We start from the raw sequence: 288,358 nt of genomic DNA, 5'->3' as shown, positions 1-288,358 counted from the left end.
GATTGCTGGGTCATAAGGTAGTTCTATTTTCAGTTTTTTGAGGAACCACCATACTTTCTTCCAGAATGGTTGTACTACTTTACATTCCCACCAACAGTGTATGAGGGTTCCTTTTTCTCCACAGCTCTCCAACATTTGCTATTACCTGTCTTGTAAATAATAGCTAATCTAACAGGTGTGAGGTGGTATCTCATTGCCGTTTTGATTTGCATTTCTCTAATAACCAATGAAGATGAGCATTTTTTCATATATCTGTTGGCCATTTGTACTTCTTCCTGGGAGAAGTGTCTGTTCATGTCCTCTTCCCATTTTTTTATTGGATTGTTTGTTTGCTTGTTACTGAGTTTTATGAGTTCTTTGTAAATTTTGGATATTAGGCCCTTATCTGAGCTGTTGTTTGAAAATATCATTTCCCATTTAGTTGGCTGTCTGTTTATTTTGTTATCAGTTTCTCTTGCTGAGCAAAAACTTCTTAATATGATGTAGTCCCATTCATTAATCTTTGCCTTCACTTCTCTTGCCTTTGGGGTTAAATTCATAAAATGCTCTTTAAAACCCAGATCCATGAGTTTAGTACCTATGTCATCTTCTATGTAATTTATTTTTTCAGGTTTTATGTTTAGATCTTTGATCCATTTTGAGTTAATTTTAGTACAAGGGGATAAACTGTAGTCCAGTTTCATTCTTTTGCATGTGGCTTTCCAGTTTTCCCAGCACCATTTGTAGAAGAGGCTTTCTTTTCTCCATTGTGTGTTGTTGGCCCCTTTATCAAAAATTATTTGACTATATATATGTGGTTTTATTTCTGGGCTTTCTATTCTGTTCCATTGGTCTGAGTGTCTATTTTTCTGCCAATACCATGCTGTTTTGATTGTCGTGGCCCTATAATATAATTTGAAGTCAGGTATTATAATGCCTCCAGCTTCATTCTTTTTCTTTAGGATTGCTTTGGCTATTCAGGGTTTTTTATAGTTCCATATAATCTGATTATTTTTTGCTCCATTTCTTTAAAAAATGTCATGGGAATTTTGATGGGAATTGCATTAAATTTGTATATTGCTTTGGGTAATATGGCCATCTTGATTATATTTATTCTTCCTAACCAAGAACAAGGAATATTCTTCCATCCCAATATATCTTTTTCGATTTCCCTTAACAATGGTTTGTAGTTTTTATTATAATTCCTTTACATTCTTTGTTATGTTTATTCATAGATATTTTTTTGTTGTTGTTACAATTGTGAAGGGGATTATTTTTTTGAGTTTGTTCTCAAATGTTTCATTGTTGGCATATAGAAAGGCTATGGACTTCTGTATGTTAATTTTGTATCCTGCAACCTTACTGTATTGGCTTATTGTTTCTAGTAGTCTTTTTGTGGATTCTTTGGGGTTTTCGATGTATAGGATCATATCATCTGCAAAAAGTGATACCTTTACTTTTTCTTTTCCGATATGGATGCCTTTTATTTCCTTATCTTGTCTGATTGCTCTGGCTAGAACCTCTAGTACCTATTAAATAAGAGTGGAGAGAGTGGACAACCCTGTCTTGTTCCTGATTTAAGGGGAAAAACCTTCAGTTTTGTGCCATTTAATATGATGTTAGCTGATGGTTTATCATATATGGCCTTTATCATGTTGAGATATTTTCCTTCTATACCCATTTTGTTGAGAGTCTTAAACATAAAATTGTGTTGTACTTTTATCGAAAGCCTTTTCTGCGTCTATTGATAAGATCATGTGGTTTTTGCTCTTTGTTTGGTTGATATGGTGTATTAAGTTAACTGTTTTACGTATGTTGAACCATCCTTGAGATTCTGGGATGAATCCCACTTGATCATGATGTATTATTTTTTTAATATGTTGTTGTATTCGATTTGCTAGTATTTTGTTTAGTAGTTTAGCATCTGTATTCATAGAGACATTAGTCTGTAGTTTTCTTTTTTTGTGCCATCCTTGCCTGGTTTTGTTATGAGGGTTATGTTGGCCTCATAAAATGGGTTTGGAAGTATTGCTTCTTCTTCAATTTTTTGGAAGACTTTCAGAAAAATAGGAACCAAGTCTTCTTTGAATGTATGATTAAATTCGCTGGTATAGCCATCTGGGCCTGGACTTTTATTTTTGGGGAGGTTTTTAATGGTTTTATCTATTTCTTTTCTACTAATAGGTCTCTTTAGGCTTTCTGCTTCTTCTTGACTCAGTCTAGGAAGGTTGTATTGTTCTAGAAATTTATCCGTTTCTTCTAGGTTGTTAAATTTAGTGGCATAAAGTTTTTCATAGTATTCTACAATAATTCTTTGTATATCTACGATGTCCATGGTGATTTCTCCTCTTTCGTTTTGGATTTTTTTATATGAGTTCTTTCTCTTTTTTCCTTGGTAAGTCTTGCCAAGGGTTTGTCAATTTTGTTGATCTTTTCAAAGAACCAGCTCCTTGTTCTATTAATTTTTTGTATACTTTTTCTGTTCTCTATTTCATTTATTTCTGCTCTGATTTTTATATTCTTCTTTCTTCGGCTGGATTTGGGTTGTCTTTTTTCTTTTTCCAGTTCCTTAAGGTGTGAAGTTAAGTGGTTCACATGGGCTCTCTCTTGTTTGTTCATATATGCCTGAAGTGATATCAACTCCCCTCTAATCACTGCTTTTGCTGCATCACATAGATTCTGATATGTCGTATTGTCATTTTCATTTGTCTGTATATATCTTTTGATCTCGGCACTTATTTCTTCTTTGACCCATTCATTTTTTTAAAGTATGTTATTTAGTTTCCACATTTTTCTGGGATTTTTTCCCTCTTTTTTGCAGTTGACATCTAGTTTCAAGGCTTTATGATCAGAAAATACGCTTGGTACAACTTCGATTTTTCTGAATTTGCTGATATCGTTTTTGTGGCCCAACATATGGTCAACTTTTGAGAATGATCCACGTACACTGTTGAAAAATGTATACTCAGTCACTTTGCGATGAAATGTCCTGTAGATGTATTTCATATCCAGGTGCTCTAGTGTTTTGCTTCAGGCCAATATATTTTTGTTGATTCTCTGTTTGGATGACCGATCTAGAGCCATCAGCAGTGTATTGAGGTCTCCAAGTATGATTGTATTTTTGTCAGTTTTTGTTTTAAGGTCAATAGTAGTTCTCTTATATATTTTGATGCTCCTTGGTTAGGTGCATATATATTAAGAATTGTTATGTCTTCTTGATTGAGTGTCCCCTTAGCCATTATGAAATAGCCATTTTTGTCTCTGATTACTTTTGCTGTCTTGTAGTCAGCTTGATCAGATATGAGTATTGCTAGGCCTGCTTTTTTTTGGAAGTTATTTGCTTGGAGTATTGTTCTCCAGCCTTTCACTTTGAATTTGTTTTTATCCTTGTTACTTAGATGAGTTTCCTGTAGGCCGCATACAGTTGGATTTTCTATTTTAATCCATTCTGTTACTGTGCCTTTTTATTGTTGAGTTTAATCTGTTTACATTTAGTGTAATTATTGACACTTGTGAGTTCCCTATTGCCATCTTATAGATTGCTTTCTGTTAGTTTTGTGTCTTGTTTGATCCTTCTCTTTCGTTTTTCTATCTTTTCTTTTTATTTGGTTGTATTCCATACATCTTTCCTCTGTTGCTATCTTTTTTAAATTATGTGCTTCTGTGGTGGTTTTTTCAATGGTGGTTACCTTTAAGTAATAAAAATGGTTTCTACCCTGTTCATTGTAGTGCATTATTTTGAGTACTTTTGCACTCCATCATCCTTTTCTACTGTTAATCTCAATCCTCCCCCCCCCCCTTCTTTTTGTTGTTGTTGCAGTTTAAATTTGGTTTTATTGTGTTCTTCTTGGAGCTTTTACTTGTGGTTTTGTTTTTTTTTTGGTATTTTTTGTTTGTTTTTTTTTGTTCTTTGTATCTGATTGAAGAACCCCCTTTAGTAATTCCTGGAGTGGGGGTTTTCTGATGATAAATTCCTTCATCTTTTCTGTATCTGTGAATGTTTTTATTTCTCTTTTATATTTGAAGGATATCTTTGATAGGTATAGTATATATGGCTGAAAGTTTCTCTCTTTCAGGACTTTAAATATTGGGTTCCACACTCTTATAGCTTGTTGAGTTTCTGTTGAGAAATCGGATAATAATCTAATGGGCCTTCTTTTATTTGTTGTATTCTTCTTTTCCCTGGCTGCCTTGAGAATTTTTTCTTTGCCGTTGGTTTGTGCCAATTTCATTATGATGTGCCTTAAAGTAGGTTTGTTGGGGTTAAGAAAACTCAGTGTTCTGTTTTTCTTGGATTTGAGGCTTTAGTTCTTTCCACAGGCTTGGGTAGTTCTCATCTATTATTTGTTTGAGTATGTTCTCCATTCCATTTTCTCTCTCTTCTCCCTCTGATATACCTATTATTCTTATGTTATTCTTTGTGATGGAGTCAGATCATTCCTGTAGGGCTATCTCATTTTTTTTAATTTTTGAGTCTCTTTCTTCTTCTCTCTGTTGTGCCTCAAGTTGCTTGTCTTCTATTTCACTAATCCTACCTTCTATCTGGCCTTTTCTATTAGCTAAGCTTGTTACCTCATTTTTCAGCTCATGAATTGAATTTTTTATCTCTGTTTGATTTGTTTTTATAGTTTCAATTTCCTTGGCAATATGTTCTTTGTGTTCATTGAGTTGTTTACTGAGCTCCCTAAATTGCCTCTGTGTTTTCTTGTATATCTCTGAGTATTTTTAGGATTTCTATTTTAAATTCTCTGTCATTTAACTCCAAGGTTTCCAATATATTAAATTTTTTCTCCATAGATTTTTCCTCATCTATCTGTGTTACCTCTCTTTTTATTGTATTAATGATATTCGATTTTCTCTTCCTTAATGGCATCTGAGGGTGGTTTTGTTGAGGGTATTAATGAGATTTAATAAAGAATAAGAAGATAAAAAAATAAATATAAAAAATAGAAAAGTTTTTTTAAAAAATTAAAAATTGAAAAAAATAAAAGAAAATGATTCGCCCCCCTCCTTTTCTCCTCTCCTCTCCTCTCTTCTCCCTTCTTTCTTGAGAAAATCTTGTGGTGAACTGTGAATTATATTGTACTAAATAGAACAAACAATGCCTATAATGGAGGGCCTGAGTTGGGGAGATGTAATAAATGGGCAAAATAAGGGGGTATGGACCCACAAAATGCAAATATGAAAAAAATTTGGGTCAAGAATAAAATTGTTTGCTTTTAGGAGTTGGTTGACTAAGAGATATGATGAGAGGAATAAGAGGGAAACAGGGAAATGATGGGAAAAATTAAAAAATTACTATTGTATTTAGTGGAACAATAACTAGATAAAATGGAGAGCCAGGGTTGGGAGCACTGCTAGTGAGTTAAAAAAGTGAATTAAAACTCCCCAAAATGCCACAAACATAAGTTTGAGTCCCAGATAAGATAATTTGTTCATTATTGAGGATTGAATGAGAGAAGACATAAAGGAGAAAGGCAGAAACTAATATAGAGGGAGAAAAGAAAGAGAAAAAAAAGAGGGAACCATTAAAAGAGAAAAAAAAAGGAGAGAGAGAGGGAGAGTTAAGGGTTTTGGAGTGCGACCCTCATAGAGAGAAAGCAAGAGGAAAAAAAAGATAATGGGAGATTGTAACACTTATGGGTAGTTCAAGGACAGAAGAGAGTAAGACCAGCAGAGAATTAAACGACCAAATTGGGAGAGGAAAAAAAAATCAAGACATGAAGATAAGAGAAACAAACAAACAAATATAATAAAATGGGATAGGTTATAAAGTCTGTGGATTATTCTTGATTTTGAGAGGTTATCTTCTTGCTTTTTCATTTCTCTCCCTCTTCCTGGTTGGTGACACTGTACCCCAGGTTCTGCCCCTGTGGCACACTCAGGTAGAGGTTTGCAGTTGATAAGTCTCTATGGTGATATCATGTATTGTGCTTCAGTCTCGTTGGCAGTCGAGGCTCATTAGCATTTGTAGCCTCCGACAGTGAGAGAGTCCATGTTCCCAGATCCTCTTTCCTAGTCTTTCCTTCCTCAATTAGTAGCCTGATAATCCAGCTATGGAATTGCTGCTGCCTCTGCCTGGATAGTAAGAGGCTCAAAGAGCTGGCAACTCCCCACTCTATTCCCACTCAGCACAGGGCTCTGAGTAAGGCTCAATCAGTCAGAGCTGCTAGCATAATCAGGCAGGGCTTCTACCCACACGAAGACCTCTGACTCTGCCGCTCTGTTCGGTAACATGGGCAGGCAGGCAGGCCCCCTCTCCCGGGGCACTCGGAGGAATCTCCGCTCATTATCTGCACATGCAGACCAGGATATCAGGCCGGCAGTCTCACACTCTGAGTGAAACCCCCGCCCGCATGGAAAAGTTCCATTGTTGGAATTAGCTCTCGCTCTCTCCCCATGCACGTCTTTTCAGGGCGATGGGGCAGCCCAAGATTCCACTTTCGGCCCACACAAAGGCCTCTGACTCTGCCTCTCTGTGGGGTAACATGGGCGCCCACTCCTGAGGCGCTCGGAGAAATCTCTTGCCCATTCTCCATACGTGCTGATAAGGATATCAAGAGGGCAGTCTCACACTTTAAGTGAAACCCACGCCCGCACGGAAAAGATGCAGTGTTGGAATTTGCTCTCACTCCCTCCCCATGTGTGGCTTTTTCAGGGTGCTGGGGTGGTCCCAAGATTCTGCTTTTGACCCACACAAAGGCCTCTGACTCTGCCTCTCTGTGGGATAACATGGGCACCCACTCCCGAGGCACTCAGAGGAATCTCTCGCCCAATATCTGTGCACCGACCAGGAGATTGGGGCAAATGGCTGCCCCACTTGTCTTTCTTTATCTGGGTTTGGCGTGAGTGTTAGCTTGTATTGCCTGGGTTGCCATAGGAACAGTTTTTCCTCGGCGTGGATCTTCATGCCACAGCCTGGTTCGGCTGTTTGTGCTGCAGCCTGGATCTATTCACCCCCTTTTGCCTGGCTTACTTTCTATACTCTCAGTTCCCAGTGAAAGCAGTCCTATTTAGGTTAGTGAGGAAGGCGGAGTATTTCTTCCTCCCTATTTCCTTTGGGATTTGATTATATATTTAGCCAATTTTTCGCTCAATCATACCTTCGGGTGTATTTCGGAACATCTGGAGGCTCCAAGGATAGATTTTTCTGTTTCTGGTTGAAGATCCTGTTGAGTTTTTGGGGAGACTTATCAGTATCGCTTCCTACTGCGCCATTACTCTGATGTCATCTCCCCAGATCAACTTAATTTAATAGATATCTTCAGACGTTTTACCCCAAAGCAACAGAATATACATTCTTTTCAAGTGCTCATGGTACATTCTCTAGGATAGACAACATGTTAGGGCACTAAAGCAGTCTCAACAAATTTAAGAAAATTGAAATCATATCAAGCACTTTCTCTGATCATAATGGCATAAAACTAGAAATCAACCACAACAGAAAAACTGAGAAATACTAAAACACTTGGAAACTAAATAGTATGTTATTAAATAACAAATGGGTTAAAAATGAGATCAAAGAAGAAATAAAAAAATTCCTAGAAATGAATGATAATGAGCATACATCAACTCAAAATGTATGGGATAGCAAAAGCAGTCCTGAGAGGGAAGTTCATAGCATTACAGGCATACCTTAAGAAGCTAGAAAAAGCTTAAATAAAAAACTTGACCCTCCACCTAAAAGAACTAGAAAAAGAACACCAAGTAAAGCTCAGAAGAAGTAGAAAGAAGGAAATAATAAAAATCAGAGCAGAAATAAATGACATAGAGGCTAAAGAAACAATACAGAGAATCAAAGAAACCAGGAGCTGGTTCTTTGAAAAGGTAAACAAGATCAATGGACCTTTAACCAGACTCACCAAGAAAAAAAGAGAGAGGACTCAAATAAATAAAATTAAAAATGAGAGTGGAGAAATAACAACTGACAACAAAAATACAAAATATTGTAAAAAAAATACTATGGCAAACTGTATGCCAAAAAAACTAGACAACCTAGACGAAATGGACAAATTCCTTGAAACATATAATCTTCCAAAAATTAATCTGGAAGAATCAGAAAACCTAAACAGACCGATTACAACAAATGAGATCAAAATAGTTATCAAAAAACTACCAACAAAGAAAAGTCTGAGCCTGATGGCTTCACAAGTGAATTCTACCAAATATTCAAAGAAGAACTAACTCCTATCATTCTCAAGGTATTTCAAAAAATTCAAGAGGAAGACTTCCAAGCTCTTTGTATGTGGTGAGCAAAATTCTGATTCCAAAACCAGGCAAAGACAACACAAAGAAAGAAAATTATAGGCCAATATCCCTGATGAATTTAGATGCTAAAATCCTCAACAAAATATTAGCAAACCAGATCCAACAATATATGAAAAAAATCATACACCATGATCAAGTGGGATTTATTCTTGGGAGGCAAGGCTAGTTTAATATTTGCAAATCAATCAATGTGATTCATCACATAAACAAAAGGAAGAAGAAAAACCACATGATAATTTCAATAGATGCAGAAAAAGCATTTGAAAAAATCCAGCACCCATTCATAATCAAAACTCTCAGAAAGCCTGACCGGGCGGTGGCACAGTGGATAGAGCATTGGACTGGGATGCGAAAGACCCAGGTTCGAGACCCCAAGGTCGCCAGCTTGAGCACAGGCTCATCTGGATTGAGCAAAAGTTCACCAGCTTGAACACAAAGTCACTGGCTCAAGCAAGTGGTTACTCGGTCTGCTGAAGGTGCACGGTCAAGGCACATATGAGAAAGCAATCAATGAACAACTAAGGTGTTAAAACGAAAAACTGATGATTGATGCTTCTCATCTCTCTCCATTCCTGTCTGTCTGTTCCTGTCTATCCTTCTCTCTGACTCTCTCTGTAAAAAAATGAAATAAAAAAAAATAAAATAAGATAACATATTTAATTAAAAAAAACTCTCAGAAAAGTGTTAATACAGGGAACATACCTCAACATGATAAAGGCCATCTATGACAAACCCACAGCCAACATCATACTCAATGGGAAAAAATTAAAAGCAATCCCCTTAAGAACAGGAAAAAAGGCAGGTGTGCCCCCTTTCACCACTCTTATTCAACATAGTTCTGGAAGTCCTAGCCACAGCAATCAGACAAGGAAAAGAAATAAAAGGCATCCAAATTGGAAAAAAAGAAGTAAAACTATCATTATTTGAAGATGATATAATATTGTATATAGAAAACCCTAAAGTCTCAGTCAAAAAACTACAGGACCTGATAAATAAATTCAGCAAGGTGGTAGGATATAAAATTAATATTCAGAAATCAGAGGCATTTTTATACACTAACAATGAACTGTCAGAAAGAGAAATTAAGGAAGCAATCCCCTTCACCATTGCAACTAAAAATTAAAGTTCCTAGGAATAAATTTAACCAGGGAGATTAAAACTTGTACTCGGAAAATTATAAAACATTAATAAAAGAAATCAGGGAAGATACAAACAAGTGGAAGCATATACCGTGTTCATGGTTATGAAGAATAAACATCATTAAAATGTCTATATTACCCAAAGCAATTTATAAGTTCAATGCAATACCAATTAAAATACCAATAACATACTTCAAAGATATAGAACACATATTCCAAAAATTTATATGGAACCAAAAGAGAACATGAATAGCCTCAGCAATCTTGAAAAGGAAGAATAAAGTGGGAGGTATCACACTTCTGGATATCAAGTTATACTACAAGGCCATTGTACTCAACACAGCGTGGTACTGGCATAAGAACAGGCATATAGATCAATGGAACAGAACAGAGAACCCAGAAATAAACCCACACCTTTATGGACAGCTGATATTTCACAAAGGAGGTAAGAGCATACAATGGAGTAAAGACAGCCTCTTCAACAAATGGTGTTGGGAAAATAGGACATCTTCCTGCAAAAAAATGAAACTAGACCACCAACTTACACCATTCACAAAAATAAACTCAAAATGGATAAAAGACTTAAATGTAAGCCATGAAACCATAAGCATCTTAGAAGAAAACATAAGCAGTAAGCTCTCTGACATCTCTCGCAGCAATATAGTTGCTGATTTATCTCCATGGGCAAGTGAAATAAAAGACAAGATAAACATTTGATTAATCAAATGTCAAAATAATCTGGGGATATTTTCTCTGAACATATGTACCCTGATTTATCAATATCACTGCATTAAAATGAATAATAATAAAAGACAGTATAAACAAGTGGGAGTATATCAAACTAAAAAGCTTTTGCACAGCTAAAGACAATAAGAACAGAATAAAAAGACAAACTACACAATGGGAGAACATATTTGAAAATACGTCTGATAAGCAGTTAATAACCAAAATTTATAAAGAACTTATAAAAATTCAATACCAGGAAGACAAACAATCCAATCAAAAAATAAGCAAAAAAAATGAATATACACTTCTCCAAAGAGGACATATAGATGGCCAATAGGCATGTAAAAAAATGCTCAACATCTCTAATTATTAGAGAAATGCAAATTAAAACCACAATGAGATATCACCTTACACCAGTCAGAATGGCGCTCATTAACAAAACAACACAGAATAAGTGCTGGTGAGGATGTGGAGAAAAGGGAACCCTCCTGCACTGCTGGTGGGAATGCAGAATGGTTCGGCCACTGTGGGAAACAGTATGGAGATTCCTCAAGAAATTGAAAATCGAACTGCCTTTTGACCCAGCTATCCCACTTTTAGGAATATACCCCAAGAACACCATAGCACTGTTTCAAAAGGAAAAATGCACCACTATGTTTATGGCAGCATTGTTCACAATAGCGAAGATCTGGAAACAGCCCAAGTGACTGTCAGTGGACAAGTGGATTAAAAGCTTTGGCACATATATACTATGGTATACTACTCAGCCATAAGAAATCATGACATCAGAGTATTTACAACAACATGGATGGACCTTGATAACATTATACTGAGCGAAAGAAGTAAATCAGAAAAAACTAAGAACTATATGATTCCATACATAAGTGGGACATAAAAATGAGACTTAGAGATGTAGACAAGAATGGTTGATATGGGGGTGGGTAAGGAGATGGAGGGTGTTGGGGGAGGTGAGGGACACAAAGAAAACTAGTTAGAAGGTGATGGAAGACAATTGGACTTTGTGTGATGGGAATGCAGCATAATCAAATGTCGAAATAACCTAGAGATGTTTTCTCTGAACATATGTACCCTGATTTATCAATGTCACCCCATTAAAATTAATAATAAAAAAATAAATAAAACCAGTTACACAAAATGACAGTGGGTTAAAGTAGGAAGATATTTATGCTTCTCTTGTTTCAAAGTCTGACAGTAAGCAGGCAGGGCTGAGATAGTTTTGGCAGAATCATCAGTCAGCACCATTCCCAAGGACAGCCCTCCTGCTCTTGTTCCAACATGAAGCTCCAGCCATCCCATCCATATCCCAAAAAGCAAGGAAGGAAGGAGAGGAAAAAGGTACAAAGCACTTGGGAACTCTTGTATAACAATGCTATTTAATTTTATTGTCTGGGATTTAATCACATGGCCTTACCTAAATGTGAAGGATGATGGGAAATGTAGTTTTTAGTCATGCAGCCATGTGCCCTGGTAAAAAATTAGGGGTTTTGTTAAATGAAAACAGATATTAAACAACTAATTGTCACTGCCATAATACTTTATTTGAAGTATACTATAAATATTACTTCAAAATTATTATTTTAATATAATACTGTTTCTAAAAAAGAAAATGTATACATTATATGTTACTCTATTTAGAAGCATTTCAAACTATACAGTCATGAGCCACATAATGACATTTGGGTCAACAACATACAGCATATACATACAATGGTGCTCCAATGAGATTATAATGAAGCCTAAAAATTCTTATCACCTAGGGCACTGGCTGGTTGGCTCAGCGGTAGAGTGTCGGCCTGGCATGCGGGGGACCCGGGTTCGATTCCCGGCCAGGGCACATAGGAGAAGCGCCCATTTGCTTCTCCACCCCCCCTCCTTCCTCTCTGTCTTTCTCTTCCCCTCCTGCAGCCAAGGCTCCATTGGAGCAAAGATGGCCCGGGCACTGGGGATGGCTCCTTGGCCTCTGCCCCAGGCGCTAGAGTGGCTCTGGTCACGGCAGAGCGACACCCCGGAGGGGCAGAGCATTGCCCCCTGGTGGGCAGAGTGTCGCCCCTGGTGGGCGTGCCAGGTGGATCCCGGTCGGCGCATGTGGGAGTCTGTCTGACTGTCTCTCCCCATTTCCAGCTTCAGAAAAATACAAAAAAAAAAATTTTTTTTTATCACCTAGTGACAACATAACCATTATAATATCACAGCACACTGAAGTCCTCGGGTGTTTGTGGGGATGTGGTGTGAGCAAACCTGATGCTTTGGCAGTAGTGTAAAAGTGCAGGGCTGAGAGTAATGGCGCGGTAGGAAGCAATACCGATAAATCTCCCCCAAAACTCAACAAGATTGTCAACCAGAAACAGAAAAATCTATCCTTGGAGCCTCCAGATGTTTCGCAATACACCCGAAGGTATGGTTGAGCAAAAAATTGGCCAAATATATAATCAAACCCTGAAGGAAATAGGGAGTAAGAAGTGCTCTGCCTTTCTCACTAACCTAAATAGGGCTGCTTTCACTGGGAACTGAGGGTATAGGAACTAAGGCGGGCAAAGGGGGTGAATATATCCAGGCCGCAGCACAAACAGCTGAACCAGGCTGTGGCACGGAGATCCAAGCTGAGCAAAAACTGTTCCTGTGGCAACCCAGGCAATACAAGCTAACACTCGTGCCAAACCCAGACAAAGAAAGACAAGTGGGGCAGCCATTTTTCCTGATCTCCTGGTTGGCGCACGAAGATAGTGAGTGAGAGATTCCTTCGAAAGCCCCGGGAATGGACGCCCGTGTTATCCCACAGAGAGGCAGAGTCAGAGGCCTTTCTGTGGGTCGAAAGTGGAATATCCGGGCCACCCCAGCGCCCTAAAAAAGCCACGCATGGGGAGGGAGCGAGAGCCAATTCCAACAATAGAACTTTTCCATGCGGGCGGGGGTTCACTCAGAGTATGAGACTGCCGGCCTGATATCCTGGTCTGCGCACGCAGATAGTGAGTGAGAGTTTCCTCCAAGCACCACGGGACTGGGTGCCCGCCCGTGTTACTGGACAGAGTGGCAGAGCCAGAGGTCTTTGAGTGGGCAGAAGCCCCACCTGATTATGCTAGCAGTTCTGACTGACTGAGCCTTACCCAGAGCCCTGTGCTGAGTGGGAATAGAGTGGGGAGTTGCCAGCTCTTTGAGACTCTTACTATCCAGGCAGAGGCAGCAGCAACCCCATAGCTGGATTATCAGGCTACTAATTGAGGGAGGAAAGACTAGGAGAGAGGTTCCAGGAACATGAACTCTCTCACTGTCGGAGCCTATAAATGCTAATGAGCCTCAACTGCCAACAAAATTGAAGCACAATACATGACATCGCCATAGAGACTTATCAACTGCAAACCTCTACCTGAACATGCCAAAGGGGCAGAACCCGGCATACAGACTCACCAACCAGGAAGAGGGAGAGAAATGAAAAAGCAAGAAGATAACCTCTCAAAATTAAGAATAATCCTCAGACTTTATAACCTATCCCATTTTATTATATTTGTTCGTTTGTTTCTCTTATCTTCATTCTTGATTTTTTTTCCTCCTCCAATTTGGTTGTTTAACTCTCTGTCAATCTTACTCTCTCCTCTCCTTGAACTATACTACCAATAAGTGTTATAATCTCCCATTATCTTTTCTTTCCTCTTACTTTCTCTCTATGAGGGTTGCACTCCAAAACCCTTAACTCTCTCTCTCTCTCTCTCCTTTTTTTTCTTCTTTTAGTGGTTCCCTCTTTTTTTCTCTCTCTCTCTCTCTTTCTTTTCTCCCTCTATATTAGTTTCTTCCTTTCTCCTTTACGTCTCCTCTCATTCAAACCTCAATAAGAAACAAATTCACTTATCTGGGACTCAAACTTATGTTTGTGGCATTTTGGGGGGGGGGGGGTTTACTTCACCTTTTTAACTCACTAGCAGTGTTCCCATCCCTGGCTCTCCATTTTATCTAGTTCCTGTTCCACTAAATACAATAGTAATTTTTTAATTTGTCCCCCCATTTTCCTGTTTCCCTCTTATTCCTCTCATCATAACTCTTAGTCAAACAACACCTAAAAGCAAATCATTTTATTCATGACCCAAATTTTTTCCTTATTTTTTTTCCCCTTTATTATTTCTCCCCAATTCAGGCCCTCCATTACAGGCATTGTTTGTTCTATTTAGTACAATATCATTCACAGTTCACCACAAGATTTTCTCAAGTAAGAGGGGAGAGGAGAGGAAAGGAAAAAAGGAGAAGGGGGAATAATTTCCTTTTTTAATTTTAATTTTATTTTATTTTTCTTTACTTCATTATTAATTTTTTTTAAAAAAACAACTCCTTTTTATTTTTTATTTTTTAACTTTTTATTCTTTATTAAATCTCATTAATACAATCAACAAAATGACCCCCAGATGCCATTAAGGAAGAGAAAATCGAATATCCTGGATACAAAAGAAAGAGAGGTAACACAGATAGATGAGGAAAAATCTATGGAGAAAAAATTTAACATATTGGAAACCTTGGAGTTAAACAACAGAGAATTTAAAATAAAAATCCTAAAAATATTCAGAGATCTACAAGAAAACACAGAAAGGCAATTTAGAAAGCTCAGAAAACAACTCAATGAACACAAAGAACATATTGCCAAGGAAATTGAAACTATAAAAACAAATCAGAAATGAAAAACTCAATTCACGAGCTGAAAAACAAGGTAACAAGCTTAGCTAATAGAAGAGGCCTGATAGAATGTAGGATTAGTGAAATAGAAGACAAGCAACTTGAGGCACAACAGAGAGAAGAAGAAAGAGACTCAAAAATTAAAAAAAAAAATGAGATAGCCCTACAGGAATTATCTGACTCCATCAAAAAGAATAACATAAGAATAATAGGTGTATCAGAGGGAGAAGAGAGAGAAAATAGAATAGAGAACATACTCAAACAAATAATAGATGAGAACAACCCAAGCCTGTGGAAAGAACTAAAGCCTCAAATTCAAGAAGCAAACAGAACTCCGAGTTTTCTTAACCCCAACAAACCTACTCCGAGGCACATCATAATTAAATTGTCACAAACCATCAGCAAAGAAAATATTCTCAAGGCAGCCAGGGAAAAGAAGAATACTACATATAAAGGAAGGCCCATTAGATTATCATCCGATTTCTCAACAAAAACTCGACAAACTAGAAGAGAGTGGAACCCAATATTTAAAGTCTTCAAAGAGAGGAACTTTCAGCCATGAATACTATACCCATCAAAGCTATCCTTCAAATATGAAAGAGAAATAAAAACATTCACAGATACAGAAAAGATGAGGAAATTTATCATCAGAAAACCCCCACTCCAGGAATTACTAAAGGGGGTTCTCCAATCAGGTACAAAGAACAAAAAAAAAAAAAAGCCAAAAGTAAAAGCTCCAAGAAGAACACAATAAAGCCAAATTTAAACTGTGACAACAACAAAAAGAAAGGGGGTGGAGAGGATGGAGATTAACAGTAGAAAAGGATGATGGAGTGTAAAAGTACTCACAAAATAGTGCACTACAATGAACAAGGTAGGAATCCTTTTCATTACTTAAAGGTAACCACCATTGAAAAAACCACCACAGAAGCACATGATTTAAAAAAGATAGCAACAGAGGAAAGATGTATGGAATACAACCAAATAAAAAGAAAAGATAGAAAAACGAAAGAGAAGGATCAAACAAGACACAAAACTAACAGAAAGCAATCTATAAGATGGCAATAGGGAACTCACAAGTGTCAATAATTACACTAAATGTAAACAGATTAAACTCAACAATAAAAAGACACAGAGTAGCAGAATGGATTAAAAAAGAAAATCCAACTGTATGCTGCCTACAAGAAACTCATCTAAGTAACAAGGATAAAAACAAATTCAAAGTGAAAGGCTGGAGAACAATATTCCAAGCAAATAACTTCCAAAAAAAAGCAGGCCTAGCAATACTCATATCTGATCAAGCTGACTACAAGACAGCAAAAGTAATCAGAGACAAAAATGGCTATTTCATAATGGCTAAGGGGACACTCAATCAAGAAGACATAACAATTCTTAATATATATGCACCAAACCAAGGAGCACCAAAATATATAAGAGAGCTACTACTGACCTTAAAACAAAAACTGACAAAAATACAATCATACTTGGAGACCTCAATACACCACTGATGGCTCTAGATCGGTCATCCAAACAGAGAATCAACAAAGATATATTGGCCTTAAACAAAACACTAGAGCACCTGGATATGAAATACATCTACAGGAGACATTTCATCGCAAAGTGACTGAGTATACATTTTTCTCCAGTGTACATGAATCATTATCAAGAATTGACCATATGTTGGGCCAAAAAAACAACATCAGCAAATTCAGAAAAATCAAGCGTATTTTCTGATCATAAAGCTTTGAAACTAGAATTCAACTACAAAAAAAGAGGAAAAAAATCCCACAACAATGTGGAAACTAAACAACATACTTTTAAAAAATGAATGGGTCAAAGAAGAAATAAGTGCTGAGATCAAAAGATATATACAGACAAATGAAAATGACAATACGACATATGAGAATCTATGGGATGCAGCAAAAGCAGTGATAAGAAGGAAGTTCATATCACTTCAGGCATAGATAAACAAACAAGAGAGAGCCCAAGTGAACCACTTAACTTCACACCTTAAGAAACTAGAAAAAGAAGAAAAAAGACAACCCATAATCAGCTGAAGAAAGGAAATAATAAAAATCAGAGCAGAAATAAATGAAATAGAGAACAGAAAAACTATAGAAAAGATTAATAGAACAAGGAGCTGGTTCTTTGAAAAGAGCAACAAAATTGACAAACCCTTGGCAAGACTTACCAAGGAAAAAAGAGAAAGAACTCATATAAAAAAAAAAATCCAAAACGAAAGAGGAGAAATCACCACAGACACTGTAGATATACAAAGAATTATTGTAGAATACTATGAAAAACTTTATGCCACTAAATTCAACAACCTAGAAGAAATGGATAAATTCCTAGAACAATACAACCTTCCGGAGAGACAAGATGGTGCTGGAGTAGGCAGACATACCAACATCTACCTCCCAGAACCAAAGTGGATTACAAACTAATTTTAAGAACTATCATCTGGAAAAACCAACTTTGAACTAAACTAAGAGGACTCTTCAACCAAGAAACACTGAAGAAGCCACACCAAGACTGTTAGGAAAAGCGGAAACGCGGAGAGGGCTGCCCAGCTTCCCGGAGCAAACGGAAGCAGGGAGAGACACGCGTGGCAGGAAGTGAGTTTAGCAGAGGGGGATGGGTCCTGAGCCCCAGGAACAAAGCTCCAGGCTGCAGCCCCAGAGCCCAGAAGAGGCATAAGGGCAGTATTTAGCTGGAAACAAGTCAGGATACTGTTTGTGAGAAAGAGTCTCATTTCTCAGACCCAGGATCCTTCTTAAAGGGACCACACAGAACATCCCTCTCACAACCACTCACCTGGGGCTCCTGGAAATAGGGAGAGAGGAGAGGACCAGAGTAACAGGAAGAGAGTGTAATCTAGGAGGCACAGGGAGAAACATTTTGGGAGATAGCCACCCTAACCCCTGGGACGAGTCACTCCCCAAAGCTGAAGTGAATATTTCCCCCGGAAACAGCAATACCAACAAAGGGAAGCAGGAGAGCAGCCAAACAAGCTCCCCTGCGGCACTCAGAGCAGAGTCACTTAGAAGGAGGTAGCTTTTGGGTCTACAGTAGTGAGTCTTAGGGTCCGAGCTGCAATGCCCCCACCCACACGGCTGAGGGCTCGCCGGAGGGAGGGCGGCAGCGGGGGACAAAAGCGCGGTTCTGCTGGCAGGGGCGGAAGCCAGCTGGCCACCACTGTGCTCAGGTGTGAGCTCAATCTTGCCTGGCTGGGGAGAAGGGGGCGTGCAAAAGCGGTCAAGCTCAGCTGCTGGCAACCTGTAATCCAGCCTGTGGAAAAGGGCAGGAACCCTGGAAAGGGTGGAGACCAGTCCCTGAGCAAGGGCGCAGGAGCACAGCCTTGCCCCGCCCATGCAACCCAGGCTTGCAGTCTGACTTGGTAGCTGGCTCCTCCCACAGGGGTGGAGCCAAAATCCCAGAAGAGGTGGAGTTCCGCTACTGAGCTGAGCTTGGGCACGCAGTACTGCCCGGGGGTAGAGCCAAGGCTAGCAGCCGTTCCTCAAGCGGGCTCCTCCTGCAAGGGAAGGGCAAAAGCCCGGAAACAGGCGGAGACCCGCAGCTGAGAAAAGGTGCTCACCAGTGCCCTCAGCATAACGTCACACACAGGGGCGGGGCAAAGGCCAAGGCCACCAATGCTTGTGCACCTGAGCGCGTGATCACAGCCACACATGTGAAGAGAAAATGCGGAGGCAGAGAAATACAACACAAATAAACCAAGAGATATCCCCAGAAAAAAACCTAAGTGAATCAGATATAACCAAATTACCAGATGCAGAGTTTAAAATAACAATTGATAGGATGCTCAAAGATATTAGAACAACCATAGATGGCCATTACGAAAACCTAAATAAAGAGATAACAAATATAAAAAAGGACATTGAAATAATAAAAAAGAATCAGTCAGAAATGACAAATACAATATCTGAAATAAAGAATACAATGGAAGGAATTAAAAGCAGGATGGATGAAGCAGAGAATCAAATCAGTGAGTTAGAGAACACGATAAATAAAGGCACGGAAGCAGAGCAGAAAAAACAAAAAAGAGAACCAAAAAGTCTGAGGAAACACTAAGAGAGCTCTGTGACAACATGAAGAGAAATAACATCTGCATCATAGGGGTTCCTGAAAAAGAAGAGAAAGAACAAGGAATAGAGACTTTGTTCAAACATATCATAGCGGAAAACTTCCCCCAATTAAGGCAGGAAAACATTGCACATGTTCAGGAAGCACAGAGAACTCCATTAAAGAGAAACCCAAAGAAACCAACACCAAGACACATCATAATTAAAATACCAAAGCTAAATGATAAAAAGAAAATATTAAAAGCTGCTAGAGAAAAAAAGACTATCACCTACAAAGGAGCCCCCATAAGGATGACTTCTGACTTCTCAACAGAAACACTTGTGGCAAGAAGGGAATGGCAAGAAATATTCAAAGTAATGCAGAACAAGAACCTACAACCAAGACTACTTTATCCAGCAAGGCTATCATTTAAAATTGAAGGAGAAATAAAAAGCTTTACAGACAAAAAAAAAAAACTCAAGGAATTCACTGCAACCAAACCAAGGCTGCAAGAAATGCTAAGGGACCTATTGTAAACAGATCAAAGGAAAAAAAGAATATAGCAAAAGAGGAATACAGTTTTAAAGAAAAAAATGGCAATAAACAATTACATATCAGTAATAACCTTAAATGTTAATGGATTAAATGATCCAATAAAGAGACATAAGGTAGCTGTGTGGATAAGAAAACAGGACCCATACATATGCTGTCTACAAGAGACACACCTTAAACCAAAAGATGCACACAGACTGAAGATAAAAGGATGGAAAAAAATATTTCATGCAAATAAAAATGAAAAAAAAGCTGGGGTAGCAATACTTATATCAGAAAAAAACGACTTTAAAACAAAGACCATAGTTAGAGATAAAGAAGGTCACTACATAATGATAAAAGGAGCAATCCAAAAGGAAGATATAACCATTATAAATATCTACGCACCTAATATAGAAGCACCTAAATATATAAAGCAGACTTTGATGGACTTAAAGGGCAAGATCAACAGCAATACTATAATAGTAGGAGATTTCAATACCCTATTAACATCATTAGATAGATCCTCAAGAAAGAAAATTAACAAAGAAACAGCAGACTTAAAGGACATATTAGATCAACTCGATTTAATAGATATCTTCAGAAACTTTCACCCTAAAACAGCAGAATATACATTCTTTTCAAGCGCTCATGGTACATTCTCTAGAATAGAACACATGTTAGGGCACAAAAGCGGTCTCAACAAATTTAAGAAGATTGAAATCATATGGAGCACTTTCTCTGATCACAATGGCATTAAATTAGAAATCAACCACAATAGAAAAATTGAAAAACATTTAAACACTTGGAAACTAAATAGAATGTTATTAAATAATGAATGGGTTAACATTGAGATCAAAGAAGAAATTTTAAAATTCCTAGAAACAAACGATAATGAGCATACATCAACTCAAAATTTATGGGACACAGCAAAAGCAGTCCTGAGAGGGAAGTTTATAGCATTACAGGCATACCTCAAGAAGCTAGAAAAAGCTCAAATAAACAACTTAACCCTGCATCTAAAAGAACTAGAAAAAGAACAGCAAGTAAAGCCCAGAGCTAGTAGAAGGAAGAAAATAATAAAGATCAGAGCAAAAATAAATGACATAGAGGCTAAAGAAATAATACAGAGGATCAATGAAACCAGGAGCTGGTTCTTTGAAAAGGTAAACAAGATTGATGAACCTTTTATGAGACTCACCAAGAAAAAAAGAGAGAGGACCCAAATAAATAAAATTAGAAATGAGAGTGGAGAAATCACAACTGACACAACAGAAATACAAAATATTGTAAGAAAATACTATGAAGAACTGTACGCCAAAAAACTAGACAACCAAGATGAAATGGACAAATTCCTTGAATCATATAATCTTCCAAAAATCAATCTGGAAGAATCAGAAAACCTAAACAGACCATTACAACAAATGAGATTGAAACAGCTATGAAAAAACTCCTAAAAAAGAAAAGTCCTGGGCCTGATGGCTTCACAAGTGAATTCTACCAAATATTCAAAGAAGAACTAACTCCTATTCTGCTCAAGCTATTGCAAAAAATTCAAGAGGACAGAAGACTCCCAAACTCCTTTTATGAGGCGAGCATAATTCTGATTCCAAAACCAGGCAAAGACAACACAAAAAAAGAAAATTATAGGCCAATATCCCTGATGAACTTAGATGCAAAAATCCTCAACAAAATATTAGCAAACTGGATCCAGCAATATATGAAAAAAATCATACACCATGATCAAGTGGGATTTATTCTTGGGAGGCAAAGCTGGTACAATATTCACAAATCAATCAATGTGATTCATCACATAAACAAAAGGAAGGAGAAAATCCACATGATAATTTCAATAGATGCAGAAAAAGCATTTGATAAAATCCAGCACCCATTCATGATCAAAACTCTCAGCAAAGTGGGAATACAGGGAACATACCTCAACATGATAAAGGCCATCTATGACAAACCCACAGCCAACATCATACTCAATGGGAAAAAATTAAAAGCAATCCCCTTAAGATCAGGAACAAGGCAGGGGTGCCCCTTTCACCACTCCTATTCAACATAGTTCTGGAAGTCCTAGCCACAGCAATTAGACAAGAAAAAGAAATAAAAGGCATCCAAACTGGAAAAGAAGAAGTAAAACTATCATTATTTGCAGATGATATGATATTGTATATAGAAAACCCTAAAGTCTCAGTCAAAAAACTACTAGACCTGAGAAATGAATTCAGCAAGGTGGTAGGATATAAAATCAATACTCAGAAATCAGAGGCATTTTTATACACTAATAATGAACTGTCAGAAAGAAATCAAGGAATCAATCCCCTTTACCATTGCAACCAAAAAAATAAAGTACCTAGGAATAAATCTAACCAAAAATATTAAAGACTTATACTCAGAAAATTATAAAACATTGATAAAAGAAATCAGGGAAGATACGAATAAGTGGAGGCATATACCGTGCTCATGGTTAGGAAGAATAAACATCATTAAAAGGTCTATATTACCCAAAGCAACTTATAAATTCAATGCAATACCGATTAAAATACCAATGACTTATTTCAAAGATATAGAACACATATTCCAAAAATTTATATGGAACCAAAAGAGAACACAAATAGCCTCAGCAATTTTGAAAAGGAAGAATAAAGAGGGAGGATCACACTTCCAGATATCAAGTTATATTATAAGGCCATTGTACTCAAAACAGCATGGTACTGGCATAAGAACAGGCACTTAGATCAATGGAACAGAACAGAGAACCCAGAAATAAACCCACAGCTCTATGGACAACTGATATTTGACAAAGGAGGTAAGGAAATACAATGGAGTAAAGATAGCCTCTTCAACAAATGGTTTTGGGAAAATTGGACAGCTACCTGCAAAAAAATGAAACTAGACCACCAACTTACAACACTCACAAAAATAAACTCAAAATGGATAAAAGACTTAAATGTAAGCCGTGAAACCATAAGCATCTTAGAAGAAAGCATAGGCAGTAAGCTCTCTGACATCTCTCACAGCAATATATTTGCTGATTTGTCTCCACAGGCAAGTGAAATAAAAGACAGGATAAACAAATGGGACTTTATCAAACTAAAAAGCTTCTGCACAGCTAAAGACAATAAGAACAGAATAAAAAGACAAACTACACAATGGGAGAATATATTTGACATAGCGTCTGATAAGGGGTTAATAACCAAAATTTATAAAGAACTTGTAAAACTTAATACTAGGAAGACAAACAATCCAATCCAATAATGTGCAAAAGAAATGAATAGACACTTCTCCAAAGAGGACACACAGATGGCCAATAGGCATATGAAAAAATGTTCAACATCACTAATGATTAGAGAAATGCAAATTAAAACCACAATGAGATATCACCTCACACCAGTCAGAATGGCGCTCATCAATAAAACAACACAGAATAAGTGCTGGCGAGGATGTAGAGAAAAGGGAACCCTCCTGCACTGCAGGTGGGAATGTAGACTGGTGCAGCCACTTTGGAAAACATTATGGAGATTCCTCAAGAAATTAAAAATCAAACTGCCTTTTGACCCAGCTATACCACTGTTAGGAATATACCCCAAGAACACCATAGCACTGTTTGAAAAGAAGAAATGCACCCCCATGTTTATGGCAGTATTGTTCACAATAGCAAAGATCTGGAAACAGCCCAAGTGTCCATCAGAGGACGAGTGGATTAAAAAGCTTTTGTACATATATACTATGGAATACTTCTCAGCCATAAGAAATGATGACATAGGATCTTTTACAACAACATGGATGGGCCTTGATAACATTATACTGAGCAAAAGAAGTAAATCAGAAAAAATTAAGAACTATATGATTCCATACATAGGTGGGACATAAAGATGAGACTCAGAGACATAGACAACAGTGTTGGGGTTACAGGGTGGGGGGAGGAGAGGGAGGGGGTTGGGGGAGGGGAGGGGCACAAAGATCATGGCTTTTCAGCATTTGCCATATTCCCCCTTTAATCTATAGACAGACAGCAAATATTTACTTATGGTGTTTCCCCTATAAAGACTGCTGTCTTAGGGACAAATGCTGAGGAACTATTTCAGCAGTTCCTCCTTCTTCAAAGACTTATATGTCAACATAGAGCTCCATGTTTCATAGGACATACTCAAGCTCACTCCATGTTCCCTGGAGCATTAACACAAGGGAATGCTTTTTTTTTTCTCTTTTCTTTTTCTTTTCTTTTTTTTTTTTTGTTTTTTGTTTTTTGTTTTTATATTTTTCTGAAGATGGAAATGGGGAGGCAGTCAGACGGACTCCCACATGTGCCTGACCGGGATCCACCCGGAATGCCTACCAGGGGGGAATGCTCTGCCCATCTGGGGTGTTGCTCTGTTGCAACCAGAGCCATTCTAGCGACTAGGCAGAGGCCATGGGGCCATCCTTAGTGCCCGGGGTGGCTTTGCTCTGGTGGAGCCTTGGCTGCGGAAGAGGAAGAGAGAGACAGAGAGGAAGGAGAGGGAGAGGGGTGGAGAAGTAGATGGGCGCTTCTCCTGTGTGCTCTGGCCGGGAATCGAACCCAAGAATCCTGCATACCAGGCCAATGCTCTACCACTGAGCCAACCGGCCAGGGCCTAGGAATGCCCTTGTTACTCAAGCTACCCAAAAGAAAAGTATATGGAGCAACCATGACAGACCGAGCAAGTCAGTCTCATACTATTCATCACCAGAACGCTGCAGCCCGGTGTAAACAGTTTCAACTTTCTCGGGAAGCAGCACGGCAGATTGGGAAATCCTGTCAAAGGGGTCTTATACTGCCCCTTCATTTGGAGTTAACCCTCAAGGACCCCTACCAGGACAACTTTGGCAGATGGATGTTACTCAAATACCTTCATTTGGCAAACAGTCCTATGTCTACATTACAGTGGACACATATTCCAGATCTATAGTAACCTCTGTCAGAACAGGAGAGGCTGCTAAGCATGTTATAGCTCATGGTCTGTATGCATTGTTCTATTATTGGATTTCCTAAATTGGCTAAACTGAAAATGCTCCTGCATATGGAGCAAAAGCATTTACTGTATTTTGTCATGCTTACAATCTTTAAAGTTAAGGTATTATTAAAGTGTACTCAGCAAACATTTTAAGGTCAATTTAAAAAAAAATTAAAAGGGGGTAGTCATATCCTAGAACTCCTACGGGTCTACCATATCATGCTTTTTACTTAAAAAAATTTGCATTTCTTTTGAATGCTGATGAACAGGAGACACCAAATCTTTTTCGCTTGCAAACTACTACCTTCTTTATTAGATCCAGCTAATAACACTGTTTTGTCCTTTTCCAAATAGCTCTAGATATATGAAAAAGATTTATATAGGCAGATGGGGATCTTCAAACCCCTCAGTGAGATCTTCTGAGCATGGCTTTTAAGATACCTAGAGGCAGAAAAAGCCCAATAGAGATCAGGGGAACTACCAGCTTTTAGGATACACCCTTAAAGGCTCCAATGCCCCAAAGGGGTCTCATAGGATGTCATCTGGGTCCTGCTTCAATAGTGGAAAGTAAGGTCATTGAGCTAAAGCCTGCCAGGCTTACATGCCTCTGCTGTGAGGAAACAGGGACACTGGAAGGTAGGCTTCCCCCTTGCTCCTCTAAGGGAGGGTTCAGTCTCTTCCAGCCCTGCTCCAGCCACCTATGACCTAACCTTGCCCAGAAAGCTGAGGTTTGCCACTGAAGGCTGAAGGTGCCCAGGGTCGTCAGCCCCATCTACGACACTGTGGATGAGCCTAGGGTATTTCTTCCAAGAAGCAGGTAAACTGATCTCATTTGCACAAGGGCCACTTAACTATGTTTTGCCTGAATAGTCAGGTTTATTATTCTTCCCTCAGAGATCTCTGTTGTGGGTGTTGATTGTCCTATTTTCTGCTGCTTTGCTTAATATATAGTGTTTCCTTTATCCCTCCTACCTCAGTGCCCCACTCATATTTCAGGCGGGGACCTACTCCTAATTTAGAGCTCTCTTTCCCCCTTTTGCCAACTTCTATTATGAATCTACCTTTGCCACCCAGCTTAGTGTATCCCAAGGTTCTCTTTACCATGCCACAGTCGCAGAGCTCCAGGGAAAAGCAACCTGGTCTCATCTCTCCAGGCAGAGGAGAACAGAAGCTCCATATCCATGCATTCTGCAAATGGCTTTTCCAGTCTACCTGAATCATTACCAGCTAGAAGCAGCGGTCATTGGGACTTGGACATGGGCTGCAAAGTATAGAATGGTGACAACAATTCCAGTGCCATGAGGACTTTTCCTGGATGTGGACTTTTCCTGGACTCCTGCTCCCTGTGACAGCTTCTAACAGACCGAACTGTGGTTGGGTTGCATTTTTCAGGGATTTGGCATGGTGATGGGGCCAACTTGGACTTGGTGAACATGTTAAGGACACTACTCTTTTATGGATTCTTGCTGTATTGGCCAAGAGTTTGCTTAAAGGCTTTAATCACTGTAAAAAAAAAAATAGAAGACTGGATAAAGAAGATGGGGCACATATACACCATGGTATACTATTCAGCTAGAAGAAATGATGACATCGGATCACTTACAGCAGAATGGTGGAATCTTGATAACATTATGCGGAGTGAAATAAGCGAATCAGAAAAAAACAAGAACTGGAGGATTCCATACACTGGCGGGACATAAAAGCAAGACTAAGAGACATGGACAGGAGTGTGGTGGTTACGGGGTGTGGGGGGAGGGAAGGAAAAAGAGGGGGAGGGGTACAAAGAAAACTGGATAGAGGGTGACGGAGGACAATCTCTCTTTGGGTGATGGGTATGCAACAGAACTAAATGACAAGATAACCTGGAAATGTTTTCTTTGAATATATGTACCCTGATTTATTGGTGTCACTCCATTAAAATAAAAATTTATTTATAAAATAAAATAAAAATACAACCTTCCTAGACTGAGTCAAGAAGAAGCAGAAAGCCTAAAGAGACCTATTAGTAGAAAAGAAATAGATAAAACCATTAAAAACCTCCCCAAAAATAAAAGTCCAGGCCCTGACAGCTATACCAGTAAATTTAATCATACATTCAAAGAAGACTTGGTTCCTATTCTACTCAAAGTCTTCCAAAAAATTGAAGAAGAAGCAATACTTCCAAACCCATTTTATGAGGCCAAAATAACCCTCATACCAAAACCAGGCAAGGATGGCACAAAAAAAGAAAACTATAGACTAATATCTCTAATAAATACAGATGCTAAAATACTAAACAAAATACTAGCAAATCGAACACAGCAACATATTAAAAAAAAATACATCATGATCAAGTGGGATTCATCCCAGAATCTCAAGGATGGTTCAACATACATAAAACGGTTAACATAATACACCATATCAACAAAACAAAGAACAAAAACCACATGATCTTATCAATAGATGCAGAAAAGGCTTTTGATAAAATATAACACAATTTTATGTTTAAGACTCTCAACAAAATGGCTATAGAAGAAAACTATCTCAACATGATAAAGGCCATATATGATAAACCATCAGCTAACATCATATTAAATGGCACAAAACTGAAGGCTTTCCCCCTTAAATCAGGAACAAGACAGGGTTGTCCACTCTCTCCACTCTTATTTAATAGGTACTAGAGGTTCTAGCCAGAGCAATCAGACAAGACAAAGAAATAAAAGGCATCCATATCGGAAAAGAAGAAGTAAAGGTATCACTTTTTGCAGATGATATGATCCTATACATCGAAAACCCCAAAGAATCCACAAAAAGACTACTAGAAACAATAAGCCAATACAGTAAGGTTGCAGGATACAAAATTAACATACAGAAGTCCATAGCCTTTCTATATGCCAACAATGAAACATTTGAGAACAAACTCAAAAAAATAATCCCCTTCACGATTGTAACAACAACAAAAAAATATCTATGAATAAACATAACAAAGAATGTAAAGGACTTATATAATAAAAACTACAAACCATTGTTAAGGGAAATCGAAAAAGATATAATGGGATGGGAAAATATTCCTTTTTCTTAGTTAGGAAGAATAAATATAATCAAGATGTCTATATTACCCAAAGCAATATACAAATTTAATGCAATTCCCATCAAAATTCCAATGACATTTTTTAAAGAAATGGAGCAAAAAATCATCAGATTTATATGGAACTATAAAAAACCCCAAATAGCCAAAGCAATCCTAAAGAAAAAGAATGAAGCTGGGGACATTACAATGCCTGACTTCAAATTATATTATAGGGCCACGACAATCAAAACAGCATGGTATTGGCAGAAAAATAGACACTCAGACCAATGGAACAGAATAGAAAGCCCAGAAATAAAACCACATATATATAGTCAAATAATTTTTGATAAAGGGGCCAACAACACACAATGGAGAAAAGAAAGCCTCTTCAACAAATGGTGCTGGGAAAACTGGAAAGCCACATGCAAAAGAATGAAACTGGACTACAGTTTATTTTCTTGTACTAAAATTAACTCAAAATGGATCAAATATCTAAACATAAGACCTGAAAAAATAAATTACATAGAAGAAGACATAGGTACTAAACTCATGGACCTGGGTTTTAAAGAGCATTTTATGAATTTGACTCCAAAGGCAAGAGAAGTGAAGGCAAAAATTAATGAATGGGACTACAACAGACTAAGAAATTTTTGCTCAGCAAGAGAAACTGATAACAAAATAAACAGACAGCCAACTAAATGGGAAATGATATTTTCAAACAACAGCTCAGATAAGGGCCTAATATCCAAAATTTACAAAGAACTCATAAAACTCAACAACAAACAAACAAACAATCCAATAAAAAAATGGGAAGAGGACATGAACAGACACTTCTTCCAGGAAGAAATACAAATGGCCAACAGATATATGAAAAGATGCTCATCTTCATTAGTTATTAGAGAAATGCAAATCAAAACTGCAATGAGATACCACCTCACACCTGTTAGATTAGCTATTATTAACAAGACAGGTAATAGCAAATGTTGGAGAGGCTGTGGAGAAAAAGGAACCCTCATACACTGTTGGTGGGAATGTAAAGTAGTACAACCATTCTGGAAGAAAGTATGGTGGTTCCTCAAAAAATTGAAAATAGAACTACCTTATGACCCAGCAATCCCTCTACTGGGTATATACCCCCAAAACTGAGAAACATTGATACGTAAAGAGACATGCAGCCCCATGTTCATTGCAGCATTGTTCACAGTGGCCAGGACATGGAAACAACCAAAAAGCCCGTCAATAGATGACTGGATAAAGAGGATGTGGCACATATACACTATGGAATACTACTCAGCTGTAAGAAATGATGACATCAGACCATTTACAGCAAAATGGTGGGATCTTGATAACATTATACGAAGTGAAAGAAGTAAATCAGAAAAATCAGGAACTGCATTATTCCATACGTAGGTTGGACATAAAAGTGAAACTAAGAGACATTGATAAGAGTGTGGTTGTTACGGGGGGAGGGGGCAGAGGGAGAGGGAAAGGGGGAGAGGGAGGGGCACAAAGAAAACTAGATAGAAGGTGACAGAGGACAATCTGACTTTGGGTGATGGGTATGCAAAATAATTGAACGACAAGATAACCTGGACTTGTTATCTTTGAATATATGTATCCTGATTTATTGATGTCACCCCATTAAAAAAAATAAAATTATTTTTAAAAATAAATAAATAAAGGTAGGAAAAAAAATAAGTACAGGGCCACAGTGATGTATAGTACAAAACACCTACTAATGGTAGTAACTGGTTATATCAATGGCTTGTGTATTTGCTCTCCTATACTTTTATTGTTATTTTATAGTGTACTCTTTTTACTTATTAAAAAACAGTCTGCTGTTAAACAATATGTTAACCTCACAGCAACCTCATCTACCTCATTTACTACGTCTCTTGGTTGTACCATTTCTTCTGCTTGACTTAATTTCATGCTGTTTTGTTCATCGCGGCACCTAAGTGTTTGACATCTGCTGCTAATGCTGCCAGAATGAGGCCACCTTGAGTGACTGAACTGGAAACAAAATTAAAAGCTATAGCTGCTTTTAAAGCCTTCTTACTACCTTTGAATGGCCTTTGTCCAGGCTATTGTTACAAGGAAGGAAGACACTCAGAAAACACTGGTGCGAATCTGGAAGACTTACAACATCTATGATGGCATAAAGAGCTTTGCTTGGGCTTGGGGTGATGTCACCAAGGAGTGTACGAATGGCACCTGGAATACAACACACTCAAGAGTCTTGTCCTTGACTTCAAGAGATTTGCAAAGGATGAAAGGTTAAAAAAATCAACAAGGCTGTGACTGAGATGGCAAACGACTATACCCTAGGTATGGATGGGGATGATGTTAAGGAGTGTGTGGGGGTGGTTCCTGAGGAACTGACTAACGAGGAGCTGTTGGAACTGGAACAAGAACACATTGCTGAAGGAGAGGCAAGAGGAAAAGAAACCATGGGAGAAGAAAAACAAAAACCTCCAAGAAAATCCACAGTGAAGGATTTAGAAACTTTTGCAGACCTCAAGAAGCTCCTTAAAATGTTTAAAAATGTGGACACCCAACACTAAAATATTTTTGTTAATAAGGAGTAATGGTCATGGTGGTGTATTATCTGCCCACAGCAAATCTATAGCAATAAAAAAAAAGAAAGAAAGAAACCAAGCAAACCACCATGGACTATTTCTAAAATGAGTGACACCTCCTCAGGAAGAGGCTCAGACATTTCCCTTAGGAGGTCTTCAGAGAAGGAACGGTCATAGGAGATGACAGCTCCCTCCATGTTACTGTCCCCGAAGACCTTCCAGTGGGGAAAAGTATGGAGGTGGAAGGTATAGAGATTGATAATCCTGATCTTGTGTAGGCCTTAGCCAATGTGTTGGTTTGTGTCTCAGCTTCTAATTAAAAAGTTTTAAAGATGGCCCTGGCCAGTTGGCTCAGTGGTAGAGTGTTGGCCTGGTGTGCAGGGGTCCCGGGTTCAATTTCCGGCCAGGGCACACAGGAGAAGCACCCATCTGCTTCTTCACCCCTCCCCCTCTCCTTCCTCTCTGGCTCTTTCTTCCCCTCCCGCAGCCAGGGTTCCATTGGAGCAAAGTTTGCCTGGGCACTGGGGGTGGTTCTGTGGCCTCTGCCTCAGGTGCTGGAATGGCTCTGGTTGTGACAGAGCAATGCCCCAGATGGGCAGAGCATCGCCCCCTGGTGGGCGTGCCGGGTGGATCCCGGTCAGGCTCATGCGGGAGTCTGTCTGACTGCCTCCCCGTTTCCAACTTTGGAAAAATGCAAAAAAAAAAAAAAAAAAAAAGTTTTAAAGATAAAAACAAAAATAAAAAATAGGAAAAAAAGCATATAGAATAAAGATATAAAGAAAGAAACTATTTTTGCACAGCTGTGTGTTTTAAGTTATTTATTACAAAAGAGTAGGAAAGGTAAAAAAAAAATTATAAAGTTAAAAAGTTACAGTAAGCTAAGGTTAGTTTATTTTGAAGAAAGCAGAATATTTTTTTATAAATTTATGTAGCCTAAGTGTCCAGAGTTTATGAAGTCTACAGTTGTGCACAGTGATGTCCTAGGTCTTCATATCCACTCACCACTCACTCACCAACTCACCAGAGCAACTTCTAGTCCTGTAAACTCCATTCCTGGTAGGTGCCCTAGACAACCATTTTTCATCTCTTATGCTATATTTTTACTGCACCATTTCTATGTTTAGATTTACAAATACCTACCATTCTGTTACAGTTGCCCACAGTATTTAGTATAGTGACACACTGTACAGACTAGTAGACAAGGAGCAATAAGCTATATCATACAGCCTCCATGTGTAGTAGGCTATCCAATCTAGGTTGATGTAAGTGCACTCCATGATGTTTGCACAATGGTGAAGTCACCTAACAATGCATTTCTCAGAAAGCATCCACATTGCTAAATGACACATGGCTATATTAACAAGCCTGGCAAGTAAGAAAGTATGAAAGCGGATGACTGTTAAACTCATCATGAACTGGATCAAGTGAGGAGAGGGAAAATTAGTTTTATCCTTAACTTTGATAATATAAAGAATATAGTTCTTTGCAGCATACATCACATTTAATGGGGAATCACTTGAAGGCATTTATTTGACAGTTAAATACAAGGCAAGGTTTCCCATTTTCACTACTCTTCCTTAACACCACTGGCAATGACAGCTGGTAAAATTAGACAAGGTAAAGAAATCACAGTAAGGGAAAAAAATAGAGTGTGTGGCTTTCATATCAACAGCAAAAAACGCTCAACCTACCCAATAAAAAATAGAAAAAAGGATAAGCATGCAACAAATTAAAAAATATGACATAATATAGAAGTAATTTCTAATCTAATAATAATTTAAAAATCCAAGCAGGTTAAACCTACCAACTTGAAACAAGACTTCAACAATGGATTGAAGAGAACAATATTCACCAATATGTTGTCTTAGAAATGTTTCAAACCAAAAAATAGAGAAAATAAAAAATTTACATGGAGAAAGATATACCAAATATGAAGCCAAAGAAAGCTGAAAAAGCAATATTAATTTCTAAAAAAAAATGAAACTCAAAGTGAAACTGGAAGAAGAACCCACAGGTCTGGCTGCCTGTCACCATGAAAATCAATTATATGACACAGGTGCTGGTGGAAAGGAAAGAACTCTGTTCAAGTGCCAGCCACCTGAGAAGATGGGACACGCCTGTCCTCAAAAACCCATCTTACTCTCTTCGTGCAGGAAGGGGTTTCTATAAGGAGAGATAAGGAGGAGGAATGAACAAAAATAGAAGAAAGGCACCAAAAGGACAGCATGGTGAGTTCTTTGCTAAGGGGACAAAGTGCCAGCTGGCCCAGTCAGTTATTGAAGGTCAGCAATTCCCTGGAAGCTGGCATATCTGAGGTTGGAGTTTGTTTCCTTGGTTGTTTACAGAAACTAAAGCTGGCAAGCAACTAAAAGACTAGGGGTTTTGTTCTATGTAATAGTTTTCCACATATTCCCATAGTCACGTTGTCATCTTGGCCTTGATCAAGAACCAGAACAGCAGCTTAGAATGGAGGGAGCAAGGCCCTGGCCGGTTGGCTCAGCGGTAGAGCGTCGGCCTGGTATGCGGGGGACTCGGGTTCGATTCCCGGCCAGGGCACATAGGAGAAGCGCCCATTTGCTTCTCCACCCCCCCCTTCCTTCCTCTCTGTCTCTCTCTTCTCCTCCCACAGCCAAGGCTCCATTGGAGCAAAGATGGCCCGGGCGCTGGGGATGGCTCCTTGGCCTCTGCCCCAGGCGCTAGAGTGGCTCTGGTCGTGGCAGAGCAACGCCCCGGAGGGGCAGAGCATCGCCCCCTGATGGGCAGAATGTCGCCCCTGGTGGGCATGCCGGGTGGATCCCGGTCGGGCGCATGCGGGAGTCTGTCTGACTGTCTCTCCCCGTTTTCAGCTTCAGAAAAATACAAAAAAATAATAATAATAAAAATAAATAAATAAATAAATAAAAATAAAATAAAAAAAGAATGGAGGGAGCAAGAGAAAGAGGGGGAGGCTGAGGAGCACAGATCTCCCACTTATTCTTGCTCAGATATTAATTCTTGATGTGCATCAGCTGTGAGGAAACAGGCCTTTTAACTTTAATGAGCTTGGCCAGAGGTGAAAGTATAGGATTAATTATATACTTTTGATTTGTTACAGAATATTTAGCTGTGATCACTAAACCAGTAATATTGAATCATGGTTATAAGAGCAACAAACTGACCTGACCAGTGGTGGCACAGTGGATAGAGCGTCAGACAGGGATGCTGAGATCTCAGGTTCAAAACCTCGAGGTTGCCAGCTTGAGTATGGGATCATTGACGTGATCTCATGGTCACTGGCTTAAAACCCAAGGTCGCTGGCTTATGCAAGGGGTCACTGGCTCAGCTGGAGTTCTCTATTCAGGCACATATGAGAAGCAATCAGTGAACAACTGAAGTGCCACAGCTGCAAGTTGATGTTCCTCATCTCTCTCTCTTCCTGCCCGTCTCTCTCTTTCTCTCTCACTCGCTAACAACAACAAAAACCCAAAAAGTAATAAAAATAAAAAAAACAGAGCAACAAACTGGATTTAACATTTTACAGAAATTCTTTTCTAGGCTTACTTTGTTCATACATTCTTATTTAGCTCTATTTTATAGCTAGTCAGACTAATATCAGTAAATCAGTAACATAGTATATTTATTCTTGGTTACAATAGCACAAAGAGTAATGTTATATATTGATCAAAAGGAATAGCAGAGTAAGAAAATATAATTATGAATATTTATAAAGCAGTAACTGAGAAAACTGTGGGAAGAAATATATAAATCAACAGTTACAGCTGAAAATGTAATGCCTCCTCTCAAAAAATTATAAATAAATCAATAAAAATTAAACAAAATTATAGAATATTTGAATTATACAATTACTGAATACAGAGGACTTCACACCCACTAAATATACAGTATGCATTCTTTGAAATTAAATAAATAAAATACACCAAGAAATGACCACAAATTAGGTTATGGATATGTTAATAAGGTCTAAGGACTTACTATCACAGAGATATGGTCTACTCATAATACAATGCATTAGAAATGACCAATAAAAATTTAAGTTCAAAACCTCACAAATCAGAAAACAGGATTGCATATTACTAAGTAACCTTTAGGCTAGAAAATATAACTGAAATTAATAAATACTTAAAACTCAGTAACAAGACACCTGATTTAAAAATTTGTGGGAATAGCTGAAGCAAATCCGTTTGGATATTCATAAATTCATTAAGAAAAATAAAAATTGAGAAAACAAACATTCAATTCAAGAAGTTAAAAAAATATAACAGAGCTAAGAAAAGAAATAAGAAGGCAGAAAATGATATATAGATTAAGGCAAAAATAAATAAAATTGATTATCCAAAAAAATAGACATTTTATGAAACCAAAAGCTAGCTCTTTGAAGAAATTAAAAACATAGAACTTTGACAAGACTGATCAAGACAAAAGAGGAAAAATTATAACAAATAACAGTAAGAAATAGGAAATACCTGCTGACACATATAAATAAATAGATACAAATAAAAAATAAATCTAAAATCCTAGATAAAAGAAACAGATTTGTGACAGTGCCTCTGGCTGGGACAGCATCGCCCAACTGCCCACTCCCTGCCATGCAGACTGAGGGTCCAAGCCCAGAGGCCAGCAAGTCCACCTGGTATCATCTAGGCCCTGGAGCTCATCTCTGAGAGGGCAACCTCCCCCCATCATTCCAGTCTCCATGTTTGAAAACTCAAATCTCACCATATAACACCCTTCTTTAAACCCTTCAGTGGGTCTGAGATACTGTCACAGTCAAGGGGAGCCTAAGACATGACCACTAAATAAATATATATAATATGGTATTCCTGGTGGGATCTTGAAGCAAAAAAGAGACAGTAGCTAAGAATTCAGGAAGTCTAAATAAAGTATGCATTTTAGTTATTAATAGGGTATCCATCTAATGTAAGATGTTAATAATCGGGGAAACAGGGTGTGGGCTATATGAGGGCATTCTCTGGTCTATCTTGGCCATTCTTCTGTAAATCTACAAACTATTGTAAAATAAAAAGTTATTAAATTACCGTATTTTTCGCTCCGTAAGACGCACCTGACCATAAGACACACCTAGGGTTTTAAGGAGGAAAATAAGAAAAGAAATATTCTGAACCAAATGTTGCATTAAAATATTTAATAAAGTACTGTGTTTTTTGCTGCATAAGACACATGGGCATTTTCCCCTCCACTCTTTGGGGGGGAAAAAAGTGCATCTTATGGAACAAAAAATATGGTAAAAAAAAAAAAAATGTGATGGAGGAAGAAAACCCTTCCGTGGTTTCCCAGGACTCCTAAACCCAAGTCCCTCTGTCAGGAAATACCACCCTTTATGAGCTGGCATTCCTAGGAGGAGCAGAGACCAGTGACCAAGACTGCAAGAATGGAGAGATATGGGAAGCCTGCTTCTTATCACTACCAGGCTGTGTATCAGAATATCTGTTGGAAACACTGAAATAGGGCCCAGGCAAGGAAGAAAAGAGATCTCTGAGAAATGGCTTGGGCTTGAAGGGCCCTGATCATGATTAACAAAACATTCTACAAGGTTCCCCGAAAGGGGCCTTGTTATTTGTTGGGGACAGAGAGTCGTAGCTGAAGGGACCCATGCTGCTTTGCTCCCTAAGCTTGGGACCTAGGTAGGTGCAGAAGCTCTGGCTGCAACCCCACTATTTGCCTAACAGGGTTGCTTCACCAGCCAAAACATCCAGATAGTCAGTCATGGTTCAGTGGAATCTAAACAGGCGGCCTGCATCATGTGCCCATCACTGCAGCCACAGTGCTTACCAAGCACTGGACAGTAGCTGCATGGGTTCTTGCCCAAGCTTATCCCTTTTAGGTCAGATTCCCAGGGCTCAGCCCAATGTAACTCAAAGATAACAGTTTTATAAGTCAGGGCTAGAATAGAAAGGATGACTTCTAAGAACTTTTCCAGCTCTAAAAAGTCTCTAAATTCTTCCATCAAATCTGCATAGCAAGACTCTTAAATCCCTTTCTCCTTCTTCCTCCAGGCTCCCTGTTCCCGATTCCTCTGCAGTCATGCTGGAAATAAATGAAACCCCCTAAAAACCTCCGGTTTTCTTCCCACTAGACCTGTGAGAAGAGAATGTCTGAGCTCAGATACCCAGTGTAGCCTCCAGGGAAAATGCCAGGTACCACAGGTAGAAGCAACCTTGCAAGTTACAGCTTATATTTCTACTTGCGTCCCCCTCCCCTGTTGCCTGGCCAAGAGCAAAGAGAGGATTAAGAATGATGAGAATTTCATCAAGTCAGGCAAAATTAATTAGCAGCAATTTCACTGCTGGGCTGCCAGTAAATTTTGTGGTACAATCACTCCAAGCACCTGCATCAATGCAACAATGACACCTTATGAGCATTCAATATCCCATTTGCCTCTGTGCATGGGCAAGAATAAGAATTAGCTACTAGCCCAGCTGCCATGCTTGGTTTGGATCTGGGGATAATCAAATGTTGTAGAATGTTTCTCATGGAGAAGCACAATAGCTCTTGTCTCCACATTTTCTCTTCTCACACTCACCTCTCCATTCCTGGAAGGAGGTTGGATGCCTCTGCTGGTACCCATGGGCAAGGTTGGTCAGTAGAGTTAGTCCATTGCGAAGGCAGTATGTTAGAGCAGAACTCATATGGGGGTCCCTGTTCTGTCATTAACTGACCGGGTGGCTTTGGGCATTTGGCTCAGCCTCTCCAGGTCTGTGTCTCCTCACCTGTAAAACGGACTGACAGCAGAGACCGTGTGCTTTCAGGCCTGACAGGAGAATCAAAGGACATTATGGAGCACTGTTTCCACTTACCTAAGGGAACAGTGCTTAAGTCACAAAGGATTCCTCCTTAAACACATTGAAGTTGAAGAATCGGTTATTTGGAAACAAGCATTGGCACAGGCATGTGCATGCGCGCACATACACATGTACACACACACGCACACACCGAACATCTACCTCCCAGTCAGAATGTCAGGGTCAGCACATTCTGCTGGCTCCAGATGTGGGTAGGTGTCTGTCCTCCACTGCCCACCAGACATTCAGTGAAGGTCCACATTATTCCTCAGCTGTTGTTTCTCAGAAACAGCTCATGTTTCTGCTGTTAGTCCTTCACCAAAATCTCAAAACCTAATGGTTTCTCTCTGATTGCCTGAGGGAGGAAACACAGCAACCCCATGTTTAACCAGTGAGGCTGACAGAACGAGCTTGCACATTGTCCGGGACAACATCAAGAGATGTCACCCAGGGAATGGTCAGTTATATGCAGGGGTTAAGCGGAAAAGCTTTAGGGCCAGGCCAGCTCAGTTTAAATCCTGGCTCTGCGACCACTCTGAAGTTCCCCCACCTTTACATGGGAATAATAACACCCACCTTGTTGACATGCACCTAACACAGCATCTGACACATAATTAGTGTTCGGGATAGCTCTAGCTGGCAACAACCAGGAGGCATGTACCCATTTGCAATTTATTGATTAGCTGGTTTTCGTTTAAGAAAACTGAAGACGCAGGAAGAAAAACTTGAGGGGAGTGGGGATTGTGGTATTTGAGTTACACTTAATGGCCCAGAAAGCATAGAAGGAAAGAGAGCTTAGACCCAGAAGTAGCCTCTCACATATGAGAGTAGCAGGGTGACCTGGAAGGAGGACACAGGTCCACCCCCTCCTCAACCACAGACCAGCCTCAATACCTCCTCTACTCTCTGTGCCTTACTCAGGGCCCAAGCTACGGGAGGGCTTCCCTGGGTCAATGAAATCTTCTCAGTATACCAGGCTAGCCTCTCTGGCCTCTGCTGCTACACAGTGCAGTTATACATCTGCTTCCCCGTGGGGATCCTGCAGAAAGCATCTCCTCAATCCCTACTGCCCAGACTGACACTGTGTGCCCTCGTTCTTAACTGCAGGGGCTCTGAAGTCAGACGGACATGGAGTGAATCTAGTTTTTTCAGGTATGTTACCTTCTTAAGATTTAACACTTCTTCTACAATATAGGGAATTTAATGGAGAAGATCCCTCCCAGAGCCTTGCACACAATGTGAACACCAGTCGTAACTCATATTAAGCACTTACTAAATGTTAGTAATTTTTATAAAATGGAGAATTTATAGAAGATAGTTCACAGAATGCTATGTACAATGAAAGCATGTCTTAATGCATAGTAAGAATTCCATTAAATACTACTAATTATTCCTCCATCAAACACTCTTATATTTATGACTTTAATACCTTTGACCATATACCTCAGATGCTCCCTGAAAGTGTCTAGTTTCTTCCTACCCCACTGCCTGACACCACTCAGTATCTTTTGTTAATTCAGGCTTCCAAATGGTGGGGTACTGGGCTTTGTCCTTGGCTCCTGAACTTTCTCTATCTGCTACTGGCTTTTAATAAGATCCCCATGTCTAATACTCTCCAACCATTTTAGCTCTAGCTCTACTATTTCCATTGAGCTCTAAACTCCTATCCACCTGTTTACTTCATATTTGCATTAGATGTCACGTAGTAAAGAATTTTACCTTGCCCGTAAAGCGATCTATTCTTTGCACTTGGCTTCTGGGAGGTTAGCGCTAAGCCTTTGAAATGTCATGTCTGATGGGAATGTCTTTATTTGCCTGAGAGCCTTGGATCACACCAAATAACCTAACAGTGTGATTTATGGCGGGGGATTTAAGCAACATGGTATCAGCACATCCAGAGAGACTGGAAATTAAGATCATCCACAACGGTCATCAATCACACCTATGTGATGGAGCCCCAATAGACAACCTGAATGTTGAGGCTTGGATGAGCTTCTCTGGTTGGCCGTGCCCCATGCACGTTGTCAAAAGGGATACTGGGAAAGTGATGCTGTCCTGCTTGACCCACGGGGGGGGGGGGGGGGGGGACAATGGAGGCTCCACATGTGGTACCTCTGGATTCTACTATAAACTTCTTTGGTTGGTTGATTTTAATCTATGTTCTTTCCTTATAATAAACCATAAATACAAATACAATAGCTGTCAGTGCATTTTGTGAGTCTTTCTAGTAATTATCAAACGCAAAGGGGGTTTTAAAAGTCCCAGAACTTGCTGTTGGTGTCATAAGTGAGGGTGGTCTGCTTTATGACTGCATGCCCTCCAGCTTGGCAGCGTGCAAACACGTGTGGGTGTCTAACCAGCATTTCAAGCCTAATGTATCCAAAACAGGAATCCATCTGCACTTCCAAAAATCAAACAGACAATATTTTTTAAATCTTCAAAACATGGTTCCCAGTATCACCTTGCTCATTTCCATTAAAGCAGCAGAGAAAAAAATAAAGACATGAACAATAGACATGGAGATTCTTACAGACCAGGCTGGAAGCGGCCACTATCACTTGTGATCACATTCCATTGGCTAAAACTTAATCAGATTGTCACCCCAAATGTCAAGAGTGGCTAGAAAATAGCCAAGACTTGGGCCCCAAGGAGAAAAAAGCTTGGTGAATAGTTAGCCATCCCTGCCATACTTCCTATCCATCTATAAACTGAAGCCCAACTCCTATTTCTACTCTTCAAACACACAGGTTTATTCCTGACGCAGGCTGTTCACAGTTTCTCCATTTGCCTGGATCCCTGCATGGTTGGCTAATTCTTGTCATTCAGACCTCAGCCCGGATATCACCTCCTCAAAGAAGGCTTTCCTAGTCACTCAATCTAAAGCAGCCACCACTCACCAGTTACGTTTTGACATCCCCACTTCAATCTCAGTGTGTGCTTACCTCAGCACCTGACTCATGTTTATCATTTCTGCTCAGATATTCAGTCTCTGAATTAGATTAGGAAATCCATGTGTGCCTGACCCTGGCCGATGCTAATATTTCTGAATAAATGAATGAATGACTGAATTCTTGCTTTTCTATACATATTCTAATGGGTCAATTATCATCTAAACCAGTGTTTTTAACTGCTGGTCCATAGATTGATCCACCAGAAATTCTGTGCTGGTCCCCAAAAGAGTTAACCATACCTACTATTGTATGAAGATTATAGACCCTCCCGGGCCAGTTGACTCAGTGGTAGAGCATCTTCCCGGCATGTGGAAGTCCTGGGTTCAATTCCCAGCCAGGGCACACAGGAGAAGTGCCCATCTGCTTCTTCCCTCTTCCCCCTCTCCTTTCTCTCTGTCTCTCTCTTCCCTTCCCGCAGCCAGGGTTCCACTGGAGCAAGGTTGGCCCGGGCACTGGGGATGGCTCCATGGCCTCTACCTCAGGCGCTAGAATGGCTCTGGTTGAATGGAGCTATGGCCCAGTTGGGCAGAGCATCGCCTCCTAGTAAGTTTGCCAGGTGGATCTCGGTCTAAAGCATGTGGGAGTCTGTCTCTCTGTCTCCCTGCTTCTCACTCCAGAAAAATACAAAACAAAAAACAAACAAACAAACAAAAAAGGTTATAGACCCAATGATCTTCGTTGAATTTGCTTTTGTTCAGGGTGATTTCTGCCTTAGTGGTCCCTGAGATTATTCTATTTTCACTGGTCCCCAAGTGTAAAAAGGTTGAAAACCACTAATCTAAACATTGAAACCCAGCCCTCCAATGAGATCTCCATGGAGCAGAAACACCCATCTTTTCTCCCATTTGCTGTTGCACCCAGTAGAGCCCAGGCTTTCCTGAGCACTGAGACTTTTTCAGACAGAGCCTGACGCTCTGGGTTCAGCCAAAGATGAACTGTGCTGCAGGGACAGGAATTGCTTCCTACTCACGTGAAAGACTGGCAAAAGCCTACGGGTCTGCATGCCGACAGGGCACAGCTGGGATGAAACCAGGCCAGGACAGGAGCTGACAACAGCCACTTCCCACCTCCCCCCACCCCCACCAGTGCTGAGGTCTCTCTGGCTAGCAGACTCCCGTCTGTCCTGCTGCAGGAAGGAGACCAACACAGTGATGGGGTAAAAGGCGGCTCAAAGACATTTCCTCCAGGAATAAAGGTAGCTGAAAGAGAATGCCAGAAAGAGATCTTATTCTTTTTTCTGCAGCATTTTTCCCTCTGTTATAAACCATCGTATCTGAAAGGTCGCTCTTCGAGGTTGATGGCTTTCTTAGCAGTGCCCTTTCTTTCCACTACGTCGTGGGGTCTGCATGTCACAAGATAGAGAGGCTGGCGGTGGCTGCTCTTATAAAATCTTAAACTGCAACCACGTGAATAGCTAAAATAAAACTTCACAGGGCTCTGAGGTTCTGGCCTTTTTAAAAATTGAATTTATAGCTTGCTCTGCTCTCAGATGATCCTCACCGATTCTGGCTTTTGGAAAGAACCATAAACCCCATGTGGGAGGCTGGTTCTTCAGACCCTGTCAGGAGGCAGTGACCCTGGGTCCTCTGTGCGCACACTCACAGTGCATCTGCCCATCTATTCATCCACCCCTTCAACTCTCATCTATTCTAGCAGTAACAACTGACTATCAGGCTCTGTCTGGTAAAGCAAGGAGATAACAGTAAACTCACAGAGGTAGTCCCTGATGTCAGGGAACTGGCATTCAAGACACATACAAGGCCCTGGCTGGCTGGCTCCGTGGTAGAGCATCTGCTCTGCTTGTGGATGTCTTGGGTTTGATTCCCGGTCAGGGCACACAGAAGTGACCATCTGTTTCTCTGTCCCTCCTTCTCCTTCCCCCTTCTCTTTCTCTCTTTTCTACCTCCACAGCCATGGCTCGATTGGTTCAAGTGCATGGGCCCCAGGTTCTGAGGATGGCTCCGTGGAGCCTTTGCATCAGCTGCTCAAAACAGCTCGGTTGCAAGCATGGCCCAGATGGCAGAGCATTGGCCACAGATGGGGGTTTCTAGGTGGATCCTGTGGGAGTCTATCTCTCTATCTCCTCTCCTCTCACATGGAAAAGAAGAAGAAGAAGAAAGGCAGCTGCAGACAAGTTAACTAGTGTGGTAGGATGATTTCTTAGAGATGTCCTATAATCTGGCTGAGAAGTAACTGTCTTTCTTCCCCAAGAGAAGCTCAGGGCTTTCAGTGCTGACTGAAGGCTTGGGTTTCCTCTACCTGATAGTGAGTACATGAACAAGCTTTTGTTTTAAAAATCTGGGCAAGTGATACCACACTGGCTGCTGAGGACCACGCTGCAGCCACTGTCTTCAGCCTGCACAAGGCTTTTAAAGACACTGGACCTGGGCCACTGGGAGACTCAGCATTCTGTGCTGATGCTGACCCCTCACCCTCTGTAGGCAGCTGGGCTGTGAACCCTCTCTGTGCCCAGTGGTGAGGACCTGAGCTGACAGGAGCCCTCAAGCTTGGCTGAGGGTTAGTATCACCTGAAAATTTTAAAAGTCACGATGCCCAGACTACATTCAGGCCAATCAAATCAAAAGACCTTGAGGTGAGAGCCAGTCATCAGTAGTTTTTAAAGTTTCCCACGTGAACCCAATGAGAATGGCCAGTCTAAGGTGAGGAGGTTGCAGCTTTGAACATTGGGGCCTAGAAGGAGTTTTTTTGCAGCTCCTCCAATCAGCTGAAGAAGGGAATGGTTTGGGTTTCTGCCCTTACTGGGAATCAGAGCACTACCAGCACAACCTTCACAGGGACACGGTGACATTGTCTGCCAACAAAGCAAAGGGAAAGGAGCAGCCCCACCATGGATTGTGTAAGCCTCGGGGCATTCCTGGAAGCAGAGCCCAGAAATAACAGGACCTGGCATCTCCATAAGCTGACTCTCAGAGCTGGGTGTTGCTATATTTAGAAAATGTGTCACTTTCTTGTGCAAGTTATCATGTAAGTAATTCATAACTCTTACCCACTTGGTGGTCATACAGGGTAGCAAGTGCTAAGAGGGAAAGAGGCCTCCTGCTGCAGGGGCACAGAGAAGGGTCCCCAAGCTTGCTATACTTCTGTCCTGTCCCCTGCCCCTCCCAGCCACACCCAGGGCTGGCAGTAGTACAGAGGTCTAATCAGGACCTCCAGGGAGAGCGACACTAACCTCAAGGGGAAGAGAAGTGGCAGACGGGGTGTTGAGCTCCAGTCACCAAGTCCTCCTCAGACTGTCCGAGTTCCTCCTTCGACTCCAAACCGCAGAACATGCATGCCCTTCCTCAGGCTCCCCATCCTTCTGCCCTCTTGCCCTTGTCCCTCCCACCCTGCCCTCCAGCCTCCCTCAACCCCGAGCTCCAGTGTCCTTCCCAAAACAGAAAGTTTTAAAACACCTGAAAAGATTGTACCTTTTTCTTCCACAGAGAGACCTCTTTCCCACCCCTCTGAGTTCCTCCTCTTGGCAGATAGGCCCAGACCCCAATTTTCTCCAGAAGCATGTGGCTTTAAGAACCTTCTCTTGTTGACTGTTGGGACTATTGACTATATTTTATAGAAATTAAATCTATGAGTGTATTCTTTTTGTTGGCACAACCAACGGGAACAGCTGGCAGCTTTGTAAATGACTCCGTGAAATCCCAGCACAGTAGTGGGGCAGAGCCATCCACAGCCCAGTGCTTCTCAACCTCAGCTGCCATTGGAATCATCTGGATGGATTTTTAAAACTAAGGTGCCTGGGTCCCCAGCCCACCCCGAGATTTTGTTTTAATTAGCCTGCAAGAAGTGCAAAAGGCCATGCATGATAATTCCTTTTTAAGACCCTCCCCACACACCCCCAGGTGTTGCTACCCTGTAGTCAGGGTTGAGAAGCACAGAAGAGCAACGCCTTCTCTGCCAGGACTACTGCCTCATCCTTCAAGCGAGCATCTCTGACGAGCCATGATCAGGGATGAGACAACATGGAACAGAATTTTGTCACCCATTATCCTCCAGGAGTTCTGCAGGTTCCCACATGGTTCTTTCCCTCCAAACTCACCTCCAGTCGGTGCAGGCGCTGCTGGGCTACTCCATCTCTATGTGAATACGTTTCCCAGGATATATCATCTCTGCTTGGTGTCCTTTTCAATCAGCAAATCTTTTCTGACCACATAGGACAGGAGGGTTGTGGCTCACTACAGACCCAGGCCTGAGCCTTCTTCAGAGCCCCTTGTCCAACTGGGGAGATAAGCAGACAACCAAGGGCTGACCCGGACACTACTGCCTATGAATTCAGGCAGTGCAGTAGGCTTTCGGAGGACTGACAGTGCGTGCTGCAGCAGGAAGAGCCTCTGGGAGGAGGCAGACCAAAGGCTAGAGAGAATGTAGAGGAGCTAAGGACAAAGGGAAGAAGCAACAGAGTAGGTACAACTCTTACACCCTGTGGCTACAAAGAATATGAGGGCAAGAAAGCTGTAACATGTGGAGAGGAGCTGATGGGAAAATGGGAAGGTAAAAACAGTCTGTGGCTCATTCCTTCCCACTAACCCTGTCACCACCCCCTTGACAAGAGGCCATTGCCGTTGTCACTAGAAAGGCTCGAGAACCCTAAGATTTCCTTTCTTTAGCAGGTTTTTATTCTGTCTGACTCTCTTGGACAGAAAAAGGGAGAGAGTCAAAGGTTACTTTTAAGTCTTTTGTTTCCTCATAAACAGCTTAAAATGAATATCCAAAAAAAAGCAGTTTCAAAGTGGCAGGAATTCGATCCCTCTGCCCCTCCTTTTAAATAATAAAATTTTACATTCTGGGAAGCAAAGTTGGTAGATTGCTCCATATTCCATTGACTCAGTTATTCAGTCCTGAAAATAATCAATTAGGTTAACATGCTGGGTCTCCCGTCAGGAAGCGCTGATGCAGATGGGCTTGAGCGAGCCTCGTGTAGCATTAACAAGTGGGCAGGTAGTTAATGAGGGTCATGCCTCTGAGAACAGAAGGGAACACAAAGGTTTAATAATTAGAGCAAATTATAAGCCAGTCGAGAAGGTTTCTAGATGTGAGGCTCACTGTTTCTTTTGCTGGCATGAAAGCAAGCAGGGACAGCCTGCTGCCTCCTCCTTGCCTGCAGTCCGAATGTCTCTGATGATGTCCTCAGACACTCAGGTAAACGCGACATGGTTTACACAAGCATCGGTCACTAAGGGTGTTTAAGTGTGAGCTGTTGTGGGATGTCTCAACTTTCTATCACATCCTTGGGCTGTAATTTGCATCTGCAATCTCAGAAGAAAGAAAAGTTTTAGTTCTCAATCATTTCAAGTCAAAGGGTAGGAGGAAAATGAAAATTGGTCTGGAGAATTATAGCCAAACAGTGAAGAAACTTAGAAAAATTCAGATCCAGTTCAGTTTATAGTGAAAAATGAAACTTTAAAGACAATTAACTGAACTAGAGTCTAATATTCACAACAGTGTGTTACGGAGTCTATTAAAACACAATTACTCCCCCTAAAATTACCCTTAGTTTTATCAAAGTGCCAAATTAAGACCAATTTATTTACTGTATTTAATCCAGTTTCACTTTGGCCTGATGATTTGCATAAACACAAGAACAGCAGTTGATCATACAGGACTCTCGTAGGGAATCTCCAGACTGAGCTAAGGCTCTCAGGGTGAAGAACCAAGACACATAGTTGCTATCTAGCTTTGCCTGTAATACCAATAGACTAGGGTAAATGTCTCAAGTTCTCAAGGACTCCCAAAATGTCTTGAGTTTCTTTTTTTGCCATCTACCAGGAAAGCCACCTTTGTTCCTGACCTGGGAAGACTGTATGAACCATGTAAATAAGCAAGGTACCAGGCCATTCCTCAAGGGGCTTTGATCAGCTTCCAAACTCAATACTAAGTCCTTAAAGCTTTGTTGGTGACATCCAGAGTCTAGGACTGTCTCTCTCAACATGACATTCCAGTAAAAGTCTTGGTTAATAAAACCAGTTTCCAATTGTGTTCTGTTATTATGAGAACAGATTCTTATTGGGTTCATGCTAACAAACATATTTTTATGAAAATTATAATATTCACTCATTAAGAGTTTCCAAAATCTGAAGGGGTCAGGTAGGGAGAAAAAGATAAATGCTTAAAAAGGTATACTTTACCAAATTGCTTTAAGAAAAAAAAAGTTTTCTTATATCTTACAAAAAAAAGATTTAAAAAATCAGCAATATTTTGAACAAAGTCATAAAAATAGTAATTATCCTTAGTTCATTCAGTTCCATACTCAATTTTTATCCTCACTGCCAGTATTTCCATGATCCAGTTATTTCTTAGATTTCTGTGAATATTCATCTAGTTAAAGATATAACCTAAAATTTATTCTTGGAAAATTCTGCTTTAGAATTTTCATACATCTTTCTATAATCTCTCTCTTTCTTCCTCTCTCACTAAAATCAATAAATAAAATTCTTTAAAATGTATGTATTTAAAAGGAAAAGAAAAGTAAAAAGGTATAACATATTCAGTGGGACAGAAAAGGAATTCCACTTGAAGAAGTAAGAAACAGAGACGAAAGGAAAGGCTTGGGAGAGCCTCTGAAATGCATCTCGAACTCTCCTGTTTGAGTGACAACTGTACTTTTGAGTACAATTGGTTAAAAGCAGTGTTCAGGGGCTTTTAAAATTGCTGGGAGAAATGGTAGTTCCTATAAACCAATAATTGAATTGCTTAATTGAAAACATAAGTCTCTATTGTGAATCATGACGGTTTCTCTTTAACTGCTCCGTGAGCAACACGGATCAGCCCGGGCTCTCCTGTTTTGTGTTTGTTTGTTTGAATGTTTGTTTTAATTATAATTATTAATTTTAATGGGGTGACATTGATAAATCAGGGTACATATGTTCAGAGAAAACATCTCCAGGTTATTTTGACATTTGATTATGTTGCATACCCATCACCCAAAGTCAAATTGTCTTCCGTCACCTTCTAACTGGTTTTCTTTGTGCCCCTCCCCTCCCCCAATACCCTCCCTCTCCTCCTGCCCAACCTTTAACCCCCACACTTTTGTCCAGGGGTCCCCAAACTACGGCCCGTGGGCCACATGCGGACCCCTGAGGCCATTTATCCGGCCCCCGCTGCACTTCCAGAAGGGGCACCTCTTTCATTGGTGGTCAATGAAAGGAGCACATTGACCATCTCATTAGCCAAAAGCAGGCCCATAGTTCCCATTGAAATACTGGTCAGTTTCTTGATTTAAATTTACTTGTTTTTTATTTTAAATATTGTATTTGTTCCCATCTTGTTTTTTACTTTAAAATAAGATATGTGCAGTGTGCATAGGGATTTATTCATAGTTTTTTTTATAGTCCGGCCCTCCAATGGTCTGAGGGACAGTGAACTGGCCCCCTGTGTAAAAAGTTTGGGGACCCCTGCTCTTGTCCATGTCTCTGAGTCTCATTTTTATGTCCCACCTATGTATGGAATCATATAGTTCTTAGTTTTTTCTGATTTACTTCTTTCGCTCAGTATAATGTTACCAAGGTCCATCCATGTTGTTGTAAATGATCCGATGTCATCATTTCTTATGGCTGAGTAGTATTCCATAGTATGTATGTACCAAAGCTTTTTTTTTTTTTTAATAAATTTTTTTTAATGATAATGGGATGACATTAATAAATCAGGGTACATATATTCAAAGAAAACATGTCTAGGTTATTTTGTCATTAAATTATGTTGCATACCCCTCGCCCAAAGTCAGATTGTCCTCCGCCTCCCTCTATCTAGTTCTCTGTGCCCCTCCCCCTCCCCCTAACTCTCTCCCTCCCTCCCTCCCATGTCCTCCCTCCCCCCACCCCTGGTAACCACCACACTCTTGTCCATGTCTCTTAGTCTCATTTTTATGTTCCACCAATGTATGGAATCATGTAGTTCTTGTTTTTTTCTGATTTACTTATTTCACTCCGTATAATGTTATCAAGATCCCACCATTTTGCTGTAAATGATCTGATGTCATCATTTCTTATGGCTGAGTAGTATTCCATAGTGTATATGTGCCACATCTTCTTTATCCAGTCTTCTATTGAAGGGCTTTTTGGTTGTTTCCATGTCTTGGCCACTGTGAACAGTGCTACAATAAACCAATACAGTAAGGTCGCAGGATACAAAATTAACATACAAAAGTCCATAGCCTTTCTATATGCCAACAATAAAATATTAGAAAATGAACTCAAAAAAATAATCCCCTTCACGATTGCAACAAAAAAAATAAAATACCTAGGAATAAACATAACAAAGAATGTAAAGGACCTATATAACGAAAACTACAAGGCATTATTAAGAGAAATAGAAAAAGACACAATGAGATGGAAAAATATTCCTTGTTCTTGGATAGGAAGAATAAATATAATTAAAATGGCCATATTACCCAAAGCAATATATAAATTTAATGCAATTCCCATCAAAATTCCTATGAGATTTTTTAAAGAAATGGAACAAAAAATCATCAGATTTATATGAAACTATAAAAAACTCTGAATAGCCAAAACAATCCTAAGGAAAAAGAATGAAGCTGGGGGCATTACAATACCTGACTTTAAACTATATTATAGGGCCACAATAATCAAAACAGCATGGTATTGGCAAAAAAATAGACACTCAGACCAATGGAACAGAATAGAAAGCCCAGAAATAAAACCACATATATATGGTCAAATAATCTTTGATAAAGGGGCCAACAACACACAATGGAGAAAAGAAAGCCTGTTCAACAAATGGTGTTGGGAAAACTGGAAAGCCACATGCAAAAGAATGAAACTCGACTACAGCTTGTCCCCGTGTACTAAAATTAATTCAAAATGGATCAAAGACCTAAATATAAGACCTGAAACAATAAAGTACATAGAAGAAGACATAGGTACTAAACTCATGGACCTGGGTTTTAAAGAACATTTTATGAACTTGACTCCAATGGCAAGAGAAGTGAAGGCAAAGATAAATGAATGGGACTACATCAGAATAAAAAGTTTTTGCTCAGCAAGAGAAACTGATATCAAAATAAACAGACAGCCAACTAAATGGGAAATGATATTTTCAAACAACAGCTCAGATAAGGGCCTAATATTCAAAATGTACCAAAGCTTTTTAATCCACTCATCCACTGACGGACACTTGGGCTGTTTCCAGATCTTTGCTATTGTGAGCAATGCTGCCATAAACATGGGGGTGCATTTCTCCTTTTGAAACAGTGCTATGGTGTTCTTGGGATATATTCCTAACAGTGGGATAGCTGGGTCAAAAGGCAGTTCGATTTCTAATTTTTTGAGGAATCTCTATACTGTTTTCCACAGAGGCTGCACCAGTCTGCATTCCCACCAGCAGTGCAGGAGGGTTCCCTTATATCCACATCCTCGCCAGCACTTACTCTGTGTTGTTTTGTTGATGAGCACCATTCTGACTGGCATGAGGTAATATCTCATTGTGGTTTTAATTTGCATTTCTCTAATGATTGAGCATTTAGTTCATATGCCTATTGGCCATCTGTATGTCCTCTTTGGAGGTCTATTTATTTCTTTTGCCATTTTTGGATTGGATTGTTTGTCTTCCTGGTGTTGAGTTCTACAAGTTCTTTATAAATTTTGGTTATTAACCCCTTATCAGACGTATTGTCGAATATATTCCCCCATTATGTAGTTTGTCCTTTTATTCTGTTCTTATTGTCTTTAGCTGTGTAAAAGATTTTTAGTTTGATATACTCCCATTTGTTTATCCTATCTTTTATTTCACTTGCCTGTGAAGATAAATCGGCAAATATATTGCTGTGATAGATGTCGAAGAGCTTACTGCCTATGTTTTCTTCTAAGATGTTATGGTTTCACAGCTTACATTTAAGTCTTTTATCCATTTTGAGTTTATTTTTGTGAATGGTGTAAGTTGGTGGTCTAGTTTCACTTTTTTGTAGGTAGCTGTCCAATTTTCCCAACACCATTTGTTAAAGAGACTGTCTTTACTCCATTGTATGCTCTTACCTCCTTTGTGAAATATCAGCTGTCCACAAAGGTGTGGGTTTATTTCTGGGTTCTCTGTTCTGTTCCATTGATCTATATGCCTGTTCTTATGCCAGTACCAAGCTGTTTTGAGTACAATGGCCTTGTAGTATAACTTGATATCTGGAAGTGTGATACCTCCCACTTTATTCTTCCTTTTCAAGATTGCTGAGGCTATTCATGTTCTCTTTTGGGTCCATATAAATTTTTGGAATATGTGTTCTATATCTTTGAAGTATGTCATTGGTATTTTAATTGGTATTGCATTGAATTTATAAATTGCTTTGGGTAATATAGACATTTTAATGATGTTTCTTCTTCATAACCATGAGCATGGTATATGCTTCCACTTCCCTTTATCTTCCTTGATTTCTTTTATCAATGTTTTATCATTTTCCGAGTACAACTCTTTAATCTCCTTGGTTATATTTACTCCTAGGTACTTTATTTTTTGGTTGCAATAGTGAAGTGAATTGTTTCCTTAATTTCTCATTCTGATAGTTCATTGTTAGTGTATGAAAATGCCTCTGATTTCTGAGTATTAATTTTATATCCTGCCACGTTGCTGAATTCATATATCAGGTCCTGTAGTTTTTTGACTGAGACTTTAGGGTTTTCTATATACAATATCATATCATTTGCAAATAATGATAGTTTTACTTCTTCTTTCCCAATGTGGATGCCTTCTATTTCTTCTTCTTGTCTGATTGCTATGGCTAGGACTTCCAGAATTATGTTGAATAAGAGTGGTGAAAGAGGGTACCCCTGCCTTGTTCCTGATCTTAAGGGAATTGCTTTTAATTTTTGCCCATTGAGTATGATGTTGGCTGTGGGTTTGTCATAGATGGCTTTTATCATGTTGAGGTATGTTCCCTGTATTCCCACTTTGCTGAGAGTTTTGATCATAAATTGGTGCTAGATTTTATCAAATGCTTTTTCTGCATCTATTGAAATTATCATGTAGTTTTTCTCCTTCCTTTTGTTTATGTGATGAATCACATTGATTGATTTGCAAATATTCTACCAGCCTTGCCTCCCTAGAATAAGTCCCACTTAATCATGATGTATAATTTTTTTCTTATATTGCTGGATCCGGTTTGCTAATATTTTGTTCAGGATTTTAGCATCTAAATTCATCAGCAATATTGGCCTATAATTTTCTTTCTTTGTGTTGTCTTTGCCTGGTTTTGGAATCAGAATTATGCTCGCCTCATAAAAGGAGCTCGGGAGTCGTCCTTCCTCTTACATTTTTTAAAATAGCTTGAGAAGGATAGGAGTTAGTTCTTCTTTGAATATTTGGTAAAATTCACTTATGAAGCCATCAGGCCTGAACTTTTCTTTGTTGGGAGTTTTTTGATAACTGTTTCAATCTCATTTGTTGTAATCGGTCTGTTTAGGTTTTCTGATTCTTCCAGATTAATTTTTGAAAGATTATATGTTTCAAGGAATTTGTCAATTTCATCTAGGTCAGCGGTTCTCAACCTGTGAGATGCGACCCCGGCCGGGGGTCAAATGACCAACACAGGGGTCGCCTAAAACCATCGAAAATACATATTTAATTTAAAAATGTATTGTATAATAAATATGTATTTTCCGATGGCTTTAGGCAACCCCTGTGTTTTGGTCATTTGACCCCCACCAGGGTCATGACCCACAGGTTGAGAACCACTGATCTAGATTGTCTCGTTTTTTGGCATACAGTTCTTCATAGTATTTTCTTACAATATTTTGTATTTTTGTTATGTCAGTTGTTATTTCTCAACTCTCATATCTAATTTTATTTATTTGAGTCCTCTCTCTTTTTTTCTTGATGAGTCTCATTAAAGGTTCATCAATCTTGTTTACCTTTTCAAAGAACCAGCTCCTTGTTTCATTGATCCTCTGTATTGTTTCCTTAGCCTCTATGTCATTTATTTCTGCTCTGATCTTTATTATTTCCTTCCTTCTACTACCTCTGGGCTTTACTTGCTGTTCTTTATGTAGTGCTTTTAGATGCAGGGTCAAGTTGTTTCTTTGAGCTTTTTCTAGCTTCTTAAAGTGTGCCTGTAGTGCTATGAACTTCCCTCTCAGGACTGCTTTTGTTGTGTCCCATAAATATTGAGTTGATGTATGCTCATTATTATTCGTTTCTAGGATTTTTTTTATTTCTTTTTTAATCTCATCGTTAACCCATTCATTATTTAATAACATGCAATGTAGTTTCCAAGTGTTTGAGTATTTTTCAGTTTTTCTGTTGTGGTTGATTTCTAGATTCATGCCATTGTGATCAGAGAAAATGTTTGATATGATTTCAATCTTCTTAAGTTTGTTGAGACCGCTTTTGTGCCCTAACATGTGGTCTATTCTAGAGAATGTACCATGAGCACTTGAAAAGAATGTATATTCTGCTGCTTTAGGGTGAAAGATTCTGAAGATATCTATTAAATCCAGTTGATCTAGTATGTCCTTTAAGTCTGCTGTTTCTTTGTTAATTTTCTTTCTTGAGCATCTATCTAGTGATGTTAGTGGGGCATTGAAATCCCCTAATATTATAGTATTGCTGTTGATCTCGCCCTTTATATCTATCAAAGTCTGCTTTATATATTTAGGTGCTCCTATATATTAGGTGCATAGATATTTATAATGGTTATATCTTCCTGTTGGATTGCTCCCTTTATCATTATGTAGTGACTTTATTTATCTCTTACTATAGCCTTTGTTTTAAAGTCCATTTGTCTGATATAAGTATTGCTGCCTCAGCTTTTTTTTCATTTTCATTTCCATAAAATATTTTTTTTCCATCCTTTTACATTCAGTCTATGTGCATCTTTTGTTTTAAGGTGTGTCTCTTGTAGACAGCATATGTATTGGTCCTGTTTGGTTATCCACGCAGCTACCCTATTTCTTTTGATCAAATCATTTAATCCATTTACATTTAAGGTTATTATTGATATGTAGTTGTTTATTGCCGTTTTATTCTTTAAAACTGTATTCCTCTTTTGCTATATTCTTTTTTCCCTATATACTTTTTTCCCTTTGATCTGTTTACAATAGGCCCCTTAGCATTTCTTGCAGCATTGGTTTGGTTGTAGTGAATTCCTTGAGTTTTTGTTGTCTGGGAAGCTTTTTATTTCTCCTTCGATTTTAAACGATAGCCTTGTTGGATAAAGTAGTCTTGGTTGTAGGCTCTTTTTATGCATTACTTTGAATATTTCTTGCCATTCCCTTCTGGCCTCAAGTGTTTCTGTTGAGAATTCAGAAGTCATCCTTATGGGAGCTCCTTTTTAGGTGATAGCCTTTTTTTCTCTAGCAGCTTTTAATATTTTTGTTTATCACTTAGCTTTGGTATTTTAATTATGATGTGCCTTTGTGTAAATTTCCTCGGGTTTCTCTTTAATAAAGTTCTCTGTGCTTCTTGAACTTGTGAGACTTTTTCCTACATTAATTTAGGGAAGTTTTCAGCTAGGATATGTTTGAACAAAGTCTCTATCCCTTGTTCTTTCTCTTCTTCTTCAGGAACCTCTATGATGCAGATGTTATTTCTCTTCATGTTGTCACAGAGCTCTCTTAGAATTTCTTCATACTTTTTCAGTATCTTTTCTTTTTTCTGCTCTGCTTTTATGCTTTCATTTATCTTGTCCTCTAACTCACTGATTCGATCATCAGCTTCATCCATCCTGCTTTTAATTCCTTCCATTGTGGTCTTCATTTCTGATATTGTATAATATTTGTCATTTCTGACTGAATCTTTATTATTTCAATGTCCTTTTTTATATTTGCTATCTCTTTATTTAGGTGTTTGTAATGACCATGTATTATTGTTCTAAGATCTTTGTGCATCCTAACAATAATTATTTTAAACCTGCATCCAGTAATTTGGTTATATCTGACTCATTCAGGTCCTTTTCTGGGGATTTCTCTTGATTCATTTGTGTTCCATTTCTCTGCCTTCCCATTTTGTCTGTGTATAAGAAGGTTTTGGCCACTGGAGTCCAATGTGTGTGGCCTCTGTGTTCCCTAGGTGTGGTCTGTCTGCAGGCCTGCCACCCACTCTGCCACTGATGCCTAGGGCGTTTGGGTATGAGTGTTGCCAGAGCCAGCCCGCTGCAGCTGTTTCTGCAGTTTCCCCCTCTCCTCCACAGGAGGGGCTGTGATCACGTGCCCAGGGTTTACAAGCCTCACAGCCTCGACCTTCACCCCACCCCCATGGGTGGGGTTATGTGCTGTGCTGGGCCACAAGCCTCAGCACCACAGGCAGGAGTGAGCACCTTTGCTCAGCTGCGGGTCTCCACTTGTTCCCAGGCTCCCACCCCACCCCCACAGGAGAAACCCACTGGGGGTTGGCTGCAAGCCTCAGCTCTGTGGGCCAGGTGGGGCTGCACACCCATGCCCAGTCGCAAGTCTCTGCCTATTCTGTGCTTTTGCCCCAGCTCCGCAGGAGGAACCGGCTCTCATGTTGGGCCACAAGGCTTGGTTCTGCCATCGGGTGAGGCTGCGTGGCTGCGCACCCTTGCTCAGTGCTGGTCTCCATCCCTTCTGGGGCTCCTGCCCTTCCCCCACAGGCTGGATTGCAGGTGGCCTGCAGCTAGGCCAGACCACTTTTGCACATCCCCTTTGCCCCTGCTGGGCAAGACTGAGCTCATGCCCGGGCCTCAGTTGTGGCTGGCCAGCTTCTGCCCTTGCCTATGGAACTGTGCTTCCATGTCCTGCCACTGGCCGCTTCCGGTGAGCCCTCAGCCATTTGAGTGGGGGCGCTGCAGCTCAGACCCCAACACTCCATACTGTAGTCCTGAAAGCTCCCTCCTTCTAAGCAGCTCTGCTCTGAGTGCCATGGGAGAGCTTGTTTGGCTGGAGTCCTGCTTCTCTTTGCTGGTATTGCTGTTTCCATGGGAAATATTTGCTTCAGATTTGGGGAGTGACTCAGCCCAGGGGTTAGGGTGGCTATCCTTCAAAATGTTTCTCCCTGTGCCTCCTAGATTACCCTCTCTTCCTGCTACTCTGGTCCTCTCCTCTCTCCCCATCCCCCGGAACCCCAGGTGAGTGGTTGTGAGAGAGGTTTTCTGTGTGGTCCCTTTAATAAGAATCCTGGGTCTGATAAATCTGTCTCTTTCTCACAAACAGTATCCTGACTTGTTTTGCAGCTAAATACTGTCCATACGCCTCTTCTAGGCTCTGGGGCTACATGCTGGGGCTTTGTTCCTGGGGCTCAGGACCCTCCCCTCTCCGCTAAACTCACTTCCCGCTACACAAGTCTCTCTGGGCTGCCCTTTGCTCCCGGGAGCTGGGCAGCCCTCTCTGCATTTCTGCTTTTCCAACCAGTCTCTGTGTGGTTTCTTTAGTGTTCCTTGGTTAAAGAGTCCTTTTAGTTTAGTCCAAAGTTGGTTTTTCCAGATGATGGTTCTTAAAATTAAATTTTAATCCACTTTGGTTCTAGGAGGTGGATGTTGGTACATCTGCCTACTCCATCGCCATCTTGCTGTTACCTCTCCTGTTTTATAACTGTGTCAGGTAAGGGTTTGTGACACAAAGTATTCCTCCCTTGGTAGGTACTAAGTAATAAAAGTTAAGTTGCTCCTAAAATGATTTTGCATTTCTCTTTCAGCTATGAGTTAGCATCTGCTTTTTAAGGTTCAGGCCGCTTCTGATGCAGTGTCGTTAATTAGTTTCTCAATGGCCCATTTGTTCAGAGATCCCATGGCTCTTGAATAAATTGCTGAGTTGTTAATGGAAAACAATATTTTGTTAGGCAGACTTGCAGAGATGTCTGATTTGTTCCTAAAATAGAGTGCTAGAGTCCAACTCTGGACTACTAGCTCCTAGATGTTTTTATGGATTTGGTTATTTATAAGAATACTAAATTTTGTATTTCAGCATAATATTTGGGTTGTTCTGGGCTTTTTTTTTTTTTTGCTTATAAGCTGCAAGTGCTACTTACTTTTCATAATCCTTAGAAACTGGAAATGATAAAAGAGGTTTAATTATCCCAAAGTAGTTCTGTTCAACAGCCAACTACCAGAAGAAATAGGAGGCTGAAAGTACACACGCCACACCCAAGGCAGTGGGCTCCCCTTGACCAAATCACTCCACAGCTGCCAAGGGGAAGAAGAATTTTTAAAGAATGGTAAAATGAAAGGCAATAATTATAGCCAATCAGAATGAGCCAAATGGAAAATTCACCAAAAACCCACGAAGATGTGCGAATACAAGGGAAATTAACCAGAGACATGCCAGCATAAGACATAAAAGGTAGTCAGGAGAAGATACACAGAGAGCAAAGCAAGTCATTGAAGGTCTAAGCCAGTGGTTCTCAACCTGTGGGTCGCGACCCCGGCGGGAGTCAAACAACCAAACACAGGGGTCGCCTAAAGCCATCGGAAAATACACATTTATTATACAATACATTTTTAAATAAAATATGTATTTCCGATGGTTTTAGGCGACCCCTGTGTTTTGGTCGTTCGACCCCCGCCGGGGTCACAACACACAGGTTGAGAACCGCTGGTCTAGGCTGAAATTTTGGTCAACAGCCAAGTTAGCAACACAAACTACTGTTGCCCCATAGGCTTTCAGGAGTGTCCAAGTTGCCGACTGATGGTTAAGAATGTGGGTAGCTGCATCCCTCATGATGAATTTGGTTCTGCAGGTGTTAGTTTAGATAACAAGAGAACGTTATAACATGCTAACAAGCACATATCAAGCCTTCACACACACACATGTGCACACACCTGGGTTTGGGTCTGAATGACCCCTGTGCGTCATATCTAAGGCTTTTGTCTTCAAACAGACACTTACACATCTTCTTGCCTCCACAACTTTGCTTATGCCAGTTTTCTCTTTTCTTAGAAACCTCTTCTGTTCTTCTGCCAATTAAATTCAGGTTTATATTGATGACCCCCTTGTCACTATGCTGCTTCCTTCTGCCCAGGGGCAGGCCAGGGGGCTGTCTGTGGAGGGCAGAAGCCCATGGGATGATGAAGGGCCCACCATGCACAGGCTCTGCTGGCCTCCCCATTCCCCAGGGCCTGGACACTGTAGAGGCATCCTCTCCTGCAGTTTCCCTCTAGGGGGTCACTCTAACCGCTGGGCCTCTGACATTGTGTGCCCCCAGGGTGAAAAGATTTCCCTTCAGAAGAGCACCTAGCAAAACCATTTTTGGCATCTGCCTCCAGCTCTGCAACCTCAGCATCCTCCACTTCACACAGTCTCCTGAGGAACGAGCTTACATCCCAGCAGACCCGCAAACCCGTCCTCTGAGGTGAGGATATAAACGGCACAAAGGGCTACTTACTGTAGGGATTTACATAGCTGCTCTTAGCACGGCCAGTGGAGAGAGGACATTCAGTTCTTACTAAGTGGTTATCACAGACCCAACGCTTTGCACAAATCATCTTTTAAATGCCCATTAGCTAAGTAGCCCACCCAGAGCACACCTGTAACCAAAGTAGGTTTGTGAGTTTGTTGCCACAAGGGAGAGCACACACATACCAGAGGAATCATGAACTACCTCAGAGGGTGGAAGCTAGGAAAGGTTACTTACTGAGACTGGGGAGCTGATCCCAGAATGGCCTTGGCAGGGATTGGTCAGAATCTGCAAAGCGGGGAGTTGCTGGAACACCCTGGAGAACTTTAGAACACAAGTCAAGCAGATGCACACCCATGTTCATTGCAGCACTAGTCACAACAGCCAAAATGGAGGAGCATCCCAAAGGCCCACTGACAGAGAAATGGATATACCAAATGTGCTATACACATACAGTGGAATATTATTCAACCTAAAAAACAAACAAATGAAAAATCCTGACATATGCTACAGTGTGGATGGACCTTGAAGAAATGATGCTAGCTGAAATAAGCTAGTGAGAAAAGGACAAGTGCAGCACGATTCCACCTCTATGCATTACCTTAATCATCCAATGATTAGGACAGGAAGTAGAATGCTGGTCTCAGGAGCTGGGAAAGGAAAGGATGGAAAGTTCTCGTTTAACAGGTCCTGAGTTTCTGTCTAACAAGAGGAAGAATGGTGTGAAAGGATGGAGTGATGGTTGCACAACAATATGAACGTTCTTGATGCTACTGAACTTAAAAATGATAAATTTTTTGTATATTTTTCTATAATAAAAAAACATGGAGTTATTAGATCAGTTCATCTGATGTCCTATTAAAATATATGGGCCTGCATAGCTGGTTAAAGGATTTGAGCTTGGACAGTTTCCCCTGCTGGTTACAGCTTAGCTCAGTTTACTATATTCCCTGTTATTCTCAAGGGGTTTGTTTCAAGACTCCCAAGCCATGCCTGAAACCACAGATAGTATCAAACCTTATACATACTTTTTTCACCTATACATACATACTATGACCAAATTTAATTAATAAATTAGGCACAGTAAGAGTTACAATACCTAATAATAAAATAGAACAATTATAACAATATACTGTAATAAAAATTATGTTAATGTGGCATTGTTAAGTAAAACAAGGGTTACCTAAGCACAAGCAGTGTGATACTACATGACAGTGGATCGATCCCCAGCCACTCCTGGTGACTATGAGGCAGACAGGTGTGCAGCACAGACGTTTGATGAAGGGATGAGGAATGTCCTGGGCAGGTAAGATTCACCACGCGCCTCCAAACAGCTCTCAATTTAAAACATATGAACTGTTTTCTTCTGAAATTTTCCATTTAATATGTTCAGTTTTAGCACAGTTGACCGTGGGTAACTGAAACTGCAGAAAGCAACACTGTGGGTAAGGGGAGCACTGTTTCTGGTTTGCTAGTCAGAGAACAGGTGAGCCAACATGTGATGGCTCTTTATATTCTCAGCTGTCCCATCTCAGACGAGGTGTTAGCAGAGTTTTCTTTGACTTTTCAATCCCAACTGTTTGTCTGTGTATTTGCTCACATGTTTATTGCCCTTAACAACTGAAAGTGAATTCTGCCTGGGCTTTTCGATTGCAGGGCTCCTCTAAGGTTGGAGCAGATGTTCAAACTCTGCACAGTTCTCTTGTCCCTAATCTATGACAAATGCAATTCAACAGCATCAACTGTTCCAGGCACCACACACATGGCACTGTCTGACCTGCAGGACCTCACAGACTGAAGGGTTGCAGATACAAACACAGTTAAGTGTGGGAAAGTATGGCAAGTTCCAGGTGGCAAGTGGTTCTATGCCCATGTAGAGTATCTACATCTGTGATAAGACTTGCTTACATTTGGTTAAGATCCTTTGACCAAGGAAAGGAACAAGCCTCCTTTTTTGGTGACGAGAGATGAGCTGAGAGTCAAATGTAAAATGAGAACACTACTAGAAAAGGTCATGTGTTTATTTAGGTGTCTCTAAAGCACAAAGGATGGTGTTAGAATCTTTCCTCAGACTGGATTTTTAAAAGTCAGAGAAAGGAAGCAAAATAATCCCTAATTTATGCACAATAATCTAAAGCTGGAGTCAGCCAACTTTTCCTGTAAAAAGCCAGATATTAAGTATTTTAGACTTTTGAGGTTATAGCCAAAGATACTACACAAACAGATGAGCATGGATGTATTTCAATAAAACTTTATTTATGAACACTGAAATTTGAATGTAATATAATTTTCACAGGTCATAAAATATTATTCTTCTTTTCAATTTCTTCCAATTATTTGAAAGTGTGAAAACCACCCTGAGCTCTCAGAAACACAGGCAGCAGGCTGAATTTGGCCTGCAGTGACCACTGGTCGACAGTCTGGCAGCATCAGCAGCACTGGGAGCTTGTTAGAATACAGAACTCAAGCCCGCCCGACATCCATGGAAGGAGAATCTGTGTTTTAAGAACATCACCTTGTGTTTGATCTGCACATCCCAGTTTGAGAAGGACTGGCCTGAGGCCTAGCAGAGTCTGAACGAAGCCAGACTCATGAGTCTCAGTGACATAATGCAAAGAAGTGGCCCTGAGAAAGTTCTGAACTTCTCTGTGCCTCAGTTTCCCCATGCGCAAGATGGAGATGAGATCATCATCTTGATGATCATCTCACCCTCAGCATGGTTGTGAGACTACATACACACAGCTGAAATAATATTTGTCATTTATATCACTAAATCTCACATTGTGTCATTGTGTCAGCCACCCTGAGACAGGCACTGTCTACCCTAATTCATAGAAGAAACTGTGGCCCAAACAGTTGGGGTCACAGAACAAAGGTCTTTCTATCTCTAAACTTAGTACTGAGGATAATGAAGGGTTCAAGGACAGAAAAGGGGACACAGTCCCCAGGTGCCCAGGTTGTCATGTCCACGTGTCTCCTCTAACGGTCCCCTCTCGGCAGCATCCCTTAGCCTGTGCTCCCAAGATCACCCCCATGCCCAAGAGCACAGGACCCCAGCTCCACCACTCAAGGAGCTCTCTGAAGCTGCACCCAAAGAAACTTCTCTTTCATTCCTTGAAATTTATTTTTCATCAGCTTGTGTAGTGTTTTTTACAACTTCTCTCACTAGTTATAGATTGTAAATTTTCCCTCTGCTGAGTCCTGTAGCTGTCTTTTATTATTATTATTATATTTGTAAGGCTGGGGGGGGGAGGCAATTCCTTTTATTTGAGAATCCTGACATTTATTAGCATAATAAAATTCTCAAGATGAAATTGCAGTTTTCCAGACAGTAATTTCATTTGCAGGACAACTTACAAGATATTTACTTTAAGGCCAGGTAAAACCTAAAATATATGAGATGTGCAGAAAATGCAAGCCCCAAATAAAATGAAATAAATGTGTTAGGCATGGAAACCTCAGCTGTTAGCTATCACATATTAATTAGGGTGACAGAAAAAACAGCTCAGGGATTCACATTCTCAGGCCATCTTGGTCTGCTTGCAAAGCTGCTGCTACTTCTTGGAATTAAAACTTTATTCTAGCACCTGGAAAATCATCACATCCTATCCCCTTGACACAGCACTGCTAAACACAAAATAATTGTTGCTGTTGTCATGGTTGCTGTTAGCAATTCCTTTCAGTTGCACAGAGATTTCATATTTATCATTGAACTGATCTGTCAAAAAACTCAGTGATGGCCATAGAGAAAATTCTCTTCTCAGTTACACTGAGTTTTAGTGTGGTTAAATGACTCAAACAAAGTCAGAGAGTGAGTAAGTAGTGTAGCCAAAGCTAAAATTTGTTTCCTCTGAGTCCAATAGAAAGAAGGTAATTTTAATAATATCAGTTATGGTATTTGAAAGCACTTTGGAGTTCAGAAAGCAGGTCCCCTTCATCACTGCATTATATCCATTCAGGGGTCTTGTGAGATGGGCAGATAGGAGGGAAGCCATGGAGACAGATTACAAAATTGATTTTATTAAACATATTTGTGTGGTGGGCACTTACCCTGGCTTCCCCGGAAGGCAGAGCCTATGGTAAATGATGATATGCTGCTACTTTACTCTGCAGTTTGATCCCAGGGGAGCAGAAGACAGAGAAAGGGGAGTGAGGCAGAGAAGGAGGAAGAGCAAACAGGGGGATGTGATACTGATCTGACCACCACTTGGGTTCATTATGACTAGTTGCTTGATCCTGCAGGACTGTCTACTAAGAGGTTGTGTTAAGTACCACCTCTCAGAAAACTCCCTTCAAGAGGAGAAAGGGGGAAGAACTGATGTATCAGCCAATGTCTCCTCTTGATAAAAGGTTCACCCTTCTTGGTTGCACGGTGTCTTATGCCTTTGCAGCGACAGCAAATGAGAGGCCCAGATCACCACATGTGGCAGAGTATCGTGGCTTATGCGCACATGAAGCTGATAGACACAGTGGGGAAGGGCAGAGCCCACATAAAATTCGTTTCAGTGGTGGCGACTGGGGTTGAAACAAGAGGTCAAGGATATAAGGAACAGATAAGGCAAGAGGTTAAGTAGAACGTAAGAGATGTTTGATACAATCATCAAGTAAGGTAAACCAAGTCATTGACTTCCACAGAGGCCATTCATCTTTTTACTCTCACCAAACACAATGCTCTCTCTCTCTATATATATATACATATATGTCCCTGAGTGTGAAACATGAGTCATCTCTGAGAGTTATTGAGAAATTACTGGGAGAGTCTTCTTCTTAACAGGAAGAATATACTCAACTTAAGTGGACAGTAGAATCAAAAATCAAAGAACTATGTAGGCAGGGGGAATCATTTGAGCAACCTGACCAGATGTCTACAAGCCATTCTTAAATTATAATTCACCCTAGATTTGGGGCACATCTATAGGAATACATACAACCACTTCTTCAGTATTGCCACGAGAGCCAAGATATGATTCCAGACAGAGGAGGTATGGCAGAAGAAGAGACAAGTAAGGAAGACAGAGCAGTACCAGTCTAGAAGCCGGGACCCAGGGGCTTTCATAATTCCAATGAGAATGTCAATGAGGGTGATGGAGAACATTAGTAAAGATGCAGCCGTCAGCCCTGGCCGGTTGGCTCAGTGGTAGAGCGTCGGCCTGGCGTGCAGGAGTCCCGGGTTTGATTTCCAACCAGGGCACACAGGAGAAGCGCCCATCTGCTTCTCCACCCCTCCCCTTCTCCTTCCTCTCTGTCTCTCTCTTCCCCTCCCGCAGCCGAGGTTCCATTGGAGCAAAGTTGGCCCGGGCACTGAGGATGGCTCTGTGGCCTCTGCTTCAGGTGCTAGAATGGTTCTGGTCACAACAGAGCGACGCCCTGGATGGGCAGAACATCGCCCCCTGGTGGGTGTGCCAGGTAGATCCCGGTCAGGTGCATGCAGGAGTCTGTCTGACTGCCTCCCCGTTTCTGGCTTTGGAAAAATACAAAAAAAAAAAAAAGATGCAGCGTCTATGTTTTCCATTTACAGTATTTCTTCTATAATCTCTCATGACTTTATGAACAGTAGTGTGTAAGAAATAACGTACTAGAAATTATGGATTCATGCTGAAAACTTTCAGAAGACGTACATTCGTTCAACAAACATTTATTGAATGGACACCATGTGTGAAATGCAGAGTTCGGTACTGGAGTTCTTTTGGATTATAAAACAACCTGTGGGCTCTAGGAGCTGAGTTCAGAGCAGCTGTAACAAATAGGCTTCATCTTCTGAGGTCACAGCTAAACTCTTCATAAAAGATTTGCATCCATTATTAACCATTTCCATCCTGAGCATTGGGACCAGGACCAGTACCACACATGCCATATATTTCATATCTCTTCAGACATACTAATCTACTTAATTCTCTGGATGGTGGTGATTCTTCCAGAAGACCAGAAGGATTTAAGCCGAGAAGTTCTTTAGTTCAAAAAATAGGATGATCAAAGGAGTCCAATTGGATAGGGGGCAAAATTCATTCAAACAACAGATGGTAGTCTGGTGGGCTGTGCCTCTGTCCACAGGGTTCCTGCAGCAACTCTCCTCCCGAAACAGTGATAATTTCCTCCTAAAAAAAAATTATTATAATCAAGAAAGGGAAATAATCTTATAAGAACTAAGAATATGTATCTGCCTCCTCCTCAAATTTTTATAAATCTCAGGGAGAAAAATCTGCTTTTGAAGACAAATAAATTTATAAAAGTATGGGAAAGTAAGGAAGGCCATCAACAAAGCAAAAATGCTGAGGAATACTTGAAAACCAAAAGATATACAGGATGATATTTTTCAGAGGAGTTCATGTGGGGGTTAGTGGATATCAGTGGGGCAGGTCAGAGACCCCCAGAGAGCAGAGGTCTTTGTCTCAGGCTGGCAGACAGTAAGGGGAAGCACACGGTTCCTTGAGAGGTCACAAAGTTCAGGCACTCCCATCCCCAAAAGATGAACTATTTATTCACTATCAACTCAAACCCTGACAGAATAATGTAACTGGATTTGGGAAATAGTCAATAACAGCCAATGTCCTAATAACTTAAAAATGTCAATCTAGAGATTGTTTTAGTACTCGACAGTGATATTTTATTGAAACTTCACTGTGACCCTAAGAGATGAGTGCTATTATTAAACCCATCATACTGAGAAGGAAACTAAGGAACTGTATCCACTGTTGGATAAGCAAGAAATTCAAAGTTGAAAGATCACCTCCTAGCTCAAAATTTATAAATATTTATGGAAAATCACAACCATGAAAGAAAGGTGCCAATCTCAACAACAGGAACTGATCCCCCCCCCCCAAAAAAAAATATCAAGTGTATAAAACAAATAGAAAGAGACTTTTAGAGATATATATTAATCTCCGTAGTGGAATGAGAAGATAAAACATCCATGAAACAAGAATGGGCTATTATTAAAAACAAACAAACAAAAAAAACAAAGACTATCTGGAAATGAAGAGGATGCCCACTTAAATTACAGGGAAATTTTTAATGGAAGAACCAAAGAGGAGAATGGACATAACCAAAGAGCATGTAGTTGCTGGAAGAACTGACACAGCAATAAGAAAGAGGCATCTAAGAAGAAAAATGAGCAAAGGATATGAACAGACAATTCACAGAAGAAATTCAAGTGGCCATTAAACATATGAACAGAGCCTCAGCCTCAGTGGTGATAAGAGAAATGCAAGTGAAACCACAGTAAGATTCAGTGTCTGCCCAGCTGATGGAGGTATATGCCCCAGTGCCAGCAGCAGCGTGAGGGAACAGCAGCCGTATAGCATTTTGGCAGGGGCGTGAACTGGCACTACATTTTTGGAGGGCAATCTGTCAGATATGTTCAAATTAAAAATGTACTTAGTCTTCTACCCAGCAATCCCTGTTCAAGGGATCCATCTTCAAGAAATACTCCCGGAGTGATGTCAGAGAAATGGCGCTGTGAGGACTGCGACTGACAAATCTCCCCAAAATTTCAACAAGTTCATCAACCAGAGACAGAAAAATCTATCCTTGGAGCATCCGGGAGTTCTACACACTGAAGGGGAAGGTAGGGTCAAATGAAAAATTGACTAAATATATAATCAACCCTGAAGGAAATAAGATGGACAAAGAAACACTCTGCCTTCCTCACTAACCTGAGCAAAGGCTGCTTTCACTTGGAACTGAGAGTCGGGGGAGCTAGGGGTGTGGAGGAAGCTAGGCTGTGGCACGGACGTTCGTTCAAGCCGAGGAAAGAGTGTGCCTGTGGTGAATCAGCCCACGCGAGCAAATGCCCGCACGCTGCGAGCAACCGCCCGTGCCACAAGCAGCAACTGCCAGCGGTGCGCAGGGAGTGTGCCAAAGCGAACTTCCCTACGCCCGAGCTTCTCTGGGCGGGTGGGGCACCTCACCCAGCCATTCAAGCTAACAATCAAGCATCAGGGGAGGGGCATGTGGGCAGCTTGCAATCCTTTCTGCAGCAGATCAGCGGATCCAATCACTGAAATTAGCTTAACCCACAGACTACTCACCTCCCAACTGACCTATGCGGCTCTAATTGACAAGATCTCTCTTAGGTCAGCGATCTAAGACAAGAGGCGTGATATTTTTTAGTGCCTCTTGCTAAAGGGGTGGGGGCAACTTCTGATTGGCAGAGCTTTCATCCTCAGGGATATATGCTAAAAAGAGGGGCTTGGCAGATGTTAAGACCTCCTGTACTGCAGGCAGCGACTAGGGCATCTTCTTCCCAGCCAAAACAGATTACAAACTGCAGAAAGCCTGGAGAGAGTGATCCCACAGAGTGCTAGGTGTGCTGAACAGGCCTGGAGGCTCATAGAAAGTCACCTTGAGAGCAATTGGCTCCCAGCCCCGCCTGATTACGCTGATGGCCCTGACTGCCAGAGACTTACCCAGAACCCTGCAGTGAGTGGGGATAGAGTGGGGATTTGCCAGCTCTTTGAGCCTCTTACTCCCCAGGCAGAGGCAGCGGCAGCCTCATAGCTGGATCATCAGGCTGCTAATTCAGGAAGGAGAGACTAGGAGAGAGGCTCTCTCATTGTTGGAGCCTGCAAATGCTAACAAGCCTTTACTACCAACGACACTAAAGCCAAATATATGACATTGCCGTAGAGTCTCATCAACTGCAAATCCCTACCTAAGCGTGCCACAGGGCCAGAGCCTGGGGTACAAAGTCACCGACCAGGAAGAGGGAGAGGAAAGAAAAAGGAAGAAGTTAACCTTTCAAAATCAAGAAAAACCCACAGACTTTATAATTTGTTCCACTATTTTTTTGTTTCTTTCATCTTCTTGCCTTTATTATTATTATTTCTATTTCCTCCACCTTAGTCCTCTTATTCTCTACCTGTCTTACTCTTTCCTTTTCTTGAATTACACTACCCATAAGTGTTACATTTTATTTCTTTTCTTCTTCCTTACTCTCCATGAGGGTTACACTCCAAAACCCTTAACTCTCTCTCTTTTTTGTTTTTTTTCTTTTTTCTTCCTTTCCTTTTCCCTTTTTTTCTAATTTCTCCCTTTCTATTAGTTTCTTCTTTTCTCCTTTTCCTTTTCATCTCATTCAATCCTCAATCATGAACAAATTATTTAATTTGGGACTCAATTTTTTGTGTGTGTGTGGCATTTTGGGTGCTTTTTACTTTGCTTTTTAACTCATTAGCATTCCTCCCAACCCATGATCTCCATTCTAGTCAGTCTTTGCTCCACTTAATACAATAGTTTTTCTTTTTTTTCCCTTTTTCCTGTTACCCTCTTATCCCTCTCATTATATCTCTTAGTCAACCATCACTTACAAGCAAATCATTTTATACTTGACCCAAATTTTTTCCTTTTTTGCATTTTGTGGGTCCCTACTTCCTTTTTTGTCCTTTGAACACTTCCCCCCAACTCAGGGACTCCATTATAGGCAGTTTTTGTTCCATTTAGCATAATATATTTCACAGTTCATCACAATATATTCCTAAGGTGGAGGAGAGAGGAGAGGAAGAGAAGAAAGAAAAGGGGAGGAAAATAATTAATTATTATTGGGGGTTTTTTGTGATATTTTTTCCAAATTTTTTTCCATTTTTTTTTTTTTTACTTTTTAGTCTTTATTAATTCTCATTAGTGCTATCAACAAGACCACCCTCAGATGCCATTAAGGAAAAGGAAATCAAATATCATGGATACAAAAGATAGAGAAGTAACACAGATAGATATGGAAAAATCTATGGAGAAAAAATTTAATATATTGGAAACCTTAGAGCTAAATGACAGAGAATTTAAAATAGAAATCCTAAAAATACTCAGATATATACAGGAAAACACAGAAAGGCAATTTACGGAGCTCAGAAAACAACTCAACGAACACAAAGAATATTATCACCAAGAAAATTGAAACTATAAAAACAAATCAAACAGAAATGAAAATCTCAATTCATGAGAACAGGCCAGATAGAAGGTAGGATTAGTGACATAGAAGACAAGCAACTTCAGGCACAACAGAGAAAAAAAGAGAGAGACTCAAAAATTTTTAAAAATGAGAAAGCCCTACAAGAATTGCTGACTCCATCAAAAAAATAACATAAGAATAATAGGTATATCAGAGGGAGAAGAAAGAGGAAATGGAATGGAGAATATATTCAAACAAATAATAGACAAGAACTTCCCAAGCCTGTGGAAAGAACTAAAGCCTCAAATTCAAGAAGCAAACAGAATACCGAGTTTTCTTAACCCCAACAAACCTACTCCAAGGCACATCATAATGAAGATGACACAAACCAACAGCAAAGAAAAAATTCTCAAGGCAGCCAGGGAAAAGAAGAATAAAACATATAAAGGAAGGCCTATTAGATTATCATCAGATTTTTCAGCATAAACTCTACAAGCTAGAAGAGAGCGGACCCCAATATTTAAAGCCCTGAAAGAGAGGAACTTTCAACCAAGAATACTATACCCATCAAAGCTATCCTTCAAGTATGAAGGAAAAATAAAAACGTTCACAAATACAGAAAAGGTGAGGAAATTTATCATCAGAAAACCCCTACTCCAGAAAATACTAAAGGGGGTTTTCCAACCAGATTCAAAGAACAAAACAAAACAAAACCACAAGTAAAAGCTCCACCAAGAACACAATAAAACCAAAGTTAAACTGTGACAACAAAAGCAAAAAAATAAAAGGGGGGGAGAGGATGGAAATTAACGTAGCAAAGGACGATGAAGTGCAAAAACACTCATAGGATAGGGTACTACAATGAATATGGTAGATATCCTTTTCATTACTTAATGGTAACCACCCTTGAAAAAACCACCACAGAAGCACATGACTTAAAAAAGGTAGCAACAGAGGAAAGAAGTATGGAATACAAACAAACAAAAACAAATGATAGAAAAACAAAGGAGAAGAATCAAACAAAATACAAAACTAACAGAAAGCAATTTGTAAAATGGCAATAGGGAACCCACAAGTGTCAATAATTACACTAAATGTAAATGGATTAAACTTACCAATAAAAAGACACAGAGTAGCAGAATGGATTAAAAAAGAAAATCCAACTGTATGCTGCCTACAAGAAACACATCTAAGCAACAAGGATAAAAACAAATTCAAAGTGAAAGGCTGGAAAACAATACTCCAAGCAAATAACATCCAAAAAAAAGCAGGTGTAGCAATACTCATATCTAATAATGCTGACTACAAGACAGAAAAAGTACTCAGAGACAAAAACGGTCATTTCATAATGATAAAGGGGACAATGAATCAAGAAGACATAACAATCCTTAATATATATAAACCAAACCAAGGAGCACCAAAATATATAACACAACTACTTATTGACCTAAAAACAAAAACTGACAAAAATACAATCATACTTGGAGACCTCAATACACCGCTGGCAGCTCTAGATCGGTCGTCCAAACAGAGAATCAACAAAGATATATTAGCCTTAAACGAAACACTAGAGCACCTGGATATGATAGACATCTATAGGACACTTCATCCCAAAGCAACAGAGTATACATTTTTCTCTAGTGTACATGGAACATTCTCAAGAATTGACCATATGTTAGGCCACAAAAATAACATCAGGAAATTCAGAAAAATTGAAATTGTACCAAGCATATTTTCTGATCATCAAGCCTTGAAACTAGAATTCAACTGCAAAAAAGAGGGAAAAAACCCCACAAAAATGTGGAAACTAAACAACATACTTTCAAAAATTAATGGGTCAAAGAAGAAATAAGCACAGAGATCAAAAGATATATACAGACAAATGAAAATGACAATACGACATATCAGAATCTCTGGGATGCAGTAATAAGAGGGAAGTTCATATCACTTCAGGCATATATGAACAAATAAGAGAGAGCCCAAGTGAACCACTTAAATTCACACCTTAAGGAACTAGAAATAGAAGAACAAAGAATACCCAAAACCAGCCAAAAAAAGGAAATAATAAAAATCAGAGCAGAAATAAATGAAATAGAGTACAGAAAAACTATAGAAAAAATTCATAAAACAAGGAGCTGGTTCTTTGAAAAGATCAACAAAATTGACAAACCCTTGATAAGATTCACCGAGGAAAAAAGAGAAAGGACTCTATAAACAAAATCCAAAATGAAAGAGGAGAAATCACCACAGATATCATAGATATACAAAGAATTATGGTAGAATACTATGAAAAACTATATGCCACCAAATTCAACAATCTAGAAGAAATGGATAAATTCCTACGACAATACAACCTTTCTTACTGAGTCATGAAGAAGCAGAAAGCCTAAACAGACCAATTAGCAGGGAGGAAATAGAAAAAACTATTAAAAACCTCCCCCAAAATAAAAGTCCAGGCCCAGACTGTTACACTAGTTAATTCTATCAAACATTCAAAGAAGACTTGGTTCCTATTCTACTCAAAGTCTTCCAAAAAATTTAAGAAGAAGCAATACTTCCAAACACATTTTATAAAGCCAACATAACCCTCATACTGAAACCTGGCAAGGACGGCACAAAAAAAGAAAACTACAGACCAATATCTCTAATGAATACAGATGCTAAATTACTAAACAAAATACTGGCAAATCGAATACAACAACATATTAAAAAAATAATACATCATGATCCAGTGGATTCATCCCAAAATCTCAAGGATGGTTCAACGTACGTAAACGGTTAACGTAATATACCATATCAACAAAACAAAGAACAAAAACTACATGATCTTATTACTAGATGCAGAAAAGGCATTTGATAAAATACAACACAACTTTATGTTTAAAACACTCAACAAAATGGGTATAGAAGGAAAATATCTCAACATGATAAAGGTCATATATAATAAACCATCAGCCAACATCATATTAAATGGCATAAAACTGAAGACTTTTCACCTTAAATCAGGAAGAAGACAGGGTTGTCCACTCTCTCCACTCTTATTTAACGTGGTGCTAGAAGTTCTGGCCAGAGCAATCAGACAAGAGAAAGAAATAAAAGGCACCCATATCGGAAAAGAAGAAGTAAAGATATCACTTTTTGCAGATGATATGATCCTATACATCAAAAACCCGAAGGACTCCACAAAAAGATTACTAGAAACAATGAACCAATACAGTAAGGTCACAGGATATAAAATTAACATACAAAAGTCCATAGCCTTTCTATATGCCAACAATGAAATATTAGAAAACGAACTCAAAAATATAATCTCCTTCACAATTGCAACAACAACAACAAAAAATACCTAGGAATAAACATAACAAAGAATGTAAGGACCTATATAACGAAAACTATAAAGCATTGTTAAGGGAAATCGAAAAAGATACAATGAGAAGGAAAAATATTCCTTGTTCGTGGATAGGAAGAATAAATATAATCAAAATGGCCATATTACTCAATACAATTTATAAATTTAATGCAATTCCCATCAAAATTCCTATGACATTTTTAAAGAAATGGAACAAAAAATCATCAGATTTATATGGAACTATAAAAAAACCCGAATAGCCAAAGCAATCCTAAGGAAAAAGAATGAAGCTGGAGGCATTACAATACCTGACTTCAAATTATATTATAGGGCCACGACAATCAAAACAGCATGGTATTGGCAGAAAAATAGACATTCAGACCAATGGAACAGAATAGAAAGTCCAGAAATAAAACCACATATATATGGTCAAAAAATTTTTGATAAAGAGGCCAACAACACACAATGGAGAAAAAAAAAAAGCCTCTTCAACAAATGGTGCTGGGAAAACTGGAAAGCCACATGCAAAAGAATGAAACTCGACTACAGCTTGTCCTCTTGTACTAAAATTAATTCAAAATGGATCAAAGACCTAATATAAGACCTGAAACAATAAAGTACATAGAAGAAGACATAGGTACTAAACTCATGGACCTGGTTTTTAAAGAGCATTTTATGAATTTAACCCCAAAGGCAAGAGAAGTGAAGGCAAAAATTAATGAATGGGACTACATCAGACTAAAAAGTTTTTGCTCAGCAAGAGAAACTGACAACAAAATAAACAGACAGCCAACTAAATGGGAAATGATATTTTCAAACAACAGCTCAGATAAGGGCCTAATATCCAAAATTTACAAAGAACTCATAAAACTCAACAACAAACAAACAATCCAATAAAAAAAATGGGAAGAGGACATGAACAGACACTTCTCCCAGGAAGAAATACAAATGGCCAACAGATACATGAAAAGATGCTCATCTCTAATTAGTTATTAGAGAAATGCAAATCAAAACTGCAATGAGATACCACCTCACACCTGTTAGATTAGCTATTATTAGCAGGACAGGTAATAGCAAATGTTGGAGAGGCTGTGGAGAAAAAGGAACCCTCATTGACTGTTGGTGGGAATGTAAAGTAGTACAACCATTATGGAAGAAAGTATGGTGGTTCTTCAAAAAACTGAAAATAGAACTACCTTATGACCCAGCAATCCCTCTACTGGGTATATACCCCCAAAACTCAGAAACATTAATACGTAAAGACACATGTAGCCCCATGTTCATTGCAGCATTGTTCACAGTGGCCAAGACATGGAAAGAACCAAAAAGCCCTTCAATAGAAGACTGAATAAAGAAGATGTGGCACATATACACTATGGAATACTACTCAGCCATAAGAAATGATGACATTGGATCGCTTACAACAAAATGGTGGGATCTTGATAACATTATACGGAGTGAAATAAGTAAATCAGAAAAAAACAAGAACTACATGATTCCATTCGTAGGTGGGATATAAAAATGAGACAAAGAGACATGAAGAGGAGTGTGGTGGTTACTGGGGGTGGGGGGAAGGGGGGGCACAGGAAGTTAGAAGGGAGAGGGGAAGGGGAGGGGGAGGGGCACAAAGAAAACTAGATAGAGGGTGACAGGACAATCTGACTTTGGGTGATGGGTATGCAACATAATTGAATGACAAGATAACCTGGACATGTTTTCTTTGAATATATGTACCCTGATTTATTAATGTCACCCCATTAACATTAATAAAAATTTATTTAAAAAAGAAAGAAATACTCCCACATGTGCCCAGAGTAACATATACAAGCAAGTCTCTGCAGGGATTTGTGATGGTGAAAACCAGGAAATTACATAGGCTGTAACATCAAAAGGAGGATGGGTAACTAAATTGTAATATACATCCATTCCATGAAACACCACAGATTGTTACAAGGATGCGATACACAGGTTGTTGTAGATATACCTCAATAACAGCCAGTGTCCTGCTCACTTAAAAATGTCGTCTAGATTGTTTTAGTACCTGACAGTGATATGTCATTGAAACTTCAAAGTTACCCTAAGAAATGAGTGCTATTATTAAACCCATCATACTGAGAAGGAAATAAGGCACAAGGGTTTGAGCAGTTGCCCAAACATACAATAATGAAGTGGGCATTTAAAACTTGGCAGCCTCACTCTAAGAACCACACTTTTACAAAACTATATTCTATGATATAATAAGCATGTTTAAAATCAAATTGCTGACTTATTGTTAAAGGATTACCCAATTTATGTGAAAATATATTTTTTTAATTATATATTTCCTTATGTACATAAGTCTCTATGTTCCTGCCCAGGAAATACTTAGATTGGTACATGCAAACTGATAACTCAGGGGGGAAAAAGGAAACTGGGATTTGAAATGAACAATACTTACACTTTGTATTATATTTGATTTTTTTTAGAATGTAATCATAAATTGTGTAATTAAAATTTTAACTTAAAAACTGGCTACCAGTTCTGGCCCTGGCCAGTTGGCTCAGTGGTAGAGCATCGGCCTGGTGTGCGGAAGTCCCGGGTTCAATTCCCGGCCAGGGCACACAGGAGAGGCGCCCATCTGCTTCTCCACTCTTCCCCTTCTCCTTCCTCTTTGTCTCTCTCTTCCCCTCCCGCAGCCGAGTCTCCATTGGAGCAAAAGATGGCCCGGGCGCTGGGGATGACTCCTTGGCCTCTGCCCCAGGCGCTAGAGTGGCTCTGGTCACAACAGAGCGATGCCCCGGATGGGCAGAGCATCGCCCCCTGGTGGGCGTGCCGGGTGGATCCTGGTTGGGCGCATGAGGGAGTCTGTCTGACTGCCTCCCCGTTTCCAGCTTCAGAAAAATACAAAAAAACAAAAACAAAAAAAAAACTGGCTACCAGGTCTCCACAGTGCCATAGAGGAAGCTCTCTTTTTAGTGTTAGAAATTCAATCAGCAGTCTTAAACCTTACCCTCTGGGGAGACAAAACACCTAATACCTTCAAAGACATCTGGCTTAGCCTTCCTATTCAGGAACCTGCCCCCAGCATCTCAGAGAGATGGACATTTACCCTTTGCTTGAACGCTTCCAAGGACACAGAATGCATCACTGCTCAGAGCAGCCTACGTTGGACTACACAAGCCAGCCAGGTGGATTCGTGGGAAATGCATAATCGTTAGAAGCGCGTAGCCCAAGGCTTAACTCCTAGACCCAGCTGGGCTGGCCATGAAAACTCAGACAGGTCACTCACACTCCCCTTCCTGATGTGGGTGCCTGCCTCACAGAGCAATGGTGAAGAGTAAATGAGAACATGGATGCAGAGCCACACGCAGAGCGCCTGACACAGAGAAGACGCCAACATCCACACATCTATTCCTTTCTCTTCCCTGTGCTTGTTAAGAGGCTTTTCCCAATACAAGCAGAAGCCTGCCTCCATCCTGGTTAGTCTAGTTTCCCAGGCAGTACTCTCGTCCACGTGTCTAGGTATTTGTAAATGGGTGATTCTATGTATTTTACTTATAAGGTCAGGCTGAGAGTTGTTCCCTGAGCCCTGGGGACATCCATGAAGAAAAAGCAATACAAAGCCAAGAGTCCCTGTTATAGCAAAAGTCCAGTGAGACAGTCAAGGAATTCTCTGGAACTTTCTACACCTGCAAAGCTCAAGTGGACCCCTGAGCTACAACTCTGTCTCTTGGAATCCCCGGGTCCTGCCCTTCTGAGTCACCAAGCTCCACCTTTGCTTTCCTCCCAGTTACTACTGGCACCAACAGCCACATGAACATGGAAATTGCTTCTCTCCACATAGACCGTTTGGAAGGCAGCATCTTTCTCAATGTGAGGTCCATGGCAGGGGAACAAATAGCAAAGAGAGTTCTGGAAAACTTCCATACCACTTCACAGAGTGCAGTTACATACATTCCCCTGCTGAACGCTCAAAGGACCTGAGCTAAGTATTGCTTATGCCCATTTGCCCAGCTGGGAAACTAAAGCTCAGTGAGACTGGGAATTCTGCCCATGGTCACATACATTCTAAGTGGTAAAGCTGTAGTTGAAACAAGAGATATGGTAACTCTAGGAGAAAAGCTTTTCTAACCACGGGAGGCTTGGTAGGCTTTGGCCAACTCTACAAAGCTGCAAGTGGCCTTTCTAGAATGTCCTCTAGGGGGGGTCTTTCTGGGAATGAGTTGAGGATGAGCAGAGGTCTCAGACAGAGGCTGGTGTTGACAGTAAGGAGCACTCAGGTGCTGAAGGTGAGAGGAAGGCTGGGGACCCTCCTGCAGTGCCTACAAGGGTCAGAGGGTAGGCCAGAGAGAGATCTACATTGCCTGCTCTAGACAACCTCCGGTCTCTGCTACCTCGATGTTCCACGTCCCTGTGGCCCTGCCTGCTCACTCTCCAGCCCCCTCTCAGACTGCCTATATCTCAGCTCTCCCTTTCGCTCGAGTTCCCACCAGCTTCAACCCCGACCAGCACCTCCCAGAGTGCTACCTTGTGGAAATCAACGAGATCAGTGAGTGTGGCGTGGCGGTTGGGGTCCACTCCCAGGAAGCTGTAAAAGTCCTCCGAGGCATCCACAAGAAAGTGCTTGAAGCCCTTCTGCAGGCGATAGGACAGGGTGTAGCCCCAGATCTTCTCACTGACCCGGACCAGAAATGCTCCTTCCATCATGTGCTCAAGGAGGTCCTCTGCATCTTCTCGGCTAATAATTCCTGGTTTAAAAAAGATAAAAAGACGAGTTAGCAGGTTTTGTAACTTCCCCCACCACCCTTTCCCAATCACCCTGCCCCTCAGCCTCTGTCAAAGGAAGGACGGTCGTCAGGGGATGTCTAGCACTCGCCTCAGGCCACAGAGGGGCCAGCTTGGTTCCGAGCAACCAGCTGTCAGCCTGGGGACAGCGTTTCCACAGGATCTGAGTTCAGCACTCTCCTCTAAAATAAGCTACACTAAATTGGATTCATTACAAATAATTAAGAGTGGCCCAGAAATATAGCATCTATTGATTATGAATCCAAGTCAACAAGCATTGCCCCATGGAGAGCCCTGAGTCCTGCTTTAATGACAAGACCAGGATGACTTATCATTCCTGTCCGTTATCTCTCTACTACCCATAAATGAGCACCTGAAAACAGTATTTCCTCTTAAGAAGTGAAAAGACTTCCTCGGTCTACCAATGGCCAGTAAACAAATAGTTTCTTAATAGAGGCACATCATTAACCTTCACTACAGCTCAAAGAACAAAATTTTCTCCAATTCTGAAGTCATATACAACACAGTTTTATACAGTATAACAGCAAATTAGTAAAAGACGTCTCTCAGAGTGGTTGAATTAGAAAGAGGTGCCTCTCTGGACCAAAATGGCTCACGTTTCTGTATTTCAACCCTTCCTCCTCCCAGCTAGCCCCTTGGCGTGTCCCCTTTATTCAGTATACAGCCTGCTCAGCCCTCCCAGAATGGCTTCTATCCCAGGAGGCTGCAAGAACATCCCACCTTGGGGCTTGCATAACACCCTGCCCAAACTCCACAGAGTATGAGTTAGCAGGCCATGAGCAGCTCAAGGACAGAGCCATGGCCACGGCAGAGCACGCTGCTCAGGCCTCCCCTGAGGACAGACCTGCTGCAAGGAGCTGAGAGGGGAGCTGACAGCCTGCAGCTACTGCGGAGTCAGGATCTGGCACTGAGGCGAGCTCTCCCAGGCTGCTTCTCACACAAAGGATACTAGGCTGTGTGCCCCCAACTCGGAGCACAGGAGGTTCCCTGACTGAGCCCAGGGGCGCAGCACTGCCACTCCTGCCCAATGTGGGTCTCCTCCAGCTAGCGGTCTTTGCTCCAGGGCTTCCCATCAGCCTGACGGGCATTTTCTCTGAGCTGCACTCCAGTACCAGGCTCCTCCTCCCAATCACCCTTCCCACCCTCTCTCCTTTCATATGTGTCAGACCTGTGCCATGTCTGAAGACTCTCCCACCTTCTCCTGCTCCGGGTCCCCTTTACCTCTCATGAGCATTTCCTCCAATAAATCTCTTATACTCTGCTTCCTGGAAGACCGAAATGAACACCAAAACCTTGTCTTTGTACCTCAAAATGCCTGAGATGCACGGGAGTGGTTTGGAGCAAAGTCACATGGACAAAAGTCACAGCTCAGGAACCTGATCAGTAAGTGTCCTTGGGCAGGTTACTTAAGCTCCTCTAAAACCCAGTTTGATGTCCTCATCTATTAAACAGTACTGATAATACTACCTACATCATAAGGTTGTTTGAGAATTCATTATATTAATCCTTTAATGTGCTTATCACAATGCCTGAGACATAATGCCTAACTAATATGATGTAACTGGTCTGCATTGGCTACACTACATATATACATGTGCTAGTGTTGGGTTCACCTTGTGCTGGTAGCAGTAATACTCATAATGTTGCCAGGCTGCTAAGGGTGACTTCCTCTGAAGGGGGACTGTCTCTGGGCCCCAACCTGGGCCACTCTGGGGACACTCTCCTGGTGGTTCAAGAGTACGTCCTGTGTATTCTGCCCCTTCTTTGATACTGACCTAGAAATAAAAATTATTTGGCCCAAGACTGAAGGTGATACAGCCAGCCTTATAGTTCAGGATGGCAAAGACCGTTTCACAGAAACCCAACTCCCAAGAGAATTGGTTGGGGGTTCAGTGGGGGATACGTAGGATGCCAGCAAGGAGAGCCTGTTATGTTTTCCTGCCTCGTTCTCTCTGCCCTCCCCATCTCTGCCCTCCCCCCACCTCACCCAATCGCCTCCAAGCCAAGTACTCTGGGCACAAAACATCAATCATATCCCATCTCATCCCACCTGTGTCCCTCCTAAACACAACAATCACCTTCCAGCTGGGGAGGGAGCACACCATCGGCTCCTGAGGACTTTCTCACTCAGCTCGTGACCAGGGCTGGCCGAGGCATGTAGCTCCCCAGATGATGGTCCAGAGAGCTGTTCTCGAGTGATGACTGGAGAATGCCACCACAGATTCTCTCTGAGCCCATTCTCACCCTTAGACAATGGACACTGTAGCTTTTTCCTATGGATTCTCTTTTTCCTTTAGTTTCCTTTTTTTTTCTTTCCTTCCTTTAATAAATATTTATTAGACACTCTCTAGGAGCCAGGCCCCATGCTGGGTACCTGGAAGTTAGTACAAAAAGGGAAATACTTCCTGCCTTCCAAACCTCTGACTCTGGACAGAAATCAAGGCCACAGGAGGTGTGGCCTCCACTGCTGTGGTTTATCGAAGGAAGGTGCCCACCCAGCTCTGGAGCCCAGGGAGGGAAGTGACAAGCAGATTAAGAATAGAAAGGGTAAAACAGAGGAGCGAGGCAAAGAGGGCAGTTTGCAGAAGGAATTAGCACACAGTTCTTTGTGGCCAGAGAGGGGACTAAGGTGGCAGCTGGGCGGTGGCAAGGTGCACGGTGACAGGCAGAAGTCAGGCCCCAGAGCACTCTCCGCATCATTAGAAAAACTACAGACTTACTTCTGAGGGCAATGGGGAGGTACTGAGGTTTCCTAAATAGGAGAATATGAGGATGTCCAAGGGTGGAAAATGGAATCAATGGGTATAAATTGGAGAATGTGAACCTATTGAGGACTTCCTCATCTAAGAATTACTTCACAGCCATGTTCCCACAGCTGTAGCATCGGAATCCAGCTGCTGGACCACTGGGCTGCCAGAAATGGCTTCCATTTAAGGTAGAGATGCAAAAGGACACAGTGAAGGTCACATGAGAAGCTTTATGCCAAGCCAGCCCTGGACACTATCTTGGCACTCTGTGGCCCTCATCTTGTTAGTGTTCCTAATAACCCTACAGTCATCAGTTCACAACTGGGGACACATAACTGAAGGTCAACAAGAGAAGTGACTTATGCAAGGTCACAGAGCTATTAAGTGGTAAAGCCAGAATTTGAACTCGGGTCCTTGGACTCCAAGCCCAGTGTTCTTTGCTCTATACCAGGGGTAGTCAACCTTTTTATACCTATCACCCACTTTTGTATCTCTGTTAGTAGTAAAAATTTTTAACCGCCCACCAGTTCCACAGTAATGGTGATTTATAAAGTAGGGAAGTAACTTTACTTTATAAAATTTATAAAGCAGAGTTACAGCAAGTTAAAGCATATAATAATAATTACTTACCAAGTACTTTATGTCAGATTTTCGCTGTTTGGCAGAATAAATCTTTATAAAACAACTTACTATAGTTAAATCTATCTTTTTATTTATACTTTGGTTGCTCCACTACCACCCACCATGGAAGCTGGAACGCCCACTAGTGGGCGGTAGGGACCAGGTTGACTACCACTGGTCTACACCATGCTATCTCATGCAGAGGACGGTGAGTGCTGTTCAAGACACAAGAAGGAGCAGATAAAGGAGGCCTACAGAAGTCAAGACAGGCTTTGTAGAGACAACAAAGGGGAGTGTGAAGTGGGACTCTGCGAGCAGTAAGGAGTGGTAACAAGGTGAAAGGTGAGAAGAAGGGACAGGATGAATAAAGAGTCACAGTGAAGACTAAGAATGACAGACCCATGGGACAGTTACATCAATGTAACATAAGAGAAGTTTAATCCAAGTCTCAGGAGGCATGGAGGATGAAATGAAAGGTCTAACACCTGTATAATATGAATCACAAAGAGGAGAGGAGACAATATTTAAAGAACAAACCATGGAAAATTTATCAAAGACACATAACAGTGAAACTGCACAAAGCTGCTCAGTGTCTCATTTTGTCAACCAGAGAGAAAAAGCAGGTGACCTACAAAGAAGAAACAAATAGACTAATGGTTGACTTCACAGTTGCAGCAACTGAAGCCAGAGGACAATAGGATAATATTTTTAGTGTGCCGAGAGAAAAGTGACTGTGCTTAATGAAACTATCTTTCAAGGAGAATGGCAAAAAAGAAAAAAAAATTTTCAGAAAAAAACTTTGAGAATCGATGACTAAGGCAATTCTAAAGGCTGTATGTCAGGTAGCAGGAACATGCTCTGGACAGAGAAACTGAGATGCCAGAGGAATGATGAGCACAGATACTGTAGGTCAACTTAACATACATGTTTATTGACTTACAAAATAATGGTAATGGATAATTTGAGGGTTTAAAAAACAGAACCATCTTATCAGGAGAAAGATGACTGAAGTTTAAAAAAATTTATTTAGGAAGAGGGTAAAGGCCCTGGCCAGTTGGCTCAGTGGATAGAATATCAGCCCAGTGTATGGATGTCCTAGGTTTGAACCCTGGTCAGAGCACACATGAAAAGCAACCATCTGCTTCTCTTCCCTTCCTTCTCCCCTTCTCTCTCTTTTCTCCTCTCACAGCTAGTGGCTCAATTGGTTTGAGCATCAGTCCCAGGCACTGAGGATAGCTTGGTTGGTCCAAGTGCATCAGCCTCAGGTGCTAAAAATAGCTTGGTTGATTCAAGCATCAGCCACAGATGAAGGTTGCTGGGTAGATCCCAGTTGGGGGGCATGAGGGAGTCTGTTTCTCTATCTCCCTTCTTCTCACTTAAAAAAAAGAGGAAGAGAGTAAAGATATATATTAACTTTAGAGTATGTTAAGTACACCACCAAAAGATGGGCTTTGAGAGTGATACAAACACCAAACAACAAAGGTGAAAAACTACAATGAGAAAATTTTTTCAATGAAATGCAAAATAAGCTAATAACTGAAAATAAATAACTGAAAAATAAATACACTATGGTTCCATATATTAAATTGAAAAACCCACAAAGCTAAACACTATAGTTTTGGGAGATTAATATACAAACAGTAAATAAAGTAAAGAAATGATGGACAGAACATTCAGGATAAGAATCTTATCTGGAGGATGGATGAGGGCTACAATGTGAGAAGCACTCAGGGGCTTCCCAGGATGGGTGATTTTTCACTTTGTAAGTTTTCCTTATTCCCTTCACATATGTATGTGCACACACTGTATATATTCAATGTCTAATATTTAAAAATATATTAATATTATTGTTCTGCAGCTCCCCACATATCACTGCTATGACATCCATTCTAAATCAGTCAATGTCCTTTGGGGACTGGGGAGATTACCACCTAGAAATAAATAGTCACTCATGAGCTTTAACTGCCAAAGTTGGCTGTCTGGAGTCTCTAAAGCATGGTTCTCAGCACTGGCCCACTGAGAGAGCCTGGTTTAATTTATTTTGGGGACACCACAATAATCAGTAATGTTTAAAATCTTCTCATTTAATTCTAATATGTAGCCAGATCTGAGACTTGCTGAGCTAGAGAGTGAAGAGTCTTGCAAGTTAGACTAGGCAAAGAAGTAAAAAGTGATTTTTACATTCTAGAAAATCCCTGTATATTCAGAGTACTAGTCAGAGGTTTGACACAGGGTTCTATAAAGCTACTTCAGAGGGCTAGAGAATGAGTAGTAAGAGAAGTCTCTGCCAGACAAGAGCTTTTCCTAGCTGGGGCTGGGGTCAGTATGAGGACGGAAAGAATGCCCCACTCACTCTCCCACATGCCCCAGCCCAGAGACATTGAGGAGCTAGCTTAAAGCAAAGGAGTCCTGTGCCCACTGTCTATGGAGAAATAGCAGGTGCTGTGTGGCTGCCCAACGAAGCCACAGTCAAGCCGAAACAGTGTGTTTGGAGAGAGAACAGTATGAAGAGGGTGGCTACCAGCCTCCGAGTTCCTGTGAACACCAAGGGGATCCAGGACTTGCTGCTATGTCCTAGTGAGGGATTTGCACACAGAGGCAGAGAAACTCTAGTGTATGGCTGCTGGGAACAGAGACTGGCTCGGCCTTACGGAGAGCCACTGGCACCTCTAGTCATATAGCTCCTCGGGCCCAACAATTCCAACCCTGAGATACCTTATAAAGAATCCTTATGGGCCCTGGCCAGTTGGCTCAGTGATGGAGCGTCGGCCTGGCGTGAGGAAGTCCTGGGTTCGATTCCCGGCCAGGGCACACAGGAGAGGCGCCCATCTGCTTCTCCACCCCTCCCCCTCTCCTTCCTCTCTTTCTCTTCCCCTCCCGCAGCCAAGGCTCCATTGGAGCAAAAGATGGCCCGGGTGCTGGGGATGGCTCCGTGGCCTCTGCCTCAGGCGCTAGAGTGGCTCTGGTCACAACGGAGCAATGCCCCGGATGGGCAGAGCATCGCCCCCTGGTGGGCATGCCAGGTGGATCCCGGTTGGGCACATGCAGGAGTCTGTCTGACTGCCTCCCCGTTTCCAGCTTCAGAAAAAAAAAAAAAAAAAAAAAGTAAAAAAAAAAAAAAAGAATCCTTATGCAGGCCTGTAAGAATCTAGTGCAAGGAATCTAACTGATACTTAGATTAATTGTGCTGGTGATGAGTTGGATGCAGTCTGAGGATCCATGACTCAGGGAGGAGGTGGGAAAAATTAGGTGGCAGTTCCTTATGGAATACTATGCAACAACTAGAAATGAAAGACCAGCCTTGGCTGGACAGCTCAGTTGATTAGAACATTGTCCCAAAGTGCAGAAGTTGCCAGTTCAATCCCCAGTCAGGGCACAAACAGAAACAGATTGATGTTCCTGTCTCTCCCCCTCTCTTCTTTCCTCTCTCTAAAATCAATAAAATAAACATTAAAATAAAGAAATAAAAGACCAGGGGTCCACAGAGCATAGATCTCATAGCAGAGTGCTTAGTGATCAAGTAAGAAACACAGCTAATATTAAAGCACCTCACCTTTCATGCACAAGCTTTTAAGGACAGGGTATGAGAGTAGATTCTGGGAACTGATGGTGGTGGCAGCATCATTTTTAATCTCTTCTAATCCCCAAATAAAAACAGGGAGAGCAACTAAATGCAAGACCGAAAGTCCACAGACTATGTTTACAATAAAATGAGGTGCCAACTATGAGCCCCAAAGACAAATACCATGGGACCAAACGACCAGTACAAGACCTTCAAGATAGCAAGTGCTTAGATAGAAGGAAGAAGAAGAAACAAGGGGAACCAATGGACCCAAGAGCAGAGAGCAGGCAGGAGAGCAACTTGAAAGAGCAGCAGCTGAAACAAGGGAGGGATGTGCCCTCCCCAGTCCTGGGGAGTCTCACAAGAAGGTGAGACGCTCCAGAGCCACCTCCCACCACTGGGCATGGAATCAAAATGGAGCAAGACAAGGACAAAGAAAACAAAGCAGGAGAAGCTCCAGACCCATGGAGGGGAGGGAGCAGAGCCTGCTGTCCCAGGCGCCGCCACCAGTACAGGTAGAGACGGCAGACGGGGTGGAGAGCCCTCTGTGGAGCGCAGGACACTTTCCTGACCCTTGTCTCGATTGAACAGTTCAGAAAAACAAATTTCACATAAAAATTAGCCTCAGTAAAGCATCAAGGTTAAATTACATACATCATTTCCAAGAGAAAATAAAGAGCATACATATCTCCTATAAATAAACACACAGGAACCCTTTCAACAGCTAAAAGTTACGCTTACCAGAAAGGCTGCTTACTGAAGGGGGAGTGGAGAGTAGACATAAAGATGAGTGAGTAAGTGCAGAGACAAGAAATGGCCTTATTTCTTCCAATAATGACAATGAACTATGGGGGGCAGGGATGAAAGAGGTGACTTATAAACTCAACCCTCAGGATTTAGGGGTTTTTTTCAAAGGTAGAGATTGTTAAGAGCATGGTCCAGCTTCCTAAGGACCCAGTTAGAAAAGAGGCAAGGTGACCCCAGAGCTGAGGCTTTGAAGTGGGTGGGCTCAGCCAACAGTGGTTAATGGGAGTTGCTGAAACTCAGAAGCCCCAGCAGGAGTCAAGGTAGGGCCAAGTGTGTGGGAAGAGGATGCCCAGGCCCCAGCTCCCCTTAGTACCTAACAGTCAGAGGCAGTTCTAGCAGTGTGGACCATTAGAAGATGAGTAAAAACAAAGGACAAGGTCCAGAGAGGAGCTGCTGACCTCCTCCGGCTCCCTCCCAAGGCCATGAGCTTCCCCTGCATTCAGACACCATTTGAGGAATAGGAGAGAACTTTTGAGAAGGCAGAGGCAAGACTTCCAGCTTAAAATGATTGAACATTTGCTAGAAAGTAACCAAGTTAAACTGAAAGAGACTCTTAAATCTGAGAAAACAGGGTTATCTTTAATTGGAAATGTTAAAGGTTTTTTGTTTGTTTTTTTTAGGCATTAAAAAGAAACATTTCTAGACTAAGATGAAATCTTACAAAAACAAGTAAATAAATTAAGCCTGTGGGTGTTCATCTAGCAACAATTTAAATGTTTAAAGGAGATAGAGATACAAATCTAGACACAGATCAGGGTTTCTCAGGCCAGATAAGTACCTGTCATGGGGCTGTCCTGTACATCGTAGGATGTTTAGCAGCAGCTCTGATCTCTACCCACCAGATGCCAATAGCACCTCACAGTTGTGACAACCTAAATTGTCTCCAGACATTGACAACTATCCCCTGGAGCACAATCACCCTACCACCGCCATCACCCCCATTGAGAACCAGTGATGTGGAAACAGACCTAAAAGATCTCTAATTGTAACTGGGGGAGGGGGAGGGGGGAGTTGTAGAAAAATACTAGTGTATGATATAACTTATGCAAGAAAGGTAAATTCCACAATAATTTATATAAGAATAATCATAATTTTGTAAACTTAAGATCTATGAGTACAAAGATTTTGTCTGTCTTGTTCCCAGTATAGACTCATGTCTGGAAGTTACTAGGCCCCCAGCATTGTTGACTAAATCATGAATTAAGATTATAAATAACCCCAGCCCTGGCCAGTTGGCTCAGTGGTAGAGCGTTGGCCCAGCGTGTGGATGTCCCAGGTTCGATTTCCGATCAGGGCACACAGGAGAAGCAACTATCTGCTTCTCCACCCCTCCCCCTGCCCCTTCTCTCTCTCTTTTCCTCCCGCAGCCATGGCTCTATTGATTTGAGCACATTACCCCAGGCGCTGAGGATGACTCCACAGAGCCTCCGCCTCAGGCACTAAAAAATAGTTCAGTTATGAGCATGGCCCCAGATGGGTAAAGCATGGGCCCCAGAAGGGGGTCACTGGGTAGATCCCAGTCAGGATACATGCAGGAGTCTGTCTCTATCTCTCTTCCTCTCACTTGAAAAAGAAGAAAGAAAAATTATCACCCCAGTTATAGAATGCAACTCTATGCCAACCACTGGCTCATTCAGGCTTCATAATAACCCTTCCATGCAGGCACTTATCCTCCCCATTTTACACAGTGGAAAATCTTGCTGGAGAGCGGGAGTGGCTTGCCCAGGGCCTCACACTAGCAAGTGGCAGAGCAGGAGAGAGGCACAGCCTTCTTTTCCATGTCAGTCATATGCACAAGGCTCTTATTACTATTAAACTGTCAGTAGCCTTCTCTCTTCATAAGGGTTGTAGTCCCAGCTACAACCCATATCCAAATCATGTCCCACCTCCAGAGATTTACCTGCAGGGGCCCCAGGAAAAAGTTTACACAAGGCAAGGGTTAGCACAACCAGCTCTTGACACTGGACTTACCGGCCTCACAGAAAGAACCATGCGGATTCAGCCACAAAGCCTGCTAAGGCCTCTCCAGGGACTGTTGTTCCGAGGGGCCAAGGTCAGGCTGTGGGAACTGACCGATTGTAAGGCTGACCATGGTTCAAGAAGCCATGCCCAGAAGGTCTGGTTCTGTCCAGGGCTGTACCCAAGGTGGCCTGAGGGTGGGAGTAGTGGCAAGCCTCTGCAAGCAGAGATGGTGCCACTTGGGTAGGCCTATCCCTAGGGCCCACAAGATGCAGGAAACTACCCTGTAGAGAGCAGCACTAAAGCGGACAGGTCTGTTTCCACCAGGTCTCTGCCTCTCATGGCCTGGCCTTGCGCAAGTAGGTCTCTCTTCAACAGTATGTGAACCAAGTGGGAAGCAGCTGCATGGCAGGCATGACCAGCTCAGTGACTGAAATCACCACACAGACCATGAATTCCCTCCTGGTCAGGCCATGATGAAGAATCACATCCCAGGCCTAGAGCTTCCTTAGTAAAAAGTTGATCTTTACCTTAAACCAGCCCTGTCCATTGTTCTTGTGCATCTAGCACAACATACCTTTAAAATGGCAGAGATCACTTCCAGCCTTTGGGCTAAGATTGAGTGCAAACCATCAGCGCATTGTTCTTTGCCAGACCCCACGGAAGCACGCCCACTGGCAACGTGGCACAACCACAGGGAAACTTATTATCTTGTTCCCCATTTACCATCTCTATTTGTTGTAACCATTCAATGTTCACTATCTTCTACCCACCAACATAAAAGAAGTATATGTCCCCCCATTTTCCTTGTTATCCAGTCCTAGAGATTCCCCACTTTGCTTTCTCCTGCCTCCTTAATCCAGCACCAATGGATTTTCTCTTTAGATTCTGAATGTATTAAAAAAAATGCAACACTGTTATTTCAGGTGCATTTTCTCAGTCCTTTGAGATTTTGCTTCCAGGCCAGGTCCTCAACTCTTGGTTCAAATGAACTCTTTAAATCTTTCTTTCCCTGGCCAGGTAGTTGGTTAGAGTGTCACCCCAACACACCAAGGTTATGGGTTTGATCCCTGGTCAGGGCACATGGAAGAGCCAACCAATGAATGCATAAATAGTGGAACAGCAAATTGATGTTTTTCTCTCTCTCCCCCTTCCTCTTTCTCTAAAATCAATTTTAAAAAATTAAACCTTTCTTTAGGTTTAGAATTTCTTCTGTGGACAATAAAATGAATCCACATTCCTATTGGCCATGTCAAGTGAAACAATGGCAGCTTGGACCATGGAGGCTGCTATTACCACTTAGACACAAACCAACCCTGCCTTGGCTGAAGCCACACAGGCCGAGGGGCTGAGGCAGAAGCAAACAGGGCTGTATTCTGGAAACAGGCAGAAAGTCAGCATACAGATCTGGGCCCTTGGTAAGAACTAAAGGGGGATAGATGGGTGCACCTAAGACAGCCGAAGGGTACCCCAGGCTTCTCTGGGTACTGGGCATCAGAGGCAATCTGCCTAACTGCAGTGCCCCCTATTGGTCTCGGCAGAAAAGAATGTGGCCATGGTCAGGGGACAGAGGCCTCTTCAGGGCAGCAGCTCCATGCCCACACTTGCAGCTGGTGAGAATGAGAAGGCAGGGAACCCAGAAGCAGAGATGTGCGTGGTCACAGCAAAGATGTCTAAGTTTGATGCCACTCTCTCAGGAGCCCACACTCCTGTCACAGGCAGGCGTGTGCCCAGCAGCTCCTGCCCCCTCTCCTCCCTGCGCTGTGAGCAGTCCACAGGGTGCTGTTCCCACCCCCTCCCTGCTCATGCCACTGCGTTCCCTGCAGATGTTCTCCAACACTGCCAACAACTTCACATCTGCTATCAAAATACTGACTTCCTCGGTGCTAATCAACAGTGGCACCAGGAAAGGGAAGGCACTTTATGCACACTTTTAAAGATGCTGTGCTATAATGGACCCATAAATCCTCGTGTCAGCAAAGCCCAACGCAGACCTGGGATTTGGTTTCCAACTCCTCCCTCCTCTACCTCCACACCGGTCCCTGAAGTCATTAGCTCAGAACTGAACCTCAGGAACCACGTGAGCTCCTTTTATTTCTGTTAGAGCTTCTCCCCGAAAGGAAAGAAATGCACGCAGCCCGGACACAAACTTTTCCGTTTTATGGGACTCAATTTTATTTCGGAAAGCTCTTACGGCAGCTGCGCCTCGTCGCTGACAACACATCCATTACCGCTGAGCTATTTCTCATTCATTTTTGTGACTTTCCTTTCTTATTGCCATGCTTTCCAGGCGATATCATTAAGGAGGCTGGAATTATTAAGCTTTTCATTCTTAAGAGTTTCTCCAAGCATCCTAAAGCCACAGAGATTGTGATGGATGAATTCAAATGCCTTCATTTTTTCATAACTCCAAATGAAATTTAACTCAGCTAACTGCAGAGACGAGGGTTTCAGTGGATAAGCTTCTCGGGTCCACATATATTTATACACAAGAGACAACACCCCATGCCCACAACAGTCTAGTCCAAGGTGAAGACAGACCAGGTTCAAATCACTGATGCCGCAGATCATGACAGAGGGTGCAGCTACCCAGCAAAATGACCTCTGAAACTGGCGACCCAGGATCCTGTGTGGCTCTAACCTCCACTGGAAGTATAAGTCTATTATGTGACTCATGCCAGTCTCCCTGACTGCTGACAGCTTCACTAGGAGACAGGGCAGGTTCTTGTCCTCTCTGTGGTAGAGTAGACATCAATGGGCCTCGTCCATTCGGGACCATCTATTCTTCTTTGGGAAAGCCACACCTTCTCACTCAATCTATGCAGCTGCAATGGGATAGACTTTGCCCCATTCCAGAGACAGTTATATGACTTAAGCTTAGCCAACCAGAGAGCTCATTCCTCTGACCATAGTGATTGGTCAAGTGCCCAGATCAGACCCAATAAGTCAGAATATTGGGACTTGTATTGGGACTATTGAAAGAAATGTGTTGCCCTGGCCAGTTGGCACAGTGGTAGAGTGTCAGCCTGGTATGTGGATGCCCTGGGTTCAATTCCTGGTCAGGGCACACAGGAGAAGCAACCATCTGCTTTTCCACCCCTCCTGTCCTCCTTCTCTCTCTCTCTCTTCCCCTCTCGCAGCCATGGCTCAATTGATTTGAGCACATCAGCCCCTGGCACTGAGGATGGCTCCGTGGAACCTCTGACTCAGGCACCAAAAATAGCTATGTTGCCAGCATGGCCCTTAGATGGGCAGAGCATCAGCCCCAGACGGGGGATGCCAGGTGGATCCCAGTCAGGGCACATGTGGGAGTCTGTCTCTCTATCTTCCCTCCTGTCACTTGGAAAAGAAGAAGAAGAAAAAAGAAAAAGAAAAGCATACCCTCTCTTCCACTGGATATGAGCTAGGAGAATGCAGACACACAGCCAGAGCTGATGTATTCCCTTAGAAGGAAACATGGAGAGCCACAGAGCTAGAGACGGAGAGAGGCCAGGTCCTTTGCCTGGATCAAGCAAAGCCTGAAGCTGGGCTTACCTTTGGATTTTTCAGTCATATGATCCAATAAATTCTCTTTTTCATTATACTGGTTTCATTGTTCTGTTAATTGCAAGTGGGTGTAAGTTGTATTAGGGCAGGAAAGTCGTTTATTTTGTTCTCTATCACAGGCCCTGCACCTAACACCATGCCTAGCATGCAACAGAAGCTTAATATTAATAATCAGCAAATAAATTATTTAAATTACTTACACAAGGAGCCTGCCTCCTCGCGCCCCTGCTCAGGTAACTCAACAATCCCAAACACTGACAATTTCCTGTTTTACTCAATTTGTTGCTGCATGAGGACTTTGCAGTGTGTGAAGACTGGGTGGCACACTTCAGGACTTCTAGGGGATGGGCGGTGTTGGCTTCAGGTGGCACTGGCTTCAGACACTTGCCCCAGCCAAGAATAAGGCATGGCAGCTGGAACAGCTGGCCTCACGATCTAGAGATGGCTGGGTGCCTCACAAAGGAATAGCCATCTCTACCCTGAAGGAAACATCCCAAACCAGAAGGAAACTGATATACATACCCCACCCCCAGCACTTCATGCCCCAGGGCAATTACTTAGCCTTTGGGGTCTCTAACCCTCACCCATGGGATATTGACAAGGCTACATTGCATCACTGTAAGAACATGCACTCTGGAGCCAGGCCGCCAGGGTTTGAATCCCACTGCCCCCACTTACTGACAGTGCACCACAGGCAAGTGGCCTCATTTTCCTGTGCCTCCGATCCTCCTCTGTGAAACAGGGCCAATGCTAGCAGCAAGCGCGCAGCCATAAGAGGATTAGATAAGTTAAAATGTGTGATGCACACAGAAGAGTGCTCACACACCGTAAGCACTGTGTATCTGCCAGATCATCGCCGCTTCCAGAGAGGAGTGTGAGGAGTAAACCAAACACTAGAAGTTGAGTGCTTACTGGACACACAGAGCTCAATGTCAGCACAAAGTAATGCTCAGTAAATGATCAATGAAACATAAAAGCCAGCATGACCCCACAGGTGCAGCCAATGAATCACATCCCCACGGACACCGACTAGCACACACCTGAGGAGTGGAACACCTCTGCCCGAGATGCCACTGACCCACCTGGTGCTTCTGTGTACCCCCAGATAGACAGCCCCAGACAGAGCACAGGGCATGAAAGCAGAGCAGGGCCGTGGGTCTCAGCCACTCATGTCCCCTCAGCCACACCTCAGGCAGGACAGGTCTGCACACAGGCACGGCAGCCCTGCCCTCACCGCCGCCCCACAGTCTGCACACAGGCACGGCAGCCCTGCCCTCACCGCCTCCCCACAGTCTGCACACAGGCACGGCAGCCCTGCCCTCACCGCCGCCCCACAGTCTGCACACAGGCACGGCAGCCCTGCCCTCCCCACCTCCCCACGGTGAAGGAAGCCCCAGACAGATGCCCCCTTGGAGAAAAGCAGGGAGAGAAGGAAGGAAATCCTAAGGACCTGGTTTTCCCAGAAGGAGGCACTGAGTTAACTTCACAAACTAAACCATTGAATATGATGAAGTTAAAATGGACTGGAGTTTATTATTTCCCCACCACCTGGGGAGAGAAGGGGAGGTGATGACTTCATGGGATCAGAGAAATTGTAGAAAAATTACACAACTGCATTTTCTTTGTGCACCTAAACAAACATGAGCATGAGTGTAGGTAGTGCCCACTGTCTGCGGGGGGCAGACCGTGTATTGTGATCTGCAGGGGAAACCATGCCTCCCTCACATATGCAAGCATGTCGATCCCCTGCAGGATCCCTGGGGGGGCCCCTCCTGCACCCTGGGGGCCGGTAAGGAGGATGACCCCTAGGGCCCTGTAAAGCCAGTAGCCAAGTCCAGGGCCACTATCACAGCAGCCTGGTCCATGCAGGTTCGCATTGGATTCGGACAGTCGGTAAAGAAACCATGGAGCCAAAAACTGGTGGGCCATAGTCTTTAATCTAGCTTGCACCCGGCGGGCAAGTAAAAATACACCCTGGGCTCCAAAACCCAGTCACATTCAGTGCTCACAAAGCTACTGATTTATCCGAGTTTCCTAGAATCAAAGGTTTCTAGCTCACCAGACTTATTTCCCTCAGTTCCCCATCTTCTTCCTTATCCCAGATACAAACTCTGTACAAACTGGCATCTCACTCAGCACTCCGCCATCTTGGCTGCTTCTCCTGGCCTCCTCCACGTGGCCTCCTTTAGCTGCTGGCTCTACTCTCTCCGCTCTCTCATGCTAACCTCAGGAACCAAGCGCCAAACTCCCGCTCCGTTCCCATTTTATAGTGTAGAAATCCAAACCCTTAATCCAATATACATAATAGGGAAGTCTCTTAATACAAAGTCACTTCTCTGAGGCATGATAGGATTGTACCACCTTACACCAAAAAGGGTAGGAAAGGCTTAATCCCAAAACCAAGCCCCAGGCTACAATGATCCTGCCTGCCTCCAACGCACATTAATATCACCTGGGCGACGGCATCTTTAACAAAGTGAGCATAATACATTTTATCCGCCCAACAGGCCCAAAAGCAGCATTGTTGTTTTTAATGATACTTGTAAGCAAGTGACTCTATAAAGAATTCAGTTAAGAAACAGAAGGTAATTTGAGTCTGATAAACTTTTAATAATTAAGTATAAATATTTCATGAGTCTTTACTTTCAGAAAGCCTTCAGATTACTGTAGTGACTGGACTCTGTTCTCTAGTGAACATCAAAGCCACCATGTTTGTTTCTCGGATAAGTAGAGAAAGAACGGCTCCTGGTGAGAATGCAGGGGAGAAGAGTCGTGTGAGCTGAGCTAAGCCCATCACAATGGACCGTCCACACTTTCATGGTCCCGACGGAGGGGCTGCCCAGCCTCAGTTTACACCCCTGAGTGGTGGGTGCTCACAACTCCTTGAGGGAGCTTATTCCACCACAGGACAACTAAATGCTAAAAGTCAGACTGAACCAACGTCAGCACCGTGTAGCTTTCACCAAGTGCTCCAAGTTCTAGCTTTGAGGCCCCTTCTAGATTGGAGGACGTTAGTGATTAGAAGACAGTGACTATGTCCCCCACCCCAAGCCTTCCTGCTCGACCCCATACCTCCTCACAGAAACATGCAGCCAGGGGCTGTGGGCGGGCCGGAGCCCGGTGCTGGGCTGGGATGGGCTTGTTGTGCAGGGGAATGCAGCCAAGGGCTGTGGGCAGCTGGAGCCCGGTGCCGGGCTGGGATGGGCTTGTTGTGCAGGGGAGCAGCCAAGGGCTGTGGGCAGCTGGAGCCCGGTGCCGGGGCTGGGATGGGCTTGCTGTGCAGGGGAATGCAGCCAAGGGCTGTGGGTGGGTCGGAGCCCGGTGCTGGGCTGGGATGGGCTTGTTGTGCAGGGGAGCAGCGGGAAGCTGACCTCCAGGCCTGGAGCACAGAAAACCCAAAGACAGCTTCCTGGAGTCGAAGAAGTGTCCAGCCTATGATGGGAACTTTCTGGAGTCTGGGAGGTATGAGAAGTTTTTTATAATCAGCGGAAACATGATGGGACTATCAGAAGAGGTTTAAAGCAGTGGTCCCCAACCCCCGGGCTGTGGACCAGTACCGGTCTGTGGGCCATTTGGTACCAATCCGCAGAGAAAGAATAAATAACTTACATTATTTCCATTTTATTTATATTTAAGTCTGAACGATGTTTTATTTTTAAAAAATGACCAAATTCCCTCTGTTACATCCGTCTAAGACTCACTCTTGACGCTTGTCTCGGTCACATGATACATTTATCTGTCCCACCCTAAAGGCTGGTCCGTGAAAATAGTTTCTGACATTAAACCGGTCTGTGGCCCAAAAAGGGTTGGGGACCACTGGTTTAAAGCAATGACATAAGCAGAAGTCACAGCTTCATTGATTGCTACCCTATGCTTTTTTAAAAATCCAGATAGAAGATACACTATCGGTTCTATCAAATCCAACTCACCTAGGTCCTCCAACCCCTGTTTCTTCCCATACTGTTTAGTTGCCCACATCTGTGGGCCAGAAACCAAAGAGACCCCATCAGAGCACCCGAACTGAAAGTGTTAGGTCGATCGCAGACAGGATCTGAAATCAAGAATGTACAACTATAGACAGATGAAAGAGTTAAAATCTTGTAAACACCATTATTGTTTTCTTAAAGCAAAACATAATTTCACTCCTCTCTGTAATCCTTTCTGGAGACTTTATAGCCAGTGCACGAGTTTTCTAAAGAAGAAAAAAGATTCCTTTATTTCTTGGTTGAAACAGCTTAAGCAAGAACTTAAGGGGAAAGTAGGTCAACTGACCTACTTTTTTTCTCCCGTAGAAATTTTTGCATTTGGGATCAGAGCTGGTGGAAGTTTTCCATTCCAAACCCTACCTAAGAGAGAAAAATTATCAACCTGACTTGACATGACGGACCGTGACATGCTCACCATCCTTCCAAATGACCCACGCATTATCCCTCACAACTTTTAAGAAACATTTCAAAATGAGCATCATATTCATAAGAAAGAAAACTCAGACTTGCACAGTTTTCAGAGTAAATAAGTACCACCCTCCTTTTGTGGAGAATCAACTGATGTTGACTTTTTCTTTCCTTCCAAGTGACAGCAGTGTACGAAGCCACAGTTTATACACTGCAAACCCTGACATTCACCTCCAAAGGCTACCATGTTTATTTATTCCATGTAACAAACAGGAGCATTTATTGCATGTCAGCCATGTTCTAGACCAGGGGTAGTCAACATTTTTATACCTACCGTCCACTTTTGTATCTCTGTTAGTAGTAAAATTTTCTAACCACCCACCAGTTCCACAGGAATGGTGATTTATAAAGTAGGGAAGTAACTTTACTTTATAAAATTTATAAAGCAGAGTAACAGCAAGGTAAAGCATATAATAATAATTACTTACCAAGTACTTTATGTCAGATTTTTGCTGTTTGGCAGAATAAATCTTTATAAAACAATTTATTATAGTTAAATCTATCTTTTTATTTATACTTTGGTTGCTCCGCTACCGCCTACCACGAAAGCTGGAATGCCCACTAGTGGGCAGTAGGGACCACGTGGAACAGCTGTTCTAGACACTTTATAACTACAATATTAATGCATTTAATCCCCATAACACCACTGCAAAGTTGGTATTACTGCTTTCTCTACCTCTGGTTTCTTCAGCTGCCTCTTGTTTAACATGGATTTAGTGCCTGGGTCCACACTGCCAGGTCCCCATTCCAGCTACCACCTCTAAACAGGTTCCAAAGCTGCACTACAGTTTCCTCTCCTCCTACTGATCTTGGAAGCCAAGGACAGGGGCCTGAGCCGGCTCACTCTCTGCAAGGACGCAGCCGCAGACACGCTAGCTCCTGAGATCCTCACAGAGATCAGACGGGGCACTCCCAGGTTCTCCCTCATGCTGGGCCAGGAGCCCAGGGCCAGGTCTGCTCTGCAGGGTCACAGAATGAGGAGGGCAAGATTTAAAATGAAGAACTCAGGCTGGGCATAAACCTTCAAATGACTATACGGTAAGAGATTGTAAATCCAGGTGGGACACCTTTTTGTCCCAATTTCTTTTCCTGATAACAGTGTATTTAAGGTGCCAACAGAATGGAGTAGGAAAAACTAAGAGCCAGAAGCCTTGCATTGTGTCCTGGTTCTCATGCTTACCGCTGGGTAAATAAGCGCTGGTTTCTCAAGCTCTCTGGGCCTCAGTGTGGCCAGCTCAAGAAGCAGTTGCGAGTGCCCCAGGAGATGGGGTGCATCAAACCCCTGCATATCTACACAGCCCGGGCAAGACCCAAGATGGCGTGGCTGCAACGTGTGGAGGGGTCGCCAACACCAGCTCCTCCTTGTTCTGTGCAGCTCAGAGAGTGACCGCTCTGCGCATGTGGTTAGAGGGGTCAAGCCCGGATTCCATTCCCACTCAGCCGCCCGGGACCCCATCCTTCCCACCCCTGCGGGGGCTGCTTCCCTGCAGGACAGCCTGGTGTAACTGCCCCTTACCTGTAGCACTTCTGGAAGAGCCATCCAGAGGGGTCACCACTGCCTATGCCTGGGCTCTGGGACCAACATACTACCTGCCACAGAGAAGTGACCAAGGTGAAAATGCCCGACAGTTGGCAGGAGGACACCTCAGTCCTCAGCCCGAAGACTTCTGAGCCCTGGCCGGCCTCTCCAGTGCCCCTGTCCCCTGAGAAAACTGGGAAAGCTCAGCAGAAGCAGAGCCCAAGGTCCTGGAACAATGACAGCAGAACATGGTTTCAGAACCACACTGCATCACAGAAAGCTCCGAGGCCCCCACTCCCCTATCTGGGGAGTCCACAGCCACCCACACTGCCCGAGAGTGAGCTGCAGCCATCAAAAGCTCTTTCTTCTATTGAAGTGAAATGTGTCTCTTCAGAATTCCCAGCCCCAAACCCGGTTCTGTCCTCTTTAATAATCTCCCTTTAAGACAGTACTGCAGAGACTGTCACTAGGTCACTAGGCTCAGGGTGACAGGAGTGCGGGGTGGGGACCCTGCCTGCCTCTGTGCCCTCCTGCCGCCCACGCTGTCCTTGCCAGCCCCAGGGAGCCGTTGTGCCACCGCAGCCTCACCTTGCCCAGTGGCAGGGCCCCTGGTTGTGTCATCCTGAGAGCAGCTTCCTGCCACTCACAGGAGTCATGCTCCCACCCCAGGAAGGCCAGAGGGACAACGCCTTCCCTGGCCTGCGGCATCTGGTCCCTCTAGCCTGTGCCCAGCGTACTCAGCAGTAACCAGAGACACTCAGGCACTGGGTCAAAGACACAGAGGCTGACAGGGGTTGTGCAGGATGAGCTGAGCACTGTCAGGACGGGTCTGGATGACCCCGTTCCTCCCCCTTCACGTGAGCCCGTTGCACGCGGAGAGCACCTTCCCAGGCCGCTCGGATCAGTAACTGCCACGCCCAATAGATTGGAATTGTCTGCAAAGGTCCACAGTCTGGGGCTGTCATCACTAAAATAACAGAACCACTATTATTAAACATATTTATAGAAGTTGAAAAGAGAGACGTGGTGGCTACGCTCCCCCATCCAGCCCATGAGGTGTCTCTTTTCCAGACTGACATTCCCCAAGTAATCATTAACAACGACTCCCATGACTTCCACTGTCTTCCCTTCCTTTAGACACATCTTTGTGTGTTGTGCTCAAGAGCAAGGTGGACAGGAAATCTGAAGGTGTGGATCGTTCTAGAACCTCTCAGCCCTATGACCTTCACCATCCCTCTCCCCTAACTATGCTCCGAAGTCGCAGTGTGGGAAGACAGATAGCAACACACACACACACACACACACACACACACACACACACACACACACCCCACCACTCAGGGGCATGGGCACCACGCCCCACGGCTGGGCTCCCTGCTGACCACATGGCCTATGCAGATGGGAGGTGGTGCCTCCTCCCTAGTGAAGCTCCCACCTCATACTAATCAGAAAAAATCTTGAGGATAACAGCCCACCCGAGTGCAGGTGAGGCCATTCTTGAGATGCACTCCCAGCACCGGAGCAGCATCCTGCAGGAATAGTTTCCTAAGACCTACTAAAGCTAAACCATCTGCTGCATAGCTCCATTCCCCGCCAAAGCCTGAGGGCAAGCCTCAAGACAGCCAGGGGCTGTTGCCAAGACAATAAACCGCTACCTGCATTGTGACTGTTTTCTAGAAGTAAAGCTCAGGAAAGAGAAATGGTTTCCAACTGAGCCAATGTGCAGGCAGTGGATGAATGTTCTTAATTTTAGATACATGTTGAAGTCCAAAAATAGAACTTTTCCCCCAAAGCCAAGCTCATACGCACTCACTTTCTCAGGAGTATTTTTAGATAACTAGAAGCCACTCTTATAACCCCCGAAACATAACAATTAATAAAAAGGAGAAAAGGGGAATGACCTTACCACTTTTTCTCTTTTTACCAGAGGAGAATTATCAAGAACCCCATGGTAGGAGCATGAGGCCAGTCCCCCCTTTTGTGCTCTGAACCCATTTCCCCAAACTCTGCTCCCCAGGGGGGGGTCTCTGACAGCTGACTCGGACCCCGGAGACTTCAGCACTCACACAGACGTGCTCACTGTGTTGGGCAAAGCAGGTGGTTGATTCATCTTCTTAAGCATCCCGTAAAGTCGAGGTTACAATCCCGGTTTCATAGATGAGGAATTTCAAGGACACACCCAAAGTCACAGAACTGGATTCTAGAGGGGCCTGTCTTATAGACTCCTTGTCCACACTGCCCTTTGCCTTACTCACAACACAACCCAATGGAGTTGAGGGAAGGGAAGGAAATAGAGTAACAGTAGTCATTTTTAACCTGCATCTAAAATTCAGTTAAATTAACTAGGAATGTTTTACCCAGGGGAGAAAAATGATTTATATTAGGATTGTGAAAGACTGCATTATAGGTTCAAATCCTCCTCCCCTCTCTGTCCTCACGGCTCTGGTTTTGCAGGTCCTCACAGGAAAGGATCAGAATGTGTTTTCCACCCTCAACTCTGTGACAGACTGCAACCAATGGCACGAGGGGAAAGTGACAGGGCTGGTTTGAAGAGTAGACTGCAAGAGTCTGGCATGCAGCCACGTGCTCTCTGGTCCCTGAGAAGAGACACCTGCGCTAGCCTGCTGGTCCCAGGAGGAGCGTGAGACAAACGGAGCCACCCAGCCAAGATGCCAAGCCCACACCAGCCGCCCTGCAGCAGAGACTCCCTAGCCATCGGCCGGGTGCAGGAGTCCACCGGGAATACTCTCAGGGAGTCCCCACATCGGGAAAGGAGTTAGGCCACAGCAGCAGCTCCAGACATTGGGACTTTAGGATGAGTGAACTTACTCTAAAGAGTTGAAAAAGCAATATAGGGCTGTCACTTTTTTGATTCTGAGCAAAGGCAATATATACAAACAACTACTGCTTACCATGACCATCAAGTCATAAAAGACAGAACATTTTGACACTAAAACAGAGGAAAGAATATCATCACAGAATATGACAGTCTTTTCCAGGCAGAGAGAGTTGGCCACCCTCCATGTGAGCCTTTTTCTTTCGTTCTGTCACAGAGCAATGAAAACTTTGTCACTAAAAGCTCCAGTCCACATATTAGCAACTTTCCTACATGCTTTATGGTAGAACTGTCAGAAGAATACAAGATCAGTTACATAAATTGCGAAACTGAAATCATGGTTCTGTTTGTTCTGGGACAACATAAAACATATGTTCTGGGTTTTGTTTTTGATTTTTTAATAAGGATAAAAATAAAGCTAAAAATGAATTTGGGCACCTCCACCTCCATCTTGCCTCCTCCATCGTCTGCTTCAAGCCGCAGAGTGACCAGCGCCCTCCCAAACCCCCGCCCCAGTGAACTTTTGAGTCTCACTACACAGGTGCCTAAGATGTTAGCGTTGTGCTTCCATGATTATAATAATGTGTGGATGAAGAGGAAATCAATGATTCAAACAGAAGCTTCTCTCGGGAGCTACAGGGACACCTCACTGGGGAGAGAGGAGAGAGGCAGTGAATGCCCAGGTCCAGCTCCAGGCACACCTGCCTAAGTCACCCAGGAAAGTAAATTGTCTTCCCGAGCCATAAAGAGCCACTCCATCTTCTGCTGGACGCGTGGAGGCCAGGGAGAAAGAAGGGGTCCAGAAGGGGATGGTGATTATAATAGACTACTGTCACTTGAAACTGTCCATCCACACCACAGGCACCAAACTGGCTCTGGCCGAAGGACTGTGAGCAATGACGGTATGCGTCAGGTCCAGGAAGAAGCTGCAGGAGCCAGGCCGTGGTGTGCCATGCCTTTCTGTTCCCTCTGTCATGAGATCATTAGAGTTTCCAACTGAGTCAACTCCTTCAGTCCGAGGCCCACTTAAGTCAAATTCCCAATGGGCATGTAACACGAGTAAGAAATGTCTTGGTCGGTGGAAGTCCCTGAGACTTAGGGATCATCTCTCACTGTGGCATAACCACGCATTATCTAAGTGACACAACAGGGATGCCCATGTTCATTGAGTGGAAGAGCTCAACAACAGTGCCAACAGGAAAGGATGGCAAGTTTGTCTCAGCCTTGATTCTGGGCAGATGAAAAGCAGAGGAGAGGGTTGAATACAGAGATGCCTAAGGCATAGGGCCTGGCCCCAGTGAGCGTGTGGCCAACAGGGAAGGCTGGTTTAGCCTCTGAGGTGTGGCTCTGGGTTTTCTGATTGCTCTCAGCTCAAACTCGCTCATCAGGCCCTGAGGGGACTCACACACCTACCATCAGGCCCTGAGGGGACTCACACACCTACCAAGGCCCAGTGCGGAGAAGCAAGGACTGTTCTTTGGAATTAGAAAGACTGGAGTCTAATCTCAACTCTGACACCTCATTTCTGCCTTCACTCTCTCTTCCCATGGATACTTAGTAGGCTAGGCATTATGGAAAATGGACAAGGGCCTACTTCCACAGGCTTACAATGAGGTAGTAAAACAGATATTAAAAAAATAATGAGATAAATACCAGTTGGGTGAGTAATATTAAAGAAATAAACACAGTAAATCAAGAGAAATTGGTGAAGGCTGCTTTAGGTAAGGGTTCAGGAAAGGCTCCTCCAAGAAGGGGATATCTCAGATGAAAAGTGGGAAAGTGTTAGCCACGCTAACAAGCTAGGGAAAGAGCCATAGCAAGTGCAAAGGGCTTGAGGTGGAAAAGCAAATGGCGTGCTTGAGGAACGGGAAAGAGACAGAGCTGTGAAAGCACTGAAACGATACAGCATGAGGCTGGAAGGCAGGCCTGTCACCTAGGACCTTGTTGGCCCCGCACGGAGTTTGAAGTTCATTGCAAGTTCAAAGGAAAGCAGGGGGGATGGATCAGGGGGTGGCAGGATCTGGCTTCTCAGGACACTGTGGAGGATGATCTGTACAGGGGCCAGAGTGAAAGACACAGAGCAGGGAGGACGCTCAGACCAGGGAGGACGCTCAGACCAGGGAGGACGCTCAGACCAGGGAGGACGCTCCTGTGGCCTGGACTGGAAGGGGCCCTGGGACCTGCATGTCCTGGGGCAATCCTTCAACAGCGCGATGCCTCAGTCATCCCATCTACAGAGTGTGGCTATTGTCTGCACTTCACAGGGCACAAACATTTTGGGCCCCTGGAGGTGGGGATGACAGTACACATGGCCTTGCTCGCCCCTACATGACTTCTTCTGATCACTCCAGCTGCCCTTCCTGGAGCCATGTCCAGAGCTTGTCTTCAAGGGCCTCCTAACAGCCCTCAAGATGCCCATCTCCAATGCCTACCATGACACTGGTTCAGCTCTCTCCCTATGGAACTGAGAACACTGGAAGCTGGCCAGGAAGCAAGACCAATGCAGAGAATGCCGGCCAACATGGAGGCCTGTCAAGCTTCCAGGAGGTCCGCAGAAGGTCAGATGGGTGCTAGCTGTGGCCGGACAGATCAGATCTGACCAGGGGAGTGCTCAGGCAAACCCGGGCTTGAGGGGGGAGGGAGACTCAGGGAGCAAGGCCAAGACGCAAATTATCCAGAGAACCTGACAACCTGGCCAGGCTGCTGGAACATGAGAGCCCATTGGCTCAGAGGCTACCCCTCAGAGAAGCCCATCCTGGACAAGCCAGCCCCGGGGACCTGCAAGCTGCCGGGCGCACAGGAGCAAGGCCACTCAGAGCATCTGAGGCTGGCCCATCCCAGAACTGCCTATTGGTTCAGAAACTCACCAGTAGATAATAAATGCTTATTTGTTTTAAGCTCCTGAGTCTGAGGGTTATTTGTTACACAGCAGTCAGTAACTAATACAGAAAGGCATGACGGCCAGTAGCCCCTCCTATTTCCCTGTAGCAAATCTCTGCTGGAATCACAGTCCTGCTTCCTGCTTGAGTTCTCTAGATGTTCTGATCTCTGGACCAGGGTCATGAGTCATGAGATATATTCTTGAACTTGACTTTACAAGTCTCCTTGTGACTTTATGAAAACTTCCTCCCCTCTCTGGGATCTTTTCTTACCTGTAAAAATAAAGCAATAAGATATTCCGGGAGCTTCCCAGTTCTGAGGTTCTGTGTCTGGAAAACTCTGACCTCTCCACGCAGCCACTCAGTCATTTACTCAACAAGCATTTGCTCAGGGCCTGCTGTGTGCGGGGCCATGGCCGGGATCTGGGAACGCAGGCTCAGAATACAATGGGGGCCCCACCCAACGGGAGCTCGTGGCCCACTGAGAGCTCACTGGCTTGTGAATATAGAGGAGATGCCTCTGAGGAGCCCTTGGTGGCCAGGGAGGCTGTGAGGTGAGAGCAGTGGGCCAGTCATGAACCTCTCTTCCCAGCAGAAAGAAGGAATGCACATTCAGTATGCCTGGCACCTCCCATCCCCTGGGCTCCTGCTCAGAGATGTCATGCCTTTGTCTCCTAGGGCCTCAAGGAAGGCCATTCTGCATTTCAGCACAGGCACTGGGGAAATCAAAACCCGTTCCTTGAATTCAGCACACTTAGTGGGCAAGTAAATGAGAAGCAAGAGACCTCTGTCCACTCCACTCTGATCCAGGTGAGCCAGGAGACTGATCTTTAACCCTGGGAGATTGGCCCACCTTGTGGGCAGAGTGCAATTAGTGGCCGAAAGTCACTTGCTCCCCTAATTATAACAGTCCTTCAGGACTTCCTTCCCAGTCTCAGAAAGAGCTGGAGATGGGGAGGTAGCTGCCCCGAAGACCCAGACAGCTGGACATCCTACCATGGAACCAGGGGGCGATGGATTTCGTGTTCCTCTCAAAGCCGGCTTGGCGAGGCAGCTGTTCCTCCTTAAACCAGCGGACTATGACTTCTCTGGAGACAGGACGCAGTGGGCGCTCCCAAGTCCGGCTGAAAAGAAAGAGGGAGTGTGGGAGTCAGGACGGGAGGGGTGGGGGAGGGAGGCCACTGTGAGAATAATGAGCATGTGCCCATGCCCCTGCCTGTGGAGAGGATTAAATGAGCCCAGGTACCTGAAGGCGCTTTGCAGATTATAACGTATCAGCTATTATTAGTATTTCCCCAAAAAACTGTTACCAATTGCTTTGAAAAAAGCTGTGCAGGTGGGAGCAGAAAAGAGGACAGGAGAGGTGGTCTGCGGGAAATAAAAGGCACATTTCCCTCTAGGACAGCCAGGTGCAAACATGAGCATCCATAGGAGGCTCCTGGTGGAACAGGAGCAAAATGAAGAACATGCGTGTGCCCCCTCCTGTCCCTGCCACAGCCTGCCAAAGAGAATTCCCCTTGGTGTGCCCTCCCCAGCCTTCTCAGGGGACACCTGCCCTTGCCAGCTAGCTCCCTTCCTTGCTTCTGTAAGGCAGAATCGGGACCGTGGACAGAGAGAAACCAGAGCCCCCGAAGCTGTGGAGCTAGCCTGAATCGCCCCCAGGGAAACAAGGAGGACACAGACAGAGGACTGCACTGCTGGACTCTTGATAGAGTTGATGGGGTGAGGGGGGTGTACTGAGGGACTGAAGATACTGAGAGTGAGAGGAATAGAGTCACTTGAAGAATGCATGAATAATGAATTGCATATTTTTATATCTCCTCGCAAATAAGCCAAGATTTCATTGTTTCTGTGTCTGAACTGTGGTTCTTAGATGGGCCACATAAAACCCTTCTTATATTGAAGCTACACTGACAGGAAGCACAGTTAGAGCGTGACAACACATGACCTGTGACAGGCACACCCAACTATGTGCTGAATGAATAGATAGTGAGACCACATTGTGTGAATCTGTGGTATGAAAATCCGGCATCAGAAGAGCAGGCCTTGGCCCAGCTTGAACAACTGCAGCTTTTCACCCTTCCAGCGGACTGACAGACGTGGTAGATTCTTACTTTGTCGTTGCTATCCACTTAATAGTAATGACATTGAGAACTCAGCACTGTTGGCCCTGGTTGGTTGGCTCAGTGGTAGGGTCAGCCCAGCATGTGGATGTCCCAGGTTCAATTCCCAGTAAAGGCACACAGGAGAAGCGACCATCTGCTTCTCCACCCTTTCTTCTCCCCCTTTTCTCTCTCTGTCTGTCTCTTTCCATCTCACAGCCATGGCTCGATTAGTTTGAGCACAACAGCCCCAGGAGCTGAGGATGGCTCCATGGAGCTTCCACCTCAGGTGCTAAAAATAGTTCTGTTGCAAGCACAGCCTCAGATGGGCAGAGCATCGGCCCCAGACGGGTTGTAGGGTCGATCCCTGTCAAGGAGCATATGGGAGTCTGTCTATCTCCCCTCCTCTCACTTGGAAAAGAAGGGGGGGAGAATTCACCACTGTTGTCATCATTTTTCATAAAATGAACTGTCCCTGAGCTCACGCCCTGTTTTTGTCCTGTACCAACACTTTGATGCGGAGTTCAGCACTTCCCCACAAACCCCAAAATGAGTTCATATTTTTACCTGCCCTCAAATGAATCCACTCACACACATTCACAGTAGCGAACAATGAAATTTTAGGGAAGCTGTCATGAGAAAGACAGCAGGCGAGGTTCCAGTTCCACTGCGTGGCTTAAAGCCTCCAGCAGCGCAGTTGCTCTCTGCTGCTTCCCCAGGCCCTCCGCTCTCCCTGCCAGCTTTGCTCCTACTGCCCCGCACTGCACTTCGCGTTTTGAGGTGACCCTCTCAGCTGCCTCGGGGGCCTTTCCTCTCCATTAGGCAGCTGCAGCCCTGCCTCCCCCTCCTCCTCCAAACCTGCATTCCCCAGCACGCAACTGCTCAAAGGGAAACACTCCTCTGGTTTCTGGGACTCATTTTCCTTAGAAGGCAAGAGGAGGTTATAAATAACAGCAAAAAAAGTTGTTCACTCCTGCCCTCTGTTTCTAAGCAGGGAATCTGACTCACTAGAATATAAATGCTAGGATGGTGCTCAGAGAAGCCACCTGGCCTGTAGCCTGGCTCCTGCACCTGGAACTCCCTCCCAGCCACAGCGTGTGTCTGCCCCTCAGCACAGTCAGACCAGGGCATGCTGGCCAGTGCCCGTGCTGCAGAGCTGAGGCAGGGAGGCCATGGGGACCTGTCCCCAGGGCTGTCACAGAAGGGAGGCACATGCATGGCCTCCCCAGGCACCCGGGGCTGCCGCTCCATCCGCGTGGCTGCTGGTCCTCTGTGGTGGCTCACTGTGGGGTCGCCCGCGTCAGGGGGCACCACGGTCCAGGCAGCTCCATCATGTGGGCCTGAAAGACTAATCACCTGTTTCCTTCAAAATGACAAATTTTCATTTTCCTGGAAAACTGCCAAAAAAGAGAAGCTTTTCTATGTCTCCAAAATACATCTGACCTCATAAAAATCAAGAATTCTTGCATGACAGAAAATTTTATGACAAAAACCGAAAGATAAATGACACACAGGAGAAAAAAGTGTTTATGACAAGCAAAAGGGTCCTCCTCCCTGATATTTAAAGAATTCCTAGAAATGGGGGATGAGGAGAAGAACAGCACAACAAAATAATGGCAGAGGAGGGAGCAGACAGGTGCGGGAATACCGTGGTCCTTAAACCACAAATACTTCATCTCACTCATAAATCAGAACTACGATTTAAAATTTTCACTGAAATATTACATCACACACAAAACGAAAGTTTGTCAGCAGGTTGTCGGCAAGGCCGAAGGATGAGAGGGTCACTGGTTCCCCCACCCCGGGAAAAGCGAGTTGAGACAAACATCAGTCCTGTGAGTGGACACAGCCCTTCAGCCAGTGATCTTCATCTGAGGGACCTCTCTTGCAAAAAATAGTTGCATGTGTATAAAATTAATGTCTACAGGTTATTCATTAAGAGCACTGTTGGTAATGACCAAAGATTTCAAACAATACCAATCTTATCATTATTTTTCTTTTTTTTACAGAGACAGAGAGAGAGAGAGTCAGAGAGAGGGACAGACAGGAAGGGAGAGAGATAGAAGCATCAATTCTTCATTGCGGCACCTTAGTTGTTCATTGATTGCTTTCTCATATGTGCTTTGACCAGGGGGCTACAGCAGAGCAAGTGACCCCTTACACAAGCCAGTGACCTTGGGCTCAAGCCAGTGGCCATGGGGTCATGTCCATGATCCCACACTCAAGCAAGTGACCCTGTGTTCAAGCTGGTGAGTACGTGCTCAAGCTGGATAAGCCCGCGCTCAAGCTGGATACGCCCGCGCTCAAACTGGCAACCTCGGGGTCTCGAACCTGGGTCCTCCGTGTCCCAGTCTGATTCTACATCCACTGCCCCACCACCTGGTCAGGCACAACACCAATCTTATTAATAAATTTTTTTTATATAAGTGAACTGCAGCATCCTTGCAGTAGAATACTATGCAACTATAAAAAAAAAAACTAAATACAAATAAATAGTTAATAGTTGATATGAAAAGATCTAAAAATAAATGGGGGGAAATCACATTGCAGAAACCTGTGTGGAATATGCAAACTTCTATGCAGAAGTGAAGAGAATGGATGTGACTTTTGATGTTAGCAATGACAAAAAGGGACTCTGCAAATACATAAACTAAGGACAGTGCTTCCCTTGGGGAAAGAGGCCAAGGATGGGAGTCGGTCTTTTCTCTATGTATCTTTTTAAACCTTCTGGTTTGTGAATCACATAAATGACAAGGAAGGGAAAAATGAAGAAGGAAAGTAAAGAAGAAATTTAGACATTGTCAACTCTCCCTACAGCACAGGGAGAAGGTGAAGTGGGGTATGACTAATCCTAAATCCCAATTAAAGCAAAGCTCAGACAGCCCTCTTCGACCTGGGGGTGAATGGACTCTTCTGTGTGTTAGGATGATTTGGGATGCCAGCAGGCACTCACCGCCCAGCCTCTGAGCCCTCCCTGGGGGGGCGGTTGCTCAGCAATGATGGGGCACACATCTTTGGGCTGGCCACAGGTGGGCACAGGCAGAAGGTGGAGAGGTGCCAGGCAACCACTTTATTCTTGGTCCTGGCAATCACAGGCAGTCACCTGAGTACCCTTGCTGAGAGCCTGCAGTGACACCAGTGTGTGTGAGCCTCCTGCAACCCACCACCTCACCCACAAACCTGCTATCAGAGCCCAGGATGCACCAGCGCTGCCTGCGGTTACAGATGACAGCCAGCCCTGGTGTCCAGGCCACTGGGCCATAGGTAATCTATTTGAGGTCTTACATTACAAGTTCTTAACCAGGGATCTATGGACCTTTAAGAGTTTGAAATTATATGTAAACACTTTTGGGTATTGATATATGCACATTTTGAAGGGAAGAGGGTACACAGCTCCCTTTAGATTCTCAAAGGAATCGAAGACCCCAAAAAGGTTAAGATTCCCAGAATTCCAGAATTATTAGAAATGCCCTCCCCTACCCCTCCTGCCCCATTATACAGACTGGGACACTAAGGCCCACAGAAGGGAAATGACTAGCCCTAAGTCTCACAGCAACTTGGAGGCTGAATGAGAACTGGGTCCCAGGTGCCCCGTGCCCCCATCCAAGGCCTGTCCCCAGCCAGACCTCCCCATGCAGAGTCCCCAACCCCACCCAGACCCACCTGCCAGGCACTGCAAGCGGTAGCGGTGGGCCGGGGCCCGGGAAGTGGTGGTAGAGTCTGGCTTCCTGCTCATGGCTCTGGCCAAGCTCTCGGAACATAAAGCTAAGGCCAGCAACGGTGCCCTTCTGGACGGCGCGGAGCGAAAGGCGCCGGTACTCGTCCCGGGCGCGCTGGGCTCGGCGTCTTCTCTCCTCGTCCGCAGCTTTGGCTCGGCGCACTGGAAAGGGAGACAGCACGTCTTCCTAGAGCCACAGCCCAGCCACACACTGAGCAGGCCAGGACTGGGCCAGGGGCCTGGGGCCTCACTCACCGTCCCAGGATGCACTGGAGTCCCCTACACGGGCTCAGCAGAGCCCAGGTGAGAGGTAGGCCAAGCCCAGCCCCAACCAGCAGCCCCGAACTAGCCTCTCCCTGTGGGGATAAAACATTCATAACAGCTTAGGGTCATCAGGCCATTCCTGTGGCCCTGCCCCAGAATGAGCAAGAAAACTTGGGGTGGAAATTTGCATCTCCATTCATATTCCTTCCTGGGAGTGCCCTGCTCAGAGCAGCTTCTCACACCCTGTGCCTACCCCACACAGCTTCAGGGGTGCTATTCATAGCGGTCAGTGTCTCCAAACACCACTGTCATCGCCCACATTCACTGTAGGCTTGCTCTGTGCCCAGCCCTGGGCTGCGTGCTCTCTCTGCAATATCTCATGGTAGACACTTCCCCCACCACCCATGAGACGGCACACCACCAATCTGCATCAGAAACACAGCCTCCAGGAGGGTAGTTAACTTGCCCAGAATTAGATAGCTAATGATGGGCAGAGCCTGGACTGGAGCCCGTGCATGTCTGGTTCTAAGACCCATGCACGGACCCCCACCTTGCAAGCTGTCTTCAACTTAAAACCAGGTGTATCTGACACCAGAGCCCCTGCTCTTTCCCACAAAACCCAAAGAATATTTAAGGCCACCCAATCCAACCTCCTAACGTTAGTCATGTGGAAAGGGAGGCCCAAGGAAAGACAGTGAAAGGGAGGCCCAAGGAAAGACAGTGACTTGCCCAGCTGGGTCAGTGGCCAAACCAGACCAGGAAACATCCTTTCTGCTACCAGGATGAGTGCTGGAAAGAAACCCTGGTTCTCGATTCTGGGCCCTATCTCATTAGCTCCCTGTGGGTTTGACAGCTCTCAGGTGAGTGCACTGGAGGTTGGGGGGGTGAGGATTCTTTGATAGCTCTGTCACTCCACAGATTACAAAACTCTAAGATGCCCCCTCCTCAGCCTTCCAGCTTTTTCTGTTCCTCAAGACAGGGTCTTGTCTCAGCCAGGTGGCCCTGGAAAGACACCTGCACATTACTGCTTCTAAAACCCAAAAGGGTGTCCTGAGACTGGGGAAATGCCAAGCGAGGCAACAAAACCTGTTGGAGGCAAGGTCTACCCTTAAAACCAACTATTTTGTAGTCTGACTGCATCTTGTTGGGCTCCTATCTGCCTCTAAAATCCCATCGTTTTGTAGAGAACTCCTGAAGCCAGTTGTCTTCTTCTCATTATTCATGACCAGTGAGCCATGGCCCAAGCAGGTCCCCTTCCCCTTCTGCAGTAAAATCTTACCCCTATATGTCTATTCTGACTCCTATCAGTACACGTGCAGTGAGCACCTACAACCTACCAATGTCAGAGAACTGTGTTCTGTCAGCACTCAGGGGCTCCAAGGTCAATAACCTTGTTCCTGAAATACAGCACTTCTAATTCCAAATTGCCAACCTCTTCTAGAAATATACATCCCCAGAACCAAGAAAGGCAGCGTGAAGTCTGTGCCCCTGGCTGGTGATTATGGAAGTGAGGGTCACATGCAGAGGCTCCGTGGTCTGGGGGTTCAGTGAGGGCAGGTGGGAATTTTCTTTGGTCTATTCATTGCTGTATTCCAGTGCCTGGAACACCTACATATTGATCAGCAGGCAATACACAGGCTTGGGTGACTGTTTAATTACCTATTGTTTCACTGGGGCTGCACCTGTGCTGGAGAGAGAGCACACGAGCCAGCCCCTTCCTCAAAGTGCTCGAGCCTCTCTGGGGAAACAGGACAAACACATGTCTCTAGCATGATGGAAGCAGGGCCATGTCAGGACTGTCAGAGTCCAGGGGCGGCAGCACTCACCTGGCGAGGCCCACCACGTGCCCCACCTCCCACCCCTTCTGCAAACTCTCCTCTGGGCAACCGTGTTCACTGACCAAGACCAACTGCTATGTGCGGGCACCCGGCTCAGCTCAGAAATGCCAGGCAGCATGGAGGGCACGAGGTGCTGCTTGCACAGGACCTTGGCAAAGCCAGCCTGCCACCCAGCTCAGATTATGGAAAGGGGATTGCTATGGGGTCAGACAGCTTTCTTTTTATTTTCTCTCTCTCTCTCTCTCTCTCTCTCCATATAGTCTTTTTTTTTTTCCTTTTTGAGATCTAGTTGACATATAGCATTGTGTAAGTTTAAGGTGTACAGTGTGTTGGCTTGCTACATTTACATATTTTAATGACTGCCACCATATCATTAGTTAACACTTCCATCACATCAAATAATTATCATTCCATTTTGGTGATGAGAACATTTAAAATCCAGTCTCTTAGTAACTTTCAAGTATACAATACAGTATTGTTGACTCTAATCACTGTGCTGTGCATCGGACCTCCCAAACGTATTTATCTTTCAACTGCAAGTTTATGCCCTTTGACTAACATCCCAGTTCCTCTATCACCTCCTCCAGCCTCTCAGAACCATCATTCTACTCTCTGTTTCTGTGAGATGGGCTATTTTATGTACATGAGAACATACAGTATTTGTCTTTCTCTGTCTGATTCATCTCACTTAGCATAATGACCTCAAGGTCCAACCATATTGTCACAAATGACAAGATTTCCTTCTTTCTCGTGCTGAATATTGCATTGTTGTGTGTCTGTGTGTCTGCGTGTGTGTGTGTGCATGTGTGCGTGTGTCTTCCACATCTTCTCTGTCCATTCATCCACTGTTGGACACTCAGGTCGTTTTCATATTTTGGCTATTGTGACTAATGCTTCAATGAACATGGGAGTACAGATGTCTCTTCAATGTCCTATTTTCATTTCCTTTGGATACATAACCAGGAAATCACTGGACCATGAGCTAGTTTGGGTTTTTTTAATACTGTTTTTTTCTATAGTGGTTAAACCTATCTGCATTCCCCCCAGCAGTGCACTGGGGTTCCCTTTTCTCCTCATCCTCACTGACATTACACACAGCTTTCCTAAGAAAGTCTCTGGATGTCTCTAGGCCTCAGTTTCCATCTGTCTAATAAGAATGGCATGAATGTCTGCCTCACTGAGTTCTTATGAAGATTAAAGGAAACATCTAGCACTATGAACTAGGAAGTGCTTTGGAAAAGCAATATCTCATTAAATCAGGCATCTATACCTGACCCTCTTTTCATATCTCCCAATGTCTGCAGCCAGGCTGCCCAGGTTCAATTCCATCACCATTCACTGGCTGTGTGACATTGAACAAGTTACTTAATCACCCTGGGCTGCCATTTCCTCAGGAGTAAAATGAAGATAATAATAGGCACTATTTCATCGAGTTCTTATGAAGATTAAGAGAGCTAATAAATAAACTACTTAGAATCAGTTAGCACCATGGTAAGTTAACTAAAATCTTCATTCTCATTAGCCCTGGCATTGCTGTGTCCAAAATGGAGGCACAAACAGTTCTTGGCCAGTCCAGGAGGGGGCACCCTTGTTGGCACATCCCATGGAATCTGTCCTGCTACAATTATAAATAGCTTCCCTTAAATTACACTCAGAATCTTAAAAAATTGTTTCCTTCCTTCTCAGAATCAGGGATGGGTTTAAACTGTATCCCATGAACCTGCTATGGAAAACCAGAATTCATGGAATAGTCATCTAACCCAGTGAAAACAGCCAAAACTAACACTAGGAGCTATGCTAGGAGCAGCCATGGCAGCTTTGCCATGAGTCAGCGAGTATCAGGGCTGTCCTCATGCCCCAGAGGACCCACTGCGGAGTGAGCGCTCAAACCAAGGCACCTGCTGCCTCTCGCAGCCCACACTCTGGTTCAACGTGACTCTCTACAGGTGCCCAGCAGGCACTGCCAGGGTCTACTTTGCACGAAGAACAGAGGGGGGTGTGACCGTTCCCTTCTGAGGTGGGTTCCAGTGTCTCCTTTCTCCACCTCTTACCAGGAGAGTAAGCCTTGTCTCACCTAAATGCCATAGGATGACTGAGAGGGCATGAAAACACAAGACCTCAGAGGGAAGGCTAAGTTCAGATGTGAAAAAAGCACACCAGCCACCATGAGGTACCACCTCGCGGCCATCAAAATGGCTACTATAAAACATATTTTTAATACAAAAAAACAGAAAGTCACAAGTGTTAGCAAGGGTGTGGAGAAATTAGAGCCCTTGGGTATTGTTGGTGGGGATGACAACAGAAACAGCTGCGGTGGAAAACAGTAGAGCAGTTCCATAAAAAATTAAACATACGAATATCATGTGATCCAGCAATTCTACTCTGGATGTGCACCCATAGGAACTGAAGGCAGGGATTTAAAAAAAAATATGTGTACCCCCATGTTCACAGCAGCACTGCTCACGATAGCCAAAAAGGGGAAACAAAAGGGCCATCGTTGGATGGACAGATAAAGCACGGTATACACGTCCAATGGAATCCTGTGCATCACCCTGAAAAGGAAGAAAATTCTGACCCGTACTACAACATGGGTGACCCTCAGGACATTATATTACACAAATAAGCCAGTACACAAAGGACGAATATTGCACAACTCTGCTTCTATTCCCTTTATTGGACTTGGAGCAGTTAAATTCATAGAGCAGAAAGTGGCATGGACAGTGCCAGGGCTGAGGAAGGGAGGAATGGGGAGTTAATTCTTTTTAAATTTTATTTAGACAAATATTTTTAAAAGGGTGACATTGATCAATTATATTAGGGTACATAAATTCAGAGAAAACATCTCCAGATCATTTTGACATTTGATTATGTTGTATACCCATCACCCAAAGTCAAATTGTCTTCTGTCACCTTCTATTTGATTGTCTTTGTGCCCCTCCCCTCCACCTACCCCCTCCCTCTCCTTCCTCTCCCCCTGGTAACCACCATACTCTTAGCTATGTCCATGAGTCTCAATTTTGTGTCCCACCTATGTATGGAATCAAACAGTTCTTAGTTTTTTCTGATTGACTTATTTCATTCAGTATAATGTTATCAAGGTCCATCCAAGTTGTTGTAAATGATCCGATGTCATCATTTCTTATGGCTGAGTAGTATTCCATAGTGTATATGTGCCACATCTTCTTTATCCAATCATCTATTGAAGGGCTCTTTGGTTGTTTCCATGTCGTGGCCACTGTGAACAATGCTGCAATAAACATGGGGCTGTATGTGTCTTTACGTACCAATGTTTTTGAGTATTGGGGGTATATATCCAGTAGACTCTACTGAGTAGAGGGATTGCTGGGTCATAGGGTAGTTCTATTCTTAATTTTTTGAGGAACCACCATACTTTCTTCCATAATGATTGTACTACTTTACATTCCCACCAACAGTGGATGAGGGTTCCTTTTTCTCCACAGCCTCTCCGACACCTGTCTTGTTGATAATAGCTAATCTAACAGGTGGTATCTCATTGTAGTTTTCATTTGCATTTCTCTAATAGCTAATGAAGATGAGCATCTTTTCATATATCTGTTGGCCATTTGTATTTCTTTCTGGGCGAAGTGTCTGTTCATGTCTTCTTCCCATTTTTTCATTGGATTGTTTGCTTGTTTGTTGTTGAGTTTTGTGAGTTCTTTATATATTTTGGATATTGGGCCCTTATCTGTGCTATTGTTTGAAAATATCATCTCCCATTTAGTTGGCTGTCTATTTGTTTTGTTGTCAGTTTCTTTTGCTGTGCAAAAGCTTCTGGTCTGAAGTAGCCCCATTCATTTATCTTTGCCTTCACTTCCCTTGCCTTTGGAGTCAAATTCATAAAATATTCTCCATGGCCAAGGTCCATGAGTTTAGTACCTATGTTTTTGTCTATGTAATTTATTGTTTCAGGTCTTACATTTAGGCCTTTGATCCATTTTGAATTAATTTTGGTACAAGGGGACAAACTGTAGTTGAGTTTCATTCTTTTGCATAAGGCTTTCCAGTTTTCCCAGCACCATTTGTTGAAGAGGCTTTCTTTTCTCCATTGTATGTTTTTGGCTCCTTTATCAAAGATGATTTGATCATATATATGTGGTTTTATATCTGGGCTACTCTATTCCATTGGTCTGAGTGTCTATTTTTCTTACAATACCATGCTGTTTTGATTATCGTGGCTTTATAATATAATTTGAAGTCTAGTATTGTAATGCCCCCAGATTTGTTCTTTTTCCTTAGGATTACTTTGGTTATTCAGGGTTTTTTATAGTTCCATATAAACCTGATGATTTTTTGTTCCATTTCTTTAAAAAATGACATTGGAATTTTGATGGGAATTGCATTAAATGTGTATATTGCTTTGGGTAATATGGTCATTTTGACTATATTTATTCTTCCTATGCAAGAACAAGGAATAGTTTTCCATTTCATTGTATCTTTTTAAATTTCCCTTAACAATGCTTTGTAGTTTTCATTATATAGGTCCTTTATATTTTTTGTTATGTTTATTCCTAGGTTTTTGTTGTTGTTGTTGTTGCAACTGTAAAAGGGATTATTTTTTTGAGTTCATTTTCTGAAGTTTCATTGTTGGCATATAGGAAGGCAATAGACTTCTGTATATTAATTTTGTATCCTGTGACCTTACTGTATTGACTTATTGTTTCTAATAGTCTTTTTGTGGAGTCTTTGGGGTTTTCTATATACAGGATCTGCAAAAAGTGAAACCTTTACTTCTTCTTTTCCAATATGAATGCCTTTTATTTCTTTCTCTTGTCTGATTGCTCTGGGCTAGAACTTCCAGCACTACATTGAATAAGAGTGGAGAGAGTGGGCAGCTTTGTCTTATTCCTGATTTTAGAGGAAAAGTCCTCAGTTTTATGCCATTTAATATGATGTTAGCTGATGGTTTGTCATAAATGGCCTTTATTATATTGAGATATTTTCCTTCCATACCCATTTTATTTTTTTATTTTTTTCTTTCTGAAGCTGGAAACGGGGAGAGACAGTCAGACAGACTCCTGCATGCGCCCGACCAGGATCCACCCGGCACGCCCACCAGGGGCGATGCTCTGCCCACCAGGGGGCGATGCTCTGCCCTTCCGGGGTGTCGCTCTGCCGCGACCAGAGCCACTCTAGTGCCTGGGGCAGAGGCCAAGGAGCCATCCCCAGCGCCCGGGCAATCTTTGCTCCAATGGAGCCTTGGCTGCGGGAGGAGAAGAGAGAGACAGAGAGGAAGGAGGGGGTGGGTGGTGGAGAAGCAAATGGTCCCTTCTCCTATGTGCCCTGGCCAGGAATCGAACCCGGGTCCCCCGCACGCCAGGCTGACGCTCTACCGCTGAGCCAACCGGCCAGGGCCCATACCCATTTTAAACATAAAAGGATATTGTATTTTATCAAATGACTTTTCTGCATTTATTGATAGGATCATATGGTTTTTGTTTTTGGTTTTGTTGATATGGTGTATTATGTTAACTGTTTTACATATGTTGTATCATCCTTGTGATTCTGGGATGAATCACACTTGATCGTGATGAATTATTTTTTTTAATGTGTTGTTGTATTCAATTTGCTAGTATTTTAATTGTTTAGGCTTTTTGGGTTTTTTTTTAGAATTTTAGCATCTATTCATTAGAGATATTGGTCTGTAGTTTTCTTTTTTTGTGTTGTCCTTGCCAGGTTTTGGTATAAGCGTTACATTGGCCTCATAAAATGTATTTGAAAATATAGCTTCTTCAATTTTTTGGAAGACTTTGAGTAGAATAGGAACCAAGTCTTCTTTGAATGTTTGATAAAATTCACTAGTGTAGCCACCTGGCCCTGGACTTTTATTTTTTGAAAGGTTCTTGATAATTGTTTCTATTTCCTCCCTGTTTATGGGTCTGTTTAGTCTATCTACTTTTTCATGACTCAGTCTAGGAAGATTGTATTGTTCTAGGAATTTATCCATTTCTTCTAGATTGTTAAATTTGGTGGCATATAGTTTTTCATGGTATTCTACAATAATTCTTTGTATATCTATGATATCTGTGGTAATTTCTTCTCTTTCATTTTGGATGTTGTTCATATGAGTCCTTTCTCTTTTTTCCTTAGTGAGTCTTGCAAGGAGTTTGTCCATTTTGTTGATCTTTTCAAAGAACCAGCTCCTATTTTATTGATTTTTTTCTATAGTTTTTCTGTTCTCTATTTCACTGCATCCCAGAGATTTTGATATGTTGTATTGTCATTTTCGTTTGTCTGAATGTATCTTTTGATCTCTGCTTTTATTTCTTCTTTGACCCACTCACTTTTTAGAAGTATGTTATTTAATTTCCACATTTTTGTGGGTTTCTTTACTTTTTTTTCAGTTGAATTCTAGTTTCAAAGCTCTATGGTCAGAGAATATGCTGGGTATAACTTCAATTTTTCTGAATTTGTTGATGTTAGTTTTGTGGCCCAGCATATGGTCTATTCTTGAGAATGTGCCATATACACTGGAGAAAAAGGTATACTCTGACATTTTAGGATGAAATGTCCTGTAGATGTCTATTATGTCTGTTTGTTCTTGTTTTTCACTTAAGGCCGATATTTCTTTATTGATTTTCTGTTTGGATGAATGATCTAAAGTCATCAATGGTGTATTGAGATCTCCAAGTAGGATTGTATTTTTGTTGATTTGTATTTTTAGATCAGTTAGTAGATGCCTTATATATTTTGGTGCTCCCTGTTTTGGTGCACATATATTAAGAAGTGTTATGTCTTCTTGATACAATGTCCCCTTTATCATTATGAAATGACCATCTTTGTTTCTGATTAGCTTTGCTGTCTTGTAGTCAGCATTGTTAGATATGAGTATGGCTACACCTGCTTTTCTTTGGCTATTATTTGCTTGGACAATCATTTTCCAACCTTTCACTTTGAATTTGTTTTTATCCTTGTAGCTTAGATGTGTTTCTTGAAGGCAGCATACAGTTCGATTTTCTTTTCTGATCCACTCTGCTACTCTGTGTCTTTTTATTGATGAGTTCAGTCCATTTACATTTAATGTAATTATTGAAACTTGAGGGTTTCCATTTGCCATTTTATATATTGCTTTCTGATAGCTCTGTATCTTGTTTGGTTTTTCTCTTTTGTTTTCTGTCATTTAGTTTTGTTTGGTTGTATTCCATACTTCTTTCCTGTTTCTTCTATTTTTAAGCCATGTGTTTCTGTAGTGGTTTTCTCAAGGGTGGTTACCATTAGGTAATAAAAAGGATACATATCATATTCATTGTAGTACATTATCTCATGAGTGCTTCTGCACTCCATCCTCCTTTGCTACTGCTAATCTTTGTCCTCTCCCCTTTTTTTGTTTTTGTTGTCACAGATTAATCTTGTTTTTAATTTTTTTAAATGTCTTCTGGTAGATCCTTTTTTTTTTCTTTTTAGATTTTGTGTATTCATTTTTTTATTTTATTTTATTTTTTTTAGAGAAAGAGGAGACAGAGAGAGAGAAGGGTGAGGAGGAGCAGAAAGCATCAACTCCCATATGTGCCTTGACCAGGTAAGCCTGGGGTTTTGAACCAGCGAACTCAGCATTCCAGGTCGACACTTTTACCCACTGTGCCACTACAGGACAGACTAATCTTGTTTTTATAGTGATCTTGTTGGAGCTTTTACTTGTGAATTTGTTTTGTTTTGTTCTTTGTATCTGATCGGATAACCCCCTTTCGCATTTCCTAAAGTGGGGGTTTTCTGGTGATAAATTCCCTCATCTTCTCTATATCTGTGAATGTTTTTATTTCCCCTTCATATTTGAAGGATAGCTTTGATGGGTATAGTATTCTTGTCTGGAAGTTCCTCTCTTTCAGGACTTTGAATATTGGGGTCCACTCTTTTCTGGCTTTAGAATTTCTGCTGAGAAATATAATGATAGCTTAATGGGCCTTCCTTTCTATGTTGTATTTTTCTTTTCCCTGGCTGCCTTGAGGATTTTATCTTTGTCATTGTTTTGTGATAATTTCATTATGATGTGTCTTGGAGTCGGTCTGTTTGGGTTAAGGTAACTCAGTGTTCTGTTTGCTTCTTGGATTTGAGGCTATAATTCTTTCCACAGGCTTGGGAAGTTCTCGTCTATTATTTGTTTGAATATGTTCTCCATTCCATTTCTCTCTCTTCTCCTTCTGATATACCCATTCTTCTTATGTTGCTCTTTCTGATGGAGTCAGACAATTCCTGTAGGGCATTCTAATTTTTTTTTTAATTCATGAGTCTCTCTCTTCTTCTCTCTGTAGTGTCTCTAGTTGCCTATCTTCTATGTCACTAATTCTCTCTTCTATCTGGCCTGTTCTATTAGCTAAGCTTGTTACCTCATTTCTCAGTTCATGTATTGAGTTTTTCTTATCTCTGTTTGATTCCTTTACATAGTTTCAATTTCCTTGGTGATCTATTCTTTTTGTTCATTGAATTGTTTTTTTGAGCTCTCTAAATTGCCTTTCTGTGCTTTCTTGTATTTCCCAGATTATTTTTAGGACTTCAATTTTAATTCTCTGTCATTTAGCTCCAAGATTTCCAAACAATTGAAATTTTTTTCTAGATTTTTCATCATCTATCTGAGCTACATCTCTGTCTTTTGTATCCATGATATTTGATTTCTTTTTCCTTAATGGCATTTGAGAGTGGTCTTGTTAATAACACTAATATGAGATGATTTAAAAAAAATAAAATAAATTTGAAAAAATACAGTGAAAAAATGAAAATTCTATTATGATCAGTGGAACAAAAACTACATAGAATGGGAAGCCAGAGCTGGGGGAAAATGACAAAGAGATAAGAAATGAAGTAAAAAACACACAAAATGCCTCAAAGAAAAATATGAATCTAGAATAAAACAATTTGTTGATAAATGACGATTGAATGAGAGAAAAAGTAGAAGGGGAAAAAAGAGAAAAGAAGAAAAAAGAAAGTTAAGGTTTTTGAAATGTAACCCTTATAAAAAAAAACAAGAATGAAAAATGTAACACCTATGGATAACGAAGTTCAAAATGAAAAGAAAAGAATAAAATGGAAAGAAGATAAAATGACCAGAGTGGAAAAATAAAAATAAAAAAAATAAAAAAATTTTAAAAAGTTATAAAAATTGTAATTTTTTCCTGGTTTTGAGAGATAGCTTCTTTTTTTCTTTTTCTTTTCAGCAGGTGGCACTGTACTACAGGTTTTGTCCCTGTGGAGATTTTGAGTAGAGATTTGCTGATGTGTCACTATGGCAATGACGTAGGCTAGGCCTCAGTCCCATTGGTAGGCTGGGCTTGTTAGGGTTTTCAGGTTCTAACAATGGGAGAGTAAGTTTTCCCAGTGCCTCTCCCTATGTTGATCCCTCCTGAGCTAGCAGCCTGGGGACTTAACTGTGAAGTTGCTCCACTGCTTGCAGAGCAAGAGGCTCTAAGAGCTGCCAAGTTCTTCCTCCAGCACCGTTCAAAGCACAGTTCTGGGTAAGGCTGTGCCAACCAGAGCTGCCAGAGAAAACAGGCAGGGCAGGGAGCCAATTGCTGATCAGGCGCCTTTCCAAGGGCCCCCGGGCATGTCTAGTACACCTCAGTGCTCCACGAACCTAATCTCCACAGGCTTTTCTCCCTTGTGCCCCATTTGGAAACCCATAGCCCAGCCCCCACAATTTCCGCAGTGTACTCGGAGGTCTGCTTCACAGGAATGTGCTTTTTGACCTGTATCAGCTTGCAGAGGCACCCCACCTGGACAGGTCCAGGCCTATGGATTCTGGCCCTTATGCACTTCCCGTGCTGTTGGTCAGGGAGCTGGGACCACACAGAAACACTGGATACAGCCCATGCAGAAGTCGACTGCTGACAATCTTGGGCCTAGCCCCTCCACCTGTGAACACGTGCACCCATACCAGAGGTGACAGGTGGAGGCACTCACATACCACCCGCAATTGTGGACTGGGAGTGCACAAAGCCCAAATCCGCTCTGGTGCCAGCCTCCGCGGGCGACCTGCTCTGGCTACCTCCATCAGAATCTGCTGCCCGCACTAGCTGTGCCCGTGATCTCAGGCCGAGCCGGGGCACTCTCTCCTCTGCTTGATCATCTGCCCTATCCCATTCTTCCTCCCTCTGCTCCAAATCCTCCATTTCTCTCAGTCCCAGGTGAAAGCAGCCCTTCCTCAGAACAGTGAGGAAAAAGGAATACTCCGTTCTCTGTCTTATTTCTTTCAGAGTGGGTTATATATTCAGCCACCTTTTCACCTAATCATACCTTTGTCTGGTGTGTGTATATTTCAGATGCTCCTGAGATTGTTTTTCTGTCTCTAGTTGTTGAATTTGTTGAAATTTCAGGGGGAGATATTGGGAGCACCCCTCACGGCACCATTTCTCTGATGTCACTCGTTCATTGGGAGTTAAAATTTAATGGGCACAGAGTTTCCATTTGGGAAGATAAGAAAGTTCTAGAGATGATGATGATGGTAGTACAGTGTAAATGTACCCAATGCCATTGAGCTAGACACTTAAAATGGTGACAGTGGTAAATTCTAAGTTGTATACTTTACTACAATAATAAAAAAAATGGACATGCTGTAACATCGCAGTTTGTTGAGGAAGCCAAAGTGCACCTAACTGCTTGTCCTCGTGGTCTTGGTGTGTGCCCAGCTGTGTGTGCACTGCAGCCTTTTGTCTCTCTTCTGCAGACCAGAAGGAAAGGTCCCTTCTGGCCTACCCTCCTGTCACAGGGGTGTGCCCACCCTGTCAAGTCTGGGGTCACCTGCTCAGGATTGAGACATTGCTCCCCACTATTGCCTGGTTGGAACCCTCCTACCCTTCTGCTCAGTAAGAAACCCAGAATCACAGTTTTTGGAGTCCAACCTCAGCCATCTCAGACCTGGGAGGTTCAGCTGCCCCTGCCTCTTGGGGGAGTGGGGAGGTGAGCCTTCTGCTTGGTGTGACTCTCTGTCTGGCCTAGAACAAGTTTTCATCCCTCTGAGTCTTAGTTTTCTCTCCATGGAAACGTACCCTCCTTCATCTAAGGGCTGTCAAAACTCCCAGGCTGTTCTAAAATCATGCCCTTACCTGTGTGCAAGGCCCCTAGGGGCTCAGTTCTCTAACAAAAGAGATGACATGAGTTGGTTTTCCTCTTGGAAGAATCTCTGTGAGCAGTTACATAGCTCCAGAAATACAACCAGGCTTGTCATTGCGAGAGGCAGGGTTTTCAACACATTAAATAGCCCATTTGGGCAGGGGGTGCATGTTTATCTACCACGGGTGTATTTAGTGCCTTCTTTATGCCAGCTACGTGCTGGGCAGGACCAAGCTGTGTGATGCACAGCTGCAGGGGGCACAGTCACCACATGATCATCATAGATTTGTGCAGATGTAGTAACAATTTTTTAGCAGATGGCAAAGTCTTGAGGAATCTGAGCCTTTTACTAATTTTCACAAGGGCATAACGTCAGCTGGCTACCAAGCTGGTGCAAAGGTATGTGTGTACAGCCATAAGCAAGACAGTCTCTGCCCTCAGAGACTTTGCTGTCTAGCAGAAAAAATGTGCCAGCAAATGGTGAGTGGAGCTGTGGTGAGGTGCTCACAGGATTTGTGGGGCTCCAGGTAAAGACATCCTCCTGAGAATGACCTCTAAGCCAATGCCTGGCAGACACCCAAGATTCAATTTATTCCAAGCAGAGTAAGTTCAGGAAAAGAGGCCCAGAGGCAAAAAAAAAAAAAAAAAAAAAAAGAAAGTTCAGGCATCCCTCTTGGAATGGGTCAGCATGGCCAGATGGAAGCTCTCATAGGGAGGTGTGAGAATGATGATGCAAGAACAGAAAGGGCCATTTAGGAGACCAGTAAATAGTGGCTGATGAACTTGAACGTTTTACCGAGGAGTAATTGGAAACCACTGACAAGGTTTAACTTGGAGAACAGGATGCTGCTTGCACTTTTCAAAGATTGATTTGGCTCCATTGTTGGAAATGAATTGAGAGGGACAAGAATTAAAAGAACAATGAGGGTTAAAGTTAAGACAGTTAGGATAATGGGAAGGAGGGGTGTAAATTAAAAAAATATTAAGGAGGTTGAATCCTTACAACTTGGTAAGTTTGTGGATTGATGGTAAGCAAATAAGAAAGACCAGAATGACAGCCAATTTTCTGCCTTTGACAGTCAGGTGATGAAGCCAGTTGGGAAGAAGAGGAAGAGGAGGACTGAGTTTGAATATGTTGAGGTAGAGGTGAAATTCCAGAAGGAAAGGACCCATAGGCACAGGGTTCTAGAAGATCATTCATGGCCCTGGCCTGTTGGCTCAGTGGTTAGAGTGTCAGCCTGGCATGCGGATGTCCTGGGTTCAATTCCCGGTCAGGGCACACATGAGAAGCAACCATCTACTTCTCTTCCTCTCACTCTCCCCCTTCTCTCCCTCTTCCCATCCTGCAGCCAGTAGCTCGATTGGTTTGAGTGCTGAGGATAGTTCAGTTGGTCCTAGCATCAGCCTTGGGTGGTAAGGATAGTTTGGTTGATAGGAGCATTGGCCCCAGATGGGGTTTGCAGGGTGTATCCTGGTCAGGGTGCATGCAAGAGTCTGTCTCTCTATCTCCTTTCCTCTCACTTAAATAAAAAATAAAATAAATAAAGATCATTAGTAGCTGCTCTTCATGAGACCTCTTTCTAGAGAACTTATCTATGTTCCTTGAGACCTCTCCCAACCTCTGCCCAGATAGAAAAACTCTATGCTTTACAGGACCCAAATGATCCAGTTCCATTCTACAGAGAAACTGCATTCTTCAGAGCAATATCAGTTTGTAGTAAACTTGGGTAAACAGAATAATATCACTAATGTGAGTAATCCTCTATAAAGGAAGAGATTTTAATTGTGTCAGTGCAGATGTGTTTAAATTCTGCTTCATTTTCTACTCCATGTGACCGTGAACAACTTGAATTACCACATCTTTATGTCCTCATCTGTAAAGAGTACGTAGAAGGAGACTGAACAGTCCCTAACACATGGCAGAGGTTTGTTAAATGTTATCTGTTGCCATTGTTGTGTTCACTGTGAGGTAAGGTAACTAGAAGGCCATCTTAGAAAGGATCCATTCTGGTCAAGGTGCAAAGGGGTGCAGACAGGGACGACCTGGGATGGGGTGGGAGCTGAGTAGAGTCAGGAGTACTTGTCAGGAAAATGGGGAAAATTAAATCTTTGTAAAAAGGAGATTCCTGACTCCTGAGAAAGGGAAACAGACAGTGCAGATACTGAAGGATGTCCACCCAGGCCTCCAGTGGCTCAACCTGCTGGAGCAGCTGTCTGTCATGTGGTGAATAAGAGGTTTGATACCAGAGAGTGAACCCTGAGAGATGAGCCTCAAGGAAAGCAAACAAGGTTCACCCAAGCTAAATGCAGACAAGGGACAGAGCTCTCTCCACTCGGGCTCCAAAGTTTCCGAGGTCATCTGCCTACCAACCTTGTCCTGCTTGCAATTCCTGATGGCTGCCACCAGTGACCCCTGTGGCCACCAGGAGCAACTTCAGGGGTCCCTTAAAATGAGCATTCTCAGAATAACTCCATCTTGGGACAACATTAAGCCTCTGATGAATCTTCAGCAATTCAAAAGAAGAGAGAACACAAAGCAAGACATAAGCCAAGCATGTGGGAACTCACACTGGCATTATTCTGAGTTGTAAAACCAAAATCACATGGCATCATTAGATGACATCAGAGTAATGGCAGTGTGAAAGACACCCTTGATCTTTCCCCTTGAAATTTCAACAAATTGAACAGCTGTAACTCAGCAAAGAAACCCCAGCTGGGCTCACAGGCTTGTCTGAAAAGATCTGTGCACTGAATGGACTAAAGGTGGGAAGGGTTGAAGGTGGCAGAGGATAAGAAGCACTTGTGGTCAGGCTCCAGAGAGGAGAGGAGAGAGACCATGACTGTCTGGGTTTTTGTCTGCCAGGGCTGCTGAGAGGGGAGAAACCAGGAGTGACGAAGTTTCTTCCTGCTGGGAGGAGCAGAGAGATTAGAGATAATTTGGAGAGATACTGAACCAAAGCAGCAGAACGATGGGTCACAGCCAGTGCTCCCATAGTCTGCCAGCAGCCCACACTCAGCAAGGAGACAGAGAAAACCAAAAACAAAGGATGGCCATCCAGCCTCCCAGATCCCTCTTCCCTCACCTTATGCATACTGACACTGGCAGAGACTTACCCCACAGCTAGCTCTCCAGAGCCACTCCCTCCCCTAAAGAATAGAGATGCTCTGTATCTGGTCCCATGGTCTGTTGAGATGAAGGGAGGAGCATCTGGAGGCCTGAGATCACCATTGCTAAAGCCATAAAGCCCTCAAATCTCACCTTCCCCATCATTGCAACTGCAGCCCTGCCTCTATCATTGCAAAAGCAACATCTCAGTGGAGGTCAGCCTAGGAATTTCACAGAACTGAAACTTGTAAATGGACTAAACTCACTAATAAAGAGGCAGAGTACAGATTGGATCAAAAAGCAAAACCCAACCTTCTGCTGCCTTCAAAAGACATATCTAAGCTGTAGCAACAAACGTAGACCCAAAGTGAAAGCTTGGAAAACGATTCTCCTGGCAAATACGTAATACCCAAAGGAAAGAAAGTGTAACCATACTCATATGTCACAATGCTGCTTTAAGACAACAAAGGTAACAAGAAACAAAGATGAACATTTCATAATGATAAAGAGCACACTATATCAAAAAGGCATAATATTTCTTAATATATATGTACTGAATCAGGAGCACCAAAATATATGACATTTACTAACTGTTCTAAAAATAAAAACAGACAAAAACACTATCATACCTGGAAAACTCAACACACCAGAAAATTAATATAAAGAATAGCAACCTTAAATGACACACTAGACCAAATGAACATAATAGACATTTACAGAACATTTCATCCCAGAATATCAGATTAGAATGCATAAAACATTCTCAGGGATAGACCATATATTGGGGCACAAAACTAACCTCCACAAATTCAAGAAGATTAAAATTATATCAAGCATATTCTATGATCATAAGACTTTGTAATTAGAATTCAATAGCAAAAAGGAAGAAACATTCAAAAATGTGGAAATAAAGAACAACACACTTCTAAAATTGACCGAGTCAAAGAAGAAATAAAAGCAGAGATTGAAAGATATATACAAACAAAAATGACAGGACATATCAAAACTTCTGGGATGCCATGAAAATAGTAATGAGGGAAGTTTATATCATTACAGGCTTATATCAAGAAACAAGAGAGATCCCAAGCAAACAACCTACTGTTACATCTGAAAGAACTAGAAAAAGAACAAAGGCACCTCAAAGTCAGCAGAAGAAAGGAAATAAATAGTAGAAATTAGAGCAGAACTAAATGAAATAGAAAATAAAAAACTTTGGCTCAGTGGTAGAGTGACAGCCCAGCGTGTGGAAGTCCCAGTTCGATTCCTGGCCAGGGCACACAGGAGAAGCGCCCATGTGCTTCTTCCCCCTTCCCCCTCTCCTTTCTCTCCATCTCTCTCTTCCCCTCCCATAGCCAAGGCTCCATTGGAGCAAAGTTGGCCCAGGCACTGAGGATGGCTCCATGGCCTCCGCCTCAGGCACTAGAATGGCTCTGGTTGCAACGGAGCAACACCCCAGATGGGCAGAGCATTGCTGCCTAGCAGGCTTTCCGGGTGGATCCTAATCGGGCACATGCAGGAGTCTGTCTCTCTGCCTTCCTGTTTCTCACTTCAGAAAAAGAAAAGAAAAAAAAACTATAGCAAAAATTAATACAACAAAGGGTTGGTTCTTTGAAAAAATCAATAAAATTGACCAACCCCTGGCTAGACTCAGTAAGAAGAAAAGAGAAATGATTCACATAAACAAAATTCAAAATGAAAGAGGAGAAATTACCACAGAAATCATAAATATACAAAGGATCATACTAGAATACTATGAAAGATTCTATGCCACCAAATTCAATAGTCTAGAAATGGATAAGTTCCTAGAACTATACAATCTTCCCAGACTGAGTCACAAAGAAGTGGACTAAATAGGCTCATAAGCAGGGAGGAAATAGCAACAACTATCAATAACCTCTTCAAAAAGAAAAATCCAGGACCAGATGGATTAGTAAATTTTACCAAACATTCAAAGATTTGGTACTTACCCTTCTCAAAGTCTTCCAACAAATAGAAGAAGCAATACAGACCAATGGAACAGATTTGAGAGCCCAGAAATAAAACTACATATATACGGACAGATAATCTGCAACAAAGGAGCCAAAAACACACAATGGAGAAAACAAATCCTCTTCAATAAACGGTGCTGGAAGCACATGCAAAAGAATGAAACTCGACTACAGTTTGTCCCCATGCACAAACATTAATTCAAAATGGATCAAAGACCTAAATATAAGATCTGAAACAATAAATTACATAGAAGAAAACATAGGTACTAAACTTATCTTGGTGGTAGAGAACATTTTATGAATTTGCCCCAAAGGCAAGGGAAGTAAAGGCAAAAATAAATGAATGAGACTATATCAAACTAAAATGTTTCTGCACAGCGAAAGACCCTGACAACAAAACAAACAAACAGCCAACGAAATGGGAGATGATATTCATAAACAGCTCTAATAAGGGGTTAATATCCAAAATATATAAAGAATCACAAAGCTCAGCAAAAACAAGCAAACGATCCAATTAAAAAATGGGAAGAGGACCTGAACAGACACTTCTCCCATGAAGACGTACAAATAGCCAACAGATATATGAAAAGATGCTCATCCTCAGTAGCTATTAAATAAATGCAAATCAAAACTACAATGAGATACCACCTCACACTTGTCAGATTGGCTGTTATCAACAAGACAGGTAGGTAATAACAAGTGTTGGAGAGGCTGTAGAGAAAAAAGAACCCTCATTCACTGCTGATGGGGATGTAAACTGGTACAGCCATTACGGAAGACAGTATGGTGCTTCCTCAAAAAATTAAAAATAGAATTACTATTCAATATAGGACCCAGCAATCCCTTTACTGAGTTCTACCCAAAAAACTAAAAAACATTGGTACGTAAAGACACATGCATCCCTATGTTCATTGCAGCATTGTTTACAGTGCCCAAGACATGGAAACAACTAAAGATAAAAAGTTGGATAAAGAAGATGTGGTACATATATACAATGGAACACTACTCAGCCATAAGAAATGATGACATAGTGTCTTTTATGACAACATGGATGGACCTTGAGAACATTATACTAAGTGAAATAAGTAAATCAGAAAAAGCTAAGAACTAGATGATTTCACACATAGGTGGGATATAAAACTGAGACCCATGGACATAGATAAAAGTACAGTGGTTACCGGGGAAGAGGGCTAAAGAGGGACAAATATGTGGTAACAGAAAATGATTTGACTTTGGGTGATGGACACACAATGCAATCAACAGTTCATATGCTAAGAGATGTTCACCTGAAACCTATGTACTCTTATTGACCAGTGTCACCCCATTACATTTAATCTCTAAATTAAAAAAGAAATCACATGGCACCATAGTTTGAGGAGCAGCTTCAATGAGTTATGGCATGATTTTCCATCCTGTCAGTGGATAGAAACAGTCCTTTTCGTGGCATACTTCAGCTTCCCTCCCAGCCATAAATTCTGCTCTACCCCTCCCCCTCTCCAGAGCACAGGGATCTCCACAAGCCCCTGCAGCTCTACCTGTCCCAAGCATTTTAGAATCACTGATGTTAAACCCAGACTGCACAACTCAGATCTTTCTGGAAGGAAGAAAATGGAGCCCATATAACCAGACTCCATCCTGGGCCTGGGCACACGGTTTCTCATGAAGCTCTGACAACAACCTGGCAAGGCGCAAACTGTGGGTGAGGGGGCCAACTGGAATCACACAGTTCAAGAAGGAATGGAGGGAGAGGTTAACAATAACATTCTTCCAATTCCTGTCAACAATATCACTGACCGAGTCCTCCTGGCTCATCTCTAAATGTCGGGGTAACTAGATGTTACTTAACGCCACACTCCAACAGTTTACCGTTGAGAAATAATTAAATGGATTTCTGCCTGATCTATTCAGAGTGCTGCAGAAGCCAGAGTGTGCTCTGCTGTTTGAACTGAATAACTAAGTCTGTATTCAAGTGATACCAAAGGGAACAATTCTTTTTTTCTAACTTGGAGAATTTAATTTAAGTGCTTTATCAAAAACTGCTGCTCCGGGTAGATTAATGGCCCACTCTATCTTTCATATTAAATTAATTGAGTGCAGAATGGCTTTGCTGGATTTGAATGGCAGGCCGCGAAGTTTAGCTCATCATTCTTTTAAGAAAGCATAAAGTGAGGAACCAAAAGGGACCTGTATTATCATATCTTTCCTCTGTTTCTGGAGGTTTTTCCATTTTCTCTTGCCACGCAGAACATTAATTAGCAATCAGGCAGCACGGGGCCAGATGATTTCCATTTTCCATCCCTGACGAAACACCAGCCCGGCCCATGACTTTCCATCTCATCGTGTAGCTACAAACAGAGAAACACTTCACCAGCGACAGCCCTTTACCACTTAGAAACACCTGTGTTTTTCCCTCTCACTTCAGCCTCCCAACAAGCCTCAACACAAAATGATTGCCCCATTTTACAAATGAAGAAACTGAGCAAGAACCTGCTCACGGCCACACTAGTGAGAGGCAGAGCTAGGGCAGTCCTGCTAGTCTGGCGCTCCTTCCCCACACCACAGTAGCCTCATGTGACTTCCTAATTGTTCTTATCTTTTCAGTATAAGCCTTTGCCCTACGTTGCCTTCCATTCTGAATTTAAATGAATGAATGAATACTTCTTAGCTCTTGACCATCTCATTTTTCTAGCCTCACTTTCATCCTTGAACTTCAGGCTACAGCCACATTAAAACATGCCCCATACCCTATGCACACAATAACTTTGCTTTTGCTGGGTGCTATTCCCTGCCTTCTTGACCTTCCCACTTTTCTCAAACCAAATGTCATTTCCCCCACAGGGTCTTTTCCAATGCTCTCCCTTCTTGGATGGAAAAAGGTATTCCATGCAAGTGGAAACAAAAAGAGAACAGGAGGTAGCTAAACTTATATCAGACAAAACAAACGTGAAGCCAAAAATGGTAACAAGAGAAAAGAAGATCATTATGTAATGATTAAAAGGTCAATTCATTAAGAAGGTATAACAATCATAAATAAATATGCTCCCAACATTGAAGCAACTAAATATATAAAGTAAATTTTATCCAAAGAAAGAAATAAGCAGCAATACAATAATAAAGATGTCAGTATCCCACTTTCAATAATGAAATTTAGTCATAAAAATCAATAAATATTGGATATGACATCACTTAAGATCAAGTGGACCTAACAGCCATTCACAATACAGCTCATTCAGCAGCAGCAGAATATACACTCTTCTCAAACCCACATGGAACATTTTTCAGAATAGATAATAGGTTAGGTCACTAAATAAGTCTTAAAATGTTTAAGAAGATTGAAATCATATCAACTATCTTTTCTGACTACAATAGTATGAAACTAGATATCAATAATAGAAAGAATAATGAATGATTCAAATAGATATAGAAATTAAACAACAAATGAGTCAAAGAAGAAATCAAAAGGGAAATCAAAAAATATCTTGTGATGAGTAAAAATGGAAACACAACATACCAAAACATGGAATGCAGCAGAAGCCATTCAAAGAAGAAAGGCAGTAGTGAGAATTCCTACAAAAAGGAAAAAGATCGAAATAACCTAACTTTACACCTCAAAGAACTAGATGGACAACTGAGCTCAAAGTTGGTAGAAGGAAGAAAACAGTAAAGATTAGAGCAGAAATGAGTAAAATAGACACTAGATAAACAGTAGAAAAGATTAACAAAATTAAAGTTGATTTTTAAAAAAAAAAACTTTCAGTCAGACTAAGGAAAAAAAGAGAAGACACAAATAAATAAAATCAGAAATGAAAGAGAAAACATTACAACTGATATCATAAATATACTAAGGGTCATAAGAATCTACTATGAACAATTACTCACCAAGAAATTAGATAACCTAGAAAAAATGGATAAATTTCTAAAAACACACAACCTATTAAGACTGAATTGTGAAGAAATAGAAAATCTGAACAGAGTAATTACTAGTAAGAAATTTGAATCAGTAATCAAAAACATCTCAAGAAAGAAAAGTCCAAGACCATATGGCTTCATTGGTGAATTCTACTAAACATTTAAAAATCCTTCTCAAACTCTTCCAAAAATTTGAAGAGGAGGGAACACTTCCAACTCATTTTAGAAGGCCAGCATTATCTTCATACCAAAGCCAAATACAAGAAAAAAAATTACAAACCAATAGCCCTGATAAACATAAATGAAAAAGAAATTCTGAATGAAATATTAGCAAACCAATGTCAAGAGTACATTAAAATAATTATATACCATGAGCAAATGGGATATATTCCTGGGACGCAAGGATGGCTCAACATAGGCAAATCAATCAATGTGATGCACCACATTAACAAAATGAATAATATAAATCATATTGTCATCTCAATAGATGCAGGAAAAGCATTTGACAGAATTCAACATCTTTTCATGACAAATACTCTCAATAAATTAGGTAAAGAAAAAAAATGTACTTCAACGTGATAAAAGCCATATACGGCAAGCCCACTGCTACATGATATTCAATAGTGAAAGAGTAAAAGCTTTTCCTCTAAAATCAGGAGAAGACAAGATTGCCCACTCTCTTGGCTTTTATTCAACATAATACTGGAAGTCCACCTAGATAGATGGAGCAATTAGGAAATGAAAAGAAATTTAAAAAAAAAAATGCATCTTGGCCCTGGCCGGTTGGCTCAGTGGTAGAGTGTTGGCCTGGCGTGCAGAAGTCCCAGGTTCGATTCCTGGCCAGGGCACACAGGAGAAGCGCCCATCTGCTTCTCCACCCCTCCCCCTCTCCTTCCTCTCTGTCTCTCTCTTCCCCTCCTGCAGCTGAGGCTCCATTGGAGCAAAGATGGCCCGGGCGCTGGGGATGGCTCCTTGGCCTCTGCCCCAGGCGCTGGAGTGGCTCTGGTCACGGCAGAGCGATGCCCCAGAGGGGCAGAGCATCACCCCCTGGTGGGCAGAGCGTCGCCCCTGGTGGGCGTGCCAGGTGGATCCCAGACCAGCGCATGCGGGAGTCTGTCTGACTGTCTCTCCCCGTTTCCAGCTTCAGAAAAATACAAAAAAAATAAATAAATAAAAAATAAAATAAAATAAAAAAATGCATCTAGCCTGACCAGGCGGTGGCGCAGTGGATAGAGCGTTGGACTGGGAGGAGGAGGACGCAGGTTCAAAACCCCGAGGTTGCCATCTTGAGCACAGGCTCACCTGGTTTGAGCAAGACTCGCCAGCTTAAGCCCAAGATTGCTGGCCTGGGCAAGGGGTTACTCGGTCTGCTGTAGCCTCCCAGTCAAGGCACATATAAGAAAGCAATCAATGAACAACTAAAGTGCTGCCACAAAAAATTGATGCTTCTCATCTCTCTCCTTTCCTGTCTGTCTGTCCCTATCTGTCCTGCTCTCTATCCCTGTTACATACAGAAAAAAAATGTATGCAAATCAGAAAGAAAGAAGTAAAATTGTCTCTGTTTGTAGATCACATGATCTTAAATACAGAAAAACCTTAAAGATTTCAGCAAAAAAAAAATTGTTAGAATAAACAAATTTGGTAAATTTGCAAGATACAAAATCAACAAAATTGGATACAAAAAAAAAATCAGTCTTTCTAAGAACTAACAACAAACTACCCAAAAAAGAAATTAAGAAAAAGATATCCATTGACAATAGTGTCAAAAAGAATTAAATACTTAGAAAAAAAATTAACCATGAAGATGAAAGACCTGTGCATTAAAAACTATGAAACACTGATGACAGAAATTGAAGAAGGCACAAAATAATGGAATGATATCTTGTGTTCACAGATTGGGAAAATCATCATTGTTGAAATACCCATACTACTCAAAGTGATCTATGGATTCAATGCAATCCCTGTCAAAATTTCAATGGCATTTTTAGAAAAAACAATCCCTAAATCCCCTATGGAGCCACAAAAGGTTCTGAATACTAATGCTGTCTTGAGCAAGTAGAATAAAGCTAGAGGTATCTCACCTGTTAATTTCAAGAAATATTATAAAACTACAGTAACCAAAACAGTATTGTACTGTAATAATAACAGACATGTAGACCAATGGAATAGAAAAGAGAGTCCAGAAATAAACTCATACATATACTGTCAACTAAACTTCAACAAAGTTATCAAATGTACACAAAGGAGAAAGCATCGTTTCTTCAATAAATGGTGTTAGGAATACTGGATATCCACATGCCAAAGAATAAAATTGAACCCTATCTCATACCATACACAAAATTCAACTCAAAACAGATTAAAGACTTAAATGTAAGACCTGAAACTGTAAAACTCCTAGAAGAAAAACATAGGGGTAAGGAACTTCCTTGACATTGATCTTAGCGATGATCTTTTTTGGATATGACACAAAAAGCAAAAATAAACAAGTAATGCCTTTTTGTCCCCTGACATGTTAGCGAGGCTGCAGTGGTAGCAGCTGCTCTTAGATTTCGCTCAGCCACCCAGGGACAAAAAGAAGAAAGATGCAGGACAGTCAGCCAAGAAAGGCAAAGACCCAGTGAACACATCGGGGCAAGGTCAAAAAGAAGTGGTCCAACAGCAAAGTTTGCAACAAGCTCAATAACCTAGTTTTGTTTGACAAAGCAACATATGACAAACTCTGTAAGGAAGTTCTCAACGACAAGCTTCACCCCCAACTGTTGTCTCTGAAAAATTGAAATTCCACAGCTCCTCGCCCAGGGCAGCCCTGCAGGAGCTCCTTGGTGAAGGACTTATTCAACTAGTTTCAAAGCACAGATCTCAAGTCATTTACACCAGGAACACCAAAGGCGGAGATGCCCAGCTGCCAGTGAAGAGCACGAACAACGTATCCCACCAGCTGTACATTTTGAAAAAAAAACTTTATTAAATAAAAAATAACTACATCAAACTAAAATATTACTGCACAGCAAAGGAAGAAATCAACAAAATGAAAAAGCAACCTATGGTACAGGGGAAAATATTTGCAAACCACATATCCAACAAGGGGTTAATATCCAAAATATATAAGGAACTCATACAACTCAATAAAAACAAATAACCTGATTTAAAAATGGGCAAAAGACCTAAATAGATATTACCTCAAAAAAGACATACAGCTGGCCAATAGGGACATGAAAAGATATCCAACATCCTTAATCCCCAGGAAAATGCAAATCAAAACCACAATGAGCTAGCACCTCACTATTTATTGGGGTGTCTATTATTGAAATGACAAAGAGAACAAGTGTTAGCAAGAATGGGAAGAAACTAGAATGCTCACATACTGCTTGTGGAAATATGAAATTGTGCAGTCGCTTTGGAAACAGTACGGCAGTTCCTCAAAATGTTAAACAGTGTTACCGTAAGACCCAGAAATTCCACTCCTAGGTCTATATCCGAAAGGATTGAAAATATATGTTCACACAAAAACACACAAATGTACAGAGCGACATTATTCATAATAGCCACAAAATGGAAACAACCCAAAGGTCAATCAACTTACGAATGGATAAAAAAAATGTGGCATATGCATACATTAGAATTTTATTCAGGCCTGACCTATGGTGGCGCAGTGGATAAAGCGTAGACCTGTAACGCTGAAGTCATCAGTTCAAAACCCCGGGTTTGCCTGGTCAAGGCATATATGGGAGTTGATGCTCCTCGTCCCTTCTTTCCCTCTCTCTCTCTATCTGTCCCCTCTCTAAAATGAATAAAAATAAAATCTTAAAAAAATGTTATTCGGACATAAAAAGGAAGTGCTGATACGTACGTACCATAACATGGTGGACCCTGAGAGCACACTAAAATGAAAGAAGTCAGACACAAAGGCCACAACTGTATGATTCTATTTATATGAAATATCCACAATAGGCAAATCCAGAGGGACGGAAATCAGAATCGTGGTTTCCAGGGTATGGCAGGAGAAGGAGTAACCAGTGGGTACAAAGTTTCTTTTCGTGGTGAGGAAAATGTTCTGGAATTACCGTAGATAGTGGTGATGGTTGCACAGCTTTGTAAGGAGACTCAAAACCAATGAATGGTACAATTTAAAGGGATGAATTTTATTTTGTGTGAATGATACTTCAATTTTAAGTCTGTTTAATGAATCTGACATATGGTTAAGAAAGTTTGAGGGTCTGACCTGCGGTGGCGCAGTGGGTAAAAGAGTCAACCTGGAATGCTGAGGTTGCCGGTTCAAAACCCTAGGCTTGCCTGGTCAAGGCACATATGGGAGTTGATGCTTCCTGCTCCTCCCCCCTTCTCTCTCTCTCTGTCTCTCTGTCTCCTCTCGCTCTAAAAAAAAAAAAAGGAAAAATAAAGTCTAAGGACCAAAGGGCTGGGAAGTGGAAGTCACTTCACATCTCTGCTGTCCCTGCTGTGGCCTTGGACCAGGTCGCCTCCAAAGAGCAGCACTCACCTGCCGCCTCCTGTAACTCCCAAGCCCAGCTTCAGTCCTGTCACTCACCTTCAGAAGGTTCCCCTGTGCCCCTTTGTTAAATGCCCTTCTATTTTCTGTATTTCTTATATTTTTGGCATCTGGGACCTTGCTAGTCCTAGAGACTGCCCCCCCTAGATCTGGCCAATTCCTAAAGAGTGTAGAGGACGGTCCTTCACGGGTGCCTTTCCCATGCAAACCAACCAATCCAAAGCCCATATCCCAACCACTTTGTTTGTCTAGTTCTTACACTCTGGGTCACACCATCCATCTGCCCTAATCACGCCCGGGCCAGGCTCCAAACAACTGGAAATAGCCCCTGCATCCCGGAACCCACTGGAATTATTCCAACTAGCCAAACGTAAGCTTGCTTGCCCTGCCTGCCTTACCTTTTCCACGGAAACCACAAGAAAGGCTCTTGCCTACATCTTCCCTTCACTCCTTCTTTCTCCTGCTTGAGCTTAAGCCTGATGCTACCCCATGTGCTCCTGGGTGGCGCACCGTGTCCTCTGTTTCTAGGAATCCGGGAGTAAGAACTTCTTCCTGCAAGACAGTCCCTTGCACGTCCGCATCTCCTACCACCGTGAGTCACAGAAAGCCCGAGGGCACACCAAAACACCACCCTTCCAGCCAGCCACCCTTCCCTCTCCACCTACCTCCATGCCACCCGACACTCTCCAAACTTTACTGGTACCCCATACATCTCCGCCTTCCTAAGCACTCCACATTCCTATGTCACCATGCTCTTACACATGCTGGACACTCCATCCAGAGCGTCCTCTCCAGCCTCCATGCCTCGGCTGTCCCTACGCCACCATCAAGCTGCGCTATGCAATGCTGCATGGACACTGTCCCTCGAAGCCCTTATCCTGCGTGTCCATCTCCTGCCTGGCTGGTGAGTTCTCCAGGATAAGCACCACGCTCCCTCATCTCTATACCCCAGAGCTTAGCACAGAGCCAAAACATTCCTGGTAACTTGGGAAATGCAGGGTTTTCTTTGTTAGTGTAAGAAATCTCCCCTGCAGGTATGTAAGCTCCCTGAGGGGCAGCCCTCACCCTCTGGCTCCTGGGCGGTACCGGGCACACGGTTGGCCCCCAGTAAAGGCTTCTGGCTGAGTGAGTGGACTGGAATGATGGCCAAGCCATAAACAAGTGCGAGGAGAGCGGGTGGGGAGACAGGCAGGCCTCCAGCTGGAGGACAGGCTGTACTCACACTGCTCTTCCCACTCCCGCTCCTCCTTCTCGCTGCCGTGGCTCTGCAGCTGGGCCTGCTTCAGGGTCCAGTAGAGTTCCTTCGCCCTCTGTTCCTCCCGCAGGCGGATCTGCTCTTCTCCTCGCTTCCTCTCCTCCTCCTCCTTCTTCTAAAATAGCGGGGGAACAGAATAAACGTCATTAGGTGCCAGTGACACTATCTGAGGGCGGAGAAGTGCTGCTGCAGCTCTACAACAGGGAAGAGAGCGGCTGTGGTGGGTGCGGCGAACCAGCGGTGGCCACCGTCTCAGTGCCTGCACACTTGACATAGCCATTCACACTTGATACAGCTGGGGGAAGGATCCAGTGCGTGAGACTCAGAGAACAATTTGTAAATTCAAGCTCTCTGCAGAGATAAGAGGACACTGGGCCATCCTTGGCCACACTTCCATTCTAGGGGAAGAAGTGGGGGCTCCTGGTCTTCTGAGAGGTGAATTAAGCAGGATATGATCACATCTTAACCTTACATCCAGATAAGATATTTTAAAGAGCAGGTTTGTGGCCCCAAATCTCCAACTTTTGTCCCACTTTTAAGCTCCAAAAGATCATGCATGTGTATTTTCCTCCACGCTCGTTTATATCAGTGACATGCACATGTTAAACATGCATTATAAGCCCAGAACTTGTTATGAAAACAGTGATTCTCCAAACCACTTCATTTCAACTCATCACACCCTCGTTTGTGCCCAAAGACCACCATTTTCATTTATTTTAGCTGTTCCTTCATGGGGTTACATCTATGTCTGAATAATGCTGCTGATTTATTAATTCTAGACATTAACTATTGCCTTTCTGCCTGTACATGAGTACTTAGCACTTACATTTCCCAGACAAGTACACATCCATACTTTTCCTCTCCTCTTCTGTATGATAAGTTTATATCACAATGCGGTTAAATCAGTCAGCAGTGCAAAGTCCAGTAAGGTGATACAGCCATCAATTCTAAGAAGTACATTTTTTAACTATCTAAGATACATCTCTGAAATAGCAGCATGTCTCACAACTGAAAATTTGCCTTTTCAATAGGCAACAAGTTTTTTTAATCTTTTTTCTTAAAATAATGATACACTTTACAATCAATGGCACCTCCCCCAAGTGAGGAGAGATAGACAGACAGACACCACATGCGCCATTAATGGGATATCCACCCGGCAACCCCCACCTGGGGCCGATGCTCTGCCCATCTTGGGCCACGCTCACAACCAGGCTATTTTTAGTGTCTGGGCGGAGCTCCATGAAGCTATCCTCAGCACCTGGGGCCAATGGTGCTCAAACCAATCAAGCCATAGCTGCGGAAGGAGAAGAGAGAGAGAAAGAGAAGGGGGAGGGGTGGAGAAGCAAATGATTGCTTCTCCTGTGTGCCCTGACCAGAAATCAAACCCAGGGCATTCACACACCGGGCCGATACTCTACCACTGAGCCAACCAGCCAGGGACATTAATGGAACCTTAAATTCAATAAAATATGGTAATAAAGTAGGGTTTTTTTTCTTTCAAATATTTTTCTTGCTTTGTCCTGAGTTAATCATTGTTTTTGCTTGAAGTTGGATATTAACTTTTCCTGAGGAACACCCCCACCCCCAGGTACCATCTTACCTTCTCCACTTTCAGCTGGTTGCTGTCTAGCTGCCTGCCCCCCCCCATCCACTGGGCTCACCTCTTAGCCTTCCCTGAGTTGAAGCCCTTGTTTCTTTGTTCTGTGATTTTGTTTATTTATTTATTTATTTATTTATTTTATTTATTTATTTTTTTGCCACTTCTTCAGGTCGCAGCAACATAGCTTAGAGTGTTCCTCAGGTACAGATGCACAAAAAGACCCTTTCTGAGTCTGGCCTGGAAACATCTCTATGCTATCCTCACATATAACTGCTCATGGAGATGAGCTCATAGAGTCTAATAATCATTTCCTGCAGAATTTGGAAGATTGTATCTATTTTATCTTCTGTATCCAGGACTGGCATTGGTATTCTTATTCTTCTGCATAAGGCAATAATTTTTTTCTAAATCACTGATATTCTGAACTTGGTTTGGATTTTCTTTCTTTGATTCTATGGGGCACTCAAGGTGCTTTCACTGTGGAATCTCAGGTCCTTCTCGCCTAACACATCTTGGACTTCTCTGACAAGTTCTTTTCCTCTCGTTTCTCTCTTTATTTTCTAGAAATCCTCTTTGTTGAAAAGCTCACTTCTTGAGTTGATCCTCTCAGTGCCTTATCAGGTCTCTCTTTTTTCCAGTTCTTTTATTTTTGGTTTATTTCCTGGTTATTGCACTGACTTTATCTTCCAAATCTTCTACTGAATTTTTTATTTCAGCTCTCACATTTGTAATTCCCAAGGTCTCTTTCTTATTCTTGGGTTGTTCCTTTTGGCTTCATTGCCCCCTGTGCTTGTTCATGAATGCAGTAGCTCATCTCAAAGGGTTTTAGAGCTTTTTTCCTCTTTTTTGTTGTTTTTTGTTTTGTTTTATTTGGTGTCTGTCATTCATGTTGGAGGCTTCTCTCAGACATCTGATGGCCCCTGACTGTTTATATTCAAGCGAGAAAGGAAGTATCTGAAGGGAGACTCAGAGTGTATGGACAGGGCTTCCTTGCATGGTGGCCTTCACTCTAGGATGACTGGATGAAGAACCAGCCATTTCACTGAGAAACCTTCAAGTGTAAACAGCTAGGGGTCCTCTCTTGGATATCACTCAGTGTCTTTTCCTCTTTCCTTTCTCGGTAGTGTCCAACCACCAGCATTCTGGGAGTCTGTGGTGGAGGCAGGTTGAGGGCAAGACAGTCCTCAGACCCAAGCAAGCAGGACCTCTTCATGGAAACACCATGCTTTGAAGTGCCTTCTTTGCAAATTTTCTCCCAAGTCCCCCAGGAATGGCCTGAAAGAGTTCTGCTAGGATTGGCAAGGGCAACAAGTCTATACAGGCAAGTGTTCCTGCCAGACCATGTCCTGCATGAGCCCCAGTCCCTGTTTCTCCCCTTCAGGGTACTCACTGACTTTCTACCACAGGTAAGGGGTTAACCAAATGCCCCCAGGAGCCGGGACTCATATTTATGGAGTCAGCCTGGGGCCCAGTGGCCCGGCCATGGTTCCAGAAGGAGAGCCTGGCAAGCAAATAAAACCTCCTGGCCAGCACAGCACTTTCATCGCAGGATCGTTTAAGATTGAGTCACCAGAATGGAGCCAACAAGCTGGTTTTATGTGGCTCAAATTGTTCATTTGTTATAGTAAAAGACACCACAAAAATAAAATATTTGCTGACCAGTCCACCCTAAGGGCAACCCTGGCTGCACTCTCCTGTTCAGAGTCCAGACTTGAATTCACCCTCCGGATTCCAAGCTGCCCTTCCCCAGCTCTCTCTCCTCGGCTGAAGCACTAAGCCCAAGACCTTTCCCTTCCAATCCCATCTCCTTCTGGTCAGAGGGAGGATGGAAGCTGCATGGGCAGAGAATTAAGACAGGGTAAATGACAGGGTGAATTTAGGCAGCCACTGCAGGCTGCATGACCAGAAGCCCTCTCAGAAGGGGTGACCTGATCTGAGCCCTGAACAATAAGAAGGAGGCCGATAAATGAAGTGCAGGAAGGAGATATTTCCAGGCAGAGGGATCCACAGGTGCACTGGCCCCACAACTGCAAATGGGTTTGGCACATTTGAGTATAAAATTCTCCTCTGTGGCCGAAGGGGAAAAGGTCAAAATTCTATTTGTGATGCATTTGCGATGCCATCGGATTCTAAGAGGCAGTGGGATGTGTGAGCCTGGGGCTCAAGTCAAGTTCAAGCTGAAGACACTGACTGAGAAGTTACCTGCATAGGATGACCCCTCTCAGCCATGAGACTTCATGTAGTCACAAAGAGCAAGAACGCAGATCAAAAGAAGACACCCAAATTGGCTTGGGATACCCCTTCATTTAAAACTTGAGGAAGAGAGTTGAAGTCAGGAAAGGAGCTTGAGAAGGAGGCCAAGACATAAGATAAAAACCCAGAAAGGCAATGTCCGTAGGGGAAGCCAAGAGAAGAGTTTCCAGTAAAAGGGAGTAAATTGAGCTGCAGGCTGCTGAGACACCATAAAAGATAAGGACAGAGAAGCCGCCACAAGGGACCTAGGGACGAGGCCACAGGATGTGGTGGCAGAGCTTGACAAGCAGCCCTAACAGAAGAGGAGCCATGTCCAGGCAGCAAGGGTGGAGAGGAAAAGTGACAACCCTTTTGACATTTCCTGTAAAAAGGGGCAGAAACAGGAAGTGGCAGGGGGAGGGGCAGGAAATGTGGGGTTAAGATAGAAATGGGGTGAGTTATCTGGTTTTAAGACGGAAAGTACTAGGACAGAGGGTTAATGACTAATGCAAAATTGGAACCAGAGTCAGTCTGACTCCAAAGCAGAATAAGTTGAGTTTTACTCTGACGCTGTATTTCCCCTTCACTGATCACTAGCAGCTCAATGGTACAACAACCTCCCTGCACACTGGCACAGAACTGCACAGTTCACACAGTGGGTTTCCCTTCCTCCTCTGGGGCTCCCTAATCTCAGACTGCAGTCACTGTCTCACTCAACACCCAGGGCACCAACCGAGACAGCTTCCCCCCAGGCACTGCAGACCCGTCGCCTGCCCACGGGGCCTTCCGGGCAGGGACAGATCTCAGGGACAGGCCAGTCCAGGCCTGTCAGGGCCGGAGAGGCTGCAACGCTCTGGTCCCACTCCCTTGTACAAACAAGGAGGGTAGAAATGAAGCTGCCAAAACAAAGTACCATAAACCAGGGGGCTTACACATCAGACCTTCACTGTCTCTCAGCTCCGGAAGACAGAAGCCAAGATCAAGGTGTCGGCAGGGTTGGTTTCATTTGGAGGCCTCTTTCCTTGGCTTGTTTCTTCACATAGTCTTTCCTTTGTGTTCACACATGTCTGTATCCAAATCTCCTCTTCTTGTAAGGACACCAGTGATAATTAATTAGGGCCCACCCTAAAGACTTCATTTAATTATCTCTCTTTAAAGACCTTATCTTCAAATATGCTTACCTTCTGAGATACTAGGGGTTAAGACTTCAACATATATATTGTAGGGGGACATAATTCAGCCCATAATAAGGAGAACACCCCATAGGAAAGTGGTTAAATGGCATTTGACCACTCACCTCAAATTACAATGCAATATTCCCATTCCAAACACCTGGGGCTAATATAAAGCAGCAAGTTAATTGACAGCACCTGTTGCCCCAACCCCCCACCCCCCCACCCCTGGCAACCGCCGTTCTACCCTCTGCCTCTAAAAATTCAACTTTTTTAGACTGAAGTGAGATCATGCACTATTTGTCTTTCTGTGTCTGGCTTATTTCATTGAGCATAGTGACCTCACAGTCCATCTGTGTGGGTGCAAATGGCAGGATTTCCTCCCTTTTAAGACTGATTAATATTCCATTGTGTGTACATATACCATACTTTCTTTATCCATTCATCAGTCAGCAGACACGTAGGCTATGTTTGGTGAAAGGGTACAAAGTTTCAGTTATGTCGGAGGAATAAATTCTGGAGCTCTAATGTACAGCATGGTGACTGTAGTTAATTCTGTATTGTATACTTGAAATTTGTTAAGAGAGTAAATCATAAGTGTTCTAACCACCCACTCAGAAAAAAAGGTAAGTAGGTGAGGTGATGGATATGTTAATTAGCTTGACTGATGTCATCATTTCATAGTATATACACATATCAGAACACAACATACACCTTAAATATATACAATTTTTATTTGTCAATCAAACATTGATAAAGGTGGGGGGATCACCCCCAAATAAATGTATAAACAAATGCATAATTGGCAGTGCCATTGTTCCCTGAGAGCTACAACACTCAGGGGGCCAGAAGCCTGCAGCAACCTCCATCTCAAAGGAAAATGACTGGCCACTTATGTGACAAAAGCAAGCTCTTCACAAGGATGACAAAAGAAAATATTTTGCGACTATAAATAAAGAGCATTGTCTCTCACTCTCCATGGTCCTGCTACAGTGCTCAACCCTCACAGGTTAAATTACGGAAAACTCTCATCTTTGTTGCAACAATCAGAATCCTTTGGCCATCTGTGATCACTGAAGAAAGGTCCATCTTTCTTATGTGCAGCAGCCAAAGGCCAATGCAGCCAAAAGGCAGATATGCGAACACTCCCCCTTCTACCTTAGGAATCAATTGCCTTTTTCTGGCAAAGAAAGGCCCTCTGAACTATCCAGCTTATTCAATCCTCCTTCTCCTGATAACCCATCAGTAACAGCACACCACAGGAGCCCACAGGGCCCGTTTGCCTCACCCCAATGAGAAATATCTCCAAGACAGATGCCTTTTATGGAAAGTACAGTGGTTTCTGTTGTTAGCATGGCCCCAATAATACCACTGTGCTTTGTGAGGTAACACACTCCACAAAGGCAGGGCCAGCCCTGTGCCACTTATTCCTGCAGCTCCAGTCCCGGCAGGGCCTAGAAGATAGTAGGTACTCCCTAAACGATGACCAGAAGAGTGAATGAATAATCAACAGATGAAGGTAAGATGGGACTTTGTGATGCTCCATGATGGGAACAGAGTAAACCACATCATGTTGTCTCATTGATGCCAGCCTCATTCATGAGAAACTCAGATAAAGACTATGATTTTCAGGAGAAAAATCAAAAAGTAAAAAATTTTCTAACCCCTTGTGATATTATTAGGAACAAGGCAGAGGTAGTTTCTATAGCTTTGGAAGGTGTCATTAAGTGGCCAAAATGAACTCCAACCTTAAAGGAAAAAAAAAGAAAAATAGAGAATGGCTTTGAATAGAAAATGGAGTCCTGGCAGGTTGGCTCAGTAAATAGAGCATTGGCCTGGCATATGGACATCCTGGGTTCGATTCCAAGTCAGGGCACACAAGAGAAGCAACCATCTGCTCTCTGCCCCTCCTCTCTCCTTTCTCTCCTTCTTCCCCTCCTGCAGCCAGTGGCTCGACTGGTTTGAGCATTGGCCCAGGCCCTGAGGATAGCTCGGTTGGTCTGAGTGTCAGCCTCAGGCACTAAAAATAGCTCCATTGATTTTAGCATTGGCCCAAGACAGGGGTTGCTGGGTGGATCCCGGTTGGGATGCTTGCAGGAGTCTGTTTCACTATCTCCCCTCCTCTCACATGAAAAATGGAGAAAAATCAAAGGACAACATGAAAACTGGATTAACTGTGTCTGCTGCTTCTGAGGGAAAGTGGAAGTGGCAGAAGGGGGGTAGGCTGGGAGGTATGGAAGGAAGTCACAGGACCAGAGGCAGAGGGAGAAAGCAGGGCCATTGCTGTCTGTGCTCTGTGGTCTTAAGCAGAGGAAGAAGCATCTTAAGAGCAGTCTCATGAGTTAAAAAAGCAGAAAAATAAAATGCAAATTTTATCTGGCCTCATGATCTCTTTTGTTCTAAAGGAACACTTTCATAGGCATGTGAATTGCATTCAAATGGCACCATCCACAACAGAATGACATTTAAAAGCAGGTTTCCAGTTGTCTGTATCTTCTATATTGAAGTTCCCTCTTTAACCCAACACAAGATTCTTGGATTTCCGCCTCCACTTTCTAAAAGGAATTTTCACTGTTATCTTTCTTATGACCAGAAAAATAGACAGAACCTGCCTACATCCTCAGCACAGGCTGCCCAGCCAACCTCCCTCTCCTACCGGCTGAGCATCCAGCTTCTCTCTTCTCCTCCCCCCACCAGCTGGCGCCCTCTGCTGGGCGGTGAGACCTCAGCATATCCAGTCAAGCACATTCTCTTTCCTCCAAGTCTGCTCCCCATGACAGGGGAGGGGCTCCGTGCACCCATCCCACAGCCTGTGGCTCTAACACATTTGCCCTTTGCTTTCCGTCATCCCAGCATTTAACTGATGTCAAACCTAGTTGATTTCACCACCACCATTTCTCCATGTCCATCCCCTTCTATCTCCCTCCATAGTCAGAGACTCATCTTTTCCCACCTTGACCACAGCAAAAATCTCCTGACTGTCCTGGCCTTCCACCTAAGTTTTCATTATGTGAATCACACCACCGCCACCAATTGGTCTCATAAAACTTAATCTGACCGTGTCCTTTTTTGTATCAAGATGCTCACAGCTTTGCTCTGTGTGCAGAGAACAGTCCACTCCTGACTTAGCATCCAAGCGCTCCACAGCCAGCCTTTGGAGGTTTATGTCTGGATCCAGCCATCCTGTGCTTTTTTCTCTCCCCGCAGCAGAACGTTCATCGTTCCACATGTCTCCTTCCATTTCCTGTCTTCGCTGCACCTAGAGTCCGGAAGGTGCCCCTCTGCCCTCAGCTGTGGTCCCCCAGGCATGGCTGGGGCTAGGGGTTGCTCACAGAGCTGTCCCTCTCTCCTCTGGCCCCTGTAAGCCTTCCGAATGTAGGGACTTGATTGCTACCACCACCACCACCCCAGACAACCTGCACTTAGGTTCTGAGGGGAAAAATTAAATTAAATAAGTGGTGTTGCTACACACAAGATTCACATTCTGTTAGAATCTTGGTGTTGGAAGACATTAAAAATGATCCAAGCCAATCTCTAAGCTGACGCATAAATTCCTTTTGCACAGCTGTCTCACGTGTCTACTGCTGATTAATAAATACCAGAAAAGTGAGTGCTTCAGAACAACAGCCATCTGATTTACTTGTTACTCTGTAGGTGAATAATTTCAGCAGGGCCCCAACCCAGTAGCTCAGTTGGTTAGAGCATCATCCCAAAACACCAAGGTTGCGGGTTAGATCCCCAGTCAGGGCACATACAGGATGTTTCTCTCTCTCTCTCTCTCTCTCTCTCTCTCTCTCTGTCCCCCCTTCCTCTCTCTCACTCTAAAATCAATAATTATTTTTTAAATTAAAAAATAATAATAATTTGAGCAGGGTTTAGCTGGGTGGCCCTTCTGCTGCACATGGTGCCCGCTGAGGTCAATCACTTGGTTTAGGTCATTCATTCCCTGGAAGAACCAAGAACGCTTCGCCCCCGTCCAGTGCCCCCACAGCCCCTCCTCTCTGGCTTGCTCGGTTTCTTCACAGCATGGTAATCTCAGGTGGAAGGGCTCTTACAGGTCGCTTCCCAAAGTGAACATGGCCAAAGGGACCGAAGTGGAAGCTGCAAATTTCTTACAGCCAACCCTTAGAAGTTACAGAGCTGTTTTCACAGATCAAAGTGCATCCTACAGATCAAAGCCAGACACCAGGCAGAGGGCGCAAGAGCCTGCAGAGACCCCACTGCCTGGAGGAGGAGTGGCACAGAATTTGCTTCCAGTGTGTTTAATCCGCCACAGAAAGCTTTTCAGATGCTGTTTCAGCCTCCACTTAACCATTTCCTGGGATGAGGAGCTCATCACTGTGCAGGGAAGCTCCTTTACAGATGGCTCTGGCAGGAAGCATCCCTGCTCCTAAACCTGGACCATGCAGCTCGAGCACTGACCTGACCTTCTGCCAGGGACGCCCTGCCACCTGTCAGCCCCTGCGGAGCCCTGAGACACCGCTCACATTTCTGAGGCTCCCCAAAGTGCAGCTGCGACAAGTCAGAGTAACTGTGTGCATTAAAGTTTGGGCACTTGCATTTAGCACATTAGTTTTTAAAACAAAAAACAAACACAGAATGGCCATAACCTTCTTTGGAAATAACACCAAAAGCTTCCGTTCAGGTCCCTCAGTGAACCTGAATGCCTGACTTTATAAATCCTCAGTGACCCTAACACAGAATGCTCACAATTTATCTTCCTTCAATACTGATGTTCTGCAGGAGACCATCAACCACAAAACTCTCTGCTGGGGACTCAATCCCTCCTTAGTCTCCTGTGAGTTGACTCATGCACCACTGAGTCTCCCTAACAGCCTCTGAGGCTCAGCCCTCTCTTTTAGGGAAGAGAGAGGCCAGAGATTGGAACTGGTGACTCTCAACGTTACAGAGATATAAAAAGTACTGGTTTCCTTCGGACTTAAGTAATCATATGCAAAATCAAACAGTATAAACTAAACATCGCTCCAGCATGGATTGGATTTTAGATACTGATGTGGAGTTATTGTTAATTGCAGCAGGTGTGATCATGATTATTGTGACTCTGCAGCGAGACGTCTTTATACTGGGGGTGCCACTGAAGGACTGAGGGTTTCATCAGGAGTAAACAAACTAAGGCTCCCGAGCCAAACCTGGATTCAATCCGTTATTTAAAATAAAGTCCACCACATGCAGCCCCATGTTTATTGCAGCATTGTTCACAGTGGCCAGGACATGGAAACAACCAAAAATCCCGTCAATAGATGACTGGATAAAGAAGATGTGACACATATACACTATGAAATACTACTCAGCCATAAGAAATGATGACATTGGAACATTTATAGCAAAATGGTGGGATCTTGATAACATGATACGAAGCGAAATAAGTAAATCAGAAAAAACCAGGAACTGCATTATTCCATACGTAGGTGGGACATAAAAGTGAAACTAAGAGACATTGATAAGAGTGTGGTGGTTACGGGGGGGAGGGGGGAATGGGAGAGGGAAAGGGGGAGGGGGTGGGGCACAAAGAAAACAAGATAGAAGGTGACAGAGGACAATCTGACTTTGGGTGATGGGTATGCAACATAATTGAACGACAAGATAACCTGGATATGTTATCTTTGAATATATGTATCCTGATTTATTGATGTCACCCCATTAAAAAAATAAAATTATTATAAAAAAAATAAATAAATAAAGTCCACACCTGTTTGTTTACATGTGTCTGTGGCTGCTTTGTGCCTCAGTGGCCTGGTTCAGTAGTTGTGAGAGAGAAAATATAGTTCAAAAAGTCTAAAATATTTACCATTTGGCTCTTTACAGAATATAGACTGCTAACCCAAGTTAAAGAGTATGATGTCTGCAACTTCCTTTCTAACTGTTCAGCAAACAACAGCAGTAACAAAGTGTATATATGCATATGTGTGTGTATACACAAATATATGTATACACATATACAGTTGACTCTTGACCAACGTGGGGGTTGGGGTACTAATGGCTGCACGGTTGAAAATTCTCATATCACTTAGACTACCCAAAAACTTAGTTATTAATAGCTTACTGTTGCCTGGATGCCTCAACATAAACAATTAACATATATTTTATGATGCATGTATTATGCACTATATTCTTATAATAAAGTAAGATACAGAAAAGCAAATATTAGGAAGAAAATCCTAAGAAAGAGAAAATACAGTTACAGTACTTATTGAAAAAATGCACATATAAGTGGACCCAAGCAGGTCAAACCTAAGTTCCTGAAGGGTCACTAGTATTGTGTGTGTGTGTGTGTGTGTGCACGCACACATGCGTGGGCATGCATGTATATGCACAAAGAGAAAGAGAATGCAAATGTGTCAAAATATTAATAACTGGTGAGTTTAATTGGGGAATATGTGAGTATTCATTTTCTTTTTCTTTCAACCTTTCTGCAAGTTTGAAATTTTTTAAATAAAATGTTTTGAGAGTAAATATTACTTCACTTAAAAACTCAAGAAAATCTTAAAAATTTAACTCGGCCCTGGCCTGTTGGCTCAGTGGTACAGTGTCAGCCTGGCGTGCAGAAGTCCCGGGTTCGATTCCCGGCCAGGGCACACAGGAGAAGTGCCCATCTGCTTCTCCACCCCTCCCCCTCTCCTTCCTCTCTGTCTCTCTCTTCCCCTCCTGCAGCCAAGGCTCCATTGGAGCAAAGATGGCCCGGGCGCTGGGGATGGCTCCTTGGCCTCTGCCCCAGGTGCTAGAGTGGCTCTGGTCGCAACATGGCGACGCCCCGGAGGGGCAGAGCATCGCCCCCTGGTGGGCAGAGCGTCGCCCCCTGGTGGGCGTGCCGGGTGGATCCCGGTCGGGCGCATGCGGGAGTCTGTCTGACTGTCTCTCCCCGTTTCTAGCTTTGGAAAAATAAAAAAAATAAAAAAATTTAACTCAAGGGAAAATTAAATTATTAAAATTAGATAACAATATAAATCTATAACTATCAATTACAATAGGTTTTAAGGTAATGAGAACAATCTCATTTACAATAGCAATAAAAAAAATATGAAACCTAAGGTTTAACTAAAAAAGAAATGTGACATACTTAAATAACACAGTAAATTTTACCGAAGTCCAAAAAATAGACGTTGACAAGTGAACTTGAAGCACGTAGCATACTGTGGATGTCTGGGTTAGATGGCCAATGCATTTACAGGTATTAATAAAAACAAATAGTCATTAAAACAAAAAGAAGCTTTGAATGGCAGAAGAACATACCACACTCCTGACCAAGAAGAGTCAAGAATTTAAAATGTCACCCTCCACAAATATAACAGTAAGGCCAATGCAGTTTTTTGTTGTTGTTGCAGGGAGACGAATAGTAATTCAAATGTATCTCTCATAGAAAAAATGGGTATAAGATTAGCCAAGGTCATTTTGGAAATGAAGAGGAATGATAGGTTCTCACCGTAACAGATGTTAGTTTATTTTAAAACCACAAGAATTAAATAAGTAAATCTGGCTCAGGAATAAATATAGAAGAAAAATCCATGAAGAGACCCAGAAGGAATAAGAACCAAGTCAGCGTGTACAATGAGAGAAGATAAATATATATCATAATATATGACATGGAGGCAACTGGTCACCATTCGGAAGAAAATAAAGCTAGAGCCCTATATCAAACCACATTCCAAAGTGAAGAAAAATCAAATGCAAAGAAACCATATCACAAAAGATATAGGAAACAATTTACCTTAGTATTTTACAAGCTTGCGGTGGCACAGAGCTTTCTAAGTATCGATAGAAAACAAATAATACAGAAAAAGACTGGCATAGCCCTGACTGGTGGGCTCAGTGGTGGAGCGTCAGCCCAGTGTGTAGATGTCCCACATTCAATTCCCGGTCCAGGAACACAGAAGTGACCATCTGCTTCTCGACCCCTCCCCCTCCCCCTTCTCTCTCCATCTCTCTCTTCCCCTCCTGCAGCCATGGCTCAACTGCTTTGAGCACATTGCCCAGGGCGCTGAGGATGACTCTGTGGTGGAGCCTCTGCCTCAGGCGCTAAAAGCTAGGTTGTGATCATGGCCTCAGATGGGAGTTGCAGGGTGGATCACAGTCAGGGCGCATGCGGAGTCTGTCTTTCTATCCCCTCCCCCACTTGGAAAAGAAAAAGAAAAAAAAAAGGATTGATACAATTAGCTAGTTAAAATTTTAATCTTTCATATATTTAAGAACATTATAATCAAAATTAAGAAAAAACAACACAGCACTAAGAAAAATATTTGCAACAAAAATAATCTTAAGGGGCTTAATCATTATAAGGAAAAGGGAGGTTAAACATTTTTAATGTGCAAATGCCATTAATCTACACTTCACAAAATAATATAATTGTTGTGATTCAGAATGATTATCTTCTCTTTGCTTATATGCATTTTCTGAGTTTTCTAAACCCCCCCCCCCCAATATATTACTCCTATAGCAAAAGAAAAATCTCAAAATAGAAAGCAAGGAAAAAATATTTTTAGGTTACCTAAGCTTCTAACAGAGGACTATAACCCTCTTTTACCAGCTCCAAACTCCCCCAGAATGAGTAGGCATGCAAGGTTGCCCACAGCTCCCTAATCAGGGTCAGAAATGAGCATTTTTCATTTCTTTGAATCCTCCAAAAACCTCAAATTGGGCATTGTTATTACCCTAATATTGCAAACAAGAAAGTGAAGGCTCAGAGAAGTCCAGCAAATTTCCCAAGGTCACACAGTAGTAAGCAGTAGCAGAACTGCATCCCAGGTTGACATGACCACAAACTTGGCTTTGCTCCTTCCAGGACTCATTTCAGGAATCTTGGTTTGGGAGGCAGAAGACCTGTGTTCTGATTCTGGCTCTGTCCCGAACTACACATGGCCTTGGCAAGTCTCTTCCCTGTCCGACCCTCAGTTTTCTCAACTGTACAGTAAGAAATGGATGGGACCTAATGGCATGTCTCTTCCCTTCCTGCTCAGACATGCCAGCTTTCTGTTCTCATAATGCACTCAGTGATGACCAGTGGCCAAGGACTTGTCCAAACCAGGCGTCAGCCCCAGCGGCCAGGGAGCTGGAGCAGGTGGCAGCGCAGCGATGCCCCCCACACTGGCTCACCCTGAATTCCTCGTGGATGCGCTCCTCCAGGACTTTGGCAGCCTTGCGGTCCTCCATTTCCACTTTCCACTTCTCCGCCAGGATCCGGGCTTTCTCATTGGCCAGAGCATCTCGGAACTTCTTGGTGATCTCTGCCTCCTTCTGTCTCCTTCCAAGAGAACAGCAGTAGGTATAAACACATGTGGGAAGCCAAAGGGCTACATAACAATAGAAGTTCAAATAAAAACTATGGGCAGTATTTCTTACCCTATCAGAATGACAGATGTCTAAGGTCAACAAAACTAACGTTGGCAAAGGTGGAGAGAAACAGGCATGCTTCCATACATGTACATAAATCAACAGAATTGTTCTGGAAGCCAGGGGGCAAAAAAAGACTCTAAAATCCCATCTCTCACTCAAGTTCACAAAGGCATCGGTAGAAGATGCTCATCAGAGGATTTTTAAAGCATAAAGAATGGCAAACACCCCACATGTACATCAACCAGACCAGAGAGTTGGGTTTCCCATGTAATGAGAATCCTATATAGTCATCTTAAATAATGTTGTGGAATTATATTCATCAATTTATCGTGGTGTGAATAAAGCTGTTTACAAAGCATGCACAGACGGTCCCCGACTTACGCTGGTTTGACTTATGATTTGTTGGCTTACAATGGTAAACACATTCAGTAGAAACTGGACCTTGAATCTTAAACTTTGCTAGTTCTCCGGGCTACTGATAGGCTGTAAGATACTTTCTCGTGATGCTAGGCAGTGACAGGGAGCCGCAGCTACCAGATCACAGGCCAACATCCCATACTCTACAGCAGGGGTCCCCAAACTACGGCCCGCAGGCCACATGCGGCCCCCTGAGGCCATTTATCCGGCCCCCGCCGCACTTCCAGAAGGGGCACCTCTTTCATTGGTGGTCAGTAAGAGGAGCACATTGACCATCTCATTAGCCAAAAGCAGACCCATAGTTCCCATTGAAATACTGGTCAGTTTGTTGATTTAACTTTACTTGTTCTTTATTTTAAATATTGTATTTGTTCCCGTTTTGTTTTTTTACTTTAAAATAAGATGTGCAGTGTGCATAGGGATTTGTTCATAGTTTTTTTTATAGTCCGACTCTCCAACGGTCTGAGAGACAGTGAACTGGCCCCCTGTGTAAGAAGTTTGGGGACCCCTGCTCTACAGTGTACTCACTGTGTTAGATGATTTTGCCCAACTGTGAGCTAATGTAAGTGTTCTGAGCACATTTAAGGTAGGCTCGGCTAAGCTGTGATTTTAGGTGGATTAGCTGTAGTAAATGCATTATCAACTTACTGATATTTTGAATTTAGGATGGGTGACCAGGACATAACCCCGTCGTAAGTCAAGGAACATCTGTATTACCAAAATGCTCACTGTGGCTATCTCTGGTGGCAGGCATTGGGTTGTTGTGAACAATTTCACAGTTAAAAAACTGTCACTAAATACTGGAGTGGGGGAGAAATGTTGGCATCCAAGTTTAACGAAAGATACTAAAAGTTGTTTATGAAAGAACTCTAACTCCAAATCCCACTGGGGCTCAAATGTCCATGAAAGAAACAAGCGGATCAAAACTGCTCTGCTACCCCGGAAACAGCTCAGTGAGAGGAAAAGCAGAAGCATGTCATAGCCTTGTTCTGATGAAGCCAGACCACCCCAGATATAGAAAGAATGTTGCTATAGCCACATCACAGATGTGAAAATTGAGGGCCATATTAGCTCACTTCTAACTGGAGGAGCCAGGATTTGAACCCACCAAATATATCTGATGCAAGACTTTGATGGTTTGGTCACCTAATATTAACAGAGTTCAAAACAGCCAGCCAGCTGCCTGGCCCGTCCTTCCTGCTCCCCACCACCTAGTGTCCTTGTCTGGGACCCACCCCAAGGCCTTACCCAACACCCACTGGCACCTCACCAGAGCTCCTCGGCCTCCCTCTGTGCCTGCAGTCGCGCCCGCTCTGCAATCAGCTCCTCGGAGATCTCTTCGTAGGGCTTGTCCCAAGGGCCTTCTCCCATGATCCAGACCCAGACCTCGCCATCCGCCCCCAAGAGCCACCGGATGTGCTTGCCACTTGCTGCTTCACAACATCAGGAGGGACACGGAGGAAAGAAGAAACAGGTCAGGTCTGAGTTCTGCTTAGTAAGAAATGACCTAGGTTGGTCAATGGTAGCCAACCACTTTGCAGCACACTGTCATCATAAAGAGGATTCCAGAAAGATACTGGCCTGAGCATAGGCCCACACCCATCTCTCCCTCCCACTCCGTTTTGGGAGCAACACAGCAGCTCAGCCTGCTGAAGCAGGTGTCTAAGTCTGGAGTGGGTGTCTGACGCCAAACTCCCCTCACGTCTTCGGCAAAGAGAAAGTCCGTAACAGTGCAGCCCTCTCTGAAGGGACTTGTGCACTCCTGGGCTGAAGCAGTGGGGAGCCAGTGAAACTTCTCCTCTCCCCTCTCCCTTTCCCTCCTCATCGTCCACTGGCTGAAAATGAGGGACTGGAGATGGTGGAGGTGCTGGATGAAGCAGCAAGGCCCCTGAGCCTACCTGACCCACACCCACCTGCAACATGAGCAGAAACTGAGCCTGTGCTGTATGAAGCCACTGAGATTTTTTCAGCTTTCCTATTGCAACAGATTCTATTGATTTCCATGACTAAAATGGAAATCTATCCCCGAAGTGGTGGACCACTGAAATGGAAACCTCAGTGTCACAGCCTGAGAGGGTTGGGTGTCGAGAGATGTTCAGGAGGCTGAATGGCTGGAGAGCCATGTTACACAGGAGCAAAACATTGGGTAAACTTGTTAGACCCTGTTGGTCAAATAAGTTTGTAAATATGATATATATGTTTGCTCGCTTGTGACTTATATTGGGTGTGGGGGACAGGCTATAAGCAGGCCAGGTCGTTGTAGCCTAAGGTTTGGTTTTAGGACTAAGCTTTTCCCCACACCCTTGACTGATTGTATGATCTGGGTGGTGCACTCTCATGAGGAATCCAATTATGCCTTGGATAAGTGACTTTGTATCAGAGACTTCCTTGTTTGTATATTGGATTAAGGGATTTTGGTTTTCTACACTATAAAGTGGGACAGACCAGGAGCTGGCTCACTCAGTTCCTGCTATCACGATTGCAGGGGCTTCCCTGATCCCTTGCCCTTCATGGGAAGAGCTGGTTTTCTGCTTTTCCCTTGTCTTCTTTTGTGGTTTGCCTGTCTTGGTGAGACACCAATAAATAGGATGGCCCACCATCCTCCAACTCCACCGTTTCTTTACCATCTGCCCGAATCCAATGGGAACCTGCATGGGCCAGGTGGCTGCTTTGATAGTGACAGCCATAGCTCCTGGCCTTACAGACCCCATAATTTAAAAAGCAGACTCTTGTGCCTCTGACCTTGTGTTGGGCAGATAAAATGTATTATGCTCACTTTGTTAAAGATGACACAAGAAGGCCGTCGCCCAGGTAATATTAATGTGTGTTGGGGGCAGGCAGGATTGTTGGAGCCTGGGGCTTGGTTTTGGGATTAAGCCTTTCCCACCCTTTTTGATGTGGGGCGGTACAATCCAATCATGCCTCAGAAGTGTCTTTGTATTAGAGACCTCCCTATTATGTATATTGGATTAAGGGTTTGGATTTCTACACTATAAAATGGGGGCAAAACGAGAGCTTGCTCTCTTGGTTCCTGAGATTTTCAGCAGAGGAGAGAGTAGAGCCAGCAGCGGGAGGAGGCCACGTGGAGGAGGCCAGGAAAAGCAGCCAAGATGGCGGAGTGCTGAGTGAGATGCCAGTTTGTGCAGTTTGTATCTGGGATAAGGAAGGAGATGGGGAACTGAGGAGAATAAAGCTGGTGAGCTAGAAACCTTTGATTCTAGGAAACTCGGATAAGTCAGTAGCTTTGTGAGCACTGAATGTGAATGGGTTTTGGAACCCAGTGTGTATTTTTACTTGCCCGCCGAATGCAAGCTAGGATTAAAGACTATGGCCCATCAGCTTTTGGCTCCGTTGTTTCTTTGCCGACTGTCCGAATCCAATGCGAACCTGCATGGGCCAGGCGGCTGCTGTGATGGTGGCCCTGGTCGTGCCTACTGGCTTTATACCTTGTCACTCTCAGGGAAGAGACTGGACAAGGGAACACTGGTAGCGTGTGTTGGTTGCTAGCGGCTGTGTTCGGCAAGGTGTTAGGAGGAAGAAATTACTTCCAAAAAACTGTGTACTTTGCAGGTAGACACTGAAGGACATAGAGAGAATACAGAAATTTGGGACTTTGTAAGATTGGAAAGATCATGTCCTTTGTTGGGCAGATAAAATGTATTATGCTCACTTTGTTAAAGAGGCCATCGCCCAGGTGATATTAATGTGTGTTGGAGATCGTTGTAACCTGGGGCTTGGTTTTGGGATTAAGCCTTTCCCACCCTTTTTGCTGTAGGGCGGTACAATCCAATCATGCCTCAGAGAAGTGACTTTGTATTAGAGACTACCCTATTTTGTATATTGGATTAAAGGTTGTGAAGCTACACTATAAAATAGGGGTAGAACGGGAACTTGCCGCTTGGTTCCTGAGATTAGCAAGAGAGAGCAGAGGAGAGCAGAAGGAGGCTACGTGGAGGAGGCCAGGAGAAGCAGCCAAGATGGCGGAGTGTTGAGTGAGATGCCAGTCTGTGTAGAGTTTGTATCTGGGATAAGGAAGGAGATGGGGAACTGAGGAGAAGAAGGCTGGTGAGCTAGAAACCTTTGATTCTAGGAAACTCGGATAAGTCAGTGGCTTTGTGAGCACTGAGTGTGACTGGGTTTTGGAGCCCAGTGTATGTTTTTACTTGCCCGCCGGGTGCAAGGTAGTATTAAAGACTATGGCCCACCAGTTTTTGGCTCCGCTGTTTCTTTACCGACTGTCCGAATCCAATGCGAACCTGCAAGGGCTGGGCTGCTGTGATAGTGGCCCTGATTACTGGCTTTACATTTGGCGTAGTCTGTGGCAGGATTCGATACAGATCGGCAAGGAGCCTTTGAGTGGTGGAGTAGAGGACTGGCTAGTGTTAGGGTTCCCCATGGCTGTCCTCTTGGGGATCGTAGGCTGGCTGACTTTTACAGCCATGCGTGAGAAAACCGAGAGCTCTGTGGAAGAGGCTGCCCGGGACCTGCAAACCGAGCAGCGGGAGGAGCTGGAGCAAACACAGGAGAAACCGATGCTGACCCTGGAGCTGGAGGAAATGCTGGAGGAGGAGGCCAACCAGGTGTTCGAGATTCGCCTGGAAATGGAGCAAATGCTGGAGGAGGATTCAGAGATTCGTGAGTTGCAGCTTGCCCTGGATGTTGCGGAGAGCCAGCGGCGGCGGGAGGCCGGGGCCGGGGCTGAGGCTGAAGCTGAAGCTGAGGCCGGGTCCGGAGCTGCAAGGTCTGCGGAGCAGAAGGCGGCGGCAGCCCGGGGCTTGAGCCTGGCAGCAGGAGCTGGTGTTTTCAGTTCCTCTTTGGAGGATGAGGAGAATTGGGCTGGAGTTGTGATCTGCAGTCTCCAGAAGATGGAAGCCCAGCTGGAAGGAGCACCTACTGCAGCCCCGGTAGGTCTGCGATTTGGGGGCATAGGGCTGGACATGCTTTCCAGAGCAGAGATGGAAATGCTGACTGCCATTGCCACGTGCCCCTCTTTGGGACAGTGTAAGATCTGCGAGGATGGCAGGGATGAGGGGGGTGGCTGACGCCCTATGTGCGTGGACTGATATCCTGGACTACGACTGGAGTGGGCATTGGCATTGTTGGATGGACTTACGGATTACGGATTTTGGACAATGTAAAATACCCTGATGGGGGTGGGGGGTGGCTTTGCTGGAAGCACTCCCCTACCCCGGGAAGCTTTTCCCATGGCTAGAAAGAAGACCGAGGACATTTTGCGCTTTGGGCTAAGTGCTCAGAGACTGGTGAAATGTACCTTTGTAATTGTTGAAACTGTATGATTTTTGCTGTTGTAATCTGTGTAATGTTCAAATTTCCTTGCACAGGAATGCTGGTGATGTAAATTGTGGGTAGTAAAGTGAGCATAGGGGTGGATTGTTGGGCAGATAATATGTATTATGCTCACTTTGTTAAAGAGGCCATCGCCCAGGTGATATTAATGTGTGTTGGAGATCGTTGTAACCTGGGGCTTGGTTTTGGGATTAAGCCTTTCCCACCCTTTTTGCTGTAGGGCGGTACAATCCAATCATGCCTCAGAGAAGTGACTTTGTATTAGAGACTACCCTATTTTGTATATTGGATTAAAGGTTGTGAAGCTACACTATAAAATAGGGGTAGAACAGGAATTTGCCGCTTGGTTCCTGAGATTAGCAAGAGAGAGCAGAGGAGAGCAGAAGGAGGCCACGTGGAGTAGGCCAGGAGAAGCAGCCAAGATGGCGGAGTACTGAGTGAGATGCCAGTCTATGTAGAGTTTGTATCTGGGATAAGGAAGGAGATGGGGAACTGAGGAGAAGAAGGCTGGTGAGCTAGAAACCTTTGATTCTAGGAAACTCGGATAAGTCAGTGGCTTTGTAAGCACTGAGTGTGACTGGGTTTTGGAGCCCAGTGTGTATTTTTACTTGCCCGCTGGGTGCAAGGTAGGATTAAAGGCTATGGCCCACCAGTTTTTGGCTCCATGGTTTCTTTACCGACTGTCCGAATCCAATGCGAACCTGCATGGGCTGGGCTGCTGTGATGGTGGCCCTGGCCGTGGCTCCTGGCTTTACATCCCTCTTGTGTCCAAATTGCAAGAGATGAAATTTTTAAAAGGTTCGCATGACTTACTAGTAAGATGAGTCAAGTGTCCTGGGTACAGATAACATGTGTTGGGCAGATAAAATGTATTATGCTCACTTTGTTAAAGACAGCGCTGCCCATGAGGAAGCTGTCTCCCAGGTGATATTAATGTGTGTCTCTGTGGGCAGGTAGAATCCTTATAGCCTGGGGCTTGGTTTTGGGATTAAGTCTTTCCCACCCTTTTTGATATGGGGCGGTACAATCCAATCATGCCTCGGAGAAGTGACTTTGTATTAGAGACTTCCCTATTTTGTATATTGGATTAAAGGTTGTGAAGCTACACTATAAAATGGGGGCAGAACGGGACTTGGCTCTTGGTTCCTGAGATTATCATTAGAAGAGAGAGCAGAGGAGAGCAGAGAAAGGCCACGTGGAGGAGGCCAGGAGAAGCAGCCAAGATGGTGGAGTGCTGAGTGAGATGTCAGTTTGTGTAGAATTTGTATTGGGATAAGGAAGGAGATGGGGAACTGAGGAGAATAAGGCTGGTGAGCTAGAAACCTTTGATTCTAGGAAACTCGGATAAGTCAGTGGCTTTGTGAGCAGTGAATGTGATTGGGTTTTGGAGCCCAGTGTATGTTTTTACTTGCCCGCCGGGTGCAAGCTAGAATTAAAGACTATGGCCCACCAGTTTGTGGCTCCGTTGTTTCTTTACCGACTGTCCGAATCCAATGTGAACCTGCATGGGCTGGGCTGCTCTGATGGTAGCCCTGACTCCTGGCTTTACAACATGGCAGCCATGAGAGTGTGCTCCCGACACCCAGCTACAGGGAGCATAACTACCTGGGCGCTCCGGCTCCGTGCTCATGTGCGCGCCCCATGTCACTCTTCCCAGAGGCGTCTTCCGCCTCTGACTGAGCAAGGCAGGCTTGTTCCTGGGACACGCTAGACTTCTCTGATGGGCAACTTCCCTGAGGTCTTGACAAGCCTTCCTTAGATTACATGTCTTCCTAGAACACCTCCTCTCAACCTGACTTCCCATCTCCCTCACTCAAGGTCAGACTGACCCTGCGGTGTGATGGCTCTCCCAGCCTGCTCCAGCCCCTGCCCTTCCTTATCTCACACGCATTTCCTTAGTAAAATCCTGGTGCGTTTAATCCCACCCTTGACTCTGCTCTATAGGGGAATCAGACTACACAAGCATATTAGGAACTTTTTTTTTTTAATAATTTTATTTTTTTAATGGGGCGACATCAATAAATCAGGATACATATATTCAAAGATAACATGTCCAGGTATTCTTGTTCAATTATGTTGCAAACCCATCACCCAAAGTCAGATTGTCCTCTGTCACCTTCTATCTAGTTTTCTTTGTGCCCCTCCCCCTCTCCCCATAACCACCACACTCTTATCAATGTCTCTTAGTCTCACTTTTATGTAGGAACTTATTTTTACGAAAGCACATTAGGCACTTATTTTTACGAAAAGCCTAAAGGCAGGTCCTCTTCGGTTGAGAGAGAAAGACACAGAGGTAAAGTGACAAAGACGTATAGGCAGTTTGTGAAACATGTCTAGAAACAAACTGGCTGTTGTTACTGGGATACAAAAGCAAACAGATCACAAGTCTCTTAAGTGTTTGAGCCTAAGCCTTTGGCTCTGGCCAGTTGGCTCAGTGGTAGAGCATCAACCCAGCGTGTGGAAGTCCTGGGTTCAATTCCTGGTCAGGGCACAAAGGAAAAGCAACCATCTGCTTCTCTTCCCCTAATTCTCCCCCTGCTCTTTCTCTTTCTCTTCCCACAGCCATGGCTCGATTGGTTAGAGCACATCGGCCTTGGACGCTTAGGATAGCTCTGTGAATCCTCCACCTCAGGTGCTAAAAATAGCTTGGTTGCAAGTATGGCCCCAAATGGGCAGAGCATCAGCCCCAGACAGGCATTGCCGGGGGGATCCTGGTTGGGGCACATGCAGGGATCTATCTCTCTATCTCCCCTCCTATCACTTAAAAAAAAAAAAAAGCCTTTGACTATTTAAGATTTAACAACCCTTTCATGCCCCAACCTTGATGACCAGAAGGCAGGTTTCAAAGGCTACATGGCCCAAGAAGGGCACAACCCTCAATATTCACTACAGATGAGGCCAAGGGGAATAACGAATAAGGGGGGTCCTCCTTGAGGGCAGTCAGCATCCACTCAAGGCTGCCCCCTCACTGCAGAGCAGGGGAACCTCACAAAGCCCCAACTGTAAGACTTCAGGAATGCCACTGACTAGTGACCAAGTGGGGGGTTCACATTCTTCCTTCTCCACAGGGGGCAGTCTAAGCCCACTCCACCACTGTACACTGTGTCTTAAAGGCAGGTGTGTGTAGGTGACATGTCTGTTTAGCCACATTGAACTTGATAGAGACAAATACAGAACGCTTGGGTTTGGATGCAGTGACTGGATGTGACTTTAGGGTGTCCGCCTTAAAATGGTGGTGAATGTATTTATATGGAGAACAAAATGTGTGAGTGACCATAATGCAATCTGTGACAGTGACTTGCTGCATCCAGCCCTGCCTTTCATCTTTGGGAGCCCAGAAGATGACTACTTTTCTCGGCTTCCTTCAGTTCCATGGCATCTGTGACTAGATTCCAGTCTGTGGCAGGTCAGGGGAAGACATCGGTGTCTCTGTCAGGCTGAGGCTATTTGCAGTGAGTGTGTGTGCCTTGTCCACATTCTGTCTTTCATCCCAGCTGGAAACAAATTTCTCCAAAATGGTGGAATTGCAAGAAAAACTTTTTGCGCCTGGTCCACAACTCAGTGTTTGAAAGCAAACCTCAGAAAGGAGCTACCCAATCAACCCCAAACAGTGATGTGTTCAGAAATAAACCTCCATCACATTAAGCCGTGAGGTTTTGATGTTTATCCATTGTAGAAGGCTGCATTAATTCCCCTGATTAACATGGAACACAGCCATTTTTAGATATTAAAAGCAATATAGTAATATAGGAACACTGGTTTTATTATGACTGATAGAAACAGAAGGGCAATCACTACTAGAATTATAAAACTTCCAAATTAATAGTGGGAGAAAGTAATTGATAAGATGCTTACCAATCCTGCAAAACTATGTAAAAGGAAAAGAGAAAACAATACATAATGTGCCACTATTACAGCAGATGCTGTCAATCACCTACCCAGCATCCATTCCCGCCCACCTCCCTAAGAAAACCTGGATTTGTTCAGGGACTAACAGAGAACCCTTAGTTTCACGTCACGCAAGTTTCTACCCCAGTTTCAAAGGACAGATCAAATTGATCTAAACCCATCATGTAATATTATGCTCACTGGCAAATGACTGATCTAGGAGTGACCAGATGTCCTAAATTCTGACAAAGTAGATGTAAGCTGAAGTCCCAGTGAAGGATATCTCTTTCTAAACAGAAGGTGAAGACTCCTTAGGAGAAACCCCTTCATCATTTGCTCTTTTATCTCACCTCCTTCTTCTTCCCTGGAATAAAGAAATGATGCCCAGAGTTGCTGGAAGTCTTTTGCAACCATGAGGAAGAGAACGACAGGCTAATAAGGATGAGTAAGCAGGAAGAGAGGAGAGGGCTCTTGATGATCTGGGTAAGCAGATAAATCAACACTGCCCACTGCAGTTCATCTCCAGATTTCTTGTCATGTGAGAAAAACAAGGAACTTCAAAAAATATAGTTCTGTAATTATTAAATAAAATATGATATATATATATGAAATTATTTATATATGAAATAAACATGAATTATTTTATTAAACAACTGTTAGTCATGAATTCTGTTATTTATAGTCAAGCATGTCCCTGATACAGAGAACAAATGCAAAAAAAGACAGAAGCCCTAAACCCTAAGGGTATTTCTTAACACAAAGACGTGAACAGAATTAATTTTGTAATTAACAACCTGAGACTATCAGATGTGATTAAAAAATAAAATCCAATTGTGTGCTTTTTAAATAAAACATACACTTAAAAAAAGGTCAAAAATAAAGATATAGGTGACAACAGATGGTACAAAGATAAGGAAAAAGAAAGCAGAAGTGACAATGTCAGACAGCAAATTCAAGGACAAATGTGTTAAGACAAAGAAGAATATTATGTGACAATAAAATATGCAACCCACAAAGAGGAGACAGCAGTCATAAAACTTTATACAACATACAGCATAGCAGACAACTGCATAAAACACAAACCTCTAACAATGCAAAGAGAATTTGAAAATATATATATTCTCATGGTGGGGACTTTGCACCTTAAATATTGAAACTCTGTTTTCTTTATTTTGATCTTGCAATTAGAAAAATTTTATATTCTCAAATAATAATACAAAAATTAGAAATCAATAGAGGGAAAGGGCCATTAAAAATATTAATTGCTCTATAATCAAGAAAATATCTCCTTGATAACCTATGGATTGTAGGGGACATCAAAACTGAAATTACACATTATCTAGGAGGGAAAATGTAGTAAAAAATAAGAGTACAAATAACAGTGAGTTCAAAAGAAAAATTATAGGCTTAAGGCTTCTCTTTTTGATATCCCCATGAATATATATCACTCTTCTCAAAACATATAATAGTAGTTGATGCAAAATAAAAAGAAAAATGCACAGGAATATAAGAAATATTTCCAAGAAATCTACACCAAACAGAAAAGTGAAACAGTAAGCCTGTGGGTCCTCAAGCAAAGAGTGGTCACCATGAATGTGACCCCGACAGGGTAAAGGGGATCCCCCCAGAATAAACAGGAGCTTGATCAGAATGATTATTGAAGACAGGATCTTGGCAAGTTCAAGAAACAGCCACGAGACTGGAAATAAAGTTGGAGAAGCATGGCAGTCCAATCCTGTTGGCCACTGTTGGCCTGGCATTGTATAGACTTTGGATTTTTTTTTTTTTTTTTTGCATTTTTCTGAAGCTGGAAACAGGGAGAGACAGTCAGACAGACTCCCGCATGCGCCCGACCGGGATCCACCCGGCACGCCCACCATGGGGCAACGCTCTGCCCACCAGGGGGCGATGCTCTGCCCATCCTGGCGTCGCCATGTTGCGACCAGAGCCACTCTAGCGCCTGAGGCAGAGGCCACAGAGCCATCCCCAGCACCCGGGCCATCTTTGCTCCAATGGAGCCTTGGCTGCGGGAGGGGAAGAGAGAGACAGAGAGGAAAGCGCGGCGGAGGGGTGGAGAAGCAAATGGGCGCTTCTCCTGTGTGCCCTGGCCGGGAATCGAACCCGGGTCCTCCGCACGCTAGGCCGACGCTCTACCGCTGAGCCAACCGGCCAGGGCCTAGACTTTGGATTTTATGCTGCATGAGGTGGGAAGCCATTAGAAATTGAGAGTGGGGAAAGTGACATAATCTCAGTCATAGTTCAAAATGTTGACTCTCCTAGGTGTGCAGAAAACAAATGAGAACAAGAACACCTGTAGGCCAGTAGCATTCATAATAGTACAGATGAAGAATGACCATTTCCTGGACTAAGGTGGTAGTGGTGGAGGAGGAGGAAAATGGTTAAGATTTAGGATATATTCTAAAGGAAAATACACTATTTGCTTAAATTTTGGATCTAAGCTGTGAAAGAGAAAAAAAATAAAAACAAGAAAACTCTAACATTTTGACTTAAACAACAGAATGAATGGTTCATGTTATTGATATGGGTAAATTGGAAGAAACAGCTTGGCGAAATCAGCGTTTCTATTTTGACCAGATTAAGTTTGAGATTATGAGACATCTGAGAAGCAGTTGGATAAAATAGAATTCAGAGGAAAGGCTAGAACTGATATGTAAATTTTTGGAGTCATCAGTGGAGGGACATTTAAAGCCACAACACTGACTGAGAGCAGGTAGAGAACGAGTATAGAGAGAAAACCGAAGAGGTCCAAAGACAGAAGCCAGGGCACTCCTCCAAAGGAGACAAGGACAAAGAAGCCAATGGGGAAGGAGAACCACCAAAAGTCTCTTGTTCCAGAAGCACTGTTCCAGAAGCCAGGAGGAGTAGAGTTCCAGGAATCAAAGGGGAGAGCTCACCTGTGTTAAAGACTGCTGATGGGTGGATGGGGTGAAGACTGAGCACTGGCCACTAGATTCAACCACATGGAGGTCACTGGTGAGCTTGATAAGACTGGGTTCGTGAGTTTGTGAAAAGGGATACTTGGAAACTTTTAGGGAAAATTATAAAAGCATATCGTTATAAAATTATATCATTATTCCCATTTGTGGAAGGGAAGAATTTCTTCTACAAGACTTAAAAAGAATAAACTACAAGAGACAGTGTCGATAAATTTAAATATAGATTAAAGCTTAAAATTTCTACACAAAAAGGCATACCATAGAAATAATTAAAACCTAGCAAATCAGAGAGGATATCAGAATATACTTAAATGATTGTAACTATAAAAGCAATAATAATAGCTAACATTTATAGAGGGCTCATCTTCTGATCACGGTTCAACACATTTTATATGTATTAACCTACTAATGTCTAGAACGATCTTTTTCTACTGGGGTCCTGTGAGAGAAATAAGCCTTATAAAACAATTTCAATGAAGATTTTTCTCAGTTCTATCAAGGATGGTATATGTAGATAGCACTAGTCTACATGATTGTAAAAAAGTTAACTCATTATACAATACATCCTTTAAAGCAGTGGTTATCAAATAATTTCCTCTCAGAATCCCTACAGTCTTTAAAAATATTGGGTATCTCAAAGAGTTTTTGTTTATGTAAGCTATGTCTATCAATATTTAGCATATTTAAAATTAAAACTGAGAAATTTAAAAATATTTATTTGAAATAATGGCTAATCCATTACACACTAACATATATAACATTTTTATAAAAAATAGCTATATGTTCTAAAACAAACAAAAAAACTAACTGGAAGAGTTGCCTTGTTTCACATTTTTACAAATCTATTTAATGTCCCGCTTGATAGAATGCAGCCACACTCTTATATTTGCTCTGCATTCACCCCATGGCAATAGGTAGTTTTAGTTGAAATATTTTTAAAATTTGGCATATATGTAGTTAGGAAAGAGAATAAAAGAAAAAATTTGATGGTTTTTTAGATATTTATTGATAACATTTTTGATACTATATCAAAACTTGAATAAGTGGTAGTTTCCTTTTTTTTCATTTTTTTAGTTTTTATTTATTTTAATTTATTGTGTTAACATGGATTCAAGGGTCCCACTCAATATAACACCCTCACTCCCTACCCCCGCAAGTGGTAGTTTCTTAAATGTTAGTTGTGATGTAGAACCTGAAACCATATCAATGAATTTATTGTACTTGTTATAATTAAAATTCATTGCTCATGTTAATTTCTGAGTTTTGATCAATGTACCATGGTGATAAAATGTTACCAATTAGGAGAAACCAGATGAAGAATATATGGGAATTCTCTCAACTACTTTGCCAACTCTTCTATAAATTAAGAAGTAAAAATTAAAATTTAAAATACTATTTACAATAGTATCAAAAAACATGAAACAGAGACAAATTTAACAAAATGTACTGTCTCGTCTTAAAAATATTGCTGAAAGAAATTGAAGACCTAAATAAATGGAGCAAAATACCTTTCTCATGGACTGGAAAACTCAACTGCATTAATATGTCAACTCACCCTGGACTGATCTATAGATTCAAATTCCTAGGAAGCTAGACATTGACAAGCTGATTCTAAAATTTATGTGAAAAAGCAAAGGTCCTAGAATAGCCAAAATAATATTGAAAAAGAACAAAGTTCAATAACTTACACAATATAGTTTCAAGATTTACTATAAAGCTAGTTTCAGGATTTACTATAAAGTTACAAATGTTGTGGTATTTGTATAAGGATGGATATATACATCAGTGGAACAGAACAGAGTTCAAAAATAGACCCACAGATATACATTTAATTGATTTTCAATAAGACTGCCAACGAACAATTTGACTTTGGGTGATGGGTATGCAACATAATTGAATGACAAGATAACCTGGAGATGTTTTCTTTGAACATATGTACCCTGATTTATTAATGTCACCCCATTAAAATGAATAAAAATTTATTTAAAAAAAAGACTGCCAATGTAATTCAATGGAGAAAACGTTTCTTTTCCAGCAAATAGAACTTGGACCTTTAATTTCCCCATATATATTCTAGTTTTTAAGGAGTGGGGAAAGTAACATCATCCCCCTTTATCTCCCAAATTCCCTCCACATAGGAAGGGTATTCAAGTGCTATAAAGCCCAAGCCATAAATGCCCACCACATTGTCTCGTCTACTTTTCCTTCATTACCGAGCTGCAGAGTCACTACCTACAGAAATGGCCCAGCAAGATTTTCCTTTTCTTTGACACCTAATTGGCACTTACAACACCAACTCTCCTATTCCTTAAACCCACATTTTTCTATTGAAGTTTTCTGTGTGTTTAATATTCCAGAGATGCAGGCTACAGCCCCCATTTGTTTGGAACTGAGGGGATTCCTGGGTTGCACAATTTTCAGTTTTAAAACTGAGACAAGATGGTTCATCCTAAGAAGAGATGGTATCAGTTTAGCCATCATATCCAACCTCCTTTCTAGATCTGCTTCTCATAGCCCATCACTTTGAAAGGCAGCAGCTTACTTTCTCCATGACCCCAGACTCTTGGCTCACAGGTGTGAACCACAGCTTCTAATCAGATGCCCACTAAACGGAATCTAAACTGAGGGGCAAAATGCATGGGGGTCATTTGATGATAATGGGTCTTGGAGGGAGAAGGCCACATGGATTCAGATCTGGGATAGCATTAGAGAAATTGTGCTTGCAAAAGAGCAGCATCAGGAGCTAGGCTGCAGGAGCAAGTGTGCAGATAGAAGCGCAAAAAGGAAACCAGGAGAAAAGCCTCTCTGGCTCAGACTCCTGATTTCGTCCGTACTTGCTGAACTTGGATTCTGGGAGACAGCTTGGAAGAATTTTCCTTTACCTAACATGTCCTGAAATGTCTGGCCACCCCAGCAAGATCAGGGAGACAATGAGCAGACTCCTAGCATCTCTCAAAGTAGATGCACATTGTACATAGTAGGTGCTTACTACCTATGGGTAGAATCAATTCACTGGGGAACAAATTTTTTTCATTTTCTGTTGAATGAGGTTTTAGAACTGTTTCTATATATTTCTGCATCAGTGATTCCAAATATGAAATTTGTTTTTTGGTGCATGCTCTAGTTTTTATGCAATTTTAATTTTTTTGTTACAGTTAATGGCAAGTATTGGTTTTTAAATTGGAGTTAAAGGGCAACAACTCTTGGGTTGAACATAACCACAAGGCAATTAAGGTTTACAAACATCACTTTTACATAATTGTAGTTGTTTTTAAATGTAAAAAAAATATTATCTGATCAAAACACCCTCTTATTTTGTTTTAAGATTGAATCATAGCTTCTTAGAGTAGGCGTAAATGTAAGAATAGTCCTGACACCTTCTGTTATATATGTGGCTGTTACACACTTCAACGTCAAAGGCACAATATTTCATCATTTGTGACACATGCATATAATGCCTATTTTCAAGTTTCCCTTGGCAAGCAAGACAAGAATTGAGCTCCTCATATTGTGTGTCATAATTGTGAGGAAATGCTTCATGACTGGACAAAAGAAAAATGCAAAGGAATGCCTTTTGGTATTCCCATGGTTTGGTGTGAACCTAAGGACCACAGCAGTGACTGTTATTTCTGTCTGATCCATACAAAGGGCATCGGCAAGAAAAAAACGGCATGTGATCGCATATCCTAATATTCCTTCAGCAGTATGACCTATCCCACACTCCGAGACACTCCCGGTTCCAGTTTTCAATGGTTTTATTTCTTCTAAGGATGAAGAAAGTGAACGTGGTGATCAAGTATATTTTAATAAGATGCATGAGGAAAGGGTTGTAGAATCTGAAGGGTCTACTTCTGATGCCAAGCAGTCATTAACCCCTCAGCAGTTTAGCCAACCCGAATTGAATGACTTAGTAAGAGATTTGGGCCTATCAATGAAAGCAGCTGAGTTATTAGCCTCCAGGCTTCAAGAAAAGAATGTACTTTACCAGTCAGCTAAAGTATCCCACTTCAAGAAGCGTGAACAAATTTTTGAGGACTTTTTTTCCAAAGACAAACACTTTATTTACTGTCATGATATCAGTAGTCTTCTCAGCCAGCTAGATGTTACCATTTACAGTCCAACAGAATGGCAGCTATTTCTTGACAGCTCTAAACGGAGTCTGAAATGTGTTCTCCAACACAACAGTTATGTTTATTGGTTATTCAACTCATCTGTGAGAAGATTATAATGACATAAAAATTGTCCTCCACTTTCTGAAGTATGAGGAGCATAACTGGATCATTTGTGTGGATCTTAAAATGGTAAATTTCCTGCTAGGACAACAGAGAGATTTCATGAAGTATCCTTGCTTTCTGTGTTTGTGGGACAGCCAAGCTCAAGAGAAACACTGGACACAGAAGGAGTGGCTGAAACCCGAAACTCTGGAAGTAGGGATGCAAAATATTGTGAATGAACCTGTAGTTAATCTAGACAGGATCATTTTCCCCCCACTTCACATCAAACTTGGCTCAATGAAGCAGTTTATTCAGGCTTTGAATAGAGAAAGTGAATGCTTTCAATATATTATTTCTGCTTCCCCTGCCTTGTTTTTCGAGAAGATAAAAGCAGGTGTATTCAATGGACCTCAAATTTGAACCCTCATACGTGACGAAGAATTTGCCAGGAAGATGAATAAGGAGGAGAAAGCAGCATGGCAGTCTTTTGTGGAGTTACAAACAACTTCCTTGGCAACAAAAAAGCAGAAAACTATGAACTTCTGGTTCAAAGGATGCTGTTGGCTTTCTGCGACATTGGATGTAACATGAGCGTTAAGATTCACTTCCTGAACAGTCACCTTGATAAGTTTCCCGAAAATCTTGGAGCTATTAGTGATGAGCAGACTACTACTAGCGCATCAAACGAGATTGTACTCAACAAGTACACAAACGCAAGAGCTACAAACGCAAATTTTTGCCTGAACAGAATTTAAATAAGTTTTGCACAAATTTTATGATTAAAATAAGTGTTTTAATATGTTCTATTTTGAAATTGTAGACAAATTCTGATGCAATCATATCTTTTAGTGTATTAGTGTATTTACTGCATTATATAATATAAATTATTATATTTTCACAAAGATGATGCCCAAGAAGACATTCTACTTCATTATGTTAAACTAAATGTTGAAAATTTTACCATAAGATGAAAACCTAAAATCTTGAATTGCAAAAAAAACTGGAGCTTACAGAGAAAAACTAATGTCAGATTTCAGATCAGCTGCATCAGATTTGGATGCAGCAAAAGTTTTGTTACAGGCTGAGATGATTAATTTTATGTGTCAATGTGGCTAGACTATAGAGTCCAGTTATTTGGTCAAACACTAATCCAGATGTTGCAGTAAAGGTATATGATAGGTATGGTTAACATTTGCAGTCAATTCTCTTTAAGTAAAGCAGATTATCCTCCATCACATAGGTAGGCCAAATACCATCAGTTAGAAACCTTATGAGCAAAAAGTGGAGATTTCCCAGGAAGAAAACAGTAACCTAGAAATCCCATCTGAGTTTCCAGCCTGCAGACCTGTCCTCAGATTTTGAACTTGCTGGTCTCCACAATCATGTGAGCCAATTCCTCAAAATAAATTGATATGGATGGATGGATGGATGGATGGATGGATGGATGGAAAGTAGAATGGATGGATGGATAGATAGATAAATAAATAGATAAGTAGATAGATAGATAGATAGATAGATAGATAGATAGATAGATAGATGATAGATAGATAGATAGATAGATAGATAGATAGATAGATAGATAGATAGATCTACCAAGGGATCAGCCACTTAAGATGTAATGGTGCCTTCCAATGAATCCTGCAAGGAGGTGGCTACCACAACAGCTGGTGTGTTTTCTTAACATAGGTGCCTTTTGTTTTAAGCTGTGAACCTTAATCTTCTGGCGGAGGGGGAACAGAAAAGAACTCACCCAGGCCTGTGATCAATGTGCTGATATTCATCAGGTTCCTTCAACATACCAGGCTTCAGCAAGACCATCTATTTTCACCTTCACCTTACCCACAAATCTGGGATAAAGTCTATTATCATCATCCCCAACTTACCTGAGAGGAAACTGAGGTTCAGGAAGGCTTAAATAACTTTCTACGGTCAAATTAATGACTGGAAAACAGCTACAGTTAGAAAAAGGACAGAGCTAACATCTGAATCCAGCACTCTGACCATTGTACAAACTGCCTCCTGCACAAAGGATGTGAAAGCCAGCATGGGGTGGGCATAAGAGTCATTGTCTATAATGCCAGGCTGCTTTATGTTGTACTCAGCACTACCGTATTTCCCCATATATAAGACACTGCCATGTATAAGACACACCTTAATTTTGGGGCCCAAATTTTGAAAAAAAATGTATTACATAAAGTTATTGAACTCAAGTTTTATTCATCATAAGACTCATACAACTCCTCATCACTGTCACAACTCCCATTCATTCGCTTGTCCTCATCTGTCTCTGATGATGAATCACTGTCTTCAACAATGAGCGCCAAAACAAGCATGAAAAAGTGGGAAATGCAAGTAAAAAAAATCTACAACCACTGTATAAGACACACCCAGTTTTTAGACCCCAAAATTTTCAAAAAAAGTTGTGTCTTACACATGGGGAAATAAGGTACGTGCTAAGAATCAGCAACACAGACATGGGGTCAGTCACATTAATCATCCTCCTATCCAACCTTGGTAGCCATGGTACATCACTCCCTCCAACCTTGTGATTATACCATGGCTCCTGAAATAGCTCCCCACGCTCAAGGCTACATCTCTTGCAGAAGCCTTGCCTCTCTTATGTGAAGAACTAGGGACAAACCCAAGATCTTCCACCAGGGCCATAATGTCCTGTGCATGCTGGGACTTGCTATAATTATCACCGGAAAATCCCCAGGCCTGCACCTCCAGCCCCATCTCCCTTCAGTCCTGACACACAGCAGAGTCAGTGGCCAGGGAGGGTCTCTGGACCCCAGGCTTACTAGTGCTCCTGCCTAGCTCAGTTTTCTCATCTGGAACAATACTGAGGCACAATCAGCTTAATCTGTAAACTGGAAGAATTGCAGATATATTGGGAGCAGGACTAGGCTTCTTCATTCTTTAGCATCTCGCAGAGTGTAAGAACCCAACCATGGTGGCAAGAAAATAAGCACATCTATGAAATAACAGCATAAAAACAAATGATCTCTGAAACCTAAAGTCATGTAATTTTGAACAGACATGGGGGAAATAAGTGTGAAAATGCACCCAAAGAATTTAGACCCCCAAATCTAATGCAAAATCTGGTTTCATATGGGAAAATCCTAAGAAGCTTCGCTAATTTTTATGTGAAGAAAACCTGGAAAGCAGTAATGCTAGTCACTGGGAGAGAGAGCCTAGGGACAGGCAGTGTCTGTAACCTGTTACTTCAGCCCAGCTACCCTGAACTTCGGAGCTGGGACCTGGAGTCAGATTACAGGGAGTCAGGAGATAACCAGCTGGTAGCCTTTCTCAGAAACTGCTCCTGCTGACCTCCCAGCTGGAAGGGGAGGCAGGGAAGTGGAGAGTGTGAAGCAGTGAGGCAGCAGGCATAATCCTCCTGCCCCAGGCAAAGGAAGAGAAATTAACCCTGGACTGCTCAGCCCAGCATCCCCAAGCTCAGACCCGACACCAAGCAGGAGAGTTGCTTTCTTCCATCCAGAGCTGAGCAAACTCAGTCTGATGGGTCCTTGGGCTTTAGGCAGCAGCCAGGAGAAAGCAGGGAGGAGAATAGGAGAAGGAGGGAGAACTACACACACTGAAACTCAGGTTCTCTGCTGGGCCACTGACTAGGTGTAGGGCACCAGGTGTTAGTGCAGGCAGCTAGGAGTTAACGAAAAAGAAGGGAACAAAATTGGCTAAACCTAAACCTGACAGAGTCTGAAAGGTTCACTTAATCAGGCTTAACTCTGGAAGTTACAGCTTCAGACACCTCAGGGGATAGCCAAGTTCCTGCCAAGGAGATTAGCACTCCTCCCCTTCCTGCCATCCTTCCTTATAGGGGGAAGGACTGGCTTTCCAGCTTTCCGACCTCCCCGGGGGACAACAGGTCCATTCATTGGAATATGGGGTAGGGGGAGGAATGAACAGTAAGGGGAAATTCCTCTACTGGAAGCATGCACAGTAGAAGCCAAGATGGCAGGTAAAGGTAAGCACATAGGCCATAGAAACCAGATGACAAGGCAAAACTTTGGAGCATGCAAAGTAGAAGCTAAAATGGTGACATAAAATGGTGGAGTATAGCCTGGGAAAATTTGAGAAAAGGATCAAACTGGAAAAAGGACATGAAACCGTGGAAGATCCAGAAAAGAGATTGGACAGGGGGAGGATCCAGCACAAGACGTGAAGGATTAGGAAAGAGATTGGTTAGTTTGAAAGACAGCCTGCTGTCTCCCAAACCCAAGGTAATACAGGGGATCCTCAGGTTATGACACAGTTCTGTTCCTACAACAGTGACGTAACCCAATTTTTGGTGTAGGTGTTGAAACACACCCTCGCCTAACACAAACAGAAGGAACACTTGTGCTTTTAACAGTCCAAAATGGCATTGATAAGCATACTGAGGGAAGCCAGCTCCCTCACTCATATGCCGCTACTGCGTATTCTTCCACTGCGCACAACTAAAATAGTTCACCCATGTAGTCCATAAGTACAACGCTAATGGCATAAGCCGAAACACTCACGTTTCAATTTTTTATGGGAGTGAGTGTCATAAACTCGAAACGTTGTATGTTGAGACTGTCATAACCCAAGGACTCCTGTCTAATCAAAGCTTAACAAAGGACTGGTAGCACTCATTCATTCACAAGCATTGCATTCTCTCTCCACAGCATCCATATGGCTCCAAGCATGGGTCCAAGCCCGGGCAGGAGCACAGCCAGGAGCAGAGACTATGTTGGACTACCAGAGCCCAGGGTGATGGAATTATGGCTCTGGATCTTGCTTCTCCTGGTGGGCACTTATGCTTACCAGTGAGGAGCCACTGCGCCACCTCACCCGCAGGTGTTATAAAGTACCAAAAGCTACAGAATTAATATTAATATTTTGGGAGGCTTGAAGAACATTTTATTAATTTGCATTAAGGTGTGCAGAGAAATTGTGAGAAATAGTCTCTGTACTGTGTGATTGGCATGACCAGGATGGCCCTTGGCATTGTATTGTAAATGCAAAGGGGAGGAAAACATGGATCCCCAGACATCCCACCACACCTGTGGGGAAAGGGGTGAATGGCTAGCCAGGTGCAGGGAGAGAAAAGCCAAAATAAACCTTTTCTTATAGCAATGAGCCATTTGCGGGCATTTGTCCCCACAGAAACTACCTCTCCTATGTAAATGCGTGTGGTTAACACATGTGACTCTGGACAGAGAGATGGCGGATGAACACTAGAAAATATAGGAATGCCTTTTAATATGTAAAGAGACATCTTTCTACCATTGTGTTGACTTGTAAATTTTGTTTTCTCCAAAATGATGTATGGCTTCCAAATTGAACATGGTCCTGTCGTGTTAAAGGACATATGACTATAACCAATAGTGGTAAAGGGCTCCTAATTACAATTTTTGCTTCTGTACTTCTCACTTACAAAACTATAAAAACTAGGTAGAACAAAGGACCAGCGCGCTCTCCCTCAGACGGAGTTGCCGCCGCTTGGCCAAGCTAGACAATAAAGCTTTGATGTGTAATCGATGGACTTTGTTCATGTCTTCAATGTTTTGGGTCCCTCTGGATACGGCTTAACAACCAGGCCCAGTACTTTTTCCATAACAGAACAGAGCTGAGCCATCTGGTCATGGATGAGACACCAGGCATCTGGGGACAGTCCTTTAGTTTTCCTCCAGTAAAATCTTACCACTACACCTCATCTTCCTATGCTGTTCTTGTGACTCTGTAGGAAAGTCCCATTTCCATTGGCAATGCAGGCACTGGCCTTTGGGTCTACCCCATCCCCATGTGCCCAAGTTCTTGAAAGCAGGAGAGGAAATATCTGTTTGCCTGGATCTTCATCAACATGACTACTATCAAACTTTATAAACTTTTTGCCATTTTTACTGTTTTAATTTGCTTTGATGTGGTTTACTAGTGAGTTTGAACACCTGTCCACATGGTCATTGTGATTTGAAATTTCACTCCTGTGAACTGCACATCCATCTCCTTTCCCCATTTTTTTATTGTTTATCTTTGCCACTGATTTGGGGAGCATTTGCATGTTCTCTGGATACTAATCCTTTGTTATAAATATGTATTACAAATATTTTTCTCTCCTTTATCTCTTGTTTTATTCTTTTTGAAACTCGATTTGGTATCTTTTATCAAGACAATTTTTAAAATCTTTTCATATTGCCTGACCAGGCGGTGGCACAGTGGATAGAGCGTCGGACTGGGATGCAGAAGACCCAAGTTTGAGACCCCGAAGTTGCCAGCTTGAGCACGGACTCATCTGGTTTGAGCAAAATCCCATCAGCTTGAACCCCAGGTCTCTGGCTCCAGCAAGGGGTTACTCGATCTGCTGAAGGCCTGTGGTCAAGGCACATATGAGAAAGCAATCAATGAACAACTAAGGTGTCACAACGAAAAACTGATGATTGATGCTTCTCATCTCTCTCTGTTCCTGTCTGTCTGTCCCTGTCTATCCCTCTCTCTGACTCTCTCTCTGTCTCTGTAAAAAATAAATAAATAAATAAATAAATAAAAATTAAAAAAAAAAAAACTTTTCATATTTATCTTTTGACTCAAACAGAAATAATAACATATTTCATTGATTTGAAAACATATTTTAACATTTCTGAAATCAGGATATGTCTTACAAATGAGGCAAGAGTGAAGTTAGGGAAAACTAATGGGATCTCTTCCCAGCCTTACTCCTAAATTATTAACAGAACTTAAAGCCTGAATAAAAACAATAAGTTAATACATATTTTTATGTTGTATGTATTATCTACTGTGTTCTTGTATTATGAAGAAGAATTTTTAAATATCCTTGTTGCTCATCTTCAATAAATAATGTTAATGATAAAATAAATTTAAGTACATTTTTAAAAAAAGTTTTAAAATAGTATATGCTATTGTTGGTCAAATAAGTTTGTAAATGTGATATATATGTTTGCTCGCTTGTGACTTATATTGGGTGTGGGGGACAGGCTATAAGCAGGCCAGGTCGTTGTAGCCTAAGGTTTGGTTTTGGGACTAAGCTTTTCCCCACACCCTTGACTGATTGTATGATCTGGGTGGTGCACTCTCATGAGGAATCCAATTATGCCTTGGATAAGTGACTTTGTATCAGAGACTTCCTTGTTTGTATATTGGATTAAGGGATTTTGGTTTTCTACACTATAAAGTGGGACAGACCAGGAGCTTGGACACACAGTTCCTGCTATCACAATTGCAGGGGCTTCCCTGATCCCTTGCCCTTCATGGGAAGAGCTGGTTTTCTGCTTTTCCCTTGTCTTCTTTTGTGGTTTGCCTGTCTTGGTGAGACACCAATAAATAGGATGGCCCCCCATCCTCTGACTCCGCCATTTCTTTATTGTCTGCCCGAATCCAATGGGAAACTGCATGTGAATGGCCACGATGGCGGCTCCTGGCCTTACAACTGGTGTAGTTTCCGGCAGGATTCAGAGATTGGTATGGAGCCACCACCCTTGATGGGTGGGATAGAGTACTGGTTGCTGCTCTGGCTCCCCATGGCTGTCCTTTTAGGGGCCATGGGCTACATGTTTTTTACTCAAGAGGAAACTGCCCGAGGTCAAAAGCTTCAGTATGAATTGCAAATAGAACGGCAGAAAAGGCTGGAATTGGAGCGAGCACTGGAGAAGGAATTACGGGTTCGCGAGTTCCAGTTTACCCTGGAAACTGAACGTTTTCACCGGCAGTTGTTGGAGAAACAACTGCGGATTCAAGAGCTCGAGTCTCAGCTTCTGGCCAAAAGCCAGCAGCCACAGGAGCCTAAACGGTCACCAAAGGAGCAGCAGCATCTGTGCCGGTGGATTGGCTTTGAGTCAGCGGGAGCAGGCGCTTGCGACTCCTCTTCTGAGGATGAGAAGGCTCAGGCTGAAGCTGCCATACGCACACTGAGAGCCCGACCAGTTGTCGCCAAGAAGGTAAAAACCCAGCAACAAAGAGTCCCTCAGGGGCAGCCACAGCCTCCTGCCCAGGTAATGGAACACTCTGTGGTCCGGCCCTATACCCAGGCAGAGCTGATGGAGTTGGGGGCACAATTTAGGCAGAAACCTACTGAATCCCTGGTAGCCTGGTTACTACGATTATGGGATATAGGGATGGATGGCATCATGCTCTCCAGAACAGAGATGGAGAAATTGGCCGCCATTACCACACACTCTTCCTTGAGGCAGCGTCTTCAGAACTGCCATGGCAACCCAGGAGACCATACCCTATTAGAATGGGTGATGGCTGCCATTCGTATGGTCTGGCAGAATGCTGGAGAACTGCCGTGGGCAATGAGTCGGTGGCAGTGCTACAGTGAGTTAGTAAAGGTCCTTCGAGAACTAGGTATGAAGAATGCTGTTTTCAACCCTGGGTCTCGTGGGCCAGACGAGGAAGTGTTTACGGCCAAAATGAGGGAATTTGTCCTTGCTAGCGCCCCGTCAGCCCTTTTTGGGTCACTTGTGGCTATCTTGGGCCCCTATGTGGGGCAGCCCATCAATGCAGTTACACAGATGGTAGCAGATTTGGGAGAGCTGGAGGCCGCTCGGGATCATAAAGCAGTGAGGGCTGCTGCCTATGTTTCCCCCCCAACTAACAAGGGAAACGGGCCTGTAAAGGTTACCCGAATGCAGATGTGGGTAGACTTGATTGCAGCTGGAGCAGATAAGGGGAAATTGGATGGCCAGTCTAATAAAATTCTTTTGGAGCTTTGGCGGCAGCTTAAACCAGAACAGAAGTTCCAGCCACTGAGACGAAAGGCCCCAGCAGCTACCAATAAAACGTTTGGTGCGCACACAGCTCAGTTACAAGATTATATGATAGAGACGGCCAAGGGAGAGGGGAACTCCCAAGACCCATTGTACCAATTTGAATAGGAAAAAGGCCGAGGGACCCATCTAACGGGGATGGGCGGGGACCGGAGGCCACATGTGGAACTGGCTATCCACTGGTCCCCTTCCAATGTACAACAGGTGTTGGCCTTGGTGGATACAGGTGCAGAATGTTCCCTTCTCTATGGAAACCCAGAGCGGTTTGCTGGGACCCCAGTGGCCATTGACGGTTATGGGGGCCAAACTGTTCAAGTGAAGCCAATAACTATTCCATTGGGGATAGGGAGACTGCCTCCTAAGCCATATAAGGTGTATGTATCTCCTATTCCTGAATATATTTTGGGGGTAGATGTCTTGCAAGGACTGTGGTTGGAAACTACAGCTGGGGAGTTCCGGCTGCGGATCAGGGTTGTGAAGGCAGTATTACGGGGACATGCATCACATTCCCCTTTGCAATTACCCGTCCCTCGGCGTGTGACTAACACCAAGCAGTACTGCCTGCCAGGTGGTTATGAAGAAGTCACAGGGACAATCCTTGAACTAGAAAAGGTGGGGATCATCCGGCCAGCACACAGTCCTTACAACTCCCCAGTATGGCCTGTGCGCAAAGCAGATGGAACCTGGAGAATGACAGTAGATTACAGGGAACTTAATAAAGTTGTTCCCCCTTTGCACGCTGCTGTTCCCTCGATAGCTAACATGATGGATCGGCTAAGCCATGAGTTGGGGACATACCACTTTGTGGCAGACTTGGCCAATGTTTTTTTCTCTATTGATATAGCCGCAGAGAGTCAAGACCAATTTGCCTTCAGTTGGGAAGGGAGACAATGGACCTTTACAGTGTTACCCAAGGGCTATTTGCATAGCCCCACCTTGTGCCATGGGCTGGTGGCTGCTGACCTGGCTAAATGGAAACAGCCAGAGGTAGTCCGCATGTACCATTATATTGATGATATTATGCTAACTAGTGATTCTCTTTCAGAATTGGAGCAAGCAGTCCCTACCCTGCTATCCCATTTGAAAGCATGTGGCTGGGCAGTTAACGAGAACAAATTACAAGGACCTGGGTTATCTGTTAAATTCTTGGGAGTTGTCTGGTCGGGTAAGACAAAGGTTATCCCTGATGCAGTTATAGATAAGATCCAAGCATACCCCGTGCCCACTACAGTGAAACAGTTACAGGAATTCCTAGGTCTGTTGGGGTATTGGCGAGCATTTATACCGCATTTGGCTCAGTTACTACGCCCCTTGTACAACCTTATTCGAAAGGGGGTTCGCTGGGATTAGACTGAGCAGGCGCAAGGTTCATTTGCAGCTGCTAAGAGAGCTGTCAAGGTGGCACAGGCCTTGAATGTGTTTGATCCTGCCAGGCCCTGTGAGCTGGATGTTCATGTAACCTCGGAGGAGTTTGGATGGGGCTTGTGGCAGCGGACAGAGCGCCTACGGCAACCTATTGGATTTTGGTCCCAATTGTGGAAAGGTGCTGAAGTTCGTTACTCATTAGTAGAGAAGCAGCTGGCAGCTGTGTATGCTGCCCTCCTGGCAACTGAGAGTATTATAACCACAACACCAGTTACAGTCAAAACAACATACCCTATAGCTGGATGGGTGAGAGATTGGGCAACTAAACCACGTAGTGGTATGGCCCAAATGTCTACCCTGGCCAAGTGGGGTGCCTATCTGCAACAACGCTGTGCTCTTAGCACCAGCCCATTGAGGGCAGAACTGCAGGAAGTCTTGGGTCCAGTCACCTATGCGACCTTAGAGTCAGGTGCAACTGGGGCTCAGGAGGCAGAACCTGAGGTCAGTCCCTACCAGGAGGGGCGGGTGCCCATCCCCAAAGATGCCTGGTATACTGATGGTTCCAGCAGGGGCCAACCTGCCAAATGGACAGCTATCGCCTTCCATCCGGCCACTGAGACTATTTGGATGGACACGGGTACAGGCCAAAGCAGCCAATGGGCAGAATTAAGAGCTGTTTGGCTAGTTGCCCATAATGAACCTTCACCTCTGGTGATCTGTACTGACAGTTGGGCTGTCTATCGTGGACTGACCCTTTGGATTGCTACTTGGCACATTAGCCAGTGGATGGTAATGCACCGTCCATTATGGGGTCAGGCCATGTGGCAGGACTTATGGGAAATAGGACACCAGAAGCAGGTGACAGTATATCATGTCACAGGGCATGCCCCTCTAGCCCATCCTGGGAATGATGAGGCAGATACATTGGCAAGGGTGCGATGGTTGGAGACTGCACCTGCAGGTGATGTGGCACAGTGGCTCCACCGGCGCCTGCTCCATGCAGGACAGAAAACTATGTGGGCTACGGTTAAGGCTTGGAACTTGCCTGTGTCCTATGCAGAGGTACTTGCAGCCTGTGAGCAATGTGCAGTATGTTCCAAGGAACACCCTCGGAGACCACTGGTGTCACCTGGACAGATCTAGAGGGGTCATGTCCCACTGACACGATGGCAGATAGACATCATTGGACCCTTACCAAAGTCAGAAGGGTACCAGTATGCAGTCACTTGTGTAGATACTGCCACCGGGCTGCTTGCTGCTTACCCCGCTCGTAACCCTGACCAGAGGGCAGTCATACAGGCTCTGGACTGCCTGAGTGCTGCATACGGGCGACCGCTGGTCCTTGAAAGTGACAATGGTACCCACTTCACTGGTTCAACGGTGAGGCAATGGGCTCAAAAGCTGGGGGTGGACTGGGAGTACCATGTTCCCTACCACCCCCAGGCTGCTGGTATCATTGAGCGTTATAATGGACTCTTAAAGCAGGGACTGCGACAGGAGGGGGGCACTGGCTCTCTTACTGGATGGACACGCCGCTTATGGACAGTACTTCGGATTTTGAATGAGCGACCTCGACGGGGAAGCCCAGCTCCAGTAGAGGCCATCCTGCATTGGACAGCTGCCCCTATTCAGTTGCAGATACGCACCAAGGACATTTTACTCAAGCCAGGTTTCGGACAGCAGGGCAACGTGCTCTTGCCTGCTCCAACAGCCCTTCTTAAAGGACAACGGCTTCAATGGACTTGGCCCTGGACTGTACAGGCCCCCCATCTGAGATGGGTGGCCTTGTTGGCACCATGGGGAAAGGGGTTAGAGGTGGACCTCCAGTTAACTCCTTGGGCAACCAGCACCTGGCCACCTAAGGTAGAAGTGTATTATCCCTTGAGTGCTCAAGGGGACAGCATTTTGAAGGGCACCTTTGTAATTTCTTTATGGCCAATAATGAGTTCCCCTATTTTACTACACATAGAACCAGCAGATGCTGGTGTATTGGCCAATAAGGTTTGGTATGCCCGCTCAGGGAGGCCTCTGGTGCCAGCTACGGTGCTGTCTGCAGACAAAACTCTGGCCTGTATTCTGCCAGAGGGAAAAGATTTGCCTCTCTTGGTGCCACTGACAGCTCATTTTGCCCATAGTTTTTGATCTGTTAATCCTATTGCTGTAGTTGGTACTATTTCTGCTTATGCAATGTATCCTACTCCTTGCACAGTGACCATCATGGAAGATGCCTGTGGTTTAGATTGTAAAGCGAGCAAAAGGGGTGGAATGTTGGTCAAATAAGTTTGTAAATATGATATATATGTTTGCTCGCTTGTGACTTATATTGGGTGTGGGGGACAGGCTATAAGCAGGCCAGGTCGTTGTAGCCTAAGGTTTGGTTTTGGGACTAAGCTTTTCCCCACACCCTTGACTGATTGTATGATCTGGGTGGTGCACTCTCATGAGGAATCCAATTATGCCTTGGATAAGTGACTTTGTATCAGAGACTTCCTTGTTTGTATGTTGGATTAAGGGATTTTGGTTTTCTACACTATAAAGTGGGACAGACCAGGAGCTTGGACACACAGTTCCTGCTATCACAATTGCAGGGGCTTCCCTGATCCCTTGCCCTTCATGGGAAGAGCTGGTTTTCTGCTTTTCCCTTGTCTTCTTTTGTGGTTTGCCTGTCTTGGTGAGACACCAATAAATAGGATGGCCCCCCATCCTCTGACTCCACCATTTCTTTATCGTCTGCCCGAATCCAATGGGAACCTGCATGTGAATGGCCACGATGGCGGCTCCTGGCCTTACAGCTATACATTTTCCAATAGATTCTCCTAAAACAAAATGGTAACCAAAAGTGGAGGGAAGAAAAGATTAAGGCAACATACACTAAGCAAATGCAAAGACAAAAGGCAGGACTGGTCGAACTAAAATCTAAGTCAAAATCCTAAAACAAGGAATGAGAACGAAATGAGTTATCAGAATGAGGAGAAGGGTGACAGACCTGCCACTCCACACACACATCACAGGCTGGGCTTTGGCTTCTGTAGTACATCCCCCACGCAAGCACACTACACACACATCACAGGCTGGGCTTTGGCTTCTGTAGTACATCCCCCACATGAGCACACTACACACATATTACAGACTGGGCGTTGGCTTCTGTAGTACATCCCCCACATGAGCACACTACACACATATTACAGACTGGGCGTTGGCTTCTGTAGTACATCCCCCACATGAGCACACTACACAGATATTATGGGCGTTGGCTTCTGTAGTACATCCCCCACACGAGCACACTGGGATCTTTATACTCTACGGAAGATTTTCAAAGTCTAGGGGAGTCACACTGCCCAACATGCAGGTTTTCATTCAAAGGGAATCTGTTAATACCTGCCGCTCTGTCAATCCCCTCGAGCGCAGGAGGAACACAAGGGTGTTAGCAGCTACTCACCCACCCACACTCTAGGCTTCGTCCCCTCACCTGGACAGGAACGTGCCAGCAACCCCCACGGTCTCATGGCACTTTTAGGCTAGTGGAGGAGACTGACTGCAACTGGACAAACTGACTCAGCAGGAGAAGGCGGAGGGGGAGAGGAGAGAAGGAAGGGGGGGGGGGGAGAAGGAAGAGAAGGGCAAATCCGTGGAGCCAGAAAGACTAGTGGTGCCAGGGGCTGAGGAAAGGGACTGCCTAATGGGCTCAGGCTTTCCTTTTGGGGTGATGAAAATGTTCTAGAACAAGATGGAGGCGGTGGAAGCACATTTTGAATGTACTAAATATCATTGGATTGTACACATTTTAATGGTTAAAATAGTAAATTTTATGTTGTGTGGATTGGACCACCATTAAAAATAAAAAGATACTTTTAGAAGTGGTGAATGCTATGGAGAAAACTAGGCAGGGTGTTTGAAAAGAGACTGGGAAGGGGCTCTCTGAGTGGGTGGTCAGAACCCAACATTACGTGAGGAATGAGCGAGAGGTGGGAGCAGCCTCGGGCGGGTTAGGAGGAAGAGCAAAGGAGCACAGTGGGGGGCGTGAGGCTGGAGAGCAGAGGAGCACAGTGGGGGGCGTGAGGCTGGAGAGGGGGCAGAGGGCAGCAGAAGGCATCTGTATTTTCTATGAGAATGGACGCCACTGCGGAAGGGGTATGCGTGAGCTAATTCATCTCCTGAGCGGGCACTTGGGCTGCTGTGCGGAGAGAGGGTCATGAGGAAAGCGTGCGGCAGGGGCCCCTGAGAACAGGGCTGCAGTAGGAACGTCTGCGAGCAAGTACAGGTTTGCAGCCAGGACTGGCGTTCAAGGTCAGGACTTCCATTCTGGGAAGGGAACACACTGAGGCTAGGAAGGATCAGGGCCCCAGGCAAGGTTGTCATAGTTACTGAGTGGTTCCCAGGTAACAGAGAGAAGGCAGATGCCCAGCTAGAAGGACTGTGTCCCACATCTTCATTAGGCATGGACCAGGCCCCCGTGGGGCACCAGAGCCTGGGCAGGTAGGCAGCAGGAGTAACTTAACTCAGCAACAAACAGGATGCTAAGGAGGGCGTCTCCCTCAGGCCCAGGTCAGAGCTGCTTCTGGGAGCTGCCCAGGCTGAGCTGAAGAGGAGGGGGTGAGGAGGTGGGAGCCACCGCTGACCCCAGCCGTGGAGAACAGAGGCCCAGGGCTGGAAGCCAGCTGGGTGCAGAGCACTGCACAGGGCAGAGTACGGGACAGGCCAGGGGCCAGCATGGAAGGCACGTGGAGGTTCTAATGCAGGGCAGGCTGTGAGAGCAATGAGCCAGCTCCCCGCGTGCACGGGTCTAGGTCACAGTGTGGCCGTGGTCAGCCACCTTAAAGGAGAGTGGGAAGGAGAGTGGAGAAAGATGTCTGGCTCCTGGGCAAAGGACGTCCAGGCGGATAAGGAGGTGGCCACGGAGGAACCGATGTAACTCCGACAGAAGCTGCCAGTTTTGGGAGAACTGACAGGGCCAAGTGGGGAAGCTCTGTGAGTCCTGAGAGCAGTCTGAACACAGGTGCCCTGAGTCCCGTGTCCCGCAACACCCACTCCAGCCCCAGGAGCCTGGCCGGACGGAGCCAGCACAGAGGGGCCGGAGGTTGGGCAGCCGCGCTCCGGAGATGGGCTGTGGGTCCCTGTGCTGCTGAAAGGCCTCTAGAAGGTACAGAGATTGCGGAGGTCACAGTAATTGTGGGGGCTTGGCTTAAGTCTTGCAGGAACAAAACGCTGCATGCCTTCTGTAAAGCCAGGAGCCACGGCCAGGGCCACTATCACAGCAGCCAGGCTCATGCAGGTTCGCATTGGATTCGGACAGTCGGTAAAGAAACAACGGAGCCACAAACTGGTGGGCCATAGTCTTTAATTCTAGCTTGCACCCGGCGGGCAAGTAAAAATACACACTGGGCTCCAAAACCCAGTCACATTCAGTGCTCACAAAGCCACTGACTTATCCGAGTTTCCTAGAATCAAAGGTTTCTAGCTCACCAGACTTATTCACCTCTGTTCCCCATCTCCTTCCTTATCCCAAATACAAACTCTACACAAACTGGCATCTCACTCAGCACTCCGCCATCTTGGCTGCTTCTCCAGGCCTCCTCCATGTGGCCTTTCTCTGCTCTCCTCTGCTCTCTCTTCTAATGATAATCTCAGGAACCAAGAGCGACAAACTCCCGCTCCGTCCCCATTTTATAGTGTAGAAATCCAAACCCTTAATCCAATATACATAATAGGGAAGTCTCTAATACAAAGTCACTTCTCTGAGGCATGATTGGATTGTACCACCCCACATCAAAAAGGGTGGGAAAGGCTTAATCCCAAAACCAAGCCCCAGGCTACAAGGATTCCCAACACACATTAATATCACCTGGGCGACGGCCTCCATCTTTAACAAAGTGAGCATAATACATTTTATCTGCCCAACACCTTCCCAGTCTCAACCTGACAACACCAACTCCTGTCGAACACCAAAGGTTGGCGGAAACGGAACAAAACAGCAAGCATGAGGGCTGATGAGGAAACACCCTAAGCCACAAGTACATCTTCCACAACAGGGCGGTGCATCACGAGGTTCTCACCACAATACAAAGGGAAGAAAGCAAAGACATGCCTGCATCACCAGGGGACTGTGTGTCTGGCCATAACTGTCACCTTTCAATCCAGCTTATGTCTGTGTGACCCCCAAAATATGTGTTCCAGGATTAATAAAAACCCCAAGCTTCTGTAAACTGGAATGAGCATATCACCAGAATTTACTCCTACCCTCTCTGCAGGCATAGCCGAAGAGCAGAGATTCATAGCAACAAGACACACCTTGCCCTGCCCTGCCCTGCCCTGCCCTGCTCTGCTCTTCCCGGTCCTGCCCTGCCCTGCCCTGCCCTGCCCTGCCCTGCCCTGCTCTTCCCGGTCCTGCCCTGCCCTGCCCTGCCCTGCTCTTCCCGGTCCTGCCCTGCCCTGCCCTGCCCTGCCCTGCTCTGCCCTGCCCTGCCCTGCCCTGCCCTGCCCTGCTCTTCCCGGTCCTGCTCTGCCCTGCCCTGCCCTGCTCTTCCCGGTCCTGCTCTGCCCTGCCCTGCTCTGCTCTTCCCGGTCCTGCCCTGCCCTGCTCTGCCCTGCTCTTCCCGGTCCTGCTCTGCTCTGCCCTGCCCTGCTCTGCCCTGCCCTGCCCTGCCCTGCCCGGTCCTGCTCTGCCCTGCCCTGCCCTGCTCTTCCCGGTCCTGCCCTGCCCTGCTCTGCCCTGCTCTTCCCGGTCCTGCTCTGCTCTGCCCTGCCCTGCCCTGCTCTGCCCTGCCCTGCTCTGCCCTGCCCTGCCCTGCTCTGCCCTGCCCTGCTCTGCCCTGCCCTGCTCTGCTCTTCCCGGTCCTGCTCTGCCCTGCCCTGCCCTGCTCTTCCCGGTCCTGCTCTGCTCTTCCCGGTCCTGCTCTGCCCTGCCCTGCCCTGCTCTGCCCTGCTCTGCTCTGCCCTGCCCTGCTCTGCCCTGCCCTGCTCTGCTCTTCCCGGTCCTGCTCTGCCCTGCCCTGCCCTGCTCTTCCCGGTCCTGCTCTGCTCTTCCCGGTCCTGCTCTGCCCTGCCCTGCCCTGCTCTTCCCGGTCCTGCTCTGCTCTTCCCGGTCCTGCCCTGCCCTGCCCTGCCCTGCTCTTCCCGGTCCTGCTCTGCTCTTCCCGGTCCTGCTCTGCCCTGCCCTGCCCTGCTCTTCCCGGTCCTGCTCTGCTCTGCCCTGCCCTGCTCTGCCCTGCCCTGCTCTGCCCTGCCCTGCTCTGCTCTTCCCGGTCCTGCTCTGCCCTGCCCTGCCCTGCTCTTCCCGGTCCTGCTCTGCTCTTCCCGGTCCTGCCCTGCCCTGCCCTGCCCTGCTCTTCCCGGTCCTGCTCTGCTCTTCCCGGTCCTGCTCTGCCCTGCCCTGCCCTGCTCTTCCCGGTCCTGCTCTGCTCTTCCCGGTCCTGCCCTGCCCTGCCCTGCCCTGCTCTGCCCTGCCCTGCCCTGCCCTGCCCTGCTCTTCCCGGTCCTGCTCTGCCCTGCCTTCTAACACCTGAGCCCCAGAGACAGCACCATAGGCCTGCTAAGAGCTAGGCAATGTCTCCAGAAATGACAGGGTGGGATGGAGGCCTTAGCAGACCAGCGGGACTAGGTCAATGGGCAGCAGGAGGTGAAGTATCATCCCAAGTTTACCAGAACTAAGTTGTACTGAAGTCCCAAGGGGCTGGAGCACAGTTCAACAGGGCATAGCAGATGCTTCCTTCAGGACAAACTTGGTGAGGAGGGGGGAAAAATGGGAAGGGATGCCTATGAAGGTAAGGAAGAGGAAATATCCATCAATGGAGCCTGTCCCCACACACTCCTGCCCTGAGCCACCATGTAGCTGCCTCCACCAAGCGTAACTCCTGGCACTCTACTTGGCTGCGTTCCCTGCTAAAGCCTTGTCCAGTGCACCAAAGTCAGCACTTACAATGTTAGGTAAGAGAATAAATGAGGAAATGAATGAGTACACAGATCATCTGTTGAACTTAAGTCATAATTCAAAAGTGAATGAATAGCCTGACCAGGCGGTGGCACAGTGGATAGAGCATTATACTGGGACCCGGAGGACCCAGGTTCTAAACCCTGAGGGTGCCAGCTTGAGTGCAGGCTCATCTGGTTTGAGCAAGGCTCACCAGCTTGAGCCCAAGGTCGCACCTCTGGTCAAGGCACTTATGAGAAAGTAATCAATGAACAACTAAGTTGCCACAGCGAGAAATTGATGCTTCTCATCTCTCTCCCTTCCTGTCTGTCTGTCCCTATCTGTCCTTCTCTCTGTCTCTCTCATGAAATAAATAAATAAATGAGTGAGTGAATAGAAAAACACTGGTCACTAGACCCAAGGTCAAAGTCATGGACTGTATATCCCAACTCCATTTCTTAGGATCTAGATGACCTTGGATGGATTGTGTCACTTTTGTGAGCGGTGGCTTCATTTACAATGGAGTCACAGGACTACAAGAGCATTCAGTGGGGGCAGACACCTGGTAAATGCAAGTTCACTGACAAGGTTGTTGAAAAGTTGTGTCATGGGCCAAGGGTAGGGAGCAGGCACTAGGCATCCTGGACCCTGCAGCGGAAGCTTCTCAGCTGCTGGGGCACAGCCAGCCCCCAGAGCGTCCCCCACCTGCCCAGACAGTGCACAGGCGGCACCGAAGCACAGGGCTGAGACCTGAATGGGACCCTGACCTGGAATACACACATTCCTTTTCCATTCTTTATAAATCAGAAAATTAATTACCCAGAAAAGAGTCATCTGCACCAGAAACCCAAATGAGTTTAATGTATAATTTATACATGAAAATGTAGATGTCATTGTGTGACAAATCACCGTAAAAATATTTTTGCAGTTAAATTTTCAGGCATCTGTCTTCCTCCCAGAAGAGGCTCTGCACAGCCCATGCGAGGCCCCGGGGCTCAGGCCGGGTGGGGTCGGAGAGGCAGCCTGTCATCTTCCCTAGCTCGGGACCCTGCTGCCCACACAGCCCAGCCCAGAGGCCCCGGGCTCAGCACCAGCCATGCGCAGCCAAGTCATAGCTCTGCCCCCTGGAGGTCCTGCTGTGTCTTGTTCAAAATGAGAATTTAACAGTCTGTGCCAGCTCTGTGCCAGACCCAGAAAGGGAAGACAGAATGGAGTAAGGGCCCACACTCCAGGCGCTTTGAGTCCCCTGGGGGAGCTAGGTAAGCAGATGATGAATGACAGTGACAATGTGACAAGTGCTAGCGTCAAGGTGGGTCCCACATGCCAAGCAGCTGCAGGGGAGTAAGTAGTTCCCTGTGCCAGGAACCTCCCCTTCAGGGCAGGGGACTGGTACTGAAGGAACCTGTCAGGAGGGTGAAGGCAGGGGGCATTCCAACAGGAAGAACTATTGCTGCAGAGACAGAGCTACAGTGAGCGTGTCCCGTGGGTGGAGTGGAGCCTGTGGCATGTGGCAGGGACAGAGCTACAGTGAGCGTGTCCCGTGGGTGGAGTGGAGCCTGTGGCATGTGGCAGGGGACTGTCCTGAAGGAACCTGTCAGGAGGGTGAAGGCAGGGGGCATTCCAACAGGAAGAACTATTGCTGCAGAGACAGAGCTACAGTGAGCGTGTCCCATGGGTGCGAGTGGAGCCTGTGGCACGTGGCAGGGACAGAGCTACAGTGAGCGTGTCCCGTGGGTGGAGTGGAGCCTGTGGCATGTGGCAGAGACAGAGCTACAGTGAGCGTGTCCCGTGGGTGGAGTGGAGCCTGTGGCACGTGGCAGGGACAGAGCTACAGTGAGCGTGTCCCGTGGGTGGAGTGGAGCCTGTGGCACGTGGCAGAGACAGAGCTACAGTGAGCTTGTCCCGTGGGTGGAGTGGAGCCTGTGGCACGTGGCAGGGACAGAGCTACAGTGAGCGTGCCCCATGGGTGGAGTGGAGCCTGTGGCACGTGGCAGAGACAGAGCTACAGTGAGCGTGCCCCATGGGTGGAGTGGAGCCTGTGGCACGTGGCAGAGACAGAGCTACAGTGAGCGTGCCCCATGGGTGGAGTGGAGCCTGTGGCACGTGGCAGGGGACTGTCCAGCAGGGGCCTGGAGTGGAGAGCAGGAGCTAGATGCGCAAGAGGCCAGCACGCCCTGTGCAGAAACAGGACTCTGTCCAAGACTGAAAACTTTAAACAGATCAAGTCTGCACTTCACTCCAGAGAACAAACAGATGGAGGCCAAAAGGAAACTGGTGGGGAGTGAGCCCGAGAGAAGAAGAACGGGTTCTGCACACTCTGATGTGAGCACTCACACGGAGGACCACCCCTGGCAGATCTCAAAGCCCACCCCAAGCCACAGAAGCCCGCCTGCTTCAGGGTGCCCTCATTCAAGGTGCACCAGTCCCTGGGCTTGACTGGCATGTGAGAGCAGGTAAACCAACTAAAATGAAGGTTGGGCCCTTGCCACTGCCACTTGGGGCTGGTCACTTATTGTGCAGGAAATTCCCTGACACGCCCTCCCTAGATGCCCACTGGAGCACACTCTCACATGAGGTCAGGGAGGCAGGAAACTGTCCAGTGTTGGCCCTCACTGAGAACCCCTGTGCTGCCCACACAAGGCAGGGAGCAACTGCGCATCTTGGTTGCACCTGGCCTCTGTCCCAGAACCACTAATGAGGGTCTAGAATATGGTTCTTCATCCCCAGGCAATCACCAACTGTGTCTAAGACAATCTGAGACCTCACTGGTGTCCACCCAGAATTCAGGCCTCCCAGAACTCGAGCTTCCCACAGACAAAGCAAGTCCCATTCCTCAACACCATCATACCCTCTGGGCAGCCCCCTCTGCAGCCTTGGAGCCCTACAGATCTGGTCAAAAACTAGAGGTTCATGCTAATGGGAACAGACGCTCATAGAACAAGGGTTTCAAGCTCCAACCCCGCATCATGCCAGGGGCCATTTTAAAGAAGAACGTAGCCTGGCATCAACAACCGGACCCCGTGTAACTCCCCAGCACATACCTCGCTTGACCTTCGGGGGCCTGAGGCCCTCCGCCTGGGCCAGGGCCTCCCAAGCCTCGCGCTCCCGCCAGCGCCGCAGCTGCTCCTCTCGCATTTTGTAGAAGAGAATGTGCTTCTGCACATCACTGAGCTCTCCGAGGAGCTCGGGGTCGAGGTACCCGTCGTACAGGATCTGCTGCAGCATGGTGCCACCTGGACGCACACGCCAGAAGGGCAGCCAGCGGCAAACCCAGACAGGTGGGACACGCCAGCCTACTCCTCAGCCTGGCTCCTCACTCCAGGGCCACTCCAAGAGCCCCTTCTCTGTCCAGCATCGTCATTCTGTCTCAGCTCCCCGGAAGGAACAAATTCGTCTCCTCTGCCCAGAACGGCAGCAGGGGCAAGGTAGCAGGAAGCCAAGAGGCAGCGGGGACCCTACAAGGGGACGCAGGCACCAGGAACAACCTCGTCCTTCTGCTGGGTGACCAAGCATCGCATCCCAGCAGTGCCTGTATCTCGGCTTTCCCTGAGGTTCAGGGACAATGCGGAGGGTCAAAGCCTTCAGCTCCAAGGGACAATGCCCAGGCACAGCCCTGTCTGGGCCACAGGTGTCGAGTGATCTGTTAGTGGAAGGTAACGATGACACCAGCTGTATCGATGACACTGCCCCGGCCAGCCAGGAACCGATCTCTCCTCCGCAGGTAAGAGGAGGAGGAGGAGGAGGCAGCTTTGCCGACTGATTCCATGTCTTTTGAGCCAATTTCAAACAGGCCAGAGCAGCCAGCCAGCCAGCAGCCTCCGGCTCCTCTGTCGTCCCCGTCACGCTCCACATTTCCTCCCTTCTTCTCCAGGACATCTGGCATCCTGAGGTAATGCTTTTAAAACTCTGCCTGAGGGGAAGAAAGAGCTTCCTTCTGTATTATAGCCAAGAAAGAAAATAAAAAGCCATCAGGAGGGCTAACTAAAGGAGCTTTATTGTGGAGTTCAAGGACAGGAGGAGGCAGACATCCTCTCCCCTTTCCCTGTAAGGAGGTTCTAAAGCCATGCATGTGCTTTCAATAGCCGTCCATTCTGCTTGCTGTCGCTGATCTTTCTGTTGTTTGTTGCATCTTCTCTGTGAGCGGAATCGGAAGCACCCTGGACAGACGGACCCAGTTGGCTTTCAGATAGGTAGGAGCTGCTGTTGCTGAGACCAAAACCCCAGCCTAATAGGTGCTCTGAGCTCCTCACAGCTGCCCTTGTATTCAGATAAGGAAATCGGGGTTCAGAGATGTAAGTGGCGTGGCTATGGCTACCCAATCAATAAGCTGCTACACTGGGACTGGACCCAATTTTCAAATTTGACATCCAATGGCAACTATGAATCTTTTGAGGGTTTAAAAATGTAACCCAACCAGGAGAAAATAAACAGGATTTGGCATTTGGCATTTGGCATTGTGGCCTGGTTGCATCGCTGATCTTCATGTCCCCATGAAGGACCAAAGGTGGATCAGGCACTCAAGAGTGCTGGAACACAGGTGACAGGAAGAAAAATTAAGGAGGCTCAGATGCACTTTAAGCAAGAGGGGCAGGCTGCCCCTCCCCGCCATCTAGTGGCTTGTCCCAGTGTGACCCATACCCTGGCACTTCCACACGGAGGCTCCTGCCAAGCAGCACTGGGGCCCTGGACTCTGTCCCACCACGCCCTCTTCTCTGTCCTCCTCACCTCACACGTTCAGCAACTACCCCTCATCCCCCACCGGGCGTCCTGGTCCCTCTCAGGTTCTTAGACCCAGAACCCTCTCCAGCCTCCTCTCGTCTCCCACACATCTGTTCTCTTTCGTGCCCTCTGCGTGGCTGGGTGGGAGCCGGGCCCGAAGAGGAGACAGGAGAGAAGGAACACGAAGAGAGCTGCTGGCGGCGACTTCCTCCCTTCTTTCTGGGCCCCCAGCCGCATACGCAGCGCGGAGGGCGGGAGGGCGCTGCGCGGCGTGGCCGGAGCAGGCAGACTGCGTGTGGTGTGAGATCCTGCGTCCCGGCGGAGCGGTGATCGTGTCACCCTTGCGGTGGTGACACCGTTCGGGGAAGTGGGCAGTAGCCAGACAGGAAGGACCTCCCGTTGTGTGCCGCAGGGGGAAACCCGGGGGCAGTGGGGCAAGGGCCAGGCGCCGCGCGCACCTGGCGACGGCCGGACCGCTCTTCGCAGACTCGCTGCAGCGGGCGCGGCCGGCAGACACCGCCCCCTGCTGGCGCCCGCCCGCCAGCGCCCACCGGGCGGAGCAAGTCGCTCGGCCCGGCCTGGGGCGCCGCCTGGCGGCCCAGAGGAAAAGGACAGCCTGCGTGTGGGGCACCCTGGCTAAGCGCACCGCGTGTGGACGTTCCGAGATTTGAGAGCAGCGGGACACAGCGGCTGCCAATGCCCCCGACTCCCCCGGCAGGGGCCACGCACGAAAGGAGCCCGCGGCGGTTCCGTCGGGGGAGTACCTGGTGACTGAAGAGAGGCCAGGTACCCTGGGATGTTCAGATGTGGGTTTCTGCCGCCTCCCCACTGGTTTTATTTTGTTTCCATTTTCCATTGGCCTGTGTGTTGTGTTTAATTTTGCATGCCAGCGCAATTTTTTCTGGGGCAGGAGTGCGCACACACAATGCCGTGCAAGTAACGGTACACAACCTGAAAGTCCCCTCTGTGGCGTCGGGGACTGCTCAGGGAGGACCATGACACCTGTGATAAAGGAGGGTGCAGTTGCCACGTCTGCTTTGGCGAGGGAAGATAGCCACAGCAGATGCAATGAAAAGGAGACGTGCTGAATACTGTGCACAGTGCAGTGCATTTTTTAAATTCTGTGTCTATTCTGTGCAGACGAAGCACATATGGAAGAACGCACATGGGTTTTGCTTTCTTCTGGATACGGGGAGGGTGACCACTTTAGACGACGCTATTGTTTTAGGCAGTAAGATACATAATCCATATGAAGAAATAAATTGTATTTCAAAAGTCCTTTAAAAATGTGACTCCAAAATATTGCCCTCTAGAAGTCAGTGCTGGTGGGCAGCGGGCACAGCCTTGTCCACACCAGCACCCATGCCCAGAGCGGGACAGGTGCAGGCAAAGCCAGACGTCCCTAGCCTGGGAGGCTAGTCTGTCACCAGAGGTCAGAAGCTGGAGAAGGGCTTGGAGGAGTTTCTCTGCAGCTCTGGTGTTGGCTTCAAGAGGAGTCTGGAAGAGCAGGCAGCAGGGAAAACAGTAGGCAAACTTTGGCCAAAGTCAGCAACAGAGGTGATGCTTACATAGGGGAGTAGCTAGGGGTAATCAAGGAGCGCAGACTTGGGGAACATTCCTCATCCCAGAGCCTCCTGTCAGGTGTCACTGCTTCCACCTAAAATCCGTTTTAAACTCAGATCATGTCATTCTTTGCTAAAAATCTTACCATGGTTCCCCTTTATTCAGAGGCAAAGCCTTTACAGGAACCGGTGATCTGCCCCCACCTCAGAGAGCCCCTCAGCACTCGCCCTCCATCACTGGCTCCATCCTGCCGGTCTCCTTGGCTTTCTGCAGACACACCTGGAACCAGGACACTGTCCCTCCCCAGGGCCTTACTTATACCAGTCGTTTCTTCTTCCTGACACTCATGGGAACTCACATGGCTCACTCACCTCCTTCAGGTCTTGGCTCAAACTTTTAGCTCCCTATACTTCTGAGACTCCTTATTCTGCTCTTTTCCTGTATCAATTTTACAATGATACTGTAAAATAATCATTTTACTTACTCGTCTGTATTTCTGTCTATGTCTCCTTAGTAGATAATAAGCGACACAAGGGCAGGTGTTCCACTGATGCCTTCAGGACCTAGACCACTGCTTGGCATAAAGCAGGTGCTACATAAGCACCTAGCGGAAAAGAGAATGAATGGAGGAACTTTCCAGGTGGAATTGGTGAGAGCCCTGTACAAATTGGGGAGGCATCCAGAGCAGGATTCTGCTGGAGGCAGAACCAGTCACAGGCAGATGGGCTGACTCTGTGGGACACTAGGTGGACAGGCAGAGGCTGCCTGCCATGGCTGTTCTCTCATACACTAACCTCAAAGACAGGATCAAATGTTGGCCAGAGAACTCCATCACCTTGGCCTTGGAAATGCCTTGGCACAGCCATCATGTAAGGATCAGCTACAGCAGTGGTCCCCAACCTTTTCTGGGCCACGGACAGGTTTAATGTCAGAAAATATTTTCACGGACCGGCCTTTAGGGTGGGACAGATAAATGTATCACGTGACCGAGACAAGTGTCAAGAGTGAGTCTTAGACGGATGTAACAGAGGGAATCTGGTCATTTTTAAAAAATAAAACATCTCGCCTGACCTGTGGTGGCACAGTGGATAAAGTGTCGACCTGGAAATGCTGAGGTCGCCGGTTCAAAACCCTGGGCTTGCCTGGTCAAGGCACATATGGGAGTTGATGCTTCCTGCTCCTCCGCACCTTCTCTGTCTCTCTCTCCTCTCTCTCTCCCTCGCTGTCTCTCTCTCTCCCTTTCTTTCTCCTCTCTAAAATAAATTTTTTTAAAAATCTTTAAAATAAAAAAAAAAATTAAAAAAAAAACATCGCTCAGACTTAAATATAAATAAAACAGAAATAATGTAAGTTATTTCTTCTTTCTCTGTGGACCGGTAGTGGTCCGCGGCCCGGGGGTTGGGGACCATTGAGCTACAGGAAGGCTCTTCTTACATTTGCCACCTCCCCTGTACGTAGTCACTTGGGGAAGCTGCTCCCAAGAGCACATTTAGGATCTTGCCTGGTCTCAGTTTTGCAATCCAAGGGCTCAGTGAAAGTCTAGAGTAGTTTCTGGCTTGTCACCAGTTAAGCTCTACTGAAAAATTACGGCCATAAAAATCAATGGTGTCCCTGTATGAGTGCAACAATTACTTAGAAAATACAAGGTGAAAAAGATCCCGTTCACAGTAGGAACCAGCTATGAAATACTGGGAAAGAGTTTAACAGTGTGGGGACCTACGTTAAGAAAAATAAAAGTCTTCACTGAAAGCATACGTGGGATGTAAGTAGGTACAGGAACACAGCACATTCACAACTGGGAAGACCTACAGCTATCAAGTGTTCAACTCACCTGTGTTCGTGAGCCCCCAAGAGGCCTTCGGGAACCCCTGCCATGGTAGTCATGACCTTGTGTGGCCACATTACTCATATCAGAGTTGGTCTGTGTGGTCAGTGGAATATTCCAGAAGTGATGATCTGTCATCTTTGAGACCAGGCAATAAAAGACATTTTTGTTTCCCCTTTGGGTTCTTTCTCGTGCTCTCTCACTTTCTCTCTCCTCTCTTCATTCACTCTGGGAAAACCATGTCTGAGACCCGCGGGGCGAGGAACTACAGCCTCCTGCCAGCAGTCACGTGAGTGAGGCAGGCAGAGGGCCTGGTCACGTGAGGCTGCAGCCCCGGCCGGCAGATTCACCGAACCCTCGCAAGGGGGACTGCGCCAGGACCACCCTGCAAAGCGGTTGCTATAACCCCTCAGAACATAGCTAGGTAGTCTTAAGCTGCTAAACTTCCGGGGAATTGTTCAGCATCAATACATATAAAATCTCAAATTACCTTAAACATCTGATACAATTTCAAGCCAAACCTGAAAATTAATTGGGAAGTGGGGAACAGGCTTGATAAAATGATTCCCAAGTTAGCCAAAAGAATTAACAGATGAGAACAGCCTAGAAAATAGGAAAATTGAACACTATTGCCAGTATTCAAACACACAAAATCAAACATTTTAGTTCTGACACAAGAACAGGCAGATTGAAGTGAGAAAGCCTAGACACAGATCCAAGTACATATGTAATTATTTAGCATTTGCTCAAAGTGGCGATTAATATCAGGGAGCAAGGGGAAGGATGGCTAGTCATTCAATGAGCAGAGCAGGAACAACTGACTAGACCCTCTCCTGTTACCTGGAATCCTACTAGGACATCCTCAGTGGTTGTGGTCTCTGTGGGTTCTGTGGCATATGGAAGAGTAATTACCACAACCTAGTCACAATAGTGAACATTTCAAAATAATTGATGGGTTCAATAAACAGGGTTTAGGTGAATAAATCATGGCACATCTGTAGGATAAAATGCTCCACAGCCATTAGAAAAGAATATTTGTTAGCATAAGAGGGTGCTCACACTATTACTAAGGGGGAAGGTAACCTGTAAAATATTATGTGTAGTATTACCCGTTTTACGCATCAAGAAAAAGAATATTTTAACCCCTACTCCTCTCTAAGGAGATTAAGCAGATTATTTATTTATTCTGATTTAAAAGAGAGGAGAGTGAGAAGCATCAATTCATAGTTGCTTCACTTTAGTTGTTCATTGATTGCTTCTCATATGTGCCTCGACCAGGGAGTCCAGCTGAACCAGTGACCCCTTGCTCAAGCCAGTGACCTTGGGCTCAAGACGCTGACCTTGGGATCATGTCGATGATCCCACACTCAAGCCAGCAACCCCACACTCAAGCTGGCAAGACCACACTCAAGCCCATAACCCCGTGCTCAAGCCAGCGACCTCAGGGTTTCAAGCAGGTTACCTCAGCGTTCACGGTCAACACTCTATCCACTATGCCACCACCAGTCAGGCTTAAGCAGATTCTATTAAAAGGAAAGGCCCGTGATCTAGAAACCTTACTAGGTTTGGACGTGCATGTATGGGAGGCTGAGCTGCAGTGAGCTCAGACCACCCTGAAACTGCAGACCACCCTGCCCCAAATCTTTTTTTTTAATTGAGGTAAAATTGGTTTGTAACATAAGTTTCAGGCACGCAACATTATAACTCAGCACCTGTATATACACCATGTGCTCACCACGAAGTCCAGTTTCCATTCTTCACCATGCAATTATCTCCTTTACCCATTTCACCCTCCCTCTACCCTTCTTCCCCTGGTAACCACCCATCTGTTGTCTGCCTCTATGAGTTTATTTTTGTTTGTTTCATATTCCAGTATAAGTGACATCATACAGTACTTGTCTTTTTCTGTCTGACTTACTTTACTTACCATAAATCCTCAAGATCCAACCATGTTGTGGCAAATGGCAAGATTCCACCTTTATTAAGACTGAGTCATATTCCATTGCATACATACACATCTTCTTTATCCATTCATCAATCAGTGGACATTTGGGTTACTTCCATGTCTTGGCTATTGTAAATAATGCTGCATTGAACACTGAGGTGCAGATATCTTTTAAAATGAGAGTTTTTGTATCCTTCAGATAAATACCCAGAAGCGAAGTTGCGGGGTCATACGGAAGTTCTATTCCTAATTTTTTGAGGAACCTCCTTACTATTTTTCAGAGTGCCTGCACCAGTTTACATTCCCACCAAATATTCACTGAAATGATATAATACACAAAACACTTGCTATAAGTAGATTTCTTATTTGGGGATGTGGGGGTGGGAGGGAAGTGAAGTTTATCCAGTTCTGCCAGAACACAGGAGAGACAAAACAGAGACCACTAACGGGTATAGGAGTTGAAGGCACACGGGCTGCAAGGAACATGAGTCCCTGCAATTAGCAGAATTCATGGGAGGGCTTAGGCTTTTTGCCCCCATGGAATTGGTGGGATCGGAGTACCTCCAGAGAGCAAGGTCTCTAGACATTTGTAAACGACATTTGTAAATGAAGAGACAACAGCACAAACATATGCGTTTATGGTTTTAACTTCAGAGCCCAGGGCTGCAGCCAGCGGGCCTGACTACTTGGGCAGTTTCCACAACTCATTCACCTCTTCTGTATCTGCGTAAGTCATCAGAGTGCTCAGGGGCTTCCGTCAGCATTGAGTGAGTGTGCCAAGTTATATGTCACGGTAGGTGACAACGTGAGTTCTGTTTTCCTGCTCCTTAATCAGGAACCTGACTCCTCACTAACTTGGTTAATCAAAATATTAGATGGGGGTGGTGGGCTGTGGTAGCTGATTCTGTCTGCCCAGCTAGCTTCCCAGACCCCTGGTTTAAAGGGGAAAGTCCTGAGTCCCAGACAGGCTTAGACCTGGCATTGATAGGGAAACACTAGAAGAAGTCAGCTAATTTTCTAAACAGGTGCTAACTCAGGGCTGCTGGCACCAGCCTGTGTACGGTAGGAGAGACGGGCCAACGTGCACACAGAGGCAGATGCCGATGGAAACACCCTGGCAGGGTCAAGTGCGTTCTAGTCCATAAGGCCTGGTCCCTCTGTGGACGACCACTGTCCCTCCCTGCCACTGGAGCTGGTCAACTCTCTTTTACTTAATCTTGTGTGAGTTAAGAGCATCACAACCCCTATGTCCTGACCAGGTCAGTGGCTAGGCTCTCTCTCTTCAACTTGCCAAGGATGCTCGGAGACAGCCGGAATGGAACACTAGGTGAGGCACGTGGGCCAGACCATCTCTAAGGCCCCTTCCTGGAAGTCCTCCCAGGCCCAGGTCCCTCTGAATGCAACCAGGCCACTTTCTCACTGCCCAGCCCCTCTTTCTCAGCCTCATGGTGCAGAGACAGTGACACAGTGAAGAGAGGCACTTTCTAGAGGGGAGTCCCCTGCTCCTGGGAAGCGGAGACCCTTGTGCCTGCACACAGCTAGTGCCGTAGGAAGCCCTGGGTCCTCGGGGCAGAGGCAGCACCGAGCGGGCCGCCGCCTCTCCACCAGCTGTCTGACACGAACAGCTGGCCTCCCCTCGCCCACATCCTCGGCCCCATAAACCTCTCCTGAAGCCCCAGCCCTGAGCATTAAAAACCATCCTACTCCATCTGAATGCCCTCGGAATGCGGCCGCTCTGCAGTCTAAGATTGACCCGCTCAGCCCAGGACTAGTTCTTAACTCTACGGGCAGGAAGCAACTCCAGGCCCCAGATGGCAAACAGACTCATCCCCGGCAGGCAGAGCAGCCACCACCAAACCCCCCACGTTCCCCAGGACCAACTACAGACAGTTTACAACTGTTCCTCTCAGCTGCAGTCCCAGCTAAACCATGGACCCAGCCCCAGCAAGCCCCCAGAGTCCTGACCACTAGAAACATGCAACAGTGCCCTTGCCCGGCCAGCAGCTGAGAACCCGAGCGAGTTCGGCCCCTGGACCAGGTACTCGCACGCTGCGGAGCCCTGGGCTCGTCCCCACGTCCCCCTCAGGGGCAACCACAGATCATCAGCCAGGGGGAGAGCTTCGACTACAGGTTCTCTTTCCTATGGAAATACTGCCCGTTTCTTAGAACTTCCTAATGGAAGAACTTCTATTACAGGTTCTTCAAACTTCCAGTAAGGCTCTCATATAAGAATACTACCAAAGTCCTCCCGCTCCCTGAGCTTCTCAGAATGGCTTAGAGCCACAGAAGGAAGGTCAACTCACTGCAAAATGCATTTGTCTTGCAAAAGAGATTTGAATGCACATACTGCAATCAAGTCATCCCAGGAATGGTTCAGAAGGAAAAAGGAGAGAGGGACACCAAACTGTCATGACAGGTTTCCAGGGAGTGCAACATTGGGATCTCTTGGTTTGATGAAAGGTTTAATTCTTAGAATAGGTGACTTAATATTCTGTTGCCTATGGAGTTGATTTGGTCCTCAGAGCCGAGGTGATACCCACACTCCTGAATCTGGCCATTGGGTGGATGCATCGTGGTGCCTTTGGCAAAGGTTGGGAAGATGGAAGGAACAGGATGGGGTATGGGTAACATTTGGGGTTGGGGAAGAGAAGACAAATTCGATTTGGGACCCAGTGACTGAGGTGTCTCTGGGAGTGGACAGGGAAACAGTCTAAAGCAGCTTTGCTGACACCAGGTTCTCTGGGCAGCAGACAGCCCGAGTCCTTCATCCATCCCTTACTGAGGGGCAGCCGGTGCTCTGGGGACGCCTCCCACAGTGGCTGCCCCTCACCTAGGGCACCTGGCGGGCCCTACCCCCAGCCTCCACCTTGTAGTGAGAAAGTGGCTGCTCTAGATTAGCCTCCGAGCTCACTATTTTAAAAAGTGACCTCTGCCAGATGGACAGGAGTGGAAGAAAATTTGGACAAGGAAGCAAGATTCTGGGTGTGTCTGGTTGAAAACGATACATTGCTTAGAGCACACCCTCCACTTATCTGGCCGATTCTGAATTCAGCCTGTGAGCTCTTCTACTCTAAGCTGTAGAGTTCACGCAAAATACTTCTTGTCTATAGACATATATGTAGTACATTCCAATGTGGCTTAATTGACCCCCAGGAAAATAAAAAAGGAAGTCAAACATTCCTTGATTCAACATAGGTTCATTGTGATTTCTCCTTTAAACTGTGTGAGTCTTACCAGCTCTCATTTAATTAAATAAAATATTTGACATATGCATATACTGTATAATACTTCTATAAATGATGCCTTTTGGGGGGGAAAGGGCATCATCTCTAACAGAGGGCACAGAAAGAACCGCTGCCCATCAGAGAAGGAAAGACTTGCCATGGTCCATGCAAAGCAAACCCCCTCCCTGCCCCATCCACAAAACCCCAACAGGAGGGGTCTGTGTACGTCCAGGGACAAGAGGCTCAGTTCCTCCCAGAGGCCGCTCCACTTCTCATATTGGACCTCAGCTGTGTGGATTGTAAAGAACAGAAAAGAAAAACAGATATGAAACTAAAAGCACAATGCTCCCACCCCACCACCATGACAGCTGAAAGACTGCTGTGCCCGAACCCACAGCAGAGCCAGCCACCCGAGCCCCTGCCAAGGCCACCAAAGCGAGGTTGCTGGGCCCACACCGCCTTCGAACAGAACCTGATGTAGCCGCATTTCTTGGCTGACTTCCCTTCCAGCACGTTTTCAGACATAGAGATTTTTTTCCCCGGAAGGTGGCAGAGCACGTGCAATGCCTGCTTCCAGACCCTTTTCTCTTCCCCATTCTTACTAACCTCCTTTCTCCCACAGACCATCCCACCCAGACCGCTCAAAGGCAGGCAGCGGCCCCTCTGCTGGATCCTTGCGGCTGGCCTCTACAGACAGCCCTGGGCTCCTTGGCAGGCAGCGGCCCCTCTGCTGGATCCTTGCGGCTGGCCTCTACAGACAGCCCTGGGCTCCTTGGCAGGTGAGGGCCCCTCTGCTGGATCCTTGCGGCTGGCCTCTACAGACAGCCCTGGCTCCTTGGCAGGTGAGGGCCCCTCTGCTGGATCCTTGCGGCTGGCCTCTACAGACAGCCCTGGCTCCTTGGCAGGTGAGGGCCCCTCTGCTGGATCCTTGCGGCTGGCCTCTACAGACAGCCCTGGCTCCTTGGCAGGTGAGGGCCCCTCTGCTGGATCCTTGCGGCTGGCCTCTACAGACAGCCCTGGCTCCTTGGCAGGTGAGGGCCACTCTGCTTCCTCGGGGGGCCCAGGGGCAACTCCTCAGCTTGAGCTGGTTCCCTGCAGGATCCACACTCCAGGCAAGAAGCAGCCCCTTCTCACACCTCCCACCCTTACGACAGAGAAAACAAATCTTAAAATCCACATGCTGGGGAAGCTTCCCACAGACCTCAAAACGTTGTTCCTAAAGGACAGGGAAGCGGGTGTTATTTCAGCCTGGTGGGAGTTTGCACTGTGTCCCATGTAACTCAGGCGGCTCAGCCCGGGGGAAAGTGGTAGCTACTGATAAAACCTCTTCAATGATTTTATTAGCAGTGTTGTTGGAGATCTGTACCAAGTAACCAGGTCCTATGTTAAATGCTTACCCACCTCACCTCGCTTACCCCTTGAAACCAACCCACATCAGTGTATTATTAACCTCATTTTATGAAAAAGGCTCTAAGAGTTTAAATAACTTATCAAAGGCCACAGGGCTAGTAAGGTGACTGAGGATTCAATACCACCTTTCAAGTTGACCAAGACTCTCACTGACACTCCTCTAAACACTCCTGGAACCCTTGTGAACTAAAGATAATTACCTCCACTTTAGGAAGGAAGAAACCGAGGCACTTAAGGCATTCGGGGTGTTTCGTTTTGAGCCCAAGCTCAAACTCATGCTCAGTACTCTTCCCAGCCGGGCACAGGTCTCAACACACAGGAATCTGCCTGGCACCGGAGGGAATGGACAGTCCCACAACATCCCATCCTGTCCCCCTAAGGAGGCACTCCCAGAGCTGACCCTTCCCCACTTTCCTGGGGTCCCCCTGCCATGTGCCGTGTAGCCGGCTCTCCAGGGAAGCGGCCAGGCAGGCAAGTAGAGCCCATCCGCCCGGTGCCGCCTGAACCCAGGAACAGCACACGGCCATCGGGGCAGGCGGAGTGGTATCTGGACCCTAAAGCCCCATCGCAGGGCACTGGGGTCTTCAGTGAGATGAGGCTCCTTCTGACGTCACAACTGCCACATCCCAGGTGCAACCAGTCTGGCAGGTGCCAGGCTCCTAGTGTCTGCCAGGCTCCCTCCATGTGCAACTTTGGGGGCAGCATGAAATCTCAAGTCCGTGCCCTACCTACAGGAGAATGCCACCCAGTCTGTTCCCACAGAACCAGCCATCTCCCAAGGCAAAGGCAGAGAGCTTGGGCTCCCCTGCCCATCTGGCTCAGCTAGGGGCTACAGGGAGGGGGCCAGTCCCTGGAGGGACCTCACCCCTCCCTGCCACCCCTCAGGCCCAGAACTAACCCGTTCATGGGATGCTCTGGGCACCCTTGTCACACACCAGCGACGGCCCAACCCTGAGCATTACTCTATCAACCTACCTTCCTGGAGAACTCTTAAAACATGTGTTCCTTACAAACACTTCTAGGAAGTGGTCCCAGTAATAACATACCATTGGGTTTTTATAAGCGCTTGTAAGAGCAAAACACGGCAGCAACTAAACACCCATTAACGGAAGCCTGACGTATTGTTGGCATTCTCTCCAGTATCCCACCTGCAGGGAGCTGTTTCCCTGCTACATGGGGATTGAGGAGCCTCTTCCCTCCGGAGCTTCTCCACCACACCATCCCCTTCAGCGAGGCCTGGGGTCATCCATGGAGGGTCTCCTCTCCCTGGCCTGAGTGAGGGGGCCACCGTGGAAGGCAGAGCAGAGACAAGGAAACCAGATCCTGCTGGCGTCACTGAGCCACTCAGATCAAACCAGCCCTGAAACTCACCCCACCTCTGGACTTTCCAGTTTCAGGAGCCAAAAACCTCCCCTCATTGTTCAGACCAGTTTGAACGGGGTTCCTGTTACCTGGGTCTGTAAACATACTCCCACGTACAGAACAAGGTTCATTCATGTGGGGCAGTCCCGCAAGGGACAGCGTGACCGCGCAAACGCATGGCGGACGGCTCTGCACCAATGGAGAAACAGTTCTGACACACATGAAATAAAATGAATTGTAGGCTGCTATGTTGGACCTGATTCTCATCCGTGGGAAAAAGACGTGAACATGCATGGACATTTTCTGGATGGGTACTTCATGGTGGCTGCCTCTGGGAACAGAAGACACACTTAACTCTCCTATGCTTAAACTGCTTTTACTTAGAAGTCATTTGAGGTGATAAAATCACAGTCCAAGGTGGTAATTTATTTTGGGGTTGTTTTTTTTAATTTTTATTGACAGAGACAGAGAGTCAGAGAGAGGGACAGGCAGGCAGGAAGGGAGAGATGAGAAGCATCAATTCTTCATTGCGGCACTTTCGTTGTTCATTGACTGCTTCCTTATATGTGCCTTGACCAGGGGCTACAGCAGACCAAGTGACCCCTTGCTCAAGCCAGTGACCTTGAGTTTAAGCTGGTGAGCTTTGCTCAAACCAGATGAACCCATGCTCAAGCTGGCAACCTCGGGTCTCGAACCTGGATCCTCCACATCCTAGTCCGACACTCAATCCACTGCACCACCACCTGGTCAGGCTTTTGGTGCTTATTAAGCCATGCTTTAGGAGTCCCTACTGACAAAGAGGGAAGGGCAGGGCAGGGCAGGGCAGGGGAAGGGAGGGGAGGGGAGGGGAGGGCAGGGCAGAGGAGGGGAGGGCAGGGGAAGAGAATTGTTGCAGACCCATCCGGAATGCGTCCTTCCTCCTTCTCCAAAGCCGCTAACTTCACTCGAAGCGTCACCATTTACAGGTATTGTACCCACTCACGGGTATCGTACCCACTCACAAGTACTTTCACCTTTTTCTTCCTCCCAAAGTTGTGCCACAGTCCCCATCAACAGCGTGCACTGCAGGGCTTTATTTTGTTTTTTTATGTTTTGTTTTTATGAGCCACCCTGGAGAGCCCCAAAGTAGTTTCAGAACAAACATACCTTTACTGCAGTCTTTGAGGAGGAAAAGCCAGGTCATGCCGACTTTAGAAGCTGAAAGGCCCTAAAGGTGTACAGGTCTCTGGATTTTTGGAGAGCACACCCAGACACACGAGGACAGTGCTACAAGAGGCCAGTGTGCCCCGGAAGGGCAGGTGGCACCCTCTTGGATGACAGACACAAGCTCCATCATGGGGGACAGGTTAGCACAACTTAAAGAGGCAGACGACCTGAAAACTCTGTGACCTGTGGACAGACCCCGAGTATGACCGTAGAACAGAAAAGGTCTATGTATGAAGGTCACACAGCCATCCCACTCACCTGGTACAGCTGAGGGCACTGGACATTGGGTGACAGGCTCTCCCCAGGACAGACCCTGGGTGCTGGGACTACTGCAGCAGACCCTCCCTCCCTTTCTCCATGACTCGCAGGCCCTCCTCCTCTTCTGAGGAGCACCCCCCAGGGGTCCCTAGGGCTGCAGTGGCCTGCACTCAATGCATGCCCATTACTGTCCCAGGGGCGGCCCTGCACAGTGTGTCCCCTGGAGAAAGGCTGCATCCAAGTTCTCACCGTGCCACACAGAGCGCCCTCTGGTTTGGCAGAGCAGTGAGCCTGCTGCCCGGAGCCAAGGCCTCCAGGGCAGGGTGGCGCTGAGATCTTTGGGGGCCACACCCTGCTCTGCTCCAAAGGCCCCTGAGACAAAACCCAGCACACCAATCTATGTGTAGAGGCAGGAGTCAGCACTCTGGCTTTCTTTAAATAAATGCCTGTTGCCTGCCAGAGCCCAGTGAACAGGACGGTCCCTGGGAACTGCTTCTCCGCCTGGCCCTGCCTTGGTTTTGCTCAGCAGGAGCCAATCAGAGCCTCAGAATTCAGGGCTGGTGGCACCAAACCTCCAGGATAGTTTCCAAAACCTTGGCACTAACTTACCTTTCTCCAAGTTTCAGGTTTGGGGCACAAAAAGACCTCCTCAGAGCTGGGTTTATTTACCATTAGGTATTCTGAGCTTCCTGTGTTCCAGGAAGGTTCTTGATCCATTCGCTTTTATTGTTGAACATGTGGGGACTCTCACACGGGCTCCTCACGTACAGTGCAGGTGACCTTCCTGCCGGCTCCCGGGCCCGTGGGCAGCAGGAGCCCCTGAACACGGGCGGCCCGGGCAGCAGCAGTGTGGCTGGAGGCATGACGAGGACGGGTGGGAGCGGGCAGGGACCTGGCAAGCCTGAGCCACAGAAGTGGAAGGCTCTGAGGAGTGGCCCAATATCAGGCACGGCAGAGGCCAGGGAGGGTGGCGAGTTTGGTGACAGGGAACAGCATCAGTCGGGGAGGAAAGGGGCAGGCTGTGGTGAGGAAGGGCACAGAGCCCAGACAGGAAGCTGCCTGGGAAGGAAAGGGGCAGGCAAGAGGCTGGGGAGGGGGTTTGTGTGAAGGGGTCAAGGGAGAGGAGGTGGGTGGGGAGTGACCAGAGGGCAGTCTGCACAGAGCCCGTGTTTGTTGAAGACCCTCCTCCCAATCCTAGGCTGATTTTTCTATTCTCATCCAACTACTCAGCATCAGATGAGATAATAAAAAATGGCCAAAAAGCTGCATAAACTAATTGGAAAACAAACCCAACTCTAAACTTGCCTATGAACGGGGCTGTGACCCTATGAAAAGACTTGCAAGGGGTCCACCCACCTGCTCTATGGGGATAAATGGGACAGCAGGAGCTGTCCTGAAGCTGCTGGTGCCCACACACTGGCAGGGCGGGTCTGGGGCCACCAGCCTGTGCCAGGGCAGGCTGAGTCAGAGGCACCGGGTGCGGTGGGCACGCCACTCACCCTGCCAGACAGGCCCGCAGGTCTGAGGTCCGTGCAGCAGGACCAGGTCCGTGCACAGTGTCACCCCGCCATTCTGCCTGGATCGTACAGCCTGGGTCTGCACAGGAAGAACCTGAAATAACATTTCCACTCGGCCACCAGTCCCCTTACACCAGGGTAACTGCCATGCAAAGCATAACTGAAAGTGGCTCACAGAATCTAAGAAACTACTTGATAAAATTTATTTCCTATTGTGTCAACAATGGGCGGCCTTCACCATCTGCTCTCCTGTCATGTCTCGCCACACCCTGTCCGGGGTCCCTTGGAAGCGAGTTTACCACCAAGATGCTTAGGCCATCTTGATGGGATCCAAAACAAAAACCACCAAAACAACAGCATTATTATAAAGATATATTCCATAAAAGAGTTTGGCAAAGAAAAGCATCAAACTTCCTAAAAACACAAGCATTCTTCTTCCCCTAGTCTACAGGGGGAAAAAATGAGAAAAAAAGAAAAGAAAAAATGACAACATCATCAACAAACACCCAGCAGTACACGCCACACTAGCGTGTACACTTCGGCAAGTCAGTGAAGGTAGCGCTCAATCCCTGAATGAGGAGGACAGAACTAGTACAAGGTCCAGAGAAGCATTAGAAGGTAGCCTCGCCCAAGGAGCACAGATGCCTGGCCATCCCTGGGGGGCTCAGGACACAACACAGACTTCATTTCTAAGAACAAGCCCAGAATATCCCCAACAGCTGGGGTGGACATGGTGACCACAGACATCTCAGTTGGGGAGGAGGGAGTCACCTCAAAAGTTGGCAACAAAATGTCCCGAGCTTCTCCGCCACGGCAGGCAGGGTCTGAGCCACGGCACAGGGGACTGGTCGCAGAGCTCTCTCCAGGAAGAGGCAGTGCCAGGCTGGCCCGCTGGTCGTTAGCATGTAGCCTCGAGAGGGGCCCTGGCCAAAGGTCCCAGGCTGGCTGTCTGGCGGGGTCCTTGGCCTCGCAGTGAGTGAAGAGTCAGCATTCAAGTTCCGGGTGGCAGTTTCAGTAGCACCAAGACCAAAGACATGAGGCCAGGCTGGGGAGGCATGGCTGTGTGCACTGGGGGTGCAGAGGGAGGGGAACACGCGTGTGCACCTGGGCTGTCAGGGACAGAAAGGAGAAGCTGACGGGCTGCTTCTGGAGACACGCAAGGGAACTGAAAGGGACAGCATCCGTCCCAGACACCGTGTAAGGCTGCTTGGAGGAGATGCCAGAGGAAATGAAGGGATGTGTGAGGACGTACTTACCCCTATAAATAAACTATGTACACACTAAGAAAAGAGAGCCCACTCTCAGAGAGGAACCATGCCCACGGTCCCCCTCGTGCCTTCCGGGCATAATGCTGTTGAGACTGGAGGTGGCTCTTGGCTAGAGGGGCAACAGACCAGGCACCCCGTGCCCCAGTCCACACACTGGCTCAGGCTTACTTCACATGGACACGGCTGAGGATTCTGCAACATGGGGCTCATGCAGATACCACAGGCCCCACCACCAGCCTCTGGGACCCACTTGTCCCCTTACACCCCCAGTGACAGGCAGCACGCCTATGCTACAGGAGAAGCCTTGTCCTTACCCGCTGGCCCCCAACCCATGTCCCACTCACAGAGCACAAGGCTGCCCTCCAGCCCAGCACCGAGTCACGAGTGGTGAGGAGGCCAGGGTTCCCTGCAGACACACTTGGGCTCCAGGAGGACCAAGTCAAACCCTCTGATCTGCCTGTCCTCAGTCACCAACCCCACTCAAAGGCATATTCCGTCTCTGGGTAGACCCCAGCAGAGGCCTTGGTCACAGTTCCTTTTGTTAAGACGAGGCCTCTCAGTCTTCGGCACCAGCAACCAGGATCAGAGGTCACGTCACACTGATGCTGAAGATGGGGCGCTGGCTCTGGCAGGGGGCGTCCACTTGCCTCCCGCTGGACATAAAGGTGACAACAGAGAAGGGCTTGCCCCCCAGTGTGGCTCAGCTCTGCTCGCTCAGCTCCGCTCCTCAGAAGTGATGGCCGGCCTTCACCGCCTCGATGTCTGAGATCAGGGTCTTTGCCAGGAATATGCCAAATATCTGAAAGCCAGGGCAGCGGCGTCAGGGTCGGAACCCAGGGAGAGACAGGTGATGTACGGTACCTGGCACAGCACTCCCACCCCACCCCACGGACTGAGGATGCGGGGAGAGTAAGCAAGGGGCATGTGGCAAAACAAAACCAGCCCAACAGTAAGACTGAATCCCTACAGCCTGAAGGGGATAAGAGCCGGCGGACCCTTCTCAGCTCCAATATAAACGGCATGTCACACTTGACGGGCCGGGACACACCCTGTGCCCGGGGTTAAACCAAAAATAACACGGGCATACTGACTGGTTCCGATTCCCAAAATAATAATCCTGAACGTTTCCCGTGAACCTGAATCCTCTAATAAAACCATGGTTGTCCCTGATTCTGACTGAGCTGGGCTACATCCTGACCTTGGCAACTGGATGCTGCTGCGGAAAGACTGATGTTTTTCTACCACGAACAGACTCATGTGAACTTGGTCCCCACAGGAGCTTTGCTTTCCCTCCTTTAAATCTGTGGTAATTGATAAGCCAGTCCTTCTGAAAGCTGACCCCCTGGCCCCTGTGCAAGCACATCTTTCCTTTCTTTTTCTAGCTGCTCTGCCTCAGCCTCGCTTTGCGATCCCTCGACACATTTGGAGTGAAGGAGGGAGTGTGTGGATGGCCAGCTGGCGGCAGGTCCAGGCCAGTCACCGTCTTCAAGGTGAGGTGAGAGCCCAATGTTTTCCTGTGTGTGTTTCCTACACAGCAGCCGCCGCTGCCCCAGAACCTGCTCGGGCTGCCCACCTGTCCCAAGTTTTGTGCGCTGGACGAGCTGGCTCCCCTCCGGCGCTCCCAGCTGCTGACTCTCCTGACAGAGCTTCGGGCAGACCCTTGCCAGCTACTCACCCAACTCTCACCACCCCCTCGGCCACCGCCATCCCCACACGTGAAATCTGGGTCACACACACAGGTGCAGTCGCAGCAGAAAGGCAGCACACGGGGCAGTGGGAACAGACCTGCAGCAGTGAGATGGCGATGAAGATGCCAGCCACGATGTAAATGTTCCGCGGGAGCCAGCCCTCCAACGCCTGGATGCAGCCCTTCGTGAAGATGAACTCATCCCACTTGCTCTTCAGCTGCAGGAAAACCCAATCACCTGAGCCTACACCCCGCAGGATGTCCCCACCCTGCAGAGGACTCCTTCAGGGAGCAGGAAAGCGAGTGCCAAGGACAGGGAGAACCCACCGGGAGGAACTCCTGCCCCTACCCGGGGGTTTGCATCAATAACCTGCCTAACCAAGACTATGGCCTTTAGCCCATTTCCATGAGGGCCCCACAGGGGTAAATAAGTCACCTTGTGCACCCACCCGTCCACAGCCCACACCCGGAGAAAGGGGCGGGTGGAGGCGGCTTAAATGCTAGGAGAAGGAAGCTGTTTTTCAAGAGAGAAACTGGGAGAAGGGGGTTTAGTGTTTTTCAAGTCAGAGGAGCCGGCTAGAGGAGGGAGGGACTGTGGCTTCTCATAGTATGTCCCTCAGTCCAAGTAAGCTTGGCTCTGGAAGCCAGACCTAGCAGGACCAGACACAAGTCCTGGATTCCGTAATAAAACCGGGGTTTCCCCTGATTCTGAATGTGCTGGTCCCAACCCCTAGGAGGCTCATAAGCACAAGGGGATCTCCCGGGAACATGCACATCCTCACCCACCCTATGCCAGCAAGCAGCCCTGCCCCTCACCCAGCAGCCCTGGCTGTGGCATCACTGGTGGGACCTTCCCTTATTTTAGTGGTGTTAGGGGCTAAACTGTCCCCCTAAAACTCATATGGTAAAGTCCTAACTCCCAATAACTCAGAATGTGACTGTATTTGGAAAGAGTGTGTTTAAAGAGGCAAATAAGTTAAAATGAAGTCACTAGGGTGGGTCCTATCCAATATGACCAGTGCCCTGATTTTAGGACACCAAGACACAGAGGGAAGACCATGTGAGAATAAGGAGAAAAGCCTCAGAAGAAACAAACCCTGCAGACACCTTGATCCTGGACTTCTACCTGCAAGATGCCGAGAAAATACATTTCTGTTGTTTAAGGCACATAGTCTGCGGTACTTCACTATGGGAGCCCTAGCACCTAATACGAGTGGCAATTAAATTCATAACTGGAGCCCTGGCCATATAGCTCAGTTGTTTAGAGCACCATCCGAAGCACAGAGGCTGCTGGTTCGATCCCCAGTCAGAACAAATACAGGAACAGACTGACGTTCCTCTCTCCCTCTCTCTCTCTCTCTCTCTCTCTCTCTCCAATATTAATAAAACACATATTAAAAGAAAAACCATCACCGGAGAAGTTACTGTTGATACAGACCCATCCTTGTGACATGGAGGTCAGTACAGAAGGACTTTAGGCTGTCTATGTACTAAAGGGGTATGTATAGATCCCTCTTCTTCCGAGCAGTTATTCATAAGTCATTCACCAAAGGCCGCCGGAGCCACTTCCTTCACATCCAAGTGCACATTCCCTGCAGCCTAAAGAAAGCCCCAGAGGATGGAGCCGCTCTTCCCGCGAGCTTGCTTCCTCTTAGCTGTCACCACCGCCTCCAGGTGGCAGCTGGACTACACCATAAGATCTTACAGCTTCATCCTGAACCCTAAAAATAAAAGACACCTTCTGGGGCTCCAAGTAATCTCTTAAAAATTTTTGTGGCCCTGGCCAGTTGGCTCAGCGGTAGAGCATCATCCCAAAGTGTGGAAGTCCTGGGTTCGATTCCTGGTCAGGACACACAAGAGAAGTGCCCATCTGCTTCTTCACTCCTTCCCCCCTCCATCTCTCTCTCTCTCTCTCTCTCTCTCTCTCTCTCTCTCTCTCTTTCTTTCTTTCCCTCCTGCAGTCATGGCTTGAATGGTTCAAGCAAAGTTGGCCCCGGGCACTGAGGATGGCTCCATGGCCTCAGACTCAGGCATGAAAATAGCTTGGTTGCCGAGCAACAGTTCTGAGGCCCAGCAAGGCAGAGTATCGCCTGGTAGGGGCTTGCCAGGTGGATCCCAGTCAGGGTGCATGCAGGAGTCTGTCTCTGCCTCTCCACTTCTCACTTAATTGAAAAAAAAAAAGAAGAACAGAGGGGAGGGAAGGGGGGGAGACGGAGAGAGGGAGAGAGGGAGGGAAGGAAGGCAGGAGAGAGGGAGGAAGGAAAGAAGGAAAATGGAGTCTTCGTTCCCCACAACTTTTGTCTGATCTCTTTCCACTAATGCAGCAACTACAAGGTTCTGTGATCGGGACTCACAGGGCTTGAAACCACACCCATCACTATTTCCCTTAGTCCCGCTGGCAGCAGCAAGTGGCACACTACTGGTCACCTCACTTCCAGCTCAGACAGCACCTATAAGCATCATTGACCCTGGTTCTCCCACTCCAATTTGAAGATGCGCTATATTGGGAAGCTGGGCCACAGAGAATAAACCAGGAGAACTCAGAGTTATGGATTGGGGCTCTCACCTGAGTCCTGACATCATATCCACACTGTGTGTTCACAACTTTTTGCTGTAAAAAAATCAGGAAAAATTAGTCATTTTTTTCCCCCTGAGAAGTTAGTGGTAGAAGGCTCTAAAAGTCACAACCAAACACCAGAAAACATCTGCACAAATTCTGTTATAACTCATGTTCTACAATCACGCTGCCGACTAACCTTTCATGCTAGGATGGGTGGGCAAACTCCCTGTGTGAAAGTCTAGATCAGGGGTCTCAAACTCGCGGCCCACCAAACAATTCTGTGCGGCCCGCAGACTAATCCACGAAGTTCAAAATATTTTGGATAAAATTAAGTAAGCCTAGGGGCCTACTTGTATTTTTCATTTCTCTAGCATCCTAGCTAGATATTAGCTTAGTTAACAGCAGTTGTGATGCGAACTACAGTTTCTGGTCGTTTTGTGACACTGAGTAAACTGCATGTACGATTGTGCTTGTACTGATTATTTTTTGTTTTCAACTGCAGTGAGAAAAGTGTTGCGTAACAGTTGCCTTTTGTAGACCTAGTGCGGCCCGCCGAACGGCTGTGATCTTGCTCTGCGGCCCACATGCTGAGTTGAGTTTGAGACCCCTGGTCTAGATAGTAAGTATTCCTGATGTGTCTCTGTGAAAACCATTTGGCTGTCTGTCACAGGGACACGGGAGAGGCCCGTGCCAACATAAAAATGGAACAGGCACAGTTATATTTTGTTACAACTTGGATTATGGACAATTAAAACTAAATTTCATATAATATTCACGAGTCATAAAATAGTATTCTTTTTTCTTTTAATTTTCAATCACGTATAAATGGCTAAAACCATTCTTGGCTCAAGGTCACATAGACAGGCAGCAGGCCAGATCTGCCCGTGGGTCACAGTCTGCTGGTCCCTGTGCTGGGAGAAGTTATACCTGCTCAGTATTTCACGGTGACAGCAGGGACCTTGGACACCAGCGTGCAACCCCAGCAACCCCAAGCCTCCCTGAGCCGGGAAGCTCGCCCACACAGCGAGCTGATGCCCCGGCTGCCCAGAGCCCTGTGGCCCGGACCAGGCCCCGGCTGCCCAGAGCCCTGTGGCCCGGACCAGGTTCTGTACAGGGCTCAGTGCCACTCAGACTCAGTAGGCAAACATTCAGGGCTCCTTTCGGAATGAAGACAGGTGCAGAAAGAACAGAGCAGAATTCTCTGCCACCCCCAGGTGGTAGTACACCCACTGGCCCTGCGGACCCTAAGAACTGAGCGTTTTCTCTAGAGAAAGGAGAGTGAAGAGGGCAGACCAGGGCTGGATACACTCAGAACAGCGTTTCCAGGCACCTGAGTAAGACCCCCCCCAGGGAGGAACAAGGCCGGTTTTCTCCTGCTTCACCCAGGACACTAGAGCCCGGGTGGCCCATGCGCAAATGTTCCTGGAACCTATCCATGGAGGACTTCAGAGCCACAGAGTTCCGGGGCAGTGCACAGAGAGTGAGCAGGCACGTGTCCCATCTGCAGAGCAGCAGCCCAGATCACCCAGAGTCAGGGCGGCTCGCTCCCGGACAGCCGTCTGCTCCCTGCCAGGCACAGGCCGACTCACCGCAGGGTCCGGCACGCAGCAGGAAAAGGGCACCCCACACTTCTCACGACTGTAGCTGGCACCACTGCAGTTGAAGTAGACATTAAGGTCCCAGTCTTCAGGGCCGTATGCCCCACAGCACTGATTCTGCAATTGTAAAGCCAAGAACCATCAGAGGTCCTGAGCCAGGGCCAGGGGTCCCCAAACTGCGGCCCCAAGGCCATTTATCCGGCCCCCGCCGCACTTCCAGAAGGGGTACCTCTTTCATTGGTGGTCAGTGAGAGGAGCACATTGACCGTCTCATTAGCCAAAAGCAGGCCCATAGTTCCCATTGAAATACTGGTCAGTTTGTTGATTTAAGTTTACTTGTTCTTTATTTTAAATATTGTATATATTTGTTCCCGTTTTGTTTTTTTACTTTAAAATAAGATATGTGCAGTGTGCGTAGGGATTTGTTCATAGTTTTTTTTTATAGTCCGGCCCTCCAACGGTCTGAGGGACAGTGAACTGGCCCCCTGTGTAAAAAGTTTCAGGACCCCTGGCCAGGGCATTGGCTGCCCAGCACACGATGTCAGCCTCAGGGACAACAGGGTTAAGTGCCTCTCTATCCCAGAGAAACCAAGGCCCACCCTACTGACTCTCACATGCACAGAGATGCCAAGCAATGTGCCAAGTAGCTCTTTATAAAAGAAACTGCGATCATGATGCCTCCTGGGTCCAAAGTGCAGAGCGGGCTCCACTGTGCCCCAGCCGTGGCACATGGGCAAAACATTCATTCACTCCGGTCCCACCCCCAGCCCAGAGCAGGTATCTCACTGTCCTATGGGGCCCTCAGCACCTCTGATGTGGTCTTCTACCATTCCCCAAAAGAACACCATGTAGAGTTGTAGACAGTATGTCTTCCTCCCCAAGAAATTTCCAAGCTGGTCTCACTTATCATCTTTGCTTCTTTACAAAACACAGTGGCTGAAAGTCTACTCCCAAGGAAAGAATCACAACTGGGGTGAATGGGAACACAACCAGAGCTCTGTCCACCCCTTCCCACCACCCTTACTATCTTGCATAGCTACAAAGAGAATCTCCGTTTGTCTAAAAAATTGTAAAACCAAACACACTGAAAGCAGCACTGACATTCACAGCACCCCCTCCTCAAGCAGAAGTTGTCTCTGCACTGCTCTTATAGCTGACGTGTTATGGCTGCAGTCTGGATAAACATACAACCATGGTTTCTGGTTTAAATTCTATGGTAAAATTCCACTTTCCACCCACCACCTCTCCAGCTTCTCTAATGATTACCATAATTTAATGAAAACCTCTGGGGAATTCTATTTTTAAAAGGAAAGGAAGGCAATGGGAAAAATTATAATGTCTTTCAGGCCAATGGGGAAAGAGCCACCAGGCATGCCTAACACCAGTGAGCCCGAGATATATGGCAGAAAAAGAATGGAGGCATTGGACAGAAAAGGTACATTGAGGGACATTAGAAATGGCTGGGATATGGTGACTCTCACCAACTAATACAGGTCACTGTTAACAACACAGGAAGGATCTCTGTGGTCACATAAATAAGGTTTTGTGTATCCCATGATATGTGAAGTAAGGGTAAACAAATTTTGGTTATTAATAGCAAATCAAGTTATTTCTAATGCTCTCTAATTTATCTTCTTGTCAGAACTAAAATGTTTCATATATAATTTACTAAGAGACATCTGAGTAATGGTGGCATAAGAGTTACCCTTGAGCTCTCCCCCTTGAAATTTCAACAAATTGAACAGCTATAATGCAGTGAAGGAACCCCAGCTGGGCTTGCAGGTTTGCCTGAAAAGATCTGTGCATGGAATCTACTAAAGGTGAGAAAGGTTGAGGTGGGGGCAGAAGATGCACTAGAGGCTGCCTCTGGAAGGGGGAGGAGCCCAGAATGACTGGGTCTCCTTCTGCTGGGAGGGGTAGCAGGGGAAATACTAAACCAAAGTCACACCAGAACAAGGGATTGCAGCCAACACTCCTGTGGTCTGCCGGCAGCCTGCACTGGGACAGAGACAGAGAAAACCAAAGTGCAGCCTCCCAGAATCACCTCCCTCACTTCGTGGTTACAGAGAGTTGCAGAGACATACCACACAGCTAGCTCTCCAGAGCCACTCTCTCCCCTGATGGACAGAGGTGCTCTGTGTCTGGTCCCCTGCTCTGCTGAAATGTGGGGAGGAGCATCCAGAGGCCTGAGATCACCATTGCTAAAGCTGTAATGCTGTAAAGCCCTCACAACTTCTCCCACCTACCACTGTGCCAGCAAAATCTCAGCAGGAGTCAGTGGAGAATTTGACAGAGTTAACACTTATAATGCAATACCACTAACTGGAATAAAACAGGAAAACATTCCAGAATTAAAATTTTTGTTTTTCTTTTTACTTTTGAATTTTATGTTTCTCTAATTTTTATTTTTATTTCTTGTGAGTGTTTTGTTTTTTCTCTTAATTTTTATTTTTCTATATTTTCTATTTTTATTGTATTTTTACTCTTTTGTAGTTGTTTTGTGCTTGATTTTTTAACAATAACGCTCTCAAATGCCATCAAGGAAGAAGAAAAGGAATACCATGACTACACAAGAAAGAGACATAGTTCAGAGAGAAAATGAAAACTCTCCAGAAAGCAAACTCAATCACATGGAAACCCTGAAGTTTAATGATTGAAAATTCAAAATTAAAGTTCTGAAAATACTCAATGAGATGCAAGAAAACACTGACAGGCAATTTAATGCACTCAGAAAACAAATTAATGAGTAAAATGAGTACTTCACCAAGGAGACTAAAACTTTTAAAAAGAACCAAACAGAGACAAAGAACTCAATTTATGAACTGAAAAATGAGCTAGCAAGTTTAGCTAATAGAACAGGCCAGATAGAGGAGAGAATCACTGACATTGAAGACGGGCAACTAGAGATGATACAGAGGGCAGAAGAAAGAGACTCAAGAATTTTGAAAAATGAGAGAGCTCTACAAGAATTGTCTGACCCATCAGAAAGAGTAATATAAGAATAATAAGTATATCAGAAAAATAAGAGAAGAAGAAGGAAATGGAGAGCCTGTTCAAACAAATAATTGATGAGAACTTCCTAAGCCTATGGAAAGGGTTAGATCCTTGAATGCAAGAAGCAAACAGAACACTGAGTTACCTCAACCCAAACAGACATTCACCAAGGCATATTGTAATAAAATTGTCAAAAATCAATAAAGAATCTTCAAGGCAACTAGGAAAAACAGGACCATAACCTATAAAGGAAGGCCCATTAGGTTATCACCAGACTTCGCAAAAACTCTACAAGCCAGAAGAGAGTAGACCCAAACATTCAAAGTACTGAAAGAGTGGAATTACAGCCAAGAATACTATATTCATCAAAGTTATCCTCCAAATACAAAAGAAAAATAAAAAATTTTCCAGATATACAGAAGCTGAGGGAATTTATCACCCAGAAAACCCCCACTATAGGAAATACTCAAGGGGATTATTCTATCAGATACAAAGAACAAAACAAAACTACAAATAAAAGTTTCAACAAGATTACAGTAAAAACAAGGATAATCTGTGACAATAATAACATAAACAGGGAAAGGATAAAGATCTACAGTATCAAAGGAAGATTAAGTGCAGAAGCACTCATAAGACAAAGTACTCTCGTATATATGAAAATTTTTCACTTAATAACTTAATGGTAACCACCTATGAAAAACTACTACTGAAACATGTAACTTAAAAACAGAGTTAACAGAGGCCCTGGCCAGTTGGCTCAGTGGTAGACATCAGCCTGGCATGTGGAAGTCCCAGGTTCAATTCCCAGCTAGGGCACACAGAAGAAGCATCCATCTGCTTCTCCACCCTTCTCCCTTTCCTTTCTCTCTATCTCTCTCTTCCCCTCCCACAGCCAAGGCTCCACTGGAGCAAAGTTGGCCCGGGCACTGAAGATGGTTCCATGGCCTCTGCCTCAGGTGCCTGAATGGCTCCAGTTGCAACAAAGCAACACCCCAGATGGGCAGAGCATCACCCCCTCTTGGGGCTTGCCAGCTTGCCAGGTGGATCCCAGTTGGGCACATGCAGAAGTCTGTCTCTCTGCCTCCCAGCTTCTTACTTCAGAAAAATAAAAAATTTTAAAAAATAGAGTTAACAGAGGAATAAAGTATGGAATATCACCAAACAAAAACAACTGACAGAGACACATAGAAGAAGAACCAAAGGGGACCCAGAGCTACCAAGAAACAAAACATAAAATGGCTATAGGAAACCCTCAGGTGTCAATAACTACCCCAAATGTAAATGGACTGACACACTAATAAAAAGGCAGAGTAGCAGACTGGATGGACAAGCAAAACCCAACTATATGATGACTTCAGGAGATACACCTAAGTTGCAAGGACAAAAGTAGACTCAAAGTGAAAGGTTAGAAAATGATTCTTCAAGCAAATAATACCCAGAGAAAAGCAGGTACAGCCACATTAATATCTCATAATACTGACTTTTAAGATAATAAAGGTAACAAGAGACAAAAATGGACGTTTCATAATGGTAAACGGACACTATATCAAGAAGACATAACACAACATATATGCAGTAAATCAGAGAGCACTAAAATATATAAGACATCTACTAACAGATTAAAAAATACAGACAAAAAAAATCATACTTGGAGAACTCAACACACCATTGATGGCTTTAGAAAGATCATCCAAACAGAAAATTAATAAAGAAATATCAGCCTTATATGACACACTGTAGACCAAATGGACATAATAGACATTTACAGAACATTTCATCCCAAAACAACAAATTATATATTTTTTTCCAGGTGCATAGAACATTCTCAAGGATAAACTATATATTGGGCCACAAAACTAACCTCAACAAATTCAAGAAGATTGAAATTATATAAAGCCTATTCTCTGACCATAAGGCTTTGAAATTAGAACTCAACTACAAAATGGAAGTAAAAAGCCCCATAAAAATGTGGATATTGGGCCCTGGCCGGTTGGCTCAGCGGTAGAGCGTCGGCCTAGCGTGCAGAGGACCCGGGTTCGATTCCCGGCCAGGGCACATAGGAGAAGCACCCATTTGCTTCTCCACCCCTCCGCCGCGCTTTCCTCTCTGTCTCTCTCTTCCCCTCCCGCAGCCAAGGCTCCATTGGAGCAAAGATGGCCCGGGCGCTGGGGATGGCTCTGTGGCCTCTGCCCCAGGCGCTAGAGTGGCTCTGGTCGCAACATGGCGACGCCCAGGATGGGCAGAGCGTCGCCCCATGGTGGGCGTGCCGGGTGGATCCCGGTCGGGCGCATGCGGGAGTCTGTCTGACTGTCTCTCCCTGTTTCCAGCTTCAGAAAAACGTAAAAAAAAAAAAAAAAAAAAAAATGTGGATATTGAACAACATACTTCAAAAAATTGACTGAGTCAAAGAATAAATAAAAGCAGAGATCAAAAGAAATACAGCCTGACCAGGCAGTGGCGCAGTGGATAGAGTGTTGAACTGGGATGTGGGGGACCCAGGTTTGAGACCTTGAGGTCGCCAGCTTGAGCGCAGGCTCACATTGTTTGAGCAAAGCTCACCAGCTTGGACCCAAAATTACTGGCTTGAGCAAGGGGTTACTCAGTCTGCTGTAGCCCCCTGGTCAAGGCACATGAGAGAAAGCAAGCAATGTACAACTAAAGTGCCACAATGAAAAACTGATGATTGATGCTTCTCATCTCTCTCCATTCCTGTCTGTCTGTCCCTATCTATCCCTCTCTCTGCCTCTCGGTCTGATTCTGTGTAAAAAAAAGAAAAAAGAAAAATACAAATGAGAATGACAACAAAACATATCAAAACTTTTGGGACACAGCAAAAGCAGTAATAAGAGGGAGGTTTATATATCATTACAGGCTTATTTCAAGAAACAAAAGAGATCCCAGGTAAACACCCTTATATTACATCTGAAAGAACTAGAAAAAGAAGAACAAAGGCAATCCAAAATCGGCAAAAGAAAGGAAATAGTAAAAATTAGAGCAGAACTAAATGGAAACTATAGGGAAAAAATCAATACAACAAAGAGCTGGTTCTTTGAAAAGATCAGTAAAATTGACAAACCTCTGGCTAGACTCACTAAGTAAAAAAGAGAAATGACTCATATAAACAAAATCTGAAATGAAAGAAGAAATTACCACAGACATCACAGATATAGAAAGCACCATATAAGAATACTGTGAAAGACTATATCCCACCAAATTCAACAATCTAGAAGAAATGGGTAAGTTCCTAGAACTATACAATTTTACTAGTAGAAAACCTTAATAGACCCATAAGCAGGGAGGAAATAGAAACAACTATCAAAAACCTCCCTCGCCTGACCTGTGGTGGCGCAGTGGATAAAGCGTCGACCTGGAAATGCTGAGGTCGCTGGTTCAAAACCCTGGGCTTGCCTGGTCAAGGCACATATGGGAGTTGATGCTTCCAGCTCCTCCCCCCCCTTCTCTCTCTCTGTCTCTCCTCTCTGTCTCTCCCTCTCCTCTCTAAAATGAATAAATAAATAAATAATTAAAAAAAAAAAAAAAAAAAAAAACTTCCCTCAAATACAAGTCCAGGACCAAATGCCTACACTAGTGAATTCTACCAAACATTCCAAGACTTGGTACTAATCCTTCTCAAAGTCTTCGAAAAAGTTGAAGAAGAAGCAATACTCCCTAACACATTTTATGAGGCCAACATAACCCTGATATCAAAATATAGCAAGGAAAACACACACACAAAAACAACTACAGGCCATTATCTCTAATTCCTGCCCATGTAAAAATCCTAAACAAAATACTAGCAAATCAAATACAATATATTTAAAGAAAAAATATGTCACTGTTGATTGGGATTCATTCATTCATCAAGGATGTCTCAACATATGTAAATCAATCAAAGTAAGACACCACATCAACAAAACAAAGGACAAAAATCATGATTCTATCAATAGATGCAGAAAAGGCATTTGATAAAATACTACATCCATTTATGCTTAAAACACTCAAAAAATGGGTATACAAAGAAAGTACCTCAACATAATAAAGGCCATATATGACAAACCATCAGCCAATATCAAACTAAATAGTGAAAACCGAGGCTTTTCCCCTAAAATCAGGAACAAGACAAGGCTGCCCACTCTCTGCACTCCTATTCAACATATATAGCTCTGGAAGTCTTAGCCAGAGGAATCAGGCAAGAGAAAGAAATTAATGGTATCCATATCATGAAAGATGTAAAGGCATCCATTTCTGCAGATCCTATATATAAAAAACCCAAAAGACTACACCCCAAAACTATTAGAAACAGTAAGCAAATAAAGTCACAGAATACAAAATCAACATGCAAAAGTCTACTGCTTTCCTATATGCCAACAATGAAACTTCAGAAAATGAACTCAAAAATGAACTCAAAAACACAATTCATTTTACAATTGCAACAATTTTAAAAACCTACGAATAAACTTAACAAACAATATGAAGGTCCTATATATTGAAAACTACTGAGTGAAATAAATAAATCAGAAAAAACTAAGAACTGTATGATTCCATACATAGGTGGGATACAAAATTGAGACTCATGGATATAGATAAGGGTGCAGTGGTTACAAGGGGGAGGGGAAGGGAGGAAAGGGAGGGGGTGGGGGGAGGGAAGGGGCATAAAGAAAACCAAATAAAAGGTGACAGAGGACAATTTGACTTTGGGTGATAGGTATACAACATAATCAAATGTCAAAATGATCTGGAGATGTTTTCTCTGAATCTATGTACTCTAACTAGAGTACATAGATTCAGAGAAAACATCAAATTTTAAAATTTAAAATTAACTGTCTAAATAAAATTTAAAAAGAAAGAAAAAGACACAATGAAATGGAAAACTACATCATGTTCATGGATCAGAAGAATTAACATAGTGAAAATTAAAATGGCCATATTACCCAAAGCAATATATAAATTCAATGCAATCCCCATTAAAATCTCAATTTTGTTTTTGTTTTTCAAGAAAGAGAACAAAGAAATCACCATTCTTGTATGGAACCATATAAAACCCCAAATACCCAAAGCAATCCTGAGAAAAAAGATTGAAGCCAGAGCTATCACACTACCTGACTTCAAGTTATACTACAGAGCCATGACAATCAAAACATCATGGCATAGGTAGACAATTGAGAGCCCAGAAATAAAACCACATATATTATATATAGACAAATAATCTTTGACAAAGGAGCTAAAAACACACAATAGAGAAAAGAAAGCCTCTTTAATAAACAGTGCTGGGAACACTGGAAAGCCACATGGAAAAGAATGAAACTTGACTAGTTTGTCTCCATGCACAAAAATTAATTCAAAATGGATCTAAATATAAGATCTGAAACAATAAAGTACATAGAAGAAAACATAGGTACTAAACTTACAGACCTTGGTCATAGAAAATATTTTATAAATTTGCCCCAGAGGCAAGGGAAGTAAAGGCAAAATTTAATGAATTGGGACTATATCAAACTAAAAAGCTTCAGCACAGCAAAAGAAACTGACAACAAAACAAAAAAGGCAGCCAACCAAATGGGAGATGATATTTACAAACAACAGCTGCAATAAGGGGTTAATATTCAAAATATATATAAAGAACTCACAAAGCTTAACAAGGAACCAGCAAACAATCCAATTAAAAAATGGGGAGAGGACCTGAACAGACACTTCTCCCAAGAAGACATACAAATAGCCAACAGATACATGAAAAGATGCTCATCTTTGCTAGCTATTAGAGAAATGCTGTTAGATTGGCTGTTATCAACAAGACAGGTAATAACAAGTGTTGGAGAGGCTATGGAGGAAAAAGGAACCCTCATCCACTGTTGGTGGGAATGTAAAGTAGTACAACCATTATGGAAGAAAGTATGGTGGTTTCTCAAAAAATTAAGAATACAACTACCATATGACCCAGCAATCCTTCTACTGGGTATATACCCCCAAAACTCAAAAACACTAGTACGTAAAGACCCATGCACCCAACGGTTCATCTCAACATTATTCACAGTGGCCAAGACATGGAAACAACCAGTGTCCTTTGATAGATGACTGAATAAAGAAGATGTGGTACATATATACTATGGAATATTACTCAGCCCTAAGAAATGATGACATATTGCCATTTACGACAACATCGATGGACTTTGAGAACATTATACTAAGTGAAATAAATAAATCAGAAAAAGCTAAGAACTGCATGATTTCACACATAGGTGGGACATAAAACTGAGACTCATGGACATAGATAAAAGTGAAGTGGTGACCAGGGAGGCCAGGTGGGTAGGGAGCGGAGTAAAGAGGGACAAATATATAGTGATAAAAAATGACCTGACTTTGGATGATGGGCACACAATGCAAACAAGAGTTCAAATGCTATAGAGATGTTTACCTGAAACCTATGTACTCTTATTGATCAATGTCACCCCATTAAATTTAATTTTCTTTAAAAAAAAAAAATGTTCCTGAGGAAGCTGGGCTTCCTGGTGGAGCCCAGATCAAAGGAGAGAGCTGCAGAGGCCGTGTGCTGGGGAGTGGACTCCTCCCAGGGGAAGGGCTGGTTGTGATCCCAGCCTCCAGGTGCAGCTAGCTGCACAAAGCGGCCAGAAGCCAGCTAGAGAAAAGGTCATTCAGGCCTGGGACTGCTCAAAGCCCCAGGGACATGTTTCAGGGTGGTTACATTCCTCTCAATCTCAGGAAGCTTCCTCCAAGCCGTTCTGCCCTCTCAAACAGGAAGGGGAAAAGGTCCCAGGGAGGAAGGCGACAGGAATAGCCTCAGACAGTGAGTCACGCACTTAGCAGATGAAGCCCTGCCCCTTGGTGCCCACAGCACCCAGGGGACCGCAGCCACTGCGTGGCCAGGGCTGGAGAGCTCTGGGCGCCTAGGAGAGAGGAGAGGACTGGCTCCTGGGGGAGGGTGGCCACGGGGACGGCTGGGCTGCCTGCCCAATCCAAATGGTGGGAGGGTACACAAAGACCCTGGGCGCCAGGCAACCATGAGCAAGCTAGGCTAAACTGACCAGCGGCAGAGGTGGACCCCCAGGGCCCCCGTGCTCCACGTTCCAACCGGCCTGGTTCCCAAGTGGCACACACAGCCTCGAACCAGGAAAGCATGCTCTCTGTCAGGGTGCCGCTGCGGGCGGTACTTACGGCTTTCTGAAGGGAGTCGATGAGGTTTTGCAGGTCAATGTCGTCCCGATAGGACCTGATGTTGCTCTCGAAGAACTCCCGGAAGCGATCCCTCACCCAGTCCTGGAACAAGAAGGCCAGCACAGCCACGGCCAGCTCCAGGAAGAAGATGAGCACGATGGTGCCGCAGAACTGGGGAACGACGAGGAGAGCAGGTGACCCTCGGCCAGCCTCACAGCCTCAGACCAGAGATCACATCATTAGCTGGGTGATCCTGGCCACCCCGCCACATCTAAAAATGGAGACTCCTCCCTGCCCACATCACTGCACTATTGGTTTAAAAGTCATGCGAGTAAAAGTGAGAAAGCTCCAAGCCCGTCTGTCAGCCATTTCTTGTGAAGAAGACTGAGGCTCACTCATGCACACAGCGTGCCTGAAGTTGCAGAGCTCACAAAGGACACGTGAGTTTCCTGGCAGGGATCTGTACAACTCTGGAGTTGCCAATGTTGGCAGTACCCACTTAGCATGCGGGTTTATGATAGTCAACTGCACAAAGCCATCTTCGGAAGCATGGCTGCCCCTTGCCACAACAGTGGTGGCATTTTGCAAGGGCCCACACAGCCATAGGTCCACACCCCTCCATGCCAACTGGGCCAACTTCCCTCCACCATTTCCATTGGCCACAGAGCAGCCTAAGAGAAAGGGTAATACACACACACATACACACGCACACACGCATACACGCACGCACGCACACGCAAGGCCTTCCAAAATGGAATCTCCATTTACACAGAAACAAGATATAAACCATAACACTTTTAAAGGAAAAAATACATTTTGCTTTTTAAATTAAGCCCAGAAGAAGCTTGATCTACTGAATTCAACGAATAATATACTGCGAAACACAATTATGTGTTCCCGTATCAGGTGCTATTTAATTTTAACAGAAAACATTCCAAAATGAATGTGTGTGTAAACACAAAACTAAACTCTTAGTGACTCGCAGTTCTGCCAGCAAATTAAGGATTCTACACTGCACATTGCACACACCCTGGAGGAAGGAAATGATTTCCTAATGTTACTGACAACATCTTTTGATCTTAGCCAGGAAGGGCAAAAGTTAGCAGCAAACAAACAATTCCTTTAGAACTCCGGTGGGAAGATAAAAGGCAGGAGAGGAGGAGGGGAGTTGGCCTGGGAGCAGCTGACTCCTCCCCCTGGGAGCTGGAAACTAGAGAAGCAGCCTTCTTTTTCTATAGGGATGCGGGACTGGCTCAGCTGGGTCTGGCTCAGCTCACTGTTTCCGCAGTCTTACTAAAGGATGGGGCAGCGGGGTACAAAGGGCTGCCTCCTCCCACCTCTGATGGGGTCCAAGAAGGCTTGGAAAGCTGCTACCAAAGCGCCCAGATAAGGTATAAGCCTGCCCAGCAGAGCCCACCCCTACCGGCCCCCCACCCCGCCCCATCCCTGGGGCCACTCACAAACTTGAGCAGGCAGATGTTCTCCCGCAGGGCCCCCACACAGCCAGCAAACCCCAGTGTGAACATCACCACGCCCACCATCAGCACCAGCACCACGGGGTCGATGCCATGCAGCCGGGTCACTTTGGTGAGGTCGGAGAGCACCCCCTGAAAGAAGAACAGAGAGAGGAGCACCATCAGCCTCAGAGAGTCAAGGATGCCCTGGGGGGGAGTGGTTGTGCCCAGAAAGAAACGGAGGACAGGGACCTGCTGTGCGCGGCTCAATCGTGTCATCAAAAAGCTGAGCAAGAGTGTGGCCCCTGCCCTTCAGAGGCCTCTCTCCCCAGCAGATCCCTGGCCACCTCAGCCCCAGGGCCTTCCCATGCAGCACTGCTGATCTCTCTATCCAGGCTGGGAGTTCCTCCGAGGCAGACCCCGTGCTCCTTTTGCAGCCTGCAGGGTCCCTGTGCCAGGCCAGCGTGGAGGCAGCCTTGAGGGCCCCGTGACCTGTGCTCAGGGCGCCCTCACCCTGCCAGCCTCACCCTGGATGTCGGGCACTGACTCTGCACTCGGTGCATGAAGAGCATCACAAAGAGGCTTCTGTCTGGGCACTCTTACGGAAAGCACGCTCAGCAGGGGCACCAAAGGCAGCACTGTCCACAGATCTTTTTGGGTGATGGTAGTGTTCTGTATGTGCACTGTCTAAAATGGTAGCCACTGATCACATGTGCTACTGAGCACTTGAAATGTGGCAAGTGGAAATGAAGAAATGAAATGTAATTTGTATTTCATTTTAATTAATTTAAATATAAATACTCACACGTGACTCGTGGCAACCAAAATGGACAGAGCAATTCTACAGGATTCAAAGGAGGGAGGAGAAGGCAGCAGCCAGACCAGGCAACCCAGCTGGGACTAGGTGGCAGACAGATCAGCCTAACACAGGGCTCTACGGCTAAGCTGCCTCCTGTTCCGTGGCCACACGATGGTGCTATGAGTCACGACTTGCACCTGCTTCCAGATCACTAGGACCAAGTGACACTGCACCTCAGCCTCTGCCCTTAAGGGGTTCACAGGGTACCCTGAAGGTGCCCAGACCCAAAGGAGAACCTTATCCAGTGCCTAGGGCCATGGCAAGAAAACCCACAGAGCTAACAGTCCTGCCTTCTCCATCTGGAGGCAAAGGGAAGCTCCACTGAAGAAAGAGCCCTGGGCCTGAGGCTCAAGAGGAAGCTTCAGTTTCCACTGTTTCCTGCCTGGCCTGCTGGACCTCGCTCCTCTCTCCCCTTCTCCTCCTTCCCTGGAGTGAGGGCCCTGTTCAGCCCTCACCAGCTCCCCAGCGGCCACCCACCCACAGAGCAAAATGTGGCAGCACAGGGAGAGCCTGGTCTCCGTCCTACCTGTCCTGCACAGGCTGGGCAAGCTGGTGCAGAGGCGCAGGAGCCCCGGCGCTGCCCACAGGGCACAGGACGGAGCCCTGCACCCTGATTCAGGAGTTCTCTGTGGGCAAGGACAAGAGCTCTGGGAACAAACACAGGGACCTGCTTGCTCCCAGAGACACAGACAGGGTCAGGGAGGTGGCCCCCGCCCTGCCCAGAACACAGCTGTGACAAGCCCCATGGCGATGTGGAGCTTCCAGGAACAGAAAAGAGGGCTCTCCATGCTCAGAGCTCAAACTGCGAGCCAGCCCAGCCTGGCCTCCTGCAGAGACCCTAGTATGGGGAAGCAGCTTTCACAATAAGTTCAGTGTTTCCAAGAGCTGGCTCTGTAAAGATTACTGACTACAATGATTACCTTGCACCAGAAATGCTTGTCAAGGAGGAAGAGACGATTAAAGCTGGACCAACCTCGTTCTGACTCTGTGAAGTTCAGGGTCCTAGTAACAGTTACACTTACCTTTTCGCTCCATGCCCACAGTCCAGCTCCAAGGAAGGCAACTCCAGCCAACTGAACAGGGGATGGGAAGAGAGAGAGACAGTCAGACTGGAAACCAGCACCATGCTTGCTTCTTAGGGGACGATTGACACTGCTGGTAGGAGATTGTCAATGGCTCAGGTCCGTGCTGGGTAGGTCAAAGGCAAGAAAGCCCCTCGGCCCCTGCAGATGGCAGGGTCTGTACCCCAGAACAAAGGGACAGCAAGGCTCTCTGGATAACCCGCACCTACCTTCACTGAACATTCGGACAAACTCTTTCAACCCCCAGAGCTCCATAGAGGAAAGGATCCAGGACACACTGTCCTGGAGAGATTACAGTCAAAGACATAGGGCTATGCTATTTCCTCCCATTCCACTGCAACACACTGTCTGGAGTGTGAGAAGACATCACTCCTTGTGCCACCTGCCCCAGGTGCCTTCACCGGCTCCCTGTAACAGCTGAGGCTCTACATAGGACTGAGCAGCACCACTGTAAAGGGCACAGAGCCCAGCACCACCTGTGCCACCCACCTCAGGCCTCTAGTCCTGGAGACAGACTCAAACACTGACAGGCAGATGCCAAGGCCACTTGCTAAACAACCAGGGCCAAGCCTCCTCCTCAGGGCATACATGCTTGGGCTATGCTAGGTCATTACAGACCTGCACTACACAATATGTTTACACCAGGAAACTAGCAACCCCAACCCCAACTTCCCACCTGCAGGAGCCCACTGGGCTAGGCTGTCTCACACGCACCCCACCACCCCCACACCCAATATACTACCCAGACTCCTGACCAGGGAGGGTTTTCCCACATAAAATAGAACACCTCACAGTCTGCACATTGTTCAGCCTCCTGTTTTTCTGTTGAACTCTTTTATACCACGCCAGCATTTAGCTGTCATGTACCAGGACCCCCTGATAAATAATGAAGCTAGGAGTCTATGGCTCTCAACTTTGCTAAGTGTATTCTCCAGCTTCAGGACGTACCTGCCAATGTCACCACTGAGCCCAGGTGGCTGGAGTAGGAAGGAAAGGCCCTGTAAGGAAAGCCCAGGGAGTTCTTCACCTCTTTTGCAACACAGACCAATTTCAGAAAGTGCATGTACGCCCAATATTTTAGAGGGAATTTCAGAGGGTTTGCGTACTTCTCATAGTTGGTTCCCACACAGCCTGTGGACCCCAAGTGAGGAAGTCCTGCCAGGCCTTGATCTCTCCACTTTACAAAGGGGAACGCAGGCCAAAAAGGGCCAAGATCAAAACACCAAACAGTGGCAGAGAAGGGCCCCAATCCCAAACCTCTGTTTAACTCACTCACTCTACTCCAGCATCCTGACTGAGTACATCCTGAGTGTCAGGCACCATCTCAGGCGCCAGAGCCAGTGCTGAGCACACAGCCAGGGTGCCCACGGCACAGGAGCTCCGCCCTTGGGACCAGCAAGGCCCCTTCATCATAGGACACTGTGCTGCTCACACCTCCAGGAATCAACCAGCTGATGAAGGTCTTTGTTTTCTTGATGGGGCGAGTGACCATTTCCTCTCCTGTGTCTCACTGCATGGTAAGCCAGTGTGAAGGCAACCAGTTGCTGCCCTCGGAATCGTGCGGGCTCCCCTCCCCACCATTCTGCAGAGCCTCGATGACTGACTCCCCTCTTGCCAAAGCTGGAAGTCAAGTTTTCTTTCCTTTTTTTTTTTTTTTTTTTTTGTATTTTTCTGAAGCTGGAAACGGGGAGAGACAGTCAGACAGACTCCCGCATGCGCCCGACCGGGATCCACCCGGCACGCCCACCAGGGGCAACGCTCTGCCCCTCCGGGGCATCGCTCTGTCGCTCCAGCGCCTGGGGCAGAGGCCAAGGAGCCATCCCCAGCGCCTGGGCCATCTTTGCTCCAATGGAGCCTTGGCTGCGGGAGAGGAAGAGAGAGACAGAGAGAAAGGAGAGGGGGAGGGGTGGAGAAGCAGATGGGCGCGTCTCCTGTGTGCCCTGGCTGGGAATCGAACCCGGGACTTCTGCAAGCCAGGCCGACGCTCTACCACTGAGCCAACCGGCCAGGGCCCTAAGTTTTCTTTTCAGCTTTTCTAATCTCCTCTGGCACAGCTGCTCATCCCCTTCTGCACAGACCATTCAGCTCTGGGGCCATGAAACACACAATTCACAGCTGCCCCCCACCCTCCCTGTCACTTCTCAGTCCCTTCTGTTGGCTTGTCCTCCGCTTCGGAGTTCTCTAAATGCTGCGAAACTCACAGCTCAGTCCTCAACCTGCCTTCCCCTGTGTCATTTTGGTGATCTCTGAACTCACCTGGCTCTAAATTCCATCTCTACCGTACACCGCTGGCCCACAAATCCCAACCCAGCTGCAGCTCCCCAGTCAAGTGCTCTATAATGTCTACCTGACCCGTCCACCCGAGAGATCTAAAGACATTTCAGTCTCACCATGTCCCCAATGGAGCCTTGGTCTCCAACCCCAACCAGCTCCTCTGCAACTCTTTCCTTGTTAGTTACGGCAACACCGTCCACCTACTCATTTGTTTATGACAGAAAACCTAGACCTTGTACTTGACGCCTCTCTCTCCCTCCATTTCCAAAGTCGCCTACCAGGACCCTCTATCTCTAGAACTCGTAGTGTATTTGGCCAGTTTTCTACCCAACTCTCCGATCCTACCAGTCCATGCTCTACCCCCTCAGGGGCCTCCACAAGGTCTCCTCATCAATCCCCAACCAACTAGAATAACCTTTTAAAGCAGTACATAAGTCCACTCCTCCAACCCCTCCATGACTTCCTTTTACACTCAGAATAAATTTCAAGCTCCTTGCAACAGCCCACAAAAGCCTGCATGGCCAGGCTTCACCCACATCTCCAACATCATCTCCCACTCCTCCCTGTGCCCCAACCCTACTCCCGGACCACCCTGGAGTTGTTACTAATCCTTGAAATTGCCAAATTCACCCTTTCTCACAGACCTGACACTATTTCCTTGGCCTAGAACAAGGGTCGGGAACCTATGGCCGACAAAACAGATATGGCTCTTTTGATGGCTGCATCTGGCTCGCAGACAAATCTTTAATAAAAAAATAATGTTAAACATATAAAACATTCTCGTGTATTACAATCCATTCATTTCCTACCACTCATGTTCATGGTTGCGGGTGGCTGGAGCCAATCACAGCTGTCCTCCGGGACAACATCAAAGTTTTATTGGATAATGTACTTGGGTCATTGTGAGGTCAGGAAGTAAATTTCCCGCCTTTTAATCAAGTAGTCAGCTAGCTAATTGCAGGAATCCTTTTGACGAAGAAGATGGCTAAAACAAAAAAAGATGAGAAGTATCGTACTTTTCAGCAGGAATGGACAGAGGAATTTGCCTTTGTGGAGAGAGTAGGTTCTGCAGTGTGTCTAATATGCAATCATAAAATTGCATTGATGAAATGGTCAAATATAAAGCGGCACTTCGACACACGCAATACTACATTTGCATCGAAATATCCAGCGGGACAGCAGGAAGAAAGCATGTCAAGACCTACTGTGCAGAGTGCAAGCTAGTCAGCAGCAACTCTGTGTTTGGACACAACAAGGTGACTGGAATTCGGCTAGCTTTGCTGGTGCTTTACCAATTGTGAGAAACGGAAAGCCATTCACAGATGGGGAGTATGCCAAAACATTCATGCTTGATGTTGCCAATGAACTTTTTGATGACTTTTCGGATAAAGACAAGATAATCAAATGAATAAAAGACATGCCTCTGTTGGCAAGAACTGTTCACGATCGCACCATCATGATGGCAAATCAAACTGAGGCAACACAAGTGAAGGACATAAATGCAGCACCATTCTTTTCTCTCGCTTTGTAAGTCAACAGACGTAAGCCATTTATCCCAGTTCAGCATGACTGCAAGGTATGCTGTCGGTGACACACTACATGAGGAAAGTCTTGCTGTTTTGCCTATGAAAGAGACAATAAGAGTGGAGGATTTATTCAAGTCTTTCACTGAGTTAGCTAAAGAATAAAATCTACCGATGGATAAATTTCGGTGTGTACTGATGGTGCTCTGTGCATGGTGGGGAAAAACAGGATTCGTAGCGCTTCTTCGTGAACATGAAAAGAGACCCATCCTAAGTTTTCACTGTATTCTACATCAAGAGGCGCTTTGTGTTCAGATGTGTGACAAGCAGCTTGGTGAGGTGATGCCGCTGGTCATTCAGGTGGTCAACTTTATTGTTGCCTGAGCTTTAAATGATCGTCAGTTTAAAACACTGCTGGATGAAGTTGGGAATAATTATTCTGGTCTGCTTCTGCACAGCAATGTGTGTTGTTGTCAAGAGGGAAGGTGCTCAGCCATTTTGCAGCTTGTCTGAGCAAAATCTGGACTTTTCATGAAATGAAAAACGTCAAGCATCCTGAGTTAGCTAAACTGAGTGGCTCCTGAAGTTCTACTATCTCATGGACATGACTGAACATCTGAACCAGCTCAATGTGAAAATGCAATGCGTCGGAAATACAGTCTTATCCCTTCAACTAGTAGTGTTTGCATTTGAAAACAAGCTGGAAAGTATGGTGGTTCCTCAAAAAAACTGAAAATAGAACTACCTTATGACCCAGCAATCCCTCTACTGGGTATATACCCCCAAAACTCAGAAACATTGATACGTAAAGACACATGCAGCCCCATGTTCATTGCAGCATTGTTCACAGTGGCCAGGACATGGAAACAACCAAAAAGCCCGTCAATAAATGACTGGATAAAGAAGATGTGGCACATATACACTATGGAATACTACTCAGCCATAAGAAATGATGACATCGGATCATTTACAGCAAAATGGTGGGATCTTGATAACATCCGAAATAAGATCTTGATACGAAGTGAAATAAGTAAATCAGAAAAAACCAGGAACTGCATTATTCCATACGTAGGTGGGACATAAAAGTGAAACTAAGAGACATTGATAAGAGTGTGGTGGTTACGGGGGGAGGGGGGAAAGGGAGAGGGAAAGGGAAAGGGGGAGGGGGAGGGGCACAAAGAAAACTAGATAGAAGGTGACAGAGGACAATCTGACTTTGGGTGATGGGTATGCAACATAACTGAACGACAAGATAACCTGGACTTGTTATCTTTGAATATATGTATCCTGATTTATAGATGTCACCCCATTAAAAAAATAAAATTATTTAAAAAAAAAGAAAAGTTGGAACTCTTCATCACAGACATTGAAACAAGTCGTTTACTACATTTTGAAAAACTGAGAGAGTTTAAAGATGCATGCACAGCAAGTGACCCTGCTCAACATCTTGATCTCCAGCAGCTAGCAGGCTTCACATCTAATCTCCTGCAGTCATTCAAAGCGTGCTTTGGAGAATTTCGTGAGCACACTCATCTTTTTAAGTTCATCACCCATCCACACGAGTGTGCAGTGGACAGTGCCAAACTGAGTTACATACCCGGTGTCTCTGTCAGAGATTTTGAGCTACAAGCTGCTGACCTAAAGGCCTCAGACATGTGGCTAAGTAAGTTCAAGTCACTGAATGAAGATTTGGAAAGACTTGCATGGCAGCAAGCAGAGTTGGCGAGCAAACACAAGTGGGGAGAAATGAAAAAACTTCAACCCACGGACCAGCTGATTGTCAAAACTTGGAATGCACTTCCCATCACATACCACACACTGCAGCGTGTGAGTATTGCTGTACTGACAATGTTTGGCTCTACATATGCATGTGAGCAGTCTTTCTCACATCTAAAGAACATTAAGACCAACCTACAATCACGTTTAACGGATGGAAGTCTCAACGCCTGCATGAAGCTTAACCTCACCACATATCAACCAGACTACAAAGCCATCAGCAAAACCATGCAGCACCAGAAGTCGCATTAATGGTAAGAAGTACTTTATTCATCACTGGTTAGCAACAGCATAACAACACTATTAAAAAGAATTCAGAGACTTATTATACTTTAAAAGTGTTGTTCTTACATAAAATGCACACATTTACTTGTATTTAGTGTTAAACATATTGTATGGCTCTCATAGAATTACATTTTAAAATACGTGGCATTCATGGCTCTCTCAGCCAAAAAGGTTCCTGAGCCCTGGCCTAGAATGTTCTTCCTCCGATCACTTCCTGGCTTCCTCCCTCACTTCATTCCAGTCTCTTCAAATTTCACCTCCTCAGAGATGCCCCCTTACTGTCCTGCCCACCTTCCCTGCTTGACTCTCCTCGTGGCAGCCACCCAGGACCACATGAGCTGTCTGTCTGTCTACTGTGTCTCTCCCACCTAGGCCCTCTAAGGGCAGATTTGTTTTGTTTTGTGCAGGGTGTATCCCAAGAGCTTGGGAAGTACTGGCCTTTGTGTAGAGTGGGCACGAATGAGTGAGTCACCAGAGCTCCCAAAGCAGGGCAGTCCCTGCCTGGGGTCCTTCTGCTCTCCCCCCCCCGCCCCCGTGCTCCCAGCTCTCACAGCTCTCACTCAATCCCAGTGCATTCAAAGCAGGAGAGGGCCAAGCAAATGCCCAGGCTAGCCCAGGGCCAAGGCCAAGCCCTAACCAGGAAGCGAGGATCAGAGCAGGATAGGGCCTGGAGGCCATCCATCCCTATGCCCTATGCAGTGTCCCAACAAGCATTCCAGCCCAGATCACTGCATTCTATGACAGCGCACCCACCGCCTGGCACCACGTGGGGTGGTGAGGAAGGCCTGCCCCTCAGAAACCCCTCACTCAATCACGCCCACTAGTGCCAGCTCCCCACCACCAGCACAGTTCTCCTCTCAAAAGGGCTGGGCTCAAAGAAGGGCTTGTGTTTTTTTCCATCCTGTTTTAAAGGAAGAACTATAGTTAACTTGCACCACAAAGGACAGGAACTAGGGGTCACATGGCAGATCATGGGTTTAGTGAATTCTGGCCCAGGGCAGAAACTCTGGGGACCAACACTTGTTCTAGAGACGAGCTAACTGAGGAAGGACAAGACCGGGAAGTAACCTGTCTGGGAGCTCACACAACAGCCCTGTGAATGAGCCAGGACCGTTGCCAGCTCCCATAGGGACTCTCAGACAGATGGTCAAGGGACTGGGTTGTCCTCACAGGCTGCCAACCCTCTGGGCATGACAGTTCAGCTGGGTAGCCTGCAGCTTCAGAGTAACCTTCCTTGTCTCTCTCCTATGATTAAATTCCCTCCCAAAGAATAGGGTCCCACTCCCAACAAGCCCAAAGGCAGGCCAGCCTCAGACCGCCAGGTACATGCACTGCAGTGACCACTGCAGCAGTAGCACTGCCCTTCCCTGGGTGCCAGGCGCGGCGTTAAACACTGAATACCCCGACAGAGGCCCTTCCGTGTCCACAACGTTGGTACTATTGCCCCCACTTTTCAAATACAAAAACTCAGATATAGTATGATTTGGTTATTTGCCCAAAGTCACATGTCTAGCTGGTGGCCATGAGTTAAAACCAAACCTGAGTGTCTCTGACCCTTCTGACATCCATCATTTCACCACCCACAGGGCAGCCACCCATGCCAGGAAGAGCGGCCAGCCACAAGGGCCTGGGGATGTGGGAGTTTCACAGAAGGGGCTTCAAAGCTATGCACCTCTAAAGCCAAGGACTCCATCATCCATCAGGTGGTGAAGATCACTGTGGCTGTAAAGATTCAGTATTGACCTTTCCACCTTAGGCAAAGGGCCCTCTAAGGTGAGGGGTCCTCTGGGGCACTGTAGGCTGACCCAGCTCCAACTTGTCATAGAAGCCACACTGATCCACTTACCATGTGAGCATGCCTGCCACGCTCACCCAAGGAGGTTCAAGTCACAACAGTGTGCAGACAGCTGGCCAGGCCCTACTGGGTTGAAGGACGGTTTCAAATCAAGAATGCCAAAGCAGCTTCTTGTAAAAGTCTGTCCCAGTGTGTGTGAAAGTACTTAGGCAATTTGTGCGGCCCGGTCTTGACTCAACACGCTCGAGTCTAAGCAGCAGCAGGCACACCCCGTTCAGGCTCTGCCCTTCCGGCCTCCGGATGGAGGCTAATATTCACAAAGCCCCCTCCCCTGGGCCACTTATGGGAGCCTCAGAGAAAACCAGAAGGAGCCTGACCAGGCGGTGGCGCAGTGGATAGAGCATAGGACTGGGATGCAGAGGACCCAGGTTCCAGACCCCAAGGTAGCCAGCTTGAGCGCGGGCTCATCAGATTTGAGCAAGGCTCACCAGCTTGGACCCAAGGTCACTGGCTCGAGCAAGGAGTTAATCGGTTTGCTAAAGGCCCGCAGTCAAGGCACATGTGAAAAAGCAATCAATGAACAACTAAGATGCCACAATGAAGAATTGATGCTTCTCATCTTCTCCGTTCCTGTCTGTCTGTCCCTATCTATCCCACTCTCTGACTCTGTCTCTGTCACCAAAAAAAAAAGAAAAAAGAAAAAAGAAAACCAGAAGGAAACCCGAGGGGTGAAGCACTGAAACTCAAGGCAGTCTGGAGCAGCGCTGAATGCGCAATGGCAGAGGTCAGTGGTCCCAGCTCCGGTCCCCACCCTGCAACTTCCTGGAGACAGGACTCCATGACAGTCCAGGAGCATCTCTAAACTTGTCTTCCTCTACAAAATGGGGTGACCCTCCCTGGGCCATAGGAGGGCTCCAGAATTGAAAGAAGCATCCTCCTGGGGCAGAGAGCCATTCTGAGCAGGCCCTGCCCTCCTGTTGGGGAGGCAGAGCTGAGGCCAGCAGGGGCCTCAGGACACCAGCATCCTCTGCTGGGTTGAAAACATTCTCTGCTCCCCCCCCCCCCCAAGAAGAATACTCTCAGCTCTAGTCTTGGCCCTAAGACAGTCCTTCCTTCCAGTTTTATGTGGTCTCTGGAGACAGGAGCACACCAGAGTTCAGGGAGACAGAACCTCTAGATGCTCTTCTCTCTGGAGCCGGGAGAGAGTGAAGGGGAGAGCACAGGCCGGAGTGGAAGAAGCCAGCAGCCCCAGCTCCACTCTCAGCTCACCCTGTAGCCCTGAGCTAGCGATCCCTCTCATGGAGCTCAGGGTGCCAATCTGCAAAATGAAGCAGTTGGAGACCAGTGATCTCCAGAGGCCTATGCACCTACTTCTGTCTAAACTTTGCCATCAGAAGTCACGCCAGGTAGAAACCCCCTGGTCCTGGCACTCTCGGAAACAAGAGATCCTGACTCCAGGCCTGGGGAGTTTGGAGAACATCAGAGATGCTTGTGGCCCCTTGAAAAGCCAACAGTTCAAATACTGGCCAGAAAGGACACCAGAGAGCACAGACCCTAATCCCAACTTGGCCCTGAGAACACAGTGGGCTGAGGAGCACCAGGGTATCTGTAGGGTTAGAAGGCCTTGCCCCTCGAGATGCTGACCACTCTGAACCCTGTACAGAGCAGGGAATGTTCCTTCCAAATGGTCTAACCAAGCCACTTCTCAGGAAGTTCTGGGAGCCAGAAGGGATGCTGGAGCCCAGAGCTCCCTCATTACAGAGGGAAATGGCGCAGATGGTGCCTTGCGCAGGGTCACACAGCAGCTTTTCCTCGTGCCGGAAGGGCGGTTCTGAGAATGAGAAGCTGTGTGCCCCTCCCAGCACAGCCAGTGAACCCCCACTCGGGGACCCAGAGAAGAGGGGTGAGGACTGCCCAGAGGGATCTGGGGCAGCTTCTACAGATGCCTGTGTTCCCTGAATACAGAGCCTAGCACCCCCACGCCTCGTCCAGGAATCTGACTATATCAGAGCCTTGGAAAGGAAGGAAGGAGGGCAGAGTTATCCAAGGGAGGTGGCAAGCAGCTCCCCAAGCAACCGAGAGAAGGAGACCCCACCCCAGCCTCCCTCGACCCCAGTGTCCGCCATCACTGGCACGGCTCAGTGATTAACAGTGGGCAAAAAAACAAATACTAAGCCAGGAGTCTACATTCCTGTAAGCCAGATAGTGAATACTTTCTGCTTTGCGTACTGTTTCAATTGCTCAACTCTCCTGTTACAGCAGGAAAGAAGCCACTGATGATATGTAAACAATTGGACAGAGCTGTTCCACTGAAACTGTATGTGCAAAAACAGGCAGAGAGCCAGGATTGTCCACACTCAGCTATCACACTATAACCATCTGGACCTGGAAACAAAAGGATTTCCTTCAGCTCAGCCCCAAGAGACCCAGGAACATCCCTATAATTCAGGTCTACAACCCTGCTATGCTTTTATATTATTTCAATAGGTCTTTTATATCTATTTTGTAGAGGAGGGGAGACAGTGAGGCAGACTCCTGCATCCCAAACTGGGATGCACCCAGCATTCCCGTCTAGGGCCAATGCTCAAGCACCAAGCTATTTTTAATGCCTGAAGCTGTCAAGCTCTGACCAGAGTTATCCTCAGCACCCAGGGTCACAATTGAACCAATCGAGAGACTGGCTGCAGGAAGGAAAGAGGGAGAGAAAGGGGGAGATGGAGGGGTGGAGAAGCCAATGGTTGCTTCTGTGTGCCCTGATCAGGAATTGAACCCAGGACACCCATACACCAAGCTGACACTCTATCCACTTAGCCACCGGCCATGGCTTCAACAGGTCTTAATAGCCTAAAACTGTAAATAACCCAAATGACACATTTCCACAATAAGAACGAATGGTCTATAACTATGTACAGTGGCATCAATGAATCTCATACACAATATTTAACAAAAGATGTTAGACACAAATGACGATACTGTTAAGGAAATACTACGTGTTAACTTGAGTGTCTGTGGTGGTCCCCCACCTTCAAATTCGTATGTTGAAGCCCTGGCCCCTCTGTGACGGCATTGGGTTGGGTTCTGGAAAGGTGATCAGAGTTAGGGAAGGTCCTGAAGGTGGGGCTTCTGAAGTAGTGTCCTCATTAGTGTCCTCATCAGAAGAAGGCTAAGCACTCTCCCTCCACAATGAGAGGACACAGCAAGAAGACAACCACGTGCATGCCAGGACACAAGTCCTCACAGGGACGCGACCACGCCGGCACCCTGCTCTCAGACTGCCAGCCTCCAGACACTGAGAAGCAAGTCTCTGTGGAGTCGACCAGCCTGAGGCAGGCTGCTATGTCGCCCACGCTGCACAAGGGAGAAATACGCAGGTGGAAAAAACAAGATCTAGCATCTAGTCAGTTACTAGTTCAGCAAAAAGGAGGAAAAACTGTGGCCTGTAATAAGGAAAAAATATCAGTACCTAGAAAGATAGGAATGACAGAGAAAATGGAATTGGCAAAGATTTTAAAACAGATATTCTAAATAGGCTCAGGGATTTAAAGGAAAAAATAAACATAAATGAGACGAGAAATAAAAGATATTATTTTAAATCCAAATGAAATTATTAGAAATAAAGAGAAACTCTTGAAATAAGCTAAAGGGGGAAGAAAGGACACATTACATACACAATCTGCATATACAGGATATTTTAACCAAATGAAATGAAAACACTGAAATATATGGGATGCAGAAAACATATGGCATAAAAATATGTATGTACACTAAGAAAAAAGATTCAAAATCAATGATCTAATAATCTTCTACCTTAGATAGTAGAAAACAGCAAAATAATCCCAAAGTAAACAGAAGGAAGTAATAAAAATAAAGAAAAAGCAATCAATAAAAAATAATTTTTAAATTTTTTAAAAAGAAATCAATGATGTTAAAAAAGAAAAACAATAGAAAAAAAACCCTAACAGAGTCAGGTTCACGAGTTCTGTCTAATCTGGGAGGAGGGGGTGGGGCAGTGACTGCAGATGGGCACAGGGAAGTTCCCCAGGTGGAGCAAGGCTCTGTCCTCACTGTGGTGACCAGTGGTTACATGGTATACAGGTATACAGATGTCAACTCATCAATGCGGACACTTAAAACGGCTAAACATTATTCTATTGCATTTATACCTCAATAGTGGTGATATTTTAAAAAAGCATTTCTGGAGTGGTGGAGCTACAAACAAGAGAATGAGTCCCATGTGGAAGATAATCACCCCCACAGCCTGGGCCACGCTGACGACGTGCTGGCAGAGGACGCACTCACACACCAGTTGGACGGCCCTAACACTACCCTGTGGGCAAGCAGTGATCGCTGTGCAAGGCACCACATAGCAGCAGGCACCACAGACAGCCTCTGCTCAGGAATACCCACTGGGTCCTTAGCCTCGTGTGTGCTGAGCTGGGGGGACCAGGAAGTGGGCTACCCAGGCAGCTCCCGGCACTGGTGGAGTCCCTTATTAAGCAATCCTTGACCACTCTTGGCAAGCCTAAATGTGGAAAAGTACACACACCCGCTATGCGATAAGGTGTTCCATTTCTTAGGAACTGGGACAGCCCTTCTGGAGAAGCAATGTGGATTACTTAAATATGTCAGGCCAGTACAAACAATGTACACATCTTCTGATCCATTTCCTCTCCCTCCTGGGAATCAATTCCAGCAGTCTCCCTCCTCTCTCCCCCACAGGGAAGAATCTGCGTTACACAAAACTAATCAATGCATCCTTATCCGGGATAGTAAAAATAAAGAAAGAAGGAAATGGAAACAACCTAAATGTCCAATATAGGAATTTCCAAAAATACAATCAAAACAACTGTGAGGCAACCTGGCATGTTGCACACTAGGTGTGTGTATACAAAAATGCACACTCAAGTCTGCAAGGACTCTGTCACAGGATGAGGCACTCTGTGTGACTGCAGACAGGAGAGTGGAGCAAGGAGAAGGGAAGGCAGTCAAACTGGGGCGCCCTATGTAGAATTTCCATACAATTACACACGTTTATTAAATACAGCTGGAAGAGAAAAGGAACTACTTCTCAGCAGAGAAAATGAAAAGACACTACGTGAGAGAACACAGGCCTTTTCCTCTGACAGCATCCATCACCTGGGGAGGGAAGAGGAAAAACCACTTGGACCCGGGATCAGGGCTTCGGGTCCGATGTTACAGAGACAGAGTCCAGCTTACACGTGGGCAATTCTCTATTAGCCATCGTAGGAGGTCCTTCTGCTCTTCCCCATGAAAGGAAGGGCACAGTAAAGGCCAGAGGAAGGGACTAGACTTTCCACCCACAGAGATGCCGTGAACAGAGGCAGGGGAAGGGAGCGGACCGTTAAGTTCTTTCCTATCAGACCTGCTTTGCCTTTCTTGGGCAGGGTGACTACATGTTCTAGTTTGCCTGGGACAGTCCTAGGGGACACCTGTTGTTCTGGCAAAATTCTTAATAACATTAAGTTTCCCAGTTTGGACCATAAATTACATGCACACAATACTCATGGGAGGCATCGGTCACTCTGAAGGACAGAGCCTCAGCCAGGCTGGTCACACTCACCTCTCGCTCAGACCCAGGCTGGACAGTAGGTGCAGAAGCAAACTCCTGCATTTACAAGCAGGGAAGCTTGAGCTCAGACCTGCCCACATCACTGAGGAGGGCAGCAACGGGCCTTCCTCTCTATAACAGGGCTAACTGTCTGTGCTCACAAGTGGCCTCGGCTCTTCACTTCTAATCAGTCCTCCTCTGAAACAGATGTGGGCAAGGGCTTGACCCGAACCCTCACAATTGACACGCGGCATCTGTGGTGGGAAGTGCCTGGAGCTGCAGACACCACCTGAACCACCCTTTAGAGAATCCACGCAGAAACACCAAGAAAGCTCAAATTCTTCTTGGAGCCAGGTCTGGGGAGAATGAACAAAGACAAAGGGCTGGCCACCTCCCCAGCTTCCCTTCCTCTGCAAGTGCAGGTGAGATTTTTGAAAATTTTTTAATTGTAGTAAGTGTACATAATATCAAATTAACCACTTTACATATACGGCTTAGTAGGATTCAGCACACTCAGTGTTGTGCCACATCACAACCATCCACAGAACATTTTAAAAAGGATATCACTTCATTGATTTTTTTAGAGAGAGGAGAGAGAGAAAAAGGGAGTGAGGAAAGGGAAGCATTAACTCATAGTTGCTTCCCGTATATGCCTTGATTAGGTAAGTCCGGGATTTCAAACCAGTGATCTCAGCATTGCTGGTCAAAGCTTTATGCACTGCGCATCCACAGGTCAGGCACCCATCCTCAGAACTTTTTTTTTTTTTTAGCAACAGAGACAGAGAAGGAGACAGAGAGAGGGACAGATAGGGGCAGGCAGGCAGAGAGAAAAGCATCAATTCTTCGTTGCAGCTCCTTAGTCTCCTTAGTTTTTCACTGAGTGCTTTCTCATATGTGCCTTGACTCCAGCAGAGCAAGTGACCCCTTTCTCAAGCCAGCAATCTTGGGCTCAAGCCAGCAACCTTGGGCTTTAAGGCAGCGACCTTTCGGCTCAAGCCAGCAACCATGGAGTCATTCATGTCTATGATCCCACACTCAAGCCAGCAACCTCAGGGTTTTGAACCTGGGTACCCTGCATCCCAGTCTGACTCTCTATCCCTGCACCACTGCCTGGTCAGGCCGTATACTTTTTATCTTGCAAAACTTCCCATTCTCCTCTCCCCTAACCCCTGGTAAACACCAATCTACGTTCTGTTCCTATGAATTTGACTGCTCTGGGTACATCACATAGTGGAATACTTAGCATAATATCTTCAAGATTCATCCATGTTGTCGCATGTGTCAGGATTTCCTTCCTTTGTAAGACTGATTATTCCATTGCACATAGAGACCACACTTCACTGATCCATTCATCTGTCAGCAGATACCTGGGTTCTTTCTACCTCTTGGCTACTGGGGAAAATGCCACTATGAACATAAGTATGCGAACATGTCTTCAAGACTTTGCTTTCTGTTCTTTTGGGTGTACACCAGGAGTGGAACCAGGGGTCAGAGGGCAGTTCTACCTTGTAACTTTTCATGGAACCACCCTGATTTTTCTACAGCAGCTGCACCATTTTACGGTCTCACAAACAGTGCCCAAGGGTTCCAATTTCTCCACATCCTTGCCAATGTCTGTTATATTCTGTTCTTTTCATAATAGCTATCCTCTTGGGGGAAAAGTGGTACTGCTCTGTGGTTTTGATTTGCATTTTCTTAATTCAAAATGAGATTCTGCAATAGAAACACGTCTAATGCAACCAAAGAATGATTACAGTAAAAATAAAATGTAAGGCCAGAATGGAATGGCAAGAAATATTCAAAGTAATGCAAAACAAGAGCCTACAACCAAGACTTCTCTATCCAGCAGGGCTATCGTTTAAAACTGAAAAAGAAGTAAAAAGCTTCCCAGACCAAAAAAAAAAAAAAAAAAATTCAAGGAATTCATTACAACCAAATCAATGCTACAAAAAATATTAAGTGGCCTGCTGTGAACAGAACAAAGGGGGGAGAAATCTAGTAAAAGAGGAATGTAGATTTAAAGAATAAGATGGCAATAAACAACTACATATTAATAAAAACCTTAAATGTAAATGGATTAAATGATCCAATCAAAAGACATAAGGTAGCTGAATAGATAAGAAAACAAGACCCGTACATATGCTGTCTACAAGAGACACACTTCAAAACAAGATACACATAGACTGAAAGTAAAGGGATGGAAAAAAATATTTCATGAAAATGGAAATGAAAAAAAAAAAAAAACTGGGTTAGCAATACTTAGACAAAATAGATTTTAAAACAAGGCTATAGTAAGGGATAAAGAAGGCCACTACATAATGATAAAAGGAATAATCCAACAGGAAGATATAATCACTATAAATATTTATGCACTAATATAGGAGCACCTAATACATATAAAGCAGATTTTGATGGGCATAAAGGGCGAGATCAACAGCAATACTATAATAGTAGGAGATTTTAATACCCCACTAACATCACTGGTTAGATCCTCAAGAAAGAAAATTAACGAAGAAACAGCAGACTTAAAGGACACACTAGATCAATTGGATTTAATAGATATCTTCAAAACCTTTCACCCTAAAGCAGCAGAATATATATTCTTTTCAAGTGCTCATGGTACATTCTCTAGGGTAGATCATATGGTAGGACACAAAACGAGTCTCAACAAATTTAAGAAGACTGAAATCATATCAAGTATCTTCTCTGATCACAATGGCATGAAACTAGAAATCAACTACAACAGAAAAACTGAAAAACATTCAAACACATGGAAACTAAATAGCATGGTATTAAATAACGAATGGGTTAACAATGAGATCAAGGAAGAAATCAAAATTTTCTTTGAAACAAATGAAATCAAACATACAACAACTCAAAATTTATGGGACACAGCAAAATCAGTCCTGAGAGGGAAGTTCATAGCACTATAGGCATACCTCAAGAAGCTAGAAAAAACTCAAAACAACTTGACCCTGCATCTAAAACAACTAGAAAAAGAACAGCAAGAAAAACCCAGAGGAAGTAGAAGGAAGCAAATAATAAAAATCAGAGAGGAAATAAATGACATAGAGGCTATAAAAACAATACAGAGGATCAATAAAACCAAGAGCTGGTTCTTTGAAAATGTAAACAAGATAGATGAACCTTTAATAAGACTCACCAAGAAAAAAAGAAAGAAGACTCAAATAAATAAAATTAGAAATGAGAGAGGAGAAGTAACTGACACAGCAGAAATACAAAGGATTGTAAGAAAATATTTTGAAGACCTGTATGCCATAAAATTAGACAACCTAGGTGAAAAGGACAAATTCCTCGAAACATATAATCTTTCAAAAATCAATATAGAAAAATCAGAAAACCTAAACAGACCAATTTCATCAAATGAGATTGAAACAGTAATCAAAAAACTCCAAACAAACAAAATTCCTGAGCCAGATGGCTTCACGTGTGAATTTTACCAAATATTCAAAGAAGAACTAACTCCTATTCTTGAATTTTGAAAAAATTCAAGAGGAGGGAAGAAGTCCAAACTCCTTTTATGAAGCAAGCATAATACTGATTCCAAAACCAACCAAAGACAACACAAAGAAAGAAAACTATAGACCATATCCCTGATGAACTTAGATGCTAACATTCTCAACAAAATATTAGCAAACCAGATCCAGCAATACATGAAAAAGTCATACATGATGATCAGGTGGGATTTATTCTAGGGAGACAAGGTTGGTACAATATCCGCAAATCAATCAATGTGATTCAACACATAAACAAAAGATAAAAATCACATGATAATATCAATAGATATAGAAAAAGCATTTGATAAAATCCAGCACCCATTTATGATCAAAATTCCCAGCAAAGTGGGGATACAGGGATCATACCTCAACGTGATAAAGACCATTTATGACAAACCCACAGCCAACATCATACTCAATGGGCAAAAATTAAAAGAAATCTCCTTAAGATAAGGAACAAGGCAGGGGTGCCCCCTTTCACCACTCTTATTCAACATAGTTCTGGAAGTCCTAGCCACAGCAATCAGACAAGGAGAAGAGATAAAAGGCATCCAAATTGGAAAAGAAGAAGTAAAACTATCATTATTTGCTGATGATATGACACTGTACATAGAAAACCCTAAAGTCTCAGTCAAAAAACTACTGGACCTGATAAATAAATTCAGCAAGGTGGCGGGATATAAAATCAATATTCAGAAATCAGTGGCATTTTTATACACCAACAATGAACTGTCTGAAAGAGAAATTAAGAAAACAATCCCTTTCACTATTGCAACAAAAAAAAATAAAGTACCTAGGAGTAAATTTAACCAAAGAGGTTAAAGACTTGTACTCAGAAAATTATAAAACATTGATAAAAGAAATCAAGGAAGATACAAACAAGTGGAAGCATATACCATGTTCATGGATAGGAAGAATAAACACCATTAAAATGTCTATATTACCCAAAGTAATCTATAAATTCAGTGCAGTTCCTATTAAAATACCAATGACATACTTCAAATATATAGAACAAATATTCCAAAATTTATATAGAACCAAAAAAGAACACAAATAGCCTCAGCAATCCTGAAAAAGAAGAATAAAGTGGGGGGTATCATATTTCCTGATATCAAGTTATACTACAAGGCCATTGTACTCAAAACAGCCTGGTACTGGCATAAGAACAGGCATACAGATCAATGGAAATGAACAGAGAACCCAGAAATAAACCCACACCTATATGGTCAATTGATATTTGACAAAGGAGATAAGAGCATACAATGGAGTAAAGACAGTCTCATTAACATATGGTGCTGGGAAAATTGGACAGGTACTTGCAAAGAAATGAAAACTGGATCACCAACTTACACCATTCACAAAAGTAAACTCAAAATGGATAAAAGACTTAAATGTAAATTGTGAAACCATAAACATCTTATAAGAAAACATAGGCAGTAAACTCTCCAATATCTCTCATAGCAATATTTTTGCTGATTTATCTCCACAGGCAAGTGAAATAAAAGACAGGATGAACAAATGGGACTATATCAAACTAAAAAGCTTTTGCACAGCAAAAGACACCATTAACAAAATAAAAAGACAACCCACACAATGGGAGAACATATTTGCCAATACACCTGATAAGGGGTTAATAACCAAAATTTATAAAGAACTTGTAAAACTCAACACCAGGAAGATAAACAATCCAATCAAAAAATGGGCAAAAGAAATGAATAGACACTTCTCCAAAGAGGACATACAGATGGCCAATAGGCACAAGAAGAAATGTTCAACATCACTAATCATTACAGAAATGCAAATTAAAACCACAATGAGATACCACCTTACACCAGTCAGAATGGCGCTCATCAACAAAACAACACAGAATAAGTGCTGGCGAGGATGTGGAGAAAAGGGAACCCTCCTGCACTGCTGGTGGGAATGCAGACTGGTGCAGCCTTGTGGAAAATAGTATGGAGATTCCTCAAGAAATTAAAAATGGAACTGCTCTTTGACCCAGCTATCCCACTTTTAGGAATATATCCTAAGAACACCAAATCACTGATTCAAAAGAAGAAATGCACCCCCATGTTTATGGCAGCATTGTTTACAATAGCAGAGATCTGGAAACAGCCCATGTGTCCATCATGGATGAGTGGATTAAAAAGCAGTAGTACATACACACAATGGAATACTACGTGGCCGTGAGGAAGAAGGAAATCTTACCTTTCACGACAACATGGATGGAGCTGGAAACTATCATGCTAAGTGAAATAAGCCAGGCAGAGAAAGAAAAATATCATATGACCTCACTCATTTGAGGAATCCAATGAACAATGTGAAGTGAGCAATGGGACAGAGGCAGAAGCGGGATCACAGGACCAGAGGGAAAGGGTCAGAGGGAAAGTAGAAGAGATGATGGGATTAGAGAAGGAAAAGAGATTAATGAAATTATATATACATAACACAGCATTATAGAGAACAGGACAGCAAATCCTGGAGGGAAGGGGGAAGGTTTTGGGGGGAGGGGGCATGGGGGGGAGAAGAGGAATAAGGGGGTGGGGGAGGTATATTTGGTGGGACACTGAATCTATGTAAACACAAATTAAAATCATAAATAAAATAAATAAGTAAATAAATAAAATGTAAAAAAAATGCTAGTGCTCTCAAAATGCTATATTGGCTGACAGCATTGTTTCCTGACATCCCTGTGATAAGAACGACATGAGGCCTGGCCGGATAGCTTGGTTGGTTAGAGTTAGAACATCATCCCAAAAGCACAAAGGTTGCTGGTTCAATCCCTAGTCAGGGCATATACGGGAACAGACTGATGATCCTATCTCTCCCTCTTTCTTCCTTCCTCTTTTAGAAAAGAAGAAATAGAACGCCATGAGGCCCAGCTCACTGCTCACTCGGTAAAACATGCAGTTCAGAACAGACAAGACGGCAGCGGCATCCACATTTCTCACGGTCAGAGGGTATAACCATTACCTGCCTCCTGGAAAAAATCTCAGCCCCTATACTGGAGGAAGAGAAACTTAAGAAAACTATTAGAGCCTGACCAGGTGGTGGCGCAGTGGATAGAGCGTCAGACTGGGATGCGGAGGACCCAGGTTCCAGATCCTGAGGTTGCCAGCTTGAGCGTGGGCTCATCTGGTTTGAGCAAAGCTCACCAGCTTGGACCCAAGGTCGCTGGCTCCAGCAAGGGGTTACTCGGTCTGCTGTAGCCCCATGGTCAAGGCACATATGAGAAAGCAATCAATGAACAACTAAGGTGTTGCAACAAAAAACTAATAATTGATGCTTCTCATCTCTCTCCCTTCCTGTCTGTCCCTATCTATCCCTCTCTGACTCTCTCTCTCTCTCTCTGTCTCTGTAAAAAATTAAATTAAATTAAATTTTAAAAAAAGAAAACTATTAGAGTATTACAAGTGTTTGTTACAAAAAAGGTTCCTGTGAAAATCATCCTGAATGACACAAATTGCTAAATAAAACCTCTGCTTGTTCTAGAACCTAGAACTGGTCAGAAAAAGGACAGGTTACCTTCTGCATATTCAAACCTACCTGCTGAGCCCAGGCAATCCTTCCACTTGCTCCACTGCTCATTGTTAACTCATCAAAGCAAAATAAATACTATAAAAACTCTCCCTGCAATCGGTCCCTCTGTATTTTGCTTCAAAATAGCTGGAGGTGGGAGTGGGACAGAGGTCTCACAAGACTGGATGAGTTGGTCATTTTTGAAGCTAGGTGATGGGAACGTAGGCATTCATTATATTATTCTCTTTCAAAAAAAAAAAGAGAGACTTTCCCTTAAAAGGTAAGGGCTTGGCATATCATTTCAGACATTTTCAACAACCTGTAAGGCAGGCAGCAGGTAGGTGAGATCAATATTTCACAATGAAAATACAAAGATTTATCAAGGTCACTAGTTCAGGTGAGAGTTCAGACTGGCCCCCAAAGCCTCCTGCTGCACCATACGCACCCGTGCTGGATCTGCACCCCAATCCTCGGGCCTCACTCCACACACCCAGCTCCTGAGCAAAGACTACACCATCTGTAACAGAGCTCGGCAGGGAGGGGCCAGGTAGCCTCCCCCAGCCAGGCGCCCGGCTTCCCCACCAAGCTCTCTCAGGGTTCATTTTCCTGACTGTTCCTTTTTGTCCCTTCCTGTTCTGCCCCAGTGCACATGAACTGAAAAAATGATTAACTCATGGCCACATATAGCCAATTCTGCAAAACTCCGATAAAGCCTCAGCGCCTTTCAATCACCGACAACTACAAGTCTGGATTCGTGAGCTCCACTATTTGAATTCGGTGCTGTAAAGGTGCAGGGCCCGCAGCCAGGGCAGCAGTGAGAGAGTTTCACTCTAACTGCAAAAATCAAGACGAGAATCAGAGGTCAAGGCACAAGGCCAAGTGAGCACAGCCGGCAAGGATAATGACAGCTGTGTGTACAAGTGGCCAAAGTGTGAAACTAGCCTGCCCAGTCCACATGGCTCTCTGCATACAGCTGGCCAGGGGAGGGCCTCCAGGTGGGGCCAGAGGACTCGCTCCAGAAAGGGAGCAATGCAGGTCCGGAAGTCACATGTAGGATAGGATAGGATAGGATAGGATAGGATAGGATAGGATAGGATAGGATAGGATAGGACAGGATAGGACAGGATAGGACAGGATAGGACAGGAAGGATAGGATAGGATAGGATAGGATAGGATAGGATAGGATAGGATAGGATAGGATAGGATAGGATAGGACAGGATAGGACAGGATAGGACAGGAAGGATAGGATAGGATAGGATAGGATAGGATAGGATAGGATAGGATAGGATAGGATAGGACAGGATAGGACAGGATAGGACAGGATAGGACAGGAAGGATAGGATAGGATAGGATAGGATAGGATAGGATAGGATAGGATAGCGGTCCTACCACTAGGGAGAGCCCACAGGGACCTAACAGATGGCCAGTACTGCCCTACTGCAGAGGCAAGGATGAGCGTAGTGAAAACTTTTGTAAGTACAGGGAAAGCCTGGGGTGAACGGCCAAACCACTGAATCTCACCCTATGTCTCCAGGACAGAAAACCCCAAAACCCTGAGATAAACTGTCAGGAGATGATACCATGTAATCAGAGGTGAAAGACTAATAAGTCTTGGTTAATCTGCCTTGTTCTCAAGAGTTTCAGTCCTAACAACTATGTGTGGTGACAGATGGTGACTAGACTTATTGTGGAGATCACTTCATAAGGTTGAATCACTTCATAAATGTGAAATCACTACATTGTACACCTGAAACTAATATGATACTAAATGTCAACTATAATTACAAATAAATGTTAGACCCTGGCCGGTTGGCTCAGCAGTAGAGCATCGGCCTGGCATGTGGAAGTCCTGGGTTCAATTTCTAGTCAGGGCACACAGGAGAAGTGCCCATCTGCTTCTCCACCCCTCCCCTTCTCCTTCCTCTCTGTCTCTCTCTTCCCCTCCCGCAGTCAAGGTTACATTGGAGCAAAGTTGGCCCGGGCGCTGAGGATGGCTCTGTGGCCTCTGCCTCAGGGCCTAGAGGGCTCCAGCTGCAACGAAGCAACGCCCCAGATGGGCAGAGCATGACCCCCTGGTGGGCATGCCGGGTGGGTCCTGGTCAGGCGCATGTGGGAGTCTGTCTGACTGCATCCCCACTTCTAACTTCGGGAAAAAAAATACAAAAATAAATAAACAAATGTTTTAAAAAAAGTTCCAATCCAAATAAATGCCAAAATCTACAGTAGAAGTGAAAAGTGGCATCTGTATCTCCTGCTGTATCTCCTTAGCCCCCAGAACCATCTCCAGCCAGTGTCCAACTGTTCTGCTGCTCTCTCAGGCAAGAGTCCTTGCAGGTACTGTCATGAGTCACCAGTCCCCACTTCCTCACATCCCACTGGCTTCTCAGCCAACTCCAGGTGGGATTCAGTCCCCCCAGAGCAGCTATGGTCAAGGTCAACAACAACCCCCACCTCATCAAAGCCAATGACAATTTTCTGTGCTCATCCACTTCTCCCCCCTGCAGCACAGTGGACTGCTCCTTTCTGCCTGAAAGGCTTCCTCTCCAACTTCCACGGCACAGGGTCTTCCCATCCTCCTTGTACCTCAAGACATGCTCTCAGCCAACCTGGGGGACTTTCCACCTCAACCTCACCTCCAGTGTGCCAGCCAGCGCTCAGCCTCCAGGCCCCCCCTTCACAGTCAGCACACTCTCCTTCAATGATTCCATCCAGCCCACCCCTTCCGGTGACTCCAGAATGGTCACTAACACATGAAAGTGACACTCTATGTAACTGGCTAGGAGACCGTTCAAACTCTTCTGCCCAAAATCCCATTTCAGAACAGGGTACCACCATCCATCCCCTTAACTGCAGAACCATTCCAAAATCAGATCACACTATCCAACTGAAAACCTGCCAAGAGTTACTTGAAGAGTAGAAAATAAGCCTGACCAGACAGTGGAGCAGTGGATAGTGTCAGACCAGGATGCAGAGGACCCATGTTCAAAACCCCAAACTTGTCGGCTTCGGTGCAGGCTTACCAGCTTGAGCATGGGGTCACTGGCTTGAGCATGGGATCATAGACACAACCCCATGGTCTCTGGCTTGAGCCCAAAGGTTGCTGGCTTGAAGCCCAAGGTCGCTGGTTTGAGCCCAAGGTCACTGGCTCGAGTAAGGGGTCCCTCGCTCTGCTGTAGCCCCTGCTCAAGGCACATATGAGAAAGCAATCGATGAACAACTAAGGTGCCACAACAAAGAATTGATGCTTCTCATCTCTCTCCTTCCTGTCTGTCTGTCCCTATCTGTCCCTCTCTCTGTCTCTGTCTCTATCACACAAAAAAAAAAGAAGAAAAGAAGAAGAAGAGGAAGAAGAGGAAGAAGAGGAAGAAGAAGGAAGAAGAAAGAAAGGAGGAGGAAGAGGAGGAGGAGGAAGAGGGGGAGGAGGAGGAAGAGGAGGAAGAGGAGGAAGAGGAGGAGGAGGAGGAAGAGGGGAGGAGGAGGAAGAGGAGGAAGAGGAGGAAGAGGAGGAGGAGGAGGAAGAGGAGGAAGAGGAGGAGGAGGAGGAAGAGGAGGAGGAGGAGGAGGAGGAGGAGGAGGAGGAGGAGGAGGAGGAGGAGGAGGAGGAGGAGGAGGAGGAGAAAATAAGTCCAACCACTTACTGAGAACTGCCTGGTCCTCCATGACCTGGCTCCCCCCGCCTGCCCTCACCTACCTTATCTCCTCTCCTCTACACTCACTCAGCTCCAGCCACAGGGCCTTCTCTTCATACCTCCCATATGCCAAACTCATTCCTGCCTGAGGCCTTTTGCAGACGCTGTTCTCTCGGCCTAGAGCATTCCTCCCCAGGCTCCAACAGGGCTGCCTCTTCACATACTCAGGTCTCAGTCCACAAGCCACCTCCTCAGAATGTCCTTTCCTGACCACCCTGATCAGGAGCTGAGCTTTTCTATCCACTCCATTGCTCAGTAGGCTAACACCACTCCTGGTTAAAGACAGCACCACAGGGCAGGGCATTATTGCACTTGCCCAACCTTAACTCCCAGAGCCTAGAACAGGGCCTGGTCCACAGACAGATATACACTAAATACCCTGCTCCAATTCCTACTGGGGCACTCCTGAGGCCGAGATGGGACAGGGATTGGGGGAGACTACCACCTATCTGGGCCAGGCTGGGGCAGTCTGGTACTCAATCACCAGAGTACCTGGACCATTTAATTCGTTTGGTTTTCAATCACCCTGGCCTTCCACATCATAGCACTTAAAAGTCTACTTTATAATTTACTTGTTGCTAGAGCAGGACTCATTGGCCCTGCCCACCATTCCATCCAGAGCCTCAGAGGCCTGGCAAATCACAAGTGTGTGGAGAATCATGATTTACTACATAAAGGACTAGGCCAGGGAAGGCGGCCGCTCCTGTGCACTCACCCAGAAGATGATGTTGTAACTGAAGAGGAGGTACTTGTACCAGCAGCTGACCTCCGCATTAGAGTATCGATAATAGTGCATCTTCTAAGGAGCAGGACCTGTGGGGAGACGTGGAGCCATGAGGCAGCAGGTTCGGTCTGCACCCCCCCAAGACCACCCCCCCCAAGGGAAGAACAAAGGGGAGGCGCACACACAGACTCGAGACCTCCGAACTGTTACCCTGTGTTTTCACCTGTCTGGCACAGGTGCACTATCAATGACAGCTATAACTTAGGCAAAAGTCAAATTAACTTGACTTTCTGAAAACACCAATAAAACAAGAGGAGAAATTTTGAAATTTTTATATGTGTCTCCGAAATAGCAGGACTTCTGTTTGGTGCCCAAGGTTGTTGGCTTGAGCCTAAGGTTGCTGGCTCGAGTAAGGGGTCACTCGCTCTGCTGTAGCCCCCTGGTCAAGGCACATATGAGAAAGCAATCACTTGTCCACTGGGTACTGATATTTTTCACTGTATGGTGGAAGAAATAGGAGTTTAGGAAGGTCATGTGACTTGCTCAGGGACAAGACAAAAATATGACAGGCCCCAGGATCTGAACCAAGGACAGGATTCCTGGGTACGTTCTTTCCACCTGCCAGGACCTCAGGCACAGCAGCCAGGAGTTAAGAGCCAAACAAAGAAATGGGGACTCGACCACTTCAGGAAGACAAGACTTAATCCAACCGTGGCCAGTAAGGAAAAGCCCGAATTAAGGCTCGGTGTCTGTTCATCTCAGATTTTCTGAGACAGCCTGCCAAGCTCAGTCTTCACAGAGGTGAGGGAGGTGGAGCTCCTGGCCTGGGTGGGGGAGACCCCACGAGCCCAACATCCACCTCACTCTTTCCTCCTCTTGCTCCCTTGCTTAACCTCCCCCGCCCCCAGGGCAGGGGCCACTCTGTTCTATCTGTGTCCACCCCCAGTCTCCCAGAGAATCCCACCGAAAGAAGTGCCCGCAAAGGAACTCAGAGGGCCTGACTCACCTTATTATTTTCCTTGTTGAACCCAATGGTAACCCAGGTGAACCCCACCCTCGTCCTCCACCTGCTGCAGCCAAAGGAGTGGCTGAAGGAGGAGGAAGGAGGGCATGCCTCCAGCTGACCCCCAAGGCAAAGTGGGTCTGAGGTCTACAAGGGAACAGTGCCCCCAGCCCCATTTGCCCTACTTTCCAGGGTGAGAAGAGGGGCACACCAGAACAAGACCATGGCAAAAACAAACACGGCTACTGGCAGTGAGGACACAGCCCACCCACAATTACCAGTAAGAAACCAACTTCTGCCGGGCCGCAGGAGTGGCTACTGCCAAATCTGCTCCTGGGAACAGCCTCACTGGCCTGCCCACTGCCCTGAGTGGGGCCAAGAAGGGTATGCAAACCGCATTCCTCTAGAAACAGGTGCTGACTGCTCGACCATCTTCCCACAGGGCGGAATCAACAGGCGGTTTGGACACCACTCTTCGCTCATCCCCTCTGACCGAGAGGGATGAGAGTGTGGTCAGTGGCCTGCCGGGAGAGACAGGCCAGTCTGAGCTCACGAACCAGCCAGGGAGAAGGTAGCCCCACCCCACCCCCATCCTGCCATTCTACAAAAGTCTCCTCTCAGAACAAGTGAGAGCACAACCCCAAAAGGCACTGCAGGACAGACACAAGGACACACAGGAGGCCTGAGCGCAGTCTGGCCACATAGGTGGCTGTCGGGAGGGGCCCAGGTGCTCCCAGCAGACTCCTTCCGACAACACGTCCTGACCCTGGGCAAGTTCCTGCCCTCTGAAGGCCGCAGCCTTCTCATCAGGCTCTTAGTCACCATTGAAGAGACCAGATGGCCACTTCAGAACAGCTGATTCCTCCCCAGGGTGGGGGGCGGGGAGAGAAGGCACTCTACTACCCCTAGGCCCCCCGGCCCGGCCCGGCCCCCCAAGTAACCTGAAGGGCAGGGAGGAAAGGCTGCCTCCAGCCGGTGCACTCCTGCTTCTCAGGCCAGGGATGGAGAAGGAGGTCCTGAACGTCAATGTCACACACAAGAAGAGCCTAGTGTCCACAGAGGCGCAACCCAGAATGTAAACGGAAGGAGGTAAGGGGACTTGTTTGAACCCCAGCCTAAGCCACATCCTCCAGCACTGCCGACTGAAGGGAACAGACCAGTGCTGGACTCCTGGCCCAGTGCCCTCAGCACTTCAATGAAGGATAAAGCTGCCAACCTGAGGTGACAGTCACAAAGAACCACAAGAAGGCACTAAAGGCAGTGATGATGAAACTACAACCCAGATCAGACCCAAAATTCAGCCAAAATGACTCTACAGTGACTGTGGACGCAACATCTCATTTTCTCAACTGAGTCACGGCAGAGGAACTTGGCTCTCTACCAACTAATGAATTCAATTTACGCAAAGACCATATTCCTTGAAACACAGTCTTAGCCTCCTAAAAGATGGGTAAACTTGACCCAGATACCAATTACCACTGCTAACAGAGAAGGCTCTCCAAACTTAAAATACTCGTTTTAGAAAAATGACCAAAAAATGGATACTATACTGAAATGAAAGGACAATATAGTTAACAGACGGAAATATAGGCAACAGCACCGGAAATGAAATTTAAAGACAATCCAGAGATGTTCTTTTATGCTCTTTAATTTAACAAAATCACCCCCACTGTCGCAGCAAGCCCATGGTGAGGCTGGTATGCTCAGACTTGGATGGCACAGTCAGCTGTTCTCAACCTTCAGCAAGCAGTACCGTTACAGACATTCAAACCTCCTCCCCCTCATAGAAATGGTCATTACCCCTAATCCAATAAACGCATGACTAAGAATTTACCTCAAAAAAATAAACCAAAGGAAGAAGGACATGCTTTAAGGAGGAAATCTGCACATTGTGATTTGCAATTATGAAACAATTTGTAGCATGTGGTTAAAGGCCAAAATGGAACATGCAAGCATGAAAATGGTTGCATGGGTGGGGAATTTACAAGTGATTTTTTAAAAAGGTTTCCATTCTCACACTTACCATTACCAGTATGTAAGCTGAGGCCACTGCCAAGGGTAAGAGGCTTGTGCTGCCTGCCTCCCTGCCTGGAGAATGCTGCCCCTGCCCAGGGTGGTGCCCTCAACAGTCATTATAAGCAGGGCTTGTCTACTTTAGGGTTACATTAACCTGTACGATTTCTTCCTCCTCTTCTCCCTGTCTCTCTAACTGCAAAAGTAGCACATGCTTAATCATAAAATATTTAAAGAACAGAGTGCAAAAAGTGAACTGGCAATGAGTAAGCACTAAACAATAGCTTTCAAATTTTTTACCATGGCCCACAGTAACACATTTAACAAAATCAATCTAGTGCACACATTCTTGCATGCTCAACTAAAATAAGTCTCATAAAACAGTATTTCCCCTTACTACATGGAATGCATTCTAGACTTGCTGTTGTTTGTTTCCCCCCCCAAAAAAAACTGTGTGTTTGTGTGTGTGTGTATATATATACACACACACACACACCCCTGTACATAATCTAAGAATCAACTCTTGTAAAAGCTTTGCTGAGAAAAACAGCAGTTCCTAGGCCGTGGGCCAGACCTTCAACTTTCCCTGGAACACTTGCAACTTCTCACTATCTTGATGTTGTTCAAGACGAGAATCACAGGTCCACCATGTCGTCACATGTGCTAGAAGTTCCTGAAACCAAACCGAGTTAATACCTGATCTAATTGCAGCTTCTACTTCTCCCAGAAACATAATCTCAATTAACCAGTCTTGAATTCTCTGATCACATACCAGTAAAGTAATCTGTCAGATGGGCCCTCTCCTATCCCCTCCTTAGAAAGCAGAGGTGATCTGCATGGTAACAACCCCTTTCTTTTCCCCCAAAGAAAAGATTTCCAGGCCCCGGAATAATTCAGTGTTTTGTTAATAGCTCCCCTGTCTCACCTTTTTCCAATAAAAACTTTCTATTTTATACAATTCCTCTGAGCATCCTCCTAGTTGCTAGATGGGGCACTGCCTCATTCATGAATCGCTTAATAAAGCTAATCAGATCTCCAAATTTACTCAGTTGAGTATTTTTTTTTCTAATAATGTTTATATCCCAAATACCTCTTAGCAATTTCTGTACATAATATGCTGTATTACTACTATCCTTGCACTTTCAGTTTTAGTTATTACCTGTTCACTTCCTACCCCGGAAGACAAGGATAGATCAACTCTTTACACCCGTACAAACCGCCTCTTCCCCAAACCACTACCTCACACTTCTTCCTCAACTAGAGTTAACTCCATCCAGTTAGAGTTCAACTATAGCTTTGGCTAGAGTAATTTTCAAAGTTTACATTATTATGACCATGTGAGCTATCAGAGTGAGCCATATAAACCATGATTTCTTTTCCTGTGCAACTTTTTGTTCTCTGGAGTTAATAATTCTCTGATTCTTCTATTTGCTTACTTTTCTACAAATTTGCCAATATTCTACCCCAAATTCAATGCCAGTTGTTCCAATCTCCTCTCAAGAATGCATTCACATCAGGTATTCTATTTTCACTTCTCCTGGAAGATCTCTCTCCTGAAGCCTTCAGAGCTGCTTCCATCTGGGCCGGGCATGGAATTCCCTTCACCTTGCGGAATACAGCCGATGAGAGAGCCAATCTTTGCTCACCTTTGTAGAGGAATCCTTCAGTGCAAAAGGGTTTTCAGACCCTGTATATCTGAAAATAGCTTTATTCTATCTACCTAAATGACAGTTTGGTTGTGTACAGTATTCCAGGTTGGAAATCAATGACACTGAGAATGATGAAACCATTGGTCTACCAGCATCTTCCATATTCCTGTACATTGAGAAGCCCCAAACCACTCAGATCCCTGCATCTGACTCTGTTATCTCTCTCTGTAAAGTTGTGAGCTTATCTCTTTCTCCCCAGCATACTGGAAATTCAGAGTCCTGGTCTGGGTCTGTTTCATCCACTTGGCTCAATCTGATGAGCCCTTCTGATATGGAAATCAATATATCCTGCTCTTCCAGGAAATTATTTTTCTTGATGATTTTTCCCACCTGCATTTTCCCTTTGTTCTGTCTCTGCAACTCCTTCCTATTAATGGTGGAAATTCTGGCTGATTCTTTCATTTTCTTAACTCTTTTGCTCTATTATCCACTTTTTCATCTTCACCTTCTAGAAGAATCCTTTATGTCTTTTTTGACTTTTTTTTTTAATTCAAATATCATTTTAATCACAGTCCAAGAACATTCAAATAATAAACCAAAAAGAAACAGATGTTAAAGATTGGTCTTCAACCATTACGGCTAATGACGCCATGCTGCCTATGATCTCGTGGACATAAACCACACCCACACCTGAGTGGTCACCATTTCATTCAGCAGAGCTCCTTTAACCATGAACTGCTTGACGCTACCAGTCTGAGCACAACTGACTACATTTCTCAAGCTCTGAATAGTTGCAGGGATCTCAACTGAGAGTGAAAAACAAAATCTCCACTTTGGCACAGTGACCAAATGTGGCCACTCAAGCTTAGGCTCTGAGTAAGTCACAGTAGCATCTAGAAGTGCAGGGGCCTTCTCCGGGAGGTCACAGACAAACTGGGCCATGGTTCTAGACTGACTCCTTCACCGTTATCTTCTAATAATTCTATTAATAGTTTTGCTCTGACTTCATTTTTTTTATTTTTAATACTTTTTTTTGGAATCTAAGTTTCTGTAGTATCCTGTTCTTTTTATTTCTTTTCTTTTATTTTTTTTTTAGAAAGAGAGAGAGGGACAGACATGGGCAGACAGACAGGAAGGGAGAGAAATGAGAAGCATCAACTCGTAGTTGTGACACCTTAGTTGTTCACTGATTGCTTTCTCATATGTGCCTTGACCGGCGGGAGGGGTGTTGGAAGGGGCTGCAGTTGAGCCAGTGATCCTGGGCTCAAGCCAGCGACCTCTGGACTCAAGCCAGAGACCATGGGGTCATGTCTATGATCCCACGCTCAAACTGGCAGCCTCAGAGTTTCAAACCTGGGTCCTCACCATCCCTAGCTAATGCTCTATCCACTGTGCCACAGCCTGGTCAGGCTTCTGTTCTTATTTCATAGATACAATATTTCTCTTATCTCTCTGAGAAAATGTCTAATTTTTTTTTCTAAAATGTTCTTCTAAGTTGCTTTTTTTCCTTTTTGTTTTGCTTCCCTTCACGTTAGGCACTTTCTTCAGATGTTGGTAATCCTTGGTAACTGTCATAATCAGGTACTGTAACCCTTATGACTGAGGAGCACCAAGCCCTTGGGCAGGCAAGTCTTTCTGTGTGAGGCGATCTGGCCAGGCCATCTTCTGGGAAGTTCCTGTGTTCAGCATCTTCAGTTCTTTCCCCTTGGGCCTGTAGGATTTCTTTTATCTCCTGCCTGGACAGTGATGGGGCTGGCTGTCAGGATTCTAGATGCTGGGGCACAAGGACGATCTTCACAGAAACCTCCAAGGATACCTCGAGTCTCCAGACCTTGGTTTTCCTTCTGCAGATTCAATCTCCCACTTCCAGCTAAAGAGAAGAGGCAGCCGCCACCAACTACAGAGGAAGGACCAGGATCTAGAGTGTGACCACATCAACTGCTCTCAAGCAAGTCTTGTATGAAGCACCTCTGATGCTCCTTCCCTCCTCCGCCCCAGAATCATAACATAGTGACAACATCATCTACATTTTAAACTGGGTCATTCATCCATCTATTCCTGGCTTGCAAATGATTTCTTGCTCTTGTCTCCTTTGCCCTTCCCCCTGTCCTCACAGACTAATTCCTTTTTTAAAATCCTCTATATCTTTTTTTTTGTCAAAATTCATTTTTATTAATAGAAAATAAACACTTGTTCCACTTTCAGTTGTTATACTTGAAGTTGCTAACTTTAGGGAAAAAAGAATTTAAAATAATCACTTAACTCTATTTTGACTAAAACAATGAAACTGGCTTAAGAAAAAAAGTATTCAGCACCATTTTGTTCATAGGTCTTCCAGAATTTGTTCTTAATTAAGAGTTTCTGGAACTTTCCTGTCGAGAACGGACAGGAATTAGAGCCAGAGGGGCCGCCAGGGGGAAGGTAAGGAACCGGGGTACACTCAGCGTGACGCGGACTGCACGCTCCCTCCCTCCATGCTCGCTCAGGAGGGACACCCTTTGTTTGCAGCACTGAGGTATGAAAAATCAGACTGTTGTTAGCTGGGCTTTCCAGCTAATAACAGTTCATCTCGGGCACAGATGCTTTTGGTCTTTAATGTCCTATGAAAATTATATATTTTTTTTTCTTTTCTTTTTTTTTTAGGATATTTTGCAAATAGATTGGATTTAGTTCAATTTTTTTGTTAGTTAAATATGTTTAACAGGGTTCACTATGCTGCCAGAGTGCGTGTCTGCTGGCTTAGTACCCTTCTAAAATATATACAATACACGGAAGTAAACCATAGTCTTAAAGCACACTTAGGATACTGCAGTATTTAAAGCAAAATCTACTTTAACAAATGTCTATAATTAGATGCAGCAGAGGAAACAAAATCCAAAGTCTTGACGAGGGAGACGCGGTCTCCCATGAAGCTGTGCTGCTTAGGAAACTTAAACATCATGTGCCCTTAAAGTGGCTCACAGAGAGGCACGCAGGCGCCATCTCCTCGTCCTTGACTGTGAGATTCCAATCAGGGCTGGGCCAGAAATGAGCACGTCTAAATGGCTACACAAAGGTTAAGCCTTTTACGCAAAAGAGCATCTGTCCGTCTGCATCCATGAGCAGTAGTGCTCACCAGTTTCCTAATCACACAAAGGCAAGTCCATACGCTTGGTCAGATGTCAAAGGAACGGGAGGTGGACTGTTAGGTCACCCTTGGTCAGCGCTCCTACTGGCTCGTCGCTACTGTGTGCTGTTCACCAATGTGAGTCAGGTGGACCTTTGTGAGAGAAGAGTGTTGGGTGGACAGGACCACTTTAGGGCATTTCTTTCTAAAGGGAATACACAACAGGTCAGGGGTTAGGGGAGGTAATGCAGGGAAGCTACTCTCGCCAGCTCAGAAGGAGTTGATGAAGCCCATATATGCATTCAAGAAGCCCATGGGATCCTCTAGCTGTGGGTAGTGGCTAATGTGGTCATCCAGAATCGACACTGTGGACGGCGGCAGCGTTTTCCTGTACAGCTCCAGGAACTCCGGGTGGGGTTCACCGGATCCAGAGGCCAGCAGATAAAGTGAACGGGAATAGTCACAGAGGCGAGAGCTCCCACCCAGCGTCTTCTAAACTTCTTCCTCTGACTGATGTGCTGTAAGAGACTGTTGATCTCTAAGTTCCGTCGTTGCTGCGGATCCCTGCCCACATGTCCCACAGCTCACTCTCTGAGGGCCGGGTGTGTGGCCCAAAGACTGGGCTGAGACCGCGAGAGAACACAAAAAAGTTCATCAGTCGTGTGAGGATGGGCGACAGCACGCCTCCATCTTTGAGAAGCTTTTGGAGGAGGAGGGGACGGTGAGTCTCAGGAAATATACCTCCATTCGACAGACAGAGACTCTTTATGGTAAGCCGGCCGGATCGATTCTGCTTGAACTTGTCGAGCAGCTCCTGAGCCACGATGTCGCCATAGTCGTGAGACAGGTGGTTGACCCTGCGGTTCTGGAGACAGAGATGCCACAGCAGCGCCTCCATGACGCTGGTCTGCTCAAATATGGAGCAGTGGTGTGGCCTCGGTTTGTCACTAAAGCCGAAGCCTAAGAAGTCGAGGGCAATCATGGGGGGGAACCTCAGCGTCAGACCTTCCCAGATGTTGTACCAATCGCAGCTGGATGTTGGAAAGCCGTGTAAGAGAACGACTATCTCCGGACTTCCGACCACACCCACAGAGTCTTGGGAGAAGATGCACAGTCCCTTGTAGGTGAAGAATTTGCCTGATGACTTCCATGAGTGAAGAGCAGGGGAGAGCTGGGGGGGGCAGGGTGTGCAGACAGGCCGCAAGCAGGGGCACTGCCAGGAGCCCCACCTGCACCCACCACTCCCTCATCCTGTGGCAGAAAGGAACGAAGCTAAAGAGCCAGGCAGCCGTGGATACGAATCCCAGCAAGTTCCCTTCTTCCCCCTCCTTTTCATCTTAATTCTCCAGTATCTCCTAAGTTCGTCTCCGTCTGCTCCATTCCCACTACTATTTTCAAATCCTCTATATCTTAACTTTCATGGCATTTTAGGATAAAGTAAAATTAGAGACATCCACTGAATCTATCATTTTTACCCAGATCACTAAAAGTCTTAAAAATATTTTTAATTGCCATCACTTTATTGAGCAAAGTTAAAAAATAAAATAAAACAACAGAAAAGATAATTCATAACCACATGAAAGAAAGAGGGGAATACACTGCAGATGTAATTAAGGTGACTAATCAACCGACCTTAAAAAAGGCAATGTATCTGAGCTGGTACGATGTAATGTGTGTGAGAGCCTTCAAAGCAGAGCCTGCCGCCTGCTGAGGGGAGGGGTCGGAGGGATGCCATGCCTGGGGGGACGTAATGCGCTGTTTGCGGGATCCAAGACAGAAGAGCTGCCTGCAAGGGCCAGGAACTGTCCTACCACAGCAAGGAACTGGATTCTGCCAACAACCTGAGTGAGCTTGGAAGTGGGATTCTTCCCCAGACCTTTCAGAAAGAAACACAGACCTGCCAATACCTTGATTTAGGCCATGTGAGACCCTAAGCAAGAGAAAGAACTCCTTGAACGACACTGTACCTGGATAACACCATAACCCATATATCCCCCAGCTACAACCCAAGTTATCCTCTCCCCCTTTCTCCAGATTCAACTTTTCCACTGGGTCTTTGAAGTGTCAGTATTAAGTAACATACCTAGTCACAAGTCACTCTCAGGAAAGGGCAGCCATATTTCCAAGGGAGCTGGGCATCTTGCCAAGTAGCATACCTTAGGCCCTGGACATTTCTACTATTTAGGAAGAGAATTCTCTGAGCCCAGCGGGTGCTGGAGAATGTTCACAGGCCAAAGGAACAGGGGGGTCCAAGAAGAGAAACCCAGGAAGAGACAAGTGAACATGCAAGGGAAATGAGTTCCATTCCCCTTGGAAGGAGTGGGCTGACAAAGGCAGGCAAGAGCAGGATGCCTCAATGCCCTTGAGAACCTCACACAGAGGAACCCTCTGAGAGGGGAAGGAGGGGCTCAGGTTTACGAGCTCCCCACTCAGCTCTGACACCCTCAGAGTCAGAAGTGTCCACATACAACTCTAACCCATACCCCTTAAGGCCCAACTCCCTACCCCCAGGGTCTGCCCAAAACCCTGAAACTGGACAGTGGCAGCAACCACTCACAGGGATCTGCAAGTTTGGCTCTTCACTGCCAGAAGACACTACAAAGCCACACAGGGGTCAGGGAGGGCCACACAGGTGTGGGGAAAGGGAAGTCCCAGAGTTCTGAAATCCTCAGGCCCTTGGCTGCCAGCCCTGGGATGACCCCCACGTGGAGGTCCAGGAAAGCCCAAGCCACAGCTCTGAGCCCCACCAACCTCTCCAACAGGACTGGGGTTCTAAGTGCTTGGCTTCCTGTACGAAACTCGGAGCAGAGCAAACACAGCACTATGAGTTTCCACCACCCACAACCCACAGTCCAAGCCTGCTGAGTTTAAAGGTGCATGGCGGAGCCTCCTCATTATCCGGTGAGGAGACCTTTGTCCACCTCACTACTATAAGCAGGAAGGAAGCAGAGGGAGGGGGGATGTGGGTCAGAGGAAAGCAGGGAGGTGTCGGCTCAGCGGGAGAAGTGCTGAGCCTGGAATGAAGGTTACTTTAATCCAGTGATTTTCAAACTTACTATTTTTATTACTTTTTAAGCTACAGGAGCCTTTGTTTAAAAAAAAAAAAAAAAAAAAAAAAAAGACCTGACCCAAAAACCCAGCATGGAGGCAGGCAGAGCAGGTCACTTGCCGGATTCAGGTCGCTGGGGGAGTAGGGACAGCGCTGTGAGGGGCACATGTGAAAAGGACGGTGGCTGGGCTGGTCCCAATTCTACAGGCATCAGAACCACTCAGGGAGCCTTCGCCCAACCACACACGGAGCCGGCACGGGGGCTGTGACAGACCTGGAAACTTGCATTTGAAGAGCTGTCCTTTACAGCAATCTGTGTGAAGGGACCCCCCGCCACACACACAACACACACACACACACACACACACACACACACACACACACAGGCCAAATCTGGCACAATCTGAGCTTCAAAATAAGCAGTAATAGTAATGGGTTTTAACACTGAATAATGTAAGTCAATTCTAATATACAGCTAAATGGCTACATAAACAAGTGGGGGAAAGGGGAAGTTCTGTACAGCAGAATGCCAAATAATAAATATAGACTGGCTCAATCGAATTACAGTCATCAGCATTTAGCAGCCAGGACAAATAACGAATTCTATTAAGAATCATCAGTGGGTTCTGTCCTAATCTGTCTAGGTCCCGTAACAAAACACCACCGACTGGGTGGCTGATGAAGAACAGAAACTTATTTCTCACAGTTCTAGGGGCTGGGAAGTCCTAGGTCAAGGTACCAGCATGGTCAGCTGAGGGCCCTCTTCCTGGTTCCAAGCTGCCACCTTTTCACTGTGTCCTCACCTGGTGGAAGGGGCACTGGAGCTCTTTGGGGCACTAACCCTATTCACAATGGCTTGACTCTCCTGACCGAGGTACCTCCCAAGGCCTCAACTCCTAACACCATCAAATAGGGCATCAGGATTTCAATACTGCATGGCAGGGGCGGGGGGGGGGGGGGGGTGGTGGTGCCCACAAACACTCAGACCATAAGGAATTCTAAAACTAGTTAAGGAGCGTTCCATGAGAAACAGCACGTTTTACACAGTCTCTGTCTCTCTCTATAGGACACTTACTAATTACAAAGGCTATAAAAGGTCGCTGGCTTGAGCCCAAGGTCACTGGCTTGAGCAAGGGGTCACTGGCTCAGCTGGAGCCCTCACCCATCAAGGAAGAGATGAGGAAGCAATCAATGAAATCAATGAACAACTAAAGTGGTGCAATCACATGTTGATGCTTCTCATCTCTCCCTTCCTGTCTGTCTCTCTCTCTTTCTCTAAAAAAAAAAAGAGAGAGTATAATAGTAACTCAACAGTGCAGAAACCCAGCAGACACTACATTAACCAAGTCATCACTGTTGTCATCACTGGTAATGAATTAAGCCAACACTGGTTCCTCCTAAGGGGATGCACTGAGGACACTGCAGGACACCTGACAAAACAGAATACTTGCATAATGAGGAAAAAGCAGAGAAACACCCCTGGCCAGGTAGCTCATTCGGTTAGTGTTGTCCCAACACACCAAGGTTGGTGGTTCAATCCCTAGTCAGGGCACATATGGAAAAAAATCCAATGAATGCACAACTAAGTGGAACAACAAATCAAGGTTTCCCTTTCTCTTTCTTTCTCTCTCTCTCTTTCCCCTTCCTCTCTCTAAAATCAATAAATAAAAAATTTTAAGAACATATCAAAGACACCCAAATTAAGGAAGACTCTACAAAATGGCTGGCTTCACGTCAAAATGAAGCTTGTGATCATTTCCCTTTAATAATGGGGGTGGGGGTGTGTGGAGATAAAGCATTCAGGCAACAAACAAGCAAGGGCCCAAACACAGATCTTGAGACAAACTCATCAAGCAGCTCATTCAACAGCGCCAGCAGCATCAGGGTGGCACTGGCTCACCCAGGTGAGGCAGGGCCTCAACACCCATAGCTGCTGCCCCCAACTTCTCACAAAGCCGGGTGAAAGGGGGCCTGGCACCTTACTGGCTCTGCAGCTGCCAGCTCATGAGAGGGTGAAGAGACCAGGCTGCCACAGGGCACTGTGCCCTGTGCTAATGGCAGCAGGCCTGTTTCTGAAAACCTGAAGTGAACATGAAACGTTTACACCCAGAAGCCATTTACATAGATGTAGAGAATCTGGGCCCAGTTACAGTGAAATCTCCAACGTGGACAAGAACCCAGGATGCCAACGTGTCAACTATTCACTCTGAAACTCTCAGCTAGAGACTTGAGGGCCAAGGGCTCCCTGCCTGGTAAGATGGAAGACAACGGCACAGCAATCCATCAGCACACAGACTCACTCGGCCACTCCCGCAGGGTGAAAAGGCTTCCATTGTGGGAGACAGACACCTCGGGACTTGGTTTGGCATGTTCAAACACCAGCATGCCAGGCACCCAGCATGAGACTGTGGAGACCAAGAAGTTGGAGTAAGACCCATGCCTGACTCGGAACACAAGTCTCTCTACTAAGAAGGGAGTCAGGTAGGTGATGGAGGGCAGGACCAGCGCTGGAAGGAAGGAGGAGGTGGGAAGCTGGTCAGGAAATGCTACACAGAGCAGAGGATCTAAACATGAACTAGATGAGAGCTCCACAGTCTGGGAGGGGCCACGGAGCCCTGAGATGCAGAGGCCACACTGCAACCCAAGATGATGGCAGCCAACAAGGTTCTCGGATTCAGACCACCAACGAAGCCGAGTGTGTCCCCACCCCCGCTCTGCAGGTGGCACTGAGACACAACCCATGTGGCTGCCCTTACAGGGCTGACACAGTTCGGGTGGGAACCATTGCTACACACCACAGAGGTTCTGGGTGATGACTGGGCCCACTCCTGGGGAGAAATAAACCCTCCAATAACCGAGTCTTCAGCACCATTAAAGGAGCGGCTCCAGTGTGATACAAGGTTTGACCTGCTGTAGATTTTTGAAATCTTCTCTTTGTAGCAGTTGCCCTACCCCCATTTTCCTCCCCCCCCCCCAATACAAAGAAACTATAAAAGAGAATTTAGAGCCTGACCTGCGGTGGCGCAGTGGGTAAAAGCATCGACCTGGAACACTGAGGTCGCCGGTTCGAAAGCCCGGGCTTGCCTGGTCAAGGCACATATGGGAGTTGATGCTTCCTGCTCCTCCCTCCTTCTCTCTCTGTCTCTGTCTCTCTCTCTCTCTCTCTCTCTCTCTGTCTCCTCTCTCTAAAATGAATAAATAAAATCTAAAAATTAAAAAAAATTAAGAATTTAGAATTATATATATTTACTCCTTTTCTTCCATTTTCTACGCCTGAAAGACAAAGATTGTGGCTCTGAGATTTCAAAAATCTGTGTATCCTTAATTGCGGTCTACTACAATATACCCAGACATACAACCTCCTTCACTCCAGGGTCAGCACTGGGAGCACCCCTAGTCCAGCCCGGGGCAGCGCCTGCCACCCAGCCTCTCTGAGCAATGCCAACAGCCTGGGGAAGAGCTTCACAGAGCTGACTAAACAAACTTCCCAAACAAGTTCCGAAAAGTGAAGCCTGATGGAGAAAAATAAATAAAACCAAGTGCTTTGAAAATGTTAAGAGAAAAGAAATAAGGGGGGAGTGGGGTAGAGGTGTAGTTTTTTATTTTTTTAATGCAAATCAATAGTTGGAAAGTGCTGAAAAAGTCTGAGCAGAATTTGGAAAGAGTCAGCTAACCTGAGCTGTTCAGCCCGCTACACAATATACCAGAATGCAGGGGGTGCTGAGCAGGGGGCCGAGGGCTCCTCTAGCCCACCAGCACTCTCACCCCCAGGCCTGTGGGCACAAGCTCCTCCCCACAGGCCCCCACCCACCTGACCAGAATGCAGGGGGTGCTGAGCAGGGGGCCGAGGGCTCCTCTAGCCCACCAGCACTCTCACCCCCAGGCCTGTGGGCACAAGCTCCACCCCACAGGCCCCCACCCACCTGACCAGAATGCAGGGGGTGCTGAGCAGGGGGCCGAGGGCTCCTCTAGCCCACCAGCACTCTCACCCCCAGGCCTGTGGGCACAAGCTCCTCCCCACAGGCCCCCACCCACCTGACCAGAATGCAGGGGGTGCTGAGCAGGGGGCCGAGGGCTCCTCTAGCCCACCAGCACTCTCACCCCCAGGCCTGTGGGCACAAGCTCCTCCCCACAGGCCCCCACCCACCTGACCAGAATGCAGGGGGTGGGAGGGCAACCAGGCAAAGTCAGGAGAGGCCTCTCAAACTTCTCTACTACAAAACTACTACAAAAAATAAACTTAAAGTGCCCCTTCTGGACTATGTCTTTGAACTTCAATATATACCAAAACATCTTTATATAGAATGTTTTATTTATACAAAAAGCAAGCAACATTTACAATCTGATTTGAATGCTGACTTCCAGCTGGGAGGGGCGGGGCGTGGCGAGTGGCACCAGATGGTCAAGGGAGGCTCTGCACTGCCCTTACACAAAGGAGGGCTCCAATTACCCCTAGGCTCTGTGCCCCAAAGATGACCTTGCCAGCAGGCTCGGGGAGATGCCCGCAGCTGCCAGCCAAGGCAGCTTTCTCAGTGCCCAGACTCGCCTCTGAGATACCCCCAGTGCCCAGGTATACATGCTGTAACCTGCACACCTGACAGGGTAGGGCCCCAGGGCCAGGGCTGCCAGACCCAGTTCGAGTCGACAACCTTTAAAGAGGAAAGGAGGGTGACGGCTGCAAAACCACAACAGACTGAAGAAGGTACTAGACAACAAGACAGGGCTTCTCAAACTTGAAAGTGCATGCAAATCACTTGGAAATCTTGTTAAAACATATTCTGATTCACAAACTGTAGGTGAGACATCCTCTGCCCCCAGATTATTCAGCTGAACTAGCTCCCAGGTGATACAACACTGCCCATGACAGGCCTGTGGGCAGTGCTTTGAACAGTGAGGATGGAAGATGCCTGCCGAAGAGAAAAGCAAAAGCACTGGGGAAGGAAAGAGCCACCGAGGCAGGTCACGGGAGGAAAGCCTACCCATCTCTATCATGTGTTGACTTTCAGGGATGTATTCTGCTTTCCTGGAGGAATGCTTTAATTTTAGAGTTTCTTCATTACTTGAGTGCATCCCACTGGATTCCTATAGCTTTTTATTCCCATTTCACAGCTGTGGAAGCTATTCCAACCAAGTGATAAGGGAAGCTGGATTCCTGGCTCCTTGGGCATCTTCCCAGACCACAGGGCTCCTGTGACGCATAGCAGAAACACAGCCCAGAGCAGTGACACAGAGGCTGATCCTGACCCAGCAGACCATGGGAGGAAAACCTCCTAACGGAGGCCCAGAGGATGGAGGGTGAGGGAGGCAGATAAAGGGCCAGATACCCACCCCTGAAGGGGCCCCAGTGAAAGGGTGGTTCCGCCTCCTGGAATCTGTAACAAAATACACAAAATTTATACCCAGGCCCTCGGAAGGATGAAAGGGGATCTTTAAGTACAGAGGGTATCTCTATCTTGGTTTTGTTTTTACTTTTAACATCCTGCCCTCACTATGGCTGGAGGGAAAATAAAGAGCTTTTACTTCCTTCCCCCCAATTTTACCAGAATGGGAATGGGCACTTCCAAGAAAAGAGTCAGTGCCAAGATCTGAGGCAGCTGATTTATGGGTGGGCTCCTGGTGCCACGCCAGCCCCTGGGAACGGCCAGTGCGCATGCGTTAGGGTTAGGGTCAGGGTCAGGGTCAGAGAGGGTGGGCTTCCATGTGAACACTGCACACATCTACAGAGGCGTCACTGCCACCACCAACCCCTCAAGAACCCGAGGAAAAAGTGACCAGGGAGCGATGCCCTGTTAATCTCACCTGATTACACTGTTTTGAAAAGATACCCTGAGTTGACAAGAGGGGTTCAGGGTAGTGACCAACCATTTTGGAATTAGATTCATAGAACTGAAAGTCACACAGCTAAAAAGTTTCCAAAGTTCATCTAGGCAACCATTCCATTTTCCTGAGATCTACGCCCATGGAAATGAATTGCCAAGGTCACCTAGAGTCCAGTGACACAACCAGGACTCAATCCCAGACTTCTCCTTCCATGTGCTTTTCCAGAATACCAGGCTGCCTCAATCATGACCTTTGCCAACATCACCTGGGACCAACTACCTCCTAAAAACAATATCTATGTTTCAATGCATTTGACAGTGACTGAGTCCTTTTTGCTGAATCTTGTGAAACCTTTGTTGAAATAAGGACACTTCAAGGGGCCACCTTGTCTAGGGCTGGGACTTGCTTCCTAATGTGCGAGACTTGCTAATGAGAGTCAGATAAGACAGTTGGGCTGATCTCAAGATGAATGGGTTTTGAAAGGGTACAATAAGAAGCTAAACAGAAAAAGCAGGGCAAGCTCAAGTTTTCGTACAGCTTGATGTGAGAGGCAGGTAACTAAGACAGACGTAGAAAGCAGGAGAGGGGTTGGGGCAGGCACACCTCCAGAAAGGGTGTGGTCCTTAGCTACACCTTCAACCTCACACTTGAGTGAAACTGGGCTCATCCTGCCCATCAAAAACAAGGGGAGAACCCTGGCCGGTTGGCTCAGCGGTAGAGCGTCAGCCTGGCGTGCGGGGGACCCGGGTTCGATTCCCAGCCAGGGCACATAGGAGAAGCGCCCATTTGCTTCTCCACCCCCCCCCCTTCCTCTCTGTCTCTCTCTTCCCCTCCCGCAGCCGAGGCTCCATTGGAGCAAAGATGGCCCGGGCGCTGGGGATGGCTCCTTGGCCTCTGCCCCAGGCACTAGAGTGGCTCTGGTCCGCAGAGCGACGCCCCGGAGGGGCAGAGCATCGCCCCCTGGTGGGCGTGCCGGGTGGATCCTGGTCGGGCACATGCGGGAGTCTGTCTGACTGTCTCTCCCCGTTTCCAGCTTCAAAAAAATACAAAAAAAAAAAAAAAAAAACAAGGGGAGAAGAGACATTCCTACGCAAAGGGGCAGGGTCTGGTTCCTCTCAGTTCCTCTGTATATGTATGATGGGACCCATACAGAGACCAAAATCAAAAGAAATGGTTTTCCCATCCACACCGGCCATTGATGCTAACACTCTCCTGCACAGACATCCTGCAAAAGGATCAGGGAGTAGAAGTATATAATACTTACCTGGCAAGGGAGATGCCATGATCACGCAGGGAGTAGAAGAAGATCAGATTCTGTGCCTGGGAGTGCCTTGTTCTGCCAAAGACCAGAAGGCTACTGCTCCCAAGGTGCCTGTGCAGCTCCCCCTGTCCCTCACATCTCTCTCCTTTCTCCTATCCCCTCCCAAATTCTCCCTCTCTCTCACAGACACACCTTCAGTGGCCACAGACAGGTTAGACCTCTCTGTCCCACTGTACATGTAACCATCACTCTGATCCACAAAGAAAGCTAGACCCTCTCTAAACAAAGAGAAATCTTGGCGCCATTGGGGAGATGGGGTTAGAGCTGGGGGAACCCAGGGTGCAGCCAGGGGACAGGACTTTGGCTCAGTGGAAAGATCCCTATCTCAAGGGCTTCTGCCAGTATTAGGAGACCGCCACTTGCTGCCTGCCCAGCCTGCCTGCCTCCGATTCAAGAGCCCAGAGATGGCAGAACAAAGGAATACGGCTGTGGCTCAGGCGGTGGGGGAGGTGACGAGCCAGGCTGCCAGCAAGCAGGCTTTGCTGCAGCTGAGTGTTCCAGTGAGGAACAGGGGACACTGAGCTGAACACTGAGGTACAAAGAAAAGTGGGGGCCTGCAAGACTTCTAACAACGCAGGCGCGTGCCTGGCCCCAGCCCAAGGGCGCAGCTGGGCCGGGACTGCTCAGGCAGAACCCACTCCCAAAGGCAGCCGGCAGGTGGCTGACAAGACAAGCAAGCACAGGACACTCCCGCCCCTTGCCCAGCTGCTCAGAACTCTTCCCTGGAAGGGTCCCGGTCACGGCGTGTGGTCTTGAAAGGGGATCTTTGACAGAGGTACCCAGAAGGACAGGGCCCCTCTTAACATTGGGGGGGGCATGAAGAGAGAGCAGGGCCCAGGGGCCCTGGAGTGGCTAAGATCCATCCATGAAAGGACTTTAGGCCCCTGCTGCCAGCAACAATAGCAACACTTGCCACCCCCTTTCCTCCTCCCCTTCCCCCAAAAAGATCCACAATGAGAGGCAGCAGGAAACCAGGGCAGAGCCCATGAATAGCTCCACTGTCAGTGCCCAGGCCCCACCTCCTCAGCCCACAGGTCAGTCCTCGCTGCCACCCACCACAATAGAAACCTCTGTGCTGCCAAAGCCCCAAGCCCACACAACAGAACTGAGAGCATGGGAAGCTCTGGATTTCTCACAGAGCAGCAAAAACAGCAATGACGGGAGAAACAGACTGGGGCACAGGCCTTAAACCCAGCAGGTCAAGGTCGTGTCAGGCACCTTTCTGCTGGGGGTGGGGGAAGGTATCTCCACGGTTCTTGCCCTGCCCTGCCTTGCCCAGGTATGGGGCAGCTGGAGCCACACAGGAAAGATTATGGTCATCTCAGAGGCACCCAGTGGCCACAAGGATGTGGGACTCCCAGGAGAATCCCAGCAGATGGCTCCACCACATGCCCTTGTTCATATGACTCCCTCCCATCGCCCAACCTTTCCCAAAAAGAAAGACTCATATGCCCTTATCCACCCCCACCCTCCCACCCCCGCTTCTGCTCTGAAAGGAAGCTGCCTGCTCAAAACAGAACACCCATCTACTACTTACACCAGGTGCCTCTACACAGGCTTTTACAATCAGGGTGGCCATCAGGCCCAAAGCAGCCTGCAGCTGCGCAAAGCCAGGGCTGCAGAGCAGGCAGGAGATGGAGGAATCTCACTACAATGCAAGGTCCAGTGAGGCCAGGACGGGAGGCCTGACCCTCACACCAACCCCTGAAACAGGGAGAATCTGCTCTGCTAAAAGCTGATTCCCAGTTCCAGCCTGTTTCTCAGCACGACTCCCCCTCATGCTCTGCCCAAGTCCTGCAAACTCCTGCAGCGCTCGAACCCACACAGAGAAGCCTCCCTGTGGCCCATACCCAATCCGCCTCTTCACCCTCTTAGATCACAGTTTTGGGTCCACGGGTCTCACGGCCCACAGGGCCGAGGGCTGCAAACAACAGGTGCTGCGGAGACTGGCTGACCTGAGCTGAAACAAAGAGTGCGTGGGAGCCGGCACACCAGCCACCCACTGTCAGCCCTCCAGCTCGGGCTCCAACTGTACAAATACAAGACGCCCCTCCAAAAGGAAAACTCAGGAGCTATCATTCTTCCTTTTGGAATCAAACAGCATGTTTCTTTTCCTGTTAAGCACCCAATGCCTGGAATCCTCAGCTAGCCACCTCTACTACAGAGCTGTGAGCATGAGCCACAAAATACTGGAAGCAACTTCAATGTCTAGCAACAGGATGCTGATCAAGTGCATCACAGTTTACTACACAGAGGAATAGCATGCCACTGTTCAAAAGAATGGCCCAAACTGTGTGTCTGCAATGGAGAAATCCCAAGATAAACTTTAGAGTAAAAATCAGTAAGTGCAGAATAGCATAATTAGCATCCCAGCAAGGAAATAAACAAGAGCAAGGTACAGAGACCAAGCGGCCGACATCTGGGGAGGGGCCTCGGGAGCAGAACTGCGGGGTCAGGGACGGATGCGTTCCTCTGCACTGTATATCTTTATGTGTTTTACATCATGTATACATTTTAGTTCACATTTAAAATCCCTGAAGTTTGTGGCTTTTACCCTCTGCAAGCAGTGTCTGCCGTCTCTCTCCAACAGGGAGCAGTGGGGGGAGGAGGGGAAGGAGGTACCAGCCTCCAGAGCAAAGACTTACCAACTCAGGTGTGCTAGCTAGTGCCTGGCTCACAACTCCTCCCCAAGCCCAAAAACAGAAAGTCTTCCTAAGAAGACCAAGAGCAAATTCTGACCAAGGCAGATGGGAAACCTGAAGTTATTCCATGCAAACGACCATCTGTAGCCAGGTCCATGGGGACACCGTAAGACTGGTTCTGTCTGGCAAGAGGGGTGGGGTTGAGCTGCACACCCCCCAGGCCTCAGCAGGCACCCTCCTTGGGGCTCTCCAAGTCACTCGGGAGGCCAAGGTCCCAGTGTTCCAAGCCCATCCCAATGCTAGCAGCTAAAGAAAGCAACTGCCACAGATTTCTAGGCCTGGCCCAACTCCAAGGGCAAGCTAATAACAGTGTCTCCAAAATCCAAGCTCAAAACCCCAACCCCTTAACCACTAAACTCCACGTACCTTTCAGGAAATGGAAGCTGTAAAATTCAGTCACAAGATGGATTTGTGTATTTATTCCTTCTAAAGGGATGCACATATGTAGCTGAAAGCTTCCTTTAACAGACACATCAATAAGTGCTCTGCACTCGAAGCACTGATGTATTTCCTCCCAGTGATTTTCCCTCTAAGGAACAATATAATAACCATCCATCTCTTTCCTGCTTATCTGGAGTATGACACATGCCTATTAGAACCAGGAATGGCCTGACCACTTGGGTGGGACCATCTGAGGGGCAGGGAGTGAGAATGGCTCTTCCTACCCAGCAGAACTCCCCTGTCCCGCTCCCAGGCCACCACAGCAGGCACTAAGGTCTCCTAATAACCTCAGGCTCACAGACTGCCCAGACCACAGAGAAAGACTAGAAAAAGGAAGGTGTGTGTTTGACTCTCCTGTTCCATAGATGCTTTCTGGAGACTGCTCGATATTCAGTCAGAAACCCCCAAATTAAGAAGCACAGATGAGATTTCACAAGTGGGATCACACTGGCACATGGACCCCCTCATGCATCAGCTGCCGGGACCAAGTCTGGCCCCCTCACAAGCCAGGTCCACTCCAGCTCAAAGCCCCCAGCTGCTCTTGCACAGAATCCTACTGAGACAGGATAAGAAGAAACTAGGGGCCCTGTCTGGGTATACAGTGGATAGAGCATCATGCAGGTGCACCAAGGTCAAGGGTTTGATTCCAGCTCAGGGCACATATGAGAAGCAACCAATGAGTGCACAACTAAATGAAATAACTAGGTACAAGAGCTAATGCTTCTCTCTCTCTCTTATCAATGGGAAATCAAAAAAAAAAAAAAAGCAGCAGCAGCAGCTAGGAAAATTCCTTGGCAAGAAGAATGGGGAAACACAAATAGCTAAATAAACTAACCAAGCAATTTACAGCCAGATGAGTGTCACCCCTTACAGATAACATCTAGGCCTCAGTTGTGTCTTGCCTGGGGGGAGTGGCTGATGCACCTGCCCTGGGACAGGCTGATCAGTGAAGACCATCAGTGGGGACCACAGCCTGAAGGTCACACCTGGAAATGATGAATACTTTTGTTAAAATTCTCCCCCCTAAACTCTCAGTCCTTAAAAATCCTCAAATAAAGTAGCCAGCGCTCTCCCCTCCAGGAAGCACGCCTGCACCTTCCCCCTTCCCCTCTTTTCTGTCCCCTCCACAGGCTGCATTTAAACTCTAAGGGGCCTCAAGAGACTTGCAACCAAGGGGGCAGTGAGCAGTGAGTTTATTCCTGGCCAACCTCCTGAACCTGTCTCCCAGGACCCGTTTTCTCCGCTCATTTCTTTCCCATAAGGTTTCTAGAGAGCCAAGGAAGCCCCACCTAGGCTCTCTCCTATTGGTTCTTCTATTCTAGGCCCTTTCTTGTTTTACTGCCCCTAGTTTTAATAAACTTACGCTTAAGATGACCTGGACTCGTGTTGTGAAGTCTTTCCTGCAAAAAGAAGTCAAGAACCCACAGACCCTAGTGTTGTAAGGTGCCAAAGCTACAGAATTAATATTAATATTTTAGGAAGTTTAAAGAATATTTTGTTGGTTTGGGCTAGGCGTACAGAGAGAGATTTTGAAAATGATCTCTGTACTTATGTGATTAGCATAAAACCAAGATGGCCAATGGCATTGTGTTGTAAATGCAGAAGAGGAAGGAGACTTGGATTCTCGGACATTTCCACCAAATCCTGCAACCTCTCAGGTGGCACCTGCCCAGCATCTCATCTGTCTTCCCACAGAAAAAGCTGCAGGCCCTGCCAACCCCAGCTCTGCGCCTGTGCGCACACCTCGCCCTCCTCCTGCTCCCTTGGGAACGGACGCCCCACGGCTGCCACCAACTCTTTTATTAGCATGCACTCTCAAAACTTATTGTTTATACAATTACTTGTATTTCACAGGAAGCTGCTAGGACAACAGCAGAAAATGATAATGGTGGGCAGGATGGCTACACAGAGCCAGCTTCTGTGACCACCACTGTCCCCCGCAGGAGTGGAAGCCAATAGAGCCTTTGGGAAACTGGAAGGACCCACCCCACCCCATCCCCTCCCCTCCCACAGTCAACAGGTTTTCTTCACACACGTTTTTCTTACAACAGCGGGTGGCCTGGTTCCTCAAAAAGCTGGCTGTTGAGACAGGAAGAGGAGAAACAGCAAACGGGGTCAATTGCGCATGTGAGCCAAGTAGAGAGCAGGGACAAAGAGAGAACCAGGAGGGCCTCAGGCACGGAGGGAGAACAAGGTTGGCTGGTACAGCGCTGGAGGCCTCAGCCAGAGGAAGGGAGGGATAGGGGATCCAGCCGGACAGAAGGCCCCCGCAGAGCACAGTCCAGGCAGAAGAAGAGATCCACCTCCCCAGCACCTCCCCCTCTAGCTCAGACAATGAGTCCCTGGGGGTGGGGGGAGGGAGAGAGCCATCAAGTTGTCAGACAGGTTTGCCCAGAATAGGGAGAGCAGGAAACACAAGGCACAGAGGCCAAAGAAAGAGGGTTATTAAGCAGGGAGGAGAGTCCAGTCAAGTGGCTAGGGTCTGGCTCCCAACAGATCTGGCAACAGGAGCCCGCACTGGTGGGCTGAGGGACCCGAGGCCCCAGGCCCGTGCTGAGTCCTGAGTACAGAGGGGCAGTCCAGTTAGCAGAGTGAGGGAGCCAAGGGACAAGGAGCCAGCAGATGCAGAAAAGAAAGGGACTAGGGTTTCCAGAAACCAGGAAGTGATGCCCACAGGCAGATAAAATGTATTATGCTCACTTTGTTAAAGATGGCGCTGCCCACGTGGAGGCCGTTGCCCAGGTGATATTAATGTGGGGGGGGGGGGGGCTGTGGGCAGGCAGAATCCTTGTAGCCTGGGGCTTGGTTTTGGGATTAAGCCTTTCCCACCCTTTTTGATGTGGGGTGGTGCAATTCCATCATGCCCCAGATAAGTGACTTTGTATTAGAGACTTCCCTATTTTGTATATTGGATTAAAGGTTTTGATTTCTACACTATAAAATGGGGGCAGAACGGGAGCTTGCTATCTTGGTTCCTGAGATTAGCATTAGAGAGCAGGGAGCAGAGAGAGGCCACATGGAGGAGGCCAGGAGAAGCAGCCAAGATGGCGGAGTGTTGAGTGAGAGGCCAGTTTGTGCAGTTTGTGCAGGGAGAAGGAAGGAGATGGGGAACAGAGGTGCATAAGTCTGATGAGCTAGAAACCTTTGATTCTAGGAAACTCGGCTAAGTCAGTAGCTTTGTGAGCACTGAATGTGAGTGGGTTTTGGAGCCCAGTGTGTGTTTTTACTTGCCCAACAGGTGCAAGCTAGGATTAAAGATGACGGCCCATCAGTTTTTGGCTCCGTTGTTTCTTTACCGACTGTCCAAATCCAATGCGAACCTGCATGGGCCGGGCTGCTGTGATCATGGTGGTCCTGGCTACTGGCTTTACAACAGGCCAAAGCCTACCTCTGGACACTGACAGTCATTCCTTGACCAAACTTCAGTCAGGCTTCTGAGCCCTCTGCTCAACTAGGCCCAAACTTGGGTGTGCGCCCTTGTAGAGTCTAGTTCTTAGCAAGAATCCTGCTTAAGTCAGTTTGGTCAGATTCCTCACCCTCCATTCTAAACACCCTCCTTATCTGACAAAACTTATCATTCTCCTAATGAATATCCCAGGTAACACCTGGTCACCCTAACCTGCCTAATATTAGGTTGAATAAGCAAAAAAACTGTTGAGCCAGTTAGCAAAGAATTACCCTCTCAGAAATTTCCATCCATTGACCCCACCACCCCATCCCACTCTGCTCCTTGGCTATAAATTCCTTTTTTTTTCCTAATATTTTGAGCTGAGCCCAGTCTCTCTCCCCAATGCAAAACCCCATTGTAACAGCCCTCAGACCAGGGGTCTCAAACTCGCGGCCCGCAGACTAATCCACGAAGTTCAAAATATTTTGGATAAAATTAAGTAAGCCTAGGGGCCTACTTGTATTTTTCATTTCTCTAGCATCCTAGCTAGATATTAGCTTAGTTAACAGCAGTTGTGATGCGAACTACAGTTTCTGGTCATTTTGTGACACTGAGTAAACTGCATGTACGATTGTGCTTGGTGTACTGATTATTTTTTGTTTTCAACTGCAGTGAGAAAAGTGTTGCGTAACAGTTGCCTTTTGTAGACCTAGTGCGGCCCGCCAAACGGCTGTGATCTTGCTCTGCGGCCCACATGCTGAGTTGAGTTTGAGACCCATGCCTTAGACCTATCACGATAGTCCTGAATAAAGTCTGTCTTACTGTTTTAACAAGTGTCAGAATAATTTTCTTTCATTATTATTTTTTTAAGATTTTATTTATTGATTTTACAGAGAGGAGAGGGGAAGTGAGAATATCAACTCAGAGTTGCTTCACTTCAGTTGTTCATTGGTTGCTTGTGGTATGTGCCTTGACCGGGTAAACCCAGGGTTTTGAACCTGCAACCTCAACATTCCAGGTCGATGCTTTCTCCACTGCACCACCATAGACCACACCTAATTTTTTTCTTAATAGTACAGAGTTCCAAGTCTTCTCTGGACCCTTCCCCCAGAGTGTAAGAACCACACTGGAGATGGCCTCCCTCACCAAGCCCCAGGGACAAACCCTGTGTGCCTTGGCTAAGGGGTGCGGGGCTGAAACCAGACAGCTAAGCCACAGGCTAGTCAGACATTAGGGAGGTCACCTGGAGAGGAAATAGGGTCTCTTCACAGCAAGGGTTATTCAGTGGGCAACCAGAGCCTCTCCTTGGAGCAGCAGCTGGTGGCAGCAGCGGGAATGCACAGAAGGAACAAGGTCCTGGGCAGAGCTGAGTAGACACTCCAGGTCAGGGACCAAACCACTCCTGCTGCGAGAGTCACAGGACAGCCTGTACTGCTGCAGAGGTGTGGGGGGCCCATCACCCCTCCCTGGGAGGCCCAAATCTGAAGCTCACATGGCTGTATTCCTTCTTTCCATGGACCACTTTCCAGTAAGCCCAGGTGTCCTGAGGTGGGCTTCCGATGCGGGAAGCCAGAAGCCCACACCCTGCCTAGGCTCTGTCCTGGAAAATGCTGCTTCCCGACTCTCCCAGGCTCACCACTCAGACCCCAAGCTACAGATGCAAGAGATTCAGAAGATACTCCTCTCTTATAACTCCAGCTGCTGTGAAGGCCCCTCTCCTGGGTGTCAGGACTAGGAATTCCTCAAAGTCTGTTTCTGATGTTCTCCCGGCTCTCCAGAGCAGGTCAGCACAGGCCCCAGCAGCTGGTACATATAGTTAGGGAAAGCCCAGAGAGGAGGCTCACCCAACCCCTCCTCAGGGCCACTCCTGCCCTGCCCCACCCCAAGCCTTGCCCAGACAGGGAAGCCCAGCCTCAGCTCCCCCAGATTCCAGGGACACTGAGTCTGAGGTAGCACCAAGTAGTCATCTCTTACTCAGGACCCCAGAGGCCTCTTCAGAGCCAATGGCTCTTAGCTACTACTCAGCACAGGCTGAGGGAGGAGTCGGTCCCTCCAGCTATCTAGCTGATGAACACCAGGGTTCTCCCTGGCTGCACAGAGAGGGGGCAGAACAGACCTCAAGAAGAAGTGAAGAGTTTAAACTCCAGCCTACCCAGACCCACTTAAGCTCAGACTGCCAAGCCTACCGCCTCTAAAAGAAAAACCACAGCACTGCCTAGCCTGGCCCAGCCCCCCCCAAATCCACCAAGCCCAAGAGTAGAGGAAGTAGGGTTCCCAGAAGCAGCTGGGGGCGAGCACTTCGCTGAGAGCTGTCAGTGTGACGGCAGCGCCCAGTGTCAGGCCTAACCGGCAGCTCCAGATTCTGCTCCACCAGTCTGAAGTGTGTACTTCCGCTTCACAGTAACCCCAGGAGAGGCAGGAAAGGACATATTCTTCCCACTATACAGATGAGAAAACCAAATGCAGGAGAAAAAAGTCAATAAAAATCAAAGGCTTCTCTAGGTCACTCAGCTAGAAAGTAGACAAACCTCAAAAGACTTCACCACTATCCACTCTACAAGCTGAACAATGTTATTCATCCTCACGTGTAACTGGCCAAGGCACTGAACACTTCCCATTGGCCAGGCCCTGTGCTGTTCCACACCTGCCCTATCTGAACCGAAAATAAATACACTGTTAAGGGATAAAGTGGATGTGGAGACATAATGAGCACCCCAAACAGATTCAGGCAGAGAGTGCACTGCTGTAATGGAGGCTAAGACAAACCAGCAATGCTGATTTTTGCTCACACTAAAGATTCTCAAAGCACTGGTCTATGCAATCTCCTGGGGACTCTCTGATGACCAACCAAGAATATGACCACTGCTGTAGGCTACTATCACCTCTCCCTCTATGCCAGACAGCCAACTAGAGGCCCTGAGGAAGGAGGAAACATAACTAAGGATACTGAGTTAACCACAAAGCAGAAGAAATTTAAGTCTCACCATCTCCACCAGTGTTCCCTGGCCCTGCTGGATGTCACCAGAAACCAAGCAAGTGACAAAGCACAAAAACAAGGTCCATAGGGTGGCCAGCTCTCTAACACCCTTCCAAGGGTGACCCACGTGAAAAATGCAATTAACAAAGGGGTCCTACCCCTTCCACAGCCCAACCCCACTCTCAAGCCTGTTCTGCCTGTGATTTCGTCCTTTATTAACCTTCCATCTCTCCTTTCCACATCCCTAGGCCTACAAGCTCAGCCCCAGAGTCCCAAAAATGGAAGTGAAAGGACAAAGCCTGTAGGGATGCCTTCAAATGCTTCTGCTTCTAGGAAAGGTGACTACCCCTGCTGGCCACATACAGGTAGAGCAAGCTTCCCTTCCCATCTTTCAAGGCCACCAAGAAATGGAGATCATCACCCCAGTTCACAGCCCCAGGTTTGATAAGAATCCTTTACCTGGGACAAACCACTAGTCCTTGGGCCTACGAATGAATGAATGAGCAAAGTTAGACCCAAGGAACTCAAGTAATTTGCTCAGGGTCCAGGAGTAAGCTGCTTCTGCACACCACCTGTCACTACCATAACATACATTCTTATCCACCATGCCTCTGCTGTTCAAATGTGGCGCCCCAGTTCATCTCTGACCTCACAATCAATGTTCCTGGTGACACAGAAATGTTTAACACCCAAACCTTGGAAAGAAGTCACAGTGTAAGGCAGGGGTCCCCAAACTTTTTACACAGGGGGCCAGTTCACTGTCCCTCAGACCGTTGGAGGGCCGGACTATAAAAAAACTATGAACAAATCCCTATGCACACTGCACATATCTTATTTTAAAGTAAAAAAAACAAAACAGGAACAAATACAATATTGAAAATAAAGAACAAGTAAATTTAAATCAACGAACTGACCAGTATTTCAATGGGAACTATGCTCCTCTCACTGACCACCAATGAAAGAGGTGCCCCTTCCGGAAGTGCGGAAGTGCGGCAGGGGCCAGATAAATGGCCTCAGGGGGCCGCATGTGGCCCACGGGGCCGTAGTTTGGGGACCCCTGGTGTAAGGCATGATGGTAGGCAGATGGTAAGCATTCATGCTGTTCACCAAACGTTTCCAATTTTCTTCCCCTCTACACTTTGGAGGTAAGTATGGCCATATGACTACGCTGGCCACTGAAATGCCACTTCGAAGTGGAAGTCAAGAGCAAGAGTGAGATTCATCATACTTTCTGTCCCTCTGTCCAAGTGACCAGGAATGCTGCGTCCCAGAGAACAACATAAAGCAGATATGCAATAAGTGTGGTGTAAGCAAAGAATAACCCTTTGTTGCTTTAAGACTCTGAAATTTGGGGAATGATACCATAGCAAACCCTGATCTCAACAGATACAGACAATGACTCACTCCCCAGTCTTCTATGCAGGGCAAGGCAGGTCCTCCCTTCCCCAGCGTTAGGGAGACAAAAGCTCCATCATCAGTCAGTCAGAGGAGTTCAGGAGCACCTGCTATGCCCCCAGACAGTTGAGATGCTTTCAGAGGTAGAGGATACAGGACAACTGCACTACAGAACTTGCTCATTCCCTACTTCCTCCGTGGGCCAGGCTTATTCAGTGTCTTATCAACTTTAATCACTTCTGAGAAGAAAGCATTATCTAGCTTAGAAATGAGGAAACCAGGTTCATAATAAAACTTTAAGTAAATGACTCAGTGACCTTTCCAGGCCAGTTTCCTCATCTGTAAAATGGGACATTCATATGATCTACCATACTCCGTCATTTCAAGGATTAAGAGAGTTAACACAAGTGAAGTTTCTAGATTAGTGTTTGTTATAAGTCTCAACAAATGGTATTAGTAAATTCACTGTTACAAGACACTAAACCTTCCACATAACTATTGTAAGCTTGTCCATAATCTGCACGAGATTTTAAACCCAGCAAAGGTTTCCCAGGACTGGCACAATGGCACTTTGTAAGCACTGCCAAACTGAATTCTACCTCAACTGAAGTTAAGCAACAAGTCAAATCTCTAAGGACTTGCTGGCCTAGAGTTAGGCCTTAGGAAATGTTTCCAGAGCCCAAGGCTTGCAGAACTCCCTGCTCCCTGACCTCCATGAAAACCTCACTGCCACCATGGACAGGCAGGCAAAAAGTAAGGCCTCCTTCCCTCCCACAAAGAGCATGAGCTTCGTCCTCCCACTCCCAAACATGGGAAGGAAGGCACCCTCACCACTCCCAAGAGATTAGCACAGTTGCCCAGCTAGTAAAAGAAGCACTTCCCAGGGCAGCCAACCCTCCTGCAGCACCCTCCTCTCCATGCCCTTTCTTCCTAGAAGCAGCCACAGACCCCCAGAAGCACCAGTGGGCTCAAACTTCTGTATGCCTAAGTGCTGCTACAAAGCTAAACCCTAGCTTAGTTCAGTAAACACTATGAGCATTGACTATGTGTCCAGCCTGGGCTCTAAGACCACATAGACCTTACAGCCAGCCAAGGAGCTGTGAGCCTGGAACAGGGCTTGCAAAAGCACCTGGCAACCTGGCACCCCGGAGTCTCAATCACACTTTGTTAAATGAATCGAAGATCATATCTGGTGACCCAGCAATGGGGTTCAGGGATGTGGGGATGAAGAGATCAAGAAATTCTCCAGCTAAAGTGGGGGTGGGGTGCAACAAAGATGAAGCAGTAAGAGGGAAAACCCCACTGGTAACCTGGGCTTCCAAGGCCTGTCTCCCAGACAGTATGGATCCTCAGGATAGAAAAAAAGGTGACAACTGACAGAGGAGCTCAAAGGGCATACAGGTCCACAATGGACGAATATGGGCTTCATTCTGAGGGTGGCAGGGCCCAGGAGGATCCCTGAAAGGAGGGCGCCTCAGCCTTCCAAGGGGCTGGCTGAATGTAGAAGTGTGCAGGTGCAGGAGGTGCTGATGGCCTGGCCCCAGGTTTCTCTTCACAGAGAAACAGGGACCGGACCGAACCAAAGCACTCAGAAGGCACTAACTTGCCCTACTTTGAGGTCAAGGGGTAGGAGGAAGGCTACTATTTGAGGATTCCATCTCTGAATGCAGGAAGACCCCTAGAGAGCAGACCACAGGAGAGCACACCTGCAGAGGCTCCAATGCAATGCCCTGCATTCACTGCACAGGATGACTAGATGCCAGCAGATACCAGCGCCCAGGGACAGCCAGCCACCAGGCCAGTAGTACCAGGGCGGAGGACTGACTACCAGCCCCTCACCCTGCATCCTGCCAACACACACACACAGCATGGACCGCTTCCAGCCAGAGACCAAACTTCACTTCCCTGAGATACGTGTCCCGATGGTCCCAGGACCCAAGTCCCTCCACACACACACACACACACACACACACACACACACACACACTCTCTCTCTCTCTCTCTCTCTCTCTCTCACTCTCACTCACTTCCTATCGACCGGCACCACCACCACCCTTCCCCTATAGAAACGGCCGGAGAAGCCAACTCAGTAGCCACAGACCCAACTCGACCCAAACTCCAGCTAGCTCAGCAGTCGGGCTTTGCTCCCAGGCACAATCCCAAACGACAACACGAAGAAGCTGGGTCACGAACTACTACAACTCGGCGGTCCAAACCCGTGCAAGGCAGAGAGGGACGCACCGCAGGGGTGGGCGATTTGTAGCACCCCCAGGGGCGGAGGAAGGAGAGGACGGCTCTCCCTGGTCCGCACCACCCTCCACCCCTGCCCCAGTTCCGCGTGGCCGAGGGGTCCGTACGGAGCTAAGGAGTGCCCTCCTCATCCCAGGGCTCGTAGCTGGGGACAAGGAGCAGAGCCCCGAACCGCGGAGACCCAGCCCCTCCCTCCCTCCCTCCCTCTCCGGGAGCTCCACACCCGCCCCGCCCCGCGCGCACCCGTCCGGGGACGCGGAAAGGGCGACAGCGAAAGAACCCCGAGTGCCAGCTGGGTGGCCCGCAGTGGCTCTCACTGCGCCCGGCGCCAGAGTTCGGCTCCGCGGGGTTTGGGCCAAGGCCTCCAGCCCCTCGCGAGCGATCTGGGCGAACAAAGCCAGCAACGCCCGCAGGGCCGCCCCCGGGTGGGGACGAGGGAGCCCGGGGGCCGAACCTGGACCTGGGGAGCAGTCTTCGTCCCCAGAGGGCGCTCGGAGGGGTCGGCCTCAAACAATGAGGGGGGCAGGGCCCGACGTTCCATCGGGGGCTCGGCGCTCTACTCACCTGGGCGCAGCGGAGAAGACAGCGGCGGCGGGCCGCCAGGCTCAGCCGAGGAAGTTAGAGCAAGTTCGGCGGCGCGGGGTGGGAGGGCGCGACTCCGGCCGACCGAGCGGCGGGGGCGGGGCGCGGAGGGGCGGGCCCGGGGGCGCGGCGCCGGGCGGTGGCAGAGAAGGGGGAGCCGCTCCCTGCACCGCCCAGTGCGCCCCGCGCTCCCCGCGCTCCCGGCCCGCCCCGGCCACGCCCCTCCGCTCGCCCCACCCCTGCCGGATCGCCCCTCCCCCAGCCCGCGCGACGGCGGAGGTGGAGGGGCCTCTCCTGGGCCCGCCCCTTTGAGCTGCCTGGGCGGTGCTGGAGGCGGGGGCGGCCCTGGTCCGACCCCTCGCGTGGTGGCGGGGCGCAGGCGAACAGGCCGGGGCCGGCTTTGTGGCCACCGGGAGCGCTCAGCCCAGCCGAACCTTGGGTCCGGCCCGACCCGGATGATTTGTGGGAACCAGGGGGAGGCCACATCTCGAGGAGTACAGGGTGACCGGTTAGAAGTGGGCGCGGAATTAGAAAAATGGCTGTACTGAGAATCCGTGATGTTCCTGCCGTGCCTGGGAAACTAGTGGTGGTGGGGCAGGCTTAAAGAAAAGGGTAGTAAATTGACATTGTTTTATTTCTTTGCAACTGGGCAGTAAAGACTCGCCCCTTTTGGCCTTGGTAATAAAAATACCTATCTTTCTTTGGATCGCCAACTGAGATTTGTTCCTCACTTTTCATCCTGAGGTGGTGGCTGGAAGGATTCTTGAGGAAGGAGAGGGAGACTAGAGAAACCATCTGGGGTGGAGGGGTGCTCACACTGCTGGCTGGGTTCTGGTGTTTAGAAAGGCTGATCTTTGCAATTGCAGCCCACCCGTCCTGTGGGGTGGCCCACGGGAACACTAATGATTCTTAAATCATTCAGGGGGACGGGGGCGGGGTTTGACCTGTTGGGCAACAGAAAATACGGATCTATTAAAACTGGGCAAGAGACTGGTTGCTCCACATTCTAGTCCAAGCAGCTATCAGGTTAAGCCAATGTAAAGAAGAGATCTTGAAAAGGAGACTCCAGTCCATTCCCAGTTTGGGGGGTTTTATTGTTATTATTAAGGGGGCTACATGCAGCTGTCTGTGACACCCTAGGCAGCTCAAGGACCTCCTTGGAGACCCTGTCCATTCACTCACTTCTGCAGATAGCGAGTGCTAGACTGAGTGCCAGATCTGTGCCAGATCTGTTTTGATGCTGGGCACACAGTGATGAACAAGACAGCTGAGCCTCTCGTTCCATAAAGCTTATTGTGCGTGGAGAAGACAAATAATTGGAAATTGAAATGAATGCTGGGACAAAAACAAGGGGCTGGGAGAGAGAATAAGAGCTACTTTAGATGGAGCTGCCAGGGAAAGTTTCTTTGAGGAGGTGATGTTGACCTTGAAGTCAAAAGAATTAGGAGAAACCATTGACCATTTGGCTCAGTGGTAGAGCATTGGCCTGGCATGTGGATGTCCCTGGTTCTATTCCCAGCTAGGGCACACAGGAGAAGCGCCCATCTGCTTCTCTACCCTTCCCCCTCTCCTTTCTGTCTCTTCCCCTCCCATAGCCAAGGCTCCATTGGAGCAAAGTTGGCCCCCAGCGCTGAGGATGGCTCCATGGCCTCCACCTCAAGCACTAGAATGGCTCAGGTTGCAACGGAGCAACACCCCAGATGGGCAGAGCATTGCCCCCTAGTGGGCTCGCCTGGTGAATCCTGGTCAGGCACATACGGGAGTCTGTCTCTCTGCCTCCCAGCTTCTCGCTTCAGAAAAATACAAAAAAAAAAAAAAAAAAAAAAAAAGAGAGAGAGAATTAGGAGATATGCCTTGTCTGTGGTGGTGCAATGGATGAAGCATCAACCTGGAACGCTGAGGTTGCCAGTTCAAAACCCCGGGCTTGCGTGGTTCAGGGCACATTAAACAAGCAACCACTGAACAACTAAAGTGAAGCAACTATGAGTTGATACTTCTGGCTCTCCCACCTCTGTAAAATCAATAAATAAAAAATATTTTTTTAAAGAAAGAAATTAGGAGATAGCCTTGGGAAAAGCCAGCAGAGACATTCCAGGTTGAGAGCAGTATTTGCTAAGGTCCTAAGAAAGGTAAGCTTTGGATGTGTCAAGGGGGTGCTAGAAAATCAATAACTAGAATAGCTAGCCTAGGAACGAGAACCAGGACCTCATGGGAAGGTAGGCAAGACCCAAGGCCCTGGGCGTAGAAGACTATGTCAAGAAACAGAGATGTTTTATTGAACCAATGAAGGGATTTACACAGAAGACTAACATTTGCTGCTGTGTGAAGAATAAATTGGGTGGCAGGTTGAAATTAAAAGGAAGGAGACAATTAGACTGTTGTGGCCGTCCAGGCCACAAGTGATGGTGGTTTAGACTGAAATGGTGGCCACACTGTGATGGTTAGTTGAGAGATGCTATTTTGGACATGGACTTGACGGACACATTGATAGGATGAACGTGGGGAGAGAAAATGGGAAAACCAAAGGTAAGTCAAGCTTCTGGCTGTAGTAAATGAATGGACAGTGCCTCAATTATTGGAAGGGGTAGCCCAGAGGAAAGAGGTTACATCTCAGGGAGAAACATTAAAAATTTCATTTTCATTCTGAGAGTTTGAGGTGCCTGTCAGAGATCCAATTTGATTGTCCAGTCTCCTGAGCTTCTGGGAGCTCAGAAGAGCTGCCTGGAGGTGAGGCTTTGGGAGGCAGAATCTTAAAGATAGTAAAAGCCGTGGGATCTAAGAAGGTACACGCAGAAGAGGAGAGAGTTCAAGAGGGACGCAGAGCAGTCAGAGGACCCAGAGCAGGACAGAAGATGGAGAGACAGAGTAGGGAGGCAAAAGGAGAACCAGAAGAGTGCTGTGTCCCAGAGACAGAGAAAGGAAAGTGTTTCCAGAAAGGAGTAGCCAGCTGTGCTAGATGCCACTGAGAGATCCAGTAAGATGAGGACAGGGACTCCATTGATTTGCAACATGAAAGTAATAGTGAACAGGAGAAGGGCAGTGTCCCTGGAGCAGAGGGGTGGGAGCCAGACATTGGTGGAGCCATCATGTTTGGACAACTTGTCTAATAGGACACAGGGAGGGGTCTAGAAAGGGATGTGGAATCAAGAGACATTGGCAGAAATTCTAAATGACCCCAGTAGCCATTCTCCCCCTTTTCCTTCAGCGTAGAATTTCAAATGCTAGTTGGCCACCTGGCCAGCTTCCCAAAATAAAAGCTAGTTTCTCAGACTCCTTTGCATTTAGGATTGGTTATATGACTCATCTCCAGCCAACAAAAGGTTGTGGAGGTGTCCCATATGTGCAACTTCTGAGAACTAGCTTTAAAGGGCCATGGTGTGCTTTCCTCGGCCATTGCTCTTTCCTGCTCACTGGAATATGTAACTGTGTAGCTGGAGCTCACATGACCATAGTAGATTTTGAAAACCAAGTATAGAGGATGTTAGCGGAACTACTCTAGTTAGACTATATCTGGGTCTGAGTGTGTAGGAAACCATCAGACCTGCTCTGAGCTACCTACCGCTTGACTTTGCATACAAAAGAAAGACATTTCTGTCTTGTTTAATCTTTTCTTTTCTGATGCTTATAGCCATATCTAAATTTATTTTTGTTAGAGTACAAAGGTTTTGGTAAAATATGGACATTATTAGAGCAGGTTTAGGAAAGAACCCCGGAGAGAAGGCAGGAACGATGATTTTGAAGAAAGGGTGAAAAGATAGGTGATATGGGCAAGGGGAGGACACCTGTGACCAAGAGGTACCTCTACCATTATTAAGGAGGGGAGTGTAGAGGCAGAGAAGATGTTTCCAGTGAAGGTTGGGATTGGAAAGATGATTGTTTACATCTGATGATTTCTATTTACTCCTGGAGGTGAAGCAGGTCTGAGCTTAGAACAAGGAGGAAGGGGAAGGTGGAGCCAATTTTGTGAATCACGGACCAGGTAATGTTGGAGGGCTGGCCAGCCTGAGCAGCTTTTGGAAGATAGCTCTGTTCTGGACACACTGCTTCAGGCATGAAGAGGGCGAGGGAAATGCCCAAAAAGCCAGCATGACCTCCACCCGCTCAAATCAGGTCTCACCTCACAGACACTTGTGACACTTGCCGACCATTCCCAGTAGCCGTATGAGACCCGATAAGCTTTGCCAGACCCATTTTTTATAGCACTATGGGTTGGGGGGACTTCAGAGAGCATCAGGAGTATTCAAAGCAGGGCAGGTCCATTTTATTTTCTTTCATTAAAAAGTGAGAAACAAGTGAGATGCGGACAGCCACAACTCAAAGAAGGGAAAGAAAGAAAGGAAGAAAGAAAGAAAGAAAGAAAGAAAGAAAGAAAGAAAGAAAGAAAGAAAGAAAGAAAGAAAGAAAGAAAGAAAAAGAAAGAAAGAAAGAAAGAAAGAAAGAAAGAAAGAAAGAAAGAAAGAAAGAAAGAAAGAAAGAAAGAAAGAAAGAAAGAAAGAAAGAGAGTTTCCTCGCTTTTTTCCTGACCTGGAACTGGCTCTGAATAAATTTTTAAGTGGAAGAGCTTGACCTTGATCTTCCTCTAACTTCCTTCTTACCCTTCTGCCCTGGTCCAATCTGGGTCCAGTCCCAGTTCCAGTGCTGCTCCTACTCATCCTGGGCTCCACTCTGCAGCACCGCTGTGTTTATTTGGGACACGTGTGGGAGACACAGGAAGGAACTTAATTAGAAGAGGGACATGGTGTGCACCCTCTTCTTATTGTCAGTCTCCTCATCTTCAGCCTCAGTTGTCTTATCTATAAAGCCACGATAATAGTAAAACCTACCTGACAAACTTATAGTAAGAATTAAATGAAGTCCCTGGCCGGTTGGCTCAGTGGTGGAGTGTCGGCCTGGCATGTGGAGTCCCGGGTTCGATTCCTGGCTAGGGCACACAGGAGAAGCATCCATCTGCTTCTCCACCCTTCCCCCTCTCCTTTCTCTCTATCTCTCTCTTCACCTCCCACAGCCAAGGCTCCATTGGAGCAAAGTTGGCCCTGGCACTGAGGATGGCTGCATGGCCTCTGCCTCAGGCGCTAGAATGGCTCTGGTTGCAACAGAGCAGTGGCCCCAAATGGGCAGAGCATCACCCCCTGGTGGGCATACTGGGTGGATCCCGGTCGGGCACATGCGGGAGTCTGTCTCTCTGCCTTCCCGCTTCTCACTTCAGAAAAATACAACAGCAACAACAAAAAGAATTTAATGTAGTAACATTTACAAAACAACTTGTAAGCTGTAAGGAACTCTGCTGGTTATCTGGGAATAATGCCTTCTTAGGGCCAGACATCAAGGATCTTCACATCACTTAGACTGTTTGGGTGGGAAATGAGAAAATCCCACTCAAACTAGCTTAGGCCAAAGGAGGGAGATTACCAGAAGGATACTCATGTCACTCACAGAATCAAAAGAACTTAAAGCCAGAGTGACTCTGGAAACTGGGGGCGGGTCCTGCAGGTCACTGAGACCAAGAGCACCTCCTGCTGTCTCTTCTGATGCTCCCAGTTTGCCCCATCTAAGAGAGGTGACTGAATGACTCTACCCTCTAGGTCAGTATGAACAAATCCCAAAGAAAGACTCTGATTGGTCTGACTGGTCACATACCCACTCCTGGACCAGTCACTGTGGTGAAGGAGAGAGAGTTCCATAACCGGACCTGGTCTAGGGCACCTTCACATCCCTGTGGTTAATAGGGCAACACTTGTGACAAAGAAATAACTGGATGTGTAGGACCAATGTAATTCCTGGCAGACCCCTATCCTATATATGAATACCTGCTCTTCCTTAAGCCTAAACAGTCACTGAAAGGTTTTTAGCAGTATAGTAACATTGTTCCATTTGTGCTTTCACATCCCTAAGGCTGTAGCAGGAAGAGTAGAGTGAAGAGAGAACAAGACTGGAGTAAAGAATATTATAGGAAGGGCCTGACTAGGCAGTGGTGCAGTGGATAGAGCGTCAGACTGTGATGTGGAAGGACCCAGGTTCGAGACCCCAAGCTCGCCAGCTTGAGTGCGGGCTCATCTGGCTTGAGCAAAGCTCACCAGCTTGGACCCAAGGTTGCTGGCTCGAGCAAGGGGTTACTCAGTCTGCTGAAGGCCTGCAGTCAAGGCACATATGAGAAAATAATCAATGAACAACTAAGGTATCGCAACAAAAAACTGATGATTGATGCTTCTCATCTCTCTCTGTTCCTGTCTGTCCCTCTATATTAGGAAGGAATGGTTCAGAAAGTTGATGATGAGGAAATGAAAAGAGGTGAACAGATGCAAAAACCATTTAGAAGGTAGAATTGAGGCCTGACCTGTGGTGGCTCAGTGGGATAAAGCGTCGACCTGGAACACTGAGGTTGCCGGTTCGAAACCTTGGGCTTGCCTGGTCAGGGCACGTATGGGAGTTGATGCTTCCTGCTCCTCCCCCTTCTCTCTCTCTCTCTCCTTTCTCTAAAAATCAATAAATAAAATATTAAAAAAAAGAAGAAGGTAGAATTGAGGGGTGAGTAATTGGATAGGAAAATGAGAAAGAGACATCACAGTCTAGCTGCATAGACGGTGATGCTGTTCACTGGGACAAGGAATACCAGTGTGTGTGTGTGTCTCTCTGTGTATTTGGTGAGGGGTGACAACTTCAACCTCTTCCACTTGAAGTGTCCTTCCTCTAGGAGGCCCAGTTTGCTATTTGGAGTTCAGGAGAGACAGCAGAAGCTATAAATTTGGGACTTGTGACAGCAACCCAACTACATTGCCTTTAGCCAAGTGGGTTTTGTTGCTATTTTCTGCTATTCTGACATAAGAAAAGGCCTAAAGGTAAGCAGAGCGAGGCTGGTCAGCAGCTCCACGATGGGGAGGTCTGCTCTGGCTGTCCTTACTGGGAAGCTTTTATCCTCAGAGTCACTTGTGGTAATTCAGTGGCTGCTCCAGCTCCAGCTTCCCACCTGCATTCCAGATGCACAAAGAACAAGCAAAAAGAATAAAGGAGCAGCACCTGAATAGGAGATCAAAACTTTCCCAGATAGCCCTGCAGACTGCTGCTCATGCCCCATTGGTCAAGTCTGGTCACAAGGCAAGCCTTAGCACCAAGGGAAGCTGGGAAATGCAATTTAAAAAATTAGGTCCTTGAGCCTGACCAGTGGTGGCGCAGTGGATAAAGCATCAACCAGAACACTGAAGTTGTCAGTTTGAAACCCTGAGGTCGCTGGCTCTGTGTGTGGGCTAATCAGCATGGGGTCACTGGCTTGAGCAGTAGAATCATCCACACGATCCCAAAGCTTGCCAGTTTGAGCCCAAAGGTCGCTAGCTTGACCAAGGGGACACAGGTACAGCCCCAGTCAAGGCAGTATGAGAAGTTCAGTATACAACTAATGTGAAAGCAACTAGGAGTTGATGCTTCTCATCCTCTCCCTCCCTGTCCCCCCCCCCCCACTTCTCTCTTTCCAAGCTGCAAGTGCCAAGTGCATGCCTGTGTACATTTACACAGTGCCAGCCTGAGCCCAGCTTGGAACAGAGACTACACTAGCCCACCAGGACAAAGACTGAACTGGACTAAGTTTTGGTATGGACTGAACCAATGCTGCAGAATCTCTGAACCCTGGCCTTTCTTCTGTGCTTAATGAAGACAAGGCTGGACTTTTGCCACAGTGGACAAAGGTAAGACACTGGGAACCTGGGGGCAACCTTCCATTTGTAGCCCAATAACTCTTACCACAACACCTCAACCTCTTGTGCATGTGTGCCTGGAAATCTTTTCTCAAAACTCCATGAAAGAACCCATTGCCACTGGCAGCGGCAGGAGGAAAGCCAGGAGGGTGGTATGGATGGAAGTTGAGGGAAACAAATGTCTCAAGAAGGAAGGAGTGGTCCCAAGTTTCAGTGCTGCAAGGAGGGCCCCCAAGACAGGGCTGCAGAATAACTATTGGGATTGGCAGCTCCCACAAACTGTTTCAGTGGAATTATTTTGTCAAAAGCCTTTTAACAGTGGACTGGAGAATAAATGAAGGTAAGAGAGGTTATTAGCTGGAAGATGATGAGGGTAACAGGCTGAGGGAGAGGTTTCTTTAAAAGAAAGGAGAGACTTGAATATGTTTACATGATGAAGGGAAGTAGCCATAGAAGATGAGAGATTCAAGTCTGGAGAAAAAGCAACATGACGCTTGCTGGAGAAGGTGGGAAGGATTGGGGCTCAGAACAAGAGGACAGCCAAAGACAGAAGGACAGACGGAGACCAGAGTAAGGAGAGAAGGCTCAGTGAGGATGCAGATGTTTGTGGGTTTGCTGCGAGTTTCTGAGCAATGGCTTCCATTTTTTCTGGAAACAGGAGATTTAGGAGAAAAGGAGAGAAGCTTCTGAGTAGGGGTAAGCAGGAGGGTTTGAGAAAGGACTGAGAGCCCCGTGGAGACTGGGGACCCTTCACCAGTACTCAGCAGCTGGGTTAAATACAGGTGCAGAGAACACAGCAAGATTGATCAATGTGTAGGGTTTCACCAGAAAGGCATGATAGAAAAACAGTGTGGACAGGATTAAAGAATATTGAAAAGAAAGCACTTGAGGTGTTGTCATGAGTCTTGGCTGGCTGAAAGAGAAGTGACTGCTTGGGGGGGGGGGGGGGGGTGCTGGTAAATGAGGAGAGAGGAGAAGATGGGTGTTGGGCAGATAAAATATATTATGCTCACTTTGTTAAGATGGTGCTGCCTACGTGGAAGCCAGTCACCCAGGTGATGTTAATGTGTGTTGGGGTGGGCTGTGGGCAGGCAGGATCCTTGTAGCCTGGGGCTTGGTTTTAGGACTAAGCCTTTCCCACCCTTTTTGATGTGGGGTGGTGCAATCCCATCATGCCCCAGATAAGTGACATTGTATTAGAGACTTCCCTATTTTGTATATTGGATTAAAGGTTTTGATTTCTACACTATAAAGTGGGGCAGACCAAGAACTTGCTCTCTCAGTTCCTGAGATTAGCAGAGAGAGAGCAGAAAAAGGCCACGTGGAGGAGGCCAGGAGAAGCTGCCAAGATGGTGGAGTGCTGAGTGAGAAGCCAGTTTGTGCAGAGTTTGTGCAGGGAGAAGGAAGGAGATGGGGAACAGAGGTGAATAAGTCTAGTGAGCTGGAAACCTTTGATTCTAGGAAACTCGGATAAAGTCAGTAGCTTTGTGAGCACTGAATGAGTGGGTTTTGGAACCCAGTGTGTGTGTGTTTTTACTTGCCCGTCAGGTGTAAGCTAAGATTAAAGATGGCCCACCAGTTCTTGGCTCCATTGTTTCAAAACTGTCTGTCCGAATCCAATGCAAACCTGCATGAGCCAGGTCGGCCGTGATGGTGGCCATGGCTACTGGCTTCACAATGG

The 288,358-nt window shown here is 45.3% G+C and overlaps 2 protein-coding genes, 1 non-coding gene and 2 pseudogenes across 5 annotated transcripts; 2 read left to right on the top strand and 3 right to left on the bottom strand.

The window, feature by feature from the left end:
* Window positions 1-62,732: 62,732 nt before the first annotated feature.
* SH2D4B (SH2 domain containing 4B) lies at window positions 62,733-186,467 on the bottom strand. Its single transcript, XM_066348650.1, has 8 exons — window positions 185,964-186,467; window positions 149,791-149,950; window positions 147,864-148,011; window positions 133,719-133,866; window positions 105,772-105,988; window positions 101,003-101,130; window positions 74,798-75,018; window positions 62,733-63,154 (listed from the first exon to the last, which is right to left on the bottom strand). The coding sequence occupies exons 1-8, from the start codon at window positions 186,145-186,147 to the stop codon at window positions 63,062-63,064; spliced, it is 1,299 nt and encodes a 432-aa protein (XP_066204747.1). The 5' UTR covers window positions 186,148-186,467; the 3' UTR covers window positions 62,733-63,061.
* TRNAT-GGU (transfer RNA threonine (anticodon GGU)) lies at window positions 72,815-72,890 on the top strand. Its single transcript has one exon. It is a non-coding gene; the product is annotated as a tRNA-Thr (tRNA).
* LOC136381108 (small ribosomal subunit protein eS25-like) lies at window positions 117,170-133,538 on the top strand (annotated as a pseudogene).
* Window positions 186,468-202,310: 15,843 nt separating the features above from the next.
* Window positions 202,311-279,093, bottom strand: TSPAN14 (tetraspanin 14). 3 transcript variants are annotated; one of them, XM_066348800.1, is made up of 10 exons: window positions 278,975-279,073; window positions 269,236-269,386; window positions 247,288-247,385; window positions 222,564-222,614; window positions 220,689-220,835; window positions 219,229-219,399; window positions 209,056-209,181; window positions 207,473-207,517; window positions 205,005-205,124; window positions 202,311-204,018 (listed from the first exon to the last, which is right to left on the bottom strand). In XM_066348800.1, the coding sequence occupies exons 3-10, from the start codon at window positions 247,366-247,368 to the stop codon at window positions 203,947-203,949; spliced, it is 813 nt and encodes a 270-aa protein (XP_066204897.1). In that variant the 5' UTR covers window positions 247,369-247,385; window positions 269,236-269,386; window positions 278,975-279,073; the 3' UTR covers window positions 202,311-203,946. The 3 variants fall into 3 exon arrangements, with proteins under 3 accessions (XP_066204897.1, XP_066204895.1, XP_066204898.1); XM_066348798.1 differs by lacking the exon at window positions 269,236-269,386 and having other exon boundaries at window positions 278,975-279,093; XM_066348801.1 differs by lacking the exons at window positions 269,236-269,386; window positions 278,975-279,073 and adding an exon at window positions 265,201-265,309.
* LOC136380847 (mesoderm-specific transcript homolog protein pseudogene) lies at window positions 254,921-256,317 on the bottom strand (annotated as a pseudogene).
* Window positions 279,094-288,358: the final 9,265 nt, after the last annotated feature.

This window comes from Saccopteryx leptura, chromosome 9 (assembly GCF_036850995.1).
Source record: "Saccopteryx leptura isolate mSacLep1 chromosome 9, mSacLep1_pri_phased_curated, whole genome shotgun sequence".
NCBI lineage: Eukaryota > Metazoa > Chordata > Mammalia > Chiroptera > Emballonuridae > Saccopteryx > Saccopteryx leptura.
The sequence above is the reverse complement of the archived record's forward strand: the minus strand, read 5'-3'. Positions and strand labels throughout refer to the sequence as shown.

Coding starts and splice junctions, on each gene's coding strand:
- SH2D4B (XM_066348650.1), bottom strand. CDS start 186,147: ATGCTGCAGCAGATCCTGTACGACGGGTACCTCGACCCCGAGCTCCTC. Junction 101,131..105,771: donor CCGCTTGCAGTGCCTGGCAG/GTGGGTCTGGGT, acceptor CTTTCTTTTCAG/CCGGACTTGGGAGCGCCCAC. Junction 75,019..101,002: donor CATCGCCCCCTGGTTCCATG/GTAGGATGTCCA, acceptor TTTTTAAACCAG/GAATTATTAGCCGAGAAGAT.
- TSPAN14 (XM_066348798.1), bottom strand. CDS start 247,368: ATGCACTATTATCGATACTCTAATGCGGAGGTCAGCTGCTGGTACAAG. Junction 222,615..247,287: donor GTTACAACATCATCTTCTGG/GTGAGTGCACAG, acceptor TCCCCTGTTCAG/TTGGCTGGAGTTGCCTTCCT. Junction 207,518..209,055: donor GCTGCGTGCCGGACCCTGCG/GTGAGTCGGCCT, acceptor ATTTTTTTACAG/CAAAAAGTTGTGAACACACA.